The following is a 231,678-nucleotide window of genomic DNA, read 5'->3' on the forward strand; positions in this document are numbered from 1 at the left end:
CCCCTGCCATGTTACTGATGTCATTGATTTCAGTCCCTAAAAAGTGTTTTGCAGGGACATAAAACTTCAGTTTTTAGTAGCTTTTGAGGTTGTTGAGTACCTTTAATTGGTTTTAATTTTTCACTGTCATTTACGCTCATTTGGAACCATAGGAAACCTTATTAATATCAATGTATCCTCTAACCTTTTTGGGTGTAATTCTCTTTTACTCTGTTAGAGTATTTATGAATTCTGTGATTTGGTGTTGATGGTTGTTACTTTTTTTTCTTTCTTTTTTTTTTACAAACGATACAATCGTTACTTTCCAAAGTACCTCAGTGAAGGAAGATTGAAGTTTTGATTATACCTGCTTTAGTTTCTTATTTGACTTTCTCCTTTTTATAAAAAGGGTGAAGAGACTTGTATTTTTAACTACCCCAATGCTGATTAACAGAAACACTTGCATCTTAGAAAGGATGTCTAAATTCTTTCTATAACAGAGAATATAAAAACTTGCCTAAAAACTTGTAACACACCTTTTAGTGTGAAATCTGCCGTCACCTGTATGCAACTATTTTACAATTAAATTTTTTCCAAAGTAAGACTTTACTAACTAGGATGTATGCTGAGACTTCAGATTGCATTATGCTTAATGGAGGAAAAATATAGCTGGAGGATCTAGTTATGCGTAGTAAGAAATGTGGAGCATGAATCCAAGCAGATTTGTTTTTATTTAAGAGTGAAGTGTGCTGCCTTTCTGATGTAAGCTCTTCCATTTCTGTAGTCTAAATTATTTCACAAAGCAAAATCGATTTTTTTGGTGAACAGTTTAGTTGTATTAGCCTCGTGAAATGTTTACTGCATCCTGGATACCTTTGATGCCTTTAAAAACACAGGCAGTGAAGGGAAAATGATAAAAAAAATCCCTGTTTCTGCTTTGAGAACCTCATCATCCAAGCAGAACATCAGGATTTCAGCCATGTGGAAATTATACAGATGTCTAACTTCTTGTCTCTTCCAGCAATCCCATTCACTGTATCAGTTGTGTATGTCTTTGCTTAGGCTTTCCTGCTCTATTTTTTTTTTTTTTTTAAATGGCCTTGTTTTAAAGGATTATTTCCCTTATTGGATTTGGGGGGGGGGGGGGGGGGGGGAGGGGCTGGTTGTTTTAGATTGTGCATGGGTATAACTTAATTTCTGCTACAAACTGAATTCCCTTTCTCAGCTTTCATACAGATGCTCTATGCCGATAAAGGACTTAAGTCTAACTGACATAAAGAGACACCACTATCTTAGACTAGTGATTAATTTTTTTGCTTGTTAGAATAACTTTCCATCCTGCACAAAGTGGAAATTTAAAGGAGAAAACCCACATGATTTTTGCCTTTCCAGGAAATGCTATTTTGCATGTGTTATGAAGGACTTGGGTCAGTTGCTTTTCTTATTATGAAACTTTTCTTACTAGTAGCACTAGTTTTGTTTCTTCTTGGGTACTGCTGAAAAACTTACCTTGTGTAGGGTCTAGGACTTTCAGTGGAAATATAATTTGCACTCACGTACTAAGCTGATAAGTTAAATGATTTTGCCTAAATACTCACATTGGGCATAGAAACTGGTGCCCTTGCAGTAAAATAGCTGTGGTTAATTCACTCTTACTTGCTTGAGTAGAAGTTTAATATTAAGGTCAGAAGAAAATAGTAGGGAAAAAAAAAAAAGTCTTTATAAAAAGCATTTTTCTTGCTTCAAGAGGCTTGCTAATAGATTTTGAATAGGTTTTAAACACCAGGAAGTAGCATACCCTTCATAACATAGATATAAGACTCTAGAAACAGCAAAGAAAAAAAAAGTGGGAATAACCAGTTTCTGACTCTTAGGTGTATCTGATTTTTAAATTTCCTGAGCATTGAGTTAAATATTGTAACAACTGATGTGTAGCTGAATTTGTACTGCAAAGGTCTGTTGCTGTGCTGAACTCTACTGGCCTACTGAAATCATTGGGACACTAAATCATGTTGGGTTTTTTTAATGTGTGAAATTAATCTGAAATATTTTGCTGCCTAGTAGTTTTTGTGATGTCATTTGTTAAATGGTGAAATAGAAAATACTTCCCAACCACTCTGCCTTCTGAACAAAAGGATTTTTGTAGGCATTTTTACAAGCATAACAGATATGTGTTTTTTACTTTGAAATATATGGGGCTTAATTTTCAAAATCACAGGTAGTGATTATTTGTGTCTATGGCTTTTTTTAAATACTACTTTAATTCTATGCCACTCAAGTATAACACTTTATATATGTCAATTGAAGTATCTTATTTAAATGCTTAACTGGACTGTAGTTCAGCAATTTAGAAAATGGAATTAAGTAAGTGTTGAATGTTAGATGGTCAATAAAGGTGCTTATTGTTAATGGAGAGTTTTTGCATTTATTTCCCAATATTATTTGATTACAACTTCATTGACACTTCTTTCCTGTAGGTCTGCTCAAAGGCTGGACCTACTCTCTTAAGTTTGTGCCAGAGTGGAAGTAAGTTTGCAGCTGGTGGGTTTTGGTTTCTGAGAATAAACAGAGTATTACAGTTCTACTTGACTCTTAAGTAGATTCTTTTAGATCCTGAAAGAGGAATGTAAACAGGCATTTATTTCTGCAGAACTCGTGATAGTAAAATAATTCAAGATATTGCTTGAAAAGTTATCTTGCCATAGTGCTTGGTATTACCAGGAATATCATAAACTAAATGGATGCATGAACAAGGCAGGCGGAACAGGAGTAAGCCGAAAAAGTATGTACCATCTTGAAACCTGAAAACCAACAGGTATGTAATATTCCCGTGTCATCCCAAATGTGCTGATGGCAGAAAACTTCAGAATGTCCTGACCTTCAGTTAGGTTCTTATCTGAAGGGAGGAACTTGGCTTCTGGGAATGTTTTTGTAGTGAAGTTTACTTAATTTTGTTTGATACCATAAAGCAGAGATTCAGAAGTGCTATTATAAAAGCTCTGAAAAGGGAAAGTCAATACACTAGAGAGAGATTTTCAGGTTCCTTAAATTTGGGTAACTTTGTTTTGCTGCCTTTGTGCTGAGAGTTCTTCAGCAAATGGGAGTCGAGAGCTCTTCCATCTCTGGACTTTACTTTTGCATACAGAAAAATCAAAAATAAGGTGAAGAGCACAGTGGAAGATGGCAGAGAATGGAGCAGTGCAGTGGATCCTGGATTTCTGCTGGGAATATTAGTTTGCTCAGCTTGCATGGAGAATCTGAGTCTTAAAAGAGAGTACCTCACAGATCTGTTTGCTTAAGGCTGGTCAGGCATTTCAAACCCTTCTGTGTTTTCTCAAGGACTTGCTTACAGCACAGTCCCTGCCTTTCTGGGAAGCGAGAGAGGGAAGGGGAGCTAAAAGATGCTCACGTGAGTGTGTCAAAGCAGGCAGAGCAGGTGCAGCTGCAATGAAGGACCCCCATGCTCCTGCTGCTGAAAAGGGGTTTGGTTTTAGGAGGGAGTTCTACAATTTTCATTTTGTTTTGGTAGGTGGTTGATTGGTTTCTTTGCTTCCAAATAAATACATCTTCCCAAAATGGGAAAATACGAAGAAAACTGCACTGGGGCCAGAAATGAAGGCTTGGTAAGGCTCAGTGGCAAGAAATCAGGGAGGTGCCCCCAGAATAAAGAGACTCCCAAATCAGGAAGATCCCTGAATGCCAGGCAGGGATTTTGGAGCCCTGCCTCAGCTATAAAAAGTCTAGATGGATTGTGACTTTGCAGTTAGTGAGGCAGAACCTTCTAGAAAATGGTCTTCCAGCTCCAGCTGAGGATATTTTGGGGAAGACAATGTGCTTCCTTGGCATCTTAATTCTAGAGGATTCTTTTTCCTCCACCTTAATTGTAAATCTGTTGTTTCTGTTAATGGAGAGCAGTCACTTGCCAATGGTGAGCTCTGCCTGCGCTTGGAAGAAGAAACCTTTGCCCAGGTCCTGTGTGTCTCAGCCTTCCAGGGTCAGCTAGGGCAGCAAGAGTATGAAGGGTGCCACTAAAGCTGTGCTGTATGTATTAACCCTTCAGTGTAGAAAGAAGACAGTAGAGTTTGGTAGAGTATGTCGGTTGCTGACAAGCCTAGAGGGTGGGAGACTCTGCCCAAAGAAGTTTATAATTTAACATCAGGCATGTTAAAGGTGTTGGGAGAAACTACGGACTTTAATTTTCCTTTGGTTTTACTCAATTTCTTACTGACATTACATATTTTGTAGATTTTGTAGAATTCTGTAGATTTTCTGGGCAACCCCAGTGTTTGTTTGCATCTAATGTTTGTTGGCTAGATGGTGCTTACTGGCTAGCTCATTTTGAGTGCCTTTGAAGAAAAATTCCTGCAGGAATTCCCTTGTGTGAAGCAACTGAAAAGGGTGGTGATGCAGTCTGCTCCTGGCTTCCAGTAAGATCCACAGTAGCATCAGTACTAAGCTGCTGCATACCAACACTCAGAACATCAGGTCTTGAGAGTCTTTATTGCCCTATTTTCACCACTGCCTTGGGCATGGATCAGCCAATCTGTTCATATCTCTGCCCACTGGCCCTCTTGGAGGATGATGACAGGATGTTCCTTCCCTCTTTGAATGAAGCCTCAGCAGATCCAGCAGTATGATATAAATAGTAAGGTTGCAAAATTGCTGTGTAAGAAAGCAAAGGTTAAAATCTGATTGCATCCACCTGCATGGAGAAACCTTTGTGAAGGAGGGACAGATCAGCCTGCTAACAGCACTGCAGGGGAGACCCATGAGTCATTTGATCTGCTTTATCATACATTGCTAAGTTATAGGCTGGTGGCACTTCTGGCACTCTGTGTTCAGTTGTGACAGAGCCAGATAGAGAATATTAATTAGAACACACAGTGTTGTGATATGGAGAGGAGGATGTTCTTTCCTAAATGACATAGTTGCAATAATTCAGTGATGGGTTAATTTTTGTTGGTACATGTTTAACAAGATCCCTAATGAACTGAAAGTGAACTGCAATATTAAGCAAAGTGCAGGTGAGAAAATGAGCTTGTTGGGGTCCTGGCACCAACCTTAGTAAGTTGCAGAACAACTCTACTGTGCCACAAATTGGCAGTTGAGACACAGCAAAAGTAGCCCCGTTCTCAAAGGACATAAAAATGGCTGTCTAGCTACAGAAGTGCTTTAGAAGGTCTGCTTTTAGGACCTTTTTTAGAAGGTCCTAATTAGGTGGCAGACTTTCCCATTGAGCAAAAATATCATGGGGAAACTTTCTGCTGAATTATAGCAGAAAATACTAAACGGATTCCTCTGCTTTTTATGCACACACTTCCTCTTAATGCCCACTTTTATCAGACAGGGGAGTATCTTGCCATAGCAGTATTGTTTCAGAAGTCCGTGTAAGTTGTAGTCTAGCTTCTCTATCTGATCTTTCCTCACTACTGACTTTGAAGAGTTTTTCTTTTCCTCAGCCATATCCCTCAGCAGTTTCATGTGCCATCCAAGCAATGAATTCATTACTGAAATTTGTGTGATTTAATAATTTCCTGGCACAATGATTCCAAAACATGTGGGAGGAAAAACAGAGAAGGATTTTTCCATCTCCAGGTGTTTATTGCCCTAATCCTTGCTCTTGACCCTTCTGAATGGCTTTTTGTAGAGCTGCATTTCTACTGCTTGTCAAGCACAGTGTCTGAGAAAGACCATGCAGTCAGTGTCCAGCTGAAGGTGGTGGGAAGGAAGCTCATTCTTAGGAACTGATGTACCTCACCACTCTTGCATTTCTAGCTTTGAATTTCTGGAGCTGTTTTCCTTTCCACAATTTCCATAAGCTATAAAACCCCACTTTTTTTCAATTGCCTACTTTACTAATCAGTGTTTGAAATGCAATATTGAGGCTTTATTCCCTACTCAAGCAAACATGCTGGGTTTACAGTGGCAGCCTGCCAGAAGCCTGAGGGCTTCACCTGTGCCCAAGTGAGGTAAGATGAACAGCACAACCAAAGCAGCTCTTCACTGTGGGATACAGCAGCACACTGCTGGTCTCCATGTGCCACTGGACACCATGGACACCAGCAGCTAGTGGCAATGACAGAGCAGTGGGGTCTTGGTGCATTAGAAGGCAAAAAGCTAGTCTTAATTCAAGAAGGTACTTACTTATGAAATTGGTGTGTATTTATGTTGAGTGTCACAATAAAACTATTAAGCTTCCTTACATATTTGCAGTTGGACACGTGTAGACTTATTGCTGAGTCAACCTGGCCGTGTGAATGATCTATGTGGATCTCCAGGGATTGTCTCTGCTTCCCCAAGCATCTCCAGTATCAGGTTACAAAGCCAACTCCTGTAAAAACAATTTGGTGTTTGAGAGAATCGTTAATTCCAACTTACCCTTCCTTGGAGTAGTGATAAATATTGGAACTAGATAACATTTGAAGAGACATTTGTTCAGCCTCTACAACCTTGTTACACGCCTGCCCAAAAATGCTTAAAATGAGCTGTCATAAGAAAAGGAAGAGAACTTCTGGCGACAATCTCAGATGCTCTGTTGTTTAATTGTTCAGTCATCTGTAGGCCATGCAGTATAACGCAGTTTTATTTTGACTCTCATCAACTGCTTTGCTGTTTTAGTACCTCTGTCTGTAGTACGGAGTGACTGGAAGGTTGCCAAGTAAAGGGAAGTCTCTGTGTGAACAGCCGGGAGGGATAATATGTAAATCTGGTGGAAAGAGGCAATTAATGGCAGTGTTGAGATATAATGGAAAATAGACAATATTGAGCCTCATCAGAAAAGTCAACATAAACAGCAATTACTGTACTGTATCTCTGAAGTGAACTTGTTGCTTTAAATAACTGCATTCTACAGAAAACAGATGGATCATGAAATCTGTGAGCAGACTTCCAGAAAACAGTTTTGGTCTTCAGGAACATGTCCATGTTGATGTTCAGCATGCCCTCCTGGCACAAGGGGACAAAAGGCGGCTTCTCCTGCTGCTGTATTTACATAACACAGAAAGGAGCTGGAAAGTTGGATTACATGCAAGCCAAATATAGCTGAAAATAATACTGCATGTCATATGTAACTATGAATGGACATGAACAGAGAGGAAATGCTATCTGAGATAAGCAGTATAATAAGTGCTGCCTTCGTTGCTTTGTAACCCAACAGATGAGGAGGTAACACACCAGTGACACAAATCAGGAAGCCCTAACTAACCAGAGGGACCCTGCTGATAGCTTACCAGAATCTTGGTGTCACCACCAAATCCAGCTGCATGGGTTTTCTACGAGAGTGGGTGGACTGGGAAAAGTCAGAGCATTCCAAAATGTTTAACTTTTTATTATAAATGAGGATGGATTCAGGCTATATTCGATCATCCTTGTTTTGAAATCATTGATCAAAAAGCTCAAGACAGTTTCTTATATTCTACCAGACATTTATGCAGCTGTTTGTTGGCCCCCTTCGTGACAGAGTATGATCAGTCACAGCCCAGACACAGCAAATCAAGCTCCTGTTTGCAGACACAAACTTGGCAATATGCATTAACTGAACATAGTTCTTGCATCAGGCAACACATCATGTGCTGTCTCAGTCACATTCTGAACTAGAAGAGAAACATGCAGATATTTCAGGCTCTTTGGGAGGGCCTGTGAAAGTGGTTATTTCTTAACACTAAACTTGTTTTTCAATTCTTTAGTCCTCCTTTTCCAGCATAACCAAAGAAAGGAGAAGAGCTGCTTAACAGTTATGTTTCAGTCTTCATGAAATGGAAATTGATAGAAACACACAAAGGCGACTCACTTCATCAGCTAGGATGGAAGAGGGAAAATTCTGACACTGGGACTAGGAAGTGTCTTCCAGGAAGCATCATTACATGGTTCAGGAAGAGGGAGGCAACAAAAAGGACTGCAAATAATTGGATCTCCACACATTCTTTTTTAAATTAATATTTTATTAAATCACATTTTTTCCATACCAAAAATCTTCAAAGAAATGCAACCACAAAATGCTAAAGAAATGGTTTAATTAGCACTTTACATGCTTCCCCTTTTATTTTTGCAATTGCTAAAGATACTCTGCATACCTGGACCAGTACAGTTTGCCAAAATATGATGTCACTTTTTTACATTGCAGGGCACCTCTCACGCCTTTAGAAAAGCATGAAGTACCAAATCCTTTTTTAATTCAGAAAGACTTTTCTAAAAAGATAGGTATTTCTAAAAAGATTAACTATACTCTAAAAAGGTACAGTTGTAAATTCCCTTTGGTGCTTGTTAAGGCTGCCTCTGCACAAGAGGTTTTCTCCCTTTATTTAACACTCCTCATACAAGTAGTAGTAGTTACACCATAAGCACCAGCATAAAGGGGCATCTAAACTCACCCTAGTGACAGGGTAACAAAAGTCCTTATTTATTGCTTCTGCTGGCACTGGTAGGAGGTTTTTTAAAGGTAATTTACACATTTCTTTACGAGGACTTAGAGCATCTAAGTCTCTGCTTACCTACAGTTTATTCTAACTCAGCTGTCTTGCTTGTTATTTTCTCTAAACTCTAAAAGGCAGCAAACACGTATCATTGTTGAACCTCTCTGGGAAACATCTTTGAGTTTTGTTTGTGTCTTGAACATTCTAGTTAAGACTGAAGTTCCAGAAAAGCCAGTCTGTTACATTCAGGTTACATACGCCATTAAGAACAGTGAAATGCAAAGAACTTCCATTAAAACCTGTACCACGAACAATTCAAGACAGAGAAAGCCAAGCGTGAGTAAGAAAATTAGGGTGACTTTTATCTTCAGCTTCGTGAAATCCTACAAGCTGATAGGAAAACACAGGACCTTTGTGTTATGTTAAATAGCATTACATGGTCTAACAAAAACCTGGTTTTGAAGGGGAGAACATAGTTCAGGAAATAATGGCATTTTCAGGAGGGGATTTCTGAACCTATCTTTAAAGTTAATGCAGACAAAGGTACAGATTCATACAAAAGCAGGAATCTGGGCATAAAGAAAGGGAACAAAAATATTTCATGATCAATGAAACTAAATCAAGAAGATGCAGACCTTGGTCAAAGATTCGGTTTTTTCCACGATTTAGGTTGACTGCTTCACAGACCTGCCAGTAAAGGCTGAACTCCCACTTCAGCCATTCCTTCTAAATAAAAGCCTCTCTCCACTCTCTGGCTGCTGTTTTCATGAGACTTGCAGAAATTGAGTATCTTGGAGCTTATTCTGCTCTATCATGTACAGCTGAATTTGGCCAATGTTCTCAAAACTTACCATGGTGTGGAAAAGGAAACAGGCAAACATAGGGAAGGCATAGTCATAAAAGACTTGTTTCCTTCTGGGGCCACGGGGAATTCATAGCTTATGAATTTAGAGAGTGCTTCTTTCCAGGATTAAAAGGAGAGGAAACGTATTGTAAAGGCCCTGTAGAAAATTAAGTCTGTTTACCATCTGCATGGTTTACTACTAAACTCTAAAATGTAATAGGGTTCCTGCTTTTCTTGGCTTTATTCTGTTTCCTGGATAATATAATAATGTTAAGAAAACGAATACTGATGTTTCCCTGTCAAGGGTCTATTTCAAAGGAAATAGCTAAAAGGCCCTAACAGTCAATATATTCAACATTTCCTAAATCACCCTATTAATCTGCAATTAGAAAACATTGGCTCATTCAGTTTTGCTGTAGGACAAAGGTAATAACCAGAAGAACCCTTCACATCCTTTCCAGCCGTTTATTCTTGTATCCTATTTATGCATACTTACTGGTTATGCTCCTAAATGGCATTTAACCACTCAGACCATTTAGACTAAGATTTTATTTGGTCTGTGTGTAAGTGCAGCTTGGTTTCTGTCATTCCAGAGTGAGTGAAATCAGCAATAGATGCATACTTGACTTATATTAGCTACCTCTTTTCTTTCCATTAGTTTTATTTTCAAAGAACACGTTCACCCTCCATCCACTTGATGGATGAGCTGCCAGAGAAAACACTCTGGAGGAATTCAGCTTCTAAAAAGGCTGGCGTAGCAAGCAGCCCTGACCTGTCTGTCATGGTTTTGAGGACAGACATTGCCTCCCATGCCCTTTACTGGGCTTTGCGTCACTGACCAGTGGACCTCTGTTTTTACAAGGCTGGGCTGGAAGAGTTGCAATTTCAGCTGATATACTGCTGTGCCGCAAACCCTGGAGAACACAAGTGTCCAGAGAAGCAGCAAACAACTGTGTGAATGCACAGGGAGGGTGAATGTCAGCACACTGCACAAAGACAGATAGAAATGGCTTCTGTAAGTGGAAATGCTTCTAGGAAGAAAGATAGGCATATTGTTTGCAAGTTACAAGTATATTATGTATCATCCTGGCATTCTCTGTGGGGAATCTAAAGACCTCCAGCCTGCACTGCTACTGGCTCTATACACTTCTGTTTATTTTGACATTGAACGCCATCAGAATCTATCATCTCCAGCAGAGCTTTCCATGCACAGGAAATACAGGATGGGGCTTCACATACCAAACTAAATTCATAAAGTGACCTTTATCAAGAACATGTCAGGAGTTAAATCCACCATAATGGAGGATTTCTTTTAAATACTAAGCATGGAGAACATTTCTCCTGCCAGAGAATGAACTAGAGGGAATTTAAGCATTAAATAGTTACATATTAAATAACTGCAACAGAATCTTTACATTTAAAATAATTTCTCCAGAAACATTACAATTTATACCAGTCTGCTCGCAGGAGCTTGCGCAATGACTTAGGAAAACCACAGAAGAAATCCATCCAGAGCCTCAGAGTGCTCTGTAAGACCCACAGTTATGTGTTCAATAAGAAGAACAGATGGGAAAAGGAGAATGGAATTCCATGCGAAAAGAACATTATTCGAATGGAATTTTGCACTAACACAGAGAATGACTGTGGGACATGTACAAGGAGTCAGTTCTGGATGGGAGATGATGATAGGCAGCAGTTCTTGACTCAGCAGTGAGGAGCCTGTTGGAAGGAGAGAGGAGAGACAGACGGGAGGAAAAGGGAGGGCTCCACTGTCTCCAGGAGACAAGCTGGAAAGAAGTCCAAGGGGTGAGGGTGTGGTTTGAAAAACAAGGAGTACAATTTCAAACTGGAAAGCAAACAGGGCAGCCTTGAGATGCACGAAATGTCAATTTTCTCTGTGCGAGACCAAATCAGAAATTCTGAAGTTGTTGTGACGCTCGGTCTTTGCTGCACCACATCTTCATGCTGTGACTGTTGACACAAAGTTCCTAAGGCTTGCATTTATCTGTTAGGCAAAACACTGACACTCAGACAGCACCAGACAGCACATAGCTGGGACAGATGTGGATCATTCTGTGTTCAGCACCAGCTCTCCAACAGTTTGCATTGGTCAGCCCCAAGAACACTCAAGTCCAACCTGCAGGGTCCCTGTCACTTGGAACTTTATGTGTTCGCACTCAGGCAGGTCTCCTGCTGTCAACAAGCAGACGCTCTCTCGTATAGGCCAGAATATGTGCTAGTGCCTTGTAATTTATTTATTTTAATGAAAACAGTGAAGTGGCCAAACATTTGCAAATTGAACAGATTTGTAATTAAAGGGTAATTTGAACTGATGTTGTGGAGCAAGACTCTGAGAGAAACACTTAAAAGAAATGCACGATGCTTCTCCAGTGAGACTTCCTTGGCTGATTCTGCGGGAAGAAGACTAGGAACATGCACAATACATACAACATTTTTCCATGTAAATAGCAGCCCCTCCAACACAAAAATGCAGCTCCTCTCAGGGCTGTTCCCTCATACTGAAAAAAGAGCATCAGGCTGCCATCCATAGGAGGAGCCAGAAAAGCAAGCATTTGGAGGAGAGCATCCTCTGAAAAAAGAGAAACGTTTACCAGGAGCTTTTCCATCTGCGTTGTTAAGGGACTGCTAGGAATTACACCCTTCTCAGCTGCAAAGTGCTGTGGCTCTGCCTTTTATAAAGGAGCAAGAGAGTAGCAGTTAGCTAATCAGAGGGGTACTAGCACAGCAAGCAATTAGAGATTCAAGACCCTTTACATTTCCTGTTAACAGACTACAGACTGTAGGAGAAATACCTTAAATAAGGCCAGTAGTGCCTTTCCATTGAGAGATCCCAAACTAAATACAGAAAAGGAGGTTAAAAGACTCAGTTAAAACATCCCTGCACACAGCTGCCTGAACAGAGGTCATCTTCTTTAGCTGTGGAAGCTCAGCTAGTTGCAAAGCAGAGAGAAGATGGCAAAACACTTTTTGCACTTTTTTGATTCGTGTCAAAATGTCAAAGGCTCTTCAGAGCTGATCTCGCTTGCCAAGAATCTACCCCTGTGACCTGCAAAGCTAGGTGTTAAAAAGAGCAGATATTTAACCACAGAACAGCATAAAGAAGGTACAAACGCGAAAGACAGCAGCAGACCGAAGTGTAGCAAAGCACTTTGACATAAAGGGAGTTTCTTGTTTTTACTATGAAAATTATGGGATGTTGCAATTAGGATTTGGCCAGCTGGGAGTGGGCAAAAAGCACTGTATTATTAAAATTGGATTGAAGAAATATAACACAACTTTAATTTTAATTATACTTTAAAAGATATTTGATTTCCTTAGCCAGTGATCTCTCTAGGTCATGTCAGCAGTTTACTGCCAGGCTACTAAGATTGCACACAGTACAGTGATGAAAATCTGTGGCTCATTTTTTTCCAAACAGAGGTAATTAGCCATAAAATAGAAAGCAAAAGCCAGCAATTGGAGCTTTGAATATAAATAAATAGCTTCCATAAAGTGATTGTGAACTGACAGAGGCAAATACAGAACAAGTTCATTATGCCAAAATGGCCTGGTTACAGGTCATGCCCTGATGTCCCACTGATGGTCTTGTCTCTGCAGCACTTTTGACTTGCCCTCATTTAGAAATTCATACAGCTAAAAATGAACATATACTAACAAACCTAGGGAGTAGGTGCTACTCAAACCCCTTTTGAGATCATGCAAATGGAAGTTGTCACCACCTCAGCTCCAGTTTTGCTTGCTTTTGAGAGAACAGACCTTGGCGCCTAACCCTAATCATGAGTCCTCCAGGAAGAGCTACAGATTCCAGATTTCCTGAGGGATGGGGCTTAGCAGCACCTCAGTCCCAGCACCTTCTGCCACCTGTTCAATGGGCTGTCCAGGCTTTTCTCAGCCTGGCTGCAGACCTTTGGATCTCCCATACACGGCAAAGGGGTTCCCATGGCTGCAGCCTGCAACTGCATGCTCCAGTAGGAACCAAGGTGTCTCTGCAGAGCCATGTCTATGATTCCCTTCAAAACCTAACCCCGTTTTGGTAATTCCCAGCTCCATGTATTAAAAATGAATGAGGTTAAGTAAAAATAATGAGGTTTTAAATTGTAATATATTTTGAATTGTTTTAATCTGCCTTCTGGTTTGAGTCTTCAGGGGTGCCTTGTTCAGCTTTTCTTTGCAACCCACAGCATGAGAAACTCATTTACGGAACATTAAATCAGAGATTCTCCTGTAATCTTGTGCTTCCCAGAGCTCAGCTCTCTGGGAATATGTGAACATCATGATGCTCTGGATAAAACTGCTGGAGCTAGCAACACCACAGCACTTTCCTTCTCAAAGGATTACTGTAATTTAGGACTAATGCAACAGCAGTAATGTTACCTTCACCTCCCTCATCTAATGCTAATGGACTGCCTAGGAGTGAGGATAAAAGGAAAGTGTTGATACACCCCTCGCATGCTGGACCCTTCACTTCTTGGTTACTCAATAACTTCCTAATTTACAATGTCAACTCTCTGGGGAAGGAGCCCCATTTCTGTTTAGAAATTCAACAGGGCAGAACAGCAGGACGGCTTTTCAAACATACCTGATAACGGTCACAGAACTCCTCACCCACCTTCGGGCATGGCAGTAGGCAGCAAAGCCCATGTGGCGCTACGACCCGATGAAGGGCCGCGGCCGGCCGTGCCGCCTCAGAGCCCCGCGGGGCTCCCAGGGGCTGTACCAGGAGCCGACCCCTGCGCCCTCACCCGCGCCACGGCTGTCAAAGGCCGCGCGTCCCTCCGCTGCGCTGGCCGGGACGAGCCGGTGTCCACCCGAGGAGGGGCAGAGCCGCTCTTTGCTACAACCAGCCGCGACGGCAGGTGCTGGGGCAGGCCGCGGGGCTCGCAGCCAAGGGCCACGGCCGAGCGGCGGGACCAGGACACCCAGCGCGCTGAGGGGAGCATCACCCCCGGCACTCCCGGCCCTGCTGCGAGGCGGGGCAGGGCAGGAGGGACCCGCGGGTTGGGCGGCAGCTCGAAGGGTCCGTGCGCCGCTGAGGCAGGGCCCGGGGGGGGGCCGCAGCGGCCACCAGACCCCCGCCGCGCTGCGGGCAGCCGGGGAGGGGGCGGCATCACGTGGGTGCGTGTGGCAGCAGCGGAGGGATACCGGGGCTCTGACACCCCCACTGGCCGCAGCCGGGGCGGGGGGAGCCCCCCAGTCTCCTCGGGGTCCAACCTCAGCCACAGCACTCAACGGGAGAGGAGGGGGGCGGTGGGGGAGAGGAGGACCGCGCCGGGGTGAGGGCGGGCGAGAGGCGGGGGCTATGGGGCGGGGGAGGAGGCTCCGCGGGGAGGGACTATTTGAGGAGACCCTGGCAGGCTGGTGAGGTGCGGAGTGATCCCGCCACCGGAGTGAGCGGCCCCGAGCTGAGGCAGAAAAGGGCGGCGAGCCCGCGGGGCGCTATCCAGCGCGGCACTGCGCTTGCGCCGATCGCCCCCCCGAGCTCCCCGCCGCCGTGTGGGGTGCAGCGGCGCCCGCCCTGCTGCCACTGCCGGCCCGCGCCCCGGTCCCGGGGAGCTCGCCCCCAACCATGGCACAAATACTGCCCATTCGCTTCCAGGAGCACTTCCAGGTGAGCGGACGGGGGCGGTGGAAGCGCAGGGACGGGGCTCCCCCGCCTCTGTCTCAGCCGGTCCCTGAGGAGAGTGGGGGGGCCGCGGCCTAGCTGGGCTGGGGGCGCGCTGAGGGGCGGGGGCTGGGCCGCGGGGACGCCTTGTGTGGTGGGGGACCCCCCACATCTTCTCCGGTGCGGGGCCGCCGTCCCGCTGGGCACCGCGGAGCCGAGCCCGCTCCCGGTGCGGTCCTTGGGGCTGCCGCCTCCATCCGTCCATCCATCCCCGGCTGCCTCTCCGCGGCGTGCGGAGCGACCGCGATTTGTGCAGAGTCACTCGCCGCCGGAGGGACCTCCCGCTCCGGGGGGGGGGAGGCGCCGGGCCGGGGCCGCGCTGCTCGCCCCGGGGGCTTCCCTGCCTCGGCTTGGGTGGGCGCCTTAACCTTGTAGAGAGGGATCGAGGTGGCTCTCTTTTGCCTAAGCCACCGCCAGCCTCCGGTTCGCGGCGGTTCCAGGGAACCTCTTTCTGTGCAGCTGGAACTGGGAGGAAATTGATGAGATGAAGTGCAAGAAACCATTTGGACTTGAGAGCTTCTGTCCTTCCTTCCAAGCATAACAGTGTTAAAAATAAAAAAAAAGAAACCCCAACCTCTCTAAAAATGACATAGTTCTGTTCTTAATACCCTGTGAAAACCATAATGCCAGCGTTGGAAAAGATCCATGACTAATGGATGCAGCACAGACAAACCGGTTTATCTGTTTCCTTGTGAACTGGTGGTGAGGGAGGGTTGTAAATGGGGTGAGAGCAGCAGGCTCTGAACATGCAGTTTGAGGCAGGAATTAAAGGAATTTGCTAAATGAATGAGAGAACAGGAAGTGGACTTGGCAAGTCATCCTTCTGTCTCTGGACCGCCCCTTTCTGTCAAATCTGGCATCCATTTCAAAATATGAACTGGGTATCGTCCATCGGTGTGGACCTTGTGCCACTTCAAGCGTTTCAGCTTGGGAAATGGTTATTGCCACTTCCAGCTCCCTTTGGGAAGTGTTTTTCTGCTTGACTGGAAGAACTGTCTTGGTCACTCCGGAAGGAGCCCTAGCCTGGAATAGGGCTGGCAAACTCCAGAAATACCGAGTTTCTGTGCCCAAGGGAGCAGACATTCCTGTTTCCTTGGACTTGTTGTGGGTTAAGAGAGTTTAACATAGTGCAGAAGAACTATACTGTCGTCGTCTGTTGTGTCCCCCCCCACAGCCATTGTCCAGCATAGCAGTGATTGTAGTAAACTCAAATGGATTCCTAAGAGCTGCAGTATAGCTGTGTGAGTAGGAAAGCTGGGATCAAAGTGTTTCGACAACAAACTCTCCTTAGAAAGAAGCATATAGTTCTCACAACTTAAAACAAGCAGACATAACCATTCCTGCTGATTGTGTTTGGTCTGTACAATAATGACGAGAGAACATCACACTTAATATGCCATAGGTGTAGTATGCTGCTTTGCATGTTAAATGACTCTCTCTGTGAAGGCTGGCAGTGGTGTGCAACACTGCCAATATTAGCGTTGTGGTACTTCTGTTTTGGGTGGGGGGCTAGCAGCTTCTCAAGGGATTTGTACTGAAGTCATATTCTATTTTTTGCTACCACCTGCTTTTGCTCTTAAATAATTTGATCTTATTGAAAGGGCTAAACCTGTGCTTAAGGGACTTTTTCTCAGCATGGAGGAGCAGGAGAGGCCTTGGGACTCCTGCTGCTAACATGTAGGAGTAAACTCTTCTTTAGGATTTAGTCTTTCTTGCTTCTCCCCCTAGTCTGAGTGTAATATCTCCAAAGCATTAGTCTTACTAAAGAGAAATTGAGATTATTAGTAGCTGGGAGTAGGAATGCAGTCAGCCTCCTCAGTGCTGCTTCTGCTGCTTCTGCAGTTGTCTCTACGTGGTGCGATAAATGGGGAGGGAAATCAAAAGGCATGTGGGAATTGTAGTGTTTGCTCTGGCTGGGTATCTGCAGTACAGTTTTATCAGGTCTAACTTAATATTATGTGTTGTAAACATCTAGAGTAACGAATAAATGATACATGGTGCTTATTGTTGACTGGTAGGGAATTCATGAGAAGATTAAGCCTGCACTCCTCATCATAATGTTTCTCTATTACTCATATTTAGCTTTATCAGCTTAATATTCTTGTTTGTTTTCCTACATTACGTTCAAGAAAGTGGCTTGGCTACAGTTAAATTGTCATATTTAGTGTAACACATCAACTGTACTGCTTTATGATGTTAAATCCAAAACCATTCCAATTCCTCATAATTGTGCTGTGTTTCAGTGATCCTACATTAAATCTTTCTATACTGTAAGTCGATCTGTGTAGTCTTTATACCTGTAGGCATTTTAATTAATAATGGCATTAAGTAGTTAGAATAGCTGTTGGCACTATAATTACTCAATTTCACATTCAGCCTGTTGCTGATGAAGCATTGTTTCGCTTAAATTCAGAGTCTTCCTGAGATAGTTGCTGTACTTCATTGAAAGAACAGCTGAAGCATGCGGAAAGTGCTCTCCAGAGAAACTAAACATAAGTTGCAGTGCTAAATACTGAACTCCTCTCCCACTCTCTGTAGCTGGAAGTGGATAAACGTGTTGTGAAGTGAAACAGTGATCTTGGACCATGTAAAATTGGAGGAGTACAAAGGACCAGCAGACTGTTTACATTCCTTGTGAAGCTTATTTTGCTTTATGTTGATCATCCTTCTGACTGAACTGTAGCTCCAAGCCTGTGCAGGAGGAATGACTGCCAGTCACAGTGCATATTGAATTTGAAGTTGTGCATTCAGTTCCTGTGAGAACATGTGAACCAAAAGGTGGAGAATAGCTGCAGTAAAAGAAAGATCCAGGATTTGATTATAGTAATAGTCAAGCTGAGAATGAACTCAAGCCTTCCTGTTTGTTTAGCTCTCCTTTAATGCAGTTGAATAGTTGTTTTCAGATGTGGACTCCATAGCTATGAGTCTTCACAAATTCATAAAGAACTTGCATTTTGCTCGCTCTTCCCGTAGAGGATGTTGTAGTTCAGTCCCATAGCAAGGGAGGAGAATAAGGACTTAGTTTTTATCTGTCTGGTGGCTGACCAGCTGCAGCAGTCCAAACTATGGCAACCCTGCTGTAGTGAAGTACTGGTGCATGCTGCTTAAGCTACTGTGATTTAATCAGGTTCTTAACTCCAGTGCTTCTGTTGGACCAGTGAATTATAAATTATTCACTAGATTGAGCTCTTCCAAAGGGATTGGAGTTTACAATGGAAATGCTGTAAAAGACTAAATATACTGGTACACAGACTGGAAGCAGTACTTGCTGGAATTCAGTGTACAAAGTGTTCTTGGTCTAAAATTAAACTTTTCCTTAGTCATTGATTTGCTTTTAAAAGCTTGTCTTTGTCTGTCCTGTCGTGTGTTGTGTCGGTGTGTCGTTCCCCCTCCCCCCTTTTTTTTTTCCTCCTCCTTCACTAGCTTACCTGCAGGGAAAACTTTTGCTTATACAAAGTCTCAGGTTCCTAGGTTGGGGGCTTCATCCCTTAGATGGGTAGACACACTGATCTGTAGGCAGGGTTCTGCTTTCTGTCGAGTAACTAACACAGGCTCTTGAACAAAGCCAGCTAATGTGAAAAAGCTTGTGTGCATGACATGCTCTTGACACATAAGTTTTATGTGTCTTGGTGTAACACTGAGAAGCTAAGGTATCCTGGTTTGAAACATAAAGGGTGTAGATTTACTTCTGTCATTTTCTGGACAAAAACACTTTCTATTTGGATAGTCCGAGATGTCTTTTTAAGAATTACTATCTGTTGTGCAATAGACATAACTGAGCTGGAGTGTAATGGCTTTCATGAATTTGCTTTGGCTAAACATGTGGACTTGAAAGCACTCAGGATATTTGCAAGTTGTAAATGACTTACTGGACTTGTATTCAGAAGGTAGAGCTAAATATCATGACTTAATTCAGCTATTTAGTGTTGAAGAGATCATGTTTGCTCACTGGATCTCTTAAGTGCCCTATAGGTTGTAGGGAGACTCATTCAATAGATCTAAGCCTCATCACAGACATACAGGAACAGATTTTTGTGTAGGGAGTAACTGTCACTTAAGATGAAAGCCTAATTGCAACTGCAACTAAAACTTGTGAGCCCATGGTCTTCCATGTTTTAGCTCTTGCATACTTCCTCACCTGTCAAGATTGGAGCTATAGCAGGAGATGAGGGTGGCATATTGAGGGAGGTTATCCAACCACTATATGCAGATTCTTATAGAGCATTATTGTAACTCTACAGAGTCACCTAAGTAAGAGTTCTGAGAAACTGTATTACTGCAATCTTGGGTTGTGTTATACTTGAAATGAGATGTGCTTACAGAGCTTTTAGCAGGGAGCTTTTAATGAGATACGTGTAGTCTCTGTTTAAGCATTACTCTTTTCTAATGGGCTTAAAACCCAGTAGATCTTAGAGTTCTTAAATTCTTCTGGCTCCCGCATTTAACTGATGGTAGGTCCCAAGTACTGGCGTGTCAGTATTAGACAGAAAGTTGTTAGGCTTAAGTATTTCCCAGTAGAGAAATGGATATAGCTTGGAGACTGGTATTATCAGTGTCTCGAGTTGGTCTGTGTTGGCTCAGTCTGGTTCACTGCACTAAACAGAAAGGGAAGTGCATTAGAAAGGCAGTATTTAGTAGCACTCTTGTGTATAGAAAACATGTCAACTTAATTTCTTAACAAATGGTACCATGCTGGTAAAGTAGAATGGGGAAAGACTAAATCTTAGATTAATAGTTGTGTTTCATAAGTGTAGGACTTGTGAATCTTCATTTGGGTTGAGAATCAAATAATACAACTTTGGGTTAATCTTTACCATGTCACTATCTGTAGGATGCTTCAGAGCAAGTTTGGTATCTAATCCACGCTGCAGTAATACTAAATATCTATGAAGCAAAAATCTTTATCTGTTTCATTCAGCCTGATAGTGAAGATAGTTGCACACTGTAGATAAGGGGCATTAGGGCATAAGAGGGTAAAAGGGGCATTAGACTGTTGTAGAACAGGATGTTTTCCTTTCCTCTACAGTGAGGCTTACAGTAGCCTACCTGGGGGTGCTTGGTAGGGTTTAACTGGGTTACCTCAAATTAGTGTGAGGTAGAATCATGGAAAGAGGCTATCTCCATAGTACATGTCTCTGGAATGGCTTTGTAATAGTGAATCCTTCTTTTCAGAAGGCAACGTTAGTTTGAGAATATCACTTGCCTAAGAAGCATAATAAAAAATGAAAGTTTACTAGCAATTGAGAGGGCCCATGTTCACTCCTTTATGAAAATAAACTACAAAATCTATAGTTTGTATATACAAACCTCAGTAATGACCTGTAGTGCCTTCACCTGAGGTCTTTTAAGATACATAGCTAAATGCTTTCAACCTCCCATAATAAAGTTTTCTTAATTCTGTGCTTGAGGAAGAGTGGAAGGTGCTTTAGAACAACATAGTCCAGATGGTCTTGGCAGCTTTGTCCCATTCAGGATAGAAGCGCTGCTGGCTGATGTCCCTTTGTTTGGTGGTAAAGGTGTTCTGCTCATCTCCTTACCTATAGTCAGAAGGGATATGCCTCTTACGCTGCTTCCATGTTGTAGGAGCACATCTGATCTGATGAGGATACTTACCACTCTCTTAATGGCAGAACAGTCTTCAGTGTTTTCAGACTGCTAAAATGTGAAGTTTGTCATCATTCACTGAGGCTTGCAGTATTAACATGACCATCCTTTAGGAACTACTGACATTCTGCCTTTAAAAGATGTGACTGACTTCCCTAGTAATAAGAATGGCAGTGATACTCATGCATAATTTAGCATTACATGTTCTGAAAACTTTGCTAGATTTTAAAACTGTTAAAACAGGAAATCTTAATACCAGAACTTGATGCAAGATCTTGCTTATCTTAGTGAAGATACCCAAGGGTTATTCTGTAACATGGAGCAGATTTTGGAGTGAATAACCTTGGGCTTAAAGCTGAACTTCAAGTAGACTAATGCCTTGGTTCTTGCCATGCAGAATGAGTGGCCAGGGGCTGTCTCTTGAAGAGTAGGTCAAGCTGAAGCACAGTAATTGAGAAGAGACCTTGAGGAGGCTGTTTCAACTTCAGTACTCTGGAAATACATCAGTGTTTGGATTAATTAAATCAAGTTAGGAACTTGGCTATGCTGCAGTTAAATCTCCTGCCCACTCTTGTGACACTTAATTAGTCTCTTAGAATGGACTGTACTCTATATGTAGATGGACTTGGATCATGCTCAGCATTAAAGTGCTTGAGTGTCTCCTATGCGAACATGTAATTTGTCACAATAAGCGGATAGTCTCCAGTTGAAAGCAAGTGACCAAGAACAGTGGACTTAAGAGCCCATCATTTATTCCTCTGTTGTTCAAGGTCACAGAAGTTGATGGAACTACAGCTTGCACGTTTATTGGGTACTAAAACTTTCTGCATTACATATGAAAAGTAGGTGAGTTGTCTTGATATGGAAACTTCCTTACTGATGGAGAAGTCTGTAATAGCCACATGCCCAGTGGACTTGTTTCAGAACTCTAGTTGCAAGCAGCTTCTGATGATCTTGTGCCTAAACATTGATTCTTTTTTGAAATGAATGGCACCCAGTGAAGTTTACTAGCATGTATTGTATTTTACCTATAAAGTCAGGTGTTAGCTAAATGGGTCTCAATTTTGCTGAGACACACTTGTGGGAGGTAGTAAATGTCTTTACACATGTGTCCATTTGGTCTGTACTGCATTACTGAAACTCGAGTATGTCAAGATTAGCAGTTACTGAGCCAAATAGCACTTCATTAGTAAGCTGAACAGAAAACAAAACAATTCCTGAGGCATTCTTGGGCACAGTCCTGACACACCACACTTATGGGTGTCTCTGTTACATACCTAGTTTATGATTTAGTGAGTAGCTTTACAGAAGCTGTAACAAGCCATGAGCAGCCAGATCAAAACACACTAAAATAGTGTTTGTGACACCATCATAGGACTTGTTGCCCAAGGAGTTTGTTTAGTCTATTGTATGAATGTCGTGGTGGTATGTATAAGAGGAGTCTAATGACTCAGTGATGCTGACGGTAGTTTCTATCCTGTCTCGAGGGCAGTCATTTTTCACTTGCAGTGCACTGAAAAGCAGTGTAGGTTAATCCCTTCAGAAGCTTCAGGGAAGCTGATACAGTTCCTGTGCTTGAAAAGCATTGCTCTGGGGCATAAAGCAGGTGCTCAGGCTTGTCAGAGTTACTGTTCTATAAAATGCAGCATGCGTACATACCAAGCTGGGGTGTGCTGCGTAGGTCAATCTGACTTACTGTACACCAATTGAACCAGTGATGCTCATTCACTGCCACCTCCTCCTGTTAACCTGAAATTAGAAGTGAATGGAAAGAAGTTAACACAAAAGGATGAGTATGAGAAATAGCCATCTTCTAGGGCAGTCTATTCAGTGGCACAAAATGACTTTAAGTTACATTAAGAGTGACTGCTTTGTACCTATTGTCATAGGATTGAGCACAAGTTATGTTTTGCGAGTTGGACATAAGGCTGGAGGGGGCCTGCATTGAAATCCCTGCCTTTGTTGAGCCAAATGGCATGACATCTTGGGCAAGGAGACATGGAATCACTGATTATTTTAACACATCTTTCTTTCACTGGTAAGAATTAGGTTCTAAGAAGCAAGAAGAACAAGTCCACTTGTAAAAAGAGGCCATTTGACACATGCTGTGTAGACTTCATTCCATGATGTTGTTAGGAGTGGCTTGCATAAGGAAAACTGGTTCTTTCAGCATCAGACCCGCTGATGCTGTACGTTGCAGTTCTTCCACTTAGTAAGTTTTTAATATTAAACTTGCTAGCCTTACTAGAGCTGGAATAGTGATGCTACTGATACTATACAACCCATCATATTACTAAAGTCAGGTTAAGCAATAAATGCTTAAGTTAAAACTCCTTTTAGTTTGCATCAATAACACAACTTTGCATTGTCTTTAGGACTTGAATACTGAGAATTGTGTAGTTCTTTAGATTTTGAACAAAGAGTCAGAAGGTAAATCATAGTTCCATAATATACTCTTGTCAGAGAAATTTGCCAGTCTTGCATTTCCTTCAGGGGGAGAGACTTTAGGCATAGAGGCTTGAGTTAGACCTTCAACATGGGAAAGATAATAAAGCACTCTCTCCCATTTTTCTAGCTCCAAAATTTGGGCATTAACCCAGCAAACATTGGATTCAGTACCCTAACTATGGAATCTGACAAGTTCATCTGCATCAGGGAGAAAGTGGGAGAGCAGGCACAAGTAGTGATAATTGACATGAGTGATCCAACAACACCCATCAGACGTCCGATTTCTGCGGAAAGTGCCATCATGAATCCAGCCTCCAAAGTAATTGCGCTGAAAGGTGAGTAACCCTTCATTCCTGCAGTACAAAACCTACTGTGTAGCTGTATTACTGCCTACGTATGCTCTTAAGCTTAAGATTTATGTAAACTTTCTAAGAAGAATGTATATGAGGATAAGAATTCTTGCCTACACTTGCATGCTGTATTTTTGGCAGTGGATTTTCCAGTAATGTTTGGATGATTTGCCTCTCAAGTAGGTGTGAGATGCTTGGGCCTGGCACTGCAGCCTCCTATTCTCACTGAGGACCAGGTCAATATCCTATATACTTTCCCTTTAAACAGGTGTTGTAAATGTAATGGGCATATGTGAAGATAAATAGGGGTGTAACCATTCTCTCTGCTCTGTTCTGGCCCTTTCTTGTAGTTTTGGAGAAGCTTACCAGTTACCAACAAAATGTCATAATGATCACTAACTGTGAAAGCCTGAATGTAGAAGCATGTTATGTTTGGCAATCATAAGATCTTGCAGATGGAAGATCTTTGCTTACCAGTATCTGTGGTGGTGATACTGCCATTAAGTAACACTCTGAGCTCAAAGAAATAATTTTGAATATATCGCAGGTTCTTTTCTTGAATGACCAACTTCTGTTATTTAATCTCAATAACTGTTACTGACTATGTACTTTTCTTCTTGCATCTTATCTAAACAGATGGTGAGTGAACTTTGACATTTCATGTTCAGTAGTACAGAATGGTCTAATCTCATAAAAAGTACTGAACTTAAGGTAGCCATTTGACAGTTCACTTCAGAGCCAGGTTGGGGGATCTTAATCCTCAACTGGCATTATAGTGAAAACATTCTTCGTTGGCTCATTGCTAACCATTTGGCTGCTTTGACTATTGACTGTACCCAGTGAAGGAGTGTGCTCTTAGTGTTTGTGTGTGTGTGTGTGTGTGTGTGTATGATGGAAGTACAGTTGATAGACAAAACCAAGTTGCAATATTTTTATGAGAGACCTCTGCTGGCATGTCCTGTGTGCTATTCATTTCTGCCTAAGTGTGTCGACTGTGAAAAATCATGGTGGAATTATTTAAGGGTCCAAGAAATAACTGTCCTTGGGACTGGCACAAAACCTGTAACTTCTTGTCTTGATCTCAGACTTATACCGACATTAGAGGAAAACTAATGTGTTAATATTTGACTTCAGCTGAATCTGTGATTCAGCTAAGATGCTTAGACATCTTGCAAAGGGCTGCCTTACCTGAGGTGTGGGTAAAGGTAAGAATGAAAAAAACTTCAGTTCTGTTAAGAGTTCACTGTCCTTAATCTTGAATCCCTTTATACAAACCATATTGGCAAGGGAAGTGCCTTCTCTTGCACTTCCCACACTAGCAGAGCTTCATTTAGCTCTTAAAACCAGATAATATAGTTCCATTTTAAAACTAACCTACTAACTAAATGGATTGTCATCAGCTTTGAAGAATATAGCTTTATTCTTGCCAGTGTTAAGACTTGTTCAAAATTAATATGGTTCTGTCCGTGCAGAGTGAATGAGCCTGTCCTCTGAACAGATAAGGTTGAGTGAATGATGTCACATTGACATGCAGAGTTGTGTTGTCAGATATTGCAAATTTAATGATCTCTCCTTCTACCAAATCTAATCTAATGACCAGAGGGTAGGGTAGAAAAGAGGATGAGTAGAGATACTCAACTAATATGTTGTTACTCGTGGTAACCAGCAGAACTACAGTGAACTGCACTGAAGAAGTGGTTTAAGTCAGTCTGTCACTCCAGACTTTTCCCTGCTGATTGACTGAGGCTTCAGTAGTCAAACCTGTTGCACATTGTGACTCAACGTGCCATGATTGGAAATTGCTCATAATTTGAGAATTATTGAGCAATAAACATACAAACCCACCCTCAAAAAAAGAAATGAAATGGTTCTTGATTTAAACTGAAATACAGTCTGCACAATTTCATTTCTGGATTGCATGCGACATTCTCCTGGTGTACCAAGATTTATGCCTTGTCCTTGTGGTGTTCATGGTTCTCTTGTTTTGCTCTGTACTGAGAGTGCTCCCCAGTTGGTGTAAGTGGAGAATGCAACACTCAAGGGTGCGTCCATTACTTGTGGAATGGAGAGGCTTCATGCTCCAGTGAACGGGAATGTAAATTCTTGTGCCAGTGTTCAAAACCCAAATCTGTTAACTTGACTACACCTGTAGAGAACAGTCTGAGCAGTCTGATAGCTTGATCAGAAAAACTTAGGTAAGAGTCTGGCTTCTTATCTCAGAAATGTGTAAGCAGGTATAACTCAAACTCATACATGCCCTCACTATGACTTTATAGCAGGCTCTACTCGTAATACAAATAACATTTTATTTATTTTTAGTTTAATTACAGTTTAGAGTTCTGAAGTTTGAATTTACGTTGCTACACTTAAACTGTATTGCTATGGCTCCTATGGCCGTCAACGTCCGGAGCTAGCTGCCAGTTGAAGCTTGTAAAGCCATTTCCAATTGTAAAACTTAGCAGTCAAACTTAGTCTAGAAAACAAAGAAGCATGAGCTTTTAGCTCATTCTAGTAGCTTATCAGTTTCTTCTATGTTTTTAAAACTAGGATAGGCATCCTGCTTCCTTTCATGAGACTGACTTTGAGAGCAGTTTCTGTATGCACGTACTGGTGTTCCTGTTTAGATGGTGACTAGAGCCGTTACAGAACTACTTGTCTGCCTTCTGCATGTGAGGCTGCACGCTATGGAAGCCAAAATCAATCCCTTGGTAGCACCAGTCCGCTGCTGGTCAGATTGTCCATTACAGTAAATGTGCTGTTTCCAACTATCAGTTTACAGCTGGTGTTAGGCCTGGGCTTATTGCACGTGTATGTGCAGTCACTGTATGTGCAGAGCAAGGTGGTCAGAAGGAGGCTGGTTTTGTGCCAGGAAAGGTAGCAAGCTGTCCTAGGAACTAGTTGATCACGTTAACAGTTCTTTATGCAGTTAATCCAAGAAGCATAAATGTTTTATATGGTAGCGCTGAAGTCTTACCTTGTCTCTTGGCACTGCGTTAAACTTGTATGATCAGTTTACTATATAAATTATGTTAAAATATTAGAGCAGTGCAAGATGCATATTAACTTGGGGTTAGTATCTCTTAAAAATGATTCCTCAGTGGCCAGCAGCCACTTTTAATTCCCAGTAGAAGGAACATCTTCCAGTTTGACAGAAGTGTTACTAACAGGGAAAACGCTTCCAAAATGTGGATAGAAATAATGGCATTACAAGCCAGTACTCTAGCAGTCTGAGTGGGTGTCTTGTGAACAGAAAACAATATTTCTAGAGCTGAGTCGTCTCATCTGCAGTGAAGTAAGACATCACTTGGACTTTGTAAAAAGAATAGCGTCCCTTATTCTTTATAGGTTGGTTCAGTTAACATTGAGTCTACTCTTACTAGGGTAAGGCCTCTGGTAGTTAAAAGGAATACTAAAGCTTAAACCTGCAATATAGTTACCTAAATCATGAAGCAGTAACTTTAACTGGAACGAGAGCTTCAAACCTTTCTGTAATCTTTCTGAACTTTTGATTCTCCTCTTCAACAGGCACTTGTATTACTATCGTACAGAGCCCATCCCTCTCCTAGTTAAGTGCACAATTCATTCAGCAGAAAAATAGAATGGAAGCTGTGGTCTTCAGCTATCTCAAGAGCTGTTGTGAGTCTTATGCTATTGGACTCAGTCCAGGTCATCTACAGCAGCCACTAAATTAACATAAACTGGAGATACTCTTTCTATTAATTATACTGAATGACAAGTACTAGACACCAGTACTTGGTATACAGTGCTGCTACCTAAACAAGAGTTTACACAAGCTCTGTAGCTTAGACTGTCTTTTAACTACAGCTTATAGTTAAAATGTCTATGCTTGTCAGTTGTTGGAATGTCCATGTACGTGTCCATAAGTAGATTTTTTTTCTTTTTTCCGCTTCAGGGGTGGGGAGGGGGGTTCTGTCCGGTTAAGAGTCAAGTATCAAAGGAGGCTTGGATGTGGTAGGACACTAACCCTGTAACATCACTGAATAGTGGGTTAAACAGGGTGCTTGTAAATAGGCAGACTACAGGATGACCATTGTGGTAATCTATTATGATGTTTCTTGGATTTTGTCATACTAGCTGGGAAAACACTTCAGATCTTTAATATTGAGATGAAAAGTAAAATGAAAGCCCACACAATGGCAGAGGAAGTGATCTTCTGGAAGTGGATATCTGTGAATACAGTTGCCTTGGTGACAGAGACAGCAGTCTACCACTGGAGCATGGAGGGAGAATCGCAACCCCAAAAGATGTTTGACCGGCATGCTAGTCTTGCAGGCTGCCAAATCATCAACTATAGGACAGATGAACACCAAAAATGGCTGCTGCTGATAGGAATTTCAGCGCAGGTAAGTTACCTGGAAACAGCATGCAATGAAAACTATTGGGAGAGCCCTGACCCCATTTAATAGCTGCTATAATTTAACTTCAGTTCCTGTAGATCAAAAATATCTTTTGTGTGGGGATAACGTGGTCTATAATGCAATTAAAGTGTTGGAGGAGGGGATGAGAAACATTTGCTGGTTTTTAGTTTGCTATCCCAAAAGTCTTGCTATAAACATTTGATATCTTATCTCTACAGGCTGACCTTTCCTTTTGTTTTTTTCCTAGCAAAATCGTGTGGTTGGTGCAATGCAGCTGTATTCAGTTGATAGAAAAGTCTCCCAACCTATAGAGGGCCATGCAGCAGCTTTTGCAGAATTCAAAATAGAGGGAAATGCCAAACCTTCTACCCTCTTCTGTTTTGCTGTGAGGAGTCCTGCAGGGGGCAAGGTAAAGTCTGCAACTGTTTACTGCTGCAGCAGAACTCTGCTAATAGAACTTCAGTGATCACACAGTTTAGTGTATGCTCTGTGAAGAACAGCTTGGGAACCATGTGTGTAGCATATTTGGTCAGCGTCAAAATGCTTTCTTTTAATAGGACAAACTGCAAGAAGAGTCTGAGTTGCTTGGGTGAAACTTAGACATAAGAACAAATGTAGAAGCAATGAGAACTGAGCTCAGGGTGTTAAAGCATTGGTTTATGCCAATGTGGGTTTTTTGTGTGCGTGAAGTTAAGTCATTAAGCAGCCTTTTATGTCTTGAATTCAGTACAGAAAGAGATTAGATAAGCCTTAGGTCTGTGCGTAGGTTGTATGCATCAAACTGAGTGGAATTCAGTAGCAGTCTGTGAAGAGCTGAGGTAACACTAAAATGTCTTGAGCTTTCTAGTCTTGTCCAGCAAAAATTGTTGATGAATTGACAAGTCTCACTCAAAACATCTTGAACAAGTTGTCTTGAATAAAAACACAGTCTGCTTTCATAGAAAGCATTATTTTTTTGATCTTTTCCTGGTTTTTACTTTAACAAGTTCCAGAAAACTTGTCCCTCTGACAAAGATCTGGAGCAGGGCTCTGCAGACTGTTCAGGATTGGGCAGATATTCATCAGCCAAGTGTGGCAGATGACTGGGTAGGATATCTGAAGAGAGGAGCTTCTTTCATGTGGCTGCACTTGCAGGCGATCTTGTGACATGTACTTTTTTATTCCTAGCTACACATAATTGAAGTAGGTCAGCCAGCTACTGGAAATCAGCCATTTGTTAAGAAAGCCGTTGATGTGTTTTTCCCACCTGAAGCACAGACTGACTTTCCTGTGGCAATGCAGGTAAATGTTTGACCCCCATCCCCAATGAACTTTATAACCTGGCAAGTAGCTGCCATTTGTGTTGTAAAGAATGCTTTCTGCTAGTGCTTTGCTGTCATTCCTCCTATTTCTGGGAGGGTTGTTCATAGATTTGTGGGAGGTAGCCTGGACACTAAAACAGTAACTCGAACAGAAATATACAGGATATTCCAGTGTTTCTACAGATACATAAACTTAAGGTTGAGTAAGAAAGAAAACAAAAACCTCCAACAAAACCCCTACAAAAACCCAACAACAACAACAAAGGACCCCTAAAAAACTCAGTAATGTCTTTCAGTAGAATGTCTCTAAACATTGTCTTGGCTATTGAACTTCCTACTAATGTTCAGAGTTCTAGATAAGAATGTGATGTAACTTCATATGAAAGTGGCCTTTCATTACTGTAAAAGCAAATGGAGTGGGGAGTCCCTTATCAGCACATCTGCTGTAGTATCAGCACAGAAAAAGGCAATTTGGGACATTAGTGGGAGGTTCTTTAGGAAAGGACATAACTGGTTGCCTTGACAGACCTTCACTTAGTATGTGTGCAGGACTAGGAGTTGTGTAATTTCTCAGCGTGTAACTGCTGACAAGTCTAATAGAATGACTTTATAAATGAACCAAGAGATGCCTTAAATTAAGGTAAACAAAGCAAGCTGTCTACATGACAGAATTCATGTGGCTCTGTACTTCAGAGGCTTCATTAACAAAGCATCTGAAGTGATGCTTTTGTTCCAAAGCAAAAGTACTTATTTGACTGAAGACCATTTTGGCTTGAAAGCCTCCCCAGTTTAAGTGACTTGACAGGTAAACTGCAGTACTTGGTAGCTGGGCTTGGTTTATGTTCTGTTGGTGCTTTGGGTAAGCCTTGTTGGAAAAGAGTGGGATTATCTCATTAATATTTTGGAACAGAAAGCTGTACTGACATAGCTAGACTAGAATGCGAATTATGCCCAAACTTTCTTCCTTAGCCCTGCTTATTGGGATTAGCAGTATGTCCTTTGCTGCAGATGAATTCTGTTTTTCCTTCAGCCTCTCTATTCAGTGGAGTTGTGGCTCCAAATGACCAACAAAGTTATTCATTGCTTTGAGTCTGTAAGGAAGAAGCCTGAAACTATATTTGTCCTTGGTGTCAGTGCAAAGGCATGTCACTGCAGTACTGGCTTATGACAAAGCTAAAGGCAGATTACTTAACTGTTACAGTCTTAGTCTTGACTAATAAATCCTCATCTTTTGGCAGATTGGAATTAAGCACGGTGTTATCTACCTGATCACGAAGTATGGGTATATTCACATGTATGACTTGGAGTCTGGAGTGTGCATCTACATGAACCGTATTAGTGCTGATACTATCTTTGTCACAGCTCCTCATGAACCTACCTCAGGCATTATTGGTGTGAACAAAAAAGGCCAGGTAACAAATCCAGCATTCTGGTTTTGAACTTTCTAAGACTCCAATGGAATGTAGCGAACAGAATGAGTGACTTGATGCAACAAGTGTCATGGAAGGGAGCAAGGAACTATTTAATTAGTCAGGTTTTAACCTCTCCTAGTACAGAACTGCTTGGGAGGAACTTGGGGTTTTTAATGATCTACTACTTCACTGATAGGCTGCAGAGCCATTTGGTTGCTATATTTCGCAGTAGTTGTGGAAAGGACAGTACTCAGTATGCCTTTTGTCCTTTCCAGGTGCTTTCTGTATGTGTGGAGGAAGACAACATAGTGAACTATGCTACAAATGTTCTCCAGAATCCCGACTTGGGCCTGCGCATGGCTATACGGAGTAATCTAGCCGGGGCAGAGGAATTATTTGCCAGAAAGTTCAACACGCTCTTTGCTCAAGGAAGCTACGCAGATGCTGCTAAAGTAGCTGCATCTGCACCAAAGGTAAATAGCTCCAAAGGTAAAGCTTAGAAGTCATAAGGATTAGGGATTTGCCTTAGCTTAGTGGACTTGCTTAGCTCACTTGAATTTCAGTACTTGACATTCAAAAACTAAAGTGCTGCAATACTAGCTTTAGCTCTCTGCAGTTTGGTGGTTGTTATAATATCCTATATCCCATAAAGAAGCATTTGCTATACTCATTCAAACACAGACTGGACTTGCTGTGGCCACTGACTTCTTGCTAGAACTTCACTGGTTTGAAGATCTCCACCCTGAAGGCTTAAGAGGAGTTGTTTCAGTGTAAAGCTGAAGTTTGACTGGTTTTTGGCTAATACTATTCAACTTTCATTAACTAAACATTGCTACTCTTATCTTGTGCCTCTTCAGGGAATCCTACGTACTAGTGATACAATCAGGAAGTTCCAGAGTGTACCAGCTCAGCCTGGACAGGCCTCTCCCCTGCTCCAGTACTTTGGAATATTGCTTGACCAGGGGCAGCTGAACAAGTTTGAGTCTCTGGAACTCTGTCGCCCTGTCCTACAGCAGGGCCGCAAGCAGCTTCTGGAGAAGTGGCTGAAGGAAGACAAGGTAGGCTTGATCATGACACTAGTTTAATCTTGTTGCCTTGTAACAACTGTGAGAACAATACTTCTGTTGATACTACCATCTGTGAGTTCTGCTGACAAAATACCACTTTTGACTTCAGCTGGAGTGCTCAGAGGAGCTGGGAGACTTGGTGAAGACAGCTGACCCAACCCTTGCACTCAGTGTCTATCTTCGTGCTAATGTGCCAAACAAAGTGATTCAGTGCTTCGCTGAAACTGGTCAATTCCAGAAAATAGTGCTGTATGCTAAAAAGGTAAAGTTGTTTATCACAAACTGCTAGGCTCTATCTTAGGTTGAATGTGTACATTCTCAAGCTATCTTCTGTGAGATAAGTTTGATTCCTGTCCCTTCAAACTGATAAGTAGGCAAGATTGAGAAACAGTGTTTTCTTCATTGTCATAGTGCAAATCATAGTGTATGACTAAGGTCTGAGCAGTCTGCAAAAAATTAAATTGAGAACATCTGGGATTTTATGAGCTATCAAATTAATGGACTGGCTCAAGCTTATTCTAGAGAATAAAGATTAGAGTCTTCCTAAATTCGTAAGACCTTTTTTTTTTTTTTTTTTTTTTTTTTTTTTTTTTTTGACAGATGACAAAACAGTTTGCCAGATGTCCACTTGTAAGTTTAGGACATTATTAGATAGATAGTGCCTTAAGACTGTTGAAAGATTTGTCCCTAGCAGTTTTTTTACCTCGCAAGAGAAACGCCCTGGCACAAGTTCAGTTCCTGAGTAGGTGAATACTGAATTTCTGTGTCAATAGACAAGCAGTGCTTTTGTCTGAGAACGCCTGGAAGATGGGGGTTGGGCACAGCAACCTTGCAGCAGTTCATACTGCCTATGTTAAGGAATCTGAAGGCTTAAAAGACGTGTAAAGCTTCCCAGATGTGCGTGACCATTTCTGAAATCTCTAGGTTGGCTATACCCCAGACTGGATCTTCCTACTGAGAAGCGTGATGAGAGTCAGTCCAGATCAAGGCCTGCAGTTTTCTCAGATGCTGGTACAGGATGAGGAGCCACTGGCTAACATTAACCAGGTGATGCCTACAACAAGAGTACTGGTCTCTTTCTAGACAGAGGTAATAGCATAGTACCATTCTGGGGACTGGTAAGGCCAGTTCAGGTCTCTAGTTGGGCTTGGTTAGAAAAGTGACTAAACTATTTTAGTCACATTTGGTTATCATTAAGTCTTTAGAGGCAAGTGCGCTCTCAAGTTCTTGGAGAAGCTTTCTGGCTTACTATTGTGATATTGACGGTGAATCTGCCACAGTCTTAGTTGAAGCAATAGTGTTACTGTCCTACTGGTGGCTTTAATGAAGCATACGTTAACTCCTATCATGCAGAGAACTTACAGGAAGGTGAACACATAATCTTAAGTTGAATGCTAGCTGTCAGTGGCCACTTCTGGTTAAACGGACAGAGAAATAAGGTAACAATTTGCATTATTAAATAATTGAAGCTACTCTTAAAAGGTCTTGGCTTTTCTTGTAGCAGCTATCCCAACAAGAAAGAAGGGCTGGGATTTGCATGCTGTGTTAAAACTAAATAGAGTGGGTGGCAAAATCTGGGAAAAAACAAAGGGAATATAGGATGGTAGATGCTGTGATGAGCTGCCTTTCTAGCCAGGCCATTAATACATACAGATAAATGTACATGTGTGTATATAGACCCTCTTCTCTAACTTCTCAACAGATTGTGGATGTGTTCATGGAGAACAGTCTTATTCAGCAGTGCACGTCATTTCTGTTGGATGCCCTGAAGAATAACCGCCCTGCAGAAGGCCACCTTCAGACTCGTCTCCTGGAAATGAATTTGATTCATGCCCCACAGGTAAGACCTCTTAACTTAGTTTTTCCAAAAAATGAAGGAAAGACAGGAATAGGCATGCACAAGAATTATGATGTGTGCTGCTGATATCTAGCAGTTTAGTAACATCAAAGACTACTGGTGAGTCACTGCTGTGACTTCAACAACTTGTAGGCTGAGCTGCTGTGATTCTTTTGACAGTCTGAATATGAAATGTAATCTCCTAGGTTGCAGATGCCATTCTTGGAAACCAAATGTTTACACACTATGATCGTGCTCATATTGCCCAGTTGTGTGAAAAGGCAGGCTTGCTCCAGCGAGCTTTGGAACACTACACGGATCTCTATGATATTAAACGTGCTGTTGTTCATACTCACCTCTTGAATCCTGAGGTAAGTCCATTGCACAGAATAAGAAATTGAAAGCTTAAGTGAAGCAAACACTCTTCAGCACTGCTGTAGCTGCTAGAAGATGGATTGTAGGTACTGAAGTATCCACACAGCTGTGATTCAAGAACACTTGTCCAGTTGATGATTAAACTGTAATCTATACTTTTGATGGTTTTAATCTGACCTCAGTTTCCTAGGTGGGCATTTAAAATCTTTCTTGGAATATGCATTTCCGTAGTTGTGAAGATGGTGAGTGTGTTTAAGCCTTTGGCCTTAGCTCACAGAAGACTTCCTTCTAGTAGCTGGGGTAGAAACTCCGGCTAGTTGCCACATTTTAGAAGTCAGTCAAATACTGTATAATTTATTGATTAAAATTTCTTTCTCTTTTGCAGTGGCTTGTGAACTTCTTTGGCTCCCTCTCAGTTGAAGACTCTGTGGAGTGTTTGCGTGCCATGCTGTCAGCCAACATTAGGCAAAACCTACAGCTCTGTGTGCAGGTTGCTTCTAAATACCATGAGCAGCTTGGTACCCAGTCTCTTGTGGAGCTTTTTGAATCTTTCAAAAGCTATGAAGGTACAGTATCACAGGGAAGCAGCTTACTTAGAAGCACGACTTGATTGAAGCTAATAGTAAGGATTGTAGCTTTTATGGGAGAACTACTTGTCATGTGGCTGGACCTTAGGATGCATTTACTGAAGCGAGCTCATCACAGTGCGTTCTAGGGGTAGCTTGTTCTAGATAGTTTCTTAACCCTCTTGAGTAAAGATCAGAAAGAAAGATGAAACCTGCAAGAAGGAGAAAAATCCTTCTGACTTTTCCTGCAGTTGAATGGAAGTTACTCTCCCAGAAGGGCTGAACTAAGCCACAAGCTGAAGCCTGTACAGTCTGCATTTGCTTCACTTACCCTTTTAACTATGTTAAAAACGTGACTCTTTTCTAGGACTGTTCTATTTCTTGGGTTCCATTGTAAACTTCAGCCAGGATCCAGATGTTCACTTCAAGTACATCCAGGCAGCTTGCAAGACTGGTCAGATAAAGGAAGTGGAAAGAATCTGCCGTGAAAGTAACTGCTATAACCCAGAACGGGTGAAGAACTTTCTGAAGGTAGTATTCTGTCCAGCAGATTGAGCAGTCCTCTATATGGTTTGCTTAGCAGCAGAACTAGAGCCTTCCAATGGAGAGAAATCCAACTGAAAGTTTAGCTGGCATGGCTGCAAGTAGTCTGCTGTTCAGCTGGAATAGGAGTCTGGTCCTATTCCAGGCATATAATAGTCTTCCTCTGGGAAAATAAGCCCAAACTCACCGTTCCTTTAAAACTAGCCTGTATGATATAACTTGTAGCAAACTCATGAATATGTTGTCACCTAAAAAATAGGTGAATCCAGGCTGGCAGAAGGCAAGACTAAGCTGAAGTATTCAGCAGGAGCTTTATCAAGGATATTGGCTAGACAAAGCTTGTTGAAACTGGAATCAACCTGCATTACAACACTTTGCATGCTTTGTGACTGGTAAAATGCGATTTTAATGCCATTTCATTTTGCATTGTTAAGTTCTTGGCCCAGCAACTGTCTTCTAGGTTGATATGTGAATTGATAGTAATTTTGAAGCTAGAGATGTGGGCCTAATGTGGCACTTCATGAAAAGCCTAAACTTAAAACTCAGGTGAAAGATGGACTGCATGGTAATCATAGTGGGTAACTTGCTTTTGAAGCCAGTTGTCTGCTTGGCAGTCTTGAATTTGAATGTAATGTGACTTTCAGTGCTAAGGGAACTTGGTCAGACTTTCCTGCTTTGAAAACACCTCAACAAAAGGTGGTTGGTTACTTTTTTTCCTTGTACCCAATACAGGAGGCAAAGCTCACAGACCAGCTTCCTCTGATCATTGTCTGTGATCGATTTGATTTTGTTCATGACCTGGTGCTGTACTTATATCGCAATAACCTGCAGAAGTATATAGAGATTTACGTACAGAAGGTAAGGAGAATCCAGTCTTAAGCTCTTGCTCTTTCCTTCCTTATAAGGAGCTTAACTTTCAGTAGACTAAAGCAAATTTGCTACATCTTTTTTTATGCTCCCACATCTAGTGCAGAGGCTCTTCAGTAAGCCTTTTGTCTGTTACAAACCCGTAAGTGTAGCTTTTCCTGGAATGTCTATAAAAATGTATTAGTAACTTAAACTATGCTTTAGAGCAGTGAATTTTAAATTGTTAACTAGAACTTCCCCTTGTGGAATACTGGGGGTGGGTTATTAGTAATGCTAATAACTAACTTTAATGATGGTGGCTTATTCTAGGTGAATCCTAGCCGTATACCAGCAGTGGTCGGAGGGCTGCTTGATGTGGATTGTTCTGAAGATGTCATTAAGAACTTGATCATGGTGGTTAGAGGCCAGTTCTCAACAGATGAGCTGGTGGCTGAAGTGGAAAAAAGAAATCGGTAACCCAAATGTATCTGTAGACACTAGTGTTGGGCTTTCATGACCCTGGTGTACATCCAGGTTGGATTGGATGAAGTTTTGTTGAATGATACAATACTAATATTGTGTTATGTTTCCTTATAGAAAAGCAGCTTATATTTGTTAGTCACTCTTGATTATTTGGGCCATATAGGAGTGCCTGACAGCAGTGCATGATGGATAACATGGCTTTTGAACACTTCCTGTACAGACAACCATGGGATGTGCCTTTGGAGGAAATCTAAATAAAACTGTCTTAACAGTCATCTTGTAGGCACACAGCAGCTTGTGTAATTAGCTTGTAGCTGCCTGTAAAATGAACAAATAGCTTTAAGTATGAAGAGCCAGCTCATATAACAGCTGAAAGATTGCAAAACTAGGGTCATCTGCAGCCTCCCCTGATGTTAAACTGCAGATCTGGCCTCGCTCATCTAAGACTTGTTAAAAACAACTGGCTGGTCTTTAAGTCTAACCAGCAGACTTGCTTGAAAGGAAAGCCAGGTATTAATGGGTAGCTGTCAAGCATACCTCAGTCTGACTTACAAACCTAAAATGTTTGCTTCTTCAAAGGCTTAAGTTGCTGTTGCCATGGCTGGAATCAAGGATTCATGAAGGCTGTGAAGAACCTGCGACTCATAATGCCTTGGCCAAAATCTACATTGACAGTAACAATAATCCAGAGCGGTTCCTTCGTGAGAATCCTTACTATGACAGCCGTGTAGTTGGCAAATATTGTGAAAAGAGGGACCCTCATCTGGCCTGCGTTGCTTATGAGAGAGGGCAATGTGATTTGGAACTCATAAAGGTTAGAAAAACTGCATTTATAAACATGTTAAAGAACTACTTGCTGCCTGAAGTGGAAGCCTATCTGGCTATTTGTCCAACATTTGCAGAATCCTGTCTTGTATTCTCAAGAGTTGAGGTAGACAGGTTCTTTTATATGGAGACAGTAATTTTTATGTTGATAAGAACTCCTATGGTTTATGTCCAAACTAAAATTGTTTAACTCTGCACCTTTACGGTACTGTTCACGTCTTTCATCCACTAATTCTGCTCAAAACTAAATAGCTTACTGGGCCCAGGTAATGAACATGCCTACTGTTAAACCTTTGTTAATTCGTGTTCTTTTTTTGAGCCTTGAGCACTTGATCAGCAGAAGGCATGGGCTGTTATCTAGCCTGACTCTACAGTGGGAGAAAAAGCTTCCCTGAAGCTAGAATGGGACTTGTAATTTTCCCTTAGTGTGGCTGACCCTTAGTTATATTCCTCCATTACTTGACTAGAATAAGGAAAATAAACGTTGACAGTCAAACTTCAAGGACTTACTCTGATAGCATTCCTCTCCTATCTTAAGCTTGTTGATTCCTAGAACCTCCCTCAGAATTTCAAGGGTAAGTGAAATTCCCAGGGTTCTCCAAATACATCCTAGCCTCAAACTGAACACCAGAGCTTAACGCCAGACTGTAGTGTTCGTGACTCTTGAGAAAGAAAACATTCTCCTCCTCCTGCCTGTGCTTCCACACTAGTATAGCAAAGAATGTCAGCTGTGTAGGGGTAAGGACTAGCTTGTTTTGCCCTGTTTGAAAGGAAGTAAATGCTGTTCCCTGGCAAGGCCTATACTGTGAGTGTTAGAATGGTGGTATAGTCTAGGCTTGCTCCTGAAAGTGAATGACTTTCCAGCCTGAAGCATCTGTTCTTGAAGTAATACCTTCTTTGTAGCTGTAAAAAGAAATGGCTGGCTATGCATGGCTCTTACTTTGGGATATGAAGGTGGCTCTGATATTTTTTTTTTTTTTTTTTTTTTACTAGGAAACATTGCTAGGATAAGCTTTAACATTCTGGTTAACCATAAAAACCTGTCAGTACCAGTTTCTTCCTTGAACTGATGTTCTGAGCAGGTGTTTCTGGTTATGAAAAGATTATCCTCCTGTAAGAATTATTCTTCAGACATTGTTGCTTCTTAGAAGAGGGCTCAACTCCTGCAACTAGTAAATGTACAACATAAAGCAAAATTGTGCTACTACTAACTTGCTTACAGCAAAATATTTGAGATTCCAAGAGCTAATTTGGAAACTAACAAAACATGTCCTATTGGTAGAAAATCAAATAGGCCTTCAGGTTTCTACTCTTCTAGTTGGAAATTGAAGCTAGTGGTACTAATAGGATCATAACTCATAACTCTTTCTTGCTGCACTTCTATAGGAGATTTCACATTTATTCTGTGCCCTTAACATTTTAACAGAGGAATATAAGCCACTTGCTACTCTGAACACTTCTAGTGTAAAGCTAATGACACCAAACCTGTAACCTATTTCTAGCTTTGAACACCAGCACCATTCCTCAGTTCACTACTTAACATTGCCCAGGCAAGTGGCTCCCTTCCTAGATTTAAAATTTAAGTTCTTCAGGCTTCTGCAGGTCTTCACTTCAAACAGAAGCAAATAGTTACTGTGAAGCCACTGTCACAGTATTTGTGTCGGGCAAAAACAAGAGAAGCTATAGAAATTCTGCTGGAGACCTTCTCCATGAACCTTCCAGATCAGAGGTTGGGTAAGAACCTGTCTGTAACATTTAGCATTGGTCAGCAATTAGTTCTAGTCAGTCTTCTAGACTGTCTGATGCATAGCTAGCTAAACCTGTCTTGTGGTATTGACCCTTCACATTAATACTAATGTTTGTAACTTCTCCTTCAGGTCTGCAATGAGAACTCACTGTTTAAGAGTGAGGCTCGCTATCTGGTGCGCAGGAAGGATCCTGAGCTCTGGGCAAATGTTCTGGAAGAAAACAACCCATTCAGGCGGCAGCTTATTGATCAGGTACAGCACAAAGGCTGAACTTTCAGTTCAGGATGTCTAAGAAACATTATGGAGCACTAAAGTAGCTGTCTTACTCAACAAGGTTTCCTGAGGCCCCATCTCAACCATACAGAAACTTGTGACAGTGTGAGTGGCAGGTATTAATTCTGACCTTCATGGTCAGAAAATTCAGTTACCAGTAAGGTATTTTTTCTGTCCTGGGGAGTGACCTACATCTAGTGTATTTGCTCCACATACAGGGCCAAGGTGTGACTTTAATAGCTATATCCAGTATAAAAGTGGCTCTTTCTGGCTGTCTGTGATGAAATACTCTGAAGTTCTGTAGCCTTAATTTGTGGTTCATTGGAATAGGTTGGCAAATTTCTCATTTGTGGAAAACACTTAATACTTTCCTGCCTTCAAAACCAGGTTGTCCAAACAGCTTTATCAGAAACACAGGATCCAGAGGAGGTTTCTGTAACTGTGAAAGCTTTCATGACTGCTGACCTGCCTAATGAATTGATTGAGTTACTGGAAAAAATTGTCTTGGATAATTCTGTATTCAGTGAACACAGGTAAGAAGAAAGCTTTGTCCACAAGTTTAGCCTCCTCAGTGACTTTGTTTAGGTTGAAGCGGCCTGAGTTATTAGTGGGTCTCTTGGTTGCAAGACCTAAGCACTTTTAACTCTGTGTAACCAGGTGAAAAAGCAGAAAAAGTGCTCTGTGCTTTAAGAACAGAGCTAGTTCACACTATGCAGTTAGCAGTGATGTGTTGAGAAAACACTGATACTGGTAAGCAATTTTTCTGAAGGCAAGTATCAGTGCTTCTCAATCTGGGGATGAAAGGTGGTCGCTAGTGACAGCAAGCGGGTATGTTTTTTGCATGTACAATATATGTCACTCAGGCAGGTGTTACCTACAGTACTTAAAGCCCATGCCTTCTGTTAACCAAAGGAATCTCCAGAATCTGCTGATCCTGACTGCCATTAAGGCTGACCGCACTCGTGTGATGGAATACATCAATCGGCTGGATAACTATGATGCCCCAGATATTGCGAACATTGCCATCAGTAATGAGCTATATGAAGAAGCCTTTGCTATATTCAGAAAATTTGATGTTAATACTTCAGCAATTCAGGTGAGGTTGGTTTCTCCATGAAGGTGTAGAATGTCAGTAATAGAGAGAATGGGAAGTGTACTGTTATTGATTCTCAACGAATGATCATCACTTAAATCATTGAGACTTGAGTGTACAGATCATGTGTGATATCAAGTTGCAGGGAGAAGTGGGGTTATATGCAAAGAATAGCAAAAACAGGTCAAAATAAGACTTCAGAGGCTGATCTGGTCAAACTAATAAAAACCTTTTGGGGTTTTGCACTTACATGCTTGGGGAATGTGCACTGCATTTGATTCAGAGTGGCTGCCTTGGAGACTCATACTTGAAAGGTGCAGGAGAAGCAAATGCTACTAGGCATTGTGTTCAGGCCAGCATTACTGACTCCTGTAAGGTAGAGGAGAAACAGTAGCAGTAAGAGTCTTATTCTTGCTGCCTCTACTACACTGGGCAGAAATGGCTGTTCTAAAAGCAGTTAGCTTCATATTGCTTACACAGAACAGTGTATACCCTTGAAGGAAGAGTTCTGTTAGAAAGGACAATGTTATAAAGCTTTGATTTTTTTCACTTGCAATTTCAATTTCAAACAGGTGCTGATTGAGCACATTGGCAACTTGGACCGTGCTTATGAATTTGCAGAGCGGTGTAATGAACCAGCAGTATGGAGCCAGCTAGCCAGAGCACAGCTCCAGAAGGACTTGGTGAAAGAAGCCATTGACTCCTATATAAAGGCAGATGATCCATCTGCCTACATGGAAGTTGTTCAAGCAGCAAATAGAAATGGTAAGGCAAAGCATCCTCAAACTTAAGATTGATATGGGCTAGGTTATTGCATCTACATAAAGTAGCAGGGATTCTTGAGGCTTACAAATTCTGTTTCAGAGGAAACGGGAACAGTGAGTGCGTGGAATGGATGAGTCAATGTTTAGTGAGATTCCTGTCAACAAACTTGTCTGTGTTGCTATGCCAAAGATAGACCTTCCTGTGGAGATAATTTGGACTGGTATCACCTAAAATATAGCCAAGTGTAATGTATTTATTTAGCTTCATGTGGCAGAATCTCTTGCCAACTGGATTGTAGAATAATTGCAAGAAGTTCAGCCTTATGTGAAGGTGACTTGGTGCTTAGCAGGGAATTCTGTAACTCATGCAAATGGCCTAGTGTCATGGTGGAGGAAATCCTTGAGGCTACTAGTAAAAGCTGTTCTTAAGGTGGGCAAGGTGAGCAATATACAGAATGACTAAACAGGGGATCTTAAATATATTTTCTCTCTTCAAGATAACTGGGAGGACCTTGTCAAGTTCTTGCAGATGGCCAGGAAGAAGGCTAGAGAGTCTTACGTAGAGACTGAACTTATTTTTGCTTTGGCAAAAACTAATCGTCTGTCAGAACTGGAGGAGTTTATTAGTGGCCCTAACAATGCCCATATACAACAGGTATGTGTTAATCCACAGGAACCATATATGATGCTACTTAGCTGATTCCTGATTCTTGCTGTTACCTTTGTTTACTTTGAACTCCTAATCCAGGTTGGTGATCGCTGTTATGAAGAGGGGATGTATGAGGCTGCAAAACTACTCTATAACAATGTGTCTAACTTTGCTCGCCTGGCATCTACCCTGGTGCACCTCGGAGAGTATCAGGCAGCAGTGGACAGTGGCCGCAAAGCCAATAGCACAAGGACATGGAAAGAGGTAACTTACTTAAACTCAAGTTTATTAATAGTCTTCAGAAATGTGCTTTACTGTTGCTTCTGAGCATGTTGTTTTAGTTCTGATAGTAGCTTGCTAACTGTTTCTGGCTATAAAGTATATCTATCTTATAAGCTGTAATTTCACCCAAAATGATAAAGCTGAATCGCAAAGCAATGCAAAATCAGAGACTTCAATTCTAGAACAAGCATAATGGAAATACCAACTTGGAACTGTACGTAAGTGTCATGGTTTGGCTGAACCCAGGACAGTAAGCCTCAAATTTGGTAAAGCTTTGATAGTTAAGTTTCCCTTTAATATAAGGAGATTAAGCATTGCTGTGTTCTGCTGTTAACTGACTATTGCTAACTCTCATTACAGGTGTGCTTTGCCTGTGTAGATGGAGAAGAATTCCGCTTGGCACAGATCGGTGGTTTACACATAGTCATCCATGCTGATGAACTTGAGGAGCTGATCAGCTACTATCAGGTTAGATTACTGTTAATATCCTAGAAGACTTTAGGCAGACTTGTAGCTGCTGCTAAAGTGGTCACAGATAACACCTCCTACCCTGTAGGGCTGATCCTTAAATTCATTCTTCCTCCACCTCCGTTTCTTAATAGTTGCATGCAATTTTTTTCCGTAGTAAATGGAAGGGTGATGGTTTTCACTGTCCCATCTTTTACAATTCTGTTGTCTCTCTGGAATAATGTCTTAGAAATCTAAGCACTTTCATCTGCAGAGAAAAGAAAAGCATGTTGAATGTAAGTAAATATGCATTTTAGTGAGCTTTAAATGCCAGTTGGTCATGAATTTGCAATTAATCCTTATTTTCCAAACATTCAGGATCGTGGATATTTCGAAGAACTGATTGGCCTTCTGGAAGCTGCTCTGGGCCTAGAGCGTGCTCACATGGGCATGTTTACTGAACTTGCCATCTTGTACTCCAAATTCAAGCCTCAGAAAATGAGGGAACATCTGGAGCTCTTCTGGTCTAGAGTTAATATTCCAAAGGTATGCAGTAAGGTAGCTAGACTGCAAGTGAAGGTGGGAAGCTGTCAGTGAATCAAACTGATTTTTTTTGTTTTGGTTTGCTTTTTGTTTTGTTTGTTTTCATTAGGTGCTCAGAGCTGCAGAACAGGCTCATCTCTGGGCAGAACTTGTATTCCTCTATGACAAGTACGAGGAGTACGACAATGCAATAATCACTATGATGAATCATCCCACTGATGCCTGGAAAGAAGGACAGTTTAAAGACATAATTGCCAAGGTAAGTAACTAGTTAACTGAAAGTGCTGAAAGCTGCTTTCAGAATAGAGGCAAAAATGGGCAACAGAATTGCTATTTTGAAAATGAGTTTGCTTAAGCTACTACTCTATTTTCCTGCTGTACTCAAAACAACTTCCCATCAGTTTACCACAAGAATTAGTCTAATCTTATACCCATCGTTTTCTGCTGTGCAGCACATTCTGTTGAGTGGCAGCAGCAAGCACAGAATGTTTTCAGAGACTGTTCAGGATCATAGGTCACAAGCAAGAGGCATAACCTCCTTAATACCTTTGAGCTGACTGCTGGCTTAGTCTGAGCCTGTAACTGTTTTTGAAAGATCTCTGCAAATGTTTCCAGCTGCTTCAGTGTGAGAATTGTGGTCCCATGAATACTGCAGAGAATAGTGAATGATGAATAGTTTTAGACAAGATTTGAGACTGAATGCATTCTTACTGGTCTTAAGGGTTTCAAGGCAACTTAGACTGGTTAAGGCTACAGCCTTTACTGGCTTCAGGAGTTCAGCAAATGGTCATATTGGCTGTAGTGGGATCTTGGATGTGCAGGATCTTTGCAACTGTGGATGGGTTAGAATTGGTTTGTACTACCCTTGGTAAGCTTGTGACTTCACTATCTGGAAGCAGATGGCACAAGAAGTCATAAGATCAAACAATAATTCTGCATGTAGGTGTAATACTTCTGGCCTCTAGAAGGAAGCTTCAGCTTTTATTTAGGAGTCAGATAAACTTTGTGCTGAGTTAAGTGGTCCCAACTAAGCACCTTTAGGCTTACTTGTGTGGAAGTGCTAACTACATCTATCCACAAGTGTCTATCCACATCAGGTTGCCAATGTGGAGCTGTACTACAAAGCCTTGCAGTTCTACTTAGACTACAAACCTCTACTGATCAATGATCTCCTGCTTGTATTATCTCCACGACTGGATCACACAAGGACAGTCAACTTTTTCTCAAAGGTGAGTTTGGGAGATGGTAGATGAACATGAAATCCTCTTGCTCAAGTCAAGTCTCTGGTTGGAAAAGGGTTGACATCTGTCTAGGTAGCTTTGCCTTCGGTACAAAGGACTGAGAAGCAACCTAATCCTGGTTTGATACGGGAAACACTGGAAGAGTTAGTGTAGCTGGCAGAGGGAGCTGTTTTATTTTACTTCCAGCAACACAAGATGCTTTGAAGGTGTTTGACAGTAAGGACAAACTCTTGCAGTAACAAGTGGAAACCTGTTTCATGAGTAGGAAGTGTCAGAATTCATAGAATCATAGAATGGTTTGGGTTGGTATACTTATATTGGAAACATCTTAATTCCAGGTTAATCAGCTACTTCTAGTAAAGCCTTATCTGCGTTCAGTCCAGAACCACAACAACAAAGGAGTTAACGAAGCTCTAAACAATCTTTTAACAGAGGAGGAAGATTTCCAGGTGAGCCCCACAAAGTAGATGCTTTTCTTTATCCAACAACAAAAAAAAAAAAGCCATAGTTTGGTTATTCCCCAGCTGACACAGTAATTCTTTTGAGTAGAAGACAACTTCTGCAATACAGTGGGAGTGGGGGTGGAATTGGGTCCTTTGCGGACAGGAGTCTTGAGACACTGATTTGCAAACAAAGCAGGTGCCAGAGTTGTTTTTCTGAGAACAGACTTCACAAAAGTCAGTATCAGATCTGTACTCTTCTGAGCAATGCTTCTGCAAACAGATTTGCTTCTGGCCCAGCTGGCTGCTACTTGGAAGATGCTTTGTCTTCTAAAGGTAACTAGCTTTTCTGTTCTGTGGAGTCAGTAGGACCAAGTTAGCATCTTGCTTTGTTAAAAATCATCTTTTGGAGAGATGCATGAAATACACAGAGTAAACAAGCTGTAGCCATAGTATCAACATCCAGCTGGCAGAACCTAAACACTTGCGCACCATGCTTAGATGCGCTGTACTGTAGTTCTCATCTGCTACTATCTGGAAGCATGTGTAACAACTCTCTCTCAAACAGGGGTTGAGAGCTTCCATTGATGCCTATGACAACTTTGATAACATAACATTGGCTCAACGTCTGGAAAAGCATGAACTAATTGAATTTAGGCGTATTGCAGCATACTTGTATAAGGGTAACAACCGTTGGAAGCAGAGTGTGGAACTGTGCAAAAAAGACCGTCTGTATAAGGTGAGTTAGTGCAGCCTTTCCCCCTGATAGTCAAAGAAGTCTGAGCTATGAAGCATACATCTCCTGGGTACTGAATGTCTTTTGCTAGTTTCAACTTTGGAGTTCTAATTTGTCTTTGCCCTTCAACTGAAGTTTAAGGAAAGACTCTTAGAGCAGAAGTGTTTGTAATTTCAAGTGTATATCCTAAATCTAATTTCATAATGTTATTCTATACTTGGAGTTCTATCTATATCAATGGGCATCTGACAGTGATCTGTATTGGTACAGAACATCCTCTACAGAACTGAAGACTTCATCCCTTGTAAGGGTACAGATGAAACATGAGAGCAATGGTATAGTCTTCAAGCTTGTAGTGAGTTCACATGGACCAGGTTTTACCTACTATGTTGGAGAGCTGGCAAATAGTCTTTCATCTTGCCACATAGTGGGCAGTTGATGGAAAAATCTCTTCTACTCTGTACAATCCATACTATCTAATGGTGAGATAGGTGGGATACCAGCCAGATTGTTTACTTCTCTGCTACAAAACTAAGCAAAATCTCATCGGGTTACTTCAGGTATTTAAGAAAAGCTTGTTGGATAATGTTAATATGCAAGTATCTGGGTTGCCTCAAAACAAGAGGACTTAACTTAGTGCATGTACTATAACACCAGGCATGTTCTGTAGGAGCCAAGCTAAAGACTAACTTCATGGTATGCCAGATACCTGGCTTCTCTAGCTAGCAATAATGTACACATAAGGTGTAGAGCAAGATGTAAGGGTCAAGCTTAACTGCTGTTCTTTTCTGTAGGATGCTATGCAGTATGCTGCAGAGTCCAAAGATGCAGAGCTAGCTGAGAAGCTGCTTCAGTGGTTCCTGGAAGAAGGCAAGCAGGAGTGCTTTGCAGCCTGCCTTTTCACATGTTATGACTTGCTGCACCCAGATGTAGTCCTTGAGTTGGCATGGAGGCATAACATCATGGGCTTTGCAATGCCTTATTTCATCCAAGTGATGAGAGAGTACCTTACCAAAGTGAGTATTGCATTGGCTAGGAAGTTAACACTTCTAGTCTGCTGGGTCATTAGCATTATGCAAACCAGAGCTTTTTGCATGTATTTGGAATATTGTTGTTCCTCATAAGACTAAGTCTTATATAAAGTTCTGTGGGTTTAATCACTTCAGGCTAGCTAGCAAAATTTATAAATAGATGTGTTGGGACTTGAAAGGTGTCTAGTTGAACTTTTGCTTTTCACAGTGGACCTAAGCAACTAATTTTTCAGAGCAGCTCCATGGTTGAAGCTGAAAACTTTTGGTGAGGACGTGCTGTATCACTGTTTACTTTTAACTATGCAAGTACTCTGTTTTCTTGTTACAGAGAATATAGCTTTTGAGTAACTAATAGTACATGCTGTTCCTACATCAGCCATAGGAGTAGTCTGCTGAAGATTATTTTTTTAAATGGAAAACAGAACTTTAGTCTGGCTGTACAATACTGATGCCAATAGCTAGTCCTCACTTACAGAGAAGAGATACTCTGATCATGTGTGGTCCTAAAATGCTTGTCTCAAACAGCTCTAAGGTACTAAGCTAAGATCTTTCCTTAGAAGGATCTATGGTTGCATAGAACATCACTGTAAAGAACTTCATTAAAATGAGTAATCTAAAAGTGACTGCTTCAGGTTGCTTCTAATCAAATCATGTTAAGTATTCCCCTCTGAATTTTCTTGCAGGTTGATGGGCTGTTCTATAAGGTGACACTCTGATTTCAAACTCTCTGTGTTCATTTGTGTCCCTCAATATCCTAAGTTTCTTTTACAGGAGTCTAGCTGTAGCTTCTGCCAGAAGAGCAGTGTAACTTAGCTCTAACTCATTTCCTGTTCACTTTCTAATGCTAAAAGGATAACTATTCACAAACAACTTGAAAATCCAACCAGACTCTGCTCCTCTTCATGGGAAACAAGCAAGTGATTGAGGAGGGCTTGAGTGTTTGTGCTCCTCTTTGATGTATTACAGCTATCTTGTGGTGGGGAGGATGTTCTTAAGTAAACAAAAGCAGTTGCCATGTAACAGGATTTGTTCCAAGTGAAAATTGCTTGTTACCCTGTAGATCACTGAAGTGTGCAATCTTTCAGGCATGGTGAGTTTGAATAGTAGCATAAAGCTTCTGTAAACATCTTGCCTGTTAGTATAATGAAAGTACTTGCACAGATCTAAAACACCACCTCCTCATCATATTCTGCTGAGAAACTTGCCACACAAGTTCATCTGAACTTGTGAGGTTTAGGTCCAAAATCATGGGGTTTTCTTAAACTGCTGGTTGGATTTACAAGTAATCACATGTACTAAATACGGGATAACTTGCCAGAAGGAAAATCTGCATGGTGAAAGTGGTTTACAGTGGAACTAATTTAGTCTGTTGAATTAACTGCAAAACATGGAACTGGAGAATGGGCTTTATAAATGTGGTGTGTCTAAAATTGTCACGTAACTAACTTCAAAAGTACAAAAGAATAGACTAGTTTATCAGCGAGAGTGTGTATGTCTTCTAAAACTTACATTTATGCATAATGAGATATTAAAGCACAGAGTAGCCTATATCCTGGAAGGGGCCAGGCATACACAGTCTGATGACACTCATTTGGAAACCTTTCGAACAACCTCACTTCTAGGCAGCAAAGTAGACAGATGTTTAGGCTTTCCTGGAGAGCTGCTTTTGTGACCTCTGCAGGATGTCTGCTCTCGGCATGCTTGCTGTTTCTCCATCAGAGGGCGTAACTGCACTTCTTCTCAAAGTTCCGGAGTGCTTTAGGGGGGCAGTAAAGAGACAGTGGGAATCCCAGGTCGTAAGTAGAGCAGTACAACTAGTTTGTAACTGGTAGCTCTCGATTGCTTTGATCCACAGTAATCTGCATAGTATTTGTAACACCAAAATTAAGTGTTATCCTGAAGAGCTGTTAGACTGGCAGCTATCAATGAAGCAGTTGAAGACCTACTGCCACTCAAGTTACTGATTTGAATTGCAAACTTCAAAAAGTCCAGGGAACTGTTAAACACCAGATCTAGGTAACATCTCTAAAGTATAATAAAGACCCCTCTTGCAGCTCTTCTCAGACCAGATACCGATTCTTGCAGGGGGAAAGGAGGATGAGTAAGTGAAATACAGTGAAATATAGTGAAAGAACTGCCTGTATCTGGATGTGAAGCTGTGTGATTTTTATGCCTTGCAGTCTTCAGTCTCAAGGCTCTCTTATGGAAGACATAACTTGGTAACCCTGAGAGAAGGAAGGTAGTGTTGCCTTCTCAGTTTACTCCCCCTCCCCTCCCACATTTCAAAGCTGTGTTCAGGGCTCCTGCATTACTGTAGCACTTTGACAAATGTGTTTAGCATGAACAGAGCTTTATTTGGCACAACACTGAGATCTGTATAAAGCCAATACTACTAGACCACTTTCTGTGATGGTTCTAGAGTTTCCTTTAGAAGGAGTCTATGTGAAACTAATATGGTTAAAACAGTACTCTGCATGCAGGGTTAGGCTCTAGTCCTAGGTAAGATCAAACTTTATGGGTCTGGAATATTTGAGAATGTCTGGGTGCTCTCATTGAAGGGGAGAGGGACTGCAAGTTAACAGATGAGTATAGATGAGGCCCATTTGAGATGATGCTTGAAACTGCAATTTGGTGGGCTTGTTTTCTGGGTCATGGAGTTACCAGTGACTAGAATAGGGCCCCAAAAAGTGTTTCACTTGAAGGTAATGATGATCTCAGCTATGTTTGATAGCTATTGCTTATTGCAATAAACCTAAAGAAATTGGGAGGGCAAGTTTACAGCATAGTTTGCTGGGAACATGCAGACTTTCATAGTCTCCAACTTGGACTAATAAAAGGAGCACTTGCTAGCTAAGGTACCAGGCATGAAAAGCTTCACACGATGGTGCAATTCCTAGACAAGGTCTTCATGAATCTCCTGTTCGCTTCAATGTAGGTGGATAAACTTGATGCTTCTGAAACCCTAAGAAAAGAAGAGGAACAAGTAACTGAACCCACTCCAATAGTATTTGGTAGGTGAAAGACTTGGTTTTAATTACCTATTGTCACTCTGGTCTCTCTTTGTGGAGGTAACTTAAATTACTACCTCCAGTCAAAGCAAACTGGTTTCAACTAGATCATAAAATGGTTGTCTCTGCCAGATGAATTGCATATGTTGAAGTGACATCTCACTCTTACAGTACTTCTACTCTTCAGCTAAAGTATTGCTCCTCTTACATGGCTCAGAACTCTAGCTTAGGAATAGTCTTTCAGTATGGTAACAGGACAGGGAGTACCAAGGTGTGCGCAACCCCAGGAATAACTTACAGAGCACGTAAATTCCTCCTCTCATTCCTGTCTAAGAGGAATGTGTCTGCTTTCTGCTCTTCCAAGTAGAAAGGCAGACTGGCTTTCTAGCTCACCCATTTTAAGACACGTGCAGCCAAAAAAGCATGGCTGTCCTCAAGTGTGCTGCTATTTTAGAAGCCCTTCTGAAGAGGCATTCTGCTAACAAGCACCTAGAAGTGGCTGGTAAGGGAAGGATGTGACTGGTTACTGTCTGATATAAATGTTAACCTGAATTTAACATATGCATGAGGCATGTGTGGTCCTAGTGATGAAGACAAATCTGTCCAGGTGTGTTCAGGCCTTTTGCAGCATTCTCCAGACTGCGAGACCTAACAGATCTAACTATTTTCCTGAATTACTTTACTCTTCAGTTCTGACCATGCATGGATTAAATAGTATCAGTTTGTTTGGCTTTCAGTGTGGTCTCTGTTTATCATGCCTTCAAGATCAGTTAATACTTATCTTCCCCCAGAGTCCTGCCTTGCTTCTGTGCTTTTCTGGTAGCAAGAGCAGATGGCCTAGGTGCCCATTCCGTGGTGCATGTTGAGTAATAGCGTGATTTGCTAGTGTGTGCTTGCATAGTGGATGATGTTTAGCCAAAGCCTTGTAATCCTGTCCCATAGTACAGTTAACATTAGGGAAGTCTGGGTTCTTAAACTAACTTTCTTCTTTTTCCCCTCATGCTTTTCTAGGCCAGCAGCTGATGTTAACAGCAGGCCCAAGCGCAGTACCTCCCCAGGCAAACTTCCCATATGGATACACAGCACCAGGATTCACCCAGCCGCCTGTTTATGGTTTCAATATGTAACTAGCTCTCTGACAGACCTTCACTGTCTCTGTTCTCTTCCTTCCCGTCCCTTTTTAACTTCTCCAAGAAGTGTACAATGGTCCTAAAGGCACAGATGACCTTCTGTTGGCTGAACACACTTGCTGCCTGGCTCAGTGAGGAGACTTCAACGGGATGCCTGTTACTGTTATTTATTGATTATTGTCCGGTTACATTTCAACCTCTGAAAGGCAGCTTTTGTTAATGACATTGTGAGACTCTTGTCTGAAGTTAAGGCACTATTTCACTAACTCATATAGCAATAACTGCTGGAGGCCAGGGGGAAGAGAGCATATTTTTTCTTTCTTTTGCAAAGCCCATTGAAGGCAGCTGGGAAATTGCCTGGCACCAAGTTGTTAAAGCTTTAGCTGAAGCTACTGAAGTAGCAGGGTTGTTAACAATTCAGTGAAGCATCTCGTTAATAATGAATTGTTGAAAGCTTGTGTACATCTGAGTACCCCATTTTATTTGCAGTCTTACGTGCAAAAGAAAATGGGCTTTCTAATACTTGTGCTCTGAATGTTTAGAGGAATGTTGGGAAAGTTTCCTTTTCTGGACAATAATGCTGTTGGGGTTCAATGCTGTTGGAGTCTGTTCTATATTTTCTGGAGTAGATCTGAGACTTGAAGAAAATAAATCTTCTCATGCCAGAGAGCAAACACTTCCCAGATCCCTTTTGTTTAACAAGAAGAGAGCATGTTACTTATTGACGTTAAATGGTACTAAAGGAAACCTCAGCTATGTGTGGCAAGTGAACATTGCAGTCTGCATGGGCTGCCAAAGTAGTAGAGATGCAAGAGCCCAGTGTCAGGGTTGGGGAGGGGGGCGCTGCTAAAATAGTGAGGCAGTAGGGAAGGCCCAAATCCTGACTTTTTATTTGCACCTTTAACTGATTCTGGAATTGGCTTCCTGCCACACTGTGTTCTGCCCCTGTCTGGTGGGCAGAATCAGCACCACCTGAACCACCAGGGTGCGGTGACTCGGTTCTGCTATGCTGCAGTTGTATCAACAGCGTGTCCATCACCCACCTCTTTCTTTGAGAATGCCAACAGGGATGTACTATTACTTTGTGCCACTTCAAATACATGTATCATTAACGTTTTATGTACTTAGATAACAATGTATAATTTATGGTTATGAATCTTGTGCTAATCTTGAATATTATAAAAGTCCAACTATAAATGTAAAACTGCAGTATCTACTGTGTGGTTCTAGTCTTAATATCTTGGGGATGGGGACTGGTTAGTACTAATACACTACTACTGTTAGCATTAGATTTCTTAATGTGACAACTAAGGGTGCCAGGCAGGAAGAGGGAAACTTGTGCCAAATCACCTAAGATGAATGGCTTAGCAATTAACTTAAGAGGGAGTTGTGGTCTCGTCACTGGACACATCAGCATGCTTTGTCATGTGTGGAAACCGTGCTGCAGCTGGCAGTCTTATGTTTATATGACTGCATTCACAGGACTGGAAAAGCTTCAGCCCTGTGCTGAGGGAGATGCTGCAGTTAATGTTTTCTCTGCTAAAATACATTAATATAGCAGCAGTAGTGGTAAGCTACACCTTTTCATACTGAGTTCTACTTGAGCAGAGCAAGACATCTATAAATGTCAACCAGTAGAGACTGCCAGGATTGTGAAATCAGTAACAGCAGGCTATGTTTTGGCATAATTTTGCCTAGTATATTGTGACTCTTGGTCACTGCACTGCAACAGCAATGGCACAGAGATATGGTGTCCACCTTCCTGACACAGGCCAGAATGCTCCAAGTATTGATGCAACATATTACCTCAGTTTTATACTGATCAGCACACAACAGCTCAGCTTGAAATACTGAGCAGCTAATGAGTTCAAGCAAATCTGCACTCTGTCTGGACTTACACCTAGCAGGAACTAGACAGGTAGCATGCTACTTCCTAGGCACATGGTAGTTAGGTTTTGTAACCAGTTCCTCGTGGGTAGAAAGGAATTTGGGTAAGTCAGCTAGAACTGAAGACCAGCTTGAGGGTTAATACGACTGTTTCCTTCCTCTCAACTTAAAAATTTACTGTGGCTTTATAGTAACAAGTACAAGATGATGGTGGAATACAATAAATTGCTCAATTTAATACTAGAATGGCTCATGACCTGTGCAGAATTGAGCTAGCTTGGGATCCTTAATAGCTTCACTCTAGAAATCTAATTACAGGAATAACCAAGTTCTCGAGGAAAGCAAAGCTGCCATCTCTGATGAATAGTCCTGCTTTAGTTGCTGCTGCTTGAGCTGCTAGCTCAAGCTCTTGCTAAGTATAGTGGCTTTTATAAGTTTTGTGATCTTGCATTCTGAAATGCATCCAAAAGCATACTCCTGGTGGAGTGCAGCTGTACCTGAAATGTGGAACAAACTCTTGCATACCAGAGTACTTTACTGTTTCTTTAACAGTTAAAGTCATTCTCAGCAGGAAATAACCCCTCTTCTAGTGGGGTAAGTGAAGGATTTAATCCAGTTTATGTTGTGTCCATCCAAGGTTTTGAAAACCTGCATAAGGTTATTTTGCAGAAAATATTTAAAACTAAGCTCACTAATTCCCACTGCTTCAGGAGATGGGGCTCGGGCTATCAAGTAGAATGATTTGTTTGTGTATGTTCTGGGCTTACAAGACTGTCAAATAGTAACTCATTTGAACACAGCTTTTACTCACTTACACTTTTCCTATCTGAAGCAGCGTATGGATTTCCTTCTATAATAGCTCTTGCAATTTGCCACACCTTAGGGGAGTTTTCCCCAATCTGGCACACTTCTGGGCAGCTACAGCTCTGCATCAGAGGAGACAAGCAACTTGCAAACATTGCTCTGCAGCCACTTTAATGCTTGTGAGCTAGGTGGAAACTGATCTCTCCACAAATGACTGCAAGGGCATGTGCTCCTCTTGGCATACAATTCTGACCTGTATTCAGCTGGTCACCCTGTGCTAGTGCTTGAGCTCCGTATGCTATCCTTTACTCCCTTGCATCTGTAAAGGTTACTGGTTTCTTTCAGTACAAACACAAGTGAAAGCAGAGGAAGAATGTCTGACAAAGCTGCTGCTGTCTGTGCTGTTGGGCCAGATGAGCCACCCCTATAAACTTGGGAGGAGTTAAACTCGGGAGGAATGCATGGCTGGGGTAAGTTCTGTTTCTTACTGACTATGCCATGTTTTTGCAAGACTTCTATTTCCCTTCCCCCATTTTTAGGGCTCTCTAATTAAATGGTAGCATAGCAGAAGAAAATGTTCCTAAGTCATTTTGCTCCTTAAAAAAACAACAAACTAGGCAGATGGAACCTGTTCAAGTTTGTACAAATTATGGAATGATACAGGAAAGACAGTAGTAACTCTGAGATCCAAAACTTAATTTTGATTTAGTAGCTACTTTTTTTAGCAACTGCAATGCTGAGCGCTAGCACTTCCAGTGTGACGTGGATCCCTTAATCAGGCTGCATGAAACAAGGAACAACTTCTTTCCCCGAGCAAAACCAGCAACTCGGAAGCAGAAAAGATCTGGTTTTTGAACTCTAACGCTGACAAACAAGTCCAACTTTGTCATCTGATGCCCACCTAGATAAGTGGGATAACTTTTGTACTTGGGCACATGCGATATACTCGGGCAAAGCTGACTGCTCAACTGCTGCATAGTTAATGTTTATGCTTCAGTGTGTGACGTTTCAATTGGCAGGCTAGAACTTGGCCACTGAGAGCCTCTTGGTGTGATTAAACCAGCATGAGAGTGGATCCAATTTGTACTGAAAAAAATTGAGGCTAGAAATCTTGCAAATCTTAGAACAAGTAGTGCTGCACGTACCAGGTTCCCATATCGAGCAGTTTAGCAAGTGTACATACTACCTTGTGGCAGGGTTTATTCCTCATGTGTAGAACCTCTTTCAGTCTTTCTTGGTCCTTCCTGTTGTGCTGTAAATGGTTTGGCTTGTCATGTGGTTCCAAGTTGACTGGTTTCTTGCTTTACAGAGAACTCCAGGACTGCTTCCATCTCATTTATTCCCATAAAGTAAAATCAGGGCATCTTGAATTTGTGATAAAATGTTATAGAACATAACACTGGAAAATGCTTAACACCACCAGAGTGCTCTGTGTCACTAGTGTGTAGTTAGGCTGTGGTTTGCCAAGTGAATTAACACTTGCTATAGCAACCTGCAGGTGCACCAGTCCAGCTTAATGGATCTGAGGTCTTTTTATTCTGCTGCATCTCTTCCTTCAGCAAGCATTCAGCCTTCAAAGAGTCTGTTGCTAGTGTAGATTTCTTGGTATTCAATACTATGCATTTTCTCTGGGCATCTTTCCAAAGGTACTGTCAGATCCTGACTCATGTTTTTATTAAGAAAATGCTGCGGAGTTGCTAGCAGAGGTATGTGTTTCAGTCAAGGTCTTTCAGTCTGGAGCCTTTGAGATCAGTCAGGAAGGTAGCAAAACCCATCTGTCTTCTTCCAAGCTAAAACAGACAATGTTGTCAGCCGTTAAGCTGAAGACAGTATGAGTTTGAAATACAGACAGTGAAGTCCGGCCTTGCTTTTATGTGTTAGAATTTGAAAATCCTGGGTCGAATTCTGAGTTTTAGTCATGCATTTTCCTGTGTGGTTTGATGACTCAAGGAGACGTGTGGTTTTTTTGTTTGGTTTTTTTTGTCTGCTGTGCTTTTAATCAAGATTTTAAGATCTCTTCATCTAAAAATATGTATTTCTCCTTTTCCCCCTAGTGGTTATGAAAGGGAGAAATTACAAAGTCATCTGGTATGTTGTTTTCCACAGCGATGAAGTCTCGAATGTTATGTAGAGCACAAATTCCCAAAGTGCTGGTTATCCAGCTGGGAAGCAAGGAGTGGGTTCGGTAAATGGTGGTTTTCGTAAATTTTTGAATTGCTTTACTTTTGGAAGATACTCTTGGGGGAAGTGGTCTCATCTAGGGTAGATGGCTAACAGGGTTTGTCAGCTGGAGTAGTTTCTTCTGGTAATATATCATGCTATGAGGGATGCATGACCATGGTTTGGAATGATAACCTGTAAATGCTGTTGCTGTATGTGGATTTTGTCTCCTGAGATGAGTCAGGCCCACTCAGATGGTAATGTATTGGGACATCTGTTGTCTGTCAGGCTCTGGAAAAGCTCAGTCTTGGTAATCACAGTGAATAATTTTGAGTATCAACAAGAGCTCTTTTTGTGTGTGTGCTCAAGTGGGAATTGTGCTAGTTGTTTTGGAATACCATCATCTTATAGTCACAGTAGCTCCTGCTGCTGGGGAAAGCTGGGGAAATGTTGACTCAACTCTTCAGTACGATTACTTCTCCTTGAAGGATTACTTCTCCTTGAAGCTCATTATGTGCAGGATCTGTTACGCATAAAGGAATTGCTCAGTCTTGTCAGGGAACTTGAGTAGAAATCAATTTTCTTATTTTACCATAAGACCCTAAACAAAAGGGATTAATAATACATGGGAAGGTTTGTATTAGTTAACAAGTCATAACAATTCAGACAACACAGCTGATTATTCAGTGAAATTAAGAGATTCTCTGATTCAAGGGCATGTAATAGAGAGTTACCTGCCCCATACTGACCACTCATGGTCTCTGAAAGCATGGTATGCTGCTGGGTGCATCAAGCTGTGCCAATTAAATTAAAAATAAAACAAATAGGGGCAAGGGAGGTAAGCTGGAACTGAAGTGTTGTCACTGCTTCCTAGGATCCAGAAAGCTCTGTCTGCAATCAGTGCTTGTGTTGAAAGCAACTTTTTTGATTATTTTTTTTATCTTCAGTAGTTCTCTTTAATTCCAATGGAGGGAGGCCATGAGGTGCACAGGCTGCAATAGCACCTGACCATGTATTTCACAATTCTTCTGTCTTTCTATGGCAGCAGAAACAAGCACCAGCCACTAGCAAGGGAAATGGGTAAGAGGGTTGTTCCCATGAAAATTCATGAAGTAAGAGCAGTAAGCTAGAGAACTGATATCCTGTCTGTAACAGTAGCTAAACTTTTATGCTTTAACTAGCCATTTCCTAGGAGATATGCAAGTCTGGTCAAGTCTTTGCTTTCACGTAAGAGGATTTAAAACTCACCTTTTGCAGCCGCCGGTATTTCAGGGTTACTTATCTTCTCTCTATGCTCTTCTTCAGGTTTTCTGCTGACAGTGGGGTTAGCAGCTTCTTGGAGGTCACGTTGAGATAGCTTGCAATCTAGATGTGATTAAGTATGAATAATCCTTTCCCTGCTCAGCAGAGTAAGCACTGCTGTGAATCCCATTGAGGCTGATGAGAATTAAGCAGGTGGTATAGTATCTTCTTGGACAGGGTAAGATCGTGCATGGGCCTTGCTGACTTGATGATTTGGGAATCTGTAAGAGACTGTTTGCTGTGAAGGTAATCACTGTCTCATGGCAGTGGGTATGTGTCTATGATCACACAGGAATGTTGTTATAATTTGATGGAAAAGGTAGTGAGGAGTTGCAGAGATTAATCAGAAATCCAAATGCATTTGTGTTTTTTGAAAGGATTTGTCTTATTTTTGCCATTCCAATGCTGCTAACCTGAACACCTAACACTGTTCTACAACTGTGACTGGGACTATGAATGCTTGTTCCTTCTGTATACCCTTCATGTGCTATTCCCCCCCCCCCCCCCTTTACTTTGCTGTGCTGGAGATGGGTGGCCTTAGACTTGACAAGAGACCACTTCAGTATACTTGTCTCTGTTTTAACTCTTCTGAAACCAGCTACAGCTCTGGTCTCATCTGCAGATAAGTTCTGCAATGCAAGTATGAGTTAGTTTGCTTTTAATCCTGGCAGGATACAGGTGCTTTGGCTTCCCAAATGGCCTTTCTGCAGGCAGTTTAGCCTGAAGCCACAGCTGCATCACTGCACAGTTAGTTTCCACATGAGGCTGGCACCTGGAATCCAGCTGCCTGATTGCTGAGTCTTGGTAAGCAAAAACCCTGTCACAGAGCACACGGACAGCAAGTCTCAACAGGAGCAGGCCCTGCACATGGCTGGGGGAGGTTTCTAACACCGAGTGTTCCCCCTTCGGAACAGGGCGGCTGCTCCAGGTGTAAGGGAGAACAAAGCTCTGGAGTCCAGCTCCCGCATTTCCTTCTTCCTGTGAAATGCCACATGGAAACCTAAAGTGTTGGTTTCACTCTGCAGCATTCCTGTAATCAGCTTTCAGACCTCAACTGGTGAAGCGCTATCTTCCTACATCTGCAGATGAAGTCCAAACAAGTAGTGGTGTGATATGCACACACAGCCTTATTATTAAGGAGCAATAGATAATAAATACCTTCTCTAAAAGCTAACCATTGTCCAAAACAAGCCCGCAGTGTCTGTGCACTCACAGGCACGGTTTTCATTTGAGAATGTTTTGGTTTCTCTTCGATTACAGTGCGAGGTGTTCACATGTGATTGCTGCCCTGGGAGCTTCCTTTCTTCCTCCCTGACCAAAACAAAACGATTCAAGGGGAGGGCAGCAGCGAGCCCACCCTTCACAGCGTTCATGAAGGCCAACTCAGCGACCGCGCCGCTGCGCGCACCCCCTGGGCGGGCAGGTTTAGGCTGCTTTAACGCCGCAGATCCTTCCCCGTGGGCGCTGCCTGCGGCTCGGCGGAGGCGGCGGCTTCCCGGGTTCGCTCCCGCGGAGCCCCGCCGCGCCCGGCCCCGCCCCGCGAGGATGTGACGCCGCCGGGGCCGCCCCTCGCGGGCGCGGCCCTGAAATAGGGCCGCCGCCGCCGCGGGCAGCGCAGGAGCCGCGGCCATGCCCGCTGCCGCCGCGCCCCGCAGCCTTGCTGCCGCTGCCCCCGCCGGCAAGGCCAAGCTCACGCACCCCGGCAAGGCCATCCTGGCAGGTGAGTGAGCGCCCCGGGACCGGCCGCCAGCGCGGGCATCCCGCGGGGCGGAGGCTGCCGCCACCCGCAGGTGCTGGTCCCGCCGCCCGTCCCGCCGTGCGAGCCCAGCAGCGCCGCGGCCAGCCCGTTCCCCGTCCCGCTGAGCCGAGCCGGGCTCGTCCCGTGGCAGCTCCAGCGGCTGCATCCCCGGCTTGGGCGGCGGGTCGCGGCGTTGCTGTGGGGCTGTTCCTGCAACCTGTGGCCTGGCGGGGAGGTGTCGGTGTGCTCGTAGCCGCCGTGTTTGGCGGGGCAGATAGACACGTTAGCAGGAGAGTTGGGCTGGTGGAGGAGGAAGCGGCAGGGAGCTCCCTGTGCACCCCCTGGAGATGTTAAGGGAGAAGGCTGAAGCGGCAGCACTCAGATCGTGTCTGCTCCAGCCGTGTCTTGCACGCTGCTATGATACAGCTCCTTTTACGGCTTCTTGGTCCCTCCTTTGTGTCTCAGCATCAGTTCCCGTGGATCAGGGCATGTTTTTCCATTCGGTTCTGACCATTTTCGCGGGATCTAAATAGACTCTAAGTACAGCAGTAACTGCAGAGTTAATGTGCTTCCTTCTGCTTGTGGCTAGTTTGAGCTCTGAGCTGAATGGAGTCCAAGACAGTCGAAGGCTTGTTAAACTCCTTTGTAGCCCTTCATTAGCTCCCTGGTTTCTCCTGCCACTCCAAGGACAATTCCCAGAGTGCAAATTAGTGTCTTCTCTTTCAAACAAGCCCTCACAGCCTCCACACGATTGGCATGTTTAGAGCTTTTGTGTTTTCCAGCCAATTCGCCCTCCTACGACTGTGCCTTTGTTTGTGTGTCCAACTCTGCTCCCCTCCAAGGGCAGAGCTCCAGCCTCCTGTAGCGGGACCCAGGGGGAGCAAGGCTCTGCCCATCCCACTGGGCAGGGGAGCTGAGCTCTTTGCTGCTCCGAGCCCTTTGCTGCACCAGCTCTACCCACCGGTGCAGGCCCCTGCCGCGGTGGTTGGCCTCTCTTCATGCAGATCCAGATTATTGCTGGAGACAGCATCGCTGTGGAAAATAGATGCAAGCTCTGGAGCATGCAAAGGGTGACGAGGCCTCCTGGGGTCACATCAGGGGCCTTAGAGGGGCCTGTGCTATCTCCGGGGCTGCCCGGCCAAAGGGCCATGAGAAGGCTGCAGCCGTGGCCAAACGTTCACATGAACCCGTCAATGAGGCCTGGCTGCTTCAGAGCTCTGTGCTCCTCAGCGGTCTCAAACATGTGCTGCCATCCCATCAAAGTGGCTTGTTAGTTCAGGCCTCCTCTTATCCCTTTTTGTTTAGAGGTCTTTTAAATGGGATTTAATCTAAGCTTAGGGTGGGATAGACAGGATGTTTTCTCCTCATCGAGCCTTCTCAGTCTTTCCCAACTCATTGTCCATGCGTGGCACGTCAGGTTGTCACTGCCTGGGCCAGTGTACCAGGACACCTCCGTAGCCCTTGCGTAGGTCCGTAATCAGGGATCATCAGCTGTGCATGGCTTATGGGAACACTCTGAAAGAGGCTGCATCAGGCCTGTCCTGGTCTCCCCTGCCAGGAAAGCTGCCATGAGTGCGCCTGGAAGCTCTTCTGGCGCAAAAGAAGGGACATGGTGCTTGTGGCCTCTGCTGGGTGTCGGTCTGGGCAACAACACAAAGCTGCACATGCCCTCACTTGGAGGAGCCCTTCTGGGTCCATGTGAGGCTGCAGAAGTGGAAGAAGGACCCTATTGAGATGCTAGTCTTCTCCTCACATGAAGCAAATCAGAGTAATTGGTTAATGGGCAGAAGTCCAGCCAAGCCTCTGTGGCATCTAATTGTATTAGAGAACCACATAAATGGGAGAAAGCTGCTGTTAACTCCCTGCATTCCGGCCTGCTCAGCCCTCCAGTCCATTCCAGGGCGATGCAGTGCCATTTGTGGTTGTCTCTGATGACTTTAAGGAGTTTGCTGATGCTCTTGAGGTTTTACATCTAACCCCTGTCTGCACAACAGGGGTGTGTGCTCCAAAGCTCAACTTGTAGAGCTGGAGGTGTTCAAAGACGGACCATTCCTACTGCACTGTGCTTCATCAGCCTCGTACTGGTGGAGTTAAATAAGCTGCCATCATCCATCCTCGATGCGTGTCTGCTCCCAGACCCTGTGTGTGACTGAGATCTCTGCCAGGGCAGCACAGCTCCCTCGTGCTGCCCAGGCCTGAGCAGGCTGGGGCTGGCTCTTGTCTGAAGAGACGCGAGCGGAGCTCTGGCTGCCAAGAGCTCTTCTCCTTCAGTTGTTGCAACAGACAAATGCAAAGTTAAAAATTAATTTGCTAATGGTCTCTCATTTGTCCAAGCAGCTGCTGTGTGCCAAGGCAGCACTTCACCTTGCTGTGACCACACAGCCTGTGCTACGACCACAGCGCACAGGGACATCTTGGCTGTCCTGGCCCGTTGGGTGCGTGTCACTCCCAGGGCTTGTCTTTGGGCTTCCAGAGGGCAGAGCTGGGTGGGTGCGGGTTTCTGCTGCTGTTCAACCCCTACACCCCTTTGCAAGGGGGGAGCCCCCAGGCTCTGAATTGATAGTACAAAGTCGATTTGAGGGACCTGGCACTGGATCAGAAGTGACATGGCTGTAGGACAGTAAGGTTTTGGTATAATGTGGCTTAGCTTAAACTGTGTTAAAAGACTGATAAACATGTAGGGCTTATGCTGAAATGGATATTACCTGTGTGTTTCACCTGCTGGCTCAGTTACCTGTTGTAAAGCTGGCATAATTTTCTTGTGAACTCGTGAGCTGGTTTGAGGTCCAGCTCCTGTGTCTTCTGCTGGGTAACAGCCTGTTTGCAGGCAGAGCTGGGAGCCCAGCCGTGTCTCAGCCTCCCTTCACCCAGCTCTCAGTTGCTGTGCTGTGGTTTCCAAATCAACCCGCCGGGCTCCTGTACCTCCCACCAGCTTCCCACAGGACTGGTGCAGCCAATACACTGCCCAGCTCCCAGCATGGGCCATGCTGTGGTTGGTTCAAAGTGAAGGCAGCAAGTGGTGAGACAGGAGCTGGTGCGGGGGGTCACCTGTGTGTGTTCCCAAGGGCTCCTTGCTGGGATTTGGGCACCATAGTGCTGGAGCACCAGCTCCAGCCAGCCTGTGGTGGGCTGTTCAGAGCCCAGCGCAAACAGTCCTTGCCATTGTGCAGACAAACCTCCTCACCCTGGCCCTCCTCCTCAGAAGGGTTAGCAATGGCTGTTGGATGAGTGGCTTTGCCTGCCCTGGCCAGAGTTAAGGACAGTCTTGCTCTGTTTTTAGCCAGCTTTGAAGCCTGGGGTCTGCTCCCTCCCACGGAGCAGCTCCCAGCTGCCCTGCTCTTTGCATGGTACCTCTGCCTGGGGGCTGGTGCACAGTTGCTGTTCCTGCCTACACCTAATCCTGCCCGCTCAGGGTGCCTGGATGCTGCCCTACGTGGTGCTTGGCTTGGAAAGAGCTCGCAATGGTCATGGCTGCTGCTCTGGTGTTTGCTGCAAACACTGAGTGCTACTGGGAATTAGTAGTGATGTGCACCAAGGCCCTAGGAGGAGCATGGGAGAGGGGAGAGGGACTGTGCAGGGAGAAGGAGAAGGGCCTGCAGGGTAGGGCATGAAGCACACAAAGCAGGGAGCCCAGGATTACAGGAGAAACAAAGCAGTAATTAGAGCTTCAGTCGCCTCTTCTTTGTTAATCTCTTGATACGATCTTTCTTAGGAAATGCTGTACCTACAGAGGAGAGAGTCAGAGACAGGGTGTGAAAGCTGAGACTTGCTCCTTGCAGAGCAGGACACCCTTCCCAAAAGTCCCAAGTCCACCTGGGCTTTCAGGGCCATTGGCCTCGCGGGAGGGCGGCTGTGCTGCTGTGGTCTGGCACACTGCCTGGCGTTGAGGTGGCAGCTCACGGCAGAGCAGGGGATGTTTCCCCCTCGATGCTGAGTTGGGGAGCTGGGTCGTGGGCTGAATAACAGCGGTGGGGAGGATTGGTGAGCGTGGAGGGAATCAATCTTGCCAGGTCTGCTGGCCCGTGGTGCCTCACATCTGGCTGTGGTTTGTCTTCTCTGGCTGTTGTGTGCCTGGGGAGTGGGGCAAAAGGAGCACGCTGGCCCTAAGTGTGTCCTTGTCTGCCTGTGAGCCCTCGTGGACTAGAGAAACTTAGAGCGGCCCCAGGGCTTCTGGTGGGAGGAGGCTGCCAGCCCTAGGACTGGGAAACCACATCGCGGTTCTTCAGCCAGCTCAGCTTCTTCAGTCTGAATGAATCCTGTGTGAGCTGGGCTTAACCCTGGGCTTTGAAATGTGTTTCTGAGATTTTCACATGCCTGGTGCTTGACGTTCTGCAGGCGACCATTTTCCCTGAGTTGACGTAAATGATCGGAAGGAGCCATCCATCTTCTGGAGGCGATGAGCACTGTGAGCTGACAGCCCAGGGATGTTGCAGCATCTCTCAGCTCTGATAGCCTTGTGCAGTGCATGCCAATGCAGCTTTGTGCTCCTGCCTGGACAGTGGTGACCCTGTGCTTGTGCCATGAGGTCTCAGGTCACCTCCTGACAGCAGGGGTTGATTTTTTGCCATCTTTTCTCTCTCCTTGTGCTCTGTTGCCTGGTACTGTAGCCACTCCCCTGTGCGGGTGGCTGGGGGACCAGAGCCTGTTCCCAGGGAAGGCTCCATTCCCGCAGTGGCTCCTTCATCCAGCCTACGGGGCTGCACTGGGGGATGTGTCCAGCAGCCCTGGGCTCTGACATTAGCTCCCTGTTGCCTGTCTTTAGAAAGATTTTTTGACACTTAAAAAGTAGGTATCTGAAGTGGTGTGGTGGGTTGGCCAGGAGCAAGCTCACAGTGGCAGAGCCAGGGCCTTGGGGTGCACAGGGCAGCAGGGAGAAGTGAGCTGAGCTGTGACAGGGGCTTGGCAGTCCCCAAAGGTGAAGTCAGCACTAAAGGCAGATGATGCTGTGACTGCAAGCAAAGGGAAATGGCTTCTGCCACTGTACTCACAGCCACGAAGTTTATAATAATGATTTATTGCAATACTGGCCCATTGAGAAGTAAATGCGAAGGGGTGATGAATGAGCAGGTTGTGAAAGGACAACCTGTTGAAACAGGATGGTTCCAGTAAGATTAGGGACAAGTTACTCCATCCCATCCACAGCATTATCTGCAGCGCTGTTTGCATGGGGCTGTTTACCCACCCGACGGCGCAGGGTACAGAGAGGCACATTTCATGTTTGTCATCCTGAGTATCCCTGGTGAGGGGATCAGGCTTTCTCCAGCCTGGTTGTAGCACACTCCTGTGACGAAAGCAGCCACGTATTTACCAGCGGACATGCTGAACCCCCGTGCCTCCCACTGGCCTTGTCCCTATCAGATAGGAGACCATCCAGGGGCCCCAGCGCAGGGGATGGATGCCCTCTGACATGGGCTGACCTGTTGCAGGACATGTTTTTTTCCCTTCTAACCAAAACACGGGTAATGTGGCAGTCTGGTTTGCGGGAAGCAGCCCTCCGCAATCTCAGTGATGTATGGGGTCTATAAGATGTGTAACAGATCCCATGGTGGTTTTCCCCAAGGATAGGGCTGCAGATGGGTGCCGAAGGGCTGTGTGCGACAGGAGGAGGTGTCCATGTGAGGCTGTTCAAAGCCAGCTCTCTGGGAGAGCACTGTCCCCAGCAAGGTGCCTGCCTGCTTCTGAGCCCATTTCACAAGATAGTGAAAGGAGGTGGTGGGGTGGTGTGGGGAGGGTGGAGCCTGTTCGACCCGTTTCACCGCTGCAGGCCCAGCAGGATTTCTCCACCACTGCCTTTAGCTGTGTCAGTGGATGGCTCAAGAGCAGCAGGGGTGGCTGCCAAGAGGGGGTCAATCTCTTTATGGCAGGCAACAAGGGCTGTGCTGCTGGTGGGGCAGCATGTGGGCCGCAGAGAACAGTCCTGAGCTGGTGGAAGGTATTTCTGCCTTCCTGATTTGTAGCACCCTGTTGGTCTTTGAGTCCTTTTATGTTACATTTACTGAGCTCTGAAAGCTATCTTGGCTGAAGAAGAAGAGCACCAAGTCCCCTCGCAAGGGTAGGAATGGTAAGCATGGCATTCAGGAGGCAGGCAGCATTGCCTGCTGTGCCTGCAGCGTGTGGTCTGTGTCATGAATCTCAGCTGCTCAGCTCAGCCTGTGCACCTTCACCCTCTGCATGTGGGCTGGGTGCCCTCTGAGTAGGGACAAACATGCGGCTCAGATCTTGCTGCTGCCCTAGAGAGGAGCTGGAAGCCTGTGCCTTCCCACTGCCCTGAGCCATGCAGCCGGCAGGAAGGGCAAGCTTCAGGCATGGGTCCTGTGAGAGCTCTGCTGCTCTGCTTCCAGGCCCTGAGGAGTAATTTCCTCTAGCTTGAAAGGATCCTGCCAAACCTGAAGTTAAAAGGAGCTTTTTGTTTAGAAATCAGATGCTTTTGTATATCTGCATGTGAAATTACCCTTAAAATGGAGAGGCTGAAATTGCTCTCCAGGTGCTCACTTCTCATCAGAGCTGCACAGAGACCTGCTGCTCTGTCCGCAGGAGCAGGATGCTTTTGCAGGCACAGTCATTGCAGGAGTGGCAGAGGCACAGTGCCACCTCCTGCCCCTCTGTGGCTCCCAATCAGGGCACTGCGTGCTCGCTGGGGCACTTCAGGTAGAGGATTTCGGGGGGTGGCAGTGCCAGCCCTGACTGCACAGCCTTGGCTTGTGTCAGCCCCTGGGGCTCTGCTCATCTTCCCCATCGTGGCTGTGTCCTGCTGCCCTTGGCACCCACCTTGTGCTGGGTGCCAGACCTGTGGTCCCTGGGATGAGCTGGCCAGGAGGTGGCCAGTGTTGTCCCAGAAGCTGCTCGCTGATGGGGTTTGAGCTGAACCTGTATGTGCTGATGCTGCTGTGCTGCACGAGCATTGCAGGGATAGCGCCCTCCTGCTGTCCCCAAAACCCCTCTTCTTCCTGCCAGCTCTCCCCAGCAGTATCCAATGCCAGCAGCTCCATCCTCAGTTAACTCTGCTGGCCCCTCTGCAAAGGAGAGCTAAGCTTTGTCTGGGAAAACCTTGCTCTGTGGCTGACAAACAGGTTCTTTTCCTTTCTCTCCCTTCCCCACAGGCCCTGTGGGGTCAGGGTTGCTGGCAGCCAGGGCGCTTGCAGACTCGCTGCAGGCAGGGAGCCATTCCTGGTGCCGGGAGTGGGATCCCCCTGCCAGAGGCACCTTCTCTGGGGCTGTGCAGAGCGACCTTCCCTGAAGGACGTTCTCTCCCCTCTGGCTCCACTGCATCCAGCTAATAGCCGAGAGCCTTGGCTCAGCATCTGGGCTGCCCCACTTGCTCTTTCCCCTCCTGAGTGCTCACTGCTGGCTGTTGTGCTGACTCCATGGTGTTGCAAGAGCTGAAGCTGCTGGTTAAAGTCCGGGTAAACAGGTTGAAAAGCCCTCGGCAGCCCTGGTGAGGGAGGGGGGACTGGAAAAAGCTGCTGCTCATGAGCGATGGAGTGGTTTGTTTGCATAGAATAAGGTTTCCACTGGAATAAAGTGGTGTGGGGAGAGGATGTTTGACAGCAGAGCAGGAGCTCTGATGTGCCTCGCTTTTGGGGAGGGAAGGGGCCGTAGGGTGGGTGTTTTGTGCCACCCTGTCTCTCTGCAGGCAAAGGAAAACAGGATAAAATTGCCCCAAGTCATGGAGTGTGTCTGGAGTCCCTGCTCCATGCACCACGGGCAGGGAGGGGCAGCACAGGGAGCACATGTCCCCAAGCAAGACCAGGGAGATCCTCCTCTTCCCTGAACAGACCTGTTCACCTGCCCTGTAAGTCACCAGAGGGGTGTCGAGCCTGTCCTGGCTCTGCAGTATCAGGGCAGCCTTCGGGCACGCTGCCCTCCCCTCTCCTGTCCCCAGCACACAGTGATGGAGGCAGTCGCGGTGCCAGCATCCAGCCATGGCTCTGGGATGGAGACACCTTTCTCATCCAGCTCCCTGGTTCACTGTGGCAGCCAGCACGAGTGCCCTGTTCCTCCTTCCTTGGCTTGGGCAGCCCCAGTGCACCAGAGGCTGCCAGTTCCCAGGAACAGCATGTCGTCCCTTTGCCGGGGCACTTCACAGGCTCCTGTGGATGTGGCTTTGCTAGCAGGATGCTGGGCACAGCCTCTGCGTCCCCTGCACAGACCAAAGCCCGGTGGTTGCTGAGGCTGTGGGCAGGTTGCAGGAGGTGCAGCATCCCTCCCTAATGCTGTTTGGGATAGCTGCTGTGAGCCAGTGTGCTGGGTGCCCCTGGACTGGTGCTGTCTGGCTCCTGGATGTGCTGGGGGACCGACAGGGAACGTTTACAGGTCTCAAAATGCCCAGTACTTGAGGTTGCAGTGTGGAGGGAGCGAAAGGGCTTTGGCAACACCCGGGGTGTTTGTGTGGCCGTGGTAGCAGCAAGGCTGGTGGCACTATGCTGTGTAGCGGTGCTGAGAGGTGCCAGCTGCTGCTCAGCTTTTCAGGGACTGCTGCACCCAGCTGGAGGGTGCTGCTCCTCATCACACTGCTCAGCAGGGACCTGTCTGCTGTTCCACAGGAGCTCTTTGGCTTTGCAGGAGAAATTACAGTGCTTGGGCAGCCCCCAACCCCAGTGTCTGCCAACACCGACAGATGTGCCAATGACGGGAGAGGGTTGAGGGGACAGCAGGAGCACTCTGGGGACCCTGGGGATGGTGGCTGTCCTCCCCTGGTGCCCCGGGGGTGCTGTGGAGGTGTAACGGCCACAGTGGTTGCCTATTGCTTCTGGCTCCAGTTGAGCAGCTCCAGCCCCTCCTGGGAACACAGGGGGAAACAAGGAGCCTTTGTCTGCTGCGGCAGAGCCCGGCTGGCCTTGCGCCCCGTCCCCAGCGCGCCATGGTGCCGGGATGCTGCCAGCCTGGGCTGGCTGGTCCTGCCCTGGGTGTAGGGACTGGCATGCAGTGCCATGGTGTCCCCATCGGGAGGAAGGGGATGCTCTCTGAGTGTGGGGCTGGGCTTTCCTGTCATCCCAGCTGTGCTGAGTGCTGGCACGGCTTCTTGGCTGCCTCGGGGAGGATGAGGCAAGCCTGAGCCCAGCCCCGTGCTTCTGGTGCCTGGGGCAAAATAACCCAGGATAAGGCTGTTTGAAGGTGGATGCTGCCCAGCTGCTGGAGGGAGTGCTTTGAGGCTGCTTTCCTGTCCCTCCAGAAGGACATGGTGCCGTGGGAGATGCCAGCCTGCACTCCAGGATGTCCCCACACTGTGAGCAGCTTCACCAGTGCTACTTTGTGGGAAGGAGCTGGAGGCAGCACCAGAGGAATTAAGGATGTCTCTTGTAAATTTGGAGGCCATACAGAAGAAGTAAGACTATATGAGAAACTGCCCTGGTCTGAGAAGCAGGGGCTGTCTGCTGTTGTCACAGGGAGCAGCCGTGGCTCAGCTCCCCATTCCATGGGCTGCAGTGTCCCCCTGTCAGCATCCTCTCACAGGGTACTTTGGAGGGTGCTGTTAAGCAGAGCTGTGCTCCGCTGTGCTGCACCGGGCTTGCACCGGGCTGCAGAGCAGGATAACCCACCACTCGGCTCCGTGCTTCCTGCTCGCACCGGCACAAAGAGCTCCCGCTGCTCGGCAGGACCCGGCTGCGCTTTGATGGAAGGAAGCGAGCTGCTGCGGATTGTTGGCTGGCCGGGGCTGAGCCCAGGACTTCCAGTGTACCAAGGATCAGCCCAAACACCGGGAGCCGGCGTCGCTGCTCCATTGCAGGAAGGGCTTCAGCCGGTGTAATCAGCACCCAGCAGCTGCCGCTGCGTGAGCCTGGCACGGCCGGACAGGCTTGATGATAATGGTTCTTCCATGGCCAGGTCTGCAAATGGGCTCCTGGGGAATGGTGCTGGGCCTCGTGCAGCACTGCTCGGCTCCATCAGGTTTATAGATCCCCGTGCTGGCAGCTCCCTGGCAGCATGTGGGGCTCTGGAGGGGGAGAGGTGCCTTTGAGGGGAAATGATGCTGAATCAGCTGCCCTGGGTGCGGCATTTTGCCCGGTTTTCCCACCCCTTTGGCCGATCGTCTCACCAGCTCTTGCCATGGCGAGGCAGTGATGACTGTGTAGGGTGCCAGGCTGGCACAGGGCCCTGCTGCCGTGTGAAGTTCGCAGGGGTTTGGTGAGGACAGGGACACTGCATCCCAGCCCAGACCTGGCTGATAAGAGGGCTCTGGCTCAGCCATCATGGAGCTGGCAGCAGCTAATACGGTGCTGGACTGACATGGTGCGGCTCCCAGCCTGAGCATCCCCTCCTCTCCCTCCCAGGTGGCCTCGCTGGAGGGATCGAGATCTGCATCACATTCCCTACCGAGTATGTGAAGACGCAGCTGCAGCTGGATGAGAAGGCAAACCCTCCCCGCTACAAGGGCATCGGTGAGCTCACGCGCTGTGCCCTGCCCCAGCCTGCTGGATGGGTTCAGAGGCTCCCAGGGAGCCTGGCTGGAGCTGGGGCTCAGTGGGGTTTGTGGGATGGGTAGCGGGGCTGACGCAGTGGCCTCGGCATGGCAGGTGATGGTGGTGCCGCTGTGCTCTGCCGCAGGGGACTGTGTGAAGCAGACCGTCCGTGACCATGGCATCCGGGGGCTGTACCGGGGGCTCAGCTCACTGGTGTATGGCTCCATCCCCAAGGCTGCTGTCAGGTAGGTGCCCCCATGGCATGGGGTGAGTTGGGACACCAGGCAGCAGCAATCAAGGGGTGGGTTTGCCCTCAGCGTCCCCAGTGTCACTTTGCCAAAGCTGGTGCTTTCCCGGGTGGGAAGGGTGCCCTCACAGGGTGCATGGCTGCTCCCAGGGACAGACCCAGAGCAGGGGGGTGCAGGCCCCTGGCTGGGTGCCCTGGGGTTGCACAGTGGCTCCTTTGCAGGTTCGGGATGTTCGAGTTCCTCAGCAACCAGATGAGAGACGAGCAGGGGCGGCTGAACAGCACTCGAGGCCTCGTCTGCGGGCTGGGTGCTGGTGTGGCTGAGGCTGTGGCGGTCGTCTGCCCCATGGAGACCATAAAGGTGGGTGGGAGCAGCCACCAGTGTTCCCCTGCCCAACACCCCATACCCAGGCAGAGTCGGGAGGGATGAGAGCCAGGGATGCTTCGGGGACCTGAGGGCCACGTGGGTTTGCCCAGGCTGGGTTTGTAGGGGAAGAGCTGATGCTGGAAAGCCCCATATAGAGGTCAGGTTCAGCAGCCATGGTCCTTTTCGCACTCTGGGAAGGAGCCCCCCAGCCAGGAGCCATCGCATCACCCATTTTAGTACTATAAAACCCATGTAGTTGCTTGCAGAGGCAGTTTCCCAGGTTTTCCTCTGCAAAATGCCATAGGCACAGGCTTCCCCTGTTGTCTCACCTTGCATTGCCTGGCTACTAGGGTCAGCTCTGATTTTGGGACCATCCATGGAGAGGTGGCCATTGAATCTCCCCATGCCTTGGCCATGACAAGTGCATTGTCTCCCTGCAGGTGAAGTTTATCCATGACCAGTGCTCCCCCAAGCCCAAATACCGTGGCTTCTTCCATGGCGTGCGGGAGATCGTTCGGGAACAGGGTGAGTCCCCAGGGAGAGGCACCCTGACCCCCTGGGTGCTGCCCCACTGCAGAGATGGGGCGGGAGGTGGCGCAGGCTGGGACCAGCAGCCTGGGGAGGTTTTTCTCTGCTGGTGAGGCTCGTGCTCTCTTCCAATGCCCTCTTGCTGCAGGACTAAAGGGGACCTACCAAGGCTTAACTGCAACCGTCCTCAAGCAAGGATCAAACCAGGCCATCCGCTTCTTTGTCATGACCTCCCTCAAGAACTGGTACAAAGGTACGGTGTCCCCGTCCCCCCAGCCCACCCTGGCTGTGCTGCTGGCTCCTCCAGCCCGTCCTCGGGAGCTGGGCTTGGTCTTTCCATAAGCACACCCTCCACTTCTCATGGCTCAGCCACAACTGGGGCCTTTCTTGGGCTCCCTCGGGGATGCCGTGCTTCATCCCCACACCACCACTCTGCCCTCAACCTCTTCTCCTTCCCAGGGGATGATCCCAACAAGGTCATCAACCCCTTCGTCACGGGGGTGTTTGGAGCCCTCGCTGGAGCCGCAAGTGTCTTTGGCAACACCCCCTTGGACGTGGTGAAGACCAGGATGCAGGTACAGCACTGGGCATGGTGTGGGACCACTCTGCCTGTGGCAGGATGGGGTCACTGTTTGGGAGCTGTTTTGTGCAGCTGCAGCATGGGCACCCGATGCTGGTGATGTCTGGGAGATGCCTGAGGATGCTGCCCTGTCACAGCTGGGCCATGGGGTGCAGGGAAGTGTTTGCACAGAGGAGATGGGGATGTCCCTGCTGGGTTTGGTGGTCCACAGCAGCGAAGGGCAATCAGTTCCTCCTGGCTCACCCCCAGCTCTGCCTCCCGTATGAAATCACCCCACATGTATCCCTGGCTTCGGTCTCTGACTCTGCTTTTCCCATCCACAGGGGCTGGAAGCGCACAAGTACAAGAGCACGTGGGACTGTGCCTACCAGATCATGAAATACGAAGGGCCCCTTGCGTAAGCCCTGCGGGTGGCATGGGGGAAGCTGGGGAGAAGGATGGGCAGGGACAGGGGGTTCTGAGGGCACTGAGCCCCACGGACCCCTTCTCTATCCCCGGCAGGTTTTACAAGGGCACGGTGCCTCGCCTGGGCCGCGTCTGCCTCGATGTGGCCATCGTCTTCATCATCTACGACGAGGTGGTCAAGTTCCTCAACAAAGTGTGGAAAACGGACTGAGGGGGCCGGGCCAGGCGGCCCCCACCTCCCTTGCCCCCTGGGGATGCAGCTGGAGAGCCGTGACCAAGCCCACCGGGGCCAAGTCTGCCCCACACACACGCCTTCCCCCCAAACCTGGCCACCTTTATGTTTAGGAACAGGCTCTGGAGCAGGTTAATGTGCGCTAAAAGGAGCAGGGAGGGAGCAGCATCTCAGCATCCAGACCCCCAGCATCCCAGTTATGCCCACTCTGACCCCGTGGTGACACTTCCTCCTGGTCCCATATCACTTGCAAGTGCCAGTTACCCAGGACAGGGTGTACCCTGGGACGGTGGCCTAGGCCCTCAGCAGCCAGGAGCTGCCTGCGGGCCAGCTCTTTTCGGGGTGCTGAGAGCCCCCCAAGCCACGTGGGTACAATGTCCATGCTGTGCAGCAAGCACTGCACCTGGAGGAGGCTCTTGGGGCTGACACAACCATCTGGGAGCGATGCAGTGGGTCTCACAGCAGGTCCATGGGGATCCACCAGCCTTGTACCTCCCGGTATGGGATGGCAGTAACCTGCTGGTGTGGTCCCAGGCTCCCTCCTCCCTCCCGGCAGCAATCCCTGGGGTGCTGCATCCCAGCCCCCAGTCCTGCTCAGCACTGGGCTGCCCAGAATTGCACATACAGCCAGGCCTTTAGTTCTTGCTGCGGGGCCGGGGTAAGCCGGGTGCCCCATCAATTGCCGTTTACAGCCGAGACGCGTGTGCAAGCTGGGGCGAGGAGGCACAGCCCCGTCCTGCAGACTTGGCTCCTCGGCCAGGGTGCAAACCCCTTCTTCTGCCACATTCCCCCCATCTGCCCTCCTGCTGCCTCTCTGCAGCTCCATAGGTAATACTGTAGCTTTCCGAGCTTCATGCTGACCCACTAACACCCGTGGCCATGGGGCCGGAGCCCTGCCCTGTCCCGTGCTGGGCTTGGCCCCGCCGGATTTGTGCCAAACTTCTCCCAAAGGAGCTGGGGGTGGGCATGGGAGCCAGGGCTCGACCCATCCCTTCTCCCTCCTGTCACCAGTGATGAGCGCAGCCTTAACACAGGAGGGCGAAGGAGGAGAAGGAAAGCCCAGGCACGGTTTACCTGTGGCTTTCTGCTCTGAAGCCAGTGAGGGTTGCATTGGGTTTGTTTCATTTGTTGTTTTTTTTTTTTACTGTTATTCTGTTTTACATTCGCAATTTGAATAAAATCAGTCTGGCTTTAGCAGCCGTGTTGGTGTCCACGCTGTGCTGAGCAGCTGCGGCCAGGGCTTGGGGATGGGGCTCCCCGTCACGTCGAGCTGGCACTCCTCGGGGAGCATCGGCTTCAACCCAGCAGTGCCCATTCACGAAAGCTCCCAGGCAGCTCCAGGGCTGCATCGTCCCATGCACAGTGTTTTATTCACCATCCTGGTTTGCTGGGATGGCAATGGGCAGTGGAGCAGAAGGGAACAGGCTTTGTCCCCCACCCAGCGCAGGGGCGGTGCACTGGGATCCCAACACCCCTGGCGCAGCCCTTGCTCCTCACCCAGTATTTGCCGGTGCTGGGTAAAGCCATTGCTGTGTGGAAAAGCCATCCCTTGGTGCTGCAGGGCGGCAGTGCCATGCGGGGCCTGCTGCTCTGCGGGGGCTGGCTGCTGGCCGCCGGCTGCCTGGTGGGTGCCAGTGGCAGCTGCCGGCACCGCTGCTGCCCGGGCAGGAACAACGCGTGCTGGGCGCCCGGTGCCCGCTGGGCTCACTGCTACTGCGACTCGTACTGCCAGAGGACAGGCGACTGCTGCCAGGACTACCACAGTGTGTGCCGCCATGCTGGTGAGTGCTGGGACAGGATGCAACTGGTTGAACCTTGTGACTGGGGATGCCAGCCCAGGCTGCTGCTTTTGGTGGCAGGTGTTTGCTGTTATCTGTTAGCCCCATACTTGGAGCTGTAACAAGATGTGTCTGAGGATCAAGGATGCCAGCTGGGCTGGATTTGGAGCAATATCCTGATTTTCCGCTTCTTTCCATGCTGGATGAGTGGATGCTCCCAGTGTAATGAGAGCCCGCAGGGTTGGCCTCTGGTCGGCAGCTGATGGTAGCACTCTCCTTGCTAGCCTGAGTTGTCAGTGTGGGACCTGAGCAGGATGAGCCCTGGCATCACCCCTGCCACTGTTGCGGGCATGGGGGTGAAAACAGGGAGTGTGGGCTTGGGGGCTGTATAGCCAGCCCGCCCTGGGAACCCAACCCCAGGGCAGCTCCAGCAGCGGCCCCTGCACAATTGCAGCAGTCAGCCCTCCCTAATCTCCGGGGAGATTAGCGGGGTCCCAGCTCAGCGCGATGCAGAGCCGCAGCAGCAGCATGGGGATAAGGGCTGCGGAAGCCGTGCACAATGCTACTGCTCTGGAGCCTGGGGAGGGGGGCTGCCAGGGCCATGCTGGTCCTTTGCCTTCCTCCCATCCTGCACCTCCCCTGCTCTCCTTCCACTTTTCATGCCACTGAAGCTGTTTCCCCTCTGTCCCACCCTGGCTCTCCGGCAGCGGTGGGCTGTGCAGTGGGGCCCTGGGGGCCGTGGAGCGGGTGCAGCTCCCCGTGCGGGGTGGGCAGCAAGGCCCGCAGCCGCCAGGTCACCGTCCCGCCACGGCACGGAGGGGAGCCCTGTCCGGACCTCAAGCAGCGCCGCGGCTGCCTGGGCGAGCACCCGACCTGCGGGACAGCCAAAGGTAACGTGGGTCCCGCTGGATGCCCACCTCCCCCATGCATGGCTGTCCCCCAGCGCTGCCAGCCCTGCTGCCTGTCCCAGGGCACCATTAACCATCCATGTGACCCCCGCTGCTCTTCTGCCAGAGGTGGCCAAGATATTACCTGATTCCTTCAGCCAGGACTTCAGGGATCCCTGGCGAAGAGCTGGGATGCTGCTACCAGAGGAGCCGTCTGGGTAGGTGTGGGGCTGGGGTCCCTCTGCACATCCCCCTGCAGCCATGGCCCCTTGGCAACCCCCAGATCGAAGGTCTCTTTGCACCTCCTCAGCCACTACCCTTCTCTCCCCACCCAAACCATGGCTCCATTGCACTATTTTCTAGACCCATGGCCTGTTTGTACCCCACTAGAGCTAATACTTTTCTCCTTCACCCCTGCCCCACAGCCCCTTTGTACCACCCTGCAAAATTAGGGCTGCTTTGCACCCCCCTCTTAAAGCTATTATCCCTCCCACTCCCCAAACCGTGATCCCTTTGTACCCACCTAAATCAATGACCCCATTGCCCCCCATAGCCCCATTGCACCCACATACAAAGCCATGGCCCCTTTGCACCACCCCCCCGAGAGCCATTATTCTTCCTTCTCAAACCATGACCTTCTGCACTCTTATACAAAGCTATGGCTCCTCTGCACCCCGTCCTAGAGCCATGTCTCTTTTGTACCCCTCAGAGCCATTACCCTTCCACCTCCCCATCCTGAAACAACGCCCCCTTTGCACCCCCCTCTAAATCCATCACCCCTCTGCAAACTGCCCCAGAGCCATTAACTTACTTACCGCCAAACCCATGGCCATTCATACCTCCCCCATCCATCAAGTGAACACCACAACCTCTGCCCTACCATCCAACCACCATTTTCCGCCTTTTTCTCCCCATTTTCCCTCTCCCCAGTTCCCCCCTCCCCAGCTACTGCGGCTATTTCCGCCTGACACAGGTAGGGCCCCTGTGCCGAGGGCATGCCTGGAGCCGCCGGCTGCACCGGGACAAGCAAGTGTGTGTCGAGTGCCGGGGGGACACGTCCCACCACCGTCCCCACTGCACCGGGCACGGGCTGCAAGGAGCCAGGTAGGGGAGAACCTGGGGGGGGAAGGCTAAAGGGTGCAATGCACCCTCTTAGGGCATGGTGAGCCTCCAAAGGGATGTCCCCCCCACCCATGGAGGAGCATCTCTCCATGTCCCTAAGGCATCTTCCTTTTATATTCTTAAATATTTAAAACTAATATTATAATATGCCACAATATTAGAAGTTAAATCAGTAATATGTACTATAAATCAATAATATATAAAAATATTTGAATGGAATATTTCAGTTGGAAGGGACCTACAATGATCAAGCAGTCTAACTGCCAATACATATTATATAGAGATCGTATGTATGACTATATGTATATATATAATTATTTATGGCACACCCCAGCTCTCACCGTCTTTCCCTTCCAGGACATTTTGGGTGGCTGCCTCTGTGGCAGGGTGTCAGGGCTCGTGGGTGCAGGAGGGGCTGCAGGAGGGTTGTGTTTGCTCCCCACCAGCTCTCATCTTTGTGTAGCACCCCCCAGAAGGTGAGCTGAGCCTCTCCACTGCTCCTTGCTGGGGAGGCAGAGAATGAAATGAAAACATGGCGTCTTTTGTAATTTCACCCTTCTGCAGGCTTGCTGCTTGCCCTTGGAGTTGACTCCCTGTGCTTTCCATTAAGTATTTTGTTGAAGAGTGGGAAGAAAACCCTGCTTATAAAGATTAAAAATAAGGGAGTTGCTGAAGTGTGGTGACTAATGGTGGAAGAACATCACACTGATGTGGGTGAGAAGATGATGCAGGGGTGACATGTGATGATGTCATGCTTAGCTGCGACACCATGCTGTGCAACGAGCTGCTGTTGGCAAGCAGCTCGAAGATGGAGATCACATCCTTCCTCTGTGTGTTCGGGCTGGCCCCGCTGCAGTGAACTGCTGGGTGAGCCGTGGAGGGAGGCTCAGCTGTGTGGTGTGGTTTGCAGAGAGAAATTAAACAGAGGTACCCAAAGTCTGCACGTGGCTGATGCTGCTGGTGGGTGTCTGGGTCCAGCTGGAGAGAGTGGGGCCAGGCTGGGCAATGCTGGGCTGTGCTGGTGCCCTTCTCACCCTGCATGACATGACCTCGCCGGTGGCGTGCCCAGCCCAGCCTTGGCCGGTGGTACCCACAGCAGAGACACTGTGCTGGCAGTCTCACCCCTGCCTCCACCCACAAACCACCCCTGGGTGACTTCACCCCTGCCAGGCTGGGTGCCGGGGAGGTCTGTGTGCTCTGGGATCTGGGGTTTGAACCCTCCAGCTGCTGTTTGGTGCCCCAGGATGCACCCAGCTCCCGCCGCCTACCCCTCTCCCCCTGCCCAACCCAAGCAGGGAAACTATAAGGCTTCAATGGGGGTGCTCTTGGCCTCTTTATTTGGGATAAAAGCCCAGGTTGACCATGAGATAAAACATTGCTTAAAAAAAAAGGTGGTGGGAATCGAGCAGCACAAGATGGGGCAAAGCTCCAGGGAGCATGTCCCCTCCTCCCAGCCAGACCTGAGGGCAGGGACGCTGCAGGCAGGAGCACAGGCCAAGGCGATACTGCACTGATGTCCTTGGGGAGGAGAGTTAGAAAACACTGGGAACAAAGTGAGTGTGTCCCGCACGGCGAGTGGGATTCCCCTGAGTTACACCACCAAACCTGCAGTCCTGGCTGGTGGCCATAGAGAGCATTCAGCAACTGGAGAGACGTGGCTGTGGGGCTCGGTGTGATGCTGCTCCGTGCCCGGAGCGGTCAGGCAGCCCCGGATGGTGGTCCCGGCTCCCCCAGCACATTGCCCTGGCTAGGCATAGGGGCCAGCCCCTGCTGTGCCAGCAGCCCCTGCACCAGCACCAGCTCCTGCTCCAGCTCCTGGGTGCCACAGCCCAGCCCTGGCACAGTGGTGGCACCTTCCCCCAGCACCTGCAGCACCTGTGCCATCAGCCGGGCCCTCACCAGCAGCACAGCCACGGCTGTGTGCAGCTTGGCACAGCCCAGCGCCTTCATCCCACAGCGGGCAGCAGCCCCTGCAGAGAGAGCAGGCAAAGGAGCTATGAGCATGGCAGAGCTGGCCTGGGGACAAGGACACCAGCTTGCCTGTCCCAAGGCTGCACGCCGTGCCGTACCTTGGCTCCAGTGCTGCTTGCAGTACTGCAGGTCATGCAGGACACTGGGGCCTGCGGCTGTCAACCAGTGCAGAGCCGAGGCATGGAGCGCAATGCTGGTGGGTGCCTTCTCCAGGAGCTGCAGCAGGATGGGGAGCAGCTGCCGTGCCAGGACAGCCGGCTCCGCAAAAACATTGGGTTCATCCTCTTTGTATAGGCTGATGGCTCTAGGGGAGAAAGATGAGGTACAAGTGAAGCCAAAGTCCAGTCCCATGGTACCTTTGTGCTCCCTCGTACCTAGCCTTCAGGTATGGCAACTCACTTGTTGGCCTCCAGCTCCTTCACGATGCCCCTGAGATCTAGGATGGGGAGGTGCTGCAGCAGCATGTCAAAGGTTTCCGGGTGCTCCCCAAACTCTCCCAGGAGGAGCTGCAGGAGGCCCTGGAGCCCCACGTTGTCCTGCACAAAGACGCAGCTGTCGCGGAGCGGCTCCCCAGGGTCCTGCTGCAGGAGGCTGGCGAAACCCGCGGCCTCATGCCGGACCTCCCGCTCCTCGTCTTGCAGAAGGTGAATGCCCACGTTTATCAGCCTGGGGAAAGGGAAGGGAAGGCCACTGCACTCCTCAGAGCATCCCCAGCCTGCCTGGAGGGGAGGGAAGCATGAGACCTCCCAGGGTAATGCTTCCCTGAGGGACTTTTCTCCTGGGTTGTGAAAGGCAGAGCCACCACCCAAGCGGTGACAGCTTGGGAGGGCAGGGACTGCAACAGGGACTGAGGGACCCAGCAGTGTGATTTGCTGCTCGTAAGGGACTGGTTGCTTCTATTAAAATGCCACCCACAAATGTTTTGTAGGCTTGGGTGCTAGTGATTTTTGAATGAGGGGTTTTTTTTTCAAACCCCTTGAGTTTTTGTAGGGGACATCTTTCAGAGAGTCAATTAACCTGCAGCACGCTGGGGCTGGGGCTCCAAGAGCAGTGCTGCTGGGAATGCACTGCAGCCATGGGCAATGGGGATGTATGCGGCCAGGGGATGTGCTCAGTGACCTACCGCAGAGCCACGGGGACAAGCGCAGGACAGGCAGCACGCAGGGACTGCCGCACCACAGCAGCACCCGCTGTCTGCAGTGAGCGGGCGGCCGCCAGCCGCAGCTCCTCGCACGCAGCAGAGCGGCTGCACTCCTCCAGCGCCGTGCACCATCGCTGGACCAGTGCGCCGTCCTCATCCCCAAACCTGCCAGGGGCCAGGGAAGCACAGGGAATTCAGGAACACCTTCAGCTCCATCCAGGGGATGGCAGCTACCGGCTGCCCTGAGATTGCAGAACCCAGATGCAAAGATGTGATTTGTAAATCATAGAATCAACTTGTTTGGAAAAAGACCTTTAAGATCATCAAGTCCAACCATTACCCCAGGACTGCCAAGGCCACCACTAAACCATGTTACTAAGGGCCTCACGTACATGTTGTTTGGACACTTCCAGGGATGGTGATTCTACCGCTGCCCTGGGCAGCCTGTTCCAATGCCTGACCGCCCTCTCAGTGAAGAATTTTTTCCTAATATCCAATCTAAACCTCCCCTGGTGCAGCTTGAGGGCATTACGTCTTGTCCTATCACTTGTTACTTGGGAGAGGAGACCGACCCCCACCTCACTACAACCTCCTTTCAGGTAGACGAGAAGTCACAGCTCTGTTTCCAGCAAGGACTGAGGAAAAGTCTCCTGGAAGAGTCAGGCTGAACCCTCAGCAGCAGCAGGGACCTACCGGTGGGTGAGCAGCAGGCTGGCAGCACATAGCACCTGGAAGAGGAGGTCGGGGCCAGGACACTCAGCTTCCACCATGTGCAGCAGCATCTCCAGGCATGCTGCTGAGGAGCCCTGGAGCTTATGGGAAGCTTCCTGGGACCACGATGAGGGGTCTCTGTAAAGATGCAGCAAAGCCTCAAGGTACAATCTCAGGAACTCCTTGTCCCTTCTCTCTTGCAGCACCGACCGCAAGCTCTCCTAGTTGACAATGGGAAAGAAGGCACATGGTTAGTGGCCCTGGCACCACACGGTGGCAACCTCAGCACAACCAGGCAAGTGCCTGCACCCGTGCACCCTCAGCCCAGGGAGCACTGTGCTTCTCAGTGAGCACCCGGGATCCCATCTGCGCAGTGCATCGGGGACCCTCTGCTTTACTTAGTGACTTTTGAGCCTTGCCATACCAGCAATGTTAGCCTGAGAGCCTTCTCCAGTTCCTCACACATTCCCTCCTTCCTGGCGATCACCCAGCTCAGAATGGCAAGCTGGACATCAGGATTTGACTGCTGGACAAGTGAGCAGACAGCACCAATCCTCTCGCCATCTGCCAGCCGGGCTGCTTCACTGCACATGAAGCGGGCCATCGTTTGGTGGAGTACGGCCAGGCCTACCTGGAAGAAAACCAAGATTTCCTTTCCAACGTTCAGCCTTGAGTGATGGGTCCCTATATCCCACCCCAAGCTGACTGCCAGGAAGGCCACGGCCATGCTTTTCCTGGCGGGCAGTGATACCTGCAGCTCGACACATCCTGGCTTTCCCCCCGGCAGGAGGCTGCCCAGCTCGGCGCTGATGGCATCACAGATGCTCTGGGCCAAGCTGGGGCTGAAGGATGCAGGCAGGAGGGCGAGGACCCGGAGGAAGGCATCGCGGATGAGCGGGCAGCGCTGGGCAGGGGTCAGCAGCCAAACACGTTCCTCCAGCTGCAGAGCCACAGGGCGCAGCGCGTCGGCCGACAGCCTGCAGAGAGACATGCTGCTCACCGCTCTGCTCACCACACTGCTCACCACTGCTCACCGCACTGTTCACCACAGGGCACTCTGTGGCCAAAAGTTGCATCTTGGTGCAGAGTGACATGGGCAGGGGCATGGCGCAGGAACACTCACCCATGGGTGCTCAGGGTGGGCGCCAGCAGCGCCTGCATCTGCAGCAGGCGCCCATGGACAGCGTTGTGTGAGCGGACCTGTCTGGGTGCTGTGGGGAGCTGCTGGGCCAGCTGCAGGAGGAACCCAGGGCGCTGGGACAGTGGGATGACGGGCACCAGTGCCTTGGCAGCCATCGCTCGCACAGCATAGATGGGGCTCCCTGCCAGCCCCAGCAGCGGGTCCAGGAAGCAATCAGAGGGGCTGTGGAGCAAAAAGGACACTGCGCGGTGATACTTTGGCTGGATCAAAACCCCCAAAAGGCCAGAGCCATCCCCAGCACCACGGGACCACCTCGCACTGCAGGAGCCCTTGGCTGGGGCAGAGCATCCCCGCTGCCCCCTTACCTGCTGGGGCCATCAGCACCAGGCTGCAGCTGGGCCAGGAGGGTGAGGATGGCATGGAGTGCAGGGCGCAGGCAGGGCCCCGCTGGCATGGGCCCTTTGGCTGCCCCCAGCTCTCCCAGCAGGACAGCACCCAGCTGTGGGTGCTGCCCCAGGAACGCCTGCAGGCTCAGCCCCTCCACCGGGCAGCTCTCCCCTCGGCTCCACTGCTGGCCCAGCAGCCGAGACGTGAGGGCGCCTGCAAGGAGCAGAAAGCAGCGTCAGGTCCCGTCCATCCCCTGCCCAATGCCCCACGCTTTGCCTCAGCCAGGCTCAGAACCCCACGAGATCTCTCCCCCTCAGTACTCACTGAAGAGCTGGATGGCTGCGTTCCTCATGGCCCAGCATGGCGAGCCCAGGCCCTGCAGTGACAGGGCCATCATTGGCGTGGTATGCCAGAGCAGCGCGCTGCCCAGTCCTGTGCCGTGGACCAGCGTCTGCAGCACATGGAGGGCACACACCTGGGGAGAGTGTGTGGGGCTCAGCATCACTGCACGGGGAGGCGGTTCATGCTTCCTTGCAAAGGGAAGGTGGGGGGAAGAGATGGGGGAGCCAAGGGGCCATCAGACCTCAGCCTGCTGGGCCGGGCAGCTCATCCAGTTCCAGCCCCCTGCCACAGGCAGGGACACCTTCCACTAGACCAGGTTGCTCTAAGCCCTGTCCAACCTGGCCTTGAACACTGCCAGGGATGGGGCAGCTGGGGTACCCAGCGTGACCCCCTTTACAGGATCTGGCACAGATCACCCTGTCCCCAGACAGGCTACAGCAGCCAGGAGGTCAGTGCCCACCACTCTCACCTGCGGGAGGTCGAGGGTCTGGTCCCAGTCCTGCGGCAGGGCCGTGTTGGCCAAGGCCAGCAGTGTCTGGACACAGTGGGTCAGCAGCGGCCGTGCCTGTGCCGGGGCCTCCCCGCTGACAATGCACAGGAAGAGCACGGGGAAGCCGGCGGCACGACGTGTGATCGAGCTGCTCCTGGGTCCACTCAGAGCTTCTAAGCCCTGAGGAACAAAACCCACCTAAGATATGGCTGGACACCTGCCAGCTGGAGCCTGCAGCTCTGCAGGGGAGGGCATTGGCCGCACCAACCCTGCATTGCAGCAACCCCAAGGTGGGGGAACAAAGGGACACAGCCCTGAGGTTCCCCAGGGCACGGGGGAATATGGGGCAGAATGAGCACGGTACCTGCTCCAGCATGGTCTGTGGGATGGCCTGCAGCTCCACATCTGGGTGGTTCAGCAGAGCGGCACAGAATTTGGTGAAGCCTGTGCTGCAGCCCTCCACTGCTCCCTAGGGCAGAACAGTGTCAGGTCCCCCACAGTCCCCAGAAACCTCTTTGCAAAGGGGAAGAAGAAAGCAGGAAGACATGATGGTGTGGGGACATGATGGGATTTGACACTGGGATGCCAGATGTGGCTTCCAGCTGTGCCCCACATCCTGCCCCAGAGCAGACCCTACCCTGCTGTGCTCACCCTCCCTGCACACCAGTGAGAACCCCCAGCTATTGGCCCGGGGCAGGGACATGGCGGGGGGGGAGAGATGCTCTTACCCAGTGCCGGCACCGCAGCAGGATTTCCTGGAACACCCTTGCGGCCATCTGCAGGGTGGGCAGCGGCAGCAGGGGCCCCGATCTGGCTGGCTGCCCCGGGGCCAGCAGCAGCTCAGCCAGGCCTCCCAGGAGCAGTCCTATCTCCTGGGAAGAGGCAGAAGGTCACCAGGACTTACAGCGGGGCTGCCCCATTCTTGTCCTGCCCCACCATCACTGCCTCAGGGAAGCACAGCGGGTGCTGCCATTGCCCCCGGCATGGGCACTCTTGGTTGCTGGTGTTACTGACATGCCCACGAGCATGCACAAGCTCCGCAGCATGGCAGTGTCCCAGCCAGCTGCAAGGTGTGAGTAGCAGGGATAGCTTTTTTCCAGGCATCTGGTGAGGCTGTGGAGGAGATGCTGTGATGGGTGGCTGTCAGAAGGGAGATGTGACGGGTGGCCACAGGGCTGCAAGCTGGGAAGCCTGGCTCTGCCACAGCTGGGGTCTGTCAGTGCCTGGGAACCAGATGGGTTCATAAGGGCAGGCAGGGAGGTGGCTGCTTTCAATGGTTGCATCCTCCCTGGCAGGGGGTGAGGATGGGTCTGGCAGTCCAAGGTAAGGGCAGAGGTTCCCCCTTGTGTCTCCATAGGGAGGGTGAATGTCTCAAGGTTAGCTGAAGAACCAGCTGGTGGGGTGGGCTAGGTAGTGGGTGCTGTGCCAGGCTGCCCCTCTCTCCAGTGCTATGGGGAGGGGTGCTTACCTTCACTGATACCCAGCAGCAGGTCAGGATCAGGCTGTGTTCCTCTGACAGCAAGACTGAGTCCTCCTCGTCCTCCTGCCCCCTGCCTTTCCCCAGCATGATGAGGGAGCCGATGGCATTCCCCATGTCTGCAAACGACGGGGCAGCAGCTGCGAAAGGGAGAAGCCTGGTCTAAGTGGGGCAGAGCCTGTGGGGAGCGTGGGGCAGAGGGAGGGGAATGCTGCTGGGGGTTCATGGGGACCCCCTGTCCCCTGATCAGAGTGCACACAAGTGGCAGTGGCCCCTTGTCCTGCAATGTGTCCTGCTCAGGACTGCAGTTGTGCTTTGCCCTGCTGCTCTTTCTGAGCCATTGCTGTAAGGGCCCCATCAGCCCCTGCTCTCCCAGCTGCTTCAATATGGCAAACGCCTTGCTGCTTCCAGAAGGCTTTAGCCTCTACTGCTGCTGCTGTTCTCGCATGCAGTTGAGAAAGGGACCCAAACCAAGGCGTTAAGTCACTCTGCTCCTGCAGTTTCCAGAGCACCCTGGAGCACCCTTGCCCTGGATGTCCTGCTTTGGACCTCGCTCCTGGGCCAACCTTCCCTGCCTGGCCCCACTGCTGTCCCCTGCTACGGAAGTGAGCTCAAAGTGCATTCCTCCAGGCTGGAGGGCTGCTGGGTCAAGGATGGCTGCATCAGTGGTTCCCGGGGCTGGTTCCCCTCTGGGGAGGTGCTCACCTTGCTCATCGGCACCAGGGCCTTGCTGGCTCTGCAGAGCACCCAGGAGGAAGGAGGTGATGTCCCTCGCTGTGGTCACAAGGCGGATGAGCAGCTCCTGCCAGCTCTGCACCAGCTCCGCTGCCTGCATGGAGGCAGCCACCTCCGGCACCTGGAGCAGGCACCTCCGCAGGGCTGCGATGGCTCCTGCACAAACACCCGCTCTGGTCACAGGTTCCCTGCCCCAGCCTGCAGCTGGAATGGCTCACAGGCAGGGAGCGAGCAGGGCTCCTAGGGAAGGGGCACACTGGGCAGGCGGAGCAGCAATACAGGGAAACTGAGGCAAGGACAAGGCATCAGCACTGAGTGTAGCCTCAGTCCTGCCTGCACGATTCCTGCCTGCACGATTCCTGCCTGGGCGATTCCTGCCTGCTCCAGATTCCCAGGGAGAAGAGCTGCTGCAAGAGCTGCTGCCCTGCCTGGCTGGGGCCATACCGTGCATTGGCGTGGTGGCTGCTGCCTGCAGCAGGTCCTGGCGCGCCACAGCATACTGGGCTTGCAGCATGTGCAGAAGGTGCTGAGCGAAGCACAGACCTCGGTTGGGCAGAGTCAGGGCTGCTTTAGCCTCCAGGGCCAGGCTCTTCATGGTGCTGCTGTCTGACCTGGGGGGACAAGGAAGATGCTGCTGTGAGGATGAGGTAGTTTTCTGTCGGTCTTGTGCTATGCAGCTCCTGCAGCCCAGTCCAGCTCCCCAGTGCAAGGCTATTTCAAACCCAAGCCATTGCTGCCCTGAGCTATGAACGCAGTGAGACACCAGTGCTGCGGACACGCTCTCAGGGGCTGCAGTGCCACTGTGGGGAGGGGAGGGCTGGGAGCTTGTACTTCTGCAGGATGGTCTTCATCAGCACAGCTCCGGCTTCAGCCTCCTGCACTCGGGGGCTGCCCAGGGTGTCCTGGGCCAGCTGGAAGAGAGCCAGGGCGATGGGCTCAGGGAACACTGGGGGGAAGTAGCGGACGAGCAGCTCCGAGGCCAAGTCCCTGATCTGCCGAGACAGGAGAGGTAGGGGGATCGGGAAGAAGGAAAGCAGCCAGAGTAGGGCAGGAGGGAAGCATGGCGGACTTTGCCTCCAAGCCTGCTCAGGGCCAAGGTGGGCATCTCTATGATTTCACCTCATCTTTACGAGGCTCACCTCGTTAGTGCTGTCCTGCAAGCAGCTCAGCAGTGCCAACAAATTGGGCTGGGAGAAGAAGTCCCAGCAGCCGCTCTGCCTGGCGTAGCTCAGCAGCGTGGCCATGGACCCTGCGGTGGGGACATGGGGCGGTGTGACAGGGTCAGTGAGAGCACCCCACAGCCGAGGGGTGATGCTCATACTCACGTGGGGGCTGGCCTTTCTTCTTGTCAGGGCTCCAGGTGTCTGTGCAGGTCTCCAACACAGCGGACAGGAGGAGCAGACCTGTCTTCTTCCTTTGGAAGTTGGAGCCTGGGCTGAGCGAGGCGATGCTGAGCTGCAGCAGCCACTCCACAAAGCCTGCAGGCAGAGAGCATGGCAGTGAGCGATGTGCATCCCCCGGGGCTGTGATGGAGGCTGTGGGGTGGCCACCTCACCTACTGCCTGTGCAAGCTGCCCCTCTCCCTCGCTGGGGTTGGTGCCTTGGGGCTCCTTCCCTCGCAGCTGGGCCAGCGAGCTGTCCCGCAGCCGCACCAGTGCCTTCTTCACTGCTGCCTGCAGCAGCTGCCGGAACGAAGAGGAGTCACAGTTGAGGTTAAGTGGCAGGAACTGCCGCAGCAGCCGCACCTCGGTGCCCGAGAGGGGCTGGTTGGTGCTGGGGCTGCAGCAGAGCAGTCCCATTGCCGCCAGCCGCACCCCCTCCTCGCGGGCCCCCAGGCAGCAGCAGAGCCGCTCCAGTGCCTCGCCATGCAGCGGCAGGGCCCCCGCCACGCTCTTCTGTGCCTTCAGCAGGGAGACCCAAGCCCGGAGCGACGCCGTGTCCTGGCCACTGAATCGGGCGGCTAGAGGTGCCTGGGTGGCTGGGAGCTGCCGCAGGGTCCAGGCAAGCAGGTAGTTGGCAGCGTTGCTCTGCAGGATGGGCAGGGGGGAGCAGAGCGCCTGGGAGAGCAGGGGCAGCCAGCAGAGCGCCCACCGCTCCACCATAGCCTCCTCCGAGCCCCGCTGCCCGTCCCGCCGCTCCGCACACTGCTGCCGCACCAGGGCCCTGTAGACCTCGGCGGCTGCAGGACACAGGTGGTTGGTGGAGAGGCAGCTCAGGAGGTGCTGTGGCAGGTCCGGGTAGGTGTCCAGCACCTGGGAGAAAGGCAGACGACCCTCATCATCCTGTCAGAGTGAAGGCTGCATGTGGTGGGGGACAGATCTGGGTACAGACTACACTGTGGTCACCCATGGCACCGAGCATCTCTGGTATCCCAAGTGGTTTCTGGCCAGCTTTTGGTGGGCACCAACAGGCAAAGCTTCCGTCCCCACTGGGAGGGAAGGAATGCATCGCTGTTGCTGCAGCTCACTACCCCACCAAGGATGCTGTCCCTTGGGAGCTGCTAAAAGGGCCCCTCTGGCTGGGAAGACTGCCTGCCTGCATGGCTGAGCTGGGTAGGAGGTGACAGGCAGCAGACAGTGGCTGTGCCACCCCGGCTGCAGTGGCAGCTGGGACAGAACCTCCCCGTCCCCCCACCTTTCCTACCTGCTGGCTGCCCACATAGGGGACGATGGCACAGAGGGGCACATATCTGGCTTTGATTTGCCATGGCATCGAGACCACCCTCTGCAGCATCTGTTGGTAGAGGGGTCTCTCCTGGTCCTGGAAGTGCTGGCACTCAAGGTGGTAGATCTCCAGGAGCAGTCGGAAGGAGCTGTGGATGAACTCAGACACCCCTTCCACCTGGGGGCAGGACAGTAAGCAGGAGTGGTTAGGGTGGGCTCCCTCTCCTGTCTTGCTGTGTCAGGAAAGACCCTTTGCTTTCCCATGGCTGTGGACTTTCAGTACCGGCTGGGAACCACGGGGTTAGGAGCTGGGATGTGGGGATGGCAGGCAGTGGGCCAGCAGATGTGGACAGGCTGGGACTGCACCCGCGGGTGCTGCCTGGGGAGGGCGAAGCACTGGGACATGGCCCTGCAGAGGCCATGTGTGACAAGTGTCCCAGCCTCAGCACCGGGGGTGCCTCTACCCTGTCAGAGGGCAGACACAGGCAAGGGGGTTGAAACAGGCTTTAGGGAGCTGAAACAGGCTGGGGTGTGTTATGGGTGGGGGAACAGGAGCTGAGCTGGGTCAAGGGCTGTGTCTGGCTGCTGCAGCACCCTGGCCTTACCGGGGTCTCAGCATTGCTCCACACCAGCTGGAGGAGCTGCTGGAGGAGCTCGGCATCCTGGGCTAAGATGCGGGTTCCCTTCAGGCACCAGAGAGCAGGCAGAGTATCCCGCAGGCGCTGCAGCCACAGGGCACAGGCTGCAAAAGAACAGAGGTCCACTGCAATCCTCACCTTGAGACTTGTCTGTGGCAGAGCTGGCACAGGCTGCTGGGCTTAAGGACCACATGTGCAATGGGAAAGGTTTCCCTGTTAGGCACACAAGAGCCCAAGAATGTCCATCATGCTGGAGCAGAAATTAGTATCAGTTTTCAAAACAGCAACCAGGATCCATAAAGCATCTTCCCTGGGAGAAGACGAAGTGCCATGGGGGTTCCGTGCAGCATTAGCACAGTGAACCTTTCAAACCTCCCCACCATGGTGAGGTCATCGTCTCCTACCTTGGAAGCAGTAGTAGTGGCAGTCCTTCTGCTCCTTGGTCAGGGCACACATAGTGGGAAAGATCACATCCAGCAGCAGGCAGGCCTGTGGGATCCCAGTGACTCAGGGAGCAGGCAGGCACTGGCTTTACAGGGTGAGAAAACCCCACCAGTGGCTGCCAGCCCTCTCCAAGCCTTGGCCATTGGGTTTGAGCTCTCCTACCTTGTGTGTGAAGCTCTCCAGCTGGCAGCTGAGGATGTCCACCTTGCAGCATGTCAGCAAACCTCTGGTGAGCACCAGCTTCTCCAGCCCATCTGGCTCCAGGACCGTGGGGGTCTCCACTGCCAGCTCCCCAAACTTCAGCTCCCCCGTGCCTGGTAGGAAAGGGCTGCATTGGATGGCAGAAAGATGGCAAACCCAAACACTACTCTGAATGCAAACTGCCCCAGCTCATCCCAGAGTGACCCTGAGAGCCAGACAGAGCAGCAGAGTCCAGCTTGAACTGCTGGTGAGTGGCACTGGTCTCTGTCCCCTCATACCCTCTCCATGACATCCCCATCCCAAGAGGCCATCCCTGGCTCGGGATGGAGCACGCACCTTGCTTGAGGAGCTGGAAGAGGCCCAGCATGGCGCTGGCCCCACGCTCAGGCTGGGGAGCCATGTTTACCAGCATGCTCAGGGCTGTGCCCACCAGCAGCCTTGTGTCCTTGTTCAGGGCCTGGACTTGCAGTGGAGGCAAAGGAACAGCTCAAAATGCCACCCCCTCCATGCCCATATGGGCAATTACACAGGGTCCCTTGGACACCCCAGACATTGGGGCTGTCCCCGCAGCTTCCCTCGGGGAGGGGAATGAGGAAAGCACCCAGGAAGGATGGCATTGCTCTGCTCCTCGGGCCAGGCAGCACCATCCCTCCCTGGGGCCATACGCACCTTCCCCCACACCACCTCCAGCAGCAGCCCCAAGAGGCTCTGCAGGGTCTCGCTCTTCCCCTCTGCGCTCCACACCAGGGGGGCCACGTCCTTCGGCAGCACCTGGAAGAGCTGGAGGCAGGCCTGGAGGAGCAGGAGGGACGGGGCCCGCGGGGATGGCTGTCAGTATCCCTCACCTCTGAAAGAGCTGTGATTCCCCACGGATGGCCATTCGAAGAGGCTGTATGTGTTACATCCCTCCCGCACATTGCTGCCAACGCCCAGCCAGCCCTTGCAGGGACTGAGCCTTCCCCTGCTCCCAGATTCGGCTCTCACCTTGATGACCAGGTAGCCCCAAGTGCCGCTGGGTGTGGGCTGGCCGCACAGCACCCAGCGCAGGGTGGTGGCCAGGCGCTGCAGCAGCAGGGCCAGGTTCTGCCGCCAGTGCTGCCGGCCCAGGCTGCTCTCGTCCATGAATAGGCACACTGCGGGAGAGGGGACAGCATCAGCCCCTGGCGCTGCCCACAGCCAGCCCTGCTCCCGGTTAAGCCAAGGGCTGCGCTGCTGGTAAGCAGGGTGAGAATGGGGCTGGGATGCAGGGGATGCTTGGGCTTTGTCTGGTTTCCAGCTGTCCCGGGGGGGTGAGCAGAGCCATTGGGTGCTACTGGGGTCTCTGCAGGGATCTCACAGATCTGGCTGATCCCTGTCCCCTCTCCCACAAGAACACAGGACCCAGTCTGGGTTGGGTAGGGGTGTCCTGCGCATTGGTGGTGTGGGCTGGGAGAAACCTCTAGAAGGGAAGGAGCAGAGACTGACCTGACTGAAGGTCCCTAGGAGACAGCACCTGTGGGGACAGAAGGACAGTTTGTCCCACATGAGAACATGCTGGGGCTCGGTGCCTTGGGCAGGAGGGTCCTGCCTGCACCTGAAGCTGTCCTTGGGGTGAGCAAAGGGCTAGTGTGAGGGGCAGCCACGTGCCACCAGCTGTAAGCAAGGACAAACCCCCGGAATGGTGGGAAGAGAAGCGAAGGACCCCGGGCAGCCCAAACCAGGACGTCCCTGTCACATATGGGCTCCAGCCAAGGCCCCGCAAAGCCAGTGCCACCACAGAACTGGGGTTCTCTCACCTCTCCCTGCAGTGCCAGGCCGGACAGCAGCGTGCCTACCTCCTGGGCCAGCACGGCTTCCTTCCCCACCGCCAGCTGGGTCACGATCTGCCAAGAGACACTCCGAGTCAGCTGGTCTGCCCAGACCCCATTAGATACCTGCTGCAGAGTGCTTTCAGGGGAGCAAAGTGGTGCCACCGAGGCCCCTTTTCCAGTAAGGATGCACTGCACGAGAGCTGTGCCACAGCAAGCAGAGCTGGGTGAGATCATCACTTGCACTTATGGCTAATAACCACCCTGAAGCTGCAGCCCTGCTGGTTGCATTACGGACCTGCTCCAGTTTCTGGAAGGAGCTGGAGTTGCCGGTTGCCTCCATCTGGAAAGCCAGGACGCAGCGAAGCAGGGGCCGTGCCTCTGCGTCACCCAGTGCCTGCAGACCCTCGCTCAGGGCCCGTGACAGCAGCAGAGCCTCCTCCAGGTGCTTGTCTCTGCATCTCTTGGCAGTACTCCTGAAACAGGATGAGGATGGGGTGAGGATACCTTGGGCTCAGTGGGGATTAGGGTGGGCATGCCCCATCTTAATGTGGATCGGGGTAGGGGGACCCCAGCTCAATGTGGATTGGAGTGGAGGTGCCATGCCCTGGTGGAGATTTGGATGGGGGGGTGCCCCAGCATGATTTGGATTGGAGTAGGGGTGCCGCACCTTGATAGGGGTTAGGGTTGGGGTGCCCCAGCTTGCGATAATCCTCTCTCCTAATTGCACTCAGCATTGCATTGGTTGTGGGGGGGAACTAAAAGCTCGGAGTCCACAACCGAGCCCGTTCTGGCTAATACAAGCCCTTGGCGGGGCGGCGGGGGGGGAGGGGGAGGCAGAAAGACCCGAAAAATCCTATGAACTGGTGCCCTGCTGCTGCAGAGCAGGCTGCGAGGCAATGGGGGCTCTCGCCGGATACCGAGCCGAGCTTCCCTCCCTCCGTCCCAACCCATGCCCAGGGGGATGCTCGGGGTACCCATGCCCGGGAGATGCCGATATCCGCGCCTGGTGGATGCTCGGGGTACCCGCGCTGGTGGATGCCGATACACGCGCCCGGGGGGATGCTCGGGGGCGCCACGCCGCGGGATTCCCGATGGACCCTTGGGGATCCCTTGGGGGGATACCGGGGGTTCCCCGCCCGTCCTCTTACCCGGCGAACTGCCGCAGGCATTGCAGGCAGGAGAGCACAGGCTGGGCGATACCCAGCGCCCCGTAGAATTCAGCGCAGGCCTGCGCCTCCCGCTCGGCTCCCATGGCCGGGGACGGCACCATAGAGCTCGGCCGCGCTCCTGCCGGCTCAGCGGCCCCCCCTACCGCTGTCCCCCGGGCAGGCGAGCGGGCTCCGGGGCTGCGGGAAGCTCCGGGCACAGCTGGGTGTCCTGGACGAAGGCTGAGGATGAAGCCGAGCCTCCCCGCCCGGCGGTTGCCTTCATCAGGATGCTGGATCCACACTAAGAGCCAGTGAAGGGACGCCTTCCTACGGGATGGAATGGCCTTTAATTCATTATAATGATCATCAAATCCAAATGGTTTTATTTGGGTTCTTTTTGCCAATTGGCCCAGGGTTGAACTATTTTAACAGGTGCGATTTTGAGGTCCCCAAACCGTTACATGAATCTATAATTTCTGTGTATTTATTAAACCCCTGACTAACACATCCCACCAAGTGTCACCCAGCTGCTATCACAAAAGTGCTTCTCGCTGGTTTTGACCTTGACAGTTTGTTTTTCCCCTGTATTGTTTCTTACAGTGGCACTGGGCAAGTGGTGGTCATGGGCAGTTTGCATGTGTTGGCATCACAGGAGAGCACAGCTGGGACAAGCCAGCATCTGCACTGTGTGACCAGGAGGACACAGATGTGGCTCCCTTGGGTGATCGCTGCGCTTGGGGACAGAGAGGCCCCTGCCTGTAGTTTTTGCTGTTATTTGCCAGCAGCATCCATCTCTGTTCCGCTTTAGAAATCAGCCTGGAAGCCCAAATTCAGCCAGGGGCCCAGGGTTTTCCTGACTGCTGCCAAAATCACCAGTGAAGCAGCACAGGGCTTACCCCAGGTAAGGCAGAGCAACACAGGAGGATGGTCACGTCCCTCACACCTGCTCCTCCATTCCCTGAGCGCCACGGCCACCCCACATGGATGATGAGGGAGTGGGGAGAAGTGCTGCCAAACCAGAGCTCCCATGGGTGCCAGCAGCCAGGCAGGGGCAAGGCAGGGGAGGGTTCTCCCATGTTTTAGGGTCTCCAAATCTCCTGTTCCCATCCCCTTGTGCTGCCTGCAGAAGGGAGGGCTGAGGGAGGGAGAGGGGGATTTTTTTTTCTGGTTTCACCATAGGAAGGATTTTCAAACCCTATAAAATTCGCTTTTGACAAGTGAACAGCTAAAGCAGATTAACCTTTTTGCTAATCCTCTATAATGGCTTTGGAATCTCCTTAACCAATAAGAAAATGATAAGAGCCTGTTTCTTTTCTTTTTATCTATATCTATATTGTCCTCCCTTGTCTGCATTTTTTTTCTTTCTTGTTTTATTTTCCTTTCCTTTTCTAATATGAAATAGCCCAGCGATCCTATCTCCTGGAGGCTCAGTAAACAGAACATCAGAAATCCCTTTCCTTTATTCCTCTCCGGTAACAGGGTGCAGAGAAGTGGCGGCCGATTGGGATTTGATTACCAGCAGCTATCAAAAGTCTCTTTGTAAGATCTGGGTCCTAAATCCCATAATTCTTTGATAAAAGAAGTATTACCAGTCCATTTTCTGAAGTGAAAGGTACAGGAGGAATGAAAGAAAGCAATCAGCAGAGATCCTAATAGGCTAAGTGCATGTGTGGTGGGAAGCAGGAATGGGCAGAGGAGGCCAGGGGAAGGTGTCCTTTGTTAAGGATGGGGAAGGAAAATTAATCTGCTTTGGGCGTATGATTATTACAGCCAAGAGCAGAAAGAGTCTGATCCTGCATCAGGCCACGACATGTCCCAGCTCACCTGCCTACAGTCCCTTTGGAGCAGCACAGTGTGGGGAGCAGAACGTGGCCCACATCCAGTCCCATGTCAATGTTTGGGTACGTGCTTAAAAGCTGGGAGCAGTCTGCGATGATCCCTGGCATTAGTAGGTCCCCAGTGCCTCTCTGGAGCACTGACACCTTGGCAGGGCAGCAGTGAATGTGTCCAGACCGGATGGCTACAAAGGTAGTCAAACCTGTAGCAAATATGTAAAGATTCACAGAGCATGGTTATAACTTATGTTATGCCATTGGAAGAGTTGAAAGAGAGGCAGATAAAGGGATTGAAGAAACAATAGTAGTTTGGTTTTAAGTGAGATTTTACAGGGATTTGAGGGTCACAGGTAGAGTGGCTATGGGACGTCCCTTCCCAGCACTGGGAGACCAGCAGGGAGAGGAAGGGCAGGCAGAAAGCAGAGCCAAGGAGAAAATAATGGGGACCGAGAGGGGGCTCTGCTGGAGCCTGGCTCTCGTTTTTGAGCAGTGCTGGAGCAGTTGTTGGGCTGTTCAGCATGAAGTCACAAGGCGCCACAAGGACCTTTGATGTGCACTGGTTTCACAGCACTCACCTGTGTGTCTCCTTGCTGTACTGGTGGGACTGGTATCTTCTCTCCCCTGCAAAGAAACACCAAGAGGGAGAGCATTCCTGAAGCCTTGCTACTCACCTTGGCTTAAACCACACTGAGGGCAAGAGAAGTTGGGTTTAAATTTCCCACGCAACCCAAGCTTAACCACATCTTCTCTATTTTAACTACAGCTGCTCATTTCAGTTACAAACCCAAGATGGAAGATGTCCTCTGTCCTCCTGTGGATCGCATATGCCTGGCCTTACTGTTTGCCCTCAGGCTGGTTGGTGCCACAAGAGGTCCGCTCCTGCCCCGAGCCACCACTCTCAGCCATGGCCTCACCCCAGTTTCTCTTGCTGGACAGAAGAAGCTGGGAATTGAACTAATGAAGCTTTGGAGAAGCCTGGCTGTTCCAGGAAGCATGTCCAGGCTGCTCTGGGCTCGCTGAAGCACCCATTAGCTGTGGCACCCTGCCTGGGCTCCTGTGAGACCTCACTGCCTGCCTGCACATGAGGGCATCAAGTAGCAATCATTCTCCGGTGTTCCAAATGCCAACCAGGGCTGCAGCTCAGCTGTACAGGAGGTGGCTACATGCCACTAAGCTGTGCCACGGAGCTGCGGCGAGCTGCCAGTAATCTAATTTATTAAGGGCTTTGAATCCTTACAAAGATTATGCTGGATACATGCAAAGCATCTGCAGTATCACTGTGATTAGGGCAGCAGAGGTGGAGGAAAGGGGAAGGAGGGAAAATACAATTTCTCTGCTTTCAGCAGAAAATAAATCAACTTTTGCAGAGAGTTCTGGCACAGCCAAAGGCTGTGCTATCATTAAAAATGATTTTTTATTAAGCTGAACTCTCTCCTCTCTCATATTGTGTGATATGACAGCTCTCTTTTGATGGGAAAGCTTTCATTTGGCCAGAGAAAGGGATAATTTTCTTCTTTTAAGGAGTTAATCCTCTGGTCCATTTCCGGGCTGGGAAGAGCTATCCTCCCCCTTCCTTGGATCAGAGGCTGCAGCACAATGGAGATCATAACCACCTCAAATCTACACCCGAGATGGAGAAATCAGATTTCCTTCTCCAGTCACTTTTGTGGGATTAGCTAAATCTTAGACCCACACTAACCCTTCACAAAGCTGCCAAGATTAGTTAGAATTTATTGTATTCACAGGGGGGTTTACGGTTTTCTTTCCAAAGGGATTATATATCTCTCTCCATATATATATATTTAGGGTGGCTTCAGTCATAAAGCAGCTGGGTTAGAAGGAGAAAAAGAGTGCGTCTGTATAAAATAAAAACTCAGCTGTGAGAGTGACAGTCACTTGAAATGCCAAGACAAAGCAGTGATTCCGGATGGCTTTGCCAGTCCATTTCAAAAGCTATGTAAGCTGGTTTTTGGCTTGTGAGACCCCACTCTGGAGTTAGAGCACAGAGAGCAAACCCCCTTCCATTCCTGTGGCTGCTGCTGCTGGCTGAAGATGTCTTCAGAGCCAGGGTCAGATGCCAATGCCGACAGGAGAGGCCTAAAGAAGCCGTGTTCATTCAGCATCGAGGACATCCTCTCCAGCCCGGCAGAGAAGAGCCCCCAGGTCCTGGTCCCGCTGTGCTTCCGGACCATCTTGGACTGCGCACCCAAGGGGCTGTGTGAGCTGGAGACCATCCCAGCCAGCTCCCTGCAGGAGGAGGAGGAGGAGGAAGAAGAGGAAGAGCTGGAAGGGACAGGCTGCAACTGCTGCTGCTGTTCTCACACGAGCACCCGTTCCCTGCAAGACTCCTCGAGTTGGCTGGGTGAGTGTTTGGGTTCTATTCACGGCATTGGGCTTGTGGAGGGACTGGTGCCAGAACCATGTGGAGGGGGAAACCTGGACGTTAAGTGACAATACCTCATCTGACCTGCCACCACCATCTCAGATCTCAGCTCCAGTGAGCTGAGCTCTGCCTCAGCATGGTTCCAAAGCGCAGGCACTTTTACCTGGAATGCTACCAGGGCTTGAAAAGCAGCAGGTGCTATTACTTGACATTACTGGTTTAGTGTAAAACACTTGAGACATGATGGTTCTAGGGGTGGAAGTTCTCTGTGGAGTGTGGGGCCCCATGGTTGTGCTGCCTAAAAGTGATGCCCTAAGCCCTTATCTTGCTTGCATAGTGACCACACAGCTTGTCACCCATGCTGGCTGCCCCCTTCCAAACAAGATGTGTGGATGAACTTGTGCCTGAACTGCCTTGAGGAAGATGGTGTTTCAGCCCCCCTCCACCTAACACTGCTGCTGTACCTCTCCCCTTGCAGACACCCGATTCCCCTGGCCCATGCGGCTCTTCCACTCGGCAGTCAGGGTCTGTAAGAGTCCCCAGGGGAATCCGGCCGAGCTGCAGACTTGCCACCAGGTCCAGCGCCGGACGCGCCGGCACCGCACCATATTCACTGAGGAGCAGCTGCAGGCCCTGGAGACGCTTTTCCATCAGAACCAGTACCCGGATGTCATCACCCGCGAGCAGCTGGCAAACCGCATTCACCTGAAGGAGGAGAGGGTAGAGGTGAGATCCTGCCACCCGGTGAGGTGCTGTTTGCCCCCCCAGAACACAGACCATGGCATTGCACTGTCTTTTGAAGGAGATGCAGACCCAGGGCCACAGTTTAAAAACCATTATTGGGTATTTGACAAAACACTGTTTAGGTTTGGAAAACAATAGAGGAATATGAAACAGTTCTGCTGGGCTGGTTTGTTCAGGTATCTGACCCCATAAACTCACACACTCCCTCTCTCCTAGAATCACCTGTGTAAACACACACATGTTCAATTCAGCTCATCCCCTCATTGAAGTGTATATTCCTAATTTATGTGATCTGTGTGACTTCTGAATTTGCTGGGGGGGTGGTCCCAGCTCTCTTGTCCCCCTTACACGTATCTGAGCAAGATCGCGGGGAGGGGCTTATTACATTTTGTACCAAACCCTTATACTGGAAGATGTATTACAGTACAGTAAAGCTTACGCCGTACAGCCCAAGGGTGTAAACTGCTGTCTCCCTTTCAAGTAACACATGAAACGTGAAAGTTCTTTTCTTGTTTTGCACTTTATAGGTTTGGTTTAAAAACCGCCGGGCCAAGTGGCGGCATCAGAAGAGGGCGTCCGCCTCAGCACTGATCCTTCAAGGCACCAAGAAGTCCCCCGAGGAGAGCTGTTAGTGGTCACCGGCTGCATCTCAGCAGCTGAATGCCCCGAGCACCCATTTCCCATAGCTAATAGGTTCTGTAGGGGGGGTGACCCGAGAGGGACAAATGAAGCAAAAGGGAATCTGTGATTCCCAGAGGATGAGGACAGGTAAAAGCACATCCCAGTTTCTCTCCCAAACCTAGTTCACGTGGCACGTAACTCGTCAGGCATGACCCTCATGCTCGAGCAGAAACCACTGCCAAAGCCCGTTTAGGCGACAGAGCTATGCCAGTGGTCACTGTGTGTGCTTCCAGAGGACGGGAGACTCCCCTTCTTGTCTTTGCTCCGTGCAGGTAGTATTTGTGCTTGTTTTACTCCTGTAGATGTGCAACACATCCTGCGAATGAATGTTTCCCATACCAGCACCTCGATGGCATCTGCAGTCGCTTTTGGGGCTGAGCTTACTGCACCGGCAGTCTGCTCCTTAACGACACCGGGATCTCCCCCTGCAGCCGGTGGGAGGGGACCCCGCGCTGCTGTGCGAAGGGCTGGCACAGCGAGCGCTCAGCTCAGCCCGCGGCTCCCCGTGCGCGCCCCGGGCATGGCCCAGCACAACCCGCGTCCTGCGCGGCGGCGCGATCAATAAATGGGCCCGTCCCGCCACCTCCGTGCGTGCCGCGCAGAGCCAGCGCCGGGGCCCCGGCCGTGCCTCGCCCACCGCCGCAGCCCCAAGCACCCAGGCGGCGGTGCCCGCTCCCCGCTGCTCCCGAGGAGGCCCGTGGGGCGCTGTGTGCGGAGACCCGCGGCGGGGCCCGGCTCCGCAGCACGGCACAGCCCGCCCGTGCGGCCGCCGCTGTCACGGAGCGAGACCGGGCGGATCCTCCCTGCCGGCAGGGGGCGCGCTGGCCGCCGCGCGTCTCTTCCTTGGGCGGGGCGGCGGGTGCGGGGTGTTCCGGGTCCCCGTGGCGCGGCGGTTTGACGTCACGACGCGTTTGCGACGGCGGCTGAGGGGGGTCAGGCTCGCTGCGGGCCCGGCGTTATGGAGGGAGGGGCGGTTCCGGCGGTGTCCGCCCGTGCCGCGGTGCCGGCCGCGGACAAGGACGCGATCCCGCGGGCCTCGAGGCGCCGGAAGACGGTCCTGGATGAGGAGACCTACATCCAGGTAAGCCGGCGGGGCTGGGCCGGGCCGGGCCGGGCGCAGCTCTCCCGGCGCCGGGGCCGAGCGCGGCGGGTCCGCCCGCGGCTGCTGCCCGCTGTAACCCGGGCTGGGGTTGGGCCTGGGGGCGAGGCAGCTCTGCGGTGCGCTGCCCGGCGCCCCGCCGTGTCCCAGCGCGGGCTCGCAGCTGTGTCTGTGCCTGCAGAGCCTGGAGAAGATCATTCAGCGAGACTTCTTCCCTGATGTGGAGAAGTTGCGGGCGCAGAAGGAGTATCTGGAGGCGGAAGAAAACGGCGACTTGGAGAAAATGAGGCAAATCGCGATCAAGTTTGGCTCCTTCTTGGGCAAATCGTCGAGGGACACACCTGTACCCTGTAAGAACCGGGTCACCGGGCCGTGAGGGTTTATGCCTAGTATTACTGCTCTGATTTATCTAACTTGGTGAAGGCAGTGCTCATCTTAACGATTCAAGATTGTCATTGCATGGGAATTAGCCTACCAGACTGGGCATTAGCTGCTGTCAGATGACTGATGCTGATTTTCTGTTTGATGGTGTTTATATTTCCTTCTTGAGAGAATGGTTTTGGAAAAAGAACAGCTACTGAATAACCATTCCTCACAGGCATCTTTTGCCAAGCTCCTGCTCCCTAGGGAACATTACATGCTTGAATGTGCAATATTACTGTATCAGAAACTCTAAGCTATGTTTTGAATCCTTATTATAGTTTTAGGGCTTCTTGTTGCATCTACAGATGTGTAATATGTTTGTTTATGGGGGACAGAAGGTGTTGGAAGCTTGTGATTATCAGAGGTTCACACAGCAGACATCCAGCACCCTATTGCATGTCTGCTTTCACTTCAAGTTCAGGTATTAATTGCACTAAAGCCCAGTCCCTGGCCAAGCTCTTGCAGTGGGCTTTAGGCTTTCTTGTGGCAAAGGGCATGTGTCAGCCAGTGGTTTCCCTTCCTCCTCTGCTGCAGGGGCTGGCCCTGGGCTAGGTCAAGACTGTTATGCTGCTGCTTGCTTCTGTGGGCCAAAGCTGTGCATAAAGAGGCAAATATACTGGCCTTTGTCTCTCCTGTGGACTTTTCCCAGCAGGACAAAAATGATGTCTTAGATGAGGGCAAAATCTTGTTCAGTGTTTGGGACAGAATTGAATATTTGACATCTTTTCACAAATTTTAATTAAATTGTGGTTCTCTTGATACGTGTTTTGTGACTTGTTTGGCATGTGACCCTTTCTGTGATGGAGGATGTCACAGCAAGTGTCCCGTTCTGTGCTCTGGTAACCATGTGAACTTTTTTCTGACACAGATGTTACTCCAGCCACGTTTGAAACCCCAGAAGTGCATCCAGGTGGCCTTCCACTGGGGAATAAATCCAAAGCTGGTGTCAAAGCTGCAGAGGAAGGTAGGAGAATGATGTTTGTTTAGCTGAATTGTTCAGTAGCAGGAAAATACTTTTTTGAGCTGTCTCCTGGAAGGGTTGTCGGTATTTAGCAGGAGTTGAAGCAGTTTCCTTTAACCTTCTAATGGGTGAAAATGATCACTCTGAAGTTGAACTTGATGTAAAGTTTTACATCATGTGTGTGAGTTCTCAATTATGGGTCTCTTTAGGACTGTGTAAATTCTGAACTCAGTTGATCTCTTTGAGGGTGGTAGGTTTTTTTCTACATCACCTGAAATTAATTCCGTAAGTAAGCAAAGACAGAGCTATTCATATACTAGAAAGCAGCGCTAGTCATATACTATATTAAAAATGTCTACTAGCAGCTGCCCACTCTGCGTTTTTCCTTTAACGCAAGTATCTATAAATGCCATAAAAGGTTTTATGGGAAAGTTGGTTATATGTCTTCCAAAAAAGAATGTTTTATTGTACCACTTTGCATGTTTGCATTTTTTTCCACCACGCTTCATGTTAATTATTAGTGGGTCTGTAGAAGGTTTGCTGTCAGAATGATTAAGAATTATGTATAGTGCTGTTGTAGAAAAAGAGGTATTAACCTTTCTCAGGGTTCTTCCCTCTTTTTGTTAGGAGAAGCAGAAAAAGATGATAAAGAGGCACTTCCCAGTCTGGACAGCTTCCTAGCAAAACACACAAGTGAAGATAATGCTTCGTTTGAGCAGATCATGGAAGTGGCCAAAGAGAAGGAGAAAGTCAAGCATGCTTGGCTGTACAGTGCAGAAGAGGAGTATGCCCAGGTAGGGGAATGGCTCAGCTATATCTCTGCTCTTCTGAAGTGGCACAACAGGGAAATACTGTTTTACTGTGTGTCTTTCTTGTTTGATTAACTAGAATATTATCTTACCTTCTGTTTTCAAATCCTACTATAAAAACAGATGGGAGTTCATGGGGTCTAAGTGTGGGGCTATTGCATTAGACCGTGGAATTACTCACATTGCAGAATAAGAATTGAAAGGTCTTGATTTTGAGTAGTAGCTGCTTGGGGCGATCACATTAAATCTGAGCTAAGCCTGAGTTTCCTGGGTCCTATGACAGCTAGTTGCTTCCTTTGCAGTCTTGTTTTTTTCCCATCTGTAACACAAGAGCAGTGTTGACATACTTGCTGAGGATCTGTCTCTTCCTAAAGTTGTGAGACTGAAGCATTGCACTGAGTGCAAGTATTGCTGTTCTTGGCAATCTCTTCCATAAGCAGCAATACCAAGGAGAACAGCTGAGAAAAGTTCCTGTTGTTTGTCCATCAGCCCTTTATTATTTGCATTTAGATTGTATTATTTCCTTTTCTCTTGCCAATAATAATCCATTCAGCTGCTGAAGTAAACTCCTGTACACAGTATGGTTGGCTATGCTGTCTACCTCAGCTAGCTTCATGGGACTGTGCTGCCTGCCTCAGCTGGCAGGGCCTGTTCTAGAGCTGCCATATCAATCTTTCTCCATCAGCAGTGAGCAGCTGGCACTGTTGCCAGATGCATCAGTGATGGATGTGAGTTGCAGTGCCTTTTAATGAAGTTTGGCACTGACACCTGAGTGTTCCCTGCTGTTACTGTGAGTGCGTGTTATGTTTTTATCTCAGCTAATGTAAACCCTTGGAGTCTGTTACAATAAAAATGCTCTCTGTGGCTCATTACACATCTTCTTTGCTCAAATGCTTTTGTCCAGAATTAAAAGGCAGGCAGCAGGAGAATGTTCCCAAAGCATAGGAGTTGTTTCAGGTCAGGGTGAAATTTCCAGAGGTGGTCTGTGCTGATGTTGTGTGTCTTCCTGTCAGCCACTGCTCTGTTCAGACCTTGCATTTCCTCGCACCGCCTGCCGGTTTGTGTAGCAGACAACTTTACTATGCCTCATTTAATACACTTGGTGACAATACTGCTATTTAAATGTATATGGACAACGTCAGTTGGTGTCTTTAATATAGAGCTTCTGGAAGTAATTTTCTAGTTTAATTAGTGTGAGAGTTTTTAAATGGAGTAACTTATTGGTGGGTGACTACATTCTGTTCGTTTCTTTTTGGTATCAGTGATACTACTGTGCTGGTAACAGCACACAAGTAACTGTGTGAGTATGTCAAATGCTTCCATACCTGTATTGCCCATGGAAATATTTGGAAACTCTCTAAGTGTTGAAGAAGTGCCCGTTCTGTTTTTTACTGCTTGCCTCAGCTAATGGAGTTTGCACGATATTAGGATGGTACAAATACTCTCCCCAGGTTACATGCCAAAGCCTTGTAGACTGCCTTTATATTAGATATAGTGTCTGATGTTGCTCTTCCCTCTTTTAGCAATGAATGCTTCATTTGAATTTTTATTAGTAGATAGAGAAAAACCAGAAAAAGTTTGAACCAAAACAAGTGTTGTCACAAGATGTAATAAACAAAATCATAATCTTTATGAGAATTTACTTCTCTGGTTCTCATCTGGTTTTATACCAGAACTTCGTATGGAATTGTTTGCAGGCTCAGGTGGGAACAGGATGGTTTCTCAAATGACACTTGCCAGAGAGTGCTTATGCCGTGCCGGACACAAAGTGTGCTAGGGCAGGGAGCTGAGCTTGTGATTGAGCTCTGCAAGGTGTGGATGCCTGGTTGAAATGTTGCAGGAGTCTGTCACAACTGATTTTTTTTTTTTTTTTTTTTTTTTTTTTTTTTTTTCCTTTTTTAATCTTTTTTTTCTATCACCCTTTCAGCGACGCAGTGAGAACCTGGCACTTCCTTCCGCAGAGCAGCAAGCTCTGGAGAATGTGAAAGCCGGACTGGAGACCTGGGAATACACAGCTCGAAACACCCTCATGTATTATCCAACAGGTAAGGTTGCAGGTTTCTCGGGAGGGGCATTGATTCTGAGTGGGTTGACTCCAAACAGTGCTAACAGTGTAACAGTGTTTCTATAGATGACTGAGCACCTCTTACTGGTGATACTGCACTTTTTCCTCTTTTTTTCTCTCTCTCTTTCTCTTTTTTTAATTTTATTTTCTCTTTTTCTTTCTTTGAACTTTGCTCCTTTGCCTTCGATTGCAAAGTGTGATCATGTTCTGTTCGTCATTGAGAAGCTCATTATCTGTATTACAGAAGCACTTGGTTTCAGGAGCCAAAGCTCTTTCCAGTTTGGTCTGTCTTATTTATGAGCACTTCCTTGTCATCTTTATTCAATCTTAGCTTCTGCTCAGAGAGTACTTCTTGAGCTTTTTAGACCTTTGGTTGCTACGGAAAACTATGTAATTTGTAAACACAGTTTTCTTCGGCTATAAATGTACAATTGGTAGTTTCTGCAAACCAGTGAAGTACAGAAAAGAGTGTCTTGTTGACTTTTCTTAAAAAAAAATAAAAATCTGATCTTAATTTATAGATTTCAGGTGTTACAAAGCTTTTATTTAGTACAAATTCTGTTTTAAATTGCTAGTGATACACACCGCAATTGCTGATGGATTCTGTGTTGTGTAGGAATATGTGGCAAGTGTCACGTTGGTCAGGAGCTTTAGAGCACACTGCCTAGTGTTACCTGAGCCCTTTCTTAAAAGGCATTTTGCTTTTCAAGGTGTACCTGATGGGGATGAAGTATTTAAGAAGCCCAGGGAAGTTGTCCATCGGAACACCCGTTTTGTGAAGGACCCTTTTAGCCAAGCCGTGAGCAAATCACAGCTCCAACAAGCTGCAGCCCTCAATGCTCAGGTTGGATAGTTGTACTTCTAATACTTAGTTAGACTCTTCCCTCTAATGTTCATCAACCAGGAAAACTGTGTGTGCTAGGTAATGCTGATTCACACCTTTCTCCACATGAATGACATTGTCTCTTTTTATTTCAGTACAAACAGGGCAAAGTGGGACCAGATGGGAAAGAACTGATACCCCAAGAGTCTCCAAAAGTGAATGGATATGGATTTGTGGCTACCCCATCTCCTGCCCCTGGTAAGAGAGATTTCTTATTTACTGATGTAAGGTGCCCTGTTTGTTCAACAATGAGGTATCATTGTTGGTTTAGACAAGAAGATGAGCTTTCTACCTATGTAAGTGTCATGAGCTGGTGACTGTGTGTACTGTGTATGCCAGCTCGACCCAGTGCTTAAATCCTAGTCCCATACACTGGCTAGAGGAGTCATGCTGTACCCGAGAGACTCCGAGCAAGCTGCCATGCCATCGCTTAGAAATCACGTAGAGGGCAGTGAGCGTTCCTAGGCAACTGGGGTGCTGTGGCTGCTTGTTTTATCCCTGGGTGATACTTCTCTAGAGCTTAAAGAATTCAGATGCGTCACAACCATTAACCTTCCAGTGAACTCAGGTGCTCGTTTTTCAAAATAAGAAGCGTTTGTGTCAGCGTGTCCTGTAGTTTTCTGAGCGATGTTCAGCCTGACTCATAACAATGTGGAATATCGCCTCCTTCACAGTCTAACCTGCTGTTTTCCTCCAGGTCTGCTGCTTTCTAGGTTCTTCCTTTGTCTGAATACACTTGTGTATTATATACTCCTTTTGTTCACATGGATTAGCTGTAGGATACTTTTGGTTAGAACAAACATTATTTTTCTTCCAGTTGAAATGTGGTATCTAAATTTTCATTCCTTCCTCACTAGCCTTTATGTTTCCCTGTCTTGTTATGCTAAAGCTGAACGTACTGAGGCTTTTCCTCCGGAAAGCCTGTAGGTGGCATTTGGAGCACACCTCCTTTCTCCATTGAAGTGCCTTTTCCAAACCAGTTACTAGCAGTAACTTAATCAGGCTTTTAGCCTCAATTCATCTTGAGGCTAGCCTTTACCAAGCAGTGACTGCACTTTGTCTAACAGCTACAACCGCAGAATAGATTCTAAGTTTGGCTGTTACATGTATCCTAAGTCCTCTGCCTGTTTCCGTGCTTTTAAGTAGTTCCTCATGTGAAAGGAGTTTTCATGAAATAACAGAGGGGAAGACTAGTACCACAGAGGAAAAAATGAAAGTGGCGCTAAGCAAAAGCTCACCAAATGGAAAAATAAACACATGGAAAGGACAGTGCTTGGGTGTTGTAACCTAGAGGGTGACACAGCCACTGGCAATGCTGTGAGTTTAAGGTCAGGCCTTTTCAATGGGAACCACATGTTGCTATTGAATATGGGCTGTGATTTCCTCTGCAGTGGAGGGGCTCCTTTGTGTGTTGATGAATTTGCATTTCATAATTTGCCTTTCTGGGGTTTTTTTTGTGGTGAATGAATAGTCAAATGTCTTGCATGAGCATGACTCTTAAAATTTGTTTTTAGGTGTGAATGAATCTCCTTTTATGACATGGGGTGAAATCGAAAGCACTCCTTTGCGCTTAGAAGGGTCAGAAACGCCATATGTGGACAGAACGCCTGGACCAGCCTTCAAGGTATTTCATGTCAGCAGTCAGCATGTCATTCTTTTTTTGGGGAAGGACTAAGAAGGGAAAGGCAAGCGAGTAACTAATAGATTAACATTGTTGTAGGAGTGTGACACATCTTTGGGCTGTGCTCCCAGTACCTTGGACTAATAATTTAGGTTCTGCTTGGAGGGTGGAGGTGGACATGGCTCCACATGAAAACTACTTGGTGGAGGTACCTGAGGTGGAACACACACTGTTGTTAGGAGAGTGAGACTTCATATTTGGTGATACAAAACTCAGACATTGGGGCTTTCAGAGGAAGCTGAAGAGACACCCAATTTATCCAATTTCAGTGTATGAATGGGTAGAAAGTGTAGGATTTCCCTCTGTCTTGATCTTTTGGCTGTCACAGTCTGAGGCAGGTGTATCACTTGAGAATATAAAAGGCGCTCTGGCTTTGCTAATGGTACCTGTCCCTGCATGCTACCTGTCTCCTGCTGCTGTCATTGTGTATGAGCTGAGACTCTTGGTTTAAGAAAGGTGTAACTTGCTGTATGCGCCTCTGTTTCGCCAGACTCTGAAGCCCTCGACTGGTTCTTCTGCTGTTTAGCAATGTCTGTGTTTGCCTGAGAGCTGGCTGGCTACAGGCCAGGCCAGGCAAGACACAGGTGACATTGTTTGTCTAGGAGAGACAGCAGGAGGAAATGCCAGAGGTAATGGCTGCTTCCTTGACTGAACTGGTTTTACCATATTTGTTGTTTGCTTAGGCAGGTTGAAGGTCCCTCTGTGCCCTCTGGCTTTTATAGAGCAGTGGAGGGTTGTGGGCTGACCCCACTTCTCCCCAGTTTAGATCCCTATAGGCTGGAATCTAACTGTGAAGGTGCCTTGACTCATTTTTGCAGCACTCATGAGTCTCTTAGCAACTGAACTGTGTGATGCATTTGTAGATCCTGGAGCCTGGACGCCGTGAGAGGTTGGGGCTCAAGATGGCCAATGAAGTGGCAGCTAAAAACCGAGCAAAGAAGCTGGAGGCACTTCGAAAAGTGACAGAAAACTTGGCCAGGTGAGATCTGTTCTGACAGCAGAACTGGGGAGGGGTATCTGCTGATGAGATTTAAATCAACATACTTAGAAAGGGAAAAATGATCAGAGTACTGGAAGCAGCAGTAGGTACAGTCAAACTGCAAGTTTTTAGAAATCAGAAAACTTAATTCCTGAGGGAAGGTGGCTGGTGGCTGTCCTTGATACTCCCTCTTGTCAGCATTACTGTTCTGCCTTACAGCCACCCAGCGATGCATCTGGATCAGTGTCTTGCCTCATTGCAAAGAGGAGACGTGATAAAGCTTGCTTGGCTGGGTCACAGGAAGGATAGAACAGGCTCAAAGGAAAAGGCAGGCGGTACCACGCCAGTTTGGAGGGATGTGGGAGGTTTCTCTGTCACTTCTCTCTAGAGAGACAGGCTGCATTTACCGGCAGGCAGAATGACTTCTGCAGCCAGCGGGTCTGGTGTGTGGGGAGAGTGGCTACCAAGCTCATCTGTGGAAGCATTGATGCTCTTCCACATAAGTGGCAGATTTTTACTGTAAAATCTTTTAAACCTGTTTGTTCTGTTCCAGCCTTACTCCAAAAGGACTAAGCCCAGCAATGTCACCAGCTCTGCAGAGGCTAGTAAACAGGACTGCAAGTAAATACACTGACAAAGCCCTGCGAGCCAGCTATACTCCTTCTCCAGCCCACACTGGAACGCCTGGTTACAAGACCCCAGCAAGTGGGCCTCATACACCCACAGGCACCCCACAATCTAGGACAGCATCTCGGACGCCGGTATCTCAGGATACTACATCGATCACAGACAATTTACTGCAGCTTCCTAAAAGAAGGAAGGCATCTGATTTCATCTGAATATTCCAGTCACCAGCAAGGCGATAGTGAACTGTCTGTGCTCAGCTGTCTGCAAATGGTGTGTTGTGAGCCATCAGTGTCTAGATATAGCTGCCAGAATGGAAGCCAGTGGTTAGAAGATCTGGGACCAGTGCTGCTCTAGACTAAATAGCTAAAATAGCCTGTAATGTGCTTTTTGGAAACAGAGTATCTCTTGTTGTGGTATAACTTCCCTTTGAACTGCATGGGTGGGATGCACAGGGCTGTGGTAGAAAAAGACTGCTTCCTGCAATGGCAGAGAAGATTCTGGACTCTTGGAAAAGGGTGATAATTTTTTAAAGATATGTTTCGCTTTTTAAGATGGCCATGCATTTCAATACACCTCTGTACAGATATGTCTATTTATAAAATGTGGTAAGATGTCTTAAAAGATTGAACTGGACTTTCTTCCAGCTTGCCAAATGTCTTTGGTTTTGTATTTTGCAGAAGAGGGGGTATAATCATGTATATATTAAGACATGACCTAGAATTTTAGAGGGCTTCTCTTTAATTTGAGTTGCTCTTGAATGTAGTGTGGGCCTGCCAAGAAAAGTGGTACGTTATGAACACAGTATTCATACAGATTCAGCCATCAGTTCACAATTCCCAATGACCTGCCCTCTTACTGAATCCACAGTGTGGTTGATGCACGTGTGAATTCTGAAGCCTGTGTAGTCAGGAACTTGAGAAAGGTGAGTAAGACCTGTTAAATGCCAGCAGCACTAAAAGAAACCATCCAGTGTGTTTTGACAGTAACTTCCCTGCAAAGCGTATCAAGAGATGGGTCTTTTGAGAACAATAGCGTTAAGCCGTTTATTCACCTCAGCAGATGTACGGTGTCTTCTGTTGCTATTCTTTGTGAAGCAAGAGATGAGGACTGTTGCTGAAGCAGAAGCTAAAGTTGAGAATCAGCAGTTCACAAGTTAGGCCGACTTCATGTTATTGTTAAAACCAGCCATCCTTAGGAGGATCCCATTTACTTCTCCTCTCTTTCCCCTTTTGCTTAAGGGCATTTGGCTTGATGCTTTTGCTTTGGCTTTTCTTCACGTGGGTTTTGGGAACACTCACCCTCTTCTATAGCTGGTAGAGGGGAATCGATGGTGGAATTTGGAGTCTGCAACCAAGAGTGTTTCAAAACTTCATCTATGCACAACCTCTGAGACACATTGGGCTGGAGCAAGTGGTTAATGAGATCCTTGCAGTCTACAGTCAGGTGTTTTGTGCTGGGGAAGGGAATCCTGTGTTGTTTCTGAAAAAAAATCATTCTCTTGATGTTGGAATCATCAAATGGCATTAAAGCGTAGACCATTATATACAGGATGACGCCCAGACTCCATATGTCAGAAATCCTGGGATCACAAGGAATGCCCTGTAGCACTTCAGGGGCTGCATACGCAGCAGACCCACAGAAGGTATTGCTGAGAACAGTTTTCCCGTTTTTATCCTGAGACAAGGGTTTGGAAAAGCCAAAGTCTGTCAGCTTGACGTTGAGGCCATCATCAAGAAGGATGTTCTCACATTTCAGGTCCCTGTGAGCAAAGTTCAAGTTGTGGCAATGCTTGAGGGCAGAAGCCAACTGCTGAAACTTCATGCGAGCGATGTCCTCTCTCATAGCTCCTGTGATCTTGATGTAGTCCAGGAGGTCTCCCTTTTCCCCCAGCTCCATCACGATGTACACTTTCCCAGCTGACGTCTCGAAAATCTCATAGGTTTTGATGATTGAGGGATGATGCAAGCGTCTCAAAGCCTCTATTTCCCTGGGGAGAAACCTTTCCCAAAAGTCCCCAGGAGTTTTCGTCTTGTCGATGATCTTGACAGCCACTTTGCACTTCAGCCGGTTGCAGTAGGCACCTTTCACTTTGCTGTAAGAGCCTTGTCCTAGTGTGTTGCTGAGGCTATAGCCTTTCTTTTCAAGCACTGCAGCATCATCCATGGTGGAAGAGCTGGGGGGAACTGCATGAGGTGGTGCTGGTGTGCATCATGGGTGGTGGCAGATGGTGCGTGCATGCACCATGGTGGCTGCCCGGGGTGCTGCTGCCGCGTTCGGGTGGCACCGGGGCGCTGGCCCCTGTGTGATGTCACAGGCGCTCAGAAGGACCTTGCAGCCCTTTCCTGAAGCTTCCAGATGATGTCATCCAGGGCAGAACTTGGCATCAAGTCACTTGGAAACATCAGCCATACCCTGCCTTCATCATAAAATGATCTTTAGTTTTGCTAACAGGATGGCAAAAAAGAAAGTTTTTATTTCCTAAAATGTACCTAAGTCTGTTTATATTTATTCACGTTAGGTGAAATTTTGTCATCTTTTTGTATGTCTTGGGTGATCTTTCAAGCCCCACATGGGCTTGCTTCTGGTGAACAGTGGCCTTGCTTCTCATCAGCCAGTTTTCTTCAAAAGGGATGGGATGCTGCTTGTCACATCTTCACTGAGGCTGTGCTCAAGAACTGGGTTTGAGTTTGGTTTGTTTTTTTTCCTCATGGGCTTGCTAGGGGAAGGACACCGCTTCTCTCACGTTCATTTCCTTGTTCATCAAGCCCTTCCACTTTGTAGCTCTGATGATTGTCTGCTTTTGTGGGCTTTGCCGTTCCCTTACTGTGTGAGGGAGTTATGTTTTGACTTCCAGCTTCTGGTGTTCTTGAGAAAGGCTCACACAGCACCTTCCTCAGGATTACTGTTTTGCATGTTGATAGCTTCACTGTAACCAGCCTCTGGGGCTTTTTGCTTTCTGTTGATTTCAGCTTTTTCAAATTTGTTTTTACTGCTGCTTTGTGTGTGTCTCCAAAGATTTGATGATGTTGACGATCAAAACATGGGGGCTGGGACAACCCCGCTTAATCCACCAGCATGGGTGACAATGTCATTCTGAAGAACAGAAGTGGCACTTCTGACAGCCACACTGGGGTTTTTTTGGGGTTTTTTCTCCCATTCTTTGAAACTTCTGGGTAATTATTATAATTAGCCAAAAAAAAAAAAAAAGAGCAGTTTTAACCATACATAGCTTGCATTCAGAGCTGAGCGGTGTGATCCACCCTAGAGAAACACTGAGTACCTTTTAGCAGGAAGCCGGCGTAGCCAGATGTGTACACTTACTGCACCACGCCTGAGCACAGGGCAGCCTGTGTAACACTTGGAAGTCTTGGCGCTTGCTATAATCAGGTGCTGTTTTACTGAGGAAACTTCCATGGAAAATCCTCTGCAGCTCTTTGAGCAGTGCCTGCAGCCTTCTATAAGGTCTGGAGTGTTTGATGCCGTGTTTTCTTGGTGGAGAGGTTCTTCCTGCATGGTTCCACTGCCACTTTCAGAAATGCCCCTGACTGTGAAAAACCCTACTAAGGGACTCGATTTTTATAGTGCACCTTGTAAAAATCAATTGCTCAACATGGCATTGCAAGGAATTAGCAATTTTTGCTTTTCAGTCAGAAATAATTGAAGGCCAAGCTTTTTTCTTTAAGCAAAAAAATTACTCTCAGGTATTTGTGAATGTAAAGGGAACTCATTTACTAGTGTTTCCATGCTTTCAGAGATGTTCTTTAAGGACTGAACTGGCTAAATAACAATGAATTTCTTATTTAAAAAACTAATTCTTTATTTCATAATGATCACACATTCTGCTGATCTCCGTTAAATGTAGGACCTCCCTGTTGGCACACAGGCAGATAGTCAGGGCCTGGCCTGCAGTTTGAGACACCGAACAGAGCAGGAGAATGGAGTAGATGTGACATGAGAGATGGCTGGATATAGTAGGTACTGCTACAGAGAGCACCCAGGGGAATGTTTCAGCTTCACAGATGACTGAGGAGGAGCACAGGGACCACCGGGGTGTGGAGGTGACCCAGTGAGAGGTATCAGAAACACCAAATTCTGCTGTAGATGTAACAAGACTGAGCCCAAGGGGAAACAGTAATTAGAGGAGGGTTATTTTGGGAAAAGATGAGGGTTAGAGAAAAGGAGGGATTAGAGAAGAGCAAGCATGGGAACACAGAAACTGAATGTATGGAAGCAGGCTGTAATCGGTGTGTATGTCTCAAGCCCAGTGCCTGATCTCAACCATCTTGTTCAATGATTCCTATCCCTTCCCTGGATGTGGGAGCTCTCTCTTCTGGACATGGGATGCATGTAAAGGCTGGGTAGTGTTTGAGGACTGTGGATGGGGTGTACATATGGGTCAGGAGTGGGATGGGGCATGCATCTTCCACAGCATTTGAACCTGGTCATGCTTATGCCAAGACATAGCTGGAATAACAGAGAGGGGAATGTGGTATCTGTGAATGATTAGTTGCATGTTGTGCAATTAATGCTTCTGAGCAGATTGCTTTAAATATCCTGTGGGCTGGTGCTGGTTTTGTGTTCACCCTCAAGTGAATTAACCCAGACAGCCCTACTAAAATCTCAGTCTCTGTTCTGCCAGACTGAAGGGCCTCCACGTGTTTGCTTGGAATGTAATTTATTTTCAGTGAAATGCTATAAAACTGGATCTCTTGAAGGGGATGTAGTGCTCTTCAGATTGCCTATTCCTGTAACGCCTGCTGTAGCGTCTGGTCTCCGCTTCCTGCTGCAGTTCAGCTCCTGCTATCTGTAATTAGGGAATCAGTAAACTCTTTGTTGCCTGATATTTTCACTGCTGTAGCACTAGCAGATGATGTGCCTTTACAAGGCCAAAAACCATCTTGATTCTTCATGACTTGTGATTTTTCTTTTTTCCTCTCATTTTTCAGAGGGTTATTTTCCTTTTGCTCTTCCTGTATATCTGTGTTTTCCTACGTACAAGGCCCAAGCACGCTTCCTCCCTCAGCCAGAATAGCACCCACAGCTTACCTCAATGAAACAAAACACCGATTACACCAGACGCAACTGCTGCTCTTTTCTTTGTGGGGCACAGGTAAGAAAATGATGAACAGAAGATAAGCAGCAACCCAGGGTTTGGTGAGGCAAGTAGCTGAGAGCTCCTATCACGGTCACCCCACACCATGCTTTGAGCAAAGAGCCAGGCTGGGGGTGGTCAGCGGAGTGGTGGGGCACTGCCGTGGGGCAGGAAGCTGCTCTCCAGCTCATGTTCCTGATCCCCTGCAGCCCACATGAGCCGTGTCTTGTGGCAGGGATCTGAGTCTGCAACAGGATGTCCCAAAGGCACCGAGCCCCAGGCTGCTTCCCTGTGCACTTCATCTTCAGGACCAAGAGCGTTTCCATGGGGCAGAGGCAGCCACCCCTGCTGTGGTGCAAGGGGCTGTACAGGGCCCGCAGCTTTCTACCACCCAAAACCAGGTTCCAGTAAGGGCTGGGGCTCTGAGCTGCTCTCTACTTAGAATTATAGAATGGTTAGGGTTGGAAAGAACCTTACTTCTCTGATTATTTAGCTCAGAAGGGAAGCTGTGGTTGGAGTTACTCTGTTGGTTTTGGGGACTGGGCTACTTCCCTGAATGCCCCTGCCCCCCCCCCCAAAAAAAAAGGAAATGGATCCCCTCACTCAGGAAAGTGGGAGACAGAGCAATTCCTACTTCCTCATATTTGCATTTGTTGCCTCGATCCCAGCTTGCTGCTGGTTATTGCAAGCCCCAGCTCAGAGTCGGGCCAGGGCGAGAGAGGGTTTGGCCGCCCTCCCCGTGAGCCCTTTCCCTCTGCTCCTGCTGGGCACGGCAGCTTATCTCCACTGCTTTATAGGCACAGGTGATCTGCGCTCACTGGTTAGAGAAATGCTCATTCCCAGTATGAAACTGGCAATGCCTGGGATGTGCCAGCTCCTGCACACCCTGGGCAGAGGCTCGGTGTGTTCTACTGGCATGCTCTGTCCTTGTCCTTGGAGCATCTGGCTGCCCCCGTGATCTGGCTGGGGGCTTGGGGCCGATGTGGCTGCACAGGGCAGCTCCACCTTGCACCTTCCCACAGCCTGGCCAGGGCATTGGTAATCCCCTAATGTTGGTGTCCACCAGCACTGCAGTGCTCGGCTCAGCACAGCCTGGGGAAATGGGTGCCTCTTACCCTTCACCTTTGTGCTGTGCATGGCTGGGCTGATTACTGCCTGTTTGCTCAAGGGTGCTGTGTGGGTTGTGGTGCTTACCTGGCACATGTGTGCTCCAGAGCCGCCTCTGTTCAGAGCTGGTGCAGTGCTGTGGTGTGGGGAAAGGAGATCTGCCTTTCTTGGGGCAAAAGCCAGGGACAAGCAGCCTATGCCCTGTTCTGATGAATTGTAGGGCATTTATTTATACATTGTCATGTATGATGTAACTCACAGGCCTTGGTTGTCATGGGCTTGGGGTGGATAAGGAGTTATGTCGGATCAGTCTGGGGCTGGCATGTGTGGCTGGGCTGTGGAAAGCCAGGCTGAGAGCCGCCTCCCTCCACTGTATCCCCTGGGAGGAACAGAGCTGGGCATTGGATGGTTGTGCTTCATGCTGGAGGATGCTGTCATGCTTCAGCTCCCTACAGACACTCGGGTCATGACAGTGTCTGGCAGCACATGAGAGCTGGCAAAATGTGTTTTGGCCTAAATCTTCAGGCAGCCCCCAGCTGCTTGTGATGCACTCCTGCAGGTCCCCAAGCACACGTTCCCAGCCATGCAGCCCTCCTGGGGCCCTGCACAGCTCACAGCTCCAGGGGAAGGAGCCATAGCACACGCTCGCTGCTACCCCAGCAACCTCCCAGCTCTTGTCTGGCACTAATTTCCACTGCCACGTTAAACTTCACGTTTAGGTGTGGAAAAAGCATCTCCCTGATGCTGCTGACCTGGGCTCGGCCACAGCTCCTGTGGGGCCAGAGGCAGCGAGTGCCCAAGAAAACCCGCTGAAGCCCTGCCTCCCTGCCTGCAGATCAGCAGCTGGTGCCTGGCCTGGAGGGGAAGCAGAAGCAATGTGAGAGTAGAAGTATCCGTACATCCATTGGGAATACCCCTGAGGGAGGTTTGCCACTGGATATAGTGAGTAATTGGTATTAACAGGGAAACAGGGAGTGTGGGATATTGGGCCAAAATGGTCCAAACATTGAAGCATAAAAGTGGAAAACGTTTGTTGTAAACATAAAAAATATATATAAAAACTTCCCAGGCAGCTTCCCAGGCTTTGGCATTGACTCGGGATTGGGTTTTACTGAAAAGCTGGAATTCCCTGCAGCGGAAAGTGCCCATTCCAGCAGCCACTGGGGGTCGGCTGCCCTGGCCAAGACCATGTCTGGTGCTGCCCGGACACCACTGCTTCACTTCCAGGTGTCAGAGGAAAATCTTGCTCAGTTTGGGAAGTGGGTGTTGGAGGTAAAACTGCCTTCTGACCCCAAACACCACGTGGGCAGACCCCCAGCACCAGGAGAGCTATGGCACTGGGGCCAGTGCATCCTCCCCAGGCTGGGCTCCCCATAGGGACAGCCACCACCCATCGTGCAGCAACACCCAGGGTCAAATTCCTGAAGGCACCTGTCATTCGCAGAGCCATTGACAATGATCTGAGCCGCACAATTAGTTTTCTTCACGTGTTTCCTCTCTGGCTTGTGAACCTGGAACACAGCGTTTCCAGCAGGTATGGAAACACCATTTGGCTCCAGCTCTGGTGTGGGGATGTCCAAGTGTTAGGTGCTGCTCGTTGGGGTCACCCCTGCAGGATTGGCACTAGATAATCTCAGTGATATGGTTCAGAGTTGGTCGTGGCAGTCCTGAGGTAATGATTGGACTTCATGATCTTAAAGGTCTTTTCCAACCTGGTTGATTCTTAAGGTCCTTTCCAACCCAAGACATTGGATCTATGATTCTATGACATGCGCAGGAAAGGCCACCCCAGCTGGGGACAGGGAAAGGCTGTCCCCGAGGGGCGGAGGGGACCGGCGCAGGCCATCCCGGGGGTGGCGGCGCCTGGCAATGGCCGCCCCGGGGACACAGGGGTCCGGCGGAGTGCCTCGGGGCTGAGCCCGCGGGGAACGGACCGTCCCATCCGCGGAGCCGCTCGGCCCCGTAGGTGGGCGGGGCTTGTGCAGATCCGGGCTATCGGCCCCGCCCCCTCTCCCCGATTGGCCGTGCGGCGCGCGGTGGGGAGGGGGGGCGTGGCGGCGCGGGGGGCAGGCGGCGGGGAGGTGCGGCCGCCATCTTGTGCGTCGCCGGAGCCAGGCGAGCGGCCCGCAGCGTGGCGCCGCCCGACCCCGCGCTGCTCCCGCCGCAGCCGCCGCCGCAGCCGCCGCCGCAGCCAGGGCCGCTGGCTCCCGCCCGGGGGCGGCGGCGGACGGCGGAGGGGAAGAGCTCGGTGCGGAGGGGAGCCCCCCCCCCGCGGGCCCGGCGGCGGCGGCCCCTCCTCCCACCGCTCCTCCCGCCGCTCCTCGCGTCCCTCCCCGCGGGTTTGTGGCGCTGCGCCGGGAGAGGATGAACGGAGGATAAATGGTGCCCAAGGCGGACAGCGGCACCTTCCTCCTCCTCTTCCTCCTGGTGCTGAGCATCACCGAGCCGCTGCGGCCAGGTAGGGGCGGCGGGGGAATGCCAGTCCTCCTTGCTCAGCCCGCGGGCGGGGCCCGGGCCCGGAGCTGGAGCCGGGCGGGGGGCAGCGGGGCTCCCCCGGGGCGGGCGAGGGAGGCCGCGGGTCAGTGTCCGGCGAGCGGTGCCCCCGGGAGGGCAGCGCTGGTGCCGTCCGCTTCCCGCAGGGTTCAGGGCGCCGGGAGGAGCCCAGCGCTGGGGTCGCCGTGGCTCAGAGCCGGCCCCGGACTCCGGGGTCGGTGTCTGCTGCTTCGTTATGGTTTAAAAAGAGATGTGGACCTGGCTGAGTCATGGGGGAAGCGTCGGTCCCTGTGCTGGCTGGCTGGGACTTGGAGGGATGCGAGTTAGGGTCAAAAAACTCATTTTAAACTTTGAAAGCTTTGGTAAAAGCTAAATAACACTACAAGTAATCAGCAGTGGAAATGTGGCTGCATGATGAAGTTTTCGGCTGATTTTTACTTACCCGTTTTTATGTTGTGGGCCTCGGGTGCCAACAGAACAAAACCTTGCTTTCAAAGTGCCATTTGGTCATGCCAGAAAGAGAAAACAACCCTATTGCATCTCAGTTGTATGTCATCTTCCTAGTTGTGTTTTTGCTTCTTTTAGGGAAACAATTCAGCTGTGAAGTTTGTGTGGTAGTTGCTAGGCACGGTGCTTTAGAATGTTCAGATGGTTAACTTTGGAGAAATGGTTGGTGTTTGCTGGCTGAGAATTACACTCTTTCTAAGTACATCGCTCAGTTGGGGCTTCTTGGGTGTTGAACTCACTTGGAGCTTGGCAGAGCCCTCACGTAACTCGGGCTGTTCTTGCCAAAGAGCATCAATAGCCAAAGCGTGAGGCTGCCTGGAGTGGCTTTGCAGGTTTGGAAACCATCCTCCCATCACACCACGCGACTGCTCCTGGATGATACTCACTCCTTTATAAACAGGAGAGAAAGAACAATGGTGTACTTTGAAATCCCCTTGTTCTTTCTCTTCAAAATAGCCTTTATGACCCAGACTAATAAAACGTAACAGTATTAGTGAACTGCGTTTAAGCAAGATCCCAGTACAGCTGAAACACAATTGGGTCAGTGTAGGCAGTCTTATTGAAATAACTAACTTAGATGTTGAAACTGCTCTGTGTGTGCCTTGTTTTGTTTTAGCTTGTTTTTTTGGCAGTGCAGTGTATATACAGGGCTTATGATATGCTCTAAAGTAGCCAAAAAAAAAAAAGCAGAGTTGCTAACCTAGTATTATTACAGCTAGAGGCTTTATGGGGGAGAAGATACTATGTAAAACTGATTTCAAGCGACTTCCTTGATAGCTGGCACCAAGCGCTACAGACAGCTGAATTGCTGGTTGAAGAGGCTCAGCAGAGATTCGTAGCTGTTTGTGTACTTTAACAGGAGGGTAGGTTTGATCCTGAACTCTGGTGGTGTTGAGCATTGTAGCCTTCTAGAAATTAGAAGATGACTTTTTCCTTTTGTGTCAGAACATGAATCGCTCCAGTTTGATAGCACATCTCTGTCAGCAGCTGATGCTTGATGGACGAAGACAAGTTTTTCACTGAGGTTTGCTTCTTTGGGGCAAGTGGATGTTTTCACTGGTGCTCTGTTGTACCTGCTTTGGAGATTTGTGGTGCTGTGGCCACTGTGGCCACAGTGGCAGAAGCATCTTCCGTGTGAACAAACTTGAACCCTCATCTGCTTAGGTTATGCACCGCTGGCTTTGAAACCCATAGCGTTGGGATTCCTCTATGGCAAGTCCATATGCGTTCCTTGAGTTTTGCTCAAACCATATGTATTCTTGAACCTAATGTGAAGTAGTCCAACTGGATGTAGTGTTGCAGCTGGAATTCCTTGCTGTAAGAGGGATTTCTGAATTCCATTTGGAATACTCTTGCCCACCCTGTTTACTTGGAGGCTCCGGATGACTGTGGTGATTGAGCTGTCCATGGTGATGCTTCTCCCTTTCTCTTCAGGAGAGATCCCATCCCTTCAGGGTGGCTTCACATCTTTTTGCCAATATCCTTTGCTTTTTAGCTTGCTTCATTTAATATCTTAAATCTACTCTCTCAAATAGATCACCCATTTACTGGATTAAATAATGTGTGGGTTGATCCTGAAACAAAGAGGGCAGATAGGGAAAATCTGGTTCATGCAAGAACAGAGGATGTACAGAACCAAAGTTATAATTTTAATCAATGGTGAAGAAGTCTCCCTTCTCTTTTTGGGGGAGATACATGGATTTCCTCACAAATAGTATTTGGATTTAGAATTTATTTTCGTAGTGATATTTGTTTTTCTTTTTGCTTCTTTAAACCTGTGTATTGTAGCAACTGTCTTACTGGTTTAGAAAGGATGCCTGCAGCATGCTTAGCTTAAATCTGTGCTCGGAGCTATCAAATGAGTGCTGCAGAGTGATGGGAGATTTTATGTACTCTGAGATGAATGTGTAGTCCCTTCACAATTCAGTCCCAGCGAATCAGGCACCTCTTTGTACTTCCATGTTAATTTGACACTAGCTTTGTATCCATGTTCTTGCTGTACTCTTCAGATAAATAAAACCTCCTTTTAAGCCTCCTCAACTGTAGTATCTTTTCAGGCAATCTGAAAGGCAGTGATTTTACATGGACCTATTTTTTTTTTTCTACATTTAAGGGGACATGGAGTTTAGTAAATTAAGAGAGAAATTAACTAAAATTTTCTTTTTTTTCCCCTGATTTCTTTCCGTCTTGTTACACAAGTCTGTTTTATGCTACTTCCATCGCTAGCAGCATCAGGTACATCCAACACACTGTGATACCAGCCCTGGCTGTGAAGGCTTGGGTTCCTGAAGGTATTGTGGGCAGTTAGATTTTTCTGAGCCTGTGAACATTTAATGGTAATTTTGTGCCTTTGACAATCTCTGCTTAGATTTTTTTTGTCCCAGTGTTTCTTCTTTCCTTTTCTAACTGTTTTGACCATAAGCTGCTTGTTTTGACTAGTTGTCTGCTTTATAATGCATTGTTGAAAGAGTTTGGTTTTTTTTTTTTTTTTTAAAAGTAGTGCATTTCTTCTTGAGTTGTGTTACTCGTGTTTGGAAGCTGCTAATGTGAATCGATGCTGAATGTGTTGTACTTTTCCAACTATATGAGTGTACAGTGAAGAACTAAGTATTTCCTTTAAATGCATACTGAATTGATTATATCTGGTGTTCAGACACTTGTTTTTGGGGGTATTTACCACAGTAGGGTTTGGCTTAATAATGTCTTTTCCGGGACAACTCAAAACATCTGCTTCAGGTTATCTGACTAGCTGGCTGAGAGCTGCTGTCTTGATGTGAAGAAATATTTCAGCAGTGTGTTAACAGAGTTACAATAAAATGTTCTGGTGCTAGCTCAGATTTAGACTGAGTTTCTGAACACCAGTGCATTCCTGTTGGTTGTCGAAAGAACATCAGAGAAGTAAATTGTTATGAATTCTGTTCTGCAGCACAGTTTGAGAAGTCCCTGCTTCTGTTAACATCTAATGTACAATCAAAAAGCAGAGGTTCTGGTGTCTTTATGTAGCATTGGGAACTTAAAACAGTCTAGAATGATCAAGATGACATGTTTCAGAAGAGTGTTTAGAGGATTAATTAAGATCATCGTTGCTCAAGACAATAACATGTTTTCATATTTCTCTAACAAGACACTGCTGCTTGCTAATGGAAAACACTTAAACATGGTCAGGCTTTATATTGGATTTTGTAATAGTGGTTTAGTACAGCGCCTTGTGAATGTAGGTCATGGGCTTTCTTATTAGAGCATTTGCCAAGCAGCTAAAAGCCAATTGGATTCTTGTTCTTGCAGCTTTTTTTCTCCACTTCAAAGCTAGCTAGAGGAAGTAATTTTATTACTCAAGTTCTGTTTTTAAGAATTTTGCACAATTTACCTAATCGGCAGTGCTTAAAGACTTGCCAGTACAAGTGGTGTAATTAAAAAGACCCACAATTTTAGCTTAAAGTTTGAACTTCTCATATGCTTTGGTGCTTGCTGGTACGCAACTGGCATTTACATTTGCACTGTGTTGCTATCTTGACACAATACCATTGACAAGTGTGTTTAAATTACTAAGTCTTTCTTGTCACTTAGTCAAAAGTTGTAGGTCTTGAATGCAAGGGAGAGCTCCTGGAGTAGAAGTCTAAACAAACCCGCAGTCACGTCGTTTCAAGGTGATCCAGTAGTGTGCTGTGACCTAATGTGTCTGGTTTTGGCTAGTTGAATTGTATCAGTTAATTCAGTTGGAGATGCAAACGTAGCAGTCAAAATGTGACCTGGGCCCAGCATTCTTCTGCTCTAAAGAGTTTGTTGGTAGGCAAGCAGAAGCTCTTATTTTAGTTTTTGTTCACTGTCTCTACTTTAGTGAGACCTATGCTGAGTAATATTTACTTGGTTCCATGTTGTTGCTAACTACAGTCCCTCTCTTTGTATTTAGCTGAATTCCCAAGTGAGGGCTTCTAGGTGCCAGGGGCAGACAGAACGGTTTTTATCACATCTCCTCAGTCCTGCTACAAGTAGGGCTGTCCTGTCTTCCAGTCTTATGTTCCCCCTCATCCCCTTACTACTTAATCTACTGGGTTTAGGTGGGGTTTTTCTTCTACTGTTGTCTGTTAGCGTGCTCTTTTCCTGGTGTTCTGTGCTCTGCTGTTTGCTGCTGTTACGAGCTGCAAAGCATGCCCAATGGATTTCAAAAGGCTTTCTGCCTGCTGCTGTCACTGTAGTAGAGAGGCAAGGCAGAAGGTATCAGACCTTATTAGCAGATCTGATACTTTAAGACTGGTAATTCCTGATGTTAATTATAGGGCAAAATTTTTCAGGTACAAGTGGATTTGCTATTAGCAGTGGCTACAGAGTAAAGGAGAAAGGGTTTGGTAGGTGGAAGATAGCTGTTTGCATGCATTGCTCTGGTTCTGAGAAGTAACGAACCAGAAGGGGAATGTGGGGTTTGCAAACAAGTGACTTCTATGTCCCTGCAGTAGGTTTGGGAGTAGAGGAAGATCAGGCCAGAATGGCAGAAGTGATGGAGGACTGCTGCAGCCTCTCTCTGTAGCGGGAGGAGGCAGCTGTGGAAGTGCTGCTGCTTTCTCAGTAGTTAGGGGGGAAGGCACAGCTAGCTTGAAGAGAGAAGATTTTTAGGTACTTAATATGAATGATGTAGAGTTCCCCAGTGCATGTCAGAAAACCAGCCAAGACTTCAATGAATTATTCTGTCCCCTGGAATTAGTTTCATTAGGGCTGGTTCTGATGTTGAGTTGTAATGCAAGAGTAGTAACCGCCTTTTTGAGTAATGCCTGGGTCCCTGGGTTTGTACGTGGTGATCTCTTGCAACTTTTATAAGCTCTCGTTTAATCCAGGGGGTGCATATAAACAGCTTCTTTTGTGATTAACAAAACTTCCTGTTGCACTTACATGTGTCATACCGTGCAGAGCCTGCGTACCCCGAATTGAACTTCTGATACCTGATGCATGGCTGGAGCAGAACCTGGAAGCAGCTCAGGGGCATCACTGCTCCTGCCCTTCAGGGATTAACGTGGGTGCTTAGGTTGGTTTTGTATTTTAGAATAAGCATGTGAAGGGTTCTTGCACTGGTAGTCTGAATGAGGAGGTCCTTGAGGTGGAAAAGAAACAGAACATGGCTAATGGCAGGCTTGATGAGAGGCTCTGCTGATCTTTGCCTGTGTCATCTCTAGGGCTAACTTGTGATGGGAAGAGGCTTGCTAATGTTTTGTCCTGTGTAGACTGATAGAAAGTTATGGCTAGAAGGGGCGCTAAGATATTGGGTTATCTGTCTTCCTGTCCTAGAACAAAATCTGGTAAACCTAGGCAATTCCTGAAGGATATTTGTCTAGCACGTTTTTAATGACTTCCTGTGGTAGAGACTCCAAACACCAGATTCTTTTGGTAGGTCTAGTTGCCAGTCTGTTGCTTGTTCTGCAGTTGCAGCTTATTATTCCTGTCTAAATACAGTGTCATGCACGTGTCCCTCTTATGCTACAGTTCTAAAGAACAGATTGACAGTTTCCCGGGGCTGTTTGAGTGCCAGGACCTCTCAGTCTTTTAGCACCAGTCAGTGCGGTTGCTGCCTGGCAGTGCCTGTTCCTTCCTGCCTTTCCACTCTCTGGAAGGGTATGTACTGTTCAGGATCCTTGCGTGGCAGGCTCACACCTTTGCGTTATACTTCCAGTGGTGGTTTTGTAAAGAATTTACGGAGTTGAGGAGAAATCAGAGATCCTTTTGAGGAGTCACTCATCAGCTGTAGCAGAACTCTAGCAACGGAGCTGCTTAAAAACGCGAGTTTGGGATTAACCTTTAATCTGCATTTCCCAAACTGTGAAATCCTCTGGCATTTTGTGGCTTCTTGTGAAACTTCTAATTTTGTCTTCATATTAAAGGGTCAGCCTGCTAATTCTGCGTTTTGTGAGCAGCATTTTAATGGTATTTGCTGTATGGAACTCCTAAGGAAGTTACTAAGTTTGAAGCCTACCATTTAGATTATTTGGAAATACAGTTTTAAGTGTAATGGAAATTGATATTCACCTCATTAACCATAGCTAAACAAAGTAACATTCAACTTCCTAGTAAATTAAATTTAGTTGATCTAAACATTATATTTAGCTTCTGTTTGTTGATTAGCACTTGACAATTGTCAGCCGCTTTGGTGGGTGGAAATGCAGAATTAGCTTTTGGTGACTGCTCTTGGGACATTCCCGCTCTTTTGACCTTTAACTTACTGATTTTTGTCATATTTTCATTAGTGTAACTATTTTTCCTCTGTTATCTTCTGTTTCATATACTTAATCTGTGTTTCCTCGTACGTTTCTCATATGAGACCAGTTACTTGGGGTACCCAGTGAGATTATTTCGGAACAAAAGCTAGTAGAAAAATGGGATTAAGAGCCATTTCTGGTAGAATGATGCTGGGTGTTCTGGGCTGGCTGCAGCTTTATTTTCTTGAGGGAGCTTCAGATGTCACTTTGAAATGCTGAAGCCTCAACTGGTTTGTGTTTTGACACTAAATCTGCATTGCAGAGTGGGCAATACCACAGCAGCTGAGGTTTGAAGTGGGTGAGCACAGCCTTAAGATGTATATGGAGGGAGGTCATCTCCAGCTTGGCTGTCCCCAGCCCAGCTCTGCCCTCAGATCTCTGTGGGAGGGTAGATGTGGTGATATGAGGGTAGGTGTCAAGCATCACCTTTGCATGAGTGCGGAGCTTTAAAACTGAGTTAGTGTTGTCCTTCAGTATCTCTGTGTTTCATCTGTGCTCTTATTTATTTAGCAATTTAAATAAAAAGGTTTCTTCTGACTTAAAAGTAATGTGTCTGCTTTTATACACTTCAAAACAAATAATCCTGCTTCTAACACCTGCTTGGTTTGAGTTTGTACCCAAGTAGCATTTTGCCTTGTGTATGCTAAACTTCTAAAACATGTTACAACTTCTTTTATTCTAGGGGTGGTCAAAACTGCATTTGTTTTTTCTCTCTGTTGAATTTGTGATATTATTCGTTACACTTAAATTACTCTTTACTGACTAAAATACAACAGCATAAGTGTGCTCTATTCATGAGGTCTTGGAAAAATCTTTATAAAAAATCAAGTGTCTTGCAGGAGTGAGATCCAAGTGCAAAGACTTCATCAGAAGCATCATCCCTCCTCAGTTCAGGTGGTACCAGATTGGAGAGAAATGGTTCAAGGATGCTATAGTGTATGAGTGCTCATCTCTGTCTTTCTGAACAATATGGAGTTGAATGTAATTTTTCTATTTAGCTAAAAAATGGCAAAGATGAAGTTTCATGTTATAGTGCCTGACATGTGTGTGTTGTAAAAGCTGGTTGATAAGCTGAAGAGTGCCAGCAGTGCTTGAACTATTGGAAGGTGTGGGGAATGAGAAAACTAATCTTAAAAGATTAAGTGGCTTTTTATAAATGGGTTGGACTTTTATTTGCTGGCTTCTGATAGAACTGTTAAACTTAAGGGTTTGATTGATAGATGAAATTGCTGTTCAGGTATTTGTTTTACCATGGAAGAAGAAAGGACACTATCTCGTACAGTGTGGACAAACAGACGTGACTTTCATTGCCTGCATTCCTGCCATGTTGGGGTTCAGTTTAGGGGGGAATGCTATTCAAAGCATGAACCATTTGCTCTAATAAATGACAGCCACTGCACCAGCTACTGTGCAAAGGATAAAACAGGTTTTCTGTATTTGAGGTCAGAGTATTTCTGTATATCAAAGTTTTGCTTTTAAGTGTTCTAGATTCTTGCTCATCGAATCTTGTACAAGATGTGAAGAAGAAAATGAAACAGGAGCAAAAGGTTTGGGGTTTTTTTTTTTTTTTTTTTTCTTTTTTAGTGTGGCCTTTGTTTGAATAGTGTTCATGTGAAGGTTTCTTGTCTCCCTGAATTGTTAGATTCTTGTTGAAGACTGTTTCTTGTTTAAGACCATGATGTTCCTTAGGGCCCTCTTCCATGTTCATTTGGTTTTGTAATGAAGAAATGGCATTAATTTTTGGAGTGGAGTTGTTAAGAATATCTGATTTCATAGGTAAGATTTTTGTCACCTGTTTGGTATTAAAGACTATTGCAGTTCCTCATGTTTTAATTCAACAGGTATTATAAATACATACTTGACCTTACATTGTGTGTTTTCATTGGATTTGTTTGGATTGCTCATGTGCTGAAAGTTTAAGGATATGCTTAAATACTAGGGGGGGGGGAAAAAAAAAGTTGAGGTTTTAACTTCTTTGTTTTCCTGCAAAGCAGGAACATGTGTTGTCTTGTTGAAAGTAAATGGGCTTGCTAACTAATAGTGCTGAAATCTGGCAATTCCTACTTTCAGTTTAATGGTGGCTACAAATTAGCCTTGATTGCTCTGACAGTTCTTGAATTACTGTTATCATGTTTCATCTGAATACTCTAGTATTTTCTTTAGATCAGGTTTCAACAAATGTAGTTAATGTAAAACTTTGGATTTAGGTTTAACTTTCCTCTGTGGAAAATTCTATCTATAAAGTATTTGTTGGATTTTAGATTTTTTTTTTTTTTTCTCCCATCTACAGTTTATTTGGTTAAAGGGAATACTTTTTTCCTGGGTGTTGGTTCTAAAGTGAAGAGTGTTTTGCATAAGGACAAATACTGGTCCAAGCCGACTTGATAGGATGTGTACTTTTCTAATCCTGAGAATACCTTTTTTTGGAAGAGGAGAAGAATTATCTCACATGCTTAGATTTTGGGGGTCATTTGAGGTATGCAGTTATCAGGTAATAGCTTAAGGTAGAGCAGTACTTTCTTGATTACCTTTATTGGTAGTTTCTTTAGATCACTTTTTAGAGGCTTCCCAACAAGCAGCTTGCGCAGAGACTGTCAGAAATTGGAGGGAAAAAAAAAAAAAAGGAAATGTTTTTGGTATTCAAATACTTCGGATTACTACACTGGTCCTTCTAGGGTTGCTGGCACCATTGTGTAGTTCTGAACGTCCCAGAGGAGACTGAAGTGTACTGGAGATTGTGTTGGTGGAGGACCACTGCAGATACCTCCTGGGATGAAAGAGGTGCAGGTAATGCTGAAAACTTGTGAAGACAGAGCTGAGAACCAGGTGCTTTTTCTTTGTTCAGAATGACCCCAGCTTTGTGAAGAACTGCAAATGAGCAAGAAGAGTATGTGTACATTAATAGAATGTTTTAGAGTATTTAGATGCAATGGAGTATGAGGACCGTGTTGTGAAAGCTGTGGTTAGAAGAAGGTAGAGGTTTGAGGTGAGGATCGAGGATGGAACCTGGAAGTAGCTAATGTGAGGTACCCAGGTAGTTAAAGTATTTGTGGTCTATGTGGGATAATCCATCTGTCCTGACCTGGGTATACAGATTGTAGGGGTGAAAGTACTGTTTGTGGTGTTGCTCTTTTCTAGACAGAATTGATGGTTTGCTGAGTATTTTGTTACTGATGTCATTCTTAATGGACTTTCTCTGTTGCTGCATCTGATGGGAGAATTAATATGTTGTGTACGTGACTGTACTTAAATTCTGTGTGAGGAACAGTGCTGTTTTCATAGCACACATGAGTATGTTTCGTAAGTAGTGAGGTCTAATGAAACCAATGGGCTATGTCTCTATACATCCTCCACTGCAATACCTTTGCTTGACACCACTGATTTAATCAGACTGTGTCTTCCAACATCCCCTCTGTCTCCTCTGGCACGAGGAGGCTGGGACTCCTGGGTCTCATGCAGGTTTGGTTCCCCCAGCTCACCACTTCTCTCTGCTGCCAGCTGGGAAGCCACCCCACTGTGGTGACAGTGCAATGTGTAGTGCTGGTGCGCTAGCAACTGCTGAACAGGGCGAACACTTTGGGAGGTCCTGGCCTCTGAAGTTCAATGTGGTCATAGTTTCCTTCCCTTGTGCTGGCTCTAGGCTTTCCAAAACTTGCATACTGTATTTTTCTGGTCTTCACTTTTCTCTAGCTTGAAATTTAGTGAATTCAATTGTGAGGTGTGATTGGCACTTTGACTGGTGTACTTACAGATTGGGCTTTCTTTAGGGTCAGAAATTTGGTGCTGCACAGGTTTAGGTCACTTGTCACTGTTGTACTAAAAATTAAAGTCCCACCCAAAGCTGTACAAAACATCTGAAGTCCTGAACAAGGTTGTTAGTATAGTATAGAGCGTACAGTGTAGGCTTTGATTTTGAGCTGTTTTAAAGGGTTCTCGAGTACCCATGGCTTTGATTTTGTTCGTACCATACTGCTGTATTTTGCTTTTCGCTTCTGCCTATTTACTTACTGTCATAATAGAACAGTTTCTCAGGGTGGAAAAAAATGCAAGCCAGTTGCTTAGCTGGTATCATCACTGCTATAAAATAAACTGGTTTTCAGTCTGGAATGCTGCGTTGCCTAATTCACAATATTGTTTCAGTTTAGTTCAAGTAGCAAGCTTTGTTTTCTGTTTGGTTTTAGCAGTACTGGGGAATTAGGAAATAGTTTTGTTTTTTTTTTTTTTTTTAATTTTTTTTTTTCTGTTTCAGTCTTAGGAATAAGTGTCCACATTCGTAAAGCACAGTCTGTATTTTCTAAGTCTTAGGAAATCCTAGCCAGGGTTCCCATTCACGAAGCTCTGATGTTGTGGCTCTTGTGCTGCCGTAGCTGGGTTTTGTTGTTGTTGTTACTTTTTTTTTTTTTTCATCCTTACTGACATTGAGTCTGCCCTCTGGACAAAGAGCAGACAATAAATTGCAGTGAATGACACTTGTGAGCAAGGAGAAACTGGGTCAGTTCCAAGCTTGTGCAGGGTGTAGGTAGAATATTGAATAGAACTGTAGAATCATTTAGGTTGCAAAAGACCTTTAAGATCATTAAGTCCAACTGTTAACCCAGCACTGCCAAGTCCACCACTAAACTGTATCCCTGTGTGCCACAACCATGCGTCTTTTAAATACCTCCAGAGATGGCGAGTCAATCGCTTCCCTGGGCAGCCTGTTCCAAAGCTTGACAACCCTTCTGGTGAAGAATTTTTCCCTAATATCCAATCTAAACCTCCTCTGGCACAACTTGAGGCCATTTCCTCTTGTCCTATTGCTTGTTACTTGGGAGAAGAGACCAACACCCACCTTGCTACAGCCTCCTTTCAGATAGTGGTAGAGAGCGATAAGGACCCTCTGAGCCTCCTTTTCTCCAGGCTAAACAACCCCAATTCCCTCAGCTGCTCCTCATAGGTCTTGTTCTCTGGACCCATCACCAGCTTTGTTGCCCTTCTTTGGACACACTCCAGCACCTCAATGGCTGTCTTGTAGTGAGGGGCCAAGAACTGAACACAGTGTTCAAGGTGCAGCCTCACCAGTGCCAAGTACAGGGGGGATGGTCACCTCCCTGGTCCTGCTGGCCACACTGTTGCTGATTCAAGCCAGGATGTTGTTGGCCTTCTTGTCCAGCCGGGCACACACTGGCTCATGTTCAGCCAGATGTCAGCTTACACCCCCAGGTCCTTTTCCATCAGGAAGCTTTCCAGCCACTCTTCCCCAAGCCTCTTCAACACTCCCACCCAACTTGGTGTCATCTGTGAACTTACTGAGGCTGCGCTTGATCCCCTCATCCAGATCACTGATAAACAGAACTGGCCGCAATACTGAGCTCTGTGGAGCACCACTTGTGACCAGCCACCAACTGGATTTCACTTCATTCATGATCACTCTTTGGGCTCAGCCATCCAGCCAGGTTTTTATCCAGCAAAGAGTACTCCTGTCCAAGCCATGAGCAGCCAGTTTCTCCAGGAGAATGCTATGGAAATGGCATCAAAGGCTTAACTAAAGTCTAGGTAGACAACATCCACAGCCTTTCCCTCATCCACTAAGCGGGTCACGTTGTCATAGAAGGAGATCAGGTTAGTCAAGCAGGACCTGCCTTTCACAAACCCATGCTGAGTGGGCCTGATCACCTGGTTGTCCTGCACGTGATGTGTGATGGCACTCAGGAAGATCTACTCCATAAGCTTCCCTAGCACCAAGTTCAGACTGACAGCCTTGTATTTCCCTGGATCTTCCTTCTGGCTGTTCTTGTAGATGGGTGTCACGTTTGCTAACCTCCAGTCAACTGGTGCCTCCCCGGTTAGCCAGGATTGCTGATAAATGGTGGGAAGTGGCTTGGTGAGCGCTTCTGCCTCAGTACCTTCACGTGAATCCCATCTGGCCCCATAGACCTGTGTGTGTCTAAGTGGTGTAGCAGGTCACTGGCCATTTCCCCTTGGTCTATGGGAGCTTCATTCTGCTCCCTGTCCCTCTCTTCCAGCCTAGGGAGCTGGGTACCCTGAGAACAGATATGAGGGGGTGATGAACAGGAGAGTGCTACTGTTCCTCACTGCGCTGTAAAATCTTTTGGTGGATGTTAGAATCATCTAGCATAATTTACTATGACAGAACATTGAGTAATACAGAATGTTCATTAGAGTTATCCATTAGCGATTTACAGTTTTAGCTGGAGTGCTGTCACAGGTTTGGTTGCTTCATGACACTGCGTGCTGCAGTCATGCAAAAAATGCCTATGCTTCTAACATGTATTATTTATCTATTTTTGGAGCTGATGTGTTCCTACTAAATGGGATTATAACTTCAGAGTCTCTAATTTTCAGGAGCTGGAATTAAATTTGAGCATGGATGTGAGTTGTATTTGGCTATGTGCATAGCACAGGCCCCAGTTTTTATCTTCCTGGGCTTTGTGCTGTGTGCCATTGTGCTTCCGTATGCTCCTGCACAGACTCAGGTCATGATGAACCAGAGCTACATGACCTAAGGATTGTGCTTAGGCACATTTGCAGTAGCACAGATGAATAGCTGAGCATTGTATCTGAACACAAAAATAGAGTGCTCTGTTCTTCTATAGCTTTTTAATTCTTCAGTAGGTTTGTAATTTTATTTATTCTATAGGATTTTAATTTGAAGAATAGTAAACAACCAATTTTATTGAGAAACTTTAGTGAAATTCATCTGTTGAATGAATAATTGATGATGATTTGTGAGCTTCACAAATACTCTGAAAATATGGTGGTGTTATCAGAGTTTGTTTTTCACCTATTATGGCTTTGTTATAAAGTACTGTATGTACTCTGCTGCACTGAATGTGGTGGCGGGTGAGCTAAGGATAAATTTAAAAACATGTAATGGAAGTAAGCTGCACCAAATGACGTAAAGAAACCTGCGGGAGATGAATAGATAGAGAAAACTCTGAGATCTGGAGCTGAGGGGAAATACCATTTAGGTACCTCTCTGCTTGCCTGAGAGCAGAGCCTTTGCGTGGGATTGGTGATACCTCACAGACAGGTTAAAAACAAGAAAACCTGTTCAAAGGTATGTCAGAACATCCTCAAGCACAGTTTGTGGTCAGCTTCTCTGTCACTGAACGCTGTTCAGCAGCTGACGTGTGGACACCACGAGCAGAGGCCGGGCAGGACTGCCGTGCTCTTCACAAGCTGGCCTGTTTTCAGGAGTTTTGGGATACGGTACCTGCTCTGGTGAACTTCACCTGTGGACTTGAGACAAGTCCTAGTTATGAAAGCTGCTTTTCAAGTGCGGAGGACTAGCTTAAGGATAGGTTTTTACGTGAATCTGCTGAGTATTAAATGAAGAAAACCATTGTGGTATTGTTGTGTTGGGAATATTAAGAATATTTTAAAGTTTCTGTTATTTCAGTAAATACCAGTCTAGAGAAATATTGGTTGTGTTACGCTTCCGCTTGAGCATAAATATTAAATATGGAGGTGTATGTGTTTGTGTGATGGTGATGGGCGTGGTGTTCCTCTTGTTGTTATGTTTGTGATGCTTGTTTGGAGGCATTTGTTGAGCACTGATGTTGAGCAAAATCTCCAGGAGCCAAGGACTTAGGGGATTAGGCTTCTTGGTGAAGATGCTGGGAGCTGATCGTGTTCATACAGTTTAGAATGGATCAGGTTATATAGAAATAGTGATTTAAGAAAAAAGCAATTTTCACTTTTAGTAAACTTATTCTGAAATGTGTTAAAATGTGAAACGATAGTGCAACATGTAGGTACAGGTCTTTAAGTATGTAGGTTTAGTATTATATAAGAAAGATCTTTTGGACAAGTTAAAATCTGAATAAGAAGAGTTACTGGCCTAAACACTTGTAGTTTGAGTTTTTCGTAGTGCTTAAATCAGCTTTTGATAGTTGTAATTGTCTCTGAAATCAGAACAGAGATTCTCTTACAAGATGGTTCGTCTGGTTTGGGTCAGTGAGTTACTTACACTGAGACAGCAGGAAGTATTTTTGTCTTTTGTTTTCCTTCACTCTGTAGATAAAAATTATGCTAGAGGATCTACCGATCCAACCTTGAGACATGTGACCAAAACAAGTGAACTACATGTGAGGTACACACAAAACTGCTGCTATTCATTAAAACCTTACATACAAAACCAAAACATGTACTTCAAGCTTATCTTCTCCAATACTTGCATTTCAGAGTAATAGCTTATAATTGAAATAACATTAAATACTGGGTTTGTACATTTAATCAAATTTCAATTTCCATCCAAGTGAAGCTCAACAGACAAGAACAAACAATTAGTGTAACAAATGAAAAGTGACATTTCTTTGTATTAAAAGCTGAAATAGTTTCAGATCTATAGTTGCTATGTAAATGCTGAAGTCTAACATGCATCTGTAGTTTTAGCTACCAAAAGAATTTCTTAAAGCATCAGACTTTACTGACTGGTGAATCTCTTTAATAAAGAGAGATTCAGTTATTGCAACTAGAAGAACTCAAACTTTCATAATTAGTGATTGCAGTCACTGTATTTAATCTCTGTATCAAAGCACTCTCCTGAACTGAGGCTTATAATTTTGGAGGCTTTAATTTAGACTTCTGGCTCCTCATCTCTACCTCTTAAATTGTGAATTGCCAATTCATCAAGGTTTTTGTGCCGCTAGTGGTTTGTGTAGCAGAGTTAAGAACATTGGTCATTTCTGCTTTAGGAGAGATTTGGTTTTTTACTGTTCCTTTTTGTACTGGTTCTTGTAATGGTAAACTTCAGTTTCTTGAAAATACGAGGTTGAAATTTGGATTTTGAAAACTTTGTGTTCACCTAATGCTGTACAGGAGATGTTTATTGTATGTACCTGAGACAGGACCTCTGGCATTTCTATAGGATGGAACATTTCTTCAGGTGGAGTTACTTTTACATCTCTGTCTTACACTGAAGGAGGAATAACTAGTCCTGTGAAGACAGTATCAAAGCATTCTCATTTACCTACCAGCTTGTCCTTGCAGAAGTCTTTTGATGAGTAAATGGTGCTTGTAGACTAGAAGGGTGTAGACTAGAAGGGTGCTTTTGGAGGTCCATGGGCAGTTGGTTTCTGTCACTTGGCAGACATTTTTGGAGCTTGCTCGTTTTTGCTCCTTCCCAAGAACTGTTTTCACCTCTGCAGCTTCTCCTATCCCTGTGGTGGTATGACCTGCTACAGGTTTTCATGGTCAGAGCTGTGGCTCTGGTTGGTAATCAAGGCTTTTCTTATGGTACAGAAGTGAAGGTCACAGCTACGTTCACAGGGCAGCTTCTGGTAGCACAGGGCTGAAACTAACTGCTTTGCCTCTGAGGAGATGTGTGTAATTTCAGCGTATCGGAAAACATCTTCTATCAGAGCTAATATTTAAAAACGAAATACATTAGTGGATGTTTTAGCTTCATTGGCAGACAACTGTTATGAGGCCAAATTCCACATTAATTGATACCAGCTCAGTACAATTATATTTCTGCTGAATTAGTTGGAGCATGTGGCCTTTCTGGTTGTAGGGGACAAACTGTAGCTGATCTGACTTAAAATTAATGTAGACAGACAATAGCTTAATTTGATCCAAAGCTTACTATTTCAAAGCCAACTGATCAAATTCATTCAGGAAACTGAACTAGCAAGGTGAACTTGTATTGAATCAACACTTTGCCTCGTGTGCCTATTACAATCTTGATTTGATATTGGGAGGCTCTAAAATGAGATTTACCATGTTGAAAAGTTGTCTCAGTTACTGGATACAGACCCTCCCTGCCTTTCTTTCAAATAAAACAATTGATTTGTGTGACTAATTATCCCTTATCTTTTGCAATAAAAAAGTGGAAGATGAATAAGAAATTAGTTCCAGTTTAAATGCAAGCACGAGGTGTCCTAATACAAATGCACCTCTGAAAGACTTAAAATGAAGCAGAAAATGCAGGTTGCAGGTACTGTAATGCCCAGGCAGCATGCTGACCAAGCGTGCATCTGCAGGAAGGATGCACTGTGGCTTCCCAGTGCTCAGGCTCCGGAAGGAAAATGTTCTCAATTACACGGAAAGATTACAAGAGATGATTAAACCTGAAAGGGCTTCCTGGATTGGTTTATAATGGCAAAAATGTGTTTGTTTTATGAAATATGTGAAGCTGGCTGGAAATTAAAGCAGGGGGTGTGTGTGTATTTTATGCATCTGTCATGAAGTCCTTCCTATGGATAATGCTTCTAGTAAATGTCTATTTTGAGTGCTTAGCAGAAAATCTGGAAATAAACGTGCTCTAAAGAAAATTAAAAAAGCTATTTGAGCCCTTTGTTGAAATATGTGATGAGTGCTGTGGAACACCTGGCATTCAACATGTAATTGGGAAAATGTTTGAAACAAAGGCTTTCTGTAAGGATTTAAGCAACAACCTCAAACTTAAGTGTTTGGTTTTTTTTGTCCCGCCTGTATGAAACCCAAATTTCTCTATTAGTCAAAAATCTTGTCTGTTTCATCACTAACTTAGAAAAATAATAGTAAGGATTTCTTGTTTGTATGGCACACTTTAAATGTATTTATAATCTTGCCTGTTATTTCTGGTGCTTGATTAATTAAGCTTCCAACTGTTTTGTAAGATTTCTTTCAGATTTAAAATTACAGGTCCACGTCTAGCTTTGGCAAGACTTCTTTCAGGTGAGTGGCTTGTGGGCAGATTATATTACCTAATAACATGTCCCAGCAAATTGGTATTGGGTTTTTTTGGCCTTCACTTGACAGTAAGTTTTATCTTTGGTTATATATTAAGCTTGTAGAGCTGGTGTATGGTGTGAACCTGATTTCAATTTTTCTTCTTCCCTTTATGTATAAAGTTTCTTGCTGTCTCTGGCCAATTCATAGCTCTTAATAAACTGTTGCTAGAGAGAACAGGTGGAGTGTTACTAGAGAATAGGTTGTTGCGGATTGTTGATATTTCTAACAGACATTCCTTCGGGTAGGGGTGTGCTGGTGAACCAGCAGGGTCCTTGGGTTTTTGGCAAGAAGCAGTGTCATCATGAAAGCATGGAAGCAGCAGTCAGTACAGCTGACTTCTGCCCATAGTCTTATCTTATCTGTAGCCTTTGGCAAGCTGTATAATTTTTCTGTACTTCCTTGTAACCACTGGCAGAAGGATGCAGTGGTTGGCAAGGTTTTTGAGGGTTAACATTGTACAAGTGCTTTGACATGGTGAAGTGAAGAGACTATAATGACACCACTGTTTGAAGTGTTTTCACGTTCTCACACTGCTTGAACTTTGTGATGTTTTGTAAGTTTATACTGCGCATAGTGCAAAAACTACAACTGCTTCTATTTCCAGTGTTTTACTTGCCTCCCATCTTTCTAGCATATGCCAGATGAATTTAATTGCTCTAAAATGAGATTTCAGCATACTAAATTTTGTGTTGTAGCAGAGCTAAGGCTGCATCTGATCCTTGAAAGAAAAAGAAGCCTTTTATGTTAGAACCTCTTATGTGAATCATAATAGTGCTGCTGTAACTTGTCACGTCGTACATGAACGCTGGAGGTGGTTGCATTTCCATTTTTTCACTTCTAGGCAGTTGTTGATGCCGTTAGCTAATGTGGTATCAGAGCCTCTGCTCCCACCGCTGCTGGCTTATAGCTGAACTTGTGCCATTACATATTTCCTAACAATTTTGAAAGTACAAAATGTTTTATCCTTAACAGCTGGTGGAAAATGTGTGGTTTTAGTGCTGCTAGGAGGTAAAAGGTTAAGATGTTTTCTTCCTCATCCTCTCTTGCTGTGAGTTACCACCAATAGCTATGAACAGTGTGGGATAACTGGCTTTAGGGACAAAACAGGGACTGATATTTTTTGGAACTTTGCTGTTCTTTTGAAGAACTGGAATATTCTATGGATAAAGAAACATATTTTTTGATTTACCATACTCCTGGAAAGACCAAAGTCTGACCATGTGTTAAGTGATCACTTGCATTTCGGGAAAGGTGGATGGTTACACTGTGTTGTACTGCTGTTCACCTCTGTTCATACATCTTCATGAATCCTGTTTTGCTGCTGGTGCCATCACTTGCCTTTTCTGTGGTACAACAGAATTGTCAGGGTAGAGAGATGGGCTTGAAATGTTTTCATGTTTCTGCTGTTTTGACTTAAAAATAGACTACTGAAATGAAGTGCTCAACAGGGTTGTGGAGACTAGCACCTCTTCTGTGCATCCTCACCTCTCCCATATTTCTCCGTTCCTTGGCCAATTACGTTCATTATAGGCTTCCATCTATTTTTATGTATGTGTTTTACCTCTGAAGGCTTCCACCCTGGCTAGCTGTGGGAGTCGTGAGCCTGGTGTGCAGGGCTGTGTGGGGGACACAGGGCTGAGAGGATGATGTTGGCAAGCGCTCTGCTGCCTGCACTGCTGCCTGTGCTGCTGACCTGCCCACCCACTGCTGTATCTGCTCTGGATGACAGCCACCAGTATGGGTATAGTGGGGCCTTAGTGGAAAAACCTGCACTCCATCAGTGGCAAGAGGTTTCTGAAACTGCTGATCTTAAGCATCAGTCCTCAAGGAGGCCATCAGTTATGTCCAAACCCACCCTGAGCACAAGTGAGAGTGGCAGTTGGAATTTCTCAGATGATTGCATCTTGTTCCTCTTTGTGCTAAACCACAATAGTCATCATGTCGAAGCAAAACAATTCAGATGAAACTCCTTCTGAAGCTGCACAAGATTTATGTAGTTCATTAACACCTGGGGATATGGGCCCTGGTTTAGGATAGCTCAGGAGCTGTTATTGGGAGTGTTTGCAGAAAATGGAGATTTTAATTTTGCAGGATTTCATTCAGTGTCACTTTTCTTTTCCCCCCTCTGCAGTAGAATTGCATAGCAGTTTGTGTTCCTTGGTCTGAAATAATTAGTGCAGCTGACATAGCATGGTTTCCATTGAGAAAAATTGTTCAGCTGGTTTGAGTGGTGTGTTAATAGAAATGTTTTGTGCTCTTCCGTGTATCCACATTCTTCAGAGAGGAGTGTCTGTAATACAGGAAGTAGTGACGTTACGGCATGTAACTGGCATTTTTTTAATGCCCATAATATTGGGATGGAGTCATCCCTTTTATCTGTACCAGTTGTATGTAATTGTACATAAAACAGTAATAGCCTGTATGAAATTGTAGAGACAAAAGTATTCTTTACTGGTTTTCCCATGTGCACATTGACTTGTGCTTTCCTGGTGGATGCTGCCTGTGAAACTAGAGGGCTGCAGAACAGCTTGCTTCACGGGATGTGTGCATGACTTCCATTACAATCAAGCAGTAAAGAAATTAAGAGCTTATTTAAAGTATTGAATTTTGAATTGAATTTTGCCATAACTACAGGGGGATGCACCAGCCCAGCCTGGAGCTGGGCTGAGGATAGCCTTTCATGATTTAAAATATTTACCACAGTCTCCAGTGTAAATTCTGCAGGAACTGCAATGACAGAACTTTCTAAGAAGCCTTCCACTGTGTGCTGACATTGCATGAAAGTGGTGAAAGAAGCTGCAATGAGTTACTGAGGACTTGATGCTTTTCTGTGAACTTCAAATTTCAGCTGGAGGTTTTGTGTGTGTTTGGTTTTTTTTGTTGTGGGTCCCCCCCCACTCCAGTGTAGAGGTAGATACTAAATTTTCTTCTTCTGCTACATTGGGCAAGTGAAGCTTAACCTTTTATTTCTCTAATTGGGGGGAATAACAAGTTTTATTCCCCCTTTTCCTCTTTGGGCTAAAGAAATTACTTCAGTTATTGTTCAGGGAGAGAGAATTATTATGACCTAAGGTGATGGATTATTTTTTTATTATTATTTGTTATTTATTATTATTATTATTTTCCCTGTTAGCTCTTTGGACTAAGTAAAATTCTAACTGGGTGAGCACCCTCTTGTCTTGCTGTAAGGTCTGTTGTGGCCATCAGCAGTCTGGCAGGTCTGTGGGAGTTCTTAGCCATTTTGTGACCTGGATGTTTGCTCTGAGTCGGTGGTTGGTAAGAGGATGTGCCTGCTTTTATTTTTCTAGAAGAGCAGGTCTGTGCTTTGCAGAGAAACCAGTACTGGAACTGGATTTTAGTCTAACATCAAATTAGAAGCCTGTTATCAATATCCTATAGCAATTACTAGGTGTACACTTACAGCTTTTATTGCGAGTGCATGGTGACTGGTTTTATTGTGCCTGGTCATGTTGTCTGAACACTTAAGTGTGACCTCTGTCTTGATTTAGCTTAAATGTGTGTTTCAAGAAGGTAACAACTGCGATTACAGCTGCTCTTAGGTTGTAAACTGTGGACGAGAGAATACATGCTAGTATGTTAAATTTTCCTGTAGAGATTTCTCCCTGCAAAGTTACCTACTTGATCCTTTCACAATCACCCCCCCAAAAGGTGGTCATTCTCTAGACATGGCTTACCTGGGATTATTGTAGCTGCTGAGAGGAAAACATGCTGAATTGTTCAAAACATTGGTTTTGAAAATTTCACAACCACCATCCAGAAGAAAGATGGGCAGTGATGGTCTGCTGCAGAAGTGAGCCTATGGATGCTAATGGGGACATGCAGACCTGCCGTCTGTAAACAAGCTTAGGCTTGTTCACCTGCATAGCCAGATTATTTTTATTTTTTTTTTTCTCCTGCAAAATGTTTTGAGGGACACAAACCGAAGCTGTATTATTAGGTGTTGGCATTTGATAGATGGAATTGATATGAAAAAGCTTTGTAGAAAATTGTACTTTTTATAATGCTAATTAGGTCTGACAGTATAATGATGGCAAGTAGGCAGTACTCTTACAGAAGCAGGAACTAAATGTTTGCAGATATTGACAGTTTCTTGTAAAGGATATGTTTGCATGGAGAAGTGCTACAGAAGAGCTTAAGCTAGAAAGTGAAAGCAGATTCATGGCTATAGAAATTGTTTTACAAATAGGTCTATGAAATGGCTCTGAATCAGGCTGGACATCTGCAAAAGTTTAGTGGGTCCTGCTGTACATAGTGGTTGGAATGGAAATAGGATTCTGAATTTATTGTGTAATCTAGCACTTAACTACCATAGCATATTTCTGTTGAACTTTGGTTCTGAGAAAAGTGAATAAGCAGTCCTCAGTGCCCCACAGGAAGTAAATGGGTAACTCTATGGTGATAGCTGCTCGCATGGTGTCCTTATCAGGAAGTTTTTACCAAGGATGTTTAAGAGAATTATTTCCCAAGCACTGGAAGCCGACCCTCCTGACTATTAGAACCACATAGTTTAACACCTGGAAGTGGTCTGAAACAAAGCAGCTTTTAACAGGCTGATTTATCCAGAGGTTTTGTCCATAACATTCAGTGATATGTTACATGATGGATGATTGATATACGTATAGACTTGCAAGAAAAAGTAACACTTAAAGCACAACTTTATTCTTCTTTCCTAGAGCTCCGCTGCACCCCAGGGCAGTTTGCGTGTCGGAGTGGTACCATCCAGTGCATCCCTTCAAATTGGCAGTGTGATGGATGGCCCACTTGCGAGGATGAGAGTGATGAAGTTGACTGTCCAGGTAAGTAAACCTGAGGATACTGCTCATCCCAGTGTCAGCTTGTTTTGCAGCAGTACTCTGACTCTTTAAGGTCATTTGCTTATTTTTATTTGATAGTGGAGATTGATTGATGGAACTGTACCCATTATTAACAAACTCTGAGTTGTCTTCTTTTTCTGGTTTTTTGCTTCCATTCTTACAGTCTGAGTAGGTATCCTGGAGATGATGAGAGTTTGTAGTTTGAAAAGAGACTTTCATGACAAGGAAAAAATCATGTCATGATTAAATGAAAATGACACATAGGCCTGTGGTTAAATTCAGAATTACTGTTTTGGTTGTATGTGTCTATCACTCAAACTGGGTGACAATGTTGGACTTAGGTAGAGAGCTTGTTTTATTGCTGCCTATTCTGATTATGCCTCTTGTGCTTAAGGGGAGAACTTTGTTCTGCCAGACAAGCTGGTGTATTAACTCTTTATCAACTTTCGTGATCATATGCTTTCGGGAGCGTGTCACCAGCAGTGGTTCTCTGGTAAAGCTACTGGGTACTGAGATGTCTTAAAAAAGGCAAACAAAAGTTTTTGATTGTGAATATATGTAATCACAATTTTGAACCTTTTCATTTGTTCTTCACAAACAGGCCAGTGCATCTCTTTTATTGTGTGTCTTAAAACTTTCCTGTACAGTGTGACTAAATTACATTCAAAAACTGTTTTAAGAAGTTCTTTGCCATTAAAATACTTATTTTGCTTGGGAGAGAATCACATCAACTTTGCAGCTGTCATCACAGCATGCAGTCTGCCATCATTCGGAGTTTTGAGCTATTTTAGAGAGGTGCTGCAAAATAGTAACATCACTATTTTACTGCAACGAGCTCTTCTAAATATACATGTTTTCTAGTGGAATTAGAGAATTAAATCTAACATCCAAACTTTGAAGCTGTGCTATAGTTAGCCATCTCCCCAGTGTGTGCTATGCACAAATAATTGAAAGAATGTGTTCAATGCTCTCTTCTAAAAAGCTTTTACCTAGTTTGTGTGAGTGTATGTATTCACAGCATGGGGGAAAAAGCTGTTGGTAGTTTCTTCTGACATTGAAAAATAAGCTGTGCCATTAATATCTTGTTTAAGGATATTCTTTACAATAGGGATGTTCTAAAGAAAGATGCCTTTATAGTTGTGGTGTTATTTTCTCTCCTTTTTAACTTTGGCAAAATGTGAAAAAATATGGACCTAGTAAAATTCTGGAGGTTAATGGAAGTCAGTGGCTAGGGGAAAGCAGAGTCGTGTTTGGATTTACTCAAAAAGCACTGAAGGCTTCACTTGTGGGAATATTGGAACATCTACATTAGTAGAAAACAATATTTTTATCTTCTCTTGTTGCCTAGTGTATTGGTTGGCCATTTAAGTTGTTTCCTGGAGGGTGCAACAGGATGATGTTGACTGAAGGACTGGAGTTACAAAGAATGTTTGGTATATGGCTAGGAAAAGGATTTTTATGAAAGTAACAGTTTTCAGTAGATAGGCCCTGCTTTTGTGTTTGGAGTGTAGGTCTCACTGGACTGTCTGGCCTGACATGATGAGAAGAAGTTTAAGAAATGAAAGGAGACATGTAGGAGAGATTTAATTCATTGCCATGTCTGCATACAGAAAGAGGAGAATAACATATGTAAAGAATACTAGAGGGGAAGATGATGGACAACATAGAGAAGGAAAGTATTCCACTTGATGAGAAGAGTAATTGGATAAGTAATTGGTGAAAAGGCTGTGCTTGGTGAAACAGCCAGAAAGCTGGGTGTGGTGTTTATGAAAGAACTGGGATATTTGCACAGTAATGCAAGGAGTGTAGCCGGCAAACCAGAGGAACAAGAACTACTGGTGTAGGATGTAAAAATTCTATTATACTTGTAACAAAAAAATTGGTGGGACAGCTTTGTGTCCCAAAATGGGTGTTGAAGGACATGCGTTACTCAGAACTGTCAAGAATAAGGACAGGTTGGTGTGTTGGTGTGCATGTGAATGGCGTGCTGGAGCACGAAGGGGAATAGCATGAAGTAAAAAGTCTGAGGCTGGAGTAGGTTTGGAAGAGCATGGTTTTCTTATGTTGGGGAAGGCAATACATATGTGACTAGTCATAGGAGAGACTAAGTCCTGGTAAGTTGATTGGGGAGCTAATGCTACTAATAATAGTAGCACATAGTCATACTCAGGAGTGATAACTTTCTTCTTTGGCCACTGAATTAACAAGAAATGATGCAGCTTTAAATTTAGAAAATACCTTTGGATTTAGATGAGCAATTGTGAGATGATTCAGCTAAATTTAAATACTTTTTAATTAAGGTTCTTAATTTCAATAAAGGCAGACTGAACACAAAAAGAACAAGTTAATGAAGGCACCTGGACTTGTGAAACCTGGAGAATTAAAGTATCTTTAAATTAAAAGGTTTGAAATCTCTCTGAAGCATGAAAAGAGAGCTTGAAAGAAAGGGTTCTGAATCTGGTTGGGAAGCTTGTTACTTTTCAGCCTTTGAGCTACTAATGGCATTCTCCAGCATGAGGAACTCGGAAAGATCAGTGGCAGTGAATTAGGGTTTTGTGGTGGTGTTGAAGGTGTGTTTCAATGACTACTTGTCATGTTGGTATTTTCAAAGGTTTAATACAAAGATATTGTAAGTTTTGTCACTGTTGGTTTAGTTCACCTTTTTTAGGTCTGATTCATTCACATTAGTAACAAAGCTCCTATTAAAATCAGAGGATCATAAATTAATAAATTATTTTGGTAATCATGTGTTGTCTGAAGTACAGGGAAACAGCCCAAACCCTAAGACCTTTTTCGTTAGAATAATTTCTTCTGGCATTTTTTTCAGAACACAATTAGGTAGGACATTAATTCATTGACCATCTGAATAAGTGTATGAAATGCCTGTTTTTGCTAGACCATGTATTTCTCTGAACATAGTCATTATAGCTGTTTTCATTCTTACTGTCTCTTTTCAGAATGATCATCTTCCTTTAAAACATGGAACTCCTTTCAGTCCCAAACTTGCAAAGTCTGAAGTGCTGTTCCCCCTGCCCTTCCCACTAGGCAAGCAAATGTTAGTGGAATCTGCAGCAGTGATTACCCTCAATTCATCTCTGGTAGACAAAAACTCTTGGCTGCCTGCGCTTGTGAGCATACTAAAAATTGCTGGGAGGGTTTACGTAGCATGTGCGTGCAACTTTCTTCCACTTAAGCAGTGGAGACTTGGGAAATTTGTGTACTGTTCCATGTTAACAGTAATTGATCCTAAAAATAGTTTATCCCAAAGTGGTGTATTCTGTGAAATGGTAGAAACAGGCATTAATATCTTTAATATGGACTTTTACAAATGGGAATTTCTTATTTCTACTCACTTTCTCGTATGTTTCTACTCAAAAGAGTAGCATAACTTTTTCACCTTTGTAAAAGCTCTGCATTTAAACCCATAAGAAGGAAGGGCTCTGCAGTTTGCCTTTTACTGCTCATGGGATTTCCAGCCTTGCTTCTACCAGGATATCAGATCAGCTTCTCCAAGTATCCTGTTGTCCCTGCAGGCCTGTTGGGCAAAACTAATTTTCAGTAGTACAAGTGAAGCAGGGTTTAGTATAGCTCTGGCTGTTTATCTGTTTTAATCTTATGCTACAGAGTTGGTGTTTGTTTCTGTTATGTATGAACAAAAACCGGATGTCTTAAACTCCAGTGCCTGTCATAATTCCTATGCATACCAGTTTTCCAGCTTGCAATATATTGGTGACTAGTCTGTTTCGTCCCTTTATTTATTTATTTATGTTTTAAATTGGATTCTTCCCAGGAATAAGTGATCAGATTGTGCTGTCAGCTGTCCTTGGGCTTCTTCCAGCATCTGAATTTGAAACCCTTCAGCTCATCCTGTAGTGCACACCCTTGCCTAATGCCACGTTCTTCCTGTGTAAGTTATTTCTCAGTACTGTTTTCTAGACCTGCTTGGTCAGAAACAGGAACACTGGGAAGTTTCAGGTTTTCCCTGCCTGAGGCCAGTCAGCACTGGACAACTGGGCGCCCTGGGGGCCATGGTCCTGGGCCAGCAGTTGCAAGCAGTGGCTAGTTAGTGGTATGAGCTGCCCTGCAGTTCCATGGCAAACAGTACAATTTTACATGTGTTTATGTTAAGATTGGGAGCCTAGTTTCATGCAGAAACAGTCTTACTAGGAAGCCAGCTGTAGATGCTTATCTTGAGCAATGTCCTCTTGTGTGCTGTTCTTAAGGACTTCCACAGATTCCATATCAGGAAGAAAATGTGCAGTCCTGGAGGTCACTTACTCCAGCACATACACACTACATCATCTTTGAGGCTGCAAAATCTCTGTTGTGGAGCCCACTGAAGGTATGGCAGGTACCATAAAGCAGCAGGCACAGCATACTGTTTTGCAGTCATCATAAGCAACTTTGCGTTTTGTTTCACCAAGGTTACTGTGTTTGGTCAAAATGACTCGTCATTTGTGCACTTCTTAGTACATAGCTTTTTTTAAAGCTAGATAATAATGATAAAAACCTCCGATAATTTCCATACCTTTTTCAGGACCCTTTCTTAACTCCTATATGAATCATCCTTTTTACCCTACTTTAAATTATTATGAGCACTTTACTGTTGTTCTCTTACTTTGAATAGCGCTCAGCGCAGCAGGATGCTGTTCTTGGTTGGCATCTGTTTCCTAGCATAGAACAATTGATAATGCAAAGCATGGAGCTGCTTTATTTCAGAAGAATCACTCCTGTCTGGGGACTTCTGAACTGTATTTCCAAGTCTTTAGGCACAAAACTGGATTTTATCCTGAAGTTATCTTGCCTCTCAAATTATCAGATGGAAATAAAAGCTTTCCAAGCTGTAGCAGGTAATATGTTGGACAGAAAATTGGAAGCTTAGGGGACAGTGCAGCTTCTTATCTAAATTTTGGGAATCTATGTGTTTAAACAGGTGCAACTTAAATCTTGGAACAAATAAGATACGACAAGGACTGGTTGCTTTGAAGTTTAATTTTGACATAATTTGACACAGTACGTCCATCCTTTTGAAGGGTTTGTCTTGAGTGACTTGTCATCGGTGACACAGTAACTCCGGAAACTAGTTCAACTCCCCAAAATCCAATATATCCCCATTTGAGTCCTGACCCTTCAAGGACCCTTCTCTATTACAGTCAGTGTCTTTTGCCTGCCTGCCCTTTTCGTGGTGCAAAGCAAACCCTGGTGTGTGTGGCAGATTGCAGTTTCTCTTCCAGCTCCACCAAACACAGTTTTCCATTTGGCGTCCTGTTTGTTCCCTCATGCAGTGCTGCTCGGCACGTGTATGTTCTAGCCTGTTCCCATCTCAGCTGGTGCCAGGTCTCGCTTTTGTGTGGTCTCAGCTCTTTGGCTCACGTTTCATTTGCACTACTTGGCTTTTTTTCTTTTTTTTTTTTTTGCTTCCTTTTACTTGGTCTGAATGATGGAGGTGCTGAGGGGGACAACAAAGGAGCTTTCTGCTCTGCTTGTGTGCTTGGCTTCCCTTAATGAGATACCATGTGCAAAGAAAGCGTTGCTGAGATCCTGTGGATGAATGCAGCAGGGTAATCTCCATGGGTATACATGGCAGAGTATGCACAACTTAACTGAATTCCTTCCACCCTCTATAAGTAACGGCAAAGCTCATATTTCTTTCAGACTTGACTGTGTTTTTCCCCCTCCATTTTTAACATGCCCCCAACAGGAACAGCAAAACTTGTACCGTGGCACAAAGCATTTTCTGTGAGCCAGAAGGCTGGTTTTTGCAGGCTGCAGTGGCAGCACTTGTTCAACTACAAGATAGTTAGAAATGTAAGCAAATTTTCTTCCCCTTCCAATCTCTTGTTCCGAATAATCATTGAACTATTTTGATTCAGATCTCAAAAAGTTTGTCAATATAAAATGTAGTAGGAGCCATCCAGCATGGCAAACTTCCATTCTGAATTGGTAGCTTGAAGTTTTAAACAAGTGAAAATACTCACAGAATCAGCAGTGTTGGGCAACTTTCCAGATGTATAGCACTATACTCAGACTGTAGTTATGCTAGAGTGAATTAAATAGCAACTGTAAATTGACAGAAGCTCTGTGAGTACTAGTCATGGCTTGATCCATTTGGAAACAGACTGGAGGATGCTTGTGTCCACCATGCTATCGTATTTGAGGGGAGAAAAAAAAAAATTTGCACCCCATGAATTTTTCCTTGAACCCATTTTTCCCTTTTCCCCACCAGCTGACTAGCAAATTTCACTTCTGGTATAATTGTACGAAGTCAAAGGAAACAGGACTTTGTCTTGGATAGTAAAAATATTACTGTTGCTGTTGGTTATAGTATCTAGAAGAATAAAGGCCTTGGAAAATAGCTGATCTTCCAAAATTTCATAGCTTTCAAAGTACTAAATATGCACATAAGCAATAAAAATGATGGTTTTTCCTTTCTGAAACACTCAAACATGGTTAGGTTGTGATTTTCTGGCTTAGGTTGTTAACAGTCTTAAAGCTTCGTCCATGGCACTATTAATTTACCTTTAAAGATAAAAATACTTTTATAAAGGAAGCAAGAACAGCAGAGTACGTAGAAAACTTTTCTGCAGAGTACTGAAAAAGTACAATAGAAAACCAGTCCAATTACACCTTTGCCACCAGGATCTGCAGTGACTTTCCATGGCAGTCAGGTAACTGAGAGGCTTGTTAGCATCTCTTTATTGCCCTGGAAAAACTTGTCATTGTTGCTTTTCTCAGAGACTGAAAATTCAGGTCAAATAGAAGCAATTTAATATTTGAAGAGCAGTAGTTTATTAAACAGTTGACATTGTCGTGCTTGAAGGAGAAGCGACTTGTGTCGGCTGCTTTCTGCCTCTTCAGTCCTGCCTGGTTTCAGCAGCAAGTCTGCTGACATGGGCAGATGCTGAGGAAGGAATGAGTGTCCTGCTTCCTGGGTGAGGACCGATTGAACTCGCCCTGTGTGGGATCTGTGTAGCTATTTTTCAGAGCATCTGGCATAAATTCTGTCACTTTAAGATGCTAACCCAAGTAACCCTTTCTTAACCTCGCGTGTTAAAACCTGTGAACTTCTGCTTTTTTCCTGGGGGAGGTAAATTGTTAAGTCCTCGTGGGCGTTCTGTTTAGCCATGGAGGGTCAGCCATATGGTGTTGCATCTGCTCTCACTTCTGAAAGGGAACTAATTCTGTGTGTGTTTGGTTCTTACTGGTTCTTTGGGTTTAGTTGTTGCCATTTAATGGCATGGGAAAATAGAGCTTTCCACGCTGAGCTCAGTTCATCTTTGATAAAGTGTTCTGCATTAGTTAGTGTTATTTTTAAAGTCTTGCTATAATTAAAGGTTTGCTTTTTTTAGTTTCACAGTATTGCTCTGAAAATCACAGTGTAAATACTGCTACTGAACCATTAGGATTAGGAACAAATTCTAAAACTAGATTAGCCTTTAAAGTAATAAAAAATAATCAGCTGTCTTTACTGTCAAATTACTGTACCATTTTGTGTCCTTTGAAATGTAGACAAACTGAATTTCTTGGCACTAACTTCTTGCCTGTGATAAATAGCATATTCTAATACTGAACACTTAGAATTACTACTTTATTCCTGTAAGGCCATGTGAGTGTATTATGCATGGCCATTTCTAAATGGGTTATCTCTGTAGACATGTAATTCCTAGGATAACGTGATAATTAAATATCCCTTGCTTATCCCATTAACCCAGGGCAAACTCAGTATGCTAGAGCCAGATGAATGCAAAGCTACTCTGCTGTTCCTGGGCTCTAGCTAGTGATTTTTTTGTTCATCTGTGCTAAGATTTATTCCAAAGAGTGCACTGTTTGATGGTGGGTCTTCTGGAGGTCTTTCTCCCCAGGTAATACACCAAACAGTCTGCAACTCTGGGTTTAAATTATCATGAAGTTGCTGTGGACCTCTTGCTTTTTAAACGTAGTCTGAAAAGAGAAAGTTTTATTGACATAGTTTTGAATATATTTCAAATGGATGTAGTTAAACCTGTTGAAGATGACTGTGTAGCCCCTCTTTATTTGGGATCATGACTGGTTTATTTGGTTTAGCTAGGCTAAATAGAGCTAATCAGCTTTAAAGGAAAATAAGCTGATCTTTTTATATAGAAATGAATGTCTGCAGTAGCTCTTTGTGCTGGTTAACTCTAATACTTTAATAACATCTAGTAATATTAGATAATGTACTAGTAGATATTTCTAATGCTTACATTCTTGGGTTCTTCATTTTTCTGTTTTTAAGGTTAATCCCTTGTTTCCAGATTAATCTTTCCCAGTGCTCATCTCCATCTTTCTTAAAGGTTTCTCCCCATCACTGTGCCAGCTTTCCTAGGATCTTGCTAGTTTTGCTGGCTACAGCCCATCCTGCAGCGTCTCCACCTGAACTCCTGGTAGGCATGAGGAGCCCCCCGGCCCTTTTTCTGGAATAGCATCATGGACTGTGTTCTTCCCTAGTTATTGAATCCAGTTGTTGTGCACGCTTGTTAGAAGCCATGACACTGATATGAGGCTGTGTATGTGTTTTGCTTCAGAGATAGCAAACTAACATTTCCTTTAGAAGCTTGACAGTGAATAAAAAACCTTGTTCTTCTGTCTGAAGATAGGTTTCCTTTTGTGGTTTTAATTTTGTTGTAGGTCTCAGAGAATGTGTTGGAAAATGTACTGGAAAAGTTGTCTTATATCCTTGAACACACAACTGCGAAATGAAGCAGGTAGAGAGTAGGTAGCTCTGTAAACAAGAACAGATAAAATGCACTGGGGATGATACGTGTGCTACAGCAATTGAAATGATGAGCGTTAAGTCCTGTGTATAACTGCAGGCTGTTGAGAATCTGCCAGAATGTTTCACTTACTCTGCAAGACTCATGTAATGGCTTGTTGGTTCTTTTTAATTGTAGGTATTTCAGTTACGTATCATGTGAAATGGCCAAGCAGGGATTTACCATCTTTGTTTACCTACATGACTTACTGTATATGTCTTGAATTAAAACCCAGACAAAGATTAATTAAATGAAATCTGCCTTTGCTTGCATTTTTCACCAGTAGTGACTATGCCTTTTGGTCCCCAGGATTGACAGGGGACCAGCGAACTTACCATGGGAAGGAGAATGTGGACTCCAGGCACAATCGAGGGAGAGGAGGAGAGACAACCCGCTTTCACACTGTCAATGTGGCACAGCCTGTCAGATTTAGCAGTAAGTTGCAGACTGGGAAATCTGGGCCATCTTTCTGTTAATTAATTTACCAATTTAGGCTACTTTTTAAGGAGAAGTTAATAGATTTGCATCGCTTTTTGACCAGATTTTCTTAATGTGCGCTGCTTTTTAAGGTTTTTGTACATTTCTTTTATATAAATATGTGTTGTGCATATTAGATATTGTTATATTCTGTCCGATCTTAGTGATGCTACTGTATTCTGTCCCTTCTTAGTGATACGAACAGTAGATCTGAAAAGATCTCATATAAATGGAGGATAAAGAAAGATATTTAGTTCAAGGGCTTCAAATCTATAAGTTTATATATCTTTATTTGATGATAAAGATCACTGTTTCTGAAGGGAATAAAGAGGCTTAAGAACAGGAACTCTGAATGCATGTAACGAACATAAAACAGTTTGTATATTTGAAGTTCTTAGGTGTTGTGCAAAATTAACACTGCAAATGCAGGTGCTAAAATAACTTCCTGCCTGTTTTAAGTTTCATCTGCCTGTTTCTGTGATTCTTTCTATTAGTTACCCATCACCCCCAAGAATGCTTGTCAAAAGCCCCTGGGCCCATTTTATCCGGAAATGGTTCAAGGCTTTTGTTGGATATTCCCTCAGTTGAGTTAATTGAGAGAAAGCAGACAGCGGTTCACACTATCACCTTCTTGTTGCTAAAGATCCACTTTGCAGTGATGATGTTTTTCCAAAGCAAACAACAGTTGCCCCAGAACCCCCATTGTCTTTAATGATTGACTATGGGAGCAGGATTATGTGAATACTACTGAGACTGTCTGTAAATGTAGGTTGAAAACTTCACAGCAAGTTGCATGTATTGCTAACCACCTAATAGAAAGACACAATCATTAAGTTGACCATCTCTGGTTTTTTCTTCCTGCTTCTTGCTGCTTGTTTTGACTTGGATTGATCGAACTGATTGGATTTACAAAGATGTGCAGGGAAATATCTTCCACAGTAGATCATCAGTCTTAATTAAAGGCTTTAAAGGCTGTCACAGTGCAATGAAACATTACTTGGAGTTGCATCTTTTTAAATATATTCATAACAATTTTCCTTTATCAAAAGCTGTAGTAAAGTATGTCTTCTGTGATCTGTAATGCATGCATCTCCTGCTGGTGAGATGAAGTATACACAGTATGTGGTGTGTATACACCCAAGTGATTATGCATTGCATTGTCATAAACTGATAAGGATGCATTATCTTGAAGATCCTAATTTGGGGGGAATGGTTTCCCTTCTATTCTTCATGTTTCCTAGGAAAGTGCCCAACAGGATGGCACCACTATGAGGGCACAGCCAGCTGTTACAGAGTGTATTTAAATGGGGAGAACTACTGGGACGCTGTGCAGACATGTCAGCGGGTGAATGGATCCCTTGCCACCTTCACTGCAGACCAGGAGCTAAGGTTTATCCTGGCACAGGAGTGGGACTTGGAAGAAAAAACGTTTGTAAGGAAGGACCAGCGTAGGTGAGTAGGAAGGAAAGGACAAAGGTCTTATATTACATGAGAATGGTTTCTATGCAATATGAATGCTAGTAGTTCAGTTTGCTTACAAAATCTAATGATAAATTGACCTCAGGTTAATACCCAGTATGCATGTGCTGGTTGGTAGTTTGGCAGTGGCCATCTGTATTTTATGTTTTTATTAACATTCAGAGATGGGCTACAATTCAGCAGTCTTTTTATCTTCAGGCTGTCTCAGCAATATACTAGTATTGTTGAACTGCAACAGGGAAGATAGACTTTACAAAGACTTATTGCTACCCTGGCTTGTGTAGAAATAATTATTTAAAACTCAGCAGAATTCTTGTTTCCTTTAAGTCCTGTAGCTCTAACAAAGACTGAAAGTTTAAGATGAGCATGAAGTAAAAGGCCATTTTGAATTGTAAGAGCTATGTTCTGGTAGCTTTAGATATTTCATACTGTTATCTCACCACAAACATAATTCCTTTTTTTTGCCTGTGGGTTTTTTGTCAGTCTCGTGGGCTGCCATGAGAGATCACCAGGAGCAGTTCAGTAATGCTGTAACTCTGTCTCTGAAGAGTTAGACGGCTTGATCTGGAGCAGTCTGACATAAGTCATATATGTTTATAAAATATTTGACTTCTGGGTGCTTTTGTGTGGTTTTTGGGTTTGAGATAGTGAAGTGCTGCTATAACAACAGAATAAAGTGCTTATGAGTAGAAATAAAAGACGTGAGTTATCATTTGTAAACATAGAAAACTGTCAAGTATTTCCCTCTTCAACTGTATCTCTATATATTGCCAACGTATGGGCTGAAATGCTAAGGAAAAAATCATCAGAATGTTTTGAAAGTTAGCTTTGAACTATAAAGACATTGGAAGATTCTGTGTAATTTATTTTAACTTGTTAGTATGATTTTTGGCTTTTATCTTTAGAATCTAACACAATTTCTTTTAGGTTCTGGGTTGGATATCAGTATGTGATTACCAATCGAAATCACTCTCTAGAAGGTCACTGGGAAGTAGCTTATAAAGGTAGGCCTCCCCAATTATTACTTAGTTAAATGGCCCATGGAAACTGTCTTAAAGTATGAATATTATTTGCAAGAACAATGTAACTTCTTTCAGTGGTAGTGTTGAAGTAGTGAAGGGGAACTGCTTTGCTCTACAGTATCAAAAGAATTTATTACTTGACATGCATCTTATTTTCAAGTGTAAGAGGTTTCCTAGTTTTCACATTGATATCTTGTGGAAGGAACATGGTTTTCAGTTTATTTGGGTTTTCCCCTTGATTAAGCTGAGAAAAAGGAAACTACTCTGTAGTTCCTTATTCTTTGTCTAGATCAACTGCTGATTCCTGATTCTAGTATTTGCACAGACTAGTGCAAGTAGCATATTTGGAGATTTTAGCTTTTTAAAAATTGATAGATTTTTATATAAAAAAAAAAAAAACCCAACCAAACCCAATCTTGAATTTTGGAGAATTACGCAGATTTTTTCACTTTAAAGTACTTCAGATAGTTTACTTAAACCAAGGCAAAATTTACCTAATACCAGAAATAAATCCCAGTTTATATGAAAAGCTGAGCATTAATCTGATAGGTATCACTGACTGAACCTTTTCAGCTGCAAAACAAGCAGCCTCCTCTGCTGAAAATGCAAAGTTATGTTTGTTATTTTTAACTAATTCAGTTGAAGGATTAATTAATCTTAAAGTTGTCATATCATAGAATCACAGACTGGTTTGGGTTGGAAGGGACCTTAAAGCTCTCCCAGTTCCAACCCCCTGTGTCCAACCTGGCCTTGAACACTGCCAGGGATGGAGCAGCCACAGCTTCTCTGGGCACCCTGTGCCAGCGCCTCAGCACCCTCACAGGGAAGATCTTCTTCATAATAGCCAGTCTAAATCTACTCTCTGTCAGTTGCTCTTATGTGTAGAATTGAATCTTTAAATGCTCTACTGGTTTAGATAATGGAAAGGGGTCTTTTTAAGTATCAGCACTGTGAATTCCAGTATAGCATTTGAAAACTAATCTGAATAGTTTTCTTCTCATATACAAGTTTCAGTAATGGAAAACCTGGAAGGAAAACTGGCCATTACATACAGATACATAATTATGAACAGAATTTTGCTGAATGGTTGGGTCTTGAAAAATATTTCTACACATGAGAAGTAATAGAACCCTGCGTGGTGCCATGCCCAAAAACATTGTTTTCATCATTCAAGTGAAGAGAGTTGACGATATTCAGAGGAAACTGCTGCTTCTTGTGGAGGCAGGATCATTTTCCTTATTTCCTTAAAGCAAAACACCTGAAGATGTCTTTGGACAGCAGGGGAAAGGGAGGGAGGAAAGTCCAACTATTTTCTCATAATAATAGGGATTTCTGGTCTGGACAGAACTGTTTATGTAGGTAGGTTTCTCCTGGGAAGCCCATATGGGGGGAAAAGTAGAAAAAAAAAAAAAAAGGCATTTTCCTTTAAAAGGACCTTTCTTTGGTCTTCGGAAAGTTGACTGCACTGCCATCTGCTGACAGAGCGTTTTCTACCGGGGAGGCATAAATTACAGAAAAAATAGTACTTGTTTTTCATTACAAGTTTTATTTAATTTGGTGTATTATAAATTTAAGCCTTCTCAATACTATATATTGTTTTGTTTGCAAGCTTTCTATTTAATAAAGGGACACCTGTATGAAATAAAGTACATAGTAGTACCTAGTAGCATTCAGTAGCTTCTGAAAAACTTTGCTTAGGACTCATTGTCTTAAAATGCAATTAGATTGCATTTTAAAAAAATAAACATCGTACCTAAGAGTGTTTGAAAGGACCATAGTGTGAGAAGACTGTAATATGCTAACCACAAGAGCTGTTAAAATCAATGTTTAAGCACATGGATTTGGAAAGTAACTTCTGAAAACACAGGCTAATTTTGATAATTGCTGTCTTGGTCTCCCATTAATCTCTGCAATTTTGCATACCAGCAGATTTGATACTGAAACAAGTCACTGGTCAGAAACAACATTTTAAAAGTTGTAAAATGCTCTCAACACCTCTTGCACTGTGTGCAATCCATCACAGTAGTCTCTTAAGTTACCTGAGTTGGAAGGACCAAATAGTCCATGCCACCACTGCAGCAGCAGAGGCAGCATTGCAGCCTTGTTCTCTGCATAGCACTGCTCTGCACTCTGCGTGAGCAGCCTAAGATGTGGGGGAGCAGCACATGATAGATGTACGCACATCTTTGGAGTGCCAGGTACGAGATTCGTACAGGTTCTTACTCCACTAGTAGAAAGCATGGCCAAACTCAGGGTCGTTTGAAAGGGTGCATAACTATTGGTAGGCAGCCCCCATGGGACTCTGGAAAGCAGCACTTGTAGAGATATTAGAACATCACTGTTCAGAATGACAGAATTACCCAGTACTTTGGAAACAGCAGCCTCTTCTCTCTGTGAGTCACCCCTTCCCTCCTTGCTTTTGCCTTCCCCCAGAGGAAGGAAGAATGTTGCTAATGGAAGCTAAAGCTAGAGGACAGTAGCCTTGTAGCAGAGTTGGTGTGCATGAAATGAGTGACATTAGAGAGCCTTTCTAAAGCTTTGCATACCCACAGGCTGCTTACGCTAATGCATCTCGTTCTAGGCTCTTCAGAAGTATTTTTACCCCCTGACCCTATCTTTGGTACGGCTATGTCTGAAAAGGAGAACGTTCTTTGTGCCCAGCTTCAGTGTTTCCATTTTCCTACCCTTCGGCACCATGGTTTACACAGCTGGTATGCTGAAAACTGCTATGAGAAGTCTTCATTTCTTTGCAAAAGGAGTAAGTTGGTTTTAGTTCAGTGTTTACTGTGTTGTGTGTTTAAATATAACAAATATGGGGACATTTATTAGTTATCCTTCCTACCTTTTGCCTTGAATTTAAAAAAAAAAAAAAGAGTGTAGGAGTTAAATTTCCGCTTGGTTTAAATAAATAAGAACACTATAATGTGTGGTTGTCAGCCACAGTACAGATTGTCACTAAAAAATTACTGTTAAGCAGCTACATCTGCCCCAAAATAAAGTATACTTGGGAGAGAGGAGGGAAGTTAGGGAAAAAAAAAGTTAGAAAGAAAAAGAAGTGCCTTATTAGGAAATATCACTCTTAAATTATTTGTCACATGAAAATGAGGAAATGTTTATTTCTGGTTTCTTTTTGCATACAGCAAATTCTGTTAAATTCTTTTCAGCCAATGATTAGAACCAGGGGATGAAAAAAGCAAGTGGAGCTACTGACTTGAAGTGGAAAAAAATATAGCTTTCATTCTGTATCTTGTTTTTCAATACTGCAAAAGGCCTGATACCACAGAGGTATTGGCAGTATTTTCAGGTAACATTTAAGATGCCTGATATTAATGGTACTTCTTTCAAGGAGAAAAGTTGTTGAACTTTCACTGCAGTTCTTGGAGTTTTTCTAGTAGGCTTTTTCTTTAAAGCAGGAAAAGGACTTTCAGAATGGCAAGAGAGGAAAATTCAGCCCTTTATCTGCTTTTGCACCTGAAATATTGAAAAATAGGAAGACAGGATATTGCCTTGTCTAACTTGAGATGTAATAAAGTCTTGGTATCCGATATTGAAGGACGTGTGTTCTGTCAAAATGATGATCAAAAGAGGACCTTTTTAGTCATACGTGAAAGTGTGTTAACTCCATTAAATAGTTAAAACTCACTTTGTCAATTTTGAGCAGTAAATCATCCCTGTGTGCTTCCAGACTATCCATTATCTTCCCCACTCCTTGGAGATCCCTTTTCAAAGTTGCTTTAATGTGAAGGCGTGACTTCTAACTCATGGCCTGCTTATGTTTACAAATCACTTAATGTAACAGAATAAACTGGACTGCTGTCTGGCAGGCTCACAGACACTTGGATATTGATGTGCATTTCTGTTCTAGGCCAGACTTGTGTTGATATCAAGGACAACATTGTCGATGAAGGCTACTATTTCACTCCAAAAGGGAATGATCCCTGTTTGAGCTGCACATGTCACAACGGTGAACCTGAAATGTGTGTGGCTGCTTTGTGTGAACGGCCCCAGGGATGTCAGCAGTATCGCAAAGACCCTAAGGAATGCTGCAAATTTACATGCTTAGACCCAGGTAAGAGCTGAGTGCTGCAGTTTTGTCAAGAGAAATTAATTCAGTGCTCAACTTTGTTATCTTTGGGTATAACATTGTTTGAAATGATGCATCCTTTCCATGGCTCTGCATTGCTGGGTACAAACTCCCTGTGGGGAAAGATATTAAATCATGGGAAACGGAACATTTCAGACCATGGCTAGAAATAATTAGTCATCCTTGATGCTACTTACATAGGAGAAGCAGTAGCTTATTTTCTATATGGAAGTTGACACTACACTGGATTTTTTGAAGCACTTTTTGCATGGTTCCTTTATTGCGTTTAGTTGTCATGAAAAGAAAATACTTTTCTCTTGAGCACTAATTAAGCATCTTTCCCTGGACATGAGGATTTATCTGTCTGGAAGTTTGCATGCAGGATCACATGGGAAGCAGAGTTTATAAATTATATAGAGGTTCGATAATAATCCAGACATGCAACCTTGCTTATTGGATTTGGCATCTTGGTGCAGCTTCTTGTTTTGGATCAATAAAGTCTTCAGGTGACTCTGGACTGTTTGTCAGTCTTCATTTGGGGATGTAGATTTTTTCTGGGGAGGGGGTATTTTTCTGTAAAGAGACTTGTAAAAAGAAATGTATCCTACTTGGAATTTACTGTGAGGGTGGTCAAACACTGGAGGAGATTGTTTGTGGAGTCTCTATCTGTGGGGATATTTAACACCCGGTTGGATTCCGTCCTGGGCAAATTACTCTAGCTGGTGCTGATTGAGCAGGGTTTGGACTAGATGATCTCAGGACATGACATACCTTCTGACCTCAGCCATTCTGTAATGCTGTTATTTCCTGGTATTTTAAAAGAACCTAATCTTACGCGAGTGCACTAAGAAACTATTCTGCTGCACTCCTTATGGAAAACATGGAAAGTCAACTCACTGTTCCCATCACAGGCTTCTCTTTCAGCCTGTTACAAAAAAAGGGGTGCTTATTGGCTTCCAAATTTGCAGTCTTTTTTATTTGTCTTAACTACAGAAGTTAATCATTAAAGGCCTTTGGCTTCTTCTTGGTGTCATTCATATTTGTTCTGAGGGTTAAGCTTAACAGATGTACATAGCTAGTGTTGCAGGTTGGTCAGTGAAAGAGTGGGGGGGAAAAACAGGAGTCTTCCTTCCACTCTTATCAGCAGACTTAAGGCTTTGTCTTCACTTTTTTTTATCTTCAGGAACAGTGTCAGCAAAGCATCATCCAGCAGACAGGATAAGATGACCTGGGATAACCTCGTGCTCTATTCTTTAATCCTTGCTTATTGCTGTAGGTCTTAACTGTTTCATGAATACTGATTTGAAGAGTGCATTTTACCACATCCTTCCTGATCCTTAAGCTCTTCTTTCTGTACTGCTGCTAAATAAGACACTTTCATTATACTCTTGCCTGAGCTGAAGAATCATCAAGCAGTTGTCAAACTTCCTTCATAATGAAGTTACTTCAGCTAGTGATAAACACTGAAATTTTTAAATGAAGCATTTCAGTTTTCCTTCTGGGTGTTTATAAATGACTATCCCAGATGACAAAATTAATGAATTACTTACTTTAATCAGCATGTATTTATCTTTGTCCAACTTTTACATATATCTTCCCTAAGCTCTGTTGCAAAGGAAAGAAAACAGTTTACTAATCAACAGTAAGTAAATTAATCACCCAAGGAGAGACTGGGGGGAAATAAATCCTGCTGTTGGCTTGGCAGGTAATCAGTTCTCACAGTGTGAGTGGGTGAGCAATGATTACAAGTAGATAGCGAATATTACTCTAGGATTGATAGTAGGGAAATTTTTCAGTGGTAGGAGTGAGCTGAGCAATCACAGCTATACTCCCTTGAAAGATGCTTCTCCTCATTTATTTGAAGATAAATAGCAGGGGAAAATCTTTCATGCTGCTCCACGGATGTGGTAGAAAACATTTCTTCTGTGTAGCTCTTGTTTAGGCAGACCTGCAACTCCTATTTGTGAAAAGGTAATAAAATAAATAAAACACTTTGAAAGAGAGGATAGTGCAGAAACTTTTCTAGTGACTAAACTAGTGCAGTTACAGGGTATTATGACTGTATTGGGTGTAAAACAGCCTTTCTGAAATAATCTATTTGTGTTTTTGTGGGTTGGAAATCTCTGCGATGACTTGACTTGTTGAGTCCAAGCTGAATCTTTGTCCTTTTTTTTTTTTTTTTTTTTAATCTAATTTGACCTGACAGTAGTTTATCCAGGTTGAACGTTAGGACCTTTCACAGTGTAATAGAGCGTGATAGAGGCCCAAGATGCTGCAGAAGGTCCATGAATTGCAGTTGTAGTTGGCTTAAGGAGAATATGTGGAAGTCAGACTTTCTGCCTACAACATTGCCTATGTGTATTTTTTACTTAAGTCACTTTATTTAAGGCAGCTAATAGCACTAATTTATGATGTTCATGAAGTTAGTGTTGCCGTATAATGGAGGAGGAACAACAGCAGGTCTGTGTGTTTGGAAGGGTGTGTTGGTTGGTAGGTGTGTGATTGTATTGGTTTAAGCTCTGACAGTAATGAGTTGCTAAAAGGTTTGACAGCACAGAGGCTTTTGTACTGCGCAGCCAGATTTGAGAGGGTGTAATGTTCGAGCTCTGCACTATTAAATGAATTTCTTGTTGCCAAGAATGCTTCACATAATAAATACCAGCCTGTTGGCAGTGTACTTTAACGATGTATAAATTCAGTGGATTTTTCTGTTACTAGCATTTGTAGCAAGTCAGTGCTTCATCTGCTTCTTATCCACACCTAACCTGGGTGAGTTTCTCATTCAGAGCTCTTTAGTGGGAAATTGGTGCAAAAAACACAGCACACTCATTTTTAGGTCATTTTTCTTTGTGTAGAATATCTGTATGTGTACATGCTGCTTAAGCATAACCAATTGTGATCAGTTGAATTGTGAAAAATTAACACCTCTCATGTTGGCACTGGTAGAACAGGGATAATTTGGTCACAACAGCCTTCCAAATGTGGATCTGGTTAGCAATGGTATAGAGCTCTCAGAAGTTCTGAGCTCCTGGGTCTATTTCATGTTCTGCCACTTGCTTTCTGCGTGATCTAGGAAAAGATTTAATTCCTGTTTACCTTAATCTCTTCAGATTCTGAAAGATGATTATCATGTTGATTCACCTTTTTAAGGTATTTTTAGGTCCTATCATTTAATGGTGCTAACCAGTGCACCAATGACATGGAATTTAGATGACCACATCTTGGCGATGACAACGTTTAGAGATTTTGTTGTTGGAAACATGAAAGTTAAGATGTCCAGAAGTCATTTAGAAATAGTGTGTAGATAACACCAGTTCTCAGGCCTTTCCCATAGCTTCCAGGCTTGATGTTTCCTTTAGTATAACATCATCAGCTATGTCAGGGAGACAAACACATGTGCAAAATGCTGCTAACCTTTCCTTTTCCCGATTTTCAGAGACCTGAGGCCTTGAACATTTTGTCCCTTTTGCTGATTAAGATATTTTCAGAAACATTTAGATCTTCTTGCAATAAATAGATAAATCACCTGATGATTCATAATTTTCTTACATTTTTGAAATATGGAGAAGTGTTAAACCAGCCTAATGAATCTCCACTCTACATTTATCTCTCCATTACTGACAGAAGAACATCAAGAAAAATGAGTCCTGAACAGAAGTATAACAGACTTCATATATATGTTTTCTGTAACAGATGGCAACAGTTTGTTTGACTCAATGGCCGGTGGAATGCGTCTGATTGTTAGCTGCATTTCCTCCTTCCTCATCCTCTCGCTGCTGCTTTTCATGGTCCACCGGCTACGCCAGAGGCGGAGAGAGCGCATAGAGTCTTTGATTGGAGCAAATTGTAAGTAGCCTATATCTGTAATAAGTCCTGGCTGAAGTAGTGTATGTGCTTCAGCATAAAGGGAGCAGAAGAAAAGAAATAAAAGTCTGTGGAAAACATCAGGGAAAGTCTGGTAGTAGATTCTAGTCAGTACTGTACCCAGATGTAGGTCTGTGCTGGCTGCCTGGACTGGTCATGGTTTGTACAAATTTTGGTTCTCTGAACCACTGCACATGCAAAGAAAAAATTTACATCAACACTTACCTTGTGCCTCGTGCTTATTAATGACAGATTGATGCACATAAAGGTGAGAAATGTTATAATCTTGCTTGACTGTGCCTCTATGTGTGTGTCTTGGTAAGTTGTTCAAACTCGAACTTTAGACTATAATGGAAAAATATTTTTTATGTGCTCCAAATCTGAAATATCTTCTATCTGTCTCCTTAGTTTGGAGAGGTTAGGTTAAAATTCTGATGTAATGCAGGACAAACAGGCTGGGTTCAGGTGGGCCTGGGTGTCATTGTGTGACAGCAGGGAGTTGACTTGTATAAGTTATGTAGACTTTTTTAGGTCTTCAGGAGACATGAGTGTCTTGGGTATGAAAAGTGGAAAAAGGTGTTGAGATCTGCCTTAAACTGATGAAGAAAGCATGGGATAAAGTCACTTACTACTGTTTCTTCTCTTGAAATAGTGCACCATTTTAACTTGGGCCGCAGGATGCCTGGTTTTGATTATGGTCCCGATGGTTTTGGAACTGGCCTTACTCCACTGCATCTTTCAGATGATGGGGAAGGTGGGGCATTTCATTTCCATGATCCACCTCCACCCTATACTGCTTACAAGTATCCAGATATTCAACATCCAGATGACCCACCTCCTCCGTATGAGGCTTCTGTCAATCCAGACAGCATCCTTTGTTCCACTCCAGGTATGCAGGCAATAACTTCTTTTCTTCCTCTTTTTCATTTTGGCTAGAGGGTAGATTAATTTTTTATTCTTTTTATTTTTTTTATTTTTTTTTTTTTTTTAGTAAAAACTGTAATCATGTGGTTTAGTGATTGTGATGAGAAAATATATTTAATGATAAAATCTCCTATTTCTGCAATGGAAAAGTCTTTTGTTAGAAATGTATCATTAAGCTTGTTTCTTCTCAAAGGTTCTTTGGAACACCTAAATTCAAGTAGAATCCTTGCTGCAAGTAGTTTAACTCTTAGACCTTACCTATTTTCAAGCCTTATGTTGGATGGGTTACCTGGTTACCTAGTTTCCACTATTCTGGTACCTTTTCTGGTCTTCTGGAGATAAGTCTACAGAGATTGCTATTTAAAAAGTAGAAGAAATGTCAAGTACAAGAGATTTTGAATAAAATCTATCCGGCATCTTCTCTCTTCCCCACTTCCCCCACCCACACCCCCCAAAAATTGACCAAAAATACCACTTTCTAATGATTCACCCATCACTCTTCAGTTTTGCAGCTGTGCTAGTCACATACTGTAGAAATCATTCCAATTTGGGATTTTTATAGCAGCGTATCTCACAAGATAAGTGAGCCTGATTAGTGCAAGTATCTTATTTATATATCAAAGTTTTATTTTTGCTACACAATTTTCCTCTTTTGCAGTGTCATCTCTCTGTGCATTAATGCGAAACTGGGAAAAACTCAGAGCTTCTAGAAATACAGATAGTAAATCTATTTGGGAATGTCAAATGATATACCTCACGTTCTGATTCTGCTTGGTTTTTGTCTTTTGCAGATGGAGTTCTTTCTCAGACTGTGCAAAGCAGTCCTCCATCACTAGGAAACTGTGATGCATCCCCACAGCTTAGAGAGGGATCGCTTCCTCCCTCAGTTGGTCCTTCTCCAGTGGAGTTGGAAGACTCTGCTGACAGCAGCACGTTTCTTGTCCCTCCTGACACAGTGCTAAGTGAAAACACTCCGGCAGAAACTCTTACAGGCAGCCGTCACAGCCACTGTTCTCTCAATACCATTGTATAGAGGAGAAAAAAGCCGATCACCGATCAGAGAGAGTTTTAGCAACTGTTTGCACAGACAAACACTAATCCGTGGTTTGAACTTCAGAAGGAATCTCCACTTTGTTTTTTGAACACCGCTTTTATGTTCTAGTTTAGAATTGTGCCTCTCGTTTTTTGGCTGTTGTTATTCATTCACTAATCAGTTTGTTCTGTAAATATGGATTGTATAACTGCTCTTTTTTTTCCATTGGCTATGGAAAAGAGTGCAGAGAATTCCTTTGACTTCTAAGGAGGTGAAAAGTATGGGTAGGGGTTTTATTTTGTTGGTTTTCTTTCTTTTTCTTAACCTGAGAGGAAACAAAATCTACATCAGAAAAAAGCTGCTTGGATTTGGCTGGATACCACTGGACCCAGGGAACAAACGATGGAAAAGGCGGGTGGGGGCAGTCACTGCTCAATCAATTGCTTTCTCTCTTGCTTCAGTGCTATACTTGGAAAAGGCAGAGAAGACGGAACTGGAGGGGAAGGGGCTGGGGCTTGTTTTACAAAGTGGGAACACTGAGGAGCTAAAACACACACCACCAAGTAAGAGTTACACAGTGTAACACATTTGCGTGTTTTGATCTGCCTTGCTGTCTCAGAACACCATAGGGACTGCAGGATGAATGATCTACACAATATGTGACAAGTGGGTACTAAGAAAACTAGGATTTGCAATCACAATTTTTTGTTGTTGGTAGCTGCAAAATCCGATGTTGTCAGGTAAACTTCTGGCCCATAAAGAAAACTGAGTTTGTGTAATGCTTGTGTCCCTTCACTAGAGTCCTCATATGTATTAGGCAGTACTTTAGGGAAGAGGTGGGGAGCACTTAATTTTGGTGCAGTCTGACTTCACTGTATGAAGCCCCTGTTTGTTATAACCCCGTGAGGAAGATTGAGGTGTTTTTTCTCTGTGATTTAACTCCTGAACAATTGCACAAGACTGGCCTGGATAAAAGGCCATTGTTTTTGCTTTTCTTATTGCATGCTATATTTAGCATGTGTGTTCCCTCCATTTCACTTCTTTACAGTTCTGCAAATAACATTGCAAAGCAGTGATCAACATGCACTATACACGATGTTTAATTCTAATTGGACACTTGTTCCTTATCAGGGTCCCTTAAATTGCCAAGCCTATTGTAGGGATTTCCCATGTGCCCCCCAAACCGTTTATCCAGGTCCCACAAGGGGTTATCACGAGGTTAGTGTACTTGAATCAGTAAAGCGGTTTGCTTCAGTCAGATACGTCATCTTAAATTTCCCCCTTCAATTGAACTCTTTTAATTTACAGATGACAAAATGATTCATTCACTCCCTCACTAAACCCAATATCAAGCACTGTTGGTTTTGATAATGAATACAAAGTAATCTTTACAGGTGATTTTACATTTAAATTTGGATTTCAGTGCACAAATAATTTACTCTTTCTCCCCATCCTCCTCTTGCCTCTGCTTCTCCTTGACTTACTGTAACAGTCAGCAGATGAGATGAATTATAAGGAATTTGTAAGAATGCCCCTGTGAGTGTTCTCCTGTTACCTTATGAAGGGCACAAGCCTAGAGGGACAGGAAGAAAACACTTCCTGGGGGTGTATGTGATCTATTTTTCTAGTAATGATGAGAAATCATACTTGTATGACAAATCCTAACCCACTGTTGTGGTTTCCCAGTACAGCTGACTCTTTCCCCATTGAATATGCTGCTACTTTCTATTCTGTTTCTTGCCTATAGGCTAATACTGTACTTGGGGATTGGTCTTGACAATTCAACTCCTTTTGCACAGAAAACTGTGAGTTACTGAGATCGTATCTTGGTGTCTTGACATTCAGACACTTGCTAACAATCTTGAATCCATTGGAGAGTGTGAATCACAGTTCTGGGGTGTGCTGCTGGCACTCGAGCAGGAGGAAGCACTGTTAGGAAGCCTCATCTGCCTGGAGCCATACTACTGCCTGCATTTTGACTGGCTCTAACAGCAGTGGTATGAAACGAGAGGAGCAGTTATCCACCCTGTGGGATCTCTTACTGTCTCCTCTTCTGAGTCCAAGTCCTGGTCTAATGAAGTGGATGGATAGCAGTAGTCAGAACCATGCATACAAATTGCTGAGCATTTCTGAAGTATGAAAATAAAGCGGGTTTTGTGCGTTTTTGAGCACATTCATACGTTTTATACATTGTATGTACTGATTTTTCTTTAGTTTTATAGGTATGAATGCGTGTGTGTGTGTGTGTTTCTGGGTGGTGATATATATATCTATACATACTGTAGATGGTAACCTTTGTGCTGCGTCCAGCTAGGTGAAGCTAAGCACTGGGATATGAACTAGACTCTTAGGGTTAATACTTCTCTCAAGCTGGCTACACTCTGTTGTAGGACAGGCTGTGATAGTGTACACTTAAGTAGGATGCAAAGTCTATGCTACTACAATCTGTTCCTGAAAAATACTTCGTTAGCAGTGGAAAATAGAAAACTTCCAGTTTCTTTTGAAGCCAGGTGGAATATATTTGTTCTTTGTAATATCCTAGCGCAATAACAAAAGGCCTTTTGGCTTGGTTTAGTGTCTGAAGCTGTGTTTTGTGGCTGAGGTGAACAGATACCTTACCTCACACTTCTCCTAACACTGCGGGAATCTGTTCGATGGTGGGTTTTTTTTCATTTTACTTTTGGTTCTGTGATGAATTTTATTTGAAAATAAGCTCTGTTACAACTAGCAACTTCATGGTGGCTCCTGGTTGTAGCTGTTCCAAATGTAGGCTTCTTTGTAGAAGCCTTGGTGTGATATTTTCCCCATTGCTTCTGAGCCTTTCCCACTTGTATGTTGGCATGGAGGCTGCTATTTTTTGTCTTGTCCCCTATCCTCTTTCATCTTAACTGTAAACAAGGGAAATTTTGCCTTGAACAGAGCAGCTCACTAAGTACAGCTCATTTACCTCTTGGTGAGCTTTAATTTGGCAATAAAATTGTCTTCTCCCCCCCTTCCCCTCCCCCTTTTTAATGTAGCTTTTTCACACTGAGTACTTTCTCTTGGAGTAAGAACCTTTGTAGCAGAAAACGTCACAACTACTCAGGCTTCTGGACCAACTGGGGAAGAGAAGTTTTTTCTTGACAGCAGTTGACTCCTCAGCAAACCTTCCTTGCCCTTGGCAAGGTGACTGGTAAGCAGTTTGTCCTGGGCACCAATTAGAGGGCTGATGCTTGCCTAAGGAGGACCTTTCCGTTTTGCTTGCCATTAGATTGATGAGATCTTTGGGAGTTATTTTGTGCATCGATTTCTTCCCGCTGGTCACTTTCTCTGGATGGTTTTTCTTAACTACGGATGCATCCCAAATGTCCCTCCAGAGCCAGTGGGGGAGATGGCATTACCACATCATTCCCAGCAGCACATGTAAGCAGAAAGGGCATTTCTCATGGGATATCCTTGACCGCGGTTGTGTTAAGCCGCAGTGCTCAGTTCTGCGCAGGGCTCGCACCTCCTGTTGTGGCCTTGGACAAAACTGCTCTTCATATTCCCCATCCTTATGATGTACTGTGGTGCCATATTGAGGTCTCTACTGTTCCTGCAAGAACAGCCCTAGATACTCACTTCTGTCGGTGTTATCAGTGATACCTGTACGCAGTCTCACAGCAGCCTCTAATTTTTTTACTAGGTGAGTTGTAGACTATTGTAATGTTATAGAAGGACGGTGGGTTTCATTCTGTGCTAGAAGATCAAAACTGTCATTCAGATGTACAAAGAACTTGTTTGCATAATGTTCAGTCTTGTCTAGTTTTGAGCCTCAGACTATTCCTTTACCTGTTCATGGCAGGACAGTGATCTAGAAGAAGAGTGAAGTAGGTGGGAAATGTTTTTCTGAAGGCTTAACCTTTCGGTCAGCGGGCTCTGCCTCCAACAGGTATCATGGTGATGGCCTGTTCACATGTACCTCGAGATTCACTTGGGAAGAAAATGTTGTTGTGACCAGTAGTTATTACTGTTCTTTTCCCATCTAATAACGTTAAATGAATTTGAAGCTGGTTTTAAAGATGCTTTTATCTTTCAGATGTGGCTTTTCGGTGGAAAGCACTGGCGTTTTAATGTTGCCTCAGACAACCCATAATGTTCATCTCTTCTTTTTTCAGTTGCTGAAATGTCTTTATTCTCCCTGGCTAAGGAACTTGCAATATACAAAAATTTCTTTTAAATTTCCCTTGCATGGGAAATCCAAAAGAATTTAAAGAATTAAATGGGAACTGGACCCTAAAATTGGAGCAGATGAATGTAGAGGAGACGAATCAAAGTTCATACATTTGCTTCTAATGTTCCCCAGTTCGAAATAAAATGGGTGTTTCTTTTTGGAATAAATGCTTTCAGTGGTAAAGATGTGTTGGAACTAGATGATCTTTAAGGTCCCTTCTACCCCAAACCATTCTGTGATTTCCCCTAACAACACTCTGCATTACCTGCCTGCTACGGTACGACATAGCTTTAATTTGCCAGTATTGTGCACCTTGAACATGGAGTGGGTTGGAGCGATGGCAGCGGAGATGCTGTGCTTGCAGGCTGCGTGTGTGGCCATGCACGGGCTGGAGGATGCCTGGGAGGCTGTGAGAGAATGAGACACTGCTTTTTACCTTCTCCTGGAAAATAATGCTAGCCAACGCTGCATTTGCAGGCTTTTCCTGTGTAGTTGGTTTGTGACTGGACTTAACTGTGGCAGTGTATAAAAGATTTTGATATTCTGTGAAATACCATGTAGAATTTAAATTTGATACTATAATAATTCAGTCCCTGTGACACTGTTTTTTTGTTTTGACTTCTTTCTTTGGGGTTGGCACTAATATTTTTTTTTTTTTTTTTTCCTTCTCAAGATGCTGTGAGAAACATTTCATCCAAATGCCAAATAAATTGTGTTCTGTAAGAGAAATGGCCTGTTCCAATGCCTCCTGATTTCTGCATCAGTGTGGTTCCTCAGCGTTGGAAAGGAAGGTCTTGTTAAATCACACTTTCGAGCTGTGATCTTGCAAGAAGATCAGTAGATGCATTTAACTTCAAGCGGGGAGGCTGCTGAAGTTTTGTGTACAAATTCCAGTGAATTTGTCTCTATTAGTGTAATTTTAGGAAGGTCTTGGGTTTATACCCAGGGAGGTGAAATGCAGCCTATTCCTGCTGCGCTCCCCAAACCTGTGGGAAGATGCTGAGCCCGGGGCAGGCGGCTCAGGTGGCTGTGTTGGGTGGGAGAGGCGGTTCTGGATCCCCAGCTCCTGGTACAGGGCAACAGGGCTCTGGGAATGAACTGGGTTGGTCGCTGATCCTGCTGGGGAGATGATGTGAAATGAGGGGGACAGTGTTAGCACTGAGTGATGCAGTAAGTCTCTGTGCCCAGCACGCACTGGGGAGACTGGTGGAAAAGCCTGATAAGAGGTTGGGCTGTCCTGACCCTCTTCAGCTCCAAACTTCTCACCCAAAACCTTCTGATAGAAGTTGGTATCTCCACCCTTTCATTGGTTGTGCTTTACGCCTCCTCATGGTAAGGGGGCTGGAGGGAGGGCCCTGGGGTGTCCTTGTGGTGGGCTGGGCAGAGAAGCTTTAGCCAACAGCATGTTCTGGGTTTGCAAAGGGTTTCCAGTCCCCGCCGGGACCCGTGTGTTCTGCGGGGAGATGTACAGCAGATGGCGTTTGTGCTCAAATCAGCCCCAGAATGCTTTACATGACAGGCGACCGCAATTCCCTTTGGAGCTTGGGGGGAAACACGAGCCAGGGTGTGCAAGTGGGAGAGGCAGCTCTCGGCCCCCTTGGCCTGCAGTGAGCTGGGAGGTGATGCTGCCTCTCCTGAAAGAGCCTGTAGTCAAATTATTGAACAAAGCTGGCTGATAGTGGGGAGTATTCACCAAGAAAACTTGTTGGATAAATAAGCCCTTTGAAACAGTGGTGCTGGTGTAGTAATGCAGGTTTGCAGCTGGAGCTGGCAGGTTGGTGGGATATGGGATGGAGCAATACCAAGTCAGAGTCAAACAGTCGCATCTGTCCTGTCCCGGCAAGGTGTTCTCAGCATTGCTGCTGGATGCTGCTGTGGCAGTTCCTTGTCCTGTACCGAGTGTGTACTCACAGCAACATGGCTGAAGACTCCAAACAGCGGTGTGGTCAGTGGGTTGGAGGACATGTCCTTTCAGAGTGGGGAAAGCTGTGAGTGCCTGCCTGCCCTGCCTCTCTTCTGGAGCAGTCCAGGCAGTGAGCGCAATGCCACGGAGCCTGTGTGTCCATGTGTGTCACCCCGTTCTGGTGACAGCTCCGTGGATGGCTTGTGGTACCACTGCTGCAGTCAGAACTGTCGGAGCCATGCAGAGCCAAACCCACCTTTCCTGGGGGACGTAGGTAAAGAACTAAAACCTGGCCTCCCAATCCCAGCCTGCCGCAAGAAGGGCTGGCTTTGGGCACAGGGAAAGAGCAGCAGCTCTGTTCTGCATGGTCCAGACCTGGCCCCGGTGCCGCCTGCCCATGCTCCAGGCTGGGAGCTCAGGTCAGCTCGCTCTTGTTTTAAGGGCTGCTGAGCTTGCAGTGTTTGCTGCGGGTGGTGTGGGACAAGTCCCCGCAGCATTATCGGGCTGTCCCTGTGCCCTGCTCATGGCCGCAGGATGTGTTCATTGCTGAACACTGACCAGCGTGCAGTGTCATTGTCACCATGGGTGCGGGTGGGTCTGCTCTCCTGGGCCTGCAGAGGGCAGCTGGCACTGCAGCCACCTCCTTCATTGATGGACCTGAACGAGCTCCCAGAGCTTCATGGAAGGGATGCCATCCAGAGGGACCTTGACACGCTTGTGAGGTGGGCTGATGCCAACCTTATGAAGTTTAACCAAGCCAAGTGTAAGGTCCTACACCTGGGTCGGGGCAATCCCAGGCACTGCTACAGGTTGAGCGGAGAAGAGATTCAGAGCAGCCCTGCGGAGAAGGACTTGGGGGTGTTGGTTGATGAGAAGCTGAACATGAGCCGGCTGCAGTGTGCGCTTGCAGCCCAGAAAGCCAACCGTATCCCGGGCTGCATCAAAAGAAGCGTGACCAGCAGGTCAAAGGAGGTGATCCTGACCCTCTACTCTGCTCTCGTGAGACCTCACTTGGAGCACTGTGTACAATTCTGGTGTCCTCAACATAAAAACGATATGGAGCTGTTGGAGCGAGTCCAGAGGAGGGCCACGAGGATGATAAGAGGGCTGGAGCACCTTCTGTATGAAGACAGGCTGAGAGAGTTGGGGCTGTTCAGCCTGGAGAAGAGAAGGCTGCGTGGAGACCTCATAGCAGCCTTCCAGTATCTGAAGGGGGTCTACAAGGATGCTGGGGAGGGACTCTTCCTTAGGGACTGTAGTGGTAGGACAAGGGGTAATGGGTTCAAACTTAAACCGGGGAAGTTTAGATTAGATATAAGGAAGAAGTTCTTTACAGTGAGGGTGGTGAAGCACTGGAATGGGTTGCCCAGGGAGGTTGTGGATGCTCCATCCCTGGTGGTGGTCAAGGCCGGGTTGGACAGAGCCTTGGACCACGTGGTTTAGGGCAAGGTGTCCCTGCCCATGGCAGGGGGGTTGGAACTAGATGATCTTAAGGTCCTTTCCAACCCTTACTATTCTATGATTCTATCTCTGCTCTGGGCTGTGACACACTGGTTCAGCTGAGGGCGATGTGACATGGCCCTTCCTTTGCTGTTGGTCTCAGGGGACACAAACGTCTTTCTATAGCAACTGCCCGATGCTGGGAGTGCTTGGAGGCGCTCAGTCTGGCAGGGACCCTGTGGGCTCTGCTGATGCTGCAAGACCCTGCCCTCTTGCTGCCTGGGGACAGGGGTGATGCTGCAGGGAGCAGTCAGACATGCCTGGAGTACAGCTCACCACCACTCCCTGGGGACGCACGTGTCACATTGGCACTTGGATGCTGTGGCAGGGGCATTGCTGGGCACTCTTCTGCCATAAGCTCTTACCAGCTTAAAATGCATTTTCCTGGAGGGTAGCCAGCAGCTGTGCTCAGTGCGGTGTGTCCGGAGTCCCCAGCCCTGGGAGAATGCCAGTGACTTGGGGGTGTGGGTTGGATGCATGTAAGTGCCACACGCTGGTAGTGACCCTGGGGGGTGCCAGACTGCGGGGAGGGAGATGTCACATTGTGAACATGGGATGAATGAAGGAGCTGTGCAGCGGCTTGTGGCCAGTGTGCACCTGGGTACCACAGTGCCTCCTTTGTGCCGGCTCCTGCTGTGCTCCTTGCCCTGCTCCCGGCTTTCTGCCTGGGCTAGCAGCAGCTTCTTATGGAGATCAAAGATCTACATGGAAAATCAGGAGTGGCTGGAACATCTGTTGCCTGTAAACTTCTCCTCACTGCACTTTCTCCTCTGGATGCCCATAACCCTCGGTGCACCCATCCCTGGGTGATGTGAACTGTGCTCTGCCAGCTCAAGACTCTATCTTGTCCGTGTTCCCACCAGCCTAGGCTCGCAGGCACCAGCACAGGATTTACCTCCAGGAGCAATTCTGGTATGTGCTGGTGCGGTGCTCGCTGTCATGCACGTGGTGGGGGTTCCCAACAGGGTGGCACCGTGCCCGCGACTGATTGATGGCTGCAGCCTGAGTGACTCTCTTTGGTGTTCAGTGGTATTTTTTCCCCCTCTCGTGGCTCCTGCCCTTGGTGCTGTGACTACGTGTGTCTGCGGGGGCCTCACCCAGCTCCATGGTAGCAGGACGATGGATGTGGTCTCTCCCTGTGAGGACAGCACAGAGCCGCAGGATGGGCTGTGAGCTCCTTACCACCACCATCACGTACAGAGCGGCTCTTCCAAGGTTTGATCTGGTTCCTATAGAAACTGGAGGTTGCTCCTGCCTGGTGCTGATGCCAGCAGCCAGTGGTACCTCTGGGGAGCAGGGCAGCCGGGGACGGGTGGGAGCGGGGTACGACACGTACCTCTTGCGCTGCTGCCGCCATTCCAAGTGTCTTGTGTCCTCCTCTGCTTCCTCACTCTACTCCTGCCCCTCAGCAAGGCCATGCTGAGCCCCACCAGGGCTCCACGTACCCTCCAGCCATGTAGGGCTCTCTGGACTCCATGGGATCCTGGGCTGGATGTGCTGCTTGCCCTCTGTGGGACAAGGGACTTGTTCCTGCCACAATACTGGATCGCATGCTGTGACACGGTGCTGTGGCCACGCGGTCTCTGTGGTGACACTTCTGGTCTTGCTCTCTTTGCCGAAAATCACCACTGGAGAAGTCTGAAAACCTGAGAGAATGTTCTGGGGGCACCTGGTTGATGCCCTGGGGGGAATAGCCCAGGGCTAGTGGGTCCCATCAGCACCTGAGCCCCGAGGGTCTGGGCTGCTCTCCCACTGCCTGTCACCATGGGCTGGTAGGTGGCAGAGATGCTGATGCCGCTTGTGCTCCCCTGGTGCTGGAGCAGCTCCGCTCCTTCCTGGCAGCGATGGGCAGCAGGCTGTGGACCTGGTGCGCCCCTCCACCTCGCCTGCCCGCCTTTGTGGCTACTCCGGAAGGATGACCGCAGCCCTCTGCAAACTACCTCATCCCCGGAGCAGGGGCCAAGCTTCAGCCATGGCGCGGATCCAGAGCAGCTCGGGGGAGCTCTGCCCTGTGCCCTCCTCTGCAGCTGGTGCTGCTCCAAACACACAGCTTGGTGCTGCCCAGGTGCCTGGGACTGGTTCTGCCCTGGGGAGACAAAGGGGACCTAAAGAGCCAAGGACAAGCTCCCCTGGGTGCGTTGTCCCCTTGTAGCACATGGCAGCCAAGCAGCTCTGCTGAGCCAGAGCGTCCCTGGCCAAGCCAGCAGCAGGAGGCTCTTCCCACTGCCCTTGTGCTGCTGCCGGGTTTGCTCATCCTGGCAGCGAATCGGCAGCGCTCCCACCAGTGCCAAGTGCCGGCGAGAGGAGCTGCGGGATGGGCCTTGTGGCCTTTCCACTGTGCCTGGAGATGGCGGGGATATCCTGGGGGAATGTGACAACACCGTGCTCCTGTGTTTTCACCCCCTTTCTACCTGCCTGTTGGCAAGATACTGGCTCACATGGGACCTGCCTGGATGGGTGCAATGGGGATGGCATGAACTGCTTCCATGCTGGGGAGCTGAGCACAGGATCCCTGCACCAGGCTTTTGTGATGCCCAGGTGGGTACCAAGGCTCGTGCTATGGTGTGGCCTTATGCTGGCCGGGGGGGAAAGGGTTGAATCCTGCCCCACCAGTGTGCTGCTCCTCAGTGATGCTGAGGGCTGAGGGTCCGCATAGTGTGGTTGCAAGACCACCCAGCCCCGAGGATGGGGCACTGTGGATGCCCACTGGGCTTTGCCCAGGGAGTGGCCTCTGTTTGCAGGGATAAGCTGGATGTGGTCTGTGGGTCCCCATGCCATTGCCTGCCCCATATCAGGCTCCTAAGGGGAGCTACCACTCTCTGGGCATGAGGGATGCAGGAAACGCTGCTGGCTGTGGGGTTGGATGTTGTCCCACAGCATGTGTCTGCAAACAGTGGGGAGATGATGGGGCAGAGCTGGTGCCCCAGCCCCTTCTGGCTACTGACAGCCCCTCTGAAGCCCACCTGTGGCCCCCACAGCACTGTGCAGGAGGTGGGATGGGGCACAGTGGGGATGCTGCCGAGCCCCTGCTTTGGGGATGGAGAGCAGGATGGTACCAAGGGCCGCCCACCGGAGGGGAGCGGGGTCTGCTGGCCCCCTGCTCCCTGCCTTGCCCCTGCCGCCTGCCCTTGTGCTGGCATCCCGGGCAGGGGCCTGGCACGGCGCGGCGGGGCTGGCTGGGGGCCGGGCTGCTCCCCCGCTCCCTGCTAGCAGCCGAGGAGTTAAAAACTCAGCCCTTGTGATGAATATTTAACAGCAGAGCACAGGCTGGAGCGGAGGATTCCTCCGGGCTGGCTGGGCGCTGGCAGCGCTGCCTGCCCGGGCGCACTGCGCAGGAGGAGGAGGACGGGGTGCCGGGGTCCCTGCTGCTGCCGCCATGGGCACACAGGGGCTGGGGATAACTTTTCTGACTTTGCCTCTCATCATGCGAGCAGCCGCGGGAGGTGAGATGAGATGCGATGCGATGCGCTGCGCTGCGCTGCCCCACTCCCGCCGTGCCTGGGGTGGCTGAGGGGATGGTGGGTCTCATGGTGGGAGATGATGGGGGTCCTGGGCTGCGGGGCTGGGGTGTATCTGTGCCAACCCACTTATTCCCTTCCCTTTGCCATGTGCCGGGGGGTGACGAGGGGCTGGGTGCTGGGGGACCTGGTCTGGCCCAGGAGCTCTCTCCTGGCCTCCCACCACCCTGCTCCCCACTGGTGGATGTCCCCACTGTGCTGCTGGGCTCGGGAGGTCTCAGCCCACCCAGGGCTACCTGTCCTGGTAGGGTTGTCTGGGCTGGGGTCCTGTTGGGATGTTAGGGTGCTGGGCTTCAGCTCGTCCACCCCACAGACCTGTATCACCAATGAGGATGAAACCTCGGAGCTGCTGTTCTGGGGCCGAGGCGCTGGGTGCTCACCTGCATCTGGGCCAGGCTGGCAGCAGACAGCGCTCCTTTGGCTCCTGTCAGAGGATGCTCGAGGTCAGACGAGGGCTGGTGGGTGCGGATCTGAGCATCTCACAGGAGTTTGGCTTCCCGTGGGCAGGGAGGAGAGCTTGAGGTCCCTGCCCGGGGGACCCTCTGAGTCCTGCGCTGTCCCGCTTCCAGCTCTCCCCTGGGTCTGGTGTGTCCCGTGCCACCGTAGTGAGGATTTGGATGCGTTGCTGCAGGATAGCTCCATAAGCAGCATAGGTGGAGGCAGGCAGGGCTACCTCTGTCCTGCTGGTCCGAGCAGCCGCAGCCAGCCTGCTGGCATGGTCCCATGGCATCTGTGGGGACTGCTCATGTAGGCTGGCCCTGGGCAGCACCGGGTTGCTCTGTGCCTCCTGCCAGGAGCAGGACAGGGAGCTGAAGGGGGAAGGAGTGCACTCACATTGCAGAACTGATGGCCCTGGGTGGATGAGCAGACAGCAGGAGCAGAGCACTGCCTTCCCTGGCATCCTCAGCATCGTCTGCTGTGCCAGCACCCGGCATCAAGTGCACACTCCCTGTAGCTGCTCTGAGCGCAGGCACAGCGCTGGTGGGAGTTCGGCAGCTCCGGCTAAGGTGGTCCTGAGCGATGGGGGAGCTGTTGTCCCTGCAGTGTGGGCACGGGCCTCTCCAGCAGCCCCCAGCAGCCGCCTCCTGCTGCCAGCCCACCCGTGTGAGCTGCGGGAATAGCGGTGGGGGCTGCAGCAGTGCCCTCAGCTCCCCACTCACCCAAGGGAAGGTGATGTGTCTGGTGTGTGGTGAGGGGCTGCCTGGGTTCCCCAGGGTTGGCAAGGGGCGATGCTCCCACAGCAGCTGGGGATGGAGCCCCATGAGCAGCGAGGTTTGGCTGCCACAGAGTGGAGTGATGCTGAGGGAGGTTTCCCTGTGGAGTGTCTGGGGGAGGCAGAGAAGGTGTGAAAGCACCAGTGCTAAGAATAACCGGGATGAACACAAGTGCTGACGGGACCCCTGGCTGCGATGAGGGGTGCCCTTGCCACCGGGGGCCTGGGCATAGCTGCGGGTGGGTTTGGGGAGCTGGTCCTGTCTCCATCACCTGCACTGAGCTCTCCTCTCTCCTGCAGGGCAGTGGTGTTATGACTCACAGGACCCCCAATGTGGTGAGTGGTGCCATGTGTGGGATGGGGGTGTTGGGGCTGTGTGGGACTCAGACCCTACATCTCCCCACAGTGCCTGGCCAAGGGCACTCTGGGCAGCATCAGCGAGGCTGCAAATAGGGAGCATGGCTTGGAAAAGGGCAGATTCACCCATATCACACCAAGGAGGGATTGATTAGAGGAGCTTCACTTTCAAGTGTGCTGATATAGAGACTGGAGGCAAGCGCTTGAGCCCACTCCAGCCAGGTCTGGGTGCTCTCAGGGCAGCACCAGCCTTCCTCCTTTCACCTGAAGCAAATTAAATCACACATGTAAAACAGGCCATTAGCAACCCCATCAAGGCATTGAGAGGGCCATGGGGCATAGGGGCCTGGCTGGAGCAGGGGTGGCTCTGTTTGGGGAGGCAGTAAGTAGGGGAAGGGAAGCATGGCTAGGGGCACTTTGTCTGGAAGCAGGCAAATAGCTTGTAAAAGGTTAATTAAAGATCAACGAGCATTTAATCAGCTGTTACGGCCCAACTGTTTTAGAGCTCTTGGGTTTACACACCTTGTGCCCAGCGGTTCATGCTCACCGGCCATGGCCGATGTGCCATGGCAGCTGGGCTCTGCTTATCCCTGCTGGACCAGCACTCCATGCCACCAGCAATCCAACGTCACCAGGCCAGTGGCGAGAGCCAATTTCGGCAGGGGAGCAGGGCTGGTGGGAAGCAGCTTGGGCAGTGTGGAGCCGGCTGTGTGCCCACAGCAGGGCTCTGGGGATCGGTCCCTTGATGTAACACTGTGTAACTTGTGGGGCCACCCGATAGCAGCATGCTGGGGAGCTGGTGGGGTGGCGGCATGGCCAGGCTGCAGCTCCCAGGGTTTCCAGGCAAAATGCTGCCTGGAGTAATGAGAGAAGAAGGGCAGGAGACAGGGCTGAGCCCAGGGGTGCAGGAGGCAGGGGTGAGCATGTGTCTGTGGTTTTGTCTGCCCAAGAAGAAGGTTGGTAAATGCAAGAGGTGCACCATGGGGTGCTGCTGGAAGAACGGCCCCTCCAGACCCTGGTTGTAGACAAAGGCTGCCAAGCCATAATGTGTGCCAGAGCAGAGCCAGCAGTGCCAAGGGGGGATGCCCTGGGAGGACAGGACTGTAGGTGTCAGGGGAGCTCCCATTCACATTCCCTGGATGGGGTGCAGCCCAGTGCCGACACCTCCACCCCAGCACGTGCAGCTCGGGCTGCCCCAGGGCCACCAGGTGAAGGAGTGGGGTGTCGGGGCAGCCACGCTGAAGCAGTGATCAGCAGGGTGGCCGGCTATGTCCCATCCCACAGCAGTGGACCGCAACAAGCGTCCAGTGCTGCAAGAAGAGAGGGTGCTGAGGTGATGGGGACAGTGAGCCACACGTGGTGTGTGGTCTGGCCATGGTGGCAGCCATGGGGACCTCTGCTCATGGCCCCCAGGCAGCATTCTGGGTTTGCAGTGGGTCCAGCCAGTTGCTGGCACTGCCAGCTCTTGCCATGGTGACCCCCTACCCTGGGAGCTGCTGATGGGGATCATGCAGTCACACTAGACCCCGTGTGGAATTTGCTCCAGGATGAGCTGTGTGGCCAGGATGCACTGTCACCTGCTACAACTGGACAAATGTGGCACGCATAGGGTAAAACGTAAACGTTGTAAAACCAAAATCGTGTGTACCGTGAATGGGCCTCAACTCCTCCATCCCTACTCAGCGGCTCCTCTCTGTCCTTCCCTCGCAGGTGCTGTATGGGGTAGTGAGACCCCTCTACATAGAGCAGTCCCCTGCCCAGCCCTGGTGTGAGCCCCAGCCCAGGGGCTGTGGTTGGCAGCCAGCGCAGCCCCACAGGGAGGGTTTGCTTGCAAGGATGGGCAGAAGAGGCTGGGAGAAAGGCCTGCCCTTCACCAGCAGTGCGCCGGGCTAAATATAGCCCCCAGCCCTGTGAGGAAATCCTGCTGCATTATGGATGAGATTTGCAATAAACCCCTGCTTATCAATAGGGAGGAAGGCTGGCCGGGCAGGAGGGCAGCTCCTGCGGGATGCAGGCGAACATGGCAGGGCTGACAGGGACTGTGGGGCTGGCTGAAGACCCAGGCACCCTGTGCCTTGGTGGCTGCCCGTGGTGCTCCTGCTCCTCCTCTGCAGGCCCCAGCCACTGGAAGGAGCTGAAAGCCACATGTGGTGGCAGCAAGCAGTCCCCTGTGAACATCGACAGGCGCCGGCTGCAGCGGGACCGGGGCCTCGGGGACATCCTCTTCGAAGGCTACGACCAGGCCCCCCCGGGCAAGTGGACGCTGACAAATGATGGGCACACAGGTATGAGCTGCATGGGGCATCCCTCGCTGTCCCAGCTCCCAGGCAGTGTCCTGCCCCAGCTCAGTTCCAGCGCCGCTCCTGGGTGTCCTCTGCCCTTGTGAGTGTGTGTTAGTGCTGGGATGAAGCCTGAGGAGGATGAGTCCAAGCGTGCCAGGGCTGTCCTGCATCCTCACCCCATCCCGCTGCCCTTGCAGTGATGCTGAGCCTGGCGAGTGAGTTGGTCTCTGAGCACATCACCATCAGCGGCGGGGGCCTCCCCGGCAGGTACCGGGCGCTGCAGCTCCACTTCCACTGGGGCAGCCCAGGTGGGAATGGCTCCGAGCACACTCTCGACGGGTGCCAGCTCCCCATGGAGGTAGGTGAGGCAAAACACCCATTGCACTCTCTGGGTGGCCCGAATCCTTGGTGTGATGGGAAGATGTGATGCTGGTGCATCCCAAGGCTGCCATGCAGGCTCTGGCATGCTGCACTGACGGGTTTGGCCATGCACCCCATCACTTGTGCTGATGGTGGGATACAGGTAGCTGCTGCACAGGACACCTAGGTGGTTAAAAACCAGGAGATGCGAGACTCTAAGGTTTTTCTTTATGGTGTGTGGGGCTAGGCTGCCTCGTTGGAGGCACTAGGTGAAGTTTGGAGTGCTCTGTGCCCCGCTGAGTCAGTGAATGCAAGCAAGAGTGTGCAGGAGCGTGCTGTGCCAAGCATGTTGGGATCCTTCTGGGTGAAAGAGGCTCTGTGCCTCTAAAGTATTAATTATCAGCTGGAGGAGAGAAAAATTGATGTACCTTGGCTGGTGGGCACCCAGGACTGCTGGTCCCCTTCCCATACCCCTTTCAAAGGATGTTCCTTCATTGCGGTGCTTTGATCCTCTGAGCAGCTTCCCCATGGAAGTGCCCGTGGGACCAGGAGGGTTTTTCTGTGGGTCTGGCTGCCCCAGGCAGGCTGGGAGGACCCATGGGCAAGCACCCCTCTGCCGGGGGTCAGGTGGGGGCGGTTGCCCATGCTTGGCCCCTCTGTGCTTTCCCCAGATGCACGTTGTCCACATGAACACCAAGTACCAGACGCTGGCAGAGGCCAAGGGGCATCCCAATGGGCTGGCTGTCCTTGGCTTCTTCTTCCAGGTGGGTCTGCAGCTGCTGAAGGGAGGGCACCCTGGGCAGGGAACAGGCCGCTCAACATGCGGCTGCTGGAGCCTTGTATGGCTGCTCGAAGGGAGCAAGAGGGGCAGGAAGGCTGGGCCAAGGCCAGGAGGTGCTGGAGAACCTTAGTGGTGAAAGGTGCCCCCCGCTGGCTCCGTGCAACAGGAGCTGTGAGCTCTTCCCCACTGCTGCTCTGTGAGGATGTGGGGCTGGCTCTGCCTGCAGATGCTCAGCAGCACAGAATGACCTGGCTCTGCCCTGCCCCAGCCGCTTACCCTCCTCATCCACAGGTCTCCAAAACTCCTAACACCAACTATAACACCATCGTGGCGGGGCTGAGGAACATCTCCCATGCAGGTGAGTCACCTTCTCGTTGGGGCAGGGGCGAAAAGGGGAGAAACCCCCCTCAGCAGGTTGCATTGGGGGGGACCTGACAGTCCATGGGACCACCTGGCTGAGGGGAAACTGATGGGGGTGCCTCTGCTATCCCCATCATGTCCCTGGCATGGCACAGGCTGAGTGCCCACATCTCGCCCCACAGGGGACTCTGTGGATTTGGCCTCCACTTTCCGCCTGAGCACGCTGCTGCCACGTGCCGGCCGGCTCTCCGGGTACTACCGCTACCAGGGCTCCCTCACCACCCCCGACTGCAGCGAGGTTGTCGTCTGGACCGTCTTTGAGGAGCCAGTAGAGATCGGTCGGGAGCAGGTACCAGTGTGCACAGCCCGAGGGGATGGGCCTCCCAGGTGGCCCCTCTCCTTGCCCTTCCCGACCCCTAAGCACAGGGAAAGTCATCTCTAGAATAATGCTCCTGGCAACCAGGCAATTAATTAACTTAATGAGGGTTAAGTAATGGAGCCATGGCCACATGCCAGCATGGACAAATCCTGTCCATAACGCTCTCCCACCGAGCCCCAGTATTCAGAAAGTGAAATGGGAGCAAACCCACTGGTGTTCAGAGAAGGGTCCAAGGAAGTGGGTGGGTGAGTGGATGGATAGATGGATGGATGGATGGATGGATGGATGGATGGATGGATGGATGGATGGATGGATGGATGGATGGAGTTCTCCTCTGCTGCCCAAGCACCTTAGCAGATGTGTCTCCTTGAGGGAGTCATGGGCCAGCTACTCTTTAAGTGCTCAGCGCAGCCACTGAAACACAATTTGCTCCTTTAAAACTCAAGACCTGATCCTTTTAAGGACCTGATTTCTGTACTTACCCTGCGGATCGGGTTTTGGGAGAGCTGTGAGGGGTTGTGGGAGGCCTCCCTCTGGTGTGGGGCAATGCTACGGGCCCTGTGTACCTCAGGGACAGCAGGGAAGGGGCCTCACAAGCAGGCAGGGGCTGGCGTGCCTGGCACAGGGGATGCCCACCCTGCCTCTCCCTGCACAGCTGCAGGCCTTCGTCAGCACCCTCCACTTCCCAGCCGTCGGCTCCATGCTTCCCAAAATGACCAACAACTTCCGCCCACCGCAGCCCCTCCACAGTCGCAAGGTCTTCGCCTCCCGGGCAGCCACGGCCAGCGGAGGGTCCCCACACAGGGTCCCCCACCAGCTCCTCTCCCCACTGCTCCTCCTGGCCCTGCTCGGCCCCTCCTTGCCAACTCCATAACGTCTGGGCCAGCTTTTCACCAGCCTCCACACGAGCATCTCCCCGCTGCACTGGTGATGCCTCTGGTTCATGGGTAGACGGGACAAAAGAGCACAAAAAAGCATGTTGGGACCTTGGCTGGTGAAGATGTTGCAAACCTGGATGTCTGCAGAGGTCGATCTTTGCAAGCCCAGAACTGCCCTGCAATGCACCTGGAGCCCGGTGGTGGAGCCGCCTGGAGAGGGATGCTTTAGGGGCTGGAATAAAGCCAAGGTCCTCGCCGATGGCTGTGGGTTGCTGCCTCTTTGGCTCTGTGTCTCTTTGGCTCTCTGTCTCTTTGGCAGGGCTGTGCAGGCAGGCATGAGCCTTCCCCTTTCCTCCTTGTGCAATAAATCCCCATGGCTGAATCCTGTCCCTGCACATGGCTCAGACTCCTTGTGGTCCCTGTGCTTGTGGGACCCTGTTGCTTTCCCAGGGGTTGGGGATGGCTGGCAGAGGGATGGGGGCTGTTCCTGGGGCCACAGCACCCCTCAGTGCCCTGGGGCAGGACTCAGCTCTTTCCACAGAGCTGAATTTACAGTGGCACAAATAGCTGCGGCTGCCAGCACTGCTCCTGTGCTGCCCAGCATGGCATGGGGAGAGCCAGGGTCTGAGTGAATGGGGTGGTTCATAATTAATGAGCTGAAGCTCCAGGCATGTTCCCGTCTCCTCCTGAATTATGGGTGTAAGAGCACAGGTCATTGTCTGGAGCAGATCCCCACACTGGGGTGCCTGCAGGACGTGTGGGTGCTGGGGCTCTATAAACCCACCCTGGAGTTGGGGTCTGGGAGCAGCCACCCTGGCGCATGGAAGGATGGCAGAGCTGGTGCTTGTGCCCCGGGCTGCCGTTGGCACACTTAATCCACAGAATGCAGCGCATGGGCTGCCGTGTGCTGCTGCAGATTCCTGTCACCGGCATGGTGGTGGCCATCGCCCAGCTCGGTAATTCCGGCCGGGCTCTGGCTGGCGCCGGCTGGAAGCAGCATCCTCGCTCAGGGGCCATGTGCTGACCTTCCCTTAAGGACCTCGTTAGTGCCGGTGAGGGCCCTGGCCACCTGCCCCGCCGTGCTGGGGGTTGAGGCCGGGCAGAGCCGGCGGGCGAGGGGCCGTGCTGCCGCCGCGTGCCTGCCCGTGTACCGGGACCGCCGACACCGGGCACGGGACAAGCGGCGCCGCAGCGCCGGGCGGCCGCCAGGTGGAGCTCGCCTCCCGGCTGCCGGCACTGCTGTGCCCGTGTCACCGCCACTCGCCTCCCCGTGCCCTCTGCTTCCTCCCGTGTTCCATCCGTGCCCCTTATTCCCCCCATGTTCTGGTGAAGGGGCTGGAGCACAAGTCTTATGAGGAGCGGCTGAGGCAATCGGGGTTGTTTACTCTAGAGAAGAGAAGGCTCAGGGCGGACCTTATCACTCTCTTACGACTACCTCAGAGGACGAAGCCAGGAGGTGGCTGGTCTCTTCTGCCAGGTAACAAGTGATAGGACAAAAGGTGACAGCCTCAAGCTGTGCCAGGAAGGGTTTAGATTGAATATTAGGAACAATTTCTTCACTGAGAGGGTGGCCAGGCATCGGAACAGGCTGCCCAGGGCAGTGGTGGAATCACTGGAATGTTCAAAAACTCTGTAGATGAGGCCCTTAGTGACACGGTTAAGTGGTGGCCTTGGCAGTGCTGGGGTAACAGGTGGGCTTGATGATATTAAAGGTCTTTTCCAACCTGGTTCATTCTCTGATTCTCTATTCCCCCTGTGTCCTCCATGCTGTCTGTGCCTCCATGTCCCTCCATGTCCCCACTGCACCCCGGCCCCACTGCACAGCCCAGCCCCTCACACCCACAGGCTGCAGGGAAGCTGCCCCATGAGTGTTCCTGGGTCCAGCCCAGTGTAGTCACAGACCCAGCGGGCAGGAGCAGTGGGTTCAGCCACAGAGCATGGCAGGGCCTGGCCATCCACAGTGACCCTCTAATGGCTGCAGCCCCCCAGTCCACTCCAGTACCAGGCCAGGGTGTGAGGGGCACCTGGGGCCAGACCTTGCTTGACAAGGAGTCCACTGAGGGCACAAAGCTGTGGCTCTTCAATGGCAGCAGGGGCTGAAGCACCAGGCAGGAGCCCTGGGAGCAGACAACCTGGTCAGCTGTGGTGCCCCTGGCAGAGGATAGTAGTGGCGCCAGGCAGCCAAGTCCCTCTGTACAGCAAAACCACCCCAAGGGCTCAGAACACACTGTGCAGCCTCCTGGGTCGCCAGATCTGGGGAGATGCTGTGCCTCTCACTGGGAACACTGGGCTGCCTTGGCTGCCTGCGGAAAGGACCTGGAACCATTCCCCAACCTAAGAGCCATTGCTGAAATGGGTCTGAAAAATGTCTTTTCCCGCCTCCTGCGCAGCTGGGCAGTGATGCTCTGGGTGCCACGTACTGGAAGGTTTGTGCTGAGGAAGCGGTGTGTGCTGGGGCTATTCCTGGCTCCCAGCTGCTGTTTGGTCAAAGCGGGCTCTTGTTTTTGGCCAGGCTGTAATTTTAGCAGCGGCTGTTCCTGAGCAGCGGGGCTGCGGTTGGCACAGCTGCCTGCAGAGCCACGACTCAGCTGGGGTCAGTGGTGCATGTCGGCATCCTCTGCCCATGGCCAGCCTGCAGTGCCCGGCCTGAAGTGCCCAAACCATAGCAGAAATGCTTAAACCTGGTGTTCTTACCCCACCGTGGTGCAGAGGAAGGCGAAAGGGCTCTGTTGGGGCTGGTGGTATTTGCTTAGGGTGGGGAGGCTGCTGGTGAGGGTGGCACTGGCTGGAGGGCGGGATTCAGCCCCAGGGTGCACCCCACATTCCCCTTCAGTCCCTCCACACTGGTTGCAAAAGCCATGGTATTGGCACTGCTCACCCCGGCAGGATGTGGAGGGGAAGAAATGCAGCTTGAAGTCCTCCCTAACTGCTGGAGTCAAACCCTTTAGTTCCATCCTGAGGGCCTGGTGAGGACCGCAGGGGTCTGCCTCCATCACACCCATCATCCACCCCTGCCACCATCTTCTTGTCACCCTGACACCAACACTCCCTACGTAGAAATTTCTTAACATTAGCTAAAAAAACCCATTTTGAGAGTCTTAATAAGGGCTGAAATTTATTGACCATATTTCTCCAGCTAGTCAGTACCAGCCCTGTGCTAAGACCTCTCCATCAGCACACCTGCCTGGGGAGACCTGCTGCTTCCTCCAAATGTGAGCAGAAAACAAGGGTGTTTTGGGTCCCCAGACAAGGGCTGAAGCTCTGCTGGGAGTTTTATTTTATCATCACTTATAAACTTCAGATGATAAACATTTTGAAGCAGCTGAGTGGTGTTTATTTTTAAGTTGGTTCTGCTTGTTTATAACCTGTTTACAAGCCTGGGGGTTTATCTTAGGGGCTGTTTACCTCGGTTTGATACACATCTAAACAACCTGAAGCGAGGGTTCTGGCCACCCCTCCCGGTGCAGCCGCCAGCTGCGTGCTCTGGCGGTTGCTGTTTTGACAGAGCTATGCAAATGCTCTCATCTTCACAAGCGGGCTTGATTGCTCAGGTCATGTTTTCAGCCACGCCAGCCTCAATGTTTATTTGTTTCATTTAATTCCCTTTCAATTGTAGGGCAATAAACCTCAGCCTTCGGCTCTCTGGCTGTTCCCAGCTGGGGCTTTGACCCCAAGCTGCCCAGGGGGTGTTTCATAGTGTTTTATATTTCATAAGTTATACTTTATAATTTGTAACCTGTATTGTTTTTTCATTTATAACCTGTATTTCACTTCCCAGATCTGGGGGAATTTGCCCCATATTGTGGGAGTCTGGAGGCTGCCCCATGCATCTTGTTGGCAGGCTGGACTTACAGACAAGCCCAGCTAAGGTGCTGCCTGGCAGGCACAGGGACCGTTTAGTGTAATTCAGTTAATGAGAGAGGATTTAGGGTGACCTGGTCTAAATTATGCTCCAGGTTTATACCCGTGCGGCGGTGGCACAGGGGAACAAGGCCATGAGCTGAGCGGAGTCAGGGTTAGCCCTGGTTCCCAGCCCCACATGTCAGTGGTGCCCAGCCTGGGGCCCTCGATGCGTTGGGGTCACTGTGTGTGTGTGCTTACATGTGCAAGTGTGTGTGCACATATGTGTGTGCACATGCATGCGGACATACCCCACATCAGGGCAGGGGCCTGCTGGGGACCTTCCAGGAGACATGAGGGGTGACCCTGGGCTGGGGACACGCACCCTGCCATGGCACGCAGCCCCACCAGCCTTGGCACCCCCTCACAGTGGGTCCCTAGTCTTCCACCCTGCCAATTTTGGGCACGTTAAAGCTGCCCCAAGGCCTGTCCCCCGCTGACATGGTGGCAAGGTGACAACTCAGCAAGGGGACAGGGGCAAAGCTCTCTGCAGCAAAGAGCCAGCACCCATCTCAGGGCTCGGCCGCGTGGCACTCACTCCCCTTCACACGTCAGCACCTACTGGAGACAGTTTCGCTTCCTTTTTTCGGGCCCCCTTTCGAGTTTCTGATTGGGGACTGGGGGGGGGTGTCAGGAGTAAATTTAGCCAGGGGATGCCCCGCGCTGCACAGCTGCATGGTGGCAGTGCCGGGGGGAGCAGGAGGGCACAGATCTGGCATGGCACAGCCTGGGATCTGCACGGCCTTCCCCGGGACCCTATGGAGAAAGTGGCTATGTGAGCGGGGGGGTGTCGGGATAGGGTGCAGGAACCACCAGCCACCCCTCTCGGTGCCCCAGGTCAGGCAGGGCAGAGCCCATCAGGTATCACCCAGCCTTGGAACAGCTGCAGAGCCAAAGCAGGGGACTCTTGCCATCCTCCCACCACCACCCCAGCGGGGTACAGCTCTGTCCCGCTCCCCACAGCCTGGGCTGGGTCTATTGTTGGCCCCAGCTCTTGCTTTCGAGTTTCAGCCCTGCTGCCTCCAGGAGTGGTGGCTGTTGGGGCGGTCGGGCAGGCGGGACACCCCCATCCCCTCGGGCTGTGCCACGTCACACATGGCTCTCCAGATGAGGTGTTTCATCAGCCCCAGGTGCACTCGCTCTGCTCCTGCCACGTCCTCACAAAGAGACCCCAAATCCTCCTGGTGTGAGATGCTGGGGCTCGCTGTGGCCTGGGGGAAACACCGGGTGATGGTCAATGCAAAAACAGAAAGCCCAGGCTGGTTTCTGGGGGGACAAATCCCGGGAAGGTGCTCCCCATGGATGGGGTCCAGCATGGGCATCCCCAAGTGCAAGGCTATGGGTGTAGGAGCTGCCCTTGCCCCAGGGCAGAGTATGGGGACCAGAGCAGAGCTTTGCCCTCTGGGGCTGGGGGGTGATGTTTTGGGCAGGGGTTGCAAGAGCTCCCATTGCCCGACACTCCTTTGTTCCATCCCCACATCCCTCCCTCTGGTCTCAGCCATGGGGTCCCTCCAAGCCCAAAGCATCTAAACCACAGGGGTTTATTAAACTCCCTCAAAGGCCTTGCTAAGCCCTTGCCTGTGAGTGCAGATCTCTCCGAGCCCTGCTCCTATCATGGGACCTGCTGCATCTCTGCAGCTAAATAAAGCCTTCCTGAAGCATCTTATTTACTAAATTAGATCCCCCTCATTTTAAAGTTAATGGTGAGCTTAGAAAACAGAAAATAAATGACTGTTTAAAATGGCAGCACAGGAGACACAGAGCGAGAGCGAGAGCTGCAGCTGCAGAGAGACACGGGTTTCTGTTTCCCTCAACAGTAAACCCCACTGAGGGTGGCTGCAGGAGCATGACAACTCTTTTCTTCCCAGGCACTGCTTCCCAGGCCTGGATCAGGCCCTGCATCCCAGTGTGAGTCCCAGCGGTGGCTCTCCAGCCCTGTTGAAGGCTTGTTACGGATAAAACCGTGGCTGGGAATCCGCTGTGGTGTGGCAGCCTGGGGGAGTATGGGAGCACTGGGGGCGGTGAGCGGGCAGGCAGGGCCACTAATCTATAATTCAGCAGGTTTTCCCTTGCTTATGGAAAGGATTTAGCAAACTCTTATAATCAATAATTAATGAGGTTCCCTGCCCCTGCATTCAGATGTGCCAGTGCTCTGCTAACCCAGACCCAAGCAGAAGCAAGACCCAGGAAGACCTGCCCCAACTGACCCCGTGAAAGCTCAGTCTGGTTTCTTGTTGAGCAAGGGACAGGCTTTACCCACGGGTTGTCAGGATGGATTTCAAGCCCTGTGTAAAGTGTTGCCCTGCTGCCTCCTCCTTGCCAGCTGCACCCCTCCCCCAGATGTACCCAATATAGCAGGGTAAAATCTGGCAGCATGGCTGCAACGGGGGCTCCTGTGTCACCTCATCATTCCCTTCAGCCTCAACCACAGCTTTAGGGTATGATTTGCCAACTACTGGAATCAATAATTAGTGAAGCTTGAGCTTTCTCAGTGGGAAATAAAAGCAGGCATCCTTCCTGGCAGCAGGTCTTGGTCCTTGAGGCTTTTTTGATTGGCACAAACCCAGGCAGCCTCTATTGGGGAAGAGCCCCAGCAGAGCCATGAGGCCGGGGACAAGGATGCTGCAGGCAGGGGTTTGCCAGGGAATAACCTCCCTTGAGCATGGGAAGGGGCTCAGTGCCAGGGCAGAGGAGCTGGTGCCATCTCTGAGTCTGTCCCCCCCAGCAGTGTGCTGGGATGGGTGTTGTAGGGATCTGCACCTCCCAGACCCCTGCTGCAGCCTGGCAGTCCCCTCGGACTCTGCCGCTGCAGGCTCTTCTCTGCCCAGGAAACTGTCTTAAAGGAGCTTATCTTGAAACATAGCAGGACAGACCCTACCATTGCCCTGCCTTCCTTCTTCTGTCTCCAGTGCAGGCTGAGCATCCCACTGCTGGCTCTTTCCCTGGCTGCTGTAGTCTCGTCTGGGCATGGGTTTGTTCTGTGGGGATGGGGTTTCCCGAGAAAGCCCTGAGCCTTGTCAACTAATACATGGGCAAGGACACTGGGACTGCTTCCATCGGCCCAGTCCCCTGTGTGTGGCAATGAGAAGGGGGTTTGCCCCATGGATGAGGCTGTGCTGTGGCAGGATCTCCCTTGCCTGGCTGGGGAGAAGGATAAAGCCAGAATAAAGCCAATAAAGTTGTTTTGGAGCACAAGGTGCCTCTTGGCACCTCTGGTGGGGTCCAGACCCTGCTGCCAGCTTCCTACCAAAAAGCAGGAGGGAAGGAGGGCTGGGGCAGACCAGGGCTTATGTCCCACTCTGCCCCTTCCATCTGCATCCTGCCGGGACTGCACAGTGCCCAGGGCCCTGCAGGGCTGGCACACGTCCCTGCAGGGCTGGCACATGTCTCTGGAGCTGCTCCAGGGTAGGTTCCTGGGGTTCCTGGGGACAGCTTGTGCTGTGGAGGACAAAATGCCGGTGCAGCCAGGAAACCCCAGCAGTCCGGGAGTGGGTGCAGGGGACAAAGGCAGGGCAGGAGGCAGTGGTTTGGGCATGGGGACATGGGTACAGCATGGAGTGGGGAGCTGCTGTCTCCAGTAGCAATAGGGAGGGATGGGGACAGGGATGGGGATGCTGCTAGAATGGAGAACCTCAGGCTGAGACTGCAGATCCAGAGCTGGCTGGAGATCTGCATAACCTGCAGAAATGCAGACTGGGAAAAGCACCTTATCAGGGTAAATAGCAGCATCTTCCCACCAGAATAAAGTCTTCTGAAATGCTAAAGCAATGTGTTGTCTTTCCTGGGATGTCCCCAACAGCACTGGGGGACATGGGGCTCCTTTTGCCAGCAGCAGGACCACTGCTTTGTTCAGACCACCCACCCTGGCATGTCCATGTGAGCAAGAGATGGATGAAAGAAGCATAATTCTACTCAAAGTTCCTCTTTGGTATTTGCTTTCCTGGCAGGTTTGGAGTTGCTGCCGCAGTGCTTGTTCCTTGGGAGGCTCTACTCCCTTAGACATTTTGCCAGACAAGGAACAACGCAGAGAGAAGAAACTGCCCCCTGGATCTTGTCTCAAAGAGTTTGAGTTTGACAGAAGATTTTTGGTGTCATTTTGGCTTAATTTCCTGTTAAATCCTCAAGTGGTTGATGAATGATTTAGTGAAAAAGACCATTAAAGAGCTGGAGTGAGCAGCTCCATCAGAGCTTTCTGGGACAGATGGAGACATCGGGGTGGGAAGGATGGGTGGACATGCTCAGGTGGAACTGTTGGGGTGAGTAAGATGGGAGGAGGCATTGAGATGGACAGGACAGAGGTGCTGGGGTGGACGGGACAGATGGACGCAGCAGGGAGGACAGCTCTGGGGCCCCAAACACAAGAAGGATGTGGAGCTGTTGGGGCGAGTCCAGAGGAGGCCAAGGAGATGCTGCGAGAGCAGGAGCAGCTCTGCTCTGGAGGCAGGATGAGAGAGCTAGGATCTGGGGAGACCTTATTGTGGCCTTTCAGTACTTAAAGGGGGCCTGTAAGAAAGATGGGGACAAGGCTTTTAGCAGGCCCTATTACATTAGGACAAAAGGTAATGGTTTTAAACTAAACGAGGGTAGATTAGACTACATATAAGGAATACGTTTGTAATGATGAGGGTGATGAAACACTGGAACAGGTTGTCCAAAGAGGTTATAGATGCCTCATCCCTGGAAACATTCAAGGCTATGCTGGATGGGGCTTTAAACAACCTGACTGAGTTGCAAATCCCCCTGCCATGGGCAGGGGGGTAGACTAGATGACCTGTAAAGGTCCCTTCCAACCCAAACCATTTTGTGATTCTATGACTCTGTCCCCAGAAGATGGCTGCAGGGACATGTGGCAACCCTGCAGGGCCGCAGGGAAACTTCCCCAGGGCTGTGCCACAGGGACATGTGGCCTACAGGGACCCACTTTGCCGTGGCAGCACAGGGTGCAAGGGACAGACTGGTGCATATGCACGACTGGCGGCTACACTGGCACCCCCATCCTTGTGGACACAGTGGTGATGGAGAAAACAGGTTCACAGCCAGGGCTAGTGGCAAAGGGACATGGCTGTCCATGGCCACACCACAAGCCATATGTCCCTGCAAGGGACCTGGCACCCAGAGGCCAGCAGGCAAGCGACGAGAATGGCACAGCCAGGGCCATGTGCTTGCTGCTGGCATGGGGGTTTGGACAAGGCTGCTGCCACAGGCTGTTCATCCCCTGGTCCTGGCAGTGCTGGGGGTTCATTGGGGTTCCCAGGGGTGAGCAAGAGCTGCAAGGAGCCCCAGCAATATGTGTGTGTATTCCCATCCCACCCTCCTCCATACCAGTGCCCCTGGGGTGATGCCAGCTGGCGAGGTGAAAGGACACAGAGACAGCGATGCTGAGCCAGCGCTAGTTCAGTGTCGGTGTTTATTTGTGTGACACTCAGGGCAGGAGGATAGGAGCAGGGCACTGGGGGACATCTGCGGCAGGGGCGGAGCCGCTGTCCCTCATGGTGGGGAAAAGGGAGAGGGCCACGAGGGTCCACCGGGAATGGAGATGTCCCGGTGGGGTTAAGAGCACTCAGCTCTATTCAGGGTCTTCTCTATATTTTCAGCCTCGTGCTTGACTTTGCAGGCATAGGTGTTGTAGCTCTTCCACTCAGAGGCACTCAACGTCAGGTAGCTGCTGGCCATGTACTTGTTGTTGGTCTGCCGCTGCTCCTGGCTGGTCTCGATGCCACTGCTGAGGGTTTTGCCATCAGCCGTCCAGGTCACTTCCACGGAGCCAGGGTAGAAGTCACCAATCAGACACACCAGGGTGGCTTTGTTCTCCTTCGTGAGCTCTTCGTTAGATGGTGGGAAGAGGTGGACAGTGGGGGAGACCGTGGGCTGGCCTGTGAGGGAGAGAGCATTGAGGAGTCAGAGGGGGCTTTGTGCCCCCCCCCAACCCCCTGCCTGCCTGCACTGCAGAGAGACTCCCCACTTCCCCCATCATCTATAACTCTGGTGTATTTGGATTTGGGATACATCTATATTGTTATATAGATGTATATATAAACACGTATACACACACACATACACACATATTTTATATATATAACACATATTTTTATATAGATCATATATGTGTATATATGTGTGCAATCTACATATATATCGCGTATATACTTGTATATACGTTATATATTTTATATATGTACATATATAAAATATATATTGTTATATAAATGTATGTATAATTACATACCATGTATATAATATATGTAGTTATGTATGTGTACATATTTATATATAAAAAACATATGTTATATATACTATGTAAGTATATATAGTATATATATAAATATATAAAACATACTATATAAAAGTGTATGTTATATATATTATATACATATATATACAGTATATAATACATATAAAACAAAATCTCCAGTTACTTGCCCTAAACACATTTCTTCCCTTTTGCAAGGCAATTTTTTAAAAATCAAATTTTCAAAGACAAATCGTCCTGTTTTCTGCCCAATTCTGCTTTCAGACCTTTCAGGTCTGTCTCAAAAAAAATACAAGAATCACCGAAAGGGAGACAGAGAAAAGATGTCTGGTCTTTCTGAGGTGATTCTGCTGTCTCCTCAAAGGTACAATGTCTCCATTTCTACTCAAAACCCAGGAGGACTCCACCATTAAAAACTTTCTGTTGAAGAAATTGGCAAACTCCATTTTTCTTTATTTTCTGCCCCTAATGATTTGGTTCAAGTTGGGATTTTTTTGACAAATTCTTTTGAAAATTACAAAGACAGACAGACAATGTTCCCAACAGCATTTTCAACACAATAATCTCAATTTTTTACATGGCTTACCTGGACAACAGGCTCTTTAAGATACCCCTGAAAAGTTTTTGGTTAAGATCCCAGGGATGTGCCAATTTAACACAAAGTCGGATGCGCCTTCAGCCTGCTCCTGGCCAAGGACAGGCTCCATTTTGCAGTGCCTGCACACTCGGCTGCAGGAGCCCAAAGAGAAGCCCCTGCTCCTCACCAAGGGAGACAGACTTAGTCCTCAGGACTAAGAGCTGAGGATCTAGACCTTAAACTAACAACTAATTTCTTTAACAAAGACAAAAATTCACTTTCTTAGAGACCTAAACCTGATTTTCTGAAATAGGCTCCCAAGGACCTCAGACATATTTCCTGGCCAAATTTTAAGATCTTTCAATTGAGAAAATACCCCCCAATCCTCTATAGCGTGCACCAGAGCCCTCTGAGTCCGCAGGGACAAGACACAGCCTGCAATGCTGCGCTTAGTGCCCATCTCCAAACTGGTGGCAGACCCCAGCCCAGCGCCAAGTCAGAGACAAACCCCCCAAATCACCGAAAAATCAACAAAATGTCACAATTTCACGATGGGGAAGGAAAGACCGAGAAGAAATCGGTGACTCACCTAGGACGGTCAACGTGGTCCCGGCCCCAAATACAGCACACAGTGATACAGTGCCATGCAAAAACCTCCTCCTTATGGCAGGAGCAGTCCTGGGCCCCGTGGATATGGCAGGATGAGGTGATGGGATGGAGATGTCCCAATGGATGCAGCAGGATGAAGGTGCTTGGATGGAGGTGTCCTGATGGACACAGAAGGATGAAGGTGATGGGATGGAGGTATCTTGATGGACACAACAGGATGAAGGTGCTTGGATGGAGGTGTCCCGATGGACATAGAAGGATGAAGGTGATGGGATGGAGATGTCCTGATGGACACAGCAGGATGAAGGTGATGGGATGAAGGTGTCCCAGTGGCTGGATGCACTGTGCTGGATGTGCCCAGGTGGATGTGGCAGGGCAGGATATGGGAATGAATGCATGTCCTTGCTGGAGGATCCATGAGAAAATAGGTGGCCTTGGCCCCACCATCCCGCTTGGAGCCTGTTGGCTGGGCTTTCCAGAGCTGTGGCTGTGTTGTTGGCTGTCCAGGGACCCAGTGCTGCCAAGGACTGCACGCCTTGTGCTCATTACAAGTCCATGTCCTTGCCTATGCTGTGGGGCCGTTAATCCCAGGTGACAAAGAGCTTTGGATGCCCCTTAGGCACTACAGGCAGCATTGTGCCTTGACCTGTGCTGTGGTCATTCAGGTAGCTGTGGGCTGTGGGCTGCCCTGGGGGGCCACCGTCCACCATCCTGCCACACTGTGGCTGTGGCCAGGGGAAATGGGGATCACTGTAGACAGTATGCATGGGGGTAAACTTCATGAATAAACCAACCAACCAACCATCCATCCATCCATCCATCCATCCATCCATCCATCCATCCATCCATCCATCCTTCCCACTGCCCAGAAACACCAGCACTGGCTGAGAAGCAGCAAGGTGGAGCATCTGCCAAGGGCCAAGGCAGACAAAGGGGGTTGGAAAGGAGGCATCAGATGCTGTTGGTAGAGAAGAAGAGCTAGGACTAGTGGAGAAAAGCATGCAGGGGATGCAGATGTCTACATACATTTGCAATAGCCAAAGCAGAGGTGAGCCAGGATGAATTTCAGCTAAGACAAACTAACTTCAAATTCCCCAGGGAAAGCTTGGCTGCTGCTTTGTAAAGTGTTTTCTCAGCATGCTGCTGATCTCACAGGGCACAGGTTTCTCTGCTCAGAGCAAACAAGCTCTTGGAGCAATGAATTTAAAGAGCACCAACTTAAACTGAACTAGAAAATATTCAAGTGTTGTGGTTTGTGCAAGCAGTTATAGTCAATGAGTCTAAAAGCTCCTGAGTTATTAGAAAATAAATGATGCTTCAAAGATTTTGTGGTTTGAGGCATGTTCCATTTCAGAGTTTTACTCTGCCTCTAGGAATGCTTTATGCATTGGTGCATAGTCTAAAACTAGCCAAAAGAATCACTGAAATTGTCTATGCAAAGCATTTAGCTGAAGCCAATGCTATCTGCTGTGGGCAACCAGTTTCTGAGCATTTTTTCAGCCTTCAATTTGGTTTTGATTCTATTCTAAGGGAGCATGATAAAGGCAGACAACATTAGGCTCTGTCAACTACAGCAGAGACACCAAGGGCAGGGCCATGGCAGGGACCTGTCCAACCATCAGACAGGCACAGTAGAGACTCCTAACTGGCTCCTGCAGTGGCAGGAGGTTTTTGTATCACTTCTCTATTGTTTCACGTCACTGTGGGAATATAATTGCTGCCATCGTAGCCACCACAGTAATAGACGGCCTCGTCCACGGCTTGGACCCCATCGATGGTTAGTGTGGCCGTGGTGCCGGACTTGGATCCAGAGAATCGTGAAGGGATGTCCGAGGGTCTATAGGTGCTACTGTAGATCACAGTGACAGGGGCACTGCCAGGTACCTTCTGCTGGTACCAGCCAGCATAGCTGTAGCTGCTAAACCCAGAGCAGGTGATCTGGACCTTCTCTCCTATCGCTGCTGACACTGATGAGGGCTGAGTCAGCGCTGCCTGGACCAAGGAACCTGGAGAGGGAGAGGAGAGAGGGGAGAAGATGGGGATCAGCCGGTGCCCGGGAGCACAGCCCTGCCCGGGCAGCAGGACAGGGCCCCTGTGCACAAAGGCCCCGTGTGGACGCAGCGGGTCTGGCCAGGGCACCTGAGCCATGGGCGAGCAGCGCGAGGAGCAGAGGGGCCCAGGCCATGGCGCAATCCCACCAGCTCCGTGTCCCCACGACGTTGTAGCTGTGCTGGGGACCCCAATGCCCTTTTAAGCCCCCACACGCCCCGGCACGGCCCCTCCATGCAAATCTGAGCCTGCGCTCAGGCCGGATCCTGCCCATACCTCTCTCTCCACCTCCTGCCCTGCTCCATCACCAGTCCCACACCCCAGAGCAGTGGGGCTTGTCCCCGGGCACAGACAGAGACATGTTCCGGTTCAGTGCCCCAAACCCGCCAGCACGGACCCCTCTCCATCCTCAGCATGGGTCATGTGGCTGCAGAGCCACATAACCACACAGAAGAGATGGGCGCTGGGGCTGGGGCCGGGAGCTCTTGCAGCTCCACCATCCCCATGGGCTGGCAGGAGCAGATGTGCCAGCGCCCATGCTGCAGACAGAAGGACCAGCCCTTGCCCAGGCTGTTGCCACGGGTGTGGATTCTTGGGGTCCAGCTGGGCTCAGCTGGGCTCTCCCATGGCAAAAGGGCTGGGAAAAGGCAGAAGTAAAGCCCCTGATTCCATCCCTCTGAGTTCCTCATGTGAACGTTATCTGTGACCGATCAGCACCCGGACCTTAGCCTGGAATGGGTGAGGAGAATAGGGCCAGGAGCAGTCCGCACTGGGATCTCAGAGCAGCCCTCACCCCTGAGCACTGCAGGGTGCTCAGTGCAGCCATGACCTCCTGGCCCCAGCTTGTGGCTCGTGGCGCTCCTGCCACACACCACAGTCCCAGGCACAGAGCTGGAGAACAAGCCACTTGGGGCCCCGCTGCTCACTGGCAGCTCCTGAGACACAAATGCAGCCCCTGTGGGGCCAGCAGCACGGTTCAGAGCCTGGCAATACCACTCACCCTTATGCCAAACTTTGGCCCCTGCCCTGTCACGTTCGTGGGGACACAAGAACTGGCACAGCTGGAAATAAGTGGCATGCCATGAAATGGCAGAGCTGGTGCCTTTGTCACCAGTGGTAGACCCAGTCCCGGGCTCCTGCAGCAGGATGAGGATTTGATCAGGATGCTGGGCAGAGCCTTGCTGTTGTGGGGCCGAAGGGGGACATTGTCCAGGACCGGAGGCTGCCTAGGGGGGCAGAGGTGCAGCCAATGCTGCAGTACCCATGGGCTCCTTGAGCAGCACAACAGAGCAGCCCCCAGCCAGCCCTGCTCTGCCTGGCAGCCTCATGGCATGACCCTGGAGCTCTGCACCATGAGAAACATCTCTTCCCAGGGCTGGGAAGCAAAGCTTCAGTGCTGCTTGTGGCCCATGGTATGTTCCCTGGTGCTGGGGCTGCAGTTTGAGCAGGGCTGCAGCACCCTGGGGGGATGCCCCGGGGGCTCCTGGTGCAGCAGGGCTAGGAGGAGGGCAGGGAGGACCTGACAGTGTCCTGGGTGCGAGCTGGGGAGTGCAGGAGACATTGGACCTGCTGTGCAGGGCAGGGAAAGGGCTGCGGGGGCTCATGTCCTCCCTGAATGACAGGAGATGAGCGCAGAGCTGCGGCTCTAAGAGACATCTGAGCCGAGACACCAGCACAGCCACCTGCAGCACAGACACCAATGGCAAGGCCATGGCAGGGACCTGCGCAACCATCAAACAGGCACAGTAGAGACTCCTAAAGGGCCCCTGCAATGGCAGGAGGTTTTTGTATCACTTCCGTATTGTTTCATGTTGCCATGGGAACATCAGTGCTGCCATCGCTGCCACCACAGTAACAGACGGCCTCATCCTTGGCTTGGACCCCAGTGATGGTTAATGTGTCCGTGGTGCCAGACTTGGATCTGGAGAATTGTGAAGGAGTGCCCGAGGTCTCTTATCGTTAACATAGATCACAGTGACAGGGGCACTGTCAGGTACCTTCTGCTGGTACCAGCCAACAGCATAGTTGCTGCTAAGCCTGGAGGAGGTGGGGCCATGGCAGGGAAATGCCCGACCATCAAAAAGGGACAGCAGAGACTCCTGACTGGTGCCTGCAATGTAAGGAGGTTTTTGTATCAATTTCTCATTACTCTGTGTCACCGTGCCATTATCAGTGCTGCTGCCCCAGTTCCCACAGTAATAGGTGGCCTCGTCCTTGGCTCGGACCCCAGTGATGGTTAACATGCCATTGGAGCCTGGCTTGGATCCAGAGAATTGCAAAGGGATGCCTGAGGGTCTTTTCTTGTTGGCGTGGATCACAGTGACAGGGGCACTGCAGGTACCTTCAGCTGGTACCAGCCATACCAGTTGCCACCACCAGAGCAGGTGATCTGGACCTTCTCTCCTATCGCTGCTGACACTGATGAGGGCTGAGTCAGCGCTGCCTGGACCAGGGAACCTGGAGAGGGAGAGGAGAGAGGGGAGAAGACGGGGGTCAGCCGGTGCCCAGGAGCACAGCCCTGCCTGGGCAGCGGGACAGGGCCCCTGTGCACAAAGGCCCCGTGTGGGCGCAGTGGGTCTGGCCAGGGCACCTGAGCCATGGGCGAGCAGCGCGAGGAGCAGAGGGGCCCAGGCCATGGCGTGATCCCACCAGCTCCGTGTCCCCATGACGTTGTAGCTGTGCTGGGGACCCCTACTCCCTTTTAAGACCCCACGTGCCCCAGCACAGCCCCTCCATGCAAATCTGAGCCTGCGCTCAGGCCAGATCCTGCCCATACCTCTCTCTCCACCTCCTGCCCTGCTCCATCACCAGTCCCACACCCCAGAGCAGTGGGGCTTGTCCCCGGGCACAGACAGAGACACGTCCCAGTTCAGTGCCCCAAACCTGCCAGCTCGGACACCCCATTGCTGGGCCAGTGGGCAGGGCAGAGGTGGGCTGTGGTGGGTAACAGGGGCAGGCAGCGCCTGCAGCTCTAAGTGATGGGTCTGGAATGACACCAACCCCAGCACTCCCCACCCCAGTTTCACCATCTTCCACTCCTATGGGTGTCCGAGGCCATTAAGGTACCCTCTTGCTCTACTGCTTTCCTGCCCTGGCTCTTGCCCTGCCAGCCCAGACCCACCTCTCAAGACCTTTGTTCTTCCCAGGCACCCGCTCCCAGCACCATGGGAGCACCCGGCACTGAGCCCTGGCAATGCCTCCCCATGAGCTGGTGGTGAGCACAATGCCTGGCGCTGGGCAAATGCACCCGCAGCAAGGGCAGCCCCAGGGCCCTGCTCAGCCGCCAGGGCAGCCCCTGGCCAGCCCTGCTCTGACCCAGGCCACATGGCTCGTGGCCCCCTTCGACACCTTGTGCCCAGCCCAAGAGTGCCCACGACAACAGGAAATGCCACCACCCCGTGGCCCACCCCTGTCCCCATCGCTTCCTGCCCCAGAGTGCCTGGGGTATGGAGAGCCAACGGGCAGGGCAGGGTGTAGGGGCCTGTCTCCCTGTGGGCTGCACAGAGGGCACCTGCTGAAGCAGAGCACGTGCCCCATGGCAGGAGCTGCCTCACAGGAACATGTGCCGCTCCAACACAGCATCCAAGTAGCACTTGCAGCAGCAGGCAGCACCAGAGGGGACCTGGGGCAACAGTGGCCTTGGGTGTCACTTCCCCAGAGCTGGGAGTCACCATGACCCTCACCAGCACTGGTGTCCCAGCCAGCACCTGGGAAAACAGCCTCGGCCTCATCTTGGAGCTCTGTGATGGGAAGCGTGGCCACAGGGAGAAGCACCTTCCCTGGTGCTGTAGAGCCCCTCGCCAAGTGACAGGGGATGGGCACAGACATGGGGGTCTAAGGGACAGCCGAGCTGGGACATCAGGCACAGCCACCTGCAGCACAGGGCAGGGCCATGGCGGGGACCTGTCCCACCATCAAACAGGGACAGCAGCGACTCCTAACTGGTTCCTGCAATGCAAGGAGGTTTTTGTATCACTTCCCCATTGCTTCATGTCACCGTGTCAGGATTAGTGCTGCTGTCATAGCCACCACAGTAATAGACGGCCTCGTCCACGGCTTGGACCCCATCGATGGTTAACGTGGCTGTGGAGCCGGAACTGGATCCGGAGAATCGTGAAGGGATGTCCGAGGGTCTATTGGTGCTACCGTAGATCACAGTGACAGGGGCACTGCCAGGTACCTTCTGCTGGTACCAGCCATAGCTGTAGCTGCTACCAGAGCAGGTGATCTGGACCTTCTCTCCTATCGCTGCTGACACTGATGAGGGCTGAGTCAGCGCTGCCTGGACCAGGGAACCTGGAGAGGGAGAGGAGAGAGGGGAGAAGACGGGGATCAGCCAGTGCCCGGGAGCACAGCCCTGCCTGGGCAGCAGGACAGGGCCCCTGTGCACAAAGGCCCCGTGTGGGCGCAGTGGGTCTGGCCAGGGCACCTGAGCCATGGGCGAGCAGCGCGAGGAGCAGAGGGGCCCAGGCCATGGTGCGATCCCACCAGCTCCGTGTCCCCACGACGTTGTAGCTGTGCTGGGGACCCCTACTCCCTTTTAAGACCCCACGCGCCCCGGCACGGCCCCTCCATGCAAATCTGAGCCTGCGCTCAGGCCAAATCCTGCCCATACCTCTCTCTCCACCTCCCGCCCTGCTCCATCACCAGTCCCACACCCCAGAGCAGTGGGGCTTGTCCCCGGGCACAGACAGAGACACGTCCCAGTTCAGTGCCCCAAACCTGCCAGCTCGGACACCCCATTGCTGGGCCAGTGGGCAGGGCAGAGATGGGCTGTGGTGGGTAACAGGGGCAGGCAGCGCCTGCAGCTCTAAGTGATGGGTCTGGAATGACACCAACCCCAGCACTCCCCACCCCAGTTTCACCATCTTCCACTCCTATGAGTGTCCGAGGCCATTAAGGTACCCTCTTGCTCTACTGCTTTCCTGCCCTGGCTCTTGCCCTGCCAGCCCAGACCCACCTCTCAAGACCTTTGTTCTTCCCAGGCACCCGCTCCCAGCACCATGGGAGCACCCGGCACTGAGCCCTGGCAATGCCTCCCCATGAGCTGGTGGTGAGCACAATGCCTGGCGCTGGGCAAATGCACCCGCAGCAGGGGCAGCCCCAGGGCCCTGCTCAGCTGTCAGGGCAGCCCCTGGCCAGCCCTGCTCTGACCCAGGCCACAGGGCTCATGGCCCCCTTCGACACCTTGTACCCAGCCCAAGAGTGCCCACGACAACAGGAAATGCCACCACCCCGTGGCCCACCCCTGTCCCCATCGCTTCCTGCCCCAGAGTGCCTGGGGTATGGAGAGCCAACAGGCAGGGCAGGGTGTAGGGGCCTGTCTCCCTGTGGGCTGCACAGAGGGCACCTGCTGGAGCAGAATACGTGCCCCATGGCAGAAGCTGCCTCACAGGAACATGTGCCGCTCCAACACAGCATCCAAGTAGCACTTGCAGCAGCAGGCAGCACCAGAGGGGACCTGGGGCAACAGTGGCCTTGGGTGTCACTTCCCCAGAGCTGGGAGTCACCATGACCCTCACCAGCACTGGTGTCCCAGCCAGCACCTGGGAAAACAGCCTCGGCCTCAGCTTGGAGCTCTGTGATGGGAAGCATGACCACGGGGAGAAGCACCTTCCCTGGTGCTGTAGAGCCCCTCGCCAAGTGACAGGGGATGGGCACAGACATGGGGGTCTAAGGGACAGCCGAGCTGGGACATCAGGCATAGCCACCTGCAGCACAGGGCAGGGCCATGGCGGGGACCTGTCCCACCATCAAACAGGGACAGCAGAGACTCCTAACTGGTTCCTGTGCTTGTGGGAGGCGTTTGTATCACTTCCTCATTCCTCTGTGTCACCATTATAGCTGCCATCGTTGCCACCACAGTAATAGACGGCTTCGTCCTCAGCTTGGACCCCAGTGATGGTTAACCTGCCCGTGGTGCCTGACTTGGATCCGGAGAATCGTGAAGGGATGTCCGAGGGTCTCTTGGTGCTCTCGTAGATCACAGTGATAGGAGCACTGCCTGGTGTCTTCTGCCGGAACCAGCCATAAACGTGGTTGCTACTCCCAGATATAATCTTGGCGTTTTTCCCCCGGGACACACACACTGGGGTGGGTGAGCCAGAGCCATGTGAGAGCAAGGGACTGAGGCAGGAGGTCCCTGCTGTGCTGCAGCACCCGAGGATTCTGTAGGCTGACAAATGCCCCTGCACCCATCCCTGGCGCCCAGCACAGTTGCATTGCCACAGGGCTCCAGGTGAGACTCAGCCTGGGGGGGGAGAACTGCTGCAAAGCTTTTCTCAGGGAGCTCCATAGGTCCATCTCCTAGCACTGTCCCAGCCTCCTCTGCCCCTCACGTGGATACCAGCAGTGAAAATGAGCCCAGCCAGGGCTTCACCAGTACCATGGCCCCATCACTGGAGACACAGTCACTGCCCTGAGGCACAGCACATAGGGAAGGGCATGGGGAGGGAAAATGGAAAACCCCAAAGCTGAAGAGACAGCCCTGCCTGGCTGAGAGGAAGGAGGAGATAAAACCAACACCTTTGACAAGCAAGGCCTCACTTGCCTATAGCTCAATGTCACCATGAGACTGATCAGCATTGCTGCTGTCCCAGCCACCACAGTAACAGACAGCCTCATCCTCAGCTTGGACTCCAGTGGTGGTTAACATGCCCGTGGTGCCAGAGATGGATCCAGAGAATCGTGAAAGGATGTCCAAGGGTCTCTGGTTGTTCTGATAGATCACAGCGACAGGGGCACTGCCAGGTCCCTTCTGCTGGAACCAGCCATAGCTGTTGCTAATCAGGGAGCAGGAGATGCAGATATGTTCTCCTGGGGACGCTTACATTAAGGGCACATGAGTAGATCTGCCTAGAGACCAGGAGGAAGAGGAGAGAGGGCAGATGATGGGGTCAGCAAGTGCCCCAGGAGCACAGCCCTTCCTGGGCAGTGGGACAGTGATGGGTCTCCTGTGCCAGGGGCTGCAGGGCAGGAAGTCTCCAGTCCAGGGAGCTCACTGGGAGATGATGTGTGACAGAAGGAATGGATGAATCTCCAGTACACATTGGGCTGGTGAGATGCATCACCAAGGAGACCAGAGACAGGGCACTGCCGGGGCAGGGGGCATGAGCTCTGCCAGGGCAGGGCCTTTCAAAGACCAAATGTGCCCCAAGTAACATCCTCTTCCCACATACATCCTGTCACCACAACAGCACAAAGCACCCAGGGCACGTGGACTCTGGCCCTTTGGCTCCTCTGCACCCCTTGAGATAAGTCAGGAATGTCCACAAAGGCAGCCCAGGCCCAGAGTTGTCAGTGGGAGGAGAGGCCTGGTGGTGCACGGGAGGGACATAGTGCCTGGCAGCTCACAGCCTGCAACGGAAACACCTTTTCAGAGTCAATGGATCCTTTCCCAGCCAAGGATTCCCCTAAGCCTGCTCACCCCCATGGAAAGGCTCTCAGACACAAGAGGGACAGAAACTCCCCCTGCCCAGCAGGACGGCAATACTGCACAACGGAAACCATCACTTGCAGGACCCAGCGCAAGGATGGAGGTGCCCAGCATCACACACCAAAACTGCACCGGCAGCACCAGAGGGGAAGTGGCATCAGAGCAGAGATGCAGACAAAACCATGCACAAGCAGAGCTGGAAGAGGTGCAAGTGCAACAGGGCACCGACTGCCTGCTCCCTGCAGCTTTTCCCCACGCAGGGGAGGTGTAGGAACAAACAGGAAGGAAAAAAGGAATCTTAGCATCACCATGACCCTGACGAGCACCAGTGCTGCTGTCCCAGCTCCCACAGTAATAGACTGCCTCAACCTTGGCTTGGACCCCGTTGATGGTTAACGTGCCCGTGGTGCCAGACGTAGAGCTGGAGAATTGTGAAGGGATGTCCGAGGGTCTCTGGTTGTTGTTGTGGATCACAGTGACAGGGGCGCTGCCAGGTACCTTCTGCTGGTACCAGCCGTAGTAGCTGCTACCACCAGAGCAGGTGATCTGGACCTTCTCTCCTATCGCTGCTGACACTGATGAGGGCTCCTGAGTCAGCGCTGCCTGGACCAGGGAACCTGGAGAGGGAGAGGAGAGAGGGGAGAAGACGGGGGTCAGCCAGTGCCCGGGAGCACAGCCCTGCCTGGGCAGCAGGACAGGGCCCTTGTGCACAAAGGCCCCGTGTGGACGCAGCGGGTCTGGCCAGGGCACCTGAGCCATGGGCGAGCAGCACGAGGAGCAGAGGGGCACAGGCCATGGCACGATCCCACCAGCTCCATGTCTCCACCACAGTGGGGCAGTGCTGGGGACCCCAACTCCCTTTTAAGCCCCCACCTAGCCAGGGCATGGCTCTTCCTTGGATCACGGCAGGATCCTGCCCGCATCTCTCTCCCCACCTCCCTCCTGGCTCTGTGAGCAGGGGCTGCTTCTCTTCAAGTGCCACAATAGAATGGCAGGGGTCTGTCTCCCTGTGGGCACCTGCTGGAGCAGAACACGTGCCGCATGGCAGGAGCTGCCTCACAGGAACATGCGCCGCTCCAACACAGCATCCAAGTAGCACTTGCAGCAGCAGACAGCACCAGAGGGGACCTGGGGCAACAGTGGCCTTGGGTGTCACTTCCCCAGAGCTGGGAGTCACCATGACCCTCACCAGCACTGGCATCCCAGCCAGCACCTGGGAAAACAGCCTCGGCCTCAGCTTGGAGCTCTGTGATGGGAAGCATGACCACGGGGAGAAGCACCTTCCCTGGTGCTGTAGAGCCCCTCGCCAAGTGACAGGGGATGGGCACAGACATGGGGGTCTAAGGGACAGCCGAGCTGGGACATCAGGCACAGCCACCTGCAGCACAGGGCAGGGCCATGGCGGTCCCACCATCAAACAGGGACAGCAGAGACTCCTAACTGGTTCCTGCAATGCAAGCAGGTTTTTGTATCACTTCCCCATTGCTCCACGTCACTGTGCCAGCACTAGTGCTGCTGTCGTAGCTACCACAGTAATAGACGGCCTCGTCCACGGCTTGGACCCCATCGATGGTTAACGTGGCTGTGGAGCCGGAACTGGATCCGGAGAATCGCGTAGGGATGTCCGAGGGTCTACCGGTGCTACCGTAGATCACAGTGACAGGGGCACTGCCAGGTACCTTCTGCTGGTACCAGCCATAGTAGCTGCTAGCACCAGAGCAGGTGATCTGGACCTTCTCTCCTATCGCTGCTGACACTGATGAGGGCTGAGTCAGCGCTGCCTGGACCAGGGAACCTGGAGAGGGAGAGGAGAGAGGGGAGAAGACGGGGGTCAGCCAGTGCCCGGGAGCACAGACCTGCCTGGGCAGTGGGACAGGGCCCCTGTGCACAAATGCCCCATGTGGGCACAGCTCAGGGCACCTGAGCCATGGGCCAGCAGCACGAGGAGCAGAGGGGCCCAGGCCACGGCACGATCCCACCAGCTCCATGTCTCCAACACAGTGGGGCAGTGCTGGGGACCCCAACTCCCTTTTAAGCCCCCACCTAGCCAGGGCATGGCTCTTCCTTGGATCGCAGCAGGATCCTGCCCGTATCTCTCTCCCCACCTCCCTCCTGGCTCTGTGAGCAGGGGCTGCTTCTCTTTAAGTGCCACAATAAAATCGCAGGGGTCCATCTCCCTGTGGGCTGCCTGTGGACACCTGCTGGAGCAGAACACGTGCCCCATGGCAGGAGCTGCCTCACAGGAACATGCGCCGCTCCAACACAGCATCCAAGTAGCACTTGCAGCAGCAGGCAGCACCAGAGGGGACCTGGGGCAACAGTGGCCTTGGGTGTCACTTCCCCAGAGCTGGGAGTCACCATGACCCTCACCAGCACTGGTGTCCCAGCCAGCACCTGGGAAAACAGCCTCGGCCTCAGCTTGGAGCTCTGTGATGGGAAGCGTGGCCATGGGGAAAAGCACCTTCCCTGGTGCTGCAGAGCTCCTCGCCAAGTGACAGGGGATGGGCACAGACATGGGGGTCTAAGGGACAGCCGAGCTGGGACATCAGGCATAGCCACCTGCAGCACAGGGCAGGGCCATGGCGGGGACCTGTCCCACCATCAAACAGGGACAGCAGAGACTCCTAACTGGTTCCTGCAATGCAAGGAGGTTTTTGTATCACTTCCCCATTGCTCCACGTCACTGCGTCAGCATTTGTGCTGCTGTCGTAGCTACCACAGTAAGAGACAGCCAGAGAATCATGAAAGGATGCCCGAGGGTCTCTTGGTGCTCTCGTAGATCACAGTGATAGGAGCACTGCCTGGTGTCTTCTGCCGGAACCAGCCATAAACGTGGTTGCTACTCCCAGATATAATCTTGGCGTTTTTCCGCCGGGACACACACACTGGGGTGGGTGAGCCAGAGCCATGTGAGAGCAAGGGACTGAGGCAGGAGGTCCCTGCTGTGCTGCAGCACCCGAGGATTCTGTAGGCTGACAAATGCCCCTGCACCCATCCCTGGCGCCCAGCACAGTTGCATTGCCACAGGGCTCCAGGTGAGACTCAGCCTGCGGGGGGAGAACTGCTGCAAAGCTTTTCTCAGGATGCTCCATAGGTCCATCTCCTAGCACTGTCCCAGCCTCCTCTGCCCCTCACGTGGATACCAGCAGTGGAAATGAGCCCAGCCAGGGCTTCACCAGTACCATGGCCCCATCACTGGAGACACAGTCACTGCCCTGAGGCACAGCACATAGGGAAGGGCATGGGGAGGGAAAATGGAAAACCCCAAAGCTGAAGAGACAGCCCTGCCTGGCTGAGAGGAAGGAGGAGATAAAACCAACACCTTTGACAAGCAAGGCCTCACTTGCCTATAGCTCAATGTCACCATGAGACTGATCAGCATTGCTGCTGTCCCAGCCACCAGAGTAACAGACAGCCTCATCCTCAGCTTGGACTCCAGTGGTGGTTAACGTGCCCGTGGTGCCAGAGATGGATCCGGAGAATCATGAGACGATGTCCAAGGGTCTCTGGTTGTTCCAATAGATCACAGTGACAGGCTCGCCGCCAGGTCCCTTCTGCTGGAACCAGCCAACACCATAGCTGCTGCTGCTGCTAATCCCGGAGCAGGTGATCTGGACCTTCTCTCCTATCTCTGCTGACACTGATGAGGGCTGAGTCAGTGCTGCCTGGACCAGGGAACCTGGAGAGGGAGAGGAGAGAGGGAGAAGACGGCGGTCAGCCAGTGCCCAGGAGGACGGCCCTGCCCGGGCAGCGGGACAGGGAGTGCCACAGCTGGAGGAGAGCACACCTCTCATTCAGGCAGCTGTTTGCTCTGACTGTATCCTTTTTTTTAACAGAAAATTAATTTTCAAACTTACACTAAAACAATGATTGAGCCTGAGAGATGCACAAAGAAGGTGGGAGTTTCGTGATCGTGCTGCCCACAAGAGATTGTGATCAAATTCCCAGAGCTACTCTTTGATTTGTGTCAATAATTAGTACTTGGTTGTTAGGTCTCTTTTTCAGGACATGAAAATGAAAGATGCATGGAGGAGCAAGGTCCAAATCTATTGTAATTTTTCAGTATAAGCGAAGGAAGCGTCAGGAAAGTGCTGTTACTAAAAAGCATTCCATCAGTTTTTTCTAAGGGATACACAACAAATAAGTTATTCATAAGCACTCACACAGGAACGGCAAAGACCAGAGCCACTCCCGAGACAGGGACAGAAATAAGAAAATAGGACTATAAGTGATGTGAGAGAACATCTCAGCTACATGTGCCCCATTGTGTCTCCAGGAAAAATGCTCCCACTCCCTCCTGTCCATTTTGGGAGCAGAGCCCGGGCAAACACATCCCAGTAGAAAGGCAGTTCTGGCAGCAGCAGGAGGACATGGCTGTCAGTAGCAAGAGGCAGCAGGGCGGCAGACGATGCCACACTGTGAACTCTGCAGGGAGGAGGAAAAAGGTCCCAAGCCACAGAGTAACCCCTCCAGTTCTCTGGGACAGGAAAAGGAGGACATTCACAGCTCTGGCTGTGCAGAGAGGAAAGGAACTTGCCTCAGCCTCACAGCCACAACTCTGCTCAGCCAGGGGGGAGAAGGTCAGAAACCTCCCCCTGATCTTGGAGTATGTGTCTCACTTCCTACTACTCATTGTCACCAGACACCATAGCTGCTGCTGCTGTCCCAGCCACCACAGTAATAGACGGCCTCGTCCTCGGCTTGGACCCCATCGATGGTTAACGTGCCCGTGGAGCCGGACTTGGATCCGGAGAATCGCGAAGGGATGTCCGAGGGTCTATTGCTGTTGCGATAGATCACAGTGACAGGGGCACTGCCAGGTACCTTCTGCTGGAACCAGCCAACAGCATAGCCACTGCTGCTAAGCCGGAGCAGGTGATCTGGACCTTCTCTCCTATCTCTGCTGACACTGATGAGGGCTCCTGAGTCAGCGCTGCCTGGACCAGGGAACCTGGAGAGGGAGAGGAGAGAGGGGAGAAGGCGGGGGTCAGCCAGTGCCCGGGAGCACAGCCCTGCCTGGGCAGCGGGACAGGGCCCATGTGCACAAAGCTCCTAAGGGCACAGAGAGACCCCAGCCCCACAGACAGAACCCAAGGAGTGAGCCCTGCAGGCTTCTGAGGATTGCTGGGAGAAGCAAGAGGACATCCCCGCCAGCAGCATGAAGCAGGAGGCAGACAAAGGCAACGCAATTCCTTTTCTCAGGACAGGCACAGGCCCAGGGTCACGTCCTGCACGGTGTTATATAGTCAGGAGGATATTCACAACCAAGGCCATGCAGAGGGGACATGAAGCTGCTGCAGGCCTACAGCCCAGCTCCCCAGTGAAGGAGAAGGACAGAGACGCTTCTCTGTAGCTCACTTTCACATCTCTCTGCATCGCAATAACAGCAACACTGCTGCTGTCAGAGCTACTACAGTAATAGACGGCCTCATCCTCGGCTTGGACCCCATCGATGGTTAACGTGCCCGTGGTGCCAGACTTGGATCCGGAGAATCGTGAAGGGATGTCCGAGGGTCTATTGCTGCTACTGTAGATCACAGTGACAGGGGCACTGCCAGGTACCTTCTGCTGGTACCAGCCAGCATTGCTGCTGCTGCTGCTGCTAAACCCGGAGCAGGTGATCTGGACCTTCTCTCCTATCTCTGCTGACACTGATGAGGGCTCCTGAGTCAGTGCTGCCTGGACCAGGGAACCTGGAGAGGGAGAGGAGAGAGGGGAGAAGGTGGGGGTCAGCCAGTGCCCGGGAGCACAGCCCTGCCTGGGCAGGACAGGGCCCCTGTGCACAAAGGCCCCGTGTGGGCGCAGCTCAGGGCACCTGAGCCATGGGCCAGCAGCACGAGGAGCAGAGGGGCCCAGGCCACGGCACGATCCCACCAGCTCCATGTCTCCACCACAGTGGGGCAGTGCTGGGGACCCCAACTCCCTTTTAAGCCCCCATCTAGCCAGGCCATGGCTCTTCCTTGGATCGCGGCAGGATCCTTCCTGCATCTCTCTCCCCACCTCCCTCCTGGCTCCGTGAGCAGGGGCTGCTTCTCTTCAAGTGCCACAATAGAACTGCAGAGCAGAGAACTGGGATTTGAAGGGGACTGGAACCGCACAGAGACCAGGCGCTTCAAGGCTACCCAGCAGTGAGGAAACACAAGCCCCAGTTCCTCCCACTACAAAGTGAGACATGGGTCTGCAGTGGCTTCACAGCAACCGCAAATAGGCTTGCGCTGGAGCTTGTACCAATCAAGTGCACATATCGTCCTCAACACTTGCCTGCCCAGGGGCAGCCCCTCTGCTACCTGCACCAGGGAGTTACCCACAGGCACCTGGTTGTCCCCATCCCTTTTGCCTCCTGGTTGCCCATGAACCTCAGGACTGTGGTGTGGGGCCACACTGACACCGTGTGGGGACAAGGCAGGCCTCAGGGGCAGCAGCAGTGGAACTGAGAGCAGAGCCCCACACAGAACCAGGCCCATGCTGTCCCTCCTCGCTATAACAGCTTCCACCATGTCAAGAGACATCTCCAGCTCCTGCCACAGCCTGCAGGACTTCTCTATGGGACCCTGACCAAGGCACCCTGTGCTCAGAGGGGGAGCCTCACACACAGACACAGGGCCTTTAGGCACAGCTGCTGTTAACAGAGGAACGTGGGCATCAGCCCTGAACTGGCAGGGAGCACAGGGACCAGAGCAGGGTGGCAGAGATGACAGTGTTTCTCCCAGCTTACCTGAGCCACAGGACCAGACACAGGACAAGACATTTTGAGGGCAGGAGGAACCAGCCACACAACAGGGCTGCGCTACCAGGAGCTCTGTCTCTTCCACACCCTCCACACCCACCACTAGCATTGCTGCCCCCATGCATGGCAGGCAGTTGATGGTCAACCAGGAGCACCCAACCACGGCCACCTTGGGGACACCAGGACGCTGATCAGCACTGCTGCTGTCCCAGCTCCCACAGTAATAGATGGCCTGGTCCTCGGCTTGGACCCCAGTGATGGTTAAATTGCCTTTGGAGCCAGACGTAGATCCAGAGAATCGTGAAGGGATACCTGAGGGTCTCTGGTCACTACAATAGATCACAGTGACAGGGGCACTGCCAGGCACCTTCTGCTGGTACCAGCCAACAGAATTATAGCTGCTGCTGCTAAGCCCGGAGCAGGTGATCTGAATGGTCTTTCCTGGCTCCACTGACAGCAATGGAGGCTGAGTCAGCACTGCCTGGACCAGGGAACCTGGAGAGGGAGAGGAGAGAAGCAAGAAGACAGGGGTCAGCCAGTGCCCAGGAGCACAGCCCTGCCCAGGCAGTGGCACAGGGATGAGACCCCTGTGCTCAAAGTCCCCAATCTGGCTGAGGCACATGAGCCACAGCCAAGCACCACAAGGCAGAGAGGGATAAGGCCAGCCAGTTGCCAGATACCCAGGAGACAGCTCTCAAACACAAAACAGGTTGGGATGCTGGGCAGACCCTTGCTGTCATGGGGCCATATGGGGGCATAGCTCAGGGCCAGGGGCTTCATAGAGACACAAAGATGCAAACACAGCCAATGCTGCAGTAGCTCACGAGTTCCTCATACAGCACAACAGAGCAGCCCCTGGCCAGCCCTGCTCTGCCTGGCAGCCTCACGCATGACCCTGGAGCTCTGCACCACAGAAAACATCCCTTCCCATGTGTGGAAGACAAAGCTTCAGCCCTTCTCTGTGGCCCGTGGAAACATCATTGCTGCTGTCGTAACCACCACAGTAATAGAGGGCCTCATCCTCGGCTTGGACCCCATCGATGGTTAACGTGGCCGTGGAGCCAGACACAGATCCAGAGAATCGTGAAGGGATGTCCGAGGGTCTCTTGTTGTTGTTGTAGATCACAGTGACAGGGGCACTGCCAGGTACCTTCTGCTGGTACCATCCATAGTAGTTGTTGCTGCTCCCTGAGCAGGTGATCTGCACCTTCTCTCCTATCGCTGCTGACACTGATGAGGGCTGAGTCAGCACTGCCTGGACCAGGGAACCTGGAGAGGGAGAGGAGAGAGGGGAGAAGATGGGGGTCAGCCAGTGCCCGGGAGCACAGACCTGCCTGGGCAGCGGGACAGGGCCCCTGTGCACAAAGGCCCCGTGTGGGCGCAGCTCAGGGCACCTGAGCCATGGGCCAGCAGCGCGAGGAGCAGAGGGGCCCAGGCCATGGCACGATCCCACCAGCTCCATGTCTCCACCACAGTGGGGCAGTGCTGGGGACCCCAACTCCCTTTTAAGCCCCCACCTAGCCAGGCCATGGCTCTTCCTTGGATCGCGGCAGGATCCTTCCTGCATCTCTCTCCCCACCTCCCTCCTGGCTCCGTGAGCAGGGGCTGCTTCTCTTCAAGTGCCACAATAGAACTGCAGAGCAGAGAACTGGGATTTGAAGGGGACTGGAACCGCACAGAGACCAGGCGCTTCAAGGCTACCCAGCAGTGAGGAAACACAAGCCCCAGTTCCTCCCACTACAAAGCGAGACATGGGTCTGCAGTGGCTTCACAGCAACCGCAAATAGGCTTGCGCTGGAGCTTGTACCAATCAAGTGCACATATCGTCCTCAACACTTGCCTGCCCAGGGGCAGCCCCTCTGCTACCTGCACCAGGGAGTTACCCACAGGCACCTGGTTGTCCCCATCCCTTTTGCCTCCTGGTTGCCCATGAACCTCAGGACTGTGGTGCGGGGCCACACTGACACCGTGTGGGGACAAGGCAGGCCTCAGGGACAGTAGCAGTGGAACTGAGAGCAAAGCCTCACACAGGACCAGGCCCATGCTGTCCCTCCTCGCTATAACAGCTTCCACCATGTCAAGAGACATCTCCAGCTCCTGCCACAGCCTGCAGGACTTCTCTATGGGACCCTGACCAAGGCACCCTGTGCTCAGAGGGGGAGCCTCACACACAGACACAGGGCCTTTAGGCACAGCTGCTGTTAACAGAGGAACGTGGGCATCAGCCCTGAACTGGCAGGGAGCACAGGGACCAGAGCAGGGTGGCAGAGATGACAGTGTTTCTCCCAGCTTACCTGAGCCACAGGACCAGACACAGGACAAGACATTTTGAGGGCAGGAGGAACCAGCCACACAACAGGGCTGCGCTACCAGGAGCTCTGTCTCTTCCACACCCTCCACACCCACCACTAGCATTGCTGCCCCCATGCATGGCAGGCAGTTGATGGTCAACCAGGAGCACCCAACCACGGCCACCTTGGGGACACCAGGACGCTGATCAGCACTGCTGCTGTCCCAGCTCCCACAGTAATAGATGGCCTCGTCCTCGGCTTGGACCCCAGTGATGGTTAAAGTGCCTCTGGAGCCAGACGTAGATCCAGAGAATCGTGAAGGGATACCCGAGGGTCTATTGGTGTTGTCATAGATCATGTGACAGGGGCACTGCCAGGTACCTTCTGCTGGAACCAGCCAACACCATAGCTGCTGCTGCTGCTGCTAAGCCCGGAGCAGGTGATCTGGACACTGAATGGTCTTTCCTGGCTCCACTGACAGCGATGGGGCCTGAGTCAGTGCTGCCTGGGCCCGGGAACCTGGAGAGGGAGAGGAGAGAGGGGAGAAGACGGGGGTCAGCCAGTGCCCAGGAGGACGGCCCTGCCCGGGCAGCGGGACAGGGAGTGCCACAGCTGGAGGAGAGCACACCTCTCATTCAGGCAGCTGTTTGCTCTGACTGTATCCTTTTTTTTTAACAGAAAATTAATTTTCAAACTTACACTAAAACAATGATTGAGCCTGACAGATGAACAAAGAGGGTGGGAGTTTAATGATTGTGCTGCCCACAAGAGATTGTGATCAAATTCCCAGAGCTACTCTTTGATTTGTGTCAATAATTAGTACTTGGTTATTAGGTCTCTTTTTCAGGACATGAAAATGAAAGATGCATGGAGGAGCAAGGTCCAAATCTATTGTAATTTTTCAGCATAAGGGAAGGAAGCGTCAGGAAAGTGCTGTTACTAAAAAGCATTCCATCAGTTTTTTCTAAGGGATACACAACAAATAAGTTATTCATAAGCACTCACACAGGCACGGCAAAGACCAGAGCCACTCCCGAGACAGGGACAGAAATAAGAAAATAGGACTATAAGTGGCGTGAGAGAACATCTCAGCTACATGTGCCCCATTGTGTCTCCAGGAAAAATGCTCCCACTCCCTCCTGTCCATTTTGGGAGCAGAGCCCGGGCAAACACATCCCAGTAGAAAGGCAGTTCTGGCAGCAGCAGGAGGACATGGCTGTCAGTAGCAAGAGGCAGCAGGGCGGCAGATGATGCCACACTGTGAACTCTGCAGGGAGGAGGAAAAAGGTCCCAAGCCACAGAGTAACCCCTCCAGTTCTCTGGGACAGGAAAAGGAGGACATTCACAGCTCTGGCTGTGCAGAGAGGAAAGGAACTTGCCTCAGCCTCACAGCCACAACTCTGCTCAGCCAGGGGGGAGAAGGTCAGAAACCTCCCCCTGATCTTGGAGTATGTGTCTCACTTCCTACTACTCATTGTCACCAGACACCATAGCTGCTGCTGCTGTCCCAGCCACCACAGTAATAGACGGCCTCGTCCTCGGCTTGGACCCCATCGATGGTTAACGTGCCCGTGGAGCCGGACTTGGATCCGGAGAATCGCGAAGGGATGTCCGAGGGTCTCTTGTCGTTGTAGTAGATCACAGTGACAGGGGCACTGCCAGGTACCTTCTGCTGGAACCAGCCAACAGCATAGCCACTGCTGCTAAGCCGGAGCAGGTGATCTGGACCTTCTCTCCTATCTCTGCTGACACTGATGAGGGCTCCTGAGTCAGCGCTGCCTGGACCAGGGAACCTGGAGAGGGAGAGGAGAGAGGGGAGAAGGCGGGGGTCAGCCAGTGCCCGGGAGCACAGCCCTGCCTGGGCAGCGGGACAGGGCCCCTGTGCACAAAGCTCCTAAGGGCACAGAGAGACCCCAGCCCCACAGACAGAACCCAAGGAGTGAGCCCTGCAGGCTTCTGAGGATTGCTGGGAGAAGCAAGAGGACATCCCCGCCAGCAGCATGAAGCAGGAGGCAGACAAAGGCAACGCAATTCCTTTTCTCAGGACAGGCACAGGCCCAGGGTCACGTCCTGCACGGTGTTATATAGTCAGGAGGATATTCACAACCAAGGCCATGCAGAGGGGACATGAAGCTGCTGCAGGCCTACAGCCCAGCTCCCCAGTGAAGGAGAAGGACAGAGACGCTTCTCTGTAGCTCACTTTCACATCTCTCTGCATCGCAATAACAGCAACACTGCTGCTGTCAGAGCTACTACAGTAATAGACGGCCTCATCCTCGGCTTGGACCCCATCGATGGTTAACGTGCCCGTGGTGCCAGACTTGGATCCGGAGAATCGTGAAGGGATGTCCGAGGGTCTATTGCTGCTACTGTAGATCACAGTGACAGGGGCACTGCCAGGTACCTTCTGCTGGTACCAGCCAGCATAGCTGCCGCTGCTGCTGCTAATCCCGGAGCAGGTGATCTGGACCTTCTCTCCTATCTCTGCTGACACTGATGAGGGTTGAGTCAGTGCTGCCTGGACCAGGGAACCTGGAGAGGGAGAGGAGAGAGGGGAGAAGATGGGGGGTCAGCCAGTGCCCGGGAGCACAGCCCTGCCTGGGCAGCAGGACAGGGCCCCTGTGCACAAAGGCCCCGTGTGGGCACAGCTCAGGGCACCTGAGCCATGGGCGAGCAGCGCGAGGAGCAGAGGGGCCCAGGCCATGGCACGATCCCACCAGCTAGATGTCTCCACCACAGTGGGGCAGTGCTGGGGACCCCAACTCCCTTTTAAGCCCCCACCTAGCCAGGCCATGGCTCTTCCTTGGATCGCGGCAGGATCCTTCCTGCATCTCTCTCCCCACCTCCCTCCTGGCTCCGTGAGCAGGGGCTGCTCCTCTTCAAGTGCCACAATAGAACTGCAGAGCAGAGAACTGGGATTTGAAGGGGACTGGAACCGCACAGAGACCAGGCGCTTCAAGGCTACCCAGCAGTGAGGAAACACAAGCCCCAGTTCCTCCCACTACAAAGCGAGACATGGGTCTGCAGTGGCTTCACAGCAACCGCAAATAGGCTTGCGCTGGAGCTTGTACCAATCAAGTGCACATATCGTCCTCAACACTTGCCTGCCCAGGGGCAGCCCCTCTGCTACCTGCACCAGGGAGTTACCCACGGGCACCTGGTTGTCCCCATCCCTTTTGCCTCCTGGTTGCCCATGAACCTCAGGACTGTGGTGCGGGGCCACACTGACACCGTGTGGGGACAAGGCAGGCCTCAGGGACAGTAGCAGTGGAACTGAGAGCAAAGCCTCACACAGGACCAGGCCCATGCTGTCCCTCCTCGCTATAACAGCTTCCACCATGTCAAGAGACATCTCCAGCTCCTGCCACAGCCTGCAGGACTTCTCTATGGGACCCTGACCAAGGCACCCTGTGCTCAGAGGGGGAGCCTCACACACAGACACAGGGCCTTTAGGCACAGCTGCTGTTAACAGAGGAACGTGGGCATCAGCCCTGAACTGGCAGGGAGCACAGGGACCAGAGCAGGGTGGCAGAGATGACAGTGTTTCTCCCAGCTTACCTGAGCCACAGGACCAGACACAGGACAAGACATTTTGAGGGCAGGAGGAACCAGCCACACAACAGGGCTGCGCTACCAGGAGCTCTGTCTCTTCCACACCCTCCACACCCACCACTAGCATTGCTGCCCCCATGCATGGCAGGCAGTTGATGGTCAACCAGGAGCACCCAACCACGGCCACCTTGGGGACACCAGGACGCTGATCAGCACTGCTGCTGTCCCAGCTCCCACAGTAATAGATGGCCTCGTCCTCGGCTTGGACCCCAGTGATGGTTAAAGTGCCTCTGGAGCCAGACGTAGATCCAGAGAATCGTGAAGGGATACCCGAGGGTCTATTGGTGTTGTCATAGATCATGTGACAGGGGCACTGCCAGGTACCTTCTGCTGGAACCAGCCAACACCATAGCTGCTGCTGCTGCTGCTAAGCCCGGAGCAGGTGATCTGGACACTGAATGGTCTTTCCTGGCTCCACTGACAGCGATGGGGCCTGAGTCAGTGCTGCCTGGGCCCGGGAACCTGGAGAGGGAGAGGAGAGAGGGGAGAAGACGGGGGTCAGCCAGTGCCCAGGAGGACGGCCCTGCCCGGGCAGCGGGACAGGGAGTGCCACAGCTGGAGGAGAGCACACCTCTCATTCAGGCAGCTGTTTGCTCTGACTGTATCCTTTTTTTTAACAGAAAATTAATTTTCAAACTTACACTAAAACAATGATTGAGCCTGACAGATGAACAAAGAGGGTGGGAGTTTAATGATTGTGCTGCCCACAAGAGATTGTGATCAAATTCCCAGAGCTACTCTTTGATTTGTGTCAATAATTAGTACTTGGTTATTAGGTCTCTTTTTCAGGACATGAAAATGAAAGATGCATGGAGGAGCAAGGTCCAAATCTATTGTAATTTTTCAGCATAAGGGAAGGAAGCGTCAGGAAAGTGCTGTTACTAAAAAGCATTCCATCAGTTTTTTCTAAGGGATACACAACAAATAAGTTATTCATAAGCACTCACACAGGCACGGCAAAGACCAGAGCCACTCCCGAGACAGGGACAGAAATAAGAAAATAGGACTATAAGTGGCGTGAGAGAACATCTCAGCTACATGTGCCCCATTGTGTCTCCAGGAAAAATGCTCCCACTCCCTCCTGTCCATTTTGGGAGCAGAGCCCGGGCAAACACATCCCAGTAGAAAGGCAGTTCTGGCAGCAGCAGGAGGACATGGCTGTCAGTAGCAAGAGGCAGCAGGGCGGCAGATGATGCCACACTGTGAACTCTGCAGGGAGGAGGAAAAAGGTCCCAAGCCACAGAGTAACCCCTCCAGTTCTCTGGGACAGGAAAAGGAGGACATTCACAGCTCTGGCTGTGCAGAGAGGAAAGGAACTTGCCTCAGCCTCACAGCCACAACTCTGCTCAGCCAGGGGGGAGAAGGTCAGAAACCTCCCCCTGATCTTGGAGTATGTGTCTCACTTCCTACTACTCATTGTCACCAGACACCATAGCTGCTGCTGCTGTCCCAGCCACCACAGTAATAGACGGCCTCGTCCTCGGCTTGGACCCCATCGATGGTTAACGTGCCCGTGGAGCCGGACTTGGATCCGGAGAATCGCGAAGGGATGTCCGAGGGTCTATTGCTGTTGCTATAGATCACAGTGACAGGGGCACTGCCAGGTACCTTCTGCTGGAACCAGCCAACAGCATAGCCACTGCTGCTAAGCCCGGAGCAGGTGATCTGGACCTTCTCTCCTATCTCTGCTGACACTGATGAGGGCTCCTGAGTCAGCGCTGCCTGGACCAGGGAACCTGGAGAGGGAGAGGAGAGAGGGGAGAAGGCGGGGGTCAGCCAGTGCCCGGGAGCACAGCCCTGCCTGGGCAGCAGGACAGGGCCCCTGTGCACAAAGCTCCTAAGGGCACAGAGAGACCCCAGCCCCACAGACAGAGCCCAAGGAGTGAGCCCTGCAGGCTTCTGAGGATTGCTGGGAGAAGCAAGAGGACATCCCCGCCAGCAGCATGAAGCAAGAGGCAGACGAAGGCAACGCAATTCCTGTTCTCAGGACAGGCACAGGCCCAGGGTCACATCCTGCATGGTGTTGTATAGTCAGGCGGATATTCACAACCATGGCCATGCAGAGGGGACATGAAGCTGCTGCAGGCCTACAGCCCAGCTCCCCAGTGAAGGAGAAGGACAGAGACGCTTCTCTGTAGCTCACTTTCACATCTCTCTGCATCACAACAACAGCATCAGTGCTGCTTTCATAGCTCCCACAGTAATAGACGGCCTCATCCTCGGCTTGGACCCCATCGATGGTTAATGTGGCCGTGGAACCGGACTTGGATCCGGAGAATCGCGTAGGGATGTCCGAGGGTCTATTGGTGCTACCGTAGATCACAGTTACAGGGGCACTGCCAGGTACCTTCTGCTGGTACCAGCCAACACCATAGCTGCTGCTGCTGCTAACCCCAGAGCAGGTGATCTGGACCTTCTCTCCTATCTCTGCTGACACTGATGAGGGCTGCTGAGTCAGCGCTGCCTAGACCAGGGAACCTGGAGAGAGAGAGGAGAGAGGGGAGAAGACGGGGGTCAGCCAGTGCCCGGGAGCACAGCCCTGCCTGGGCAGCGGGACAGGGCCCCTGTGCACAAAGGCCCCGTGTGGACGCAGCGGGTCTGGCCAGGACACCTGAGCCATGGGCGAGCAGCGCGAGGAGCAGAGGGGCCCAGGCCATGGCGCGATCCCACCAGTTCCATGTCTCCACCACAACGGGGCTGTGCTGGGGACATTGGGTCCCTCTTAACCCCCCTCCCACCTGGGCACAGCCCCTCTGTGGAAACATGGCCCCAGCATTCACAGCCAGCTCCCGCCCTAGCGCTCCCCCACCTGCTGCAGGTACGTCTGTTGCCCACCAAAGGCACCAAGATCAGTCTGGGCTGTCTGCTCTTAGGGTCACTCAACTGGGAAAACCACGTGCTGCTTCACACCAGAGCTCCACAGATGGGTTTCTCTCAGGATCCACAGGTCTACAACCAGCTGGATCAAGCTGCCCAGACAACTGGTCCTCAGCTCTGGTTTTAGTACATACAGCCTTAGCCAAGACATGCACTAAGGGATGGCAGAAACACTTGTGTACCCTGCCTTGCTGAAGCACCTTCTGCAGCCACCTTGGCCCAGCACCACCCACCAACCAGGCAAAGCACAGCTTCCTTCCAGCCCCCAGAGCCCTCCCACACCAAATTCCAGCCCACCTTCATCTTTTTGAAGCATGATGAATAAGACACAGACACATGAAGACTGGTGTTTATTATGCTATTCATTTTACAGAAGAGGTTCAATGCCAAACTACCACCACCCTCCACAACTCCCTTATTTAGGAACACAGCAACTTCTCCATAGACACAGGAAATTCTCTACAGTCCTCTGTCTCTTCATCACCAGTTTCTTCTACTTGGGAACCAAGACTAACTTGGTTTTGGTGGGGGTTTTGTTTTGTTTTGTTTTTTGCAAGCTCACAAACAATAAAGTGCTGTGGCTACTTTATCGTGCAGCAGCAGCACCCCCTGGTGGCCTGCCTCCACCTAGACTTCACCGGGAAGAGAAGGAATGAAAGGGGGTGAGAAGTCAACAAGCAAGTTGGACATGATTCAGTACTTCTTGAACTCAATTCTTTCTACTTTCACATCATCCTCAATTAGCTGGTATACATAAGCCACAACTGTGGAAGCCTGGATATCCATCAACACAAATGAAGGCATGGTGTTCCTGGAAAGAAAACATACTTTGTCTATCTTCCCAATCAACTCACACTTCCTGCTATTAACATACCTTATGTTTATGTGTTCTGATGCACTCAGCTGCCCAGGGCTGCAGGGATCTAGGAAACATTGCAGTTTGCAGGCACCAACCCCAGCACCTCAGGCAGAGTTGCACTTTGCCTAGCAAAGCCCAAGTCATGCCTTGCTCAGACATTTAAGCTGACAGTGCCTCCAATAGTCCGATAGTCTACAAAGCATTAGCATGTAGCTTCTTGGAAGACACCAGAAAGCAAAACAACTTCAAGACACTGCTGCAACTCACCCCTCTCCAGGCCCAGGAAGAAGCCCCAGACATACCAGTGCCAAGCTGGCACAAGTAACACTGGGCTAAGTCAAACCCTGGTGACAGGGGAGCCCCACTGCGTTCCCAAGGAGTGGAGAGAGCTGGCCTCCTGCTCCCCACAGCACCTCAGCAGCACTCTGCAGCACAGTGGCTGGACATTCACAGGTGAATGCACATGCTCAGGTATCACCTATGGGGTCTGTTGCGCTGGGCAGCTCAGGGCTTCCCTCACTCACGTTTCCAAAGCATTGTAGGCTCCTGTAGCTGATCCTGGGTTGATGTAGAATTTGTTTTCATGTTCAAATGCTTCAAATCTATGTGTGTGTCCAGAGACGAGAATGTCCACATCCAGCTGCCTCTGCAGCAGGGCCAGGCTGGCCACATCGCCCCAGGGAATAACTTGATGGCCATGAATCAGCCCGATTCTGAACTGCCCAACAGTTACAACCTTCTCTTCAGGATAATTCAGGCTCTGAAAAGGCAAAAGCACAGCTATAAATGAGCCAGAGAGCCCTCACCTACACAATACAGGTTCCTACATCCCAAAATATAAATCTGCCTTTTACTATTGGAGAGCACAAGGTCTTTCTCAACATGCAGACCCACTGGATGCTCGTACCACACCCCAGCAAGAGAAACCACAGAGCAGAGTGGAAAGTTTGTGCAGAGATCAGGAGCCTCAAGGCTGCCCAACAGTAAATACACACACACACACACACACACACACACACACACACACACACACACACACACACACACACACGCCCCCAGTTCCTGCAGCTATGCAGCCAGCTGGGGGCCTCCTGTGGCCTGACAGCAACCACAGGCTTGTACATGTGAACCAAGTGCATGTACGACTCCCCCAAACAAGAGGGGTCTAGAAAATAATTTTGTTTCTTCAATGTTACTCATTCCTATCTCCTGTCCTGGTGAATTACAGTTCAGGAACTGCTAATACCGAAGGACTCCCAAGTCTAATTGAGACCACAGATTTCTCAGGAAGGAGGCTGAGAAATTAACAGCAACAAGAACACTACCTCAGAGTCCCCTCTAACAACGTGGACGTCCCCAGCCAGGGTCCGCAGATAGTCATAGCTCTCCTTGGTGCAGAGGTTTCCTGTACACAAGATGTGCTGAATCTTTCCTGGAACCAGCAGCTTCTTGAATTTCACAGGTAGACCAGAGCACCGGTGCGGGATGTGAAGATCCCCTAACACTAACACCAACTCCACACATAGCAGGAGGAAAATGAGAGTTAATCTCAGGGTACTCAACAGAGCAGCACAAACCCTTCCTGCCGCTCCAGGGCGCTCACAAGGGCCGGCTGGCCATTAGGGGCCCAGCAGGGACTTCTGCCCGATGCCGCCGTGAGGAAACACTGCCGGCACCCCCTGGCAGCCAGCCCCCGTTCCCACCGCGGGAACCAGGCCTCTCGCTCTGTGTAGCCGCAGCTGAGGCAACGCGCTGCCCGAGGGAGACCAAAGAAGCGAGGCGGGACAAGGAGCCGCCCCACGCCGAACCCACGGGCGCTGGGCCCGTCCCCCGGAGGCGCAGGGAGCGGCCCGGCCCAGCCGCCGCTCACCATCGCGCCGCTCCGCCCGCTCCGTTACCAGGACGCGCACAGCAGTAACCAGGACGTGACGCATCCTTTTTCTCCTCCGCCAAGCCAATGGCAGCGCCAGCAGCTCCCCACGTGATGTCGGCGCCTGTGGACGGGTCCTAACGCCCGCCCGTGTGCCCGCGGCGCCGCGCGGGGGACGAAGCGCTTTGGCGCGTGTGTGTCCCCAGAGTGTTTTAAGTGAAATCTATGGGATTTTTGTGCAAAGTGCACTCGCTTTCTGTGTGAAAACGTGCATGCCAAGCACCTACAAGTGTCTGTGTGGTTAAACGCGTCCTTTTCCCCCCAGAAGACTGGGAGGGCTGGGGCTGAGCTGGGCTGTGTGGTGAGGGGAGGTGGCTGCGCGGAGACACGGGTGAAGGGACGCTCTGGGGGCCTCGAGACGGCTTTGAGGGTGCTGCGGAAGGGGACAGGTCCTTAGGGCATGGGGCAGCGCCCCCGCGCATGGAGGGCGCTGGCTCTGGTGAAGGCGGGCTCTGCCAGGGATGGCTGAGCTCCATCCAGCTCCCGCAGATCCCATCCAACTCCCCACCACGACGCCTCTGGTTCACCCTTCTCATCAGGTACCCCCAGGCACGGCAACATCTCCGCAGAGAAGCTCCGGGGGCTCCTCAGGACATCACACACACGACACAAGCCCCGTGGCAAAGCATTAACCTTTATTATCAGGTGAAACAAACCACACAGAAGCCGAAGCCGGATCAAGCCTGCATTGTGCCAGATGCTGAAAGAGCCCAGGAGAGCCCGGCCATGGCAGAGCTCCCACAGCAGCAGGAGATCCCTGCTAATGCGCTTCAGGGCCGAGCCCTGGCTGGTCTCACTCTGTGTCAGGCTGTCTAATGCTCCATGGGGGACATTTGGGGTTGAAGAGGAGATTGATCCACCTCGCAGCACACTGCAGTGCTGCTGGGCTCTCTGCAGCACACAAGAGGGTCGTTTTCCATTCCTCCTAGGGCTGCCACCTTCCTCTTGAATGACTCATGTCAGGCTTGCAAAGGGAAAAGCAAAAAGCTTTTGTTCTCTTGCTTCTAAAACCAGTTGAAGGGATGTGACAGGGAGCAGTAATAGTTGCCGTTGTCTTCATCACAGACGGATGCGATGGTGAGGATGCAGGCATTGCTGGCGACGTCTTTGGTAGCAGAGAAGCGGTCGGGAGTGTTGGTGGGCTTGTGCTTCTCTCGCTCAGAGTTGTAATAGAGCAGATATGTCAAGGACTGCCCCGGGCGCTGCTGGAACCAGGAGATGCCAAACTCACTGATGTTGTACTGGGGGCTCAGGGTGCAGGACAGCCGAGCAGTCTGCCCAGGCAGCAACAACATGAAGGTTGGCTGGGTCAGCACAGGCTTAGCCCTGGAAGCTGTGCACCAAGGATGAAGTTACTGATGGGCTGAGCCATGTCCCACATCACCCTCAGTCCCAAAGTGTCCCCCTGTCCCTTGAGGCAAGCCCATTACCCAACCTCCATCCTCTCATCACATCACGGCGCACAGCCCTGGAAGAAAACGTGCTGCTCAGACTAACATCTCCCTGTACAGCCCAGTCCTGCCACCACCCCGCACGAGATAGCAGCTTGCTCAACCATACCACCCTTACCTGTCTCCACCATTCCCACCAGGAGCAGGACCATGAAGCCCAGGGCCATGGCAGGACACGGAGGATGGGAGGCTGTTTTGGAGAGGGCCTGCAGTGCTACACAAACCCGGGTTGCTGTGCTGCTGCTGGTGAGGTGTATGTAAATGACACAGGGGGCTCGGGGACTCCAGCTCCTCACGCTGCTCACTTTGCTGCAGCCAGGCTTCAGGGAGCGGGCTCGAAGCAGTGGGGTGAGAGCTGAGCATTGCGACCCACCACCCGCCTCACCCCAGGCTAGGCCATTTCCTCCCGGTGCACTGATGCGCAGTCCATCACTCTCTGCCCCGGCACTGGGGTACGGCACCACTGACCATCCTTCCTCTCTGATGGGGGACAGAGAGGTTTCCCTGGGACCTTTTGCCCCAGGTCCTCCACCACCAATATGCAGAAGCCTGAGCCACACCATGCCAAGGGTGCCCTGTGGTAGCAGCAGGCTGGAACAAGCTGGCTCTGCTGCCACCAGGGACAATGAAAGACAGGATGTGCCAGAGCTGCCCTGGCAGCTGGCTCATCGCAAAAGCAACGTAAGGAAAGTTGCTGCCCCCTTCTCCACGCAGCTGCAACAAGAGTGACTGCCGCACGGCACAGGCTGGGAGCTGCCGAGAGCTCTGCCATGGGCAAACACACCGGGGTGGCCGCCGAAGTCACCTGCCACGAGGCATTTCCCAAGGGAGTGGGCGCAGCGAGACATGGCTGCAGCTCAGCTGGTGCCGCGTGCGGAAGGACAGCAGACCGTTACAGCAAGGGCTGCCAGACACACCAGCTGCAACACCCCTCCTGCCTGTGACACCCAGCACAGGGCCGGAGAAGCTACGTTATACTGTCAGGGGCTGCCGCCCCCCCCCCAGCACGTCACTGCAGCAACCAGCCCATGGCAGACCTTTGCTGCAGGGTGGTCACAGTGTCCCACCTGTCCTCCACAGGCAGGCTCAGCCCCCACCAGTCCCACCATGTTACCATCCAGGAATGGCTCTTTCCCTCCCCTCTGGAGCACCCAGCCCTGCACCCAAGCTGTCCGAGAGACAAAGATGTTTGCAAGTGGCTCCTGATGTGCCTGGCCCATGTGAGCTCTCGATTTGAAGGAAAATGCAGCTCTGAGACAGAGCCCAGCCTCGTTAGAACTCCAGCACTGCGTCCCTGGCACAGGGAGAAACTGAAGAGGAAGCACCACCATCATCCAAGGGTGCAACACTGTGGGCTGGACACTTGCTTTGCTGTGGTGCCACCCTGCAGTGCTCTGAGCAAGGGCTGGCGCACCCAATGGATTGTCTGGTTTTAGCTCATTCTCTACAAGTTGGTGTAAAAAAAGCAATTACCTATATGACCTCCCTTGGGAGCAGAAAGGGGAAATGGGGGTAAAACATGGTGATGGGGACAATCAGAGCAGCTATAATGCAGATGCCACAGAGCAGGGTCCACACCTGCAGCATCATGAAGTAGGAAGGTGACAGTTAGACCTGATGGGATCACATAGCACCTTACGCAGCTGGGCTGCTGCATATGGGAGGGCAGCAAGGGCTGTTGTACACCTGCCAGGGAGATGGGGAGCATATAGGTGCCACACAGCACTCCCTGTACCTGCAGCTGTGTCCTATCCAGGCAAAATTGCTTATTAGAGACTTATTAGAGCCAGCCTACAGCAGGCGGTACCAGCACCACGAGACCAGCTCCAAAGCCCATTCAAGGCTGGGTGTTCAACTCCACAAGGTGAACATGAGCCACTCTGCACATATGCCCTAGGTGAGGCGGGTCACACATACACTCTATCCATGGATTAGACCAAGACTGTGAAATGAAGACCCACCAAGGCAGAAGGAAATCACGCCCTCATGCAAGAAGGGGCATTTTGAAGAAAGGGAATTTGTCCATGGAATGTTTGTTACAGTGAGATACAGGCACAGAGGAAAAGCACCAGCTTCACCTCAGCTCTGGGGGCCAGCTGGTCACCTGAAGCATCTTCATCATCACCAGGTGGTGGCCCCATAGGGCCATAAGGAGGGACATGGCCCCTCAATGCCCAGTGGTTAGGGAGCAGGGCAGGAAAGCTCTGCCAGGCACAGCTGCATCCTTTGCATTATCTGTTTAAAAAGGGAGATCTTTAACCTCTACACGATGAATAATGGAGGAAAAAACCCAGGAGAGCTAAGCTGATTGCAGGGAGAGAGGCCAGAGGCAGCTCTGGGGGATCACTGGAGGGGACTCTGCTTATGTAGGCACAACCAGAACAGCCAAGAGGTAAGTGACAGCTGCCAGCAGAGCTCCTCTGCTCCGGCTGTGTGGGAAGGGATCCCTGGCTCTAATCCTGTCCCTCAGCTTCAGAGAGCAGATATCTGCGGCTGGTGGGAACGGGCAGATCCTGTCCTGACCTTGCTCAGTTGGCTGAGAGCCTTTGCCTGACCCAGACACACGTGGTGCCTTTGCTCCCTCTGCTATTTGAGCTGGATCCCCAGCTCCGGCCACTGACGTGTGTCAGCCCCAGAGGTTTCTCAATCGCGACAAACTCGGTGAGAGTTCACGGCCAAAGTGTCATCTGGTGACTGAGTCACAGCCTCCAGCTCCTTCCCCTTGTGACCAGCACAGATTCGTGGAAGGGGCCAGTGCTCGCTGCTTTTTCCTACTCATGTTTGATGAAATAAAGGACAGAGACACTTCATGAACCAGAATCATTTTCCCCAAATCAAAATAACTCATCCCTGCTCCTAACCTGGAGCATTCCCAGCATCAACCACCAGCAGACATTGCTGTAATACAGCAGCTCAGAGCCCTGCTGAGGGCCACGCAGGGATCCTACCATTGCTGGCCGTGACAGCAGGCACTTCTCAGCCACCTGCTGTGCCTCCTGCCATGTCCTTGGGGCCCCTGAATTTGGGGTGACCACACTCATATCTCAGGGCTCACCCCGTCTGCAGCCAACTGCCAAGGGATGGTGAACCTGCAGTGCTGTGTCCTGATCCTCATCACTCACCTGAAGGGGAGGTGTCAGTGCAGGCCTGAAGGTACAAGTGCTCCTGAACAGTCACCAGAGTGATGATCCATCACTCCCCAGTAGAGAAGCGGCAGAGGGTGACAAAGAGGTTGCATAAGAATCCCGGATCATCCCAAAACACAGGGAAAGTCTCATTCCAGACTGCATCGATCTGCTGGATGAAACAAGCACCCTGATGAACTTGAGCAAAGTGGGAAATCCTGCATCTGAATTCACCTATGGGAAAAGAAGCACTACAGCCTCAGTCATCCAGCGAGACAGCACAGCTCAGCTTCTGCTTTGGGGGTGCTGGTGTCACACACCACAGAAACAATGACACAGCTTTGGAAAGGGGCTTTATTCAGCAGTCACTTGGACATGGCACAGCAGCTCCGAGGCAGCCAAAGCCAGCTTGGATTAAGGCCTAAACTTTGTGGTTTGTCCGAGATGGCTGCACTGTGGCAGAAGGAACCTCTCCCAGGCAGAGCTCAGTTTTCAGCCAGGAGAGGGATGAATCCATTCCCCCCATTCTGCTGGAAGAGAAAAGCTCTGAAGGAAACCAAAGCCAGAGGAACATGCACCTGCATCATTGGATGAGCCCACTTCCAACACCATCACCATGCTGGCATTGGCCTTCCAGAGACCAGTCACCAGGAAAAGCTGCTCAGGAGCTCCAGCAGCAGCATTACCAGCACTTAGCCACGACGGGACAGAAGACAGCACACACTTGCTGCAGGTGCTCCTGACAGCTCTCCTTTACAGCTTCCCCCCCACAGCACCATCAGTCCCCAGCATTCATTTCTTAAAAGGAGTTAGTTACAACAACTTCTTCACAGTGGTTCCTCCTGCTCAGGACACTGGGGCTTCTCAGCACACAGAGCACTCGGGCTTTGAGTCTCTGGCACCTCATTTTCCCTTGGCTGCCTCAGGAGAGCGCAAGAAACCCGAGATAAGGGCAGGGACAGCTCAGGACATTATCCACCACCAAGAATTTAGGTCTTGACATTTATAGACATTTTTAAGGGGCAGGGCTCGCAACACCAGCCTCCAGTATCTGCTGCCAGCTTTTGCCAGGTAGACCTGGATTTCCCCACAGATCCAGGCAAGAGGCTGAGAACTTGCCCATATTTAGCAGCTAGAGGTTAGCAATTAACAGATTAATCCTGCCATGAAAATTCAGTAGTTAAGCATCTGAAAGTGGCCTCAAAATCCTTTCACACCACAAGCAACAGGCTGCCCTGCTGGAGGCCAGCCTGCAGGCAGCACCCAGACTGCTTTGTTACACTGGCTGAGAGAAAAGCAGCTCCGCGCTTCACCTGATGCTGGTGACCTTGAGAACACTGCATAACCCACTAAGGCCTAAGCCAACCGTATCCTGTCACACAGCCAAGACAGGTATTTTCTTAGCTCCAGCGTCAGAACAGCTCTTCAGGAAGAGGGGAATTGTGGAAAAAGTATTTGTTACTGAAGATACTATAGGGCACATCCATCTCTGATGACCTCTCTCCATTGGAGAGCAGCCAATCCAGCCTCTGCTCAATCATGGATCTGCTTTTGCCAAGTCATGCAGGCACAGTCCTGTGCAGAAAATACACAGTTGTGCCTTGTCCTTGAATACTAATAACATTATGGTAGCTTGATTTTAGTTTGAGAATTGAATAAAGAACATGCACAAGTGATAGGTCCAAATAAACTCATTTATTTCTCTGTAATAAATATAACCCTAGCTGAACTCCAAAGTCTCACAGGTCCAACCATTCCTTCTCTCCCCTACTAGTCTAGAAGTGAATTACCACTACAAGACTCCTGTCTGGTTCATCTGTTCCCTCCAGCTCACCCCCTGTCCATCCTCCTGCTGCCTGCAGGCAGCAGTGCTCTACACCAGGCTCCTCTCCCCTGCAAGGGGGCAGATGTTTTACAGGAGAGAAGAAACACCTATGGGGAGAAAGCACAAGTTCAGCATTAGATGCATGTTCCAGCAGCTCTTACCTAAAGGTGACCAGATCAAAACATAACTCCTGACAACTACCTTTAACAGGTGCACCAGGAATTAGGGAATCAAGTAGGGAAAGCAGCAAGCTTCCCATGGCATAAGAGAGGAATGTCTAAGAGAGCATCTACAGACTCTCCACCTTTACAGGACATGGTCAGGACCATTTCCCCTTCCCTTTCCAGTTCCCTCCCGCATTCCAGGATGCAGGAAAGGCAGCACTGCTTCCTATTTAAAGCCTTGAAGGGCACTCTAACCTCAACAGAATGCTTCTGCAGCCTCTGAACCCTCTCAGGTATTCTGGCAGCAGCTCCCTCTCTGCCCAGCCATCCCGCAGGGGCACAGGCTCACCATTGCTGTATTTGCACTGCTTCAGCGCCTCGTTGAAGCCCTCACACAAGGTCAGGTCTCTCTGGTTGGTAGCACACTCCAGGAACTGCTTCATCTCATAGTGGCAGGGACCGTAGTTGGGCTGCTGGAACACGGGCTGCTGCCAGGGCCCAGCAGGAGAGGGCCTGGTCAGGAGGGAGCTCTGGGGGCAGAGCCAGCTCCTCAGCGAGCACCGGCCCCGCCACCTTGTGCTGAGCCTCTCCCCGGGACTGGCTCTGCCAGCGCGGCTCCTCCGCTCCCGCCCCGTCCCGCCGCGAAGGGCAGCCCAAGGACGCCGGCCCGGGGAGGCCGCCGCCAGCGCGGCTCCGGTCTCACCTCCGCGGGAGCCGCCGCCTTGGCCGGTTCGGAGGAGCCGCCGCTGAAGGCGCCGGTGAGGGCGCTGCCCACGACGTGTCCCACGGCGGAGCCCACGGCCACGCCGGCCGCCGTGCTCGCCATCTGCGCCATCAGGCCGGGCTGCGCCGGCTGCGCCGCCGGCACCGGGGCCGCCGGGGGCGGGCTGCGGAGACAACCGGGTCACGGAGCGGTGGCGGCGGCCAGAGCCCTCCTGGGCCCCGCCGTGTCGTCCGTCCCCCCCCCCTCGTACCTGGCCGGTGCCGCCGCGGGGCGCCCCACGCTCCTGCCGCCGCGCGCCATCACCTCGCGTTCTTCCGCCCCGCCCCGCGCGCCGCATTAAAAGCCGTCGGCAGGGAGACCGGCGCCACGCCTCTCTGCGCATGCGCCGAGAGGGAATGGGCGGCTCCGAGCACCGCCCCCCCCCGGCCCTGCGCCGCCAGAGGGCGCCCTCGGCACGCTGCAGGGTCCGCTCCCGCTCCCCTTCCCGGCTCCGGTCGGTCGCAGCCACGGGAGGTGCCGGTGGTCGCCGCGGGCCGTGAGCAAGGCGGCCCGCTGCTGCCTCCCGTTCCCTGCCCGGGCACACAGGCATGGTGTCGGTGCCCGGGCTCCCCCCGCAGCCTCTGCTCCGTGCAGACTTAGATGAGGACGTCCCGCAACCCGGCCAAGCGCTGAACCATAGCCCGGGCCGATCCGCGCCTCGAGCAGGCGACCGGCTTTTCCGGCGCCGGCGGGATCCGGCCGCTGGTGCCGGCCTCTCTTGCAGCCCGGGCAGCCACGGGCGCGGTGCCCAGGGAGTCTGACTCGCCTGGTCCCGTACGCCCGGGGCTGAGCTCTCACCGGTGTTTACGGCCCGTTATGAAAAGGCACCGGAGGGGCCGTCAGTCCCCCCAGGTAACAGCGGAGGGGCGGCACCGGAGGAGGAAGGATTTATACTCATGTGATGGCTTCTGCTCCCACGGCAGACACTGACACAGCTCTGCCCGCGCCAGATCGGGTTTGACGCCGCAGTTCGGTTTGTCGCCCTGCGCTGGGCCGGGTGGGATGATGGACGCGCGTTCGAGGGTGAACCGGCACCTCGTGCCCGAAGGCAGCACCGGCAGGGCAAGCAGCACAAAACACCTCTGGAGTCACTGACCCAAACGTGGCTCAGCTCGGTTCGGGGCTCCCAGCACTGGGTGAGGACCATGTCCTGCTGAGCGCTGCAGAGCCATGGAGCCTACGCAGAAGGACGAAGCTCTGTGCAGCCGGGCAGGAGGGAAGAAACATCTGGGAGCAGGCAGGCCACGCAGGGGGGAGCGGGGAGGCACTGCCTGCAGGCGGCGAGCGGAGCACAGCATCTCTGCGGTGAAGGCTTCTGCAGATACGGTGACAAAGAACAGCTTCCAGCAGGGCGATGTAGTGGCTTTGCAAACGCTGAGGCTGCTTCTCCCAGGTGTGGAGCAAAGCAGGAGAGAGCATGAAGGGGCTTGTTGGAAATGGGCGATGGAGACAGTCTCTATTGCATGGGAGATGTTGGGTGGAGGAGAGGTGGATAATGAAGGTCTGGGAGAGGGAAGATGAAGAGTCCACAATTGGGGCAGAGAAAAGAGGGTGCCAGGGAGGAGCGTGGGGAGGAATGATGTGGTCTAAGCCACTGGCCAGCACAACAACTTTTGTAGCAGCCCTCTAGATACAAACCAGCAGATCAAGGAACCCTCTGCAAGGCGTGGACATAGTTGGGAAGTAGGAATCCATGGAAAGATGATGATGAGCCCTCAAATAACGAACAGACAGGCTGGATGACGCCAGCTTTACCTTCAAACCAATTTCCCGACAATCATCTCTGCCCTGGCACCCCAGCTGGTCTCTGGGGCCTCTGGGTCCATGTCTGCTCAGTGCCTCCCTGGGACAGGCTTGGTTGCCTGCTCCACCTTTGGATGTTCTTTATGCCCTGTGGAGTAAAAGAAATTTCAAAAATTGAGAAGGATCCAGAAGTTGTCCAGAAAAAAATAAAATAATCCCAGCTATGTCATTTCTCCAGGGCTGTGTTCGTACATTGAGCACGTTATGAAAACCAGCTCTTTGGGCTGGTTCATTGACTGGCAGGAATTAGAGAGCTAAGTCACTGCAGGGCTGGCAATTAGCTGCTGTGTAAATGTTTTTGTAGAATCAAATTTCCAGCACGAGGGGAAAAGAAAAGCATTTGTAAAGCAAGCTGCCCCCTCGGCGATGGAGCTGCGCGGGCAGGGGAGAGCTGCAGCTTCTGTGCTCTGGAGCGAAGGGATTGTGCCTCAAACACACACAGCTTTGGTCTGTCAAGGGGTAACACCCCCAAATCCTCCCTCCTGCAGCGGCAGGGAGCTGCGCTGTGTGGCTCTGCTTTCAGCTGGAGCAGCAGCATTTTACATGTGGCATTTGCCTGTCCTGACCACTGACAGGAGACGGGGGAAAAGGAGTTGTAAAACCATGAGAATGTGACTGGAAAGTCCCTGCATCAGCAGCACCTGCATTTGTTCCTTTTCCCACAGATCCATGCATCATTGGAAGCAAAGTTCCCTTCCCTTTGCAGCCCTGTCCCACTGAGCCACGAGCACTTGTGGGGAAACAGAGGTCTTCAGAGAGAAAAAGGCAGAAGGGAAAAAAAGGGTGACCTCAGGGAGCCCCTCGGTGTGAGGAAACCCCTGTGGCGAAAGCTCAGCTCTGTGCCATGGGCACGGTGGAGCCCATCAGTGCATGGGGCTACCACACCACAGGCTCTTCTTTCCTTCTGGTTCATCCTTGGTCATAGGAAGAAGCCGAGCACGTGGTGGGGGGAGAAGAGGACGAACTTGCAGGGGCACAGGGAATGCCAGACCTCCATCCATAAGAACTCAGGGTTCATTAGTTCCACTACGTGCAGAGCAAGTTGCTGGAAGAGCCTGGGCTTCATGCTGAGAGCGGCCCTTGAAGCTGCGTCTGGGGTCCCTTTGATTTGGTTAATTAGATGCAAAGTTTCCCTGTGCAGTGGGAGGCCGGGTATGTGCTGAGGAGCACAGCTACCCCGGTTTGCTAATGGGGTAATTTACTGTGGCTGGCTGGGAGGCTGAGTGTACACAACTCCACCCACACCAAGCGCTCTGCTCCCAGCTGGAATCTCCTCAGCGCCAGAGGTGGAAGCACTGTTAGGCGTCCCTGTGCAGAGCCCTGCAGCAGCCATCCTGCTGTTTGCATCTATATATCAGTTTTCACTTATTTTTTCTAAATATCAGTTATTTTCCTAAGTAATAGTTTTCACTGCTTCCGTGGCCAAACTTCCTAATCCCCCTATTTTTCAGCCTAAATTTGATCTTTGATTCAATCAAGTAGCTTTGTTTCTGCCTCTCTCTCTTGCCCTGCTCCAGAAGATCCCTCCTTACATAGTTCAAGTGTTAGGGCTTGCCTGCACTTGAAGGTTAACTCTGGATCAAGGGACAAATAAATACCAAAGAGAGTAACTGATTCCTGAATAGTTCTGGAAAGATTTACTCAAAACCAGTTGTTTCTGAGTAACCCAGTGCACTGGCCTGTACGTTCCCCCTGTTAACAGCAGGATCAGGTAAGACAAAGTCTGTAAAAAGCAGGTCTGTTTTTTCCCCGCTGCTTTCTCCCCATTGCTCTAAAAGCAGATAATCATCTCTCCCTTCAGAGTTTGCTTCACTTCAATCCTGACGTTGTCACAGCCGAAATGTGGCTACAAAGAGCTCTAGGAATTCCCCAAGCATTTGGATCGCGAGGGGTTATTTCACAGGTAAGGAATGCAATACCCGGCCTCCTGCCTCCCCTACCTGTCTCTGCCCCTCCATCAGGTCTGTCTTTACCAGGCTGCAGTTTCACAGGGCATTTGCTTTGGGGATTGGTGACAAGTGTCACATTCCTACGGATGCCTTCTCCTCGCAGCCATGCCACGCTGCAGCACGTCCCTGCCACGGGCCACCACCAGCAGGTAGCCATCTGGAGATGCTGATGGAGCCTCCCGAGCTGCAGGTTTGCGCTTGGAGAACCCTAATTACTGCATGCAGGGGCAGATCTGGGCAGTGCTCTGGGTGTACCTGAATTTAAGTTATTTAGGTTAACAGCAAATTGCACCGGATGATTGCTCGGGGATCTGGGCAAACTATTCAAAGCAGAAGAAAGCGTCTGATGAATTAGCCAATATTTTTGTTTGTGGACAATCCCTCCCCCCCCCCCCAAAAAAAAAGAAAGAAACAAAATCTCCAGTTCTTACCAGTGTGTTTGCTACTCAAAATTACTCCATGAATCATCTATGACTGAATGTATTGCAATCAGTGGCTTTCTTGTGTCCTGCTTTTATTTTCATCTTTGAGCTCTGGCTAGTCCTAATTTCGCTTTGTGCTGAGTGGTGGGTTTCAGTCTCCCAAGTCCACACAGAGCTTTCAGGTCAGATGTGAATACACAAGCACTGCTTTTTCATCCTATGAAGTTTTTTGCAAGCAGAAGTTGCAACTGACAAATAATCAAATAAAAATAAAAAAGAAAAGTTGCTACCACTAAATGCTATTCACAGATTTCTCCCAAGCAAAGGGGCACATTTCCCACAGTCCTGCCTCACTGATGTTCCCCTGAGGAATAACAAAGTCGTGGCATCACAGATAGGTGACATTTGATGGCCTCTCCACGGCAGCGTGGCACACAGCCTTATCTCAGGCTGGATGCAACAGGCTTTGAGCACACTCTCCCCACACAGATCTCTTGCTGTCTGCATCCTTCCTCTGTCTCTTTTTAGCCAAAATACAATGCCTGGAATGAAGTGACTGTATGGCAAGAGTCAGAGATGAGAAAAGGGAGGAAGAAAACCCATGGTGTCTGAGTGGAGGAGCTGCAGATGGCTGGACGTGACTGCAGGGGTAGGGGAGGCAGCACTACAGAGTGCCGTCTCAGCTTTCAAGTCTTGTGCTCCCAGGATCTACATGCCATTTCTTGGATGTGGTTTGCCCCCAGGGCAATCTCAACAGCTGTGAAGTTTTAGCAGATGAACAATGTAGTTTTCAATAAATTTCACCAAGCAAATGAAAGGATTTTAACTCATTCCTGCTAGCCCACTTCTGGTCTGATGGCTCTTCCAGACCTGAATACACTAACATCACAACCCCAGGGTCTGGCTGCTGGAGCACACCTGAGCTGGACTGCTCTGCTCCAGGCTTCTGGAGAGCTCTTCCTCGTCCAAAACAGCTTCTCTCAGCCATGCCCATGGGTCTTGGGAAGTGTAGGTACATCTCTGCGTTTACTTGTGCGACTTAAACCTCCCCTGGTGACCCAGTGTGGAATGAGGATGCCCTCACCTTCTGGTGAGGAAAGAGGAGGCAACAAGAAGAGAACTTTTCCAAATCTCCTCTTCCTCAGTGGCAGTTGCATCTCAGAAGTTCAAATTCCTTTGTATCCACACATCTAGAATCAGGGCTTGTGCGCTTGGAGGCATGTTCTGATCCCAGCTGAAGGCTGATGCCATAAGTTGTAATTAAAAGAAGGGCTTTTGTGTCCCCAAATTCCTCAGACAGACCTAGTCAAGAAATTACCTCTGCCAATACACCACCGGTGTATCCTCAGATAACAAGGATGACAATTACTGTGAGCTCTGTGAATTCACCTGCTAAATATGGGACAAAGCAGCAAACCTGAGCCCATAGCTTTTGTTTAATTTCCTTCATGGCTGCAGAGCACCCCATGAGCAGGGCAGCCAAGAAGCCAGCACAGGTTTGTTTGGTGTCTGTCTGGAGGATCTGAACAATGCGGCACTGCCCTTTGCTGCCTCTGCTCTGCCGGGGATCTGCCAGGCAGGTTCAGGGAGCCCAAAGCAGTGAGCTCACATCCCCAGCAGGAGATAACGGTGCTGAGTGGGCCCTGGAGGGATCTCACACCTTTACAGGCTCCCTGTGTTACCTGTGCTGTCCTGGTCAATGGGCTTTGCATTTCCTCCTCACCCAAATGCCTGCCCGGAGGCCATTCTCTTCCACTCTCCCACAGCTGCTCCCTGCCTGGTCTGGTTCCCCCCTCCCTGATGCAGACATAGCAAACAGGAGCTGTGCACGGTGGTTTCCCAAGCACAGCTCCAGGCTGGGAGGTGTCTGTAGTAAAACAATTTGTGAGCAAATACAGAAGCGAGGATGGGGTCTGTGCAAGGCAGAGGCACCTGTGACCTTCTACGAGGCTGTTAGCACCAACCCATGAACAGCTACTGCTTTGAACTAGAATATTACAGAAACTACCTCCCCCGTCTTCCCCTTCTCAAGCAAAGACATAGCCCCTGTGGTAGCCAGAGACCTTGTGTGATGCTGCAGCCTCTACACGAGCAGTTCACAGCCACCCGTGATTGGGGTCCTTTGTCTCAGCTCTCCAAAACATCCCATGAGTTTTAACGACCACATGGTTCTCCCTGCCCTACTGAGGCTCTCCAGCCACCAGCTTCCAACATCTTTTCTCAGATGGAGACTAAATACTGGAGACCATCTTTTCTTTCCTCTGTAAAAGAAGATGGAGGTGTCTTCAAATGGAGGGTCAATAACCCCTGCAAATGCACAAAGAAGTCTAGTTGTGTGCTCTGGTTTGTCATGATTTCTGCTGCGGTGCTCTTCCTCCAACTGCAATCCTCCATAAACTGCTGAGCTCAACGCAGAGTCCATCCATGGGCTACTCTGTAGGAACAGTCCATACATTCTCTCCTGTAGAAATAGCCTGGCTGTTGAAAAACCAGTGGTCCAAACAAACACCTCAGCTCTCTGGAAGGGCTGGGCACTGTGTATGCCATGCTGGATTCATTCCCAGCCTTGTGCAAGCTCTTATGGTGCTCCTATAAGACAGTTCTTTGAAGTGTTCAGGTTGGTCTCTGGGTGCTTCCCTGGATCTGAGGGTTCTACAGTGAGTTTGTGATGATGTGGTCTCAGAGTCCAGCAATTGCCGTCCAAGAGAAAGTAGAAAAACATCTTGGGCACCGAGCTCTGCCACAATCCAGCAGCCAATTTATGCCAGAGACATTCATTAGTGGCAATGCAGCATGGGTCACAGATGTGTCCTTCCCCACAGCACCTAGGGCAGCATGAGCTCCGAGCTGCAGGACACTGCATCACTGCTGCATAAACTAACAGCTGTGAGAGGCTTTGCATCCCATGGGAGCCAAGAGAGCACTCACCAGTGAAAACCCACACCTCTGTGATTTCTCTTCCCATTTATCTCCTCTGGCCTGAGTTCGCTTGCTCTCCTGTCTTTCTTCCGTCCTAGCTCACATCCTTACTGCTTTCACATGGCTTCATTCGGTCAAAGCCCACAGCACTACCTGATGCTAGGGAACCAACGAGTCCAGCTCCCTCCTGGCCCTGAACACATCCATCGCGGTCCTACTGAGATGTGGGGAGCACTCTCTCCTTCCCACCGCTGGCCCTGGCTTGCCAAGCTGGCCTGTGCATCCCGGGGATGGACACCTCCCACTCATCACAGGCAAACGCAGGCAGCGGGATGATGCCTGAGCAGTGCAGAGGGGCAGGAGGGTCCCATTACAGCGAGGCTGTGCTGAGAGGGGCTGGGGGAGTGGTCCAGGGAGGTGAGTTCAGTGGCGTTTGCTGAGGACGGAGGAGAGGGAGAGAGGTGAGGGGCTTGGCTGCTCTGAGCAGAAACGTGCATGAAGAAAAGCCTCAACCCACACCCTGAATTCCACAGCTCAGCTCCAGGGACAGGGGGAGGGCGAGAGGACAGGACGGGACATTTCTATCAGACCTGTGACTTGTTTGTGAAAGTCTCATCTCACCAGCCCTGCCTGCCTCCTCCTCCCTCGCCTCCACCGCTCAACCTGGGTTTATTAACGCAGTCCCCCTTAGGCTAGAGGGAATCACATCCCAGGAGACATTCCAGTCCCCACTCAGCTTCAGAGGGGATCAGAGGAAGCCAAGGCGGGGGGGCACTTCACCAGGATGTCTCATGTGTGAAGAGCTGGCAGGTCGAGAGCGCTGCAAGACGGCGCTAGCAGTATCCTTATCAGGCATGGAGCAGCCGCAGGCTGGATCGAGTCTCTGCTCAGCTCTGTATCTCCCAGCCACTTCTGCTCTGTCCAGGCAGCAAGCTGGAAGCTCTTAACCTGGCCCTGCTCGGCGGGGCACAGGGAGCCTGGCCAGGCTTTTTTTATCACCCTTTTGCTCAGGTCACGAACACAACTGTTGGTGACATGCAGCCAGGTCCAGGCTGCTGCAGGGGCTGGACCCTTCCCTGAGCACCCACAGGGCCTCACCCGCCAGCTCCTCGCACTCTGCACCAGTCGGGGCTGACACCTCTCGCCAGGAATGGGAGCTGGCTCCCCGGCGTCTGGCTCCTCAGGTGAATTGTGGTGTGCCCTGAGCCTGCGCCAGGAAAATGCCAGCAGATGAAACTTCGTCTCAGGCCAAGAGACATGAAGATGGATGTGTTTTCCTTGCCTGGCTTATCTTGCAGGCAGCGCTTCTCACCGGAGCCCTGCACTGTTTGTGTGCGCTTGGCTCCTGGCATGGGGGCAGGCAATGATTAAACAACAAACACTGTGGTGCACCTCTCCCGAGCCTGCAGCCTGCCGCTGCCCTGCCACACCACGGCCCAGCAGGGAGAGGCTTCTCAGGGGCTGAATCCCAGGGTGACAAGGGAGAGGAAGAGCCTCAGGGCCTCACAGCTACTTGGGCACCACTTGAGCTGCAGTGCAAGCTATGGGACTGGGGCTGTGGCTGCCCCAGGGACCTGCTCCTTGACTGGACCCCTGTGCAGATGCACCTCTGCAAGGCAAGGAGCAGGACAGTCCTGACACCACCTCACTTATTCTGAGGCTGGAGGAGGCAGCGGTGCTGCCCAGCAGCTCTGCAGGTAGTCATGCACCCAGCCAGGGGGCTCTGCTCCACACCTGCCGCTTGTTTTCATACAGTGCACCCAACCTCGTCACACTCTGCACTGCTGGGTTCAACCCAGAATTAAGGCCAAGGAAGGGGTTTTTTTTAAGGCAAAACAAAATAAGTGTGAAATAAGAAGTAGTGGATCAAGCAAAACTTTCTGGAAATCCATAGTGGGAATGTTGCCCTGGCCTGTTTTGCCCTGGCCTGGTTAAACTGAAGTCTGGGAAAAAATCAAAACAACTTATTTTGGCATTTTCATGGTACACCGTCTGGATCCAGGACAGCCTGCACAATTCCAGCTATTTTGATTACAAATATTTTAAAAAGCTCAGAAGAGTTTTGAAGAAACGCATTTTGCTGACCAACAGACATTTTTACATATTACTTTACCTTTCCACTTTTCAGTTTAGGCCCAAAGGCCAAATGTCCCCTAACTCCACATCCTCTCCTTGCCCTTGCCCTTGCCCCTGCCCATGCCCATGCCCATGCCCATGCCCATGCCCATGCTTTGGGCTGCCAGCTGAGGGGGAGAACTGGGTAATTCAAGGCCTCTTAAAGAAATACTCCCAATTGCTGGTGTTTATAAGGGCAGTGCATGGTGCATGACCCTGGCCCTGTTTGCACCTTGTTTGCGTCACCTGTACAAACACCCACTTTGTCTGCCCAGGAGAAAAACAAGGTGCCAGAGCCACAGAAAAGGGGAATCCAAAGGCAAAAGGGTGAGAACAAAGACTTGCCTGATGGGGATGCATCCCATTTGTCACCCACTGAGCAGTGCTGCTGGAGACATCAATTCATGAGGCCATCACCTACAGGGAAAAG

The 231,678-nt window shown here is 49.2% G+C and overlaps 14 protein-coding genes, 2 long non-coding RNA genes and 2 gene segments (V, D, J or C); 9 read left to right on the forward strand and 9 right to left on the reverse strand.

Moving 5' to 3' along the window:
• The first annotated feature begins 14,609 nt into the window (after window positions 1–14,609).
• On the forward strand, window positions 14,610–51,550 carry CLTCL1 (clathrin heavy chain like 1). Of its 5 annotated transcripts, none has more exons than XM_030500762.1 (34): window positions 14,610–14,863; window positions 23,097–23,304; window positions 27,415–27,683; window positions 27,946–28,107; window positions 28,866–28,979; window positions 30,238–30,411; window positions 30,687–30,884; window positions 31,269–31,469; window positions 31,588–31,740; window positions 32,403–32,525; window positions 33,181–33,318; window positions 33,522–33,686; window positions 34,076–34,256; window positions 34,624–34,787; window positions 35,532–35,657; window positions 35,976–36,118; window positions 36,708–36,942; window positions 38,831–38,953; window positions 39,362–39,507; window positions 39,887–40,070; window positions 40,640–40,832; window positions 41,329–41,486; window positions 41,580–41,744; window positions 42,123–42,230; window positions 42,588–42,755; window positions 42,862–43,011; window positions 43,850–43,981; window positions 44,332–44,442; window positions 45,002–45,172; window positions 45,964–46,185; window positions 46,884–46,904; window positions 49,136–49,215; window positions 49,622–49,710; window positions 50,220–51,550. In XM_030500762.1, the coding sequence occupies exons 1-34, from the start codon at window positions 14,822–14,824 to the stop codon at window positions 50,333–50,335; spliced, it is 5,133 nt and encodes a 1,710-aa protein (XP_030356622.1). In that variant the 5' UTR covers window positions 14,610–14,821; the 3' UTR covers window positions 50,336–51,550. The 5 variants fall into 5 exon arrangements, with proteins under 5 accessions (XP_030356622.1, XP_030356619.1, XP_030356621.1 ...); XM_030500757.1 differs by lacking the exon at window positions 49,622–49,710 and adding an exon at window positions 23,956–23,958 and having other exon boundaries at window positions 14,657–14,863; window positions 49,136–49,211; XM_030500759.1 differs by lacking the exon at window positions 49,622–49,710 and having other exon boundaries at window positions 49,136–49,211.
• A 6,460-nt stretch (window positions 51,551–58,010) lies between these two features.
• Window positions 58,011–72,187, forward strand: SLC25A1 (solute carrier family 25 member 1). The gene is made up of 9 exons (XM_030500764.1): window positions 58,011–58,211; window positions 68,501–68,608; window positions 68,775–68,874; window positions 69,099–69,237; window positions 69,684–69,768; window positions 69,920–70,024; window positions 70,231–70,346; window positions 70,675–70,748; window positions 70,853–72,187. Exons 1-9 carry the CDS (start codon window positions 58,121–58,123, stop codon window positions 70,965–70,967), a joined length of 933 nt encoding a protein of 310 aa, XP_030356624.1. The 5' UTR covers window positions 58,011–58,120; the 3' UTR covers window positions 70,968–72,187.
• Window positions 72,188–72,380: 193 nt separating this feature from the next.
• On the forward strand, window positions 72,381–75,711 carry LOC115614233 (somatomedin-B and thrombospondin type-1 domain-containing protein-like). Its single transcript, XM_030500765.1, has 6 exons — window positions 72,381–72,769; window positions 73,474–73,656; window positions 73,781–73,871; window positions 74,584–74,757; window positions 75,133–75,245; window positions 75,322–75,711. The coding sequence occupies exons 1-5, from the start codon at window positions 72,562–72,564 to the stop codon at window positions 75,236–75,238; spliced, it is 762 nt and encodes a 253-aa protein (XP_030356625.1). The 5' UTR covers window positions 72,381–72,561; the 3' UTR covers window positions 75,239–75,245; window positions 75,322–75,711.
• Window positions 75,712–76,089: 378 nt separating this feature from the next.
• Window positions 76,090–90,175, reverse strand: LOC115614113 (thyroid adenoma-associated protein homolog). The gene is made up of 31 exons (XM_030500429.1): window positions 90,055–90,175; window positions 89,202–89,379; window positions 88,892–88,978; window positions 88,581–88,608; window positions 88,101–88,249; window positions 87,786–87,908; window positions 87,453–87,573; window positions 87,078–87,229; window positions 86,876–86,960; window positions 86,439–86,575; window positions 85,814–86,011; window positions 84,726–85,422; window positions 84,496–84,648; window positions 84,310–84,419; window positions 84,002–84,162; window positions 83,615–83,781; window positions 83,141–83,326; window positions 82,427–82,575; window positions 81,687–81,830; window positions 81,323–81,427; window positions 80,938–81,138; window positions 80,451–80,601; window positions 80,105–80,339; window positions 79,722–79,961; window positions 79,350–79,575; window positions 79,023–79,229; window positions 78,581–78,819; window positions 77,870–78,052; window positions 77,146–77,412; window positions 76,845–77,050; window positions 76,090–76,745 (listed from the first exon to the last, which is right to left on the reverse strand). The coding sequence occupies exons 1-31, from the start codon at window positions 90,156–90,158 to the stop codon at window positions 76,474–76,476; spliced, it is 5,661 nt and encodes a 1,886-aa protein (XP_030356289.1). The 5' UTR covers window positions 90,159–90,175; the 3' UTR covers window positions 76,090–76,473.
• A 3,756-nt stretch (window positions 90,176–93,931) lies between these two features.
• On the forward strand, window positions 93,932–96,041 carry GSC2 (goosecoid homeobox 2). The gene is made up of 3 exons (XM_030500452.1): window positions 93,932–94,251; window positions 94,751–94,998; window positions 95,544–96,041. The coding sequence occupies exons 1-3, from the start codon at window positions 93,942–93,944 to the stop codon at window positions 95,646–95,648; spliced, it is 663 nt and encodes a 220-aa protein (XP_030356312.1). The 5' UTR covers window positions 93,932–93,941; the 3' UTR covers window positions 95,649–96,041.
• Window positions 96,042–96,596: 555 nt separating this feature from the next.
• Window positions 96,597–105,845, forward strand: ESS2 (ess-2 splicing factor homolog). Its single transcript, XM_030500450.1, has 10 exons — window positions 96,597–96,778; window positions 96,978–97,146; window positions 98,088–98,183; window positions 98,808–98,974; window positions 100,917–101,034; window positions 101,765–101,898; window positions 102,033–102,135; window positions 103,452–103,561; window positions 104,482–104,597; window positions 105,151–105,845. Exons 1-10 carry the CDS (start codon window positions 96,656–96,658, stop codon window positions 105,434–105,436), a joined length of 1,422 nt encoding a protein of 473 aa, XP_030356310.1. The 5' UTR covers window positions 96,597–96,655; the 3' UTR covers window positions 105,437–105,845.
• Window positions 105,742–107,803, reverse strand: TSSK2 (testis specific serine kinase 2). The gene has a single exon (XM_030500451.1). It carries the CDS (start codon window positions 107,385–107,387, stop codon window positions 106,458–106,460), a length of 930 nt encoding a protein of 309 aa, XP_030356311.1. The 5' UTR covers window positions 107,388–107,803; the 3' UTR covers window positions 105,742–106,457.
• Window positions 107,804–108,472: 669 nt separating this feature from the next.
• On the forward strand, window positions 108,473–110,872 carry LOC115614118. Its single transcript, XR_003993633.1, has 2 exons — window positions 108,473–109,297; window positions 110,224–110,872. It is a non-coding gene; the product is annotated as an uncharacterized LOC115614118 (long non-coding RNA).
• A 2,599-nt stretch (window positions 110,873–113,471) lies between these two features.
• DGCR2 (DiGeorge syndrome critical region gene 2) lies at window positions 113,472–162,654 on the forward strand. Of its 18 annotated transcripts, none has more exons than XM_030500432.1 (11): window positions 113,596–113,881; window positions 131,295–131,327; window positions 136,079–136,201; window positions 145,300–145,425; window positions 146,700–146,919; window positions 147,874–147,950; window positions 150,550–150,726; window positions 151,834–152,037; window positions 155,746–155,898; window positions 156,569–156,805; window positions 157,632–162,654. In XM_030500432.1, the coding sequence occupies exons 1-11, from the start codon at window positions 113,803–113,805 to the stop codon at window positions 157,871–157,873; spliced, it is 1,671 nt and encodes a 556-aa protein (XP_030356292.1). In that variant the 5' UTR covers window positions 113,596–113,802; the 3' UTR covers window positions 157,874–162,654. The 18 variants fall into 18 exon arrangements, with proteins under 18 accessions (XP_030356295.1, XP_030356294.1, XP_030356299.1 ...); XM_030500433.1 differs by having other exon boundaries at window positions 146,709–146,919; XM_030500443.1 differs by lacking the exons at window positions 113,596–113,881; window positions 131,295–131,327 and adding exons at window positions 134,518–134,602; window positions 141,921–142,027 and having other exon boundaries at window positions 146,660–146,919.
• Window positions 162,655–168,736: 6,082 nt separating this feature from the next.
• On the forward strand, window positions 168,737–175,991 carry LOC115614381 (carbonic anhydrase 15-like). Of its 2 annotated transcripts, XM_030501225.2 has the most exons (8): window positions 168,737–168,911; window positions 170,500–170,535; window positions 172,671–172,841; window positions 173,036–173,196; window positions 173,870–173,962; window positions 174,271–174,337; window positions 174,522–174,688; window positions 175,374–175,991. In XM_030501225.2, the coding sequence occupies exons 1-8, from the start codon at window positions 168,845–168,847 to the stop codon at window positions 175,590–175,592; spliced, it is 981 nt and encodes a 326-aa protein (XP_030357085.1). In that variant the 5' UTR covers window positions 168,737–168,844; the 3' UTR covers window positions 175,593–175,991. The 2 variants fall into 2 exon arrangements, with proteins under 2 accessions (XP_030357085.1, XP_030357084.1); XM_030501224.1 differs by lacking the exons at window positions 168,737–168,911; window positions 170,500–170,535 and having other exon boundaries at window positions 172,078–172,841.
• Window positions 175,992–184,872: 8,881 nt separating this feature from the next.
• LOC115614060 (immunoglobulin lambda-1 light chain-like) lies at window positions 184,873–191,653 on the reverse strand. 3 transcript variants are annotated; one of them, XM_030500310.1, is made up of 5 exons: window positions 191,572–191,647; window positions 191,323–191,438; window positions 188,644–188,816; window positions 186,913–186,947; window positions 184,873–185,369 (listed from the first exon to the last, which is right to left on the reverse strand). In XM_030500310.1, the coding sequence occupies exons 1-5, from the start codon at window positions 191,645–191,647 to the stop codon at window positions 185,047–185,049; spliced, it is 723 nt and encodes a 240-aa protein (XP_030356170.1). In that variant the 3' UTR covers window positions 184,873–185,046. The 3 variants fall into 3 exon arrangements, 2 of the variants coding, with proteins under 2 accessions (XP_030356170.1, XP_030356171.1); XM_030500311.2 differs by lacking the exons at window positions 191,323–191,438; window positions 191,572–191,647 and adding an exon at window positions 189,072–189,149 and having other exon boundaries at window positions 188,644–188,938; XR_003993615.1 differs by lacking the exons at window positions 184,873–185,369; window positions 186,913–186,947; window positions 188,644–188,816 and adding an exon at window positions 190,964–190,978 and having other exon boundaries at window positions 191,572–191,653.
• On the forward strand, window positions 188,682–191,384 carry LOC115614063. Its single transcript, XR_003993616.1, has 3 exons — window positions 188,682–188,767; window positions 190,930–190,974; window positions 191,319–191,384. It is a non-coding gene; the product is annotated as an uncharacterized LOC115614063 (long non-coding RNA).
• A 1,316-nt stretch (window positions 191,654–192,969) lies between the features above and the next one.
• On the reverse strand, window positions 192,970–193,486 carry LOC115614485. The segment is given in 2 exon segments: window positions 192,970–193,277; window positions 193,411–193,486. Coding segments are annotated over 2 exon segments (354 nt in total).
• Window positions 193,487–197,009: 3,523 nt separating this feature from the next.
• Window positions 197,010–208,144, reverse strand: LOC116915278. The segment is given in 3 exon segments: window positions 197,010–197,033; window positions 197,913–198,211; window positions 208,093–208,144. Coding segments are annotated over 3 exon segments (369 nt in total).
• Window positions 208,145–208,313: 169 nt separating this feature from the next.
• Window positions 208,314–211,712, reverse strand: LOC115614487 (immunoglobulin lambda-1 light chain-like). The gene is given in 6 exon segments (XM_030501457.1): window positions 208,314–208,331; window positions 209,069–209,276; window positions 209,371–209,508; window positions 210,470–210,782; window positions 211,138–211,524; window positions 211,658–211,712. Coding segments are annotated over 6 exon segments (1,110 nt in total). The 5' UTR covers window positions 211,704–211,712.
• Window positions 211,713–212,254: 542 nt separating this feature from the next.
• On the reverse strand, window positions 212,255–214,695 carry LOC115614061 (vacuolar protein sorting-associated protein 29-like). Its single transcript, XM_030500313.1, has 4 exons — window positions 214,653–214,695; window positions 214,108–214,296; window positions 213,307–213,542; window positions 212,255–212,734 (listed from the first exon to the last, which is right to left on the reverse strand). Exons 1-4 carry the CDS (start codon window positions 214,653–214,655, stop codon window positions 212,617–212,619), a joined length of 546 nt encoding a protein of 181 aa, XP_030356173.1. The 5' UTR covers window positions 214,656–214,695; the 3' UTR covers window positions 212,255–212,616.
• A 575-nt stretch (window positions 214,696–215,270) lies between these two features.
• On the reverse strand, window positions 215,271–216,805 carry LOC115614057. Its single transcript, XM_030500305.1, has 2 exons — window positions 216,282–216,805; window positions 215,271–216,045 (listed from the first exon to the last, which is right to left on the reverse strand). The coding sequence occupies exons 1-2, from the start codon at window positions 216,724–216,726 to the stop codon at window positions 215,717–215,719; spliced, it is 774 nt and encodes a 257-aa protein (XP_030356165.1). The 5' UTR covers window positions 216,727–216,805; the 3' UTR covers window positions 215,271–215,716.
• Window positions 216,806–220,961: 4,156 nt separating this feature from the next.
• CHCHD10 (coiled-coil-helix-coiled-coil-helix domain containing 10) lies at window positions 220,962–222,369 on the reverse strand. 2 transcript variants are annotated; one of them, XM_030500314.1, is made up of 4 exons: window positions 222,252–222,369; window positions 221,981–222,164; window positions 221,627–221,765; window positions 220,962–221,220 (listed from the first exon to the last, which is right to left on the reverse strand). In XM_030500314.1, the coding sequence occupies exons 1-4, from the start codon at window positions 222,299–222,301 to the stop codon at window positions 221,201–221,203; spliced, it is 393 nt and encodes a 130-aa protein (XP_030356174.1). In that variant the 5' UTR covers window positions 222,302–222,369; the 3' UTR covers window positions 220,962–221,200. The 2 variants fall into 2 exon arrangements, with proteins under 2 accessions (XP_030356174.1, XP_030356175.1); XM_030500315.1 differs by having other exon boundaries at window positions 221,627–221,762; window positions 222,252–222,364.
• Window positions 222,370–231,678: the final 9,309 nt, after the last annotated feature.

Source organism: Strigops habroptila, chromosome 11 (assembly GCF_004027225.2).
Source record: "Strigops habroptila isolate Jane chromosome 11, bStrHab1.2.pri, whole genome shotgun sequence".
Taxonomy (NCBI): Eukaryota; Metazoa; Chordata; class Aves; order Psittaciformes; family Psittacidae; genus Strigops; species Strigops habroptila.

Excerpts from the sequence above, each read along its gene's own strand:
- CLTCL1 (XM_030500762.1), top strand. The coding sequence starts at position 14,822 with ATGGCACAAATACTGCCCATTCGCTTCCAGGAGCACTTCCAG. Across the intron at positions 34,788-35,531 it reads GGGTGAAGAACTTTCTGAAG|GAGGCAAAGCTCACAGACCA; the intron begins GTAGTATTCTGT and ends TACCCAATACAG. Across the intron at positions 39,508-39,886 it reads TCTGTATTCAGTGAACACAG|GAATCTCCAGAATCTGCTGA; the intron begins GTAAGAAGAAAG and ends TGTTAACCAAAG.
- SLC25A1 (XM_030500764.1), top strand. The coding sequence starts at position 58,121 with ATGCCCGCTGCCGCCGCGCCCCGCAGCCTTGCTGCCGCTGCCCCCGCC. Across the intron at positions 68,875-69,098 it reads ATCCCCAAGGCTGCTGTCAG|GTTCGGGATGTTCGAGTTCC; the intron begins GTAGGTGCCCCC and ends GCTCCTTTGCAG. Across the intron at positions 69,238-69,683 it reads GCCCCATGGAGACCATAAAG|GTGAAGTTTATCCATGACCA; the intron begins GTGGGTGGGAGC and ends GTCTCCCTGCAG.
- LOC115614233 (XM_030500765.1), top strand. The coding sequence starts at position 72,562 with ATGCGGGGCCTGCTGCTCTGCGGGGGCTGGCTGCTGGCCGCCGGCTGC. Across the intron at positions 72,770-73,473 it reads CAGTGTGTGCCGCCATGCTG|CGGTGGGCTGTGCAGTGGGG; the intron begins GTGAGTGCTGGG and ends GCTCTCCGGCAG. Across the intron at positions 73,657-73,780 it reads GACCTGCGGGACAGCCAAAG|AGGTGGCCAAGATATTACCT; the intron begins GTAACGTGGGTC and ends CTCTTCTGCCAG.
- LOC115614113 (XM_030500429.1), bottom strand. The coding sequence starts at position 90,158 with ATGGGAGCCGAGCGGGAGGCGCAGGCCTGCGCTGAATTCTACGGGGCG. Across the intron at positions 89,380-90,054 it reads TGCCTGCGGCAGTTCGCCGG|GAGTACTGCCAAGAGATGCA; the intron begins GTAAGAGGACGG and ends ATCCTGTTTCAG. Across the intron at positions 81,428-81,686 it reads TGCTGCGGTGCCGGCACTGG|GGAGCAGTGGAGGGCTGCAG; the intron begins GTAAGAGCATCT and ends GTTCTGCCCTAG.
- GSC2 (XM_030500452.1), top strand. The coding sequence starts at position 93,942 with ATGTCTTCAGAGCCAGGGTCAGATGCCAATGCCGACAGGAGAGGCCTA. Across the intron at positions 94,252-94,750 it reads AGACTCCTCGAGTTGGCTGG|ACACCCGATTCCCCTGGCCC; the intron begins GTGAGTGTTTGG and ends CTCCCCTTGCAG. Across the intron at positions 94,999-95,543 it reads TGAAGGAGGAGAGGGTAGAG|GTTTGGTTTAAAAACCGCCG; the intron begins GTGAGATCCTGC and ends TGCACTTTATAG.
- ESS2 (XM_030500450.1), top strand. The coding sequence starts at position 96,656 with ATGGAGGGAGGGGCGGTTCCGGCGGTGTCCGCCCGTGCCGCGGTGCCG. Across the intron at positions 101,035-101,764 it reads CCTCATGTATTATCCAACAG|GTGTACCTGATGGGGATGAA; the intron begins GTAAGGTTGCAG and ends TTGCTTTTCAAG. Across the intron at positions 103,562-104,481 it reads CGCCTGGACCAGCCTTCAAG|ATCCTGGAGCCTGGACGCCG; the intron begins GTATTTCATGTC and ends ATGCATTTGTAG.
- TSSK2 (XM_030500451.1), bottom strand. The coding sequence starts at position 107,387 with ATGGATGATGCTGCAGTGCTTGAAAAGAAAGGCTATAGCCTCAGCAAC.
- DGCR2 (XM_030500430.1), top strand. The coding sequence starts at position 139,099 with ATGCCTGTTTTTGCTAGACCATGTATTTCTCTGAACATAGTCATTATA. Across the intron at positions 147,951-150,549 it reads CTGGGAAGTAGCTTATAAAG|GCTCTTCAGAAGTATTTTTA; the intron begins GTAGGCCTCCCC and ends ATCTCGTTCTAG. Across the intron at positions 150,727-151,833 it reads TTCATTTCTTTGCAAAAGGA|GCCAGACTTGTGTTGATATC; the intron begins GTAAGTTGGTTT and ends TTTCTGTTCTAG.
- LOC115614381 (XM_030501224.1), top strand. The coding sequence starts at position 172,565 with ATGCAGGCGAACATGGCAGGGCTGACAGGGACTGTGGGGCTGGCTGAA. Across the intron at positions 173,197-173,869 it reads GGTGCCAGCTCCCCATGGAG|ATGCACGTTGTCCACATGAA; the intron begins GTAGGTGAGGCA and ends TGCTTTCCCCAG. Across the intron at positions 174,689-175,373 it reads TAGAGATCGGTCGGGAGCAG|CTGCAGGCCTTCGTCAGCAC; the intron begins GTACCAGTGTGC and ends CTCCCTGCACAG.
- LOC115614060 (XM_030500310.1), bottom strand. The coding sequence starts at position 191,647 with ATGGGGACACGGAGCTGGTGGGATCACGCCATGGCCTGGGCCCCTCTG. Across the intron at positions 188,817-191,322 it reads ATGGCTGGTACCAGCTGAAG|GTACCTGGCAGTGCCCCTGT; the intron begins GTACCTGCAGTG and ends TACCAGCAGAAG. Across the intron at positions 186,948-188,643 it reads GGCTACGATGGCAGCAATTA|TGTATTTGGGGCCGGGACCA; the intron begins TATTCCCACAGT and ends ATCACTGTGTGC.
- LOC115614061 (XM_030500313.1), bottom strand. Across the intron at positions 213,543-214,107 it reads TTGTTAGAGGGGACTCTGAG|AGCCTGAATTATCCTGAAGA; the intron begins GTAGTGTTCTTG and ends TTGCCTTTTCAG. Across the intron at positions 212,735-213,306 it reads GCCTACAATGCTTTGGAAAC|GAACACCATGCCTTCATTTG; the intron begins GTGAGTGAGGGA and ends TTTTCTTTCCAG.
- LOC115614057 (XM_030500305.1), bottom strand. The coding sequence starts at position 216,726 with ATGGTGTGGCTCAGGCTTCTGCATATTGGTGGTGGAGGACCTGGGGCA. Across the intron at positions 216,046-216,281 it reads GGTGGGAATGGTGGAGACAG|CTTCCAGGGCTAAGCCTGTG; the intron begins GTAAGGGTGGTA and ends CTTGGTGCACAG.
- CHCHD10 (XM_030500314.1), bottom strand. The coding sequence starts at position 222,301 with ATGGCGCGCGGCGGCAGGAGCGTGGGGCGCCCCGCGGCGGCACCGGCC. Across the intron at positions 221,766-221,980 it reads AGGCGGCGGCTCCCGCGGAG|CAGCCCGTGTTCCAGCAGCC; the intron begins GTGAGACCGGAG and ends GGGCCCTGGCAG. Across the intron at positions 221,221-221,626 it reads GCAGTGCAAATACAGCAATG|GTGTTTCTTCTCTCCTGTAA; the intron begins GTGAGCCTGTGC and ends TTCTCCCCATAG.